Below are 246,556 nucleotides of genomic sequence, written 5' to 3'. Positions count from 1 at the left end.
GGGCTGCATACCCTGGGACTTGATGGGGGGGCACCTCTCCCTCCCACAGCTGAGAGGGGGCCAGCCACACAAGCGATGGCCCGACTCTGGACACACCACCGAGGAGTGCGCTCCCAGCATGCAGGCACGCCTGCAGGCAAGTCAGCACCTGCCCCTGTGGACAGTGCCATGGGCCACACACGTGGGGGGGAATCCCGGGGAGGACCAAGCTGCACCCAGCTCCCCCACCATCAGTGTGGGGACCCCTGGTGGGCTGGACACCCCCCACCAGGGCGCTAGCCTGTTGAGGGCGAGGGCGGGGAAGGAAGGCCTGTAACAGTAACGCCATCCCCAAAGCACCACAGAGTCCTTGTATGGCAGGGTCCACCATGCAGGGCACACATGCCAGTCATCCTGCAACATCCCAATCCCTGTCCCTCAGCCTGGAGGTGGGGGCAGGGCCTTAGGGGCTGTGTGGCAGGAATGACTCACCATCTTTCCTTTCTCTCTTCCTACAGCCGCACCATCGGAGGGCCAGGCCAGGCCAGCCTAGCCCAGCCCAGCCCCCAGGCCAGGGCCTGGCCATCCCCACCCCCCACCTGGAGCCAGGCACCCTGGGACCAGCACCTGCACCAACTGGCACCCCACCACTGCAGGAGTGGGTCCGTGGATGGAGGAATCATTGGCCCACAGAGGTGGAGGTACTCCAGGCCAACACCACCACCCTCCGTAGGCATATGGACATCCCAGTGCAGTGGCTGTGGACTGACCTGGAGTGGTGGGCTTGGGAATGGGAGTGGGACTGGGAGTGGTGGATGCGGGCCTGGGACCAGCTCCTGGTCAGATTTGACACTACCACTGCCATCTGGCAGGTGTTACAGGCCCAGGCACCCGCGTCCATGGCCCCCATCCACTCGCCACTTCCTGTTCCCGTCACTGCCCCCACTTCCCCTGCCACCATCAGGTCTGGACAGGGAGCAGATAGGCTGCGTTGCTGCTGCTTCCACAATTGAGCTCTTTTAGGTAAAATAAATAACCCTGCAGAGACTGTAACTTTGGCCTGTAGACTCTAAAATCAGGCCTCTAACTCCTGAGTTAAAGGAAGTTCTGATAGAAAGCAGAGCAGAAGTAACTTTGTATTTTTCCTAAGCTGTGGCTAATTATAAAAAGGTTACATTCTCACAATGTGCCTATCTAAATGAGTTAGTCTTTAAGATGCTACAGGACTTCTTGTTTCCTGTGAAGCTACAGACTAACACGGCTACCCCTCTGAAACCATACTCCCACTTCAGGTGTTGCAACAATGCCCATTCCAAATTCAGAGTGCAAAACTGGAACCAAAACTATCCACACCAGAAATCATGTATAATTTTATTTTTTACAACCATATTTTTTCAAACATAGGTGGCACATTCGTTTTTAAATATCATGTAGCGCAGATAAATTGATTTTTTTCTTCATACTTTGCAGAGGTGATGCCCTTTGCTTTCAGTTTCATTCTGGCTTTTTATTTTTTCAGGACATTTCCATACTACATTGCATCAGATTCAGGCAACCTCAGACTTCCTTGTGAGCGACATATAAATACATTTTCTTTGAATAATTTATAACATTGCTGCACAAACTAGTTACAGCATTAGAAGGCCTAGAAATGTCGGGTCTCAAAAAAAAAAAGTCTTCTGTTGGTAAATGTAGTCAATGCAAAATACTACATTAATGCAATATTGAGGCTGTCTTTAAACACACTAAAGGTAGAAAACCCAGAGTTATGGTTCCCATGACAACCTTAATGCTACACCATTATGTATGCAGTGCTACGATTTTAATTACCTGCTTTACATACAACTCTATAGCACCCTATTTTATTTTTATGGATTTTAGGTACACTGAACACTATTCATAGTATATCTTAATTACACTTGCACTACTCAGCAAATCTCTTACGTATCTGAGTTAACTGTAGTAAACTGATGTATAGAAATATATATCATAGTAACATTTAATTGGCTATGATTTATGCATCCATACGAGATTCTCAGCTGACTTGCCTGCCCCCACTGTGATGGATTGGCTAATTCTGTCTCTCAGAGTTATAGTAGCATGACACAAATGCTAATTGTAATATAAGGAGCTCCTAGAAATCAAGAAAATATGCTAGTCCAGGTAAACTGACACTAGTATTTAATGGCAAGTTGAACCAGAATGATGGTCACTTTATTCAGCTCAGCATGAAATTACACTTTCTATAGCTCACAAATTTGCATGATTCTCCAATACTAGCATGTCCTTTACAAGGGCAGAACTCTTGCTCACTTTCCTCCTACTTCCTTCACAGACAGCTTGACTGACAGTGTGAAATCCCATCAAAGCTCTTGTTCGGCTGCCATTATTATTCTCTACCCCTGCCCAATTCTGAGTTACTTTATGTTAGTTTCTGAGCCCTAAAGAGGAGCAAATTTAGCTGCAGTTTTGCTGCATTTAACTTGATTGTTGATATTGCTAATCCTTTAAGGGGTGCTTATTGGAAGTCGAATTAGTAGAGTCTCCCAGCTGGATGCCTTGACCTCTTCTGAATGAGAACCTGAAGGATCTAGGAGACTACAGTCAATTTCAATGGTGAAAAATCTAGGTATCAGGCAACAAAGTACTGTACAAAGATTATTTATCAAGTGAGGGCCTATCTCAGTGACAGTACGAGGTGGAGCATTGGTGAATTTTGTAGGGTGTTATTTATTTATATGCTCATCTATGCAGTTAATAGTTTTTGGCCATGGGAATCTGTTCTAGGGCAAGGAATCTGCATGACTTAAATTCCCTAAGAACTCGATAAAAGGTTAGAAGACTGTCACCAAAAGAGTATAACTAAAAAAGAGAAAAGAATGAGTTTCTTTTAAAAAAAGCAGATTTGAACACCCTCTAGTGGTTTTCAGTTCTTAAATTACTGGTGTTACCTCTGGAAGACTTGTAGGGAGAACATTAAATATTCAAAAATTAAGAGGTAGGAATGAAGGCCTGGTAAAATAAAACCTGTATTTATGTCTGCATTTGTCATTGGTAGTAACATGTTTAGAAACCCATAATAAGTTTTAAAATGTATTTACAAACAAGCAAATATATTTGCTAAAATAATCATTATTTAACACTGAATGGATAATTTGAACCTCCACTAAAGAAACTGATTGCAAAGTGATATAAATCCAGTGAACATCCTCAATAAACAACAGATTGGAGGAGAAGAGCAAAGGGAAAAATTGTGAGTCTTGAAATCCATATAAGCAGGTCAGTAATAAAGCCTTGTACATAATTCTTTTGCATAAGTTCCATTTACTTCAATAGTGTTTCGCCCATTCATTCAATCAAGGAATTTGGTCCAGTGCCTTATAAGGTACAGTCAGCTGAAATTTGGCTGTAGGAATTTCAACCTTTCAAACAATGGCAACTGAAGTTCTGAATTTCAAACAGGTTAACACATTTAAGTATTACTTTCCACCATACAAGTGTTAAACCAACCCTCATAGGAATTTGGTAATTTCTTGCAGATCAAGAATGGACAAAAAAACAGCCTGAGACAATAATTATTGTTGTCAATCCTATCAGGAAGCTGTAGAGTCAGCAGGGACTTCAAGCTGCTGGGGTTGCAGAGACAACAATGTGTCATTTCCAAAAGTCATTCTTTTTAACAAAGTCAAAATACAGTCAGTTTAAATGGTGACAAATCTACGTACCAGGAAACAAAGTACAATTCTTAACTTTGACCCTGATCCTCCAATCGACTCTGTGTGGGTGAAATCCTGAGACTATGTAGAGGACTTCTGAATTTAATGAGGTTCCTTATAAATGCGATCCACCCCCACTCTGCAAATTGGGATCTTGATACTATGCTGGCATCTTAGGCATGAAAATAAAAAAACACAGAGTCTTGTTAACATGCAAATTGCAACCAAAATCTCTCAAAGTTATAAAAAAATCAATATTTAAAAAAAAAGAGGCTCTTTTGCTGACTAAGGACAAAGACAGTTGGAAAGTTAACTCAGAATAAAAAATTACAGAATTCTGGTATTCCTGAGTAATTTAGTCAAGTTGGTGGGAAAAAAAAAAATCCACACCTCTTCCACTAGGATTAGAATTCTTAAGATTAGTGAATATGTAGTTAATTATCAAATAAAAACTTTATTTAGTGACAGTCAAGGGGGTGGCAGGAGAAACGCTCATCCATCCAAATCCTTAGTAGAACAGAAACAAGAAATTAAGGACAAAGATTCCTGCATCCATTTCCACATTCATATAGTCTTCAACAATAACGTGCTCCATAATTATCCCCAATCACCTTTTATTTTCTTCCATCTGATGTAGATACCCAAAAGGATTAGGTACCCCAGCTTCATCATACTTGCACCCTGATGCAAAACCTAAAGTGACCTCATGCTTTTTGTATCTGGTTATCAGCACCCCTGATTGTGGCATATTCACTGCTTGTGAGATATTGTTTTGTATTAACACTTTTGATATCCTGATACTTTATATAGCTTTAATGTACCTCAGTAGATAGCTGTGCAGAGACAAGGAGAAGGGGAGCAGCACTTATCTGGGAATCAAGGAAGAGACATACTATTGAAGCTGCTCCCGACCACACCAAACCTCCTGCAGGATCTCAAAGGATGGACCTTAATATTTTTTGTCTAACAATTTTCCCCATTTAAAAGTTAATGAAAGTAAGTACACGAAGAGAAGTATCAGAGGGGTAGCCGTGTTAGTCTGGATCTGTAGCAGCAACGAAGGGTCCTGTGGCACCTTGTAGACTAACAGAAAAGTTTAGAGCATGAACTTTCGTGAGTTAACTCACTTCTTCAGATGCTGGTCCTGGAAATCTGCAAGGCCAGGTATAAATAGGCCAGAGCAAGGCTGGGGATAACAAGGTTAGCTCAGTCAGGAAGGCTGAGTTGTATTGTCATCAGTAGATCTGGAGGTGTGAACTCCAAGAGAGGGGAAGCTGCTTTTGTATTTAGCCAGCCATTCACAGTCTTTGTTTAATCCTGAGCTGAGGGTATTGAATTTGCAGATGAATTGTAGCTCAGCAATTTCTCTTTGGAGTCTGTTCTTGAAATTTCTTTGCTGCAGGATAGCTACTTTTAAATCTGCTACTGTGTGTCCTGGGAGACTGAAGTGCTCTCCTATGGGTTTTTGTATATTGCCATTTCTGATGTCTGATTTGTGTGCATTTATTCTTTTACGTAGAGACTGTCCAGTTTGTCCGATGTATATGGCAGAGGAGCATTGCTGGCACATGATGGCATAAATTACATTGGTAGACGTGCAGCTGAATGAACCCACGATGGTGTGGCTGATCCGGTTAGGTCCTGTAATGATGTTGCTGGTGTGTATATGTGGGCAGAGCTGGCAACGAGGTTTGTTGCATGGATGGGTCCCTGAGATAGAGTGACTGTGGTGCGGTGTATAGTTGCTTGTTAGGATTTGTTTTAGGTTGGCAGGTTGTCTGTGAGCAATGATAGGTCTGCCTCCCAAGGCCTGTGAAAGTGTGGGATCATTGTCCAGGATGGGTTGTAGATCCCTGATGATGCGCTGTAGAGGTTTTAGCTGAGGACTGTAGGTGATGGCTAGTGGTGTTCTGTTGGTTTCTCTCTTGGGCTTGTCCTGTAGCAGGAGGCTTCGTGGCACACGTCTGGCTCTGTTGATTTGTTTTCTCACTTCCTCAGGTGGGTATTGCAGTCTCAAGAATGCTTGGTGCAGATCCTGTAGGTGTTTGTCTCTGTCGGAGGGGTTGGAACAAATGCGGTTATATCTAAGTGCTTGGCTGTAAACGATGGATCATGTGGTGTGTCTGGGATGGAAGCTGGAGGCATGAAGGTAGGCGTAGCGGTCAGTGGGTTTAGGTACAGGGTGGTACTGATGTGAAGGGAAGGGAGTGGGGTGGGCCAGGCACAGTAGCGTGGCTTGTGCTATCATAGCTTCATGCCTTCAAGTTACATATGTCTTCCCCTGGTTCCTTTAGGTTGCAATGCAAGATACTCACCTTCTCAGAATAATACACACCGACAAGGAGTGGATGCTGAGTGAATGTGGGCGGAATGCTGGTCGGTATGCTTCACTGCTCTATGGTGCAATGACACCCGATCACTTACTGCTGGCTTGGCAAAGAAAGGTGTCGTATCATGGAGGTTGGAATAAGGCAGGTCTCCCCACAAACCTTGTGAGAAGGATTAAAGAGTACCTGTGTCTGAGAGCTTTATGGAGACGTGCAGGGAGGCTCAGCACTCCTTCTGCAGACACATTAACAAGCTGTTCTGCGGGGGGAGGGAGGTGCTGTGTAGGTACAGCATCAGCCACAGAGCACACTCAATTGCCTTAAACCCCTTGTAGTACAATTAAAAATGAGAACTCACCAGAGGTGCCCTCTACACCATCAGGGTCTGGCAGCAAAACATCCTGGGGGGGTGGGGATTGGAACCAACGTTAAAAAAAGTCCCTGGCTGTCACTGAGATCAGCTGCTCCATTCGGCTGCTCATGTTCTCCTCCTCTTCTTCATCCACCATCTCTTCCCTGCTGTTGCCAGAGGCTGCCTGAAGAATCTCTTGGGAGGTATCCATGGACAATTTGGCGACAGTGGTTTGGTTCCCCCTGGGAATCGTATGCAGATGCTTCTAGAAGTGGCATATTTGCGGCAACAACTCAGAATGTCCCTTTGCTTCCTTTGCCTTCTGGTATGCCTGCCTGAGCTCCTTTATTCTCATGTGGCATTGCTGGGCATCCCTGGTGTATCTTTTTTCCATAATGCCCAGTGAGATCTTGGCATAGATGACATGACATCCATAAAAGCTATAAAATTAATATTTTGCATTACCTTCCAAAACTTGCACACTCTCGCCCAAGAGTTCTCCCTTGTGGGCCAGTTTGGTCACTCTAGATTCAAGAGTCAAACATGATAACCAAAGTCTTACTGTCTTTTTATAAGTTTTGCTCTTGTGGCCCTCTTTCTTCTTTGCAACATCTCTTCAGGCCATGAAGAACATCCATAGCTCCTAGCAAAATTAAAACATGAATGCAGAACCAGCAACTGTGGATCTACAAAACATCTGTGGGAACTATCACCAACCAAAATGATATGTGTGAAACAGAACTCCTGCTTTCCTTGGCATTGCAATACCAAAGTTCAACCATAAATAGTCACCAGCATACTCTTCCCCTTATATATTTGCCACAAGTTCAGGGACTGTAATATCTCCTAGCCCTTCTCTTTGGACTTGTGGGAGGTGAATCTGGCCCTATATATCTATGTTTGTTTGTTTTAATGAGAAGAGCTTGCCTGTGAATGCTAACCTAGTGCTTGACAGTTAGCAGCCACTTTTCCATTGCCTGGAAAATCTGTAGCTTTTTACTCTTTATTCTGACTCTCTTTTCTGCTATTTTCTTTCCTGTGAAGAGCCAGTAGTGAGCCCCACTGTTTCCTATCAGGAAATGAGTGCTCTAATAGTTTTCTCAACTCAAAACCTTTCTGCTCCTCCAGGCAAAATAGCTGCTTGGGGATAGCCTGATATTTTCCCAATTAATCTCTTGCCTCACTGAGAACTGACAGTATAAATCTATCTGCCAAAACCTAATGTCACTCCCAACTGCTAGGTAACCTTCTGATTTCAATATTCCATCCTATCAACCTTTAAGGGAGAATTACACAGTGTTATACAGATGTATGCATTTGTATGCAATATCTCTGCTCTTGTTACTACATTGAGTCCATACCATCAAAAAGCAATTCTCCACTCCTTTTGATTGTATTTTGCTAATAATGAATTGCCTGTCCTTCGGTGACTTTTGTCAGGTTGTACATTCACAGGACCTAAGTTGCCAGTGATTTCAGCTCTTCAGTTGCTTTGGGTTGGCTAGAATGACCATCCTGGGTCTGCAAGTGGAAGTCACCCAACACTTCACAAATAGACAGGTTAAGTAACAACTTCTAACCTCGTGGCCATCATAGAGCTAACTTGAGAACAGGGGAGCCTGCAACATCACTTCTGACTCCTGTCCAGCCTCCCTATTAGTCCACTGGCCCTGCCACATCCATTCTCACAGGCACATCTTCTTTCCCACTGACCAGAACTGGTCCAATTTATCATCTAAAAGCTTTCTCTTCTGCATGCTTCTTAATCTCTCCTACCATCTGAAAGTTGTCTCCATAGTCCGATTGCACTAAGTCTCACTAGCAAAGCTTACATTTTCTACCTGAAATCTGTGCTTCTTCACAATACTTAAAAGCAAAGGTATCATCCCCCATGCTATGTAACCTTTCTATTAATGGCAGGTGGCTGCCAGAAGGACCAGGTTCAGTTCCTGGGGGATTCCATCAATAATGCAATCAACCAGCTTGAGCCCCGACCCAGTATCCTGGGACAAACTCACTCCAACTGCTGGGTGCCTGCATAGGCAGTTCTTCCCCTCTCACAAGCACAGAGTCTGAGATAGAAACAGCTTTTTTAATAACTGTAGCCTAACATAAATTTACACAGTGACACACGCAATAGTCCTAAACAAAGGAAAGCTAAACCCCATTAAGCAACACGCTGTCCCCAGAGTCTGCTGAGCCAAGTCTCTTGGTTAGAGCTCTTTATCCATGCACACTAATTTATAGAGTGTACCTCTGCCTCAACTCTCCACTCACAGCACAGTCTGGCCAGAGTTCATAGGTACATCAGCATGAGACTCTTGCCACACGTGGCAAGATCACTTGCCAGCTGCTTGCCGTTCCCACCGGCTGCCTCTTGCTGACCACTTTCCGGCTATGCTCCACTGACTGAAGTAGCACATGGCATGTGTAGACACAACACACGTTACTTCGAAGTTGGACCAACTACTTCGAAACAGTTGGCTAGCGTAGATGTGCTCTCAAGCTTTTAAAACATCATACCTTGGCTTGTACAGAGTGCAAGTAGCCTCAGGCTGACTCTGTTCACTTTGCAAGCTTCCACACGTGGGCCAAATTGAGGAGACAATTGGTTAAGGACTGAATGAGTAAACAACAAACAAGGTGATTCAGCTTTCAGCTGCAGGCAGTTAAAAAAGAAACAGGACAAGCTAAGAGTGGGGAATAAAAGGAAAGAGGGGCTTGAGAAATCCTGGATCTCAGTGTGATCTTTTCTTTTTCTCCTTGGCTAGGGCTATACTACAGTGGTCCTTTGAAAGAAGTTCCAGATTGCCAGAGCAGGTAGGCCAACAAAGGAATTGACTGGGGGCCCATTCTCTTTATGAGATGAGGCTGCTTGAGCCAGAATAGGCACAACTAAGGAGAGAGCAGCAGCCAAACTGTGCAGGGAGAGAATCCCAGCCCAGGAACAGAGGAGGCGCAGCAGCAGCAGTCAGAACCAGAGAGGCAAAGAAGCAGCCTAAAAGGCAGAGCCAGGCTGGAGGCAACACAGTGGTAGCACTGACCCAGAGGAGGCACGGCTGGGCTACAGCCAGGAGTTAGAACAGTGGAAACTTGCCATGCTGACAATAAGCCAGAAATGAGCTACAGCAAGGAGCCGTCAGGCCACAGCCAGCATAGCAGATGCTTGCCATACCACAAGCAACACAAGAGATGAGAATGGTGAGCTGTTTAAGACAGTGAGGGCTCAGCAGACAGATGTTGCCAGGTAAGAGGATCTTGAAGATTACGCCTGGCAGGGGAAGGGGGTTAAGGAGGAGAAACCCAAAGAGAGGGCTGATGATGAGAAGGGTCCTGCCTCTGCTTGAGGATATGTCTTCACTGGGTAATAAAGTTGAGTTTATTAAAGTCGACTTTTTAACAGTAGTTTTTATAAAGTCAAAGTTGAGTGTCAAAACTGCTCACAAAGTCGATTTAGTGTGTCCCCATCAGATTGCCTAAGTTCAACTGTGGGAGCGTTCATTGTGGATGCCTATCCCACAGTTCTTGCAGACCTGTTGCATTTCAGGATTACGTGCTAGTGTCTTGCAAGAAAAAAAGTTGCTGCAAGTGGTTCTACATTTCTGATGTCATCATCCCAGAATGCATTTCCCGTACTTCCCGCTTCCCACTAAAAACAAATGGACAAGGCAATTTTCATGATGCTTTTACATTGACTGCCACTCACCAATACAGAGAATAACACAGATCCGGCACTGCTTCAACATTTGGTGTAGTGTTTTGTGATGACTTCCCACACTGTGATTCAGTACATTCTGAACATTATGCCAATGGAGTATGAAAGAATTGATGAGTGGTGCACAGAGGGATGTCAAGATCTGGAGAGTAGGAATGTGGAATTGTTGGTAGCATTGGAGTCACTGTACACTGTGGAGCACAGGTTCTTGACTCACGAAACCTGGTGGGACCACATAGTTTTGCAGTCATGGGACAATCAGCAGTGGCTGCAAAACTTTCACATGCATAAGGCCATTTTCATGGAACTTGTGTAGTGCTGTCTCCCACACTGAAGCATAATACCAGAATGAGACCTGCTTTGTCACTTCAAAAGCATGTGGCAATTGCTCTATGGAAGTTTGCAATGCTTGACAGCTACTGGTCAGTGAGAAATCAATTTGGCATGGGCAGATCTACAGTGGGGTTTTTTGTCATCCAGGTAGCCAAGGCATTTGCTAAGCTCCTCCTGCGAAAAACAGTGACTCTGGGGAATGTGCAGGGAACAGTGGACCAATTTGCTGCAATAGGGTTCCCTAATTGCAGTGGGGCCATGACATCCCCATCCTGGTCCTGGACCGCCAGGCCTCAGAGTACAAGGGGTGCTTCTCTATTGTGTTGTAGGCATTGGTGGATCACAAAGGTCATATCACCAACATCAGCGTGGGGTGGTCGGGAAGGTCGCATGATGTGCAAATCGTTAGGAATTCTGGTATGTTTAGAAGGCTCCAGAATGGTACTTTCTTCACAAAACAGAAAATCATGGTTGGGCACATGAAAATGCCCATACTGATTCTTGGTGACCCTGCTTATCCCTGGTTCCCTTGGCTCACGAAGCCATACACAGGCACCTTGGACCCCCGTAAGGAGCTCTTCAACTACAGGCTGAGCAAGTGCAGAATGGAGATAGAATGTGCCTTTGGCCATTTAAAAGACAGGTTCCGGTGTCTTCTGACCCACTTAGATCTCAGCGAAGAAAACATTACCCTTGTCATTGGGCCCTGCTCATTCATTCTCACCCTGGTGAGGTGAAGGGTGGGGTGGAATTTCATGCCAGTGTTGGGGGCAGAGGCAGATCTCCTGGCCAGTAATTATCAACAACCAGACACAAGGGCAAACAGAAAAGCACAGAAAGAGGCAATGAAAATCAGGGATGCCTTGAAAACCAAGTTTATGAATGAGCGTGAAGGGCACTTAATCTCCTGTCATTAACTAGCATCTCCCATGCTCCCAACACCCATGCTGTTTCCTTGCCCTTTATGAAACTGCCTCCAACTGTGTGACAACCCTCACCACCACACCCAGTTCTAAAGCATGGATCCCAAAGCATATTAACTAATAAACAAAACTTTCTTTTTCCCACCTATGATTTTATTTAAGGGACCCTAATGGCAGAGTGGTGGGTATAGGGAAAACAAAAGGATAATAAACTCATGGTTTGTGGTATGTTAGCCTTCTGTTAGTAAGTGATTCCCTAGGAGTAGAGTGCATGGATCTTTGTGACCTTACCCCATCATTCTGGGGCCCCAACGAGAGAAGTGGGTAGAACATGTGAAGGGAGGAGATATGCAAAGGGATATAGATTGGAAGGGGAATGCAGAGACCCGAGCAGTTGAAGGGACTGATTGTGTGGAGGGAGGTCTGAAATGGGGGTACCTGAAGTGGCCAGGGGATACTGAGCCCTGACCAGGTAAGGGGAATGAATATAGATAGAGCACCATGGAATGAGGCATGTACTGCACCAGGGTGTAGAGTTTGATTTTGAAGCATTGCTTCTGTGATCTCCCTCTGCCTGTTCATTCTTAACAGAACTGGAGCATGCATTTTAGTCTGATTTTCCACTATGGTTCTCCTCCAATCTCCTAGCTCCTCTTTATCTTTTCCTGCCACTTCAAAAAGGTGAAGTATAAATTGAAAGTGCTCCAGCTCCCGGCTCCCCAACCTGGGGGGAAGCAGGGGAGAAGCCCTGCTGCAACAGCTGTCTGCCCGCTGGGTTCCCGGGCTGGGAAAAGCAGGGAAGAAGCTGTGCCTGGCTCCTGTAAGCCCAAGGGAGCCAGGACCCAGCCAGCTGCCTGGTTCCGGGCTCTGCCCCCCCAACTTAAACAAAATTTGAGTTATGCAAGGGTGTGCAGGAATAAAAACCTCACAAATCTCAGGGAACTGCTGTACAAAACTTGATCTTAGAGCCCCTTAAAATCAACTTATTGAGTGCTATGGTGAAGACTGTTGGTTTATAACATTAACCTAAGACCCTTAAATTTGACTTAATCCCCCAGTGTAGACTTGGCCTGAGGTTGTATAGCTGCCTCCAGTGCAGGTGTCTGACCCATGGTATCACACCAGTGGATTTGGGTTCTGGGAAAGAGGCGTGGCTGGTACATGTGAGGAATTAACTGTGAACTTAAGTTGCAGAGACTGCTGTTTATGGTGTTGCCCAATCCCATAGGCCATGGTCCCTTGTTCCTTAATCTTTTCCTTTTTTCTTTATTTTTCTGAGATGCTGTTTAATGAATTATATTTGGTTTTAAACTTAATATAGTGATCAGTGGACCATGGAAGTGGCTGGAATGAAATGAGAACTGCAGAGTGGTGATACCCTAGTCACTGGCCTAAATGACCATGATAAGATTGGGGGCTAAGCCTTCCAGAAATGCTGGGCCTTGTAGGGGTCGTGAGGACTACTGCAGGCATTGGAGAATGGAAGAGAAGTTCTCAGAGTCAGGCTGGCATTCGAGTAAAAGGAGTTGGAGTCAGGACTCAGATTTTTTCCCTATCTAATTCCACCAGGAAGGTATAGAAGCTAGGAAAGCTCCCCATAATAGCGGGACCATTACTCTAATTTCACCTACACTGTCAACTCGCCAGCTTAATGAAATTTCAAAGAGAAATCGCAGATACGTGCTGGCAAAAAGAAGAGAGAAGCGTCTCTATTCTTAATCACTTCAACACACAACTTACTGTTCTTTTATATCGATCAACTGGGATAGTTTCATCTCCTCTTCTTTCCCTAACTGATTCCATTCTCTGCCACTAATGACTTTCACTAACCCTCTAGCTGCACTTTGTAACAATATTCTTCCATAAGCTATTGTTGTAAGGTGATATTACCTTGTCTTCCCAGCTCACCAGAGAAGCCGTTCTCTGTTTTCAAGTTTAAGCTATTTTTGTCTGCTAGCTATGTTTGAACCCACTTCCCCTTCTTTCCATTGTATTCCAAGTGAAAAGAATCCCCATACCAAACTTCGTACACTAATAGCTAAGAAGCCAGCCTTCCCTAGGCATACATCCTCTACTGCAGGGCTTCTCAAAGTTCATTGTATTGTGACCTGCTTCCATCAGCAACAATTACTACGTGATTCCAAAATAGGGGACCAAAGACTGAGCTTGCCCAAGCCCTTCCACCTTGTGGGAAGGCCAAACCCCAAGGTCCTTAGCCCAGGAAAGGACCTTTAACCTGAGCCCTGACATCTTCGGGCCACAGCTTCAGCACTGGGCAGGGAGTAGGAACCTTGAGCAGCAGCCCTGGACCCCAGCAAATCTAAATTAGTCCTAGTAACCCCATTAAAATGGGGTCTCAACCCATTTTAGAGTCCCAACCCACAGTCGGAGAACCACTGTTCCACTGATCTGCCATTTCTCAACTGCCAACTCCTGTTGCCATTCCACAAGCAAATCAGCAGCACATACGAGAGAGCCAGGTAAACCTCTTTCCTGGCATACTGCAACTGTATTGCCATTACAGTTAAAATGCAGTTATTCACTTGCACGGCAAGACAGGGATCAGGTTGTCATAGTGTTGTCTTCCCTTGTACACTGAGACATAAGAAATCTACTCTCCTTATCAGCAATGCTATCAATTATTGTAGGAGACCTTAGAGGCTTGGATTTCTCTGGGCAGATAAAGAACCTTTCAGATTACCTTCAGAATATATTTATATGTAATTTTTAAGTTCACAGATATATTCAGTGGCTTTTCTTACATGGTTTTTAATTATTTTAAGCATTTCAGTGCACTTTTGAGTACTTTTTTATTTTCTCATTATTGAGCAGAACCTAATAAGATCTCTGTACTCTGTCCTTCACTTCCAACCTATTAAGGCCTCAGTCCTGCAGGAATGTAGATAAGGATTATGAAAGTCCACTTCTGAACCGTGGATAGGACTGTGCAGCACATTGCTTTGTTATTCATGACACAATAAGGTTAAGTAAATGGAGGGGAGTGGGTGCAGCTGGTTCTTGAACAGGCAAGAATGCTGTGCATTAAATAGTAAATCCTGTTCCATCAGCATCAATTGCCTTATACTGGGTCACCTCCTGTGGCAAAACTAACCTTTTTACTCTTTATTCCTAGCCTTCCACATATGTAGCTATCCTGTGGGACTAGGCAAATCATTTATCCAGATTTAAGGTGGACACAATGGCTAGAGATGTTTTGATAGACCCACTAGGTACAAGATGATGGGTGGTATGTTAAGTACTGTCAGAGAGTGTTGCCTTGAGAGGTCAGGAGTGGTGTGTAACATTTGTACCTGTGTATGAAGATGTGTCTTGGAGGGGCTGTCTTTGACAAGCCGGAGGGGCAGTAGGACTGAGCTAAATCCATTGTCAAGGATTACATATGCATAATGGTTCAGTAGAGTCTACTGACAGCTATTAGTATGCTTCATTTGACAATAAATCTAGCCTGCTGCCGTCAATCCTTATCTGACTTTGTGTTCTTTGGGGACTCTCTCAGAGACTGCTGTGCTGATTATGTGTGCAAAATCAGTGCATCACACTGGAGGAGCACATGCACACAGCCAAACAGTTATCATCACTGGACAAAAGAAGAGACCTGTCAGGACACCACACCGGTGACTTCTGACACTTATAACCCTGTTATCCTCTAGGTGCTCACAAACTGATTGTTTAATAATTAATTCCAGTATCTTTCCAGATGTTGAATTTAGGCTGACTGATTCCCCAGATCCTCTTTGTCCCTGTGTTTAAAGATAGGCATTATGTTCGCCTTTCTCTCTTCTCCTCTGGGACTTCGCCATTCCTCCAGGTGTCCTCAAAATTACTCAGAAATGGTTTGGTGATTGCTTCAGTTCCTGAAGAACCCTAGGATGTATGTACCTCTATCCAGTTTCAGGAATCTGATTTGTCTTGTGTACCCCAAGTTTCACCTCACTTAAAGAAAACTTGCTTACAGAATCAGACATAAAATGACAAAGGTGTTACAGAATGCTATTACTGCCAGTTGTGGTCTAATCAGTGCAGTGTAGAGTGGAAGAATTACTTCTGGTGTCTTGCTTACAACGTTCAGATAATGCATCCCAGAATCATGCTAGCTTTTTCGCAAGAGCATCACGCAATTGAGTCATACTCAATTTTTAGTTCACTATGACCCCTAGATCACTGAATCCTACAGCATTTTCCACCAGTTTCAGAACTCCTGCTTGGGAGAATACAACTGTTGGGTGTATGCTATTTCTCAAAGGAACATGGAGCTATAGTTCATTTCTTTACCCTTTAATTATGTTACCACAAGCAAAATGTGTTGCATTATGGGTCAATAAATACAGTCATGCTTTTATGTCCTCAAAAGCAAGGATAATACTTGAATAGTAACAGAGAGGAAGCCGTGCTAGTCTATACACTATCAAAACAAAAAGCAGTCAAGTAGCACTTTAAAGACAAGCAAAATAGTTTATTAGGTGAGTTTTCGTGGGACAGACCCACTTCTTCAGAGCATAGCCAGACCAGAACAGACTCAATATTTAAGGCACAAAGAACCAAAAACAGTAAGCAAGGAGGACAAATCAGAAAAAGATAATGAAGGTGAGTAAATCAAGTCACTGAGTCACTATAGGGGCTCGTCTGCATACTTGGCTCAATCTAATTCTTGACCTCACCCCCCCACCTCTCCACTCTCTGATTTGCTCACCTTGATTATCTTTTTCTGATTTGTCCTCCTTGATTACTGTTTTTGGTTCTCTGTGCGTTAAATATTGAGTCTGTTCTGGTCTGACTATGCTCTGAAGAAGTGGGTCTGTCCCACGAAAGCTCACCTAATAAATTATTTTGCTAATCTTTAAAGTGCTACTTGACTGCTTTTTGTTTTGATAAGGATAATACTTGTAATAATTGGCCTATTTTCTGGTTCTGGTCTGTTTAGTACTACACTATTACTGTGTGCAAGAAAGAAGTGGTATTTCTCCCAGAAAACCCATTGCCAGTTGGATCCATTACAAATAATTTTATTTCTAAAGCCACACAAAATGCAAATCTAACTCTACAGAGCAAAATATGTGTTGATTCTGAAAACACAGAAACAAACATGGGACATGAAAAGCCACTATTTAAGAGTATTACGTTCTAACCTCAGGCCTCATTTATACTCACCTGCAAATCAGTACTCTGGTCTTCTAGCATTTGATTCAGTGGGTCTAGTAGGGAAGCATTAAATTGAATGTTGAAGACACTCCTGTTGACTCCATGCTGCTTGCAACTGTAAGGAGTAAAGGAAGTTGATGATAGCATTTTTCCTGTTGACCTCCTGCTAAGGGGAAAGCGCCAAAGTCTGAATCAAGGTACATCCACTCCTGCTATGCAATTGATGTTGCTGGAGTTGTGTATCTTAATTCAAACTTATCCTCTAGTGTAGACTTGGCCTCAGTTATGCATGATCTGAACATTGCTGATACCAAATTACAGATTTATACCAATGATTATAAGGTTTTCATAGCTGAATGCTTACCCTATGCTCTTAATTGCGAGGGAGGGAGTGGGAAATGTGAAACTAGGGAAACTGCTGTTTCCATTCTTGTGAAGAAATCCACCTGACAGCTCCACGCTGCTGCTATGAATGATTCACACTATTTTCTATTTATTTTTCTTTGAAAAGTTTTCCCATTCTGTTTAATGTCAGCCTTCTCCTGCTTTATAAAAAGTTCTCTTTACCTCTGTCCAGTTACTGCTGTAGGTCAAAATATTAGGCAAAGCATTCTAACTCATCATGTCTACTCATAGCTATTAATTAAATTTGCTGGACCTAAGCAGAATTTCCGGTCTAGTAGCAGTAGGAATATGTGTAGTCTATTTTGTTTATATGTGTAGTCAATTGGAGGAATGGGCAAAAAATAGTAGGACCTAGAAAGTTCTATGAGCTTGCAGAAAGCAGACATTGGATTGGGCTGCAATGCATCTGGGTTTGGATTTTTTCCCCCAGTGATGTAGTAGACATACTTGTTTTGTATTTATTGATTTAGGGGCTTTGGAACAAAAACTGCAAAGATCCAGCTGTAACTGTTCTTTAACCAGGCTTTGAAACTAAGGTGGTAGACAGAGAAAAACAAAAAATTGGATAGGTGGGCTCCAGGTGTTTGTAGTGTTTATTCTTTGAGATGCATCTGGGTCTTGATTTTTTTTTTCTGGCATGGTAGGAGGCAGCTGGACTTGTTGACTATTTTGGTGGCACAGTTTGGGATGCTGCAGTCAAGAGTCATCAGACTCCGGTGTTCTGTGGAGAAGTACTAAGGTGGGTAGAGAAGGTGGGAGTTGGAGGCGCTAGGACAAGGCACAGACAGTACTCTGGGGAAGATCACTCACTGAAGTGGGCGGCAGCTCAGGTTTCCCTCAACTGCTCCCGTTCCATTCCCTAATATAGAAGCGCTTCCGGCGGCGTGGAACACTTTGACATCATCCCCCGCACCCGGATGACGTCAGCGCCGGGAGCTGTGTGTGACGTCGATGCGTAGGGGAACGCGGTGACGTATCCTATTTAAAGGTCCCCAAGCGGAGGATGGAGACAGAGCAGGCAGGTGCCACTGTGGGGAGTACTGGCGCTGCAGCGCACAGGGACGGAGCGAGCGGTGCAGTCTGCTGGGGACCATAAGGCGGTCGGCCGCGGGGAGGAGGCGGGGCAAGTGTGTAGCCTGGCCGCTAACTCGCCGCGGTTCCGCGGACAGACACGCGCCTTGTCCGGCCCCCGGCGCTCCAGGGGTGGGAGGGGAGGGAGGAGAGAGAGCGAGGCCGGGGGCAAGCAGCGCCTGGTCCCCAGCCGCCGAGGAGCTGCTGTTCCCGGGAGTGAGGGAGGCGGAGAAGGAGAGAAGCTGGAGCGGGGGCGGGTGTGAGGGAGGGGGAAGCGCGCGGAGAGCCGGCGGCTCGGGGGCGCTGGAGCAGCTGGGTGCAGCCCGACATTAAGCTCCCCGCGGCCGCGCCGCACTGGGCTCCAGGCGCCGCGTGCGGGGCCAGGGAGCGGGACAGGCTGCGCGGCTCGGCCCCTCGGTCCGCACCGTGCCCCTGCGGCATCAGGGAGCGGCGGCCGCTGCCTCCCCCCCCCCCCCCCCGGTCGCCGCTCGCGGGGATTGATCCGGAGGGAGATGTTCGCCCCTTGCTGCAGGGTGAGGCGTGACTGAAAGCAGCCGTCCCCGCCGGAGGAGGGAGCGGAGCCCCGCGTCTCGGCGGTCGGCTCGGGGGGCCTCTGCGGGGGATGTGCCAGCGGTGCTCCCCCATCGCCGCCGCTCGCTGGGAGCCTCATGCCTGCGCCGGTGAAACGGCACTCTCCGCCTGCTGCTGCTCGGGAAAATGAATCGCTACCCGCCATCCTGCTGCTGCTGCCGCCGCCGCCGGCGGGGGTGTTAGCGAGAGCAGCGGCCGGCCCCAGCCCGCGCTGCACCTGACCGACGCCGGGCCCGCGCTGCCCTGGGGCTCGGCTTAGCGGCGGAGGGAGACTGCTGCGGGTTGCCTCGCCCCGGGAGAGGCTGGCTGCGGGGAGCGATCTGCTGGCGGCTGCTGCTGCTGCTGCCTCCTGGGCCATCCCCGCGGGCTGGAGTTACTGTGGGGCTGGCCGTAAGGAAGACCGTGCCCCGAGAGGATATGGGAGAGACCCCTCTCGAGCTTATTCCTTAAGACGCCCCGGGCGCCTTCTCCTTCCCGAGGGGATTGTGATTTCCTTGGCTACAGCCCCACATGCCTATCGACTCCCGCTGCGGGAGGCGCTGACCCTCTAGGGCAGCACTTGGACCCTGCCGAGAGGCGTGCGGGGCCGCTTGGATTTCTCTGCAACGCCTGGGATATCCTCGCTGGGAAACGTGGTGAGCCAGACTCGCGCCAGCATCGCTAAGTTAAGGTCGGGCCAGACCGGGGAGAGAACCGACGTGGTAGAGAGGCCGGGAGAATCCTCTGGGAATCGTCTCTAGACCAACTTCATTGGGAGTCTCCGTTGGGCATCATGGGGTAAGGATTTCAGGCTCTGAAAGGGACTTGTCAAAAGGGACCTCCATAAAAGGAACTGGGTTTCCAGGTGGTTCAGTGAGAAGTAAAATATAAAGGGCTTGCATGAAATGCACAACAAAGGAGCTTTTAATACCTACTGTCAGTTCTGGTACAAGGAGAAATTTTAACTTTAGTAAAGTGAATGCTTTCATGGGCATGTGCTATAGTCTTTGGTCCCTCTCTGGACTTGAATAGAGCCCAGAAGTTGTAGGGAAGGATGTGGATTTATTTTTTTTTTTTTTATTCTTTTTAAGAATGGGTTTTGGCAACAAGATGGGGAAATGGTGGCTGGTTGAGGGTGTAGGGGAACACTTAGTGTTTCCGCTCTTTCCAGACAGTGATGGCATCTATTTCATGTCTTCATTTTTAATTTCTACTCTAAAAAGTGAATGAATGAAAATTGCATCTTCCGACAAAACTGATTATTTCCTTATGTGACCCTAGTCATGCCTACTTGCATTGTAACAAGCGATTTTTACTCCTGTTGGCTTTGTTGGGTCAGATAGGCTAAGAAAGTGATTCATGTTCTAGTATTTGGGCATCCTTAATTATTTAATAAATTACATTTCAGTATCCTGTGCAAACCCACCAAAGACAGCAGAAGTTTTGTTGGTCATAACTTGGTCTGCAGAACTCCCTGGTGCTGATACACTAGAAGCACAGAACCCAAGCTTAACTTTCCAATCCCAGAATGGGAGACATATGAAAACATTCAGTAATCTTTTTAGTCCCTTTCAGAGTTGAACCATAGTCTAAAGTATAGCTTCTTGCATTGACTTAACAGGTAAGAAGGAAAGATTTGTCTACCCCATCTTCTAAGTTCCCTACAAAATAGAGGCTAGATCTAATGTGTAGCTTTTATACAGTGCTCCCTGTATGGGGGAAACTGTTCTACACTAGTAACTTTTGTATAAATCAGAACTTGTAAAATAGAGAGGAGGGGTAAATTTTGTTAGGTTCTGAAGTGGCTTGGGCATTCTAGAAATGTGTTCCCAGGGTCAACTGGAATTTCTGTAAGATACCTTGAAGCCATTCCAAGCATTATAGTAGGTTGGGTGGCCCCTACCAGCTACAATAGGAACAAAAATCTCTTGTTTTTTAAATGCCTTTTTTTCTTCCTTGCATGGAACATCTGTTGGGGAAACATGACTAATTCACTGTACCCAGGAAACGGAAGTGTTGATTATAAACAAAATGTTATCAAAGTCACCCAGTAAACTGTCAGAAATCTCATTGCTAATGTTTTGATTATTCTAACTTCATATAATAGTAAAGCCAACATTTCAGATAAAAACAGGACTAAAATTATGGTCCTTCAGTATTTCATATATAAAGGGGTTTGTTCTCATGAAGTGGTATGCCAGCTGGAGAATAGTCTTTCATCTTAAGGTCAGTTAAATGGGCATTTTTTCAATTCCCAGTTGTGTCAGCACGTGCTTGAGGGGCATTAGGTGGTTCTGATGACATTTGGAATACAATTCTGGTGTAGGCTCTGTAAAAGACATGGAGTGAACAGATTGATAATCTTGCAGAGCCAAGTGGTGAGCCTCTCTTGGTCTTAAATGAGTTATCTTCTTGCTTTCTCTCTCCTTTTCCATTTGCCCAGCAGACAACAATCCAACTCACTTTTATTTTGCAGCGAGCTGCATACATGGAAGATGTTGTATTCAAGCAAGCGGTAACAACATAGGTACTCTCTCTGTGACACAACTGGCTACATGATTCTGGATCTTCACAGATTATAAATGTTGTTGTAGTGGCTTTTAAAACTGCCGTAATTCAGATGTAGGAATTGTTGCTTTTGGTAAACCTTAGTATTTTTGGAGTCTGCTCTTAGTAGCTTTCCTAACCACTTAGCTAATTGATCTTTCTCCAGGTGGAAAATATGCTTTGCCCTTCATAGAGTGGTGGGAAAAATATGAACATACTTAATTCTACCTGGAATATTAACTGAGAGGTAACCATATTAGTCTGTATTCTGTCAAAACAAAACAGCACTCGTGTAGCACTTTTAAAGACTATAAAATAACTTATTAGGTAGAATGTACAAGCCACGTAATTTGTACTGGTTAATATCGCTTCTGGTAGAGGAGGTGGAAATTGTAAATATTTCTCACAAATATATAAAATAAGGCTATTTGGCTTGTTGGGAGAGGTGAGACTACAGAAATGGCTTCCCATGGAGTTAGATCCCTTAACAGAGTAATTTTAGCAGAAAACCACTGTCAGATCTTCATCTGAAGAATGACTCTCTTTTTAAGAGAAATTTCTGTGCATTATCCAGCGTATACTTTATTAATGCAGCAGTTGTACTCATCTTTCTGCAGATTGCATTGTAAAGTAATGGATACACTCTGATTAGGAATACTGATATTAAGCGTTACTAGAAGTGTTGCAGTATAGCCTGGTCTACACTTCTTTCCTGACAGGTTTCACAGTGAGTGCATGTGAACCAAGTTCAGCACACATTCAGCTGCATCCAGTGTTAATGGATAATTTTGCTAGTGTTGAAAACTACAAACCATGTAGTCCTTTTAGTGGGACTGAAGGTTTTTTGTGTGAGGAAAGTACTCCGTAGACGCTTCTTCTAACATAAGAAACAGCAAATCACAGCAATTGCAGTTTCTAAAGATATCTTGCTCATGGGTTTTGTGGAGTGTTTTGTTTTTAATGGAGATCTTCAGTTCTATGACATGCATAAGGGACCTCAGGAAGCTGAGTCCAGTTGCTTACCCCCTTAGCAGGACTAAGCACCATCCCTGACAGATTTTTTTTTAAAATCTATTTGCCACAGCCCCCTAAAAGGTCTCCTCAAGGACTGAGCTCACAACCCAGGGTTTAGCAGGCCAATGCTCAAACCACTGAGCCATCTCTCCCTCTCTTTGAGCTTCTATTCAAAATGAATGAACATGGTATGCAAATTGACTGACTGAACTCCTTGAAGTTAAATCTTTTGGAGCCAAATTACAAGTGTATATGGCTAATCTGATAGGCGTGAAACAGTTGGTAATTCAAAGACTTAGCCATGGATGCAAATGTTTTATCAAGGTATCTGATATTTTATAGGTGCTGTCTTTGTGCAAACCTCTTTCACTCAGCCTCTGAGCACACAAATTGATACCTGACAACACCCATGTTGTATCTATTGCAGTGCTCAGTACCAGATGCTTCGGAGAAAGGTGCAGGAAACCCCATATAGGTAAACATGGAGTAACCTGTGCAAAGAAGTTTTTTAAAGATATATCTAATATAAGTAGCTAGTCTTAATGATGTTTATAAATTTTGTCCTATTAAGCACTTCAACTCATTGTCCCGAGATACTGAAACTAATAGGTCAATTTATATTCTGTGTGAAGTATTCCTTTTTTAAGTCTTTAATTTGTTGCATTTCAGTGTCATTGTTTTGTAACTTTTGAGAAGGCATATAGAAATGCTTTATCTACTTTTGCCCATAAGAGTGATCCGCTCTTTTTGAAAGAGAGCATCCCCACAGCCCCCACTCTTTTGAAAGAACAAGCCAGGGATTGAAAATGAAGCCTATTTTGAAAGAAGGGTCCTGGGGTTTGCCTACGTGTTTTCTTTCTAAAGAAGCTTTCAGAAGGGGGTGCGCTTCCTGAAATGGGAAAGGGAAAGTGGCTTCAAAAGCAGCACCACATTCTTTTGATTTACTTTAGAAAGAATGCTTTGTGTGTAGATGCTCCATGGGCTCTTTCAAAAGAGTCCCCTTCTGCCGAAAAATCTTTTGAAAGAACTTGCTTGTGTCGATGCAACTTCTGCAGAGTGTCTAGACTCTACAGGGTAATTTCAATCCTCCTCTTAGAAGGAATAGTTTACAGTGCTACTGAGTTTAGCACAGAATTTCACTTGCTGTTTTGCTGCCTGTTCACCTTCCTTGGTTTTTATCTTAGAGAAGATAACTTTTTTTGTCTAGAAGTCCTCCCCTTTTTGTTGTTCACCCCTTTTTTTAGCTGATAATTGAAGATTATATTAAAACACCAGTTCGAGTCTGAAAAACTTGGGGCACACAACGCTCAGTCTTGTTGTGAGAACTGACCACAGCTATGTGCATAGCAAAATAGGATCTTATCAAGGAAAGTACACTACGTTTTGTCTTGTAATCATCTTGTTTTGTGTGTCTTAGGTTGGTAATGACCACAAATTTTATATCTGAGTTGAATAGCTCTAGCATTGAGCTGGTGAATGTCTTCCAGGCCCCTGCTAAATTATTAGTTTCCTTAATAGCCTTTTTGCAGGATTTTGGAAATGCAAAAAAAAAAGGTTGTCAGTTTGCCTTTTTTGTTTACCCTCCCTGAATGATCAAAAATTAAAGTAATTCCTGTCCTTTGCTTTCCCTCTTTCTCTAATGGTACTTATGACAGACATTGGTCAGCCTCTGGTTCCTGCGTCTAGCAGCTGATATTAACACATTTTGTTGTAAAAACTGAGGCTGCACAGTCAGGCTGTCTCACCAACTGAGGAATGTTGTAGAAAGTAGGCATGCACTTATTCCACAAATACTATTTGCTTCACTTAAACAGAAGTTCCACATAAGTACTGGAAACAGTGCATTCTTGGGCTCTTTTTAGACACCTGACATATGTGTTTCTAGTTGATTACCCTGATTTTTTTGACTTATTTACATCTGGCCTCTGAGTCTCAGGTATCTGGCTAACCCAATATTTAGCAAATCTATGTAATGTGGCCTCCTTGAATTTTCTGAAATGGGTTTTTCCTCTAATTATGCAGTACTGTCTCCTAGAGATTGTAGTATATCAAGGGTTTAACTCCGGTGGGGAGGAACTTGTAAAAGTTTGAAGTAGCTAGTGTGCCATAATTTCCCTTGTGGACATATTTCTCACTAAGTGCCTTAGTGCACAGAGCTTAATGCACTTTTGGTAAAAACTGTTAAAACAGGTTGTTACACCAAGTCTCTACTAATTCCTCTATGCTGCCTCTCTTCCTGTTCTCCCCCCCGCCAAAGAAACAAACAAACCCTATACTTAAAGAGAAACTTACAAATGCTGTTGTATAACTGGTTTTTTGGGGGTTTATAGTATAGATAAATGCTCCTGTCCCACCCACACACACCCCAGCATGGATTTGGTTTCATATTGGTATAACTATCTGCTACAGATTGCATCAATTCCTAATTTTTTTAACCAGTATATCTAGATCTGAATGAAAACTGTGCCCTAAAGGCGAAATGCTAGCTCTGCTGAAGTTGGTAGCAAAATCTCCTGTCACTTGAGTGAGCCCAGGAATCTCTCATCCTGAATGTTTCAAGACATACATGGTGGATACCAGAGGATTATTTTGTGAAATCTTTCAAATTCATAATGAATGGGAACTATGGCTGCGACTCCATTGCTGCACTGCGTAGCTCATGGTTAATGTGTCATTTCAAAAGAGATTACCAGGCTATTGAGTGTCTTTCTATGGCTTGCATATGGAATTATGAAAGGTTCTTTATGAATAACTTTAATGTACAATCCCCTCTTTAAAAAAAATGAAAACATGTCAGCATGACTGCTTAGTGCAATATTGGTGAACTTGTATTGAAGCAAACTGCACCACTACTGGCTAAATGCTCTTCTTAATAAAGGAGTTGTAGGGTATGTCTACATTGCAGTTAAAAAACAATGGCTGCCCAGTACTGGCTGACTCAGGCTGTGGGGTGGTTTAGTTGTTGTGTAGACCTTCTGCTGCAGCTTGAGCTCTGGGATCCTTCCACCTCCCATGGTGCTGGAGCCTGGGCTCCAGCCTGATGCAGAACATGTGCATAGCAGTTAAATGGCCCAGCAGGTCAGGTCAGCCACTGTTCAGTTCGATTTTAGAGTTGACTTTAATTTCCACAAACCACAGGGGCCAGAACAAGTAACACATAGGTAAGCGCAACAAGTTGCAACTTCACACTAAATATCAATTCCTTATTATAATAATCAGTCCACCAATATTATCTGGTTTGCTCTTATTTGTTTTGTCTGTTCATCGCTACAGCTTGACGGGGTGTGTGAGTAATCATTCTTATCAGAATTGTTGCTGCTTCACTTCTGGGCTATACTAATGCATAGGGAGGAGAAAAAATGATTGTTCTGATGTAAAACTGGATTTACATATACCTCTAAAATAGCTTGTCTGTTTGGTCAATATTGATCTTGTAGCTGTTTACTCCCAAAGTGTGTGTGTGTGAGAGAAATTCTGAAATGTAAGGGGACAAGACAGTTTCTGTTTAAAATATTTGACTCTATAGGACATGTTTGCTTAGACTTCATATGTCAGAGTGGAAGATGTATTAGCAGTGACTAATAGAAAATTAGGATGAGACAAAGTGAATTTCAGAAATGAAGGTATGCACTTCACTGTGCATTTCTTTCGTTCCCCCCACCCCCAAAATACTTACTTTTTCTCTCCCCTTCCTTCAAAGATCAGAAATACTTGGTTCAGATGTTGAAGTGATAAGTCAACTGGCAAAACCAAAACTGAAACTTGAGTTGTTACTTTTCAGGATGCATCATGGGTTTCAGGCTCCTAGTTCCAGTTATGAATCTCTTACGTTTGGGGTTTGATTGTCTTTGCAGATAGGTGAAAGCATTTTTTTCTAGTAGCAGGCATCCTTCAGTCTGCACAGACTATGGATCGCGCCCTTTAAAGTTTCAATTTAAGACTTCATTTACAGCGTCTATTGTGACTATGAAGACCCACACGAGAGTGACAGTCCTTGCTGCATCTCTTGCAGATGTAGTGGGTGTCTGGCAAGTCCTTATTGTGCTTTCTGTGCGCTCGCTTCTCCTCTGCTAGCTGTCTGATCTTCAACTCGCCCTTGTGTAATCCCTGCCTCCATCTGCTGCGGTCGTCTGCTAGTTCTTCCCAGTTGTCCAGCTCGATGTCTACCTCTCTGAGGTCTCTCTTGCAGACATCTTTGTAGCGCAACTGGGGGCGTCCGGGAGGTCTTTTGCCAGAGGCTAGCTCACCGTACAGGATGTCTTTTGGAATCCTTCCATTGTTCATCCTGTGGACGTGGCCAAGCCAGCGGAGCCGACGCTGCCTGAGGAGGGTGTGCATGGTTGGGATTCCAGCTTGCTCGAGGACGGCGGTGTTGGTCCCTCTGTCCTTCCATGATATTCCAAGGATGCGCCTGAGGCAGCGCAAGTGGAAGACGTTCAGCCTCTTTTCCTGGCGGGCATACAGGGTCCAAGTCTCGCTGCCATAAAGGAGGGTGCTGAGGATGCAGGCTCTGTAGACTTGCATTTTGGTGTGAGTGTACAGCTTGTTGTTCCACACTCTTGCTGAGTCTGGACAGAGTTGTGTCTGCTTTTCCGATCCTCCTATTTAGCTCAGTGTCTAACGACAGGGTGTTAGTGATGGTGGACCTGAGGTAAACGTACTCGTGGACAACCTCTAATTTTTTTCTTTAACTCTATAATGATACTGTTATAATTGTTTTTTTTAATTTTACTGCCATAAAGGGGACAAATAGAAAGAAAGGTGTGTTGTCAGAGCTGTCAAGCATGGGGGGGGGCAGAAAAAAAAACCCTAAATGTGACAGATTGGGAAGCTTGGATTTGAGGGTACAATGGAAGTTGTTTTTTTTTTGTTTGACTCGAAAGCATTGTCCCGTAAAAGTCTTGAACTTTGAGGACTTTGAAATAGTGTGACACCCATTGGTAGGATCTTTGCTTTTAGGCAAAAATATACCTTTAAGGGTGTAAAATAAAGGCTGCTTTTAGGACCTTTAATCTGAATTTCATGACTTCACCAGTAGAGTGTAAATCTTGTTGATTTCTTACAAATATCTGTAATCATCCTTTTAATTCTAAAAAAGGCTAAGTGCCATGATCATGAAAGAACCATATAAAACACTGGAGTTCAAGGGCTATAAGTACAGAGGGGACCCTTCTAACTTTACACAGTTTTGGAATCAAACAAAAATTGTCAAAGGTAGTGGGATAGTGCAGGTTCCTGGAGTGCAGAATGCCTTGTAGTTCTAGGGAATTGCATAACCAGGTTAGAAATCAAACACATGCTGCTGGCATGAAACCAAAATGTACTATGATTGATATATTCAGGTGGCAAATGTAATGCCTGGTGACAGCTGTCATTGTTACTACCAGAACAGTAACACCAATACAGAAAGACACTTGAAATATCTGGTTGTTCTCATTCCAGGTGCAACTGACTGCTTTCACCTCAAATCAGGGTAAACCTGTATTTCTAGTATTTCACGCTGTTTGTCCCTGAGAAGTCTGAAGTCCTGTTAGTTTGCACCTTTAGGCTAGGCTGACTTGAGGAAGATGGCTGGTAACTAAGCAGCCCCGAGGAGGAGTTGATTCAAATTTACTGTTTCTCTTCTACTTTTCTGCACTTTAACTTACTACATTACAGGATAAGTATCGCTGGTACTTGGACAGCTCTTGGATGCAGGGACCTAAGGCCATGCCTCATGTACACTGGCCCACTTTTTTCCTCGTTTTCCCTGGGCATGAGGCATAGGGTTTTAATTTAGGAGTGTTTTCTATGACCTTTTGAACAGTTGGATTAGTCTCTGTATTAGGACCAGTATCCTTCAATGATGCTCAAAGTACCTTATTGACAATGTAAACCTAAATATAAGTTGATGCTCTTGTTTACCTTGGCTATGGAAGTAAGTTAAGTTCTTGAATTTTTTTGCAACCATATGGATGAGAAGCACTTTTTAAAGATACAGTAAAACCCCCATTTATGCAATTTTGACTTGCATATTACTTGGATTAAAGCAAGTCAAAATAGTGAGTGACAGGGAACCAGGCTGCCACTTGGTTCCTGGCTCCCCTCTGCTTGTGGGAGCCAGGAGACTGTCCAGTGCTGCTAGGCTGGTCAGTCTTCTGGCTCCCAGGAGTGGTGGGGAGCTGGGAGCCACCTGGTTCCCAGCTCCCCACTGCTCCTGGGAGCCAGAAGACGGACCAGCCTAGCAGTGCTGGACAGTTTCCCAGCTCCCACAAGCGGAGGGGAGCCAGTAGCCAGGCTGCTGCCTGGCTTGCAACTCCCTGCCAGTCCCAGAAGCCAGGCTGGGGAGGGTTTCAGAAGCCTAATTTGCAGCTCCCCCAACTTGTGCAAATTTTAACTTAAACATGGTTGCCAGGGAATACAACTTTCATGTAAGTTGGGGGTTTACTGTCTTAGGACTGAAGTTTGATAGTGTGAAGAGTCTCTAATCTGCATTAGCCTAGAAACTCCCTTAAAGTGTGAACTCATGCAGCTGAGTGAGTTCTTCATTCTGAAAGGTATAGACTTTTTTTATTATCATTTAAGCGTGAAATATTCAGCTGAAATGTCTGTCCCAAAATTCCTAGCCGCTAACCATGCAGACAGTGCTTCCTAGTAGCCAGAAAACTCTGCTGTCCCTTACTGAGCTGTGAATTTCCAGCATTAATCAAGTCTTGCAATGTACCTAGGAATTATCAATGCAAAAATCATTAGAGTATTGAAAACTGAAAATAGTAAGACCGAGTGTAAAATGAGATGCATATATCAAAATAAACTACCTGACTGCTGCCCTGCTTGTAGTATTTTCCTATTTAATTATTTGTAAATGTCCATTTAGCAATATAAAGCTGCTGTAGAATTTCTTTTCGTGGCTGTATGTATCCTGTAAGAGAAACTTGCTGAATTAAAAGAATAACTTTGAGTGGTTTGTGAATACACAGATATAATGTAGCAAACTACAAAACATAAGAAATAATGGCTGTTAAGGTGCTGGTGAAGAAGCCACCGTCATCTGAGTTATGCTAGTAATTTGGGTCCTCAGTAGTTATTTAGCCTACTGACTTTTGAAGCAGGCATTGCAGTCTGTACTTTCATGTGAGTTAGACTTCAGTTTCCAGTATGACCCACTGATGAATCCTCTGAATTGTATACAAAACCAGCGTATGTTGATTCAGCATGCTTCAGCTTTGGTTTCCTTTCTTCTCTTTTGAATATTTATTTTTCTCAAATATTCGACTGGACTACTACCAGTGTCCTTATCACTGTGCAAAACGCATGCAGGATTATAGAGTCTCTCCACAAAATGCACTGGATTACTGGGAGAATGGGTCTTAGTGTAGAAGACGTTACTTAAATGTGCATAATAGAGCTTTCTGTTAAGTGGGGTAATGCTTGATGTTTCATGGCAGTATTCAGTTTAAGGAAGGGATTTGAATGAAGAAGGTGATGGCCTTGTTCAATAGGGTCAAAAATGACTTCATATATGATAGCAACATCTACAACAGTCCTGCCCAAAGATGAATGGGTAATACAAATGGAAAAGTGAAGGAGATTTGGGTGAATTAACCAGAAAAAAGGGGAAAAAAGAAAAGTTTTTGCACATTCAGAATCTTGGAAAACAGGAGAAATCTGACCTTGATAAAGGTGGGAGCCCATCAATATCTTCTTAAGAGTTGAGTGTAGAGCTTAAGTAGCAAATATAGTTGCAAGAGGACACCTTCTGTCTAAGCTCCCGAAAGAAAACAAGCAAGTGAAGCTGGACTTCTATTATTTGGGGACAGGGAAATTAGCAATGATCTTGTCAGGCAAGATAGATGCCAGTACTATTGAGAACATGATGAAGCTCTCATCCTCTAAGCCACGAAAGCAGGAATATGTGTCAGATGAGTTTGTACTCTATTTCTGCAGCTTGTTGAAACTGATGGTAATAGGTTAATTTTCAGTTGGCTGGTGGGAAAGTTATTAAATCTAGCTGGGCAAGCTGGTGTGCTAGCAATTTGAAGTAAAACATTATTGGTTGGTTTGTTTCACTTTTAAAGGAGTGATGGAAATGAGTGGATTGTATAGCATGGGTTGGTCTCACGAAGGCCAAAGATTGACTAGTGTGGTGGCAAAATAGCCAAATGCTGTCAGGAAAATGGCTTTTAGAAGAGCAATCCAGGGTCTTGATAACAATGCTTCATGTTATCTAGTAATGATCATTAATCACTCACTGAAGTTATTTTGACAGCATGTCTATACCTCTTCAGATTGCAATTGACTTCAAATGGTGAATGTTTAACTTGAGAGATTAGGTGGGTGAGGTAATCTTCCATTGGACATCTTTCGCCAACAAAACTTGTTGTCAGGCTTCAGAGCTGTTCTTGAAGTTTACCTCTGTCATTTGGGACATTCAGCATACTATGAACATAACAGCATTTGCAAGTCTGTTTGTCACTTTTAAACCTATGTGTAATGTTCTTTAGCCACAAAATAAATGGCACAGTAAATGTTCGGCTGTTAAAGGCCTGTAATTACTTTGGAAAATGCAGTGTCAGTGTACTTTTGGACTTTGGATGTCAGGGAGTAGATAGTAACAAATCATACCATAGGTACTGGTTGGTTTACTAGACTGTCAGCATACCAACTCGAAGATTTTTTTTTTAATGGATTAAAGTCCGTGTTGGCCAGTTGTGCATTAATTGTGTGTCTCTTGCAAATGCTTTCCTTTAGAGTAAATTTATATTAGGTCCTCCTAAAGTTGTTATTAGCAGAAATAAGTGACTGGGTAGCATGATGGTAGATTACCTTTTAAGACTGAATTTCAAGTGATGCTGTTTGGATGGAATAACTATAACCAAAAAGATACATCAATCAGAAGTTCTCATTAGCACGTAGTGATAGTCAAAGTCAATCAAACATGAAGATGCACAATAAAGTGTTTATAATGCCAAGTCAATGGTATGCCCTCACTTGAGAGATTTTTGTTCATTTCCAGTCATGTCATAAGACATAACTAATGTGAGTAGTGGAACAGGCAAGCAGAGTAAAGCAAACTCAGTTTCTTGCAAGTCTTAGAACTAGGCTGGAATAAAATGCACTATAAAGAACTATCTTGGATTGACACAAGGATTTATAATGCAATATATGTTTACCACAGGGCGTTCAAACTCTTTACATATTCTATCTCCTCATGCTTTGTGTGTGTTTCTACTTCTGTCCTCCTGACTTTCCCTACTGAAACTGCTGCAGTCTTTTTCTGTGGCTTCCCTAATTCTTCGCTCTGCACAATGCTGTTAACTTTCTTCCCCATTACTATTTTCCAACAACTTTCCCAGTTCTTCTCTTAGGATTCAGTTCTAAATGTTTTGAACCTTTTTTCTACCTATGCTCCTCACTTGTCTATCTCCTTGTTCTCCTTTGACTCCCCCAGCCAGTGGGAAGCCTGCTGTTTTATGCTACAACCTACATGGCTGCTTCTGCTGTCATGCAGTAGACTCCCTTATCTCCTGGTCATTGATGTACTCTTTCCATGTTTCCTGAAAGCTTTTCTTTTCATTTACTATACATCTTAACTTATTTTATCTCCTAATATCCTTTTCAATTTGAATCTGTGGAGGAGACAACTGAGAGAAGCTTCTGGATCGCAGGCTCTTGTTATCGTGGGAGACTTCAATTACCCTGACATCTGTTGGGAGACCAATACGGCAGTATACAAGCAGTGCAAGAGACTTCTGGAGAATGTTGGGGATGACTTCTTGGTACAAGTGCTGAAGGACCCGACCAGAGGTCATGCGCTGCTCGACCTGCTGCTTACAAATGGAGGAACTAATAGGGAAGGTAGAAGTGGGGGACAACCTGGGAAGCAGTGATCATGACATGGTAGACTTCAGGATCCTGACCAAAGGAAGGAAAGAGCAGCAAATTACACACCTTGGACTTCAGAAAAGCAGACTTTGACTCCTTCAGGAACCTGATGGGCAGAAGCCCCTGGGATGCTACCATGAAGGGAAGAGGAGTCCAGGAAAACTGGCAGTATTTTAAGGAAGCCCTATTGAAGGTGCAGAAAGAAACTGTCCCAGTGCTCAGCAAGAGAAGTGAATATGGCAGGAGACCAGACTGGCTTACTGGGGAAATCCTTGGAGAACTTAGGCACAAAAAGGGAGCTTACAAAAAGTGGAAACTGGGACAGCTGTCTAGGGAGGGGTATAAATGTATAGTTTGAGAATGCAGGGCAGTTATCAGGAAGGCGAAAGCGCAACTGGAATTGTGACTCGTGAGGAATGTGAAGGATAATGAGAAGTTTGTACAGGCATGTTACCAAGAAGAAGGTGATCAGAGAGGGTGTGGAGCCCCTACTGGATGAGGGAGACAACTCAGTGACAGATGATGTAGGGAAAGCTGAAGTACTTGATGCTTTCTTTGCCTCTCTCTTCACGGACGAAGACAACTCCCGGACTAATGCTATAAGTGAGGCATTGTGGGATGAAGGTGGACAGCCTTTGGTGGGGAAGGAACAGGTTAGGAGCGATCTAAAAAAGCTAAATGTCCATAAATTGATGGGCCCGGACCTAATTCATCATAGGGTTCTGAGGGAGTTGGTTATATGTTGTTGACAAGCCCTTGACTGTTATCTTTGAAAAGTTGTGGGGATCAGGAGAGGTCCCAGATGATTGGAAAAAGACAAATGTAGTGCCCATCTTTAAAAAAGGGAAGAAGGATGATCCAGGGAACTATAGGCTGGTCAGTCTTGCATCAGTCCCTGGAAAAATCATGGAGGGGCTCCTCAAGGAAGTCCATTTTGAGGCACTTGGAGGAGGGGAGAGTGATGATGAATAGTCAGCATGGATTCATGAAGGGCAAGTCATGCCTGACCAATCTGATTAGTTTCTACAATCTAGAAGGCTCTAGAGGAGATCCTGGCAATTATAGACCGATAAGTTTAACATCAGTACCAGGCAAATTAGTAGAAACACTAGTAAAGAGTAAAATTGCAAGGCACATAGAAGAGCACGAATTGTTGGGCAAAAGTCAGCATGGTTTCTGCAGAGGGAAGTCGTGTCTGTCTAATCTATTAGAATTCTTTGAAGGGGTTAATAAACATGCGGACAAGGGGCACCCAGTGGACATAATATACCTAGATTTCCAGAAAGCCTTTGACACGGTCCCACACCAAAGGCTTTTATGTAAATTAGGTGGTCATGGGATAGGAGGAAAGGTCCTTTCATGGATCGGGAATTGGTTAAAAGACAGAAAACAAAGGGTGGGAATAAATGGTAAATTTTCACAATGGAGGGGGGTAACTAGTGGTGTTCCCCAGGGCTCAGTCCTGGGACCGATCCTGTTCAACTTGTTCATCAATGATCTGGAAAATGAGGTAAGCAGTGAGGTGGCAAAGTTTGCAGATGACACCAAGTTGTTCAGGACAGTCAAAACCAAAAGGGATTGTGAAGAACTACAAAAAGATCTCAGCAAACTGAGTGATTGGGCAGCAAAATGGCAAATGAAATTTAATGTGGGTAAGTGTAAGGTAATGCATATTGGAAAAAATAACCCAAATTACACGTACTACATGATGGGGTCAAATTTAGCTACGACAGATCAGGAAAGGGATCTTGGAGTTATAGTGGATAGTTCTCTGAAGACATCCACGCAGTGTGCAGCGGCAGTTAGTAAGGCAAATAGGATGTTAGGAATTATTAAAAAAGGGATCGATAATAAGACAAAAGATATCATACTTCCCCTATATAAAACTATGGTACGCCCACATCTCGAGTACTGCGTGCAGATGTGGTCTCCTCACCTCAAAAAAGATATATTGGCATTAGAAAAGGTTCAGAAAAGGGCGACTAAGATGATTAGGGGCTTGGAAAGGGTCCCATATGGGGAGAGGCTAGAGAGACTGGGACTTTTCAGTTTGGAAAAGAGGCGATTGAGGGGCGATATGATAGAGGTATATAAAATCATGAATGGTGTGGAGAAAGTGAATATAGAAAAATTATTTACCTTTTCCCATAATACAAGAACTAGGGGACACCAAATGAAATTGATGGGTAGTGGGTTCAAAACTAATAAAAGGAAATTTTTCTTCACACAGCGCACAGTCAACCTGTGGAACTCCTTGCCCGAGGCGGCTGTGAAGGCCAGGACTCTATTAGGGTTTAAAAAAGAGCTTGATAAATTTTTGCAGGTCAGGTCCATAAATGGCTATTAGCCAGGGATAAAGTATGGTGCCCTAGCCTTCATAACAAGGGCAGGAGATGGATGGCAGGAGATAAATCACTTGTCTTCTGTTCTCCTTCTCTGGGGCGCCTGGCATTGGCCACCGTCGGCAGATGGGATGCTGGGCTTGATGGACCTTTGGTCTGACCCAGTATGGCCATTCTTATGTACAATGAGAACTGGCTCTGTGGATAGGGGGAAAATCAATGGATGTAATTATCTTGACTTTTAGCAAAGCTTTTGATACGATCTCCCACAACATTCTTGTTAACAAGTTAAAAGAATGTGGACTGGATAAATGGACGATAAGATGGATAGAAGGCTAGCTAGAAAGTCGGGCCCAGAGGGTAGTGATCAATGGCTCGATGTCGGGATGGCGGTCGGTTTCTAGTGGAGTGCCCCAAGGTTCGGTTCTGGGTCCTGCTCTGGTCAACACATTTATCAGTGACCTGGATGAGGGGTTGGATGGCACCCTCAGCAAGTTTGCGGATGACACTAAGCTAGGGGGAGAGGTAGATACGCTGGAGGGTAAGGACAGGGTCCAGACTGACTTAGACATATTTGAAGACTGGGCTGCAAGAAATCTGATGAGGTTCAATAAGGGCAAGTGCAGAGTGCTGCACTTGTGCCAGAAGAATCCCAAGCATTGTTACCGGCTGGGGTCCGACTGGCTCCATAGTAGTTCTGCAGAAAAGCACCTGGGAGTTGTAGTGGACGAGAAGCTGGACATGAGTCAACAGTGTGCCGTTGTAGCCAAGAAAGCTAATGGCATATTAGGTTGCATCAAGAGGAGTGTTGCCAGTAGATCCAGAGAAGTGATTATTCCTCTTTATTTGGCTTTATCCAGAGGCTGCATCTGGAGTACTGTGTCCAGTTTTGGCCCCCATTTATAGGAAGGATGTGGATGCACTGGAGAGGCTCCAGCTGAGTGCGACCAAAATAATTAGGGGGCTGGAGCATATGACTTAAAGGTAAGGGAATTGGGGCTCTTTGCTCTGCAGAAGAGAAGACTGAGCAGGGACTTGATAACAGGCTTCAACTTACTGGAGAGAGGCTTTTCACGTGGTCACAGATGACAGAACACAGAACGATGGTCTCAAGTTGCGGTTGGAAGGTCCAGGTTGAACATTAGGAAAAACTTTTTCACTAAGAGGGTGGTGAAGCATTGGAATGGTCTACCCAGGGAAGTAGTGGAGTCTCCATCCCTGGAGGTGTTTAAGTCTCGCCTCGACAAAGCCGTGCCGGGGCTGATCTGATGGGTTTGGCCCTGCTTAGAGCAGGGGGCTGGACTAGATGTGTCTTTTTTTTTTTTTTTAAGGTATCTTCCAGCTCTATTGTTCTGTGACTCTAGGAGCTAAGAATAGAATAAGAATTTGTTTCATAGCCCATTGCAGTCATCATTAGGTCACATCTCCTTTCTGTAGGACTGAGAGCAGATGCCTGGCCCACATTTGTGGGGGGCGGGGGGAGCGGCATGCGTGTGTTTGCATGTGAGTTAACAAAGGACGAGGGTGATGACAGACCAAGTGGAGAAACTCCTGATGCTACAGCCACCTAAATTTCATGTTCAGTTTCTTAACTGGCTAAGAATCCACCTGGGAAGCTGAATCCAGAAAGTTCGGAAATTGGCTAGCTGCTTTTAGTAGACGAGATGTTTTGATTCTATGCTGCTAAAAACTTTATACCAGTTCAGAGAGGCTGGCTAGTTCGAATGCTAGGCAATGGCCAAAGTTCTGTATCTCAGCTGTTCTCTAATTATACCAACTGTAAGTGAAAACTTGTAAGTTAAACCACCTACCAGTTTGTATTACCCTGATAGCGTGAGGTGATGGAATTGCAGTTCCACGATGATAGTATTGATACTAGTTCATACCTTGCAAAAATAAAAATAGAACATTTTATTAAAATCTGAAGCTCAGGTCAGCCAAATCCACTACGTCATTGAGAATCTGGTAACAAAACAGTTCTATCAGTGTATACTACATCTGCCTCAGAGCAGATATGAATCTGTGCACTAACAGTGCACCCAGAGCAACATCTGTAATGGGCAAAGAGTACTTCAGCATTTTATCGTAGATTAGATCATAACTTCCCATAACATAACAGTATTCGACATGCTGTATGTTGCCAGATAAGGAAAAGGAGAATATGCCAGATCAGTGATGGCTTAGAGCCCTGGCATGTAACTTGTAGTTATTATTAAAAATGAGTGCAATTGATCTGATACTCATTACTGTAAGGTGAATTCATTTACCTTTTTTAAGGACACTCATCCACTTAATCATTTAGATGAAACACTTATTGGCTGATCTTAGCATCTGAATCAGAAATTCCTTTGAAAATGCAGCATACTTCAAAACAGCTTGCAAGAAAATGTGAACTGTTTGGAAGTTGATTGAGACAGTGGGTATGTATCATTTTAGCCCATCCTATTATTTGTCACTCTTATTAACAACCAACATTGTACTTAATGGTGACAGGACACTACCTCTGTCCAATGCACTTTTAATCTAAATTGGTATTTCTTAAACTGTGTTCTGTGAACAACTTGCAGGCATGCCACAGCAGCGTAGGGACTAGCAACAATGTGCAGCACATGTATATATTTTCTGTTACTAAACCCAGATACAATGTTACCACTTCATTGTTCTGATACCTAATTAAATTACTTCATTTTGTTTTTGCTGTAGCTGTTGCTGTTTTTGTGACTGTTTTTGTGACTTTTTTGAAGGGGGCAGAACTCATTCACTTGAATGGTAAGAAATTCATCACAGATGTGTTAGGGGTCGAACCTTGAAGCAAGGACAAGAAGTCTAACGGTGGTGTGGAAAATGTGTTGAAGGAGAATGGCCATAGTCTGTGTCAATTTATTAAAAATTTTTTATTTTTGCAATTGAAATGTAGGGGATAAAGTCCAGATGACTCATTCTTACCAGAGTAGCACAATAATAATAAGCTTACTTTGTGTTTATGGATGTTGCAGCTGCTTTTGACTCAGTGTATTGATCAGAACTGTGGAACCTGCTGTGCCAATATCTGGTGTTCAAGAACTTAGTGGAGAAAGTGTAATGTGGTACATTTAGCTGTGTGGGGATCAACCGTTGCAATACCAACAGACTTTCAAGAGTCAGGGATGTATTTTTCTCACCTACATTATTGAATGTTCTCAGACGATCTGGTAAAGGTTACTGAGGCTGAAGTAGGAAGACCTAGGGCAGCTAAACAGTCTTCTGTAGAGGATCTTGATTTTTGTGGCTGACTGTAACTGTAATATCTATGGGACTTAAGATCTGTAGTGGCAAAAGCTTTGTGCTTCCTATAAAATGGAAAGGAATGACCTGCAAATGCTGTATGTTAATGACAGTGACATTGAATGAATAGCTGAGTAGTCAGTTGACACCAGAATGTTTATACAAAGTCTCATGTCACATTCTTGTGAATGGGGTAAAACCCAATGTGCAGAAGAGGGTGTACTTTTACAGGATTATGAAAGTCAGGTTGAAGGAAGTAGAGCAGAAGGCTAGCCACAAATGAGATGGAAATACTCAATTTTAGGGGATTTAAAAAGCCAAAATCCTCTCAATTGTGTTTTCCCAAAATGATGATTCTCCTTGAAAGTAGTCTATTGTGTATATAATTCAACGGCTGCATCATAGCCATATGACGGATCTTCTGTTGCAGCTGCATTATGACCAGAGACTCATTGATTGCTTCATTCCTTTGTGGAAGAATTATTGTAGAATCCATCCCCTACTCCAGAATCTCAGCTTTACTAAGACACAGGCTACTCTTCTTTGAAGAAGGAGAAGAAACACTGAACAGGGTGTGACTTGATGCTGTCTTCATCTGAAAAACGATTCTTGGATGTGATGTCCTCCAAAGTTGATGGGATTGTTTAAAATGTCAACCTTTACTACTTCGCTGCTGATTAGATAAATGTTTCTGCTAAAATGTGCCTGTTCCAGGATCTTAAATGCCCTCTACTGGTCACCTGGTGCCAACTATCTGAATTGTCGTCTACCCCAGCATGCGCAAAGTGGGACCAGCCAATTAGGGGTATGTGAAACTTCAAAAGGAGGGGCAGCTGCTGGGTGTTGGGTGTATCCATCTTATTTTCTTACACATGCCAGAAGGGTGGTGTTTTTTTCTCCATATGAGCATAACAGACATTTGTTTGGCTCATATTGGACATGTTGGAGGGGCCCTGCTAATTGCAGGGATGAAAAGTGGGGCCTGAAGTAAAAACATTGCTCATCCCTGCTCTACCCCATTGCTAAAACCTCAAGCTTAGACACCTCATTGGCTTGTATGAAGTAGTAAAATGTGGCCCATACAAACACTCGCCACATATCAAACTGCAAATAGGGAGACCAAATCAAATTGAGTAATAGCAAACAAAAGGGTTATTGTATTTTGTTTACTTATTTTATTAAAATCTTCCTTTTTACTATAGAGCTTCCAGTCTGATACTGTGGGAGCTGAAGGCTTCAGGTTACACTTTAAACAGACTACACAGGGTTTTAACCAGTGGGTTTTTCCCTATGCTGTCACTGTATCCAGGGTTGCTTTTCTGATGTCTGAAGGAAATCACTATAGTGGGCAGTTTGTTTCATCAAACCAAACTTCTTGCCACAAAATACATTACTTCTGAACAGTCTTTGCTGTAGTGTTAGCACCACTGTGAGGTGTCTGATACAACTGTTAAATCATCTGATTTTTTTTTTAAACAATTACTTACACTGAGGGTGAAAATGTCCATTTAGGATTGGTTGGGGGGGTGGGGGAGAAACCATCTGCACTGCTAAATATAGCTTTTTGTCTTGTAAATGACAAGTAGTTTACCTTACCACAACCACCCATCCATTAAATTGGTCATAGGAGATATTTAGACATCAGGGTATGCATCAAGTTCTGTATTCTTCCTGTTTTGGGTAATTGCAGGCTGTGTAATCTAACTGTTTTCTTGAAGCAGGCTTCTACACAACATTATTTCCATAGGTGGCATTGCATAACTTAAGTCAACTTACTGAAGTAGCATTGAGCCAACAGTTGGCTAAGTTTCTTTGTGGTCTCTTCAGATTCCTGAAACTAGTAGATATGTAGATGGATGGGAGATGATTTGCTTCATAGCATAGAAGAATAATAAAAAAAAAAAATTCCCATTGATTTCTCAACACTGAATTAGCACAAATGAGAGATCTCCTTTGTAGGCACAGAAAAGTACTGCTTTCAAAAGCCAAGTTAGCTTTCAAAATCAACATACTCTGGTTCCAAGTACTTCCAGTTCAGTGTATAACTTTCTTTAAAATATCAAACCATGGCATGTTTGAATGGTTCACCTTGAAACTTTCACTTGATATGCTTTAGTGATTATAGGAGGTCTGCGTCATAGCAGCAGCATCGTTAGCAGTTAGGCATCTACCTGGCATTTAGCCTGAGAGATGTGGCAAGAAAAGGAGTTTGAGTAAATGATTCTTTAATGCCTGAAATTTACATCATTAGGTATTTCTTTGACATCTTCTTGAAGTTCCTTCCAAATTTCACTGGTATCAGCAACACAGCTGCAATCTTGCTACAGTATGCCCAAGGTTATGGAAATAGTTTTCAGTATTTCCAGCGTGTCTTCTGCATTTCTCTTTAATTCAGTAGGGACTACTTTGGCTGTGATTGTTCCATCTATTTTGTCTCAATTCTCTTCAAACCCTCATTGGAAGACGTTGGTTCTTAAAGAGCTCAGAAGTCAATTGCTGAATTCCATTGTACATCATGAGTGATGAAATCCTCCTGGTCTCTTTGAGGCTGTTACAGAAGTATCGGGCAATTTTAACACTTTCCTTTATTCTTGGAATTGTACCAAAGCCTTTTGCTAAAAGGTATATCAAGTAAGCACTGTGCCTGTATGTTAAGTTTCAGGTTCCGTTCATTTATCTTGTAGAGTTCTTAACTTTGCAATATTTGTGGCATTGTCCATGGAAAAAACTGAATACCTGGCATATTAATTTTTGTTCACAGTAGTTACAGCTTTTACTGCTACTTAAGTATTCTACTTTAAGAGGGGTTTCCAGTCTATCCATGGTTTCTATAAAATAGAAAAATCCCACCTCCTATTTCTGCCCCGGAAACATGTATTACAGAACCAGTATGTGTATGCACCACACATTAAGATTCAGATTAACAAATTTCCCAGAACTGTTTTTTTTGTGGGGTTTTTTGTGCATTTGGTGTTTGCACCCTGTTCAACTTACTTCTCAGATGGTGTATCTGGCAACCTTCCAGCAGTGTCTACTCTACCAGATGTAATATAGCCTGTTGTAATGACTGAACCATGTCAATGATATACTTGTTCTACACAAGGTGAAAGGGAGAACTTATTGTGTAAATAAACTATGCAATCTTTTAAAAAATAGTCTTTCTGGAATTTGCTGGTCCTGATTATGAACTCATGTGATTTTTTTTTTTTCAATAATTTTTTGGGCGGGGGCGTGGCTTGCAGGTAATTTACTGTCTGATGTATATTTATTTGCAGAACTGCTGGTCATGCCAGCAGATGACTTTAAAGTTCTAGATCTTGAAGATGGTGAATGCTCCCTTAAATAAAAATGGTAAGAAGGTTCATTGGTCACTCATTCACCTGAGTAATACAATCTCTCTAAGTCAGTGCAGTGAATAAATAAGATTCTTCTTCTAGCTGTTCATACTTAAGTTTAAATAATAGTTATAATTTTCCCCTTTAAACTGGATCTAGAATATCATAAATCTGAACTCTATCGCTAGGAACACACCAAACAACTTGAGGAGGAAGAGAGCTTAAATGTGTTGAGAAAAAAAACTTATGCCCTGCAGTCAAGGGCATAATTTTTCCCTCCAATTCAGGTGTTGAAATCAGCAGTAGAGGCTATACTACTGTCCCTTCTTTCAATAGTGACTTGTTTTTGACACCAGTGTTGCTGCTTTGTTTATGAAGCGTGCCCCTCCATTACATAACTCCCGCACTCCCAGAAAAACAGAACAGTCCACGACTTCTTTTGATGTACCCCAGATGCCTTTTACATTACAGATTTTTATTTCCTTATTGACAAAAGGAGACAGTCAATAACTTAAAGGACTTCTGAGTCCATTGTAAGTGCAAATACAAGGAGACAAGACCATTTACTTGAAGTACTCAGAGCCAGGAAGAAGCAAGCCCTGGTAGTTGCTGGACTGATCAGTTCCACCCCTCCCCCATGGTCTGAAGAATGATTGATTCAATTTTGGATGGGATCATAGTTTGGAGGACTGAGCCAAACAGAGCTCAGGTAGGGAGAATATTTAAAGCAGGAATCTGAGGTCTCCCAAGTAGGCTCAGTAGATCTTGAGGGAATTGCATCAGCCCTAGGATCCAAAGCAGGATCAAATACTTGATACAGTGCATGACAATCTTGTCATATTTATAAATCTTGACCTCCAAAGTTACATATTTTGATCTGAAGTGGGTCTGTCCCACAAAAGCTCATCACCTAATAAATGATTTTGTTAGTCTTTAAAGTGCTACATGAGTGCGCTTTTGTTTTGATATTTCTGCCCAGGTTTTTATATAAAAAGCAGCCTTCAACTCCATTTTTGATAGACTCATGGTTACAGCATGTTTTATTTTTGTTTAAATCTCTTGAGAATAAATTTAGGTCTTAACATATTTGTTTTAAATTGAGATTTCATTTTAATCAGTTATTTTAAATAGCAAAGTATAAAAACTAATTTTAAAATGCTACTTTTGGGTTTTGGCTTAACACATGTATCTCTAGCCATCTCAATAGGGCAGACCATTGAATGTGGACTGGAAATGAGGTTCTCTAATCATATGGGTGCTATGAGATTGTGAAGAAATATTTTGCTCTGTATGTCTTCGGGCATTTCTGCAGAGAGGCAGACTTCTGCTTAGCTACTTTGCTCACTCTGGAATCTTAGCTGTGCATTGAACTTCTCTTCCTCCCAGCAAAGGGGAAACTAATGTGCAAGATATAGTTTTGGAATATTTGCTGGCTTGGCATGGGAGTGCTGTGTAGGGTGAGGAAGGTACTATGTAGGTTCCACTTCACCTCATTGGCAAACTTTTTTTTTCATTTTCTTAAACCAAGTGCTACAACAATTAACATAACAAACTACTTTAGGTAATATTTAATGGATTTTTTTCACATCTTTCCAGTGCTCTAAATACAGACTGACTAATCTGAATTGTTTTCTTTTAGTGCTCAAATTTTTTGGCCTGCAGATCAGAAAATAAACTAAAATTTTAAAAACTTTTGTCACAGTAGTTTAACCACCCACCCCCATCTCTTTCCCTTTAAAATTTGAGGGCTTTTGGTGAGGACAAAGAGTGAGCCTTTGGTTGATATGGGGTTTTGCCATTTGGTTGGAATGTTTGCTTTTTACTGAAATCGGATGTCTGGATTTTTTAAACTGATTTGTAAATTTACGTGGCTATAATCACTTTAATACAGCCATTTTAATCAGAAATAAAAATAGCAAGTAATTTAGAAGTAATGCAAATAAATGAAGCTCTCCAGCTCAATAAGTGCATACAAATATTGGAGGGGGAAATAAATCGGATGTTAAGATTTTCTTTATGGTTGCATCTACATTACAGTGATCTTTCAGAAGCTCTCTTCTGGAAGATCTTCTTTTGAAAGAGCACATCCACACACAAAGGCAGCTCAAAAGAGCATCTGCTCTCTCTAAAGTGTCCACACAGCCCCTGTTTCAAAAGAATGGGCCAGGGATTACAAAATCTGGCACCATGAGGACTGCTCTTCCAAACAAAGGGCATCTGGAGCATATACATAGGGCTTCCCCTCCCCTCCCCCCACAGTCTTTCAGAAAAAGGTGCTCCTCCTCATTTGGGAGAGCAAGAGAGCTTCCAGAAGAAGCACCACATTCTTCTCAAAGGAATTGGGAAGAGCACAGTTTGTGTGGATGCTCTGCGTGCTCTTTCGGAAGGTGGCCTGATTTTTACGAAAGAAATTGCTAGTGTCGATGCAGCCTATATGTTTTATTAATGGTAATTCGTGAAAGTACTTCAGAATGGAACTGTATGAAGCCAGTTGTGTTGTCCTTGCTCATGTTCTTATCCTTGTGATGTCACGTCTTACTCCCAGTGGTCTCATTTGATACATGGTACCAGGAAGACAAATGTTTGAAGTTTGGCTGGAAAGATAATAAGAGAAGCAGTTCAGTGAAATGGGCCTTCAAAGCAGCAGTCAAGAGAACTGCTGTATTTGGTGATTAGTGTTAGTCTTGCCTTTCTTTTAGTAAAACTGAGACGTGACTACATTGAGCTGAAATGACACAGGGTATTTTGGGGGTAATGGGGTTGTGTGTGAGTATTTGTCCTTTTAGTTCATTGGACTATTCAAAAAGTTACATTTTCAGTTATGGGGGAATGGCAGTTGCTCTTTAATCACACTGATATTTAGATTGCCAGACATCCTTCCATTGTGTTTGTGATTGAATTCCTGCCACCTCCATTATTGTACTTGAGATGCTGCCTGAACAGATAGACAAGGTTCTATAAAATGTAGAAAGACAAACAGCATTATGCACATGTCCCACAGATGATTAAATGCTCTCTGCAAGAATGTCATCCAATGTAGGAAAAACTAGTAAATGCTTTTTGTTGTGGTTGCAATTCTCTGTTTTCAGGAACTTGTGCTCATATTGCATTTAGAATGCATCTTAGAAAAAAGGCTGCTTGCTTTTCAACAGGTGACCTCTCTGACCACTGAGCCTCTCTATCGGTCCAGGAATTGAGGGGGTAGATGGTCCCAGCAGCCTCACTGTACACTCATTCCTCATTTAACAAGTACTTTACTAATGAGTACTCGCTAAAACGAACATATATACCTACCTTTATTCACTATATGAGCGAACTTCCTCCGCTTATATGAGCGGGGTCCCTGGCTGGAGGCAGGGAGACCTGCAGCTGGAGCCTTCTCCCTCCCTTCCCTCAGACATGCAGCTGTCTGACAGCCCTTAGGCTAGGGCAAGAGGGAGAAGGCTCTTAACCTGATTCCCTCCCCTACAATAGAGGGAATATGAAACAGCAGCCATGAGCTGATCAGTTTCCAGGTTCTGCAAGCCACGGGGAGACTGGAACCAGCCTGCCCCTGTTTCCCAGATCCTGCCACTCTGGGAGCCAGGAAACTGACCAGCCGTGGTTGTTCTTGGCTTCCCTCACTTGCAGGAAAACTTGAGTTATGAAGGGTTGCTGGAACAACCCCTGAGTAACTTGAGGGTTTACTGTATTAGTCCCCTTGCCTGCCCCACAGACCACCCTTGGCCAGGTTTTAACCCCCCCAGTCCTGAACTGCCCCCAGCAACCACAGACTGTCCCCCAGCCTTATACCCCCACTTGCATCTCTCAACAGCCCCAGCCTTAGACACCTCCTCCTCCCACAGCCTCTTCACTGGGGCTGCTAGGCTGGGTGGCTCCCGCAGCCCTCTTGCTCTCAGCAATTAACTCAAGTATTAAGGCTTCAGCACCTAGGCATAAGGTAATTGCTATCCCTAGTGATAGCTGCCATCTCCAGCAGCTGTCGCTATTGATAGATATCTGCCTGAGGCAGCAGTGTGAAGAAACTGCAAATGCCTTCTGTAACAGCCACATACAGATCAGAACTGCCCAGCTGGCGACCTGTAACAAATCTAATGGGGCCTGTGTTTGGATCCCGGCCCATAGGTTGGGAATCCCTGCTCTGTGTACATATGCTATATCCTATTTCTGGTGCCAAACTATTCAAATACATCAGAAAAGTACCTAAACTCAACTGGCTTATGTCAAGTTACAAGCACTTGGAATGAATTGGAGACTCTTACATGTATTTTAAGGGGAATTTAGTGTCACTCTTATGAGTTTTTGCCTATGAGCAGAAATTTGGGAACCACTTGTGCTCGTATAGTAAGGGATGAGTGTACTACTTACCTCTCAAGAGTGGTATCTTCATAAGTGGCATCCACTGCAGCCTTATGAACAACAGCTGTACAATCTGAGCTGTTGCAGGGAGTTTGACTGGCTGAGGCTCACTCAAGTAAGGATAACTCTTTCAGGAGAAATGAAACTCTTGATTATGTATAATTCATACATTTAGTCAGACTTCTTATAGGTGTTACAATAATTTCAGCCATAAGTTGTAGAAGATAATGCTTAATCAGGGCCAGATTTAAGAAGGACTCTATCCCACTCTTTCACTGCAGGAGCCTATTTATACTTTGGACATGTGATAACTTTCTATTCTTGCACAGGCTTTCAGAACACAAAAGCCAGGCTGGGGTTTTATGAAATATGATAGACATTATCATTTTCATCCTTCTCAACTTCATTGAAGTTACACTGGAGTGAATTTGGCCCACTGCATATTTGCATGGGGCTCTGAAAGAGAGCCATTCTTACTGAGGTGGAATGAAAAGATTTATCCAAGCACTGGGCTACTTCAATTTAGTTTGGGAGGGAAATGTGGTAACATAGCATGCTTAAATGCACTGTATAAAGGACCATGGAGAAATAAGTATGGTGTTTGTGTGTTTTTTGTCAGTGTACCTTGATCTACTAAAGTAACTCTTCAAGACTCAGTTATTCAACAGATGTTAATTAACCTGTGTCAATCAAAGCCTTTTCCTATCATTTTGTATGTGTGCAGAGGAGATGAGAATGAATATAAACTAATCACCTCTGGCTTCCAGGAGCTGCTTGTGTTCTGTTTCTATACTCTAAGCTCTCCAGGGCAGGCCTACCTTTATTATCTTCAACAGTTCCTAACAGACTAATATCATGTAATCTATCTAATGAAGACTAAACCTGCCAGACTTTCTTGACATGCTTTGGTACTATAAATCCTTATTTAGTGCTGTTTAAATTAACTCATGGTGGTCACTGTTCTTTTTTCTTGTCCATGTATTCTAAGTGGTGCATCTAATGTGTTTTGGGAAGGAATCTATGCTAAATATGTAAACACCACCCAAAATTATTAAAATGAGTATGTGAAATCAAAGCTGCAGCAGCCACTAAAAAGATCTTTATATAGGCAATTACATGGATTTCTTTGTAGTTTGAGCATCACAGTCCATTAGTGGACTCTTCCTCACAATACCCTGGTGAGATATGGATGTATTATCCCTGATTCCACTGTGATTGGTTTATCTAGTACCAACATGCTCCAGTTTACACGAAGTGTGGCAGAAGCCTAGCTAATTTAACCAGTGTAGTTAAAAACCTACAAGCATCCAGCAAAAATCAGACTTATTTCTGTTCCTTTTTGAAATGAGAACTCTGATACATCAAAGGCATAAATACACCCACTGACTTAGGTGGAATAAAGTCCCATTTTATCTAAGGGAATAATCAAAATTGGAATTTTTCCCTAATTCAATTATAGACCAAATCTGACCTATGTTTTCATGGGAGGATAGGCTTCTCAGCTGTCTGTATCATGCTACACATCTGTTTCCTTTTAAATTGCTTCCCTGTTCTATTTGGTTCCCTTACACTTTTCAATTCAGGCATGAGCCAATAGAGCACAACAGATGGGGAGGAAGAAAGTGATTGAAACTGAAAACAATTTTGTAATACAGGAGTGGATGAGGAGCCAATAACAAATTCATAGTATGTGGAAGCAGACGGGAGTCAGGTGGTGATTGACTCTTCAAAATTTTGTATTTTTTCTCCATAAGAGGCAACAGTAGGCATCAGTTTTTACTCAAGTAAAAGCTTTTGGAATAACTTAATTTAGAAAAATAAATCCCACCCTGCTGTTAAGCTAAGCCTTGACTTATAGTTGGAGCAGAAAAGCACTAGAACCAGCTAAAGCTGATTAAATCAGAAGGCCTGACAGCTCTTTCGTGCTTAAAGTACAGCACATCAGTAAAACCTCCATTCTACGAATGCCCATCGTTAGACAAGAGCTACAGAGGCTTTTCTCTTTTTCATGATTAACACACAAGCCTAGGAATTAATAGCTGCCTGGTAAATGTAAATATTTTGGTTTCTTAATTTAAGTAAAACTATCCACGATTTGTCAGCTTCTCCATTTCAGTGTGCACCTCTTGCAAATGGGTTAAGATTTTCATTTCTTAGATATATTCCAGCTGTCTTAGTGATGGAACTTCAACTACCAGGAAGCCTTTAAAACTGTACGGTGCATGGGCAAACGTAGCCTACATCCGTGGTTCCCAAACTTTCCAGCATCACACCCCCCGCCCCTCTTGATTTTTGAGAAAACCACATGCCCCCCCCTTCTTTACCATCATCCAACCCCCATTTTAACAAATTCAATTCAGAATTTTAAAATAAACACACACTTGATATAAAAATGTTAATTAAAACGAAAAATAAGCACACAGTCTTTCTTGACCCGTTGTAGGTGCCCGGTGCAGCCCTAGCTGCCCGAACCCTGTACTGCCAGAGCCATACACCTGATCCCACTGAGCTCCACGCAGCCAGGGCCAGCCATTCAAACCCCGCAAGCTGCCTGCCTGAGACCTTCCCCTCCCCAAAAGTGAGGCACTGCCAGGCTCACCACCCCTGCTCCTGCCCCGTCGTCCTCCTGCTCCACCCATGCTCATTCACCTTTGCAGGGGGCAGCTTGCGCCATGTGGGTCTTCACTGGCTGCTTGCTTTTGATAGTAGCTGTCCTGGGTCGCCTGTGTGAAATGGTAGGGGCTGAGAGCCTGAAGCAAAGGCCAGGTCTTTCCTGGGGTGGGGGAATGATTAGGGGGAGGGGAGAAATTGAGTTGCCTTGGGCCCTCCCCTGGAATTTCTTCATGCCCCCCAGGAAGGCACATCTCCCCTAGTCTGGGAAACCATGGTCTCCATAAACTAGGAATCCTTTGCAAAGCAGCATATTGTGGCATGCCTCTTCAATAATACAGCTTGTAAATTTAAAACAAAAAGCCTGAGCCATTGAAACCCCAATAGAATTAGAGCACACATCTAAAAACTGCTTGTGAATGGGAAATCTTTTCAAAACCAGCTAATTTTTCTTAATTATTACTTCAGTTTCCAGAGACACCACTTTTTAAATTTACTGACAGCAAGTCTGATACTCCAAACACCATTTCAGATTAAGTAGGGGTGTGAATGAAAGCTTATAACTTCTTTGGACAAAACTCAATGTTTTAGAACTGTAGTGCCTAACCTTTTCAGTAACATGGCACGTTTCAATGTCGCAATCAGTTCCACAGCACACCCCACTTTTTCCCTTGGGTGAAAGCCTGCAGTTATCCAAGCAACAGCTGAAAATTTCAGTGGCTACTTGATCACTTGTAGGGGAGGAGGCAACCCCAGAGAGCAGGCTTCCTTCCCCACCAGCCCCTTTGAGCCTTGGTTGGTCAGTTCCCCCCTCCCCCTGCCTTTTGCAGAGCCATGGCAGTGGGAGGTAAAATTGATGACCCTGGGCCAGCTGGGGCTCAAGCAGCCTGAGTCCTAGCTGTCCCATCTTCACTTTCACTCCTACAGGGCTTTGCAAAGCCTCCCAGAGGGGAAATTTACCACCCACTTGTCATCTGGGAGTCAGGCAGCCCAGCTGACCCAGGGTTGGTCAATTTCCCCTCCCCATAGCTCTTGGCAGGGGTGATTGGGAATTAATGACTCCAAGCCAACTTGGGGTCTCAAGCAGCAAGGCTGCCTGAGTCCCAGGTCACATGGAGTTGGTCAATTTCCCCTCCGTGAGGCTTGGCAAAGTAACTGTGGGAGGGAAATTGACAACCTCATGCAAGCTGGGGCACAGGCAGCCTTGCTGTTTGACTCCCCCAGCTGGTATGGGGCCATTCAAGTGTGCCATGAAATTTCATCAATCTCTCCCTGCCCCATTACCTCCTTGGCTCTGCAAAGAGTTGGAGGGAGGGGAAGAAGATGACATTTCCGTGGCATGCTGGTTGAAAATCACTGGTATAGAAAATCCTTTTTGGTGAATGCTTATTGTGACTATAACTTTCAGGATTTTTGAGTGGCAGATTGCAGAGATGAGATTCGGAGAGCTACCTAACTTAAAAATAATAGCTTTGCCATTAGTTATAGCTATTTCTTTAAAGTTCTGACACTTGGTGTATGCAATGTTAAAAAAAAAAAAAAAAAAAAAAAAAAAAAAAAAAAAAAAATTGGCTTTTTCTTTAATAGGCTATAATAGCCTCCAGTAAGCCTTCAGATAGTCTGTATTGATGCTTATGATTGTCTGTTTTTAAATTTTTTTTTTTTTTTTTGCTGTGTACAGGGATTTGTTCTGTATATTGTTGCTTCCATAACGGTTGTAAAAGAACAAGACCCTAATCCGGTGTAATGCTGCATTATTTAGAAATACAGTCAAATGTGCTTTCTAAAATTCAATGAGTTATTTTTAGAGCTGGTTATCTCTGCTTGGATTCTGGCTGTTCAATGGATCAATAGAAATTGATGGAGTGTTTTGTGCTGGCTTTTTCAAAATGTTGGCTTGGTATACATCTATAGGTAGCCACTATCTGTGTATGTATTGTCAGTGGCATAAGTTCTGTCAAAATGCAAATCATGATATTGGAAATGCAACCTTTACCAATAATAAATATTTCTATGATAGCAGTTCACTTTATCTGACCTAAATTAGTCTCTGTTCAGTTTCCAGGGGACAGTTGTTCATGTTGCACAATGTACTACTACAGCTGAATCCTTTTTATTTGCTCCCTTGTTGATACTTGCAGAAGAGGCCAAGGACTGTATGGGAATGGAGGGTGCATAGTCACACAATCATAGAATTCGAGGGCTGGATGGGAACTCAGGAGGTCGTCTAGTCCAGCCCCCTGCCTAAAGCAGGATCAACATCAACTGAATCATCCCAGCCACAAATATCTCAAACTGGGATTTAACAACTTCTGCAAATGGAGATTCCACTACCTCTCTCAGTAACACATTCCAGTGCTTCACTACCCTCCTGGTGGAATAGTTTTTCCTAATATCCAACCTACACCTCTCCCTCTGTAACTTCAGACCATTGCTCCTTGTTCTGCCGTCTGTCACCACAGAACAGTCTCTCTCCATCCTCTTTAGAGCCCCCATTCAGGAAGTGGAAGGCTGCTATCAAATCGCCCCTCAGTCTTCTCTTCTGCAAACTAAATAAGCCCAGATCTCTCAGCCTCTCCTCATAGGTCATGTGCTCCACCCCCTTAATCATTTTTGTTGCCCTACCCTGAATCCGTTCCAATGTGTCCACATCTTTTCTATACTGGGGTGGGGCCCAGAACTGGAAGCAATATTCCAGATGTGGGCTTACCAGTGCTGACTAGGGGGAATAATAACTTCTCTTGTAACCAAGAATAGTCTTACTGGTAGAAGAGGCTTTTTCCAAGTCATGATTTAGTTGTGTTGATGGAGCACTGTCACTGATTCTGCACTTCTTATTGTATTTTGTGAGTAGAGGACCTCAGTCCCTACAGTTGCACATTTGACACCTTTCTGAGCATTGAATTGTTACAAAAATTGACGCTTGAATAAGAACACATTGTCTACTCTTTATATTATCTAAACAGTTGAGGGTTTTGAGCTGTTCTAAACTCAAAACAACCCTGGGATTAAAATCTTAATTTCAAGACGAAGCCTACTTAATTTCACCAAAGGAGTTGCTAGCGTCTACAGTTCTGCAAGATTTATACGGCTCCAAGTGTCTATCATGCCAAGAACTTATGCATTTTACAATGAACTGCATTCCCTATGTGCATGATAGGCATTTTTTTGGGCTAGCAACAATCTCCAGCTAGCTTAAAGTTTCTGGTGTAGCTTCTTCAGGGGACAGTAAATAAATTGAACTCTTAATTGACTGAGGCTACAGAATTCAGGTAGTAGCTGAACTGGCATCACATAAACCTGCTGCTTTCTAAAGCTGTACTAGGTTTAAGAGGTATGATCACTTTGCATGACCAACAAGACAACTTCTTCAGGAGACACATGATTTAGAAGGCTGGAAGTCCAATGTGTGTGTCTGATACAATGTTAGGTTGCTATAGAACTTGTGTGTGTTCCCTAGCCCACCTCCCGTTCTGACAAAATATCTTGAGTGGGGATTTGAGCACCATGTACAGAGGATGGGCCCATGCCTGCAAAGCATGGGTTAATATACTAAGGCTGTAGTAGCTTGGGTTAAAACTCAGGTGCTAAACAAGTTTCTCAGCTCATCAGATCAGTGTGTGGCTGCTTTAATTTCAAATAGGCTAACTCCAAGCTGACTGTTAATCTCCAAATGATATGTCCACCTAGCAAATTTAGATTAACAGCTGTTATGTATCTGATGGACAATTTTCAGGCATTAAAAAGATTAGAGTTCTAAGAAATTACAGGATACACATGTAAAATATGGCCTTCAACTCCATTTTTACCATGTAATCAGGTCATATTTAGTAAGCCAAATTGGACCTCCTCAGTATTGGATGGAAAACCCTGTGACACTGTTGCTCTTTCAGTAGATGGCACTCTTCCCTCACATTCAGCTCAAATGAGGTCTTGACTAAACTCTCCAGGCTAGACTTGGTATGAATAGGTTTTATTTCTGATGTCCTACCCAAATTCTAGCTTAATTAATAACCTTGTTCTTTCTTTTTCTGCAACATACATTTAAATACATTGATCACTTTAATTACAACACTCTTAGATCAGTGGCACATGGTGGAGGTTAAAAATTGGATTGCAGTAAAATATTTCTTGGTTTCTCAAATGTGGCTTGTCAAAACTAACCTGAAATAGTGTGAATATGAGAACTGTCACACTGATAGAAAATTGGCTGAAAGCCTGTAAGCAACAATGGAAGCTGGTAACTTATCAGCTTGGTGGGAGGCGGGTCTAGTGGAGTACAGAGAAATGTGAAGTATGGTCTTTAACACCTTGAATGTTCTGGAGATGGAGGCAAATCGCGTGTTAATCAAATTTTACATGCCCTGTCTTAATTGTCTCTGATGTAGAAAAGCTAAGAGTCTGCAATTTAAGAGATGGAGGTGGAAGGAAGAGGGTTCCCCCATTGTTTTCCTGTAGTGATGGGATCTATACCTCACTTTTTTGAGGAAATGTACATGTGACAGACTCGTGCACACTGGCAGAAATAATGTAGCGAAAGGGAATTGCATTATTCCAGCCTGTAAATTTGAGCTTCCTACGTAGAAGCATTTCTCAGTGTCCGTATAGAGCTGGGCTTTATGTGCTTATATTAACTAGCCTATATTTTTCTGATGCAGGAATTTTTTAACAGTGCTCAAAATAGAACTGTAGCCAAGAGGGGCATTCTTCAATGTAGCTGTGAAGCCTTTATGCGGGGAATACGAGATGGGACCAACCCATCTGTAATTGAAACCTAGAAGCAACTGGGTGCTATTGTTGCTACGTACGATAGCACCTTCAAAAATCTTGGTTTGACTGTTAACGCCTTTTATAAGTAAACAGTTTGTTTTCACTACAATGGGACAGCTATGGCCCTGAATCTGTGTTGTCACAGTGTCTTATAGCATGTCCCTACTATAGTCTTAAGTCAACCTGTGTTAGGTGGATTTACTCTCTCACTGCAGTAATTACTACAGTGAATGATGGCCTCTAATACCCGTTTTCTGTCACTGGTGTGGCTCTTCACCAGGACTCTACCATCCAACTGAAGAGGAAACGTGGTGGTTGTGTGTTTCTTGGGGGGGTGGGGGGAGAGTGCTCTCAGCTGTGTGCAGCTCTCCACTAAGTACCCACCTAGGACTTCTGGCCTCCCATCTCCTGGCATGGAGTGGGAGGGTGGGGAGGGGGTTGGGGCTTACAGCTGTTGAGGCCTTCTTAATGCCTCACTCCTGGCTAGCAGAAGGGCAGGGGGAGCTGCCTGGATCTTCTCACCTCCAGCAAGGAAATCCACACAGACTCTCCTATTGGCAGCCCTATTGGGCTGACTAGGTAGCATTAGTGGCAGCCCTGTTGGGCTGACTAGGCAGCAGAATGGCTTGGAATAGAGACAAGCAGATGAGGAGCCAACAGTTGAGGTAAGAAACACAGTGTTTGCACAGACACTGCCATCCTAACTGCACTGAAATAAGCCCTGCTCCTCTTGCAAAGATGGAGCCATTATGTTAGTGTAGTAGGGCACTTAGGGCATTTGTATGCTATGGGGACAGGTTGATCTAAGCTATGCAATTTGTGTTATATTTGGCTTGGTCTACACTAGGGATCAAAGTCAGTCCCAGATACAGTAAACCACTGAGATACGAGCAACTGAGTTGCACGTGTCTCAGGTTAACGCGACTGCCACCCCAACAGGAGCAGGAAACCGCTCCTATTGGGGCAGCAGCTGCAAATCAGGCTGCCACACTTAACAGGAGTGGCAGGGAGCTGGGAACCAAGCAGCAGCCTGGCTCCCCTCTGCTTGCAGATCTGGGAAACTGACCAGGGCAGCAGCCCTGGTCAGTTTCCTGGCATCAAGAAGTGGAGGGGAGCCTGGAGCCAAGCTGCCCCTGGCTCCCAGCTCCCCTCCACACCTTGAAGCCAGGAAACAGACCAGGGCTGCTGCCCTGATCAGTTCCCTGGCTCTGCAAATGGAGAGGAGCTGGAAGCTAGACTGCTGCTTGGTTCCCAGCTCCCCACTGGCTCCTGCAAGTCCAGGGGAGCCGGGAACCAGGCTGCAGCCTGGTTCTCATCTCCCTTCCCCGCCCCCACCCCCGACTTGCATGAGAATTTGACTTACACAGGGGTTGCAGGAACGCAACCCCCCATGTGACTCGAGGGTTTACTGTGCACAGTTCTAGCCACACCATTAGCATAGCTAGAATCTGTTCACTAGAGTACAAAGTTGATGTTCATATAGACCATGGCTCTTGGGGCTCACACCAATGTCCCTCACTCCACGCAGCAGCATGGAGTACCAGCCCAGAGAGAGCGTTTTTGTTTTTTGCACCATGTCTTCAGTGATGCATCAAAATCGAACTCTCATGGGTGGATCAAAGCTTGTTGAACCCGCAGTAAATATAGACACACCCTCAATAGAGTAATTCAAATGGACATGGCTTAGGTGTGGTTTCTGTGGGGTCCATCCCACACTTGAGCTATATGGGGCGGGAAATACTCTTCTGTTGACTCCTCTTACTCTTTCTTTTGGGTGGAGTGCTGGACTCAGTAGGAGACATTGGCAGTAGATTTATCACATCTATATTAGACGTAAGAACTCATCCTCTGCTGGATCGATCGCTCCCTTGTTGGTCCAGCTCAGGGTAAAGACATGCCCTTACATTAGTAGGAACGAGACTGTAGTGTAGATACATAGGTAAACATAAATTGCCTTACAGGTGGTGGTGCTAACTGTAGTTGATCATGCTTTAGTGTAAACGCTTGGTACAGTGATGAAGTTTCTGTTGCTGTAGTAAATCTTTTTGCTGTCCATTCATAATTGTGGAATGGCTTTGGAGGGAAAAAGTTACTTTGGTGTGAGCTTATAGGAAACACCTCATTTAGCCCATAAGTTATTTTTCAAGTGTGACTACTAAAATGTCTCCCAAGAGGTTCTGATTGATAAAAGTACAGGTTGAACCTCTCTCGTTCAGCGTGCTCAGGACCTGACTGGTGCAGACGAGAGAATTTGCCAGACCACAGGATGCAAATATTTTCTAGCACATTACCAACACTTAGACTGCTTACAGGACTCTTAGAAGACATTTAGGGGCAAATTAGAGCTAAATAACAGCACAGAACTCTGAGAACCAGGACTAATGGCTGTAAACAAACTTTACGGGACCATGGGAAAGTTGGCCACGCCCATAATAAGTGGTCATCCAACTAACTATAAAATCATGCCAGATTATGGATGTTGCTGGACGAGAGAGTTCCAGAATAGAGCGGTTCAACGTGTACAACAGTGTGATATACACTATACTGTGTACATAAACACAAGAACTAACTTTTTGTTCAGCTTTTGTGTAGTTTAATTTGTGTGCGTAAATATTAATCATCAATGGCTCCCATAAGCCATCAGTGAATTCTTGGAGCGTACATACAATATCGGTCATGTTCAGAAAAGTCTCGAAATGCACTGCTTAACACACTGAATACTGTTGCCAAAACTACAGGTTGTGTTCAGGTAGCTATAACACGCATACATCACCTCATAAGTAGAATGTTACTGATCACAGTTTTAACCCTATTATTTCCAGGTTTGAAAGTAAAATAGGGTAGCATGCTCTACATTGTTACTGAAAGAAAAAAGCTCTCAGAAGAGAAGTTTAACGAGCTGAAACCATGAATTTTGTATAACAGTTTTTAGGGGCAAGTACTAAAATAGTTAGCCGCTGATGGTATCTAAATGTCTTATTAAATCTAATTGTAAGTAGCTCCTAAATTATGCACTTTAAGATTCATTGTTACTGTAGATGAATACAAAAGAGGGTTTGAGGGTGTTTTTTTTTTTTTCCTTCTTCTTCTTCTCCTGGAACTCTTTCAAAGGCTTTAATGTTGAATGTCTAATTGAGATTCGGTAATATTTTCCCCTTTAACATATCTGTACAGGTTGAACCTCTTTAGTCTGGCACCTCAGGACCTGACCAGTGCCAGATGAAAAAATTTGCTGGACTGTGGCAGGTCAATATTTTCTAGCAGCATGACCAACGCTTCCACTGCTTACGGAGCTCTTAGAAGACCTGTAGGGGTAAATTACAGCTGAATAATGGCACAGAACACTGAGCACCAGGACTCATGGTTGTCAAACAGTATATGACCACAGGAAACTTGGCCATATCCCTGATAAGTGGTCATCTGGCTAACAAAATTCATGCCGGATTACAGATGTTGCTGTGCAAGAGTTCTGGATTAGAAAGGTTCTACCTGTAGTTTATTTTTTGATGCTGTAAGAGATTCTATTCAGCAGAATATCTGGGCAAAACTGTGTGTGGGGGGGGTGTTCTCCATGTTTCATGCCTCACACCTGGAGCCCAAGGGCTGGGGGCACAGTTGCACTAGGCCATGTGCCCCCCTTGGGATGGTCCCCTTTAGAAGTAAGGGGTGATATGTGAATCCATGATGAAGAAGGTGACTTTCTAGCTTCAGAGTTCAGCTGCTGTGTTTTGATCCAGGGAAAATATCCTATGAATCCTGGGGCAAGGGATGGCTTGGTGTGGATGCAGCAGTGTCTGTGGAGGACAGGAACCCTCTACTGATGTCTCATATTATCGTCAGACTTCACTTGGGCCTGTGCTGTTTTTGGCTAATTATATTGTTCCGTGAGACCATTTCAATATGCACACCAAAAGGATAAAGGCTTCTTACATGTGCTTCTATCCCTGAGTGTCATCGGTAGCCAAATTAAATAGAATAATCGGAGTATTAAAAACTTCAAGGAAAAAAGGATTTGAAGTCAATGCACTCTGCAATGCTCAGTATACTGAGCTGAAAGTATAATTGTAGTGATTACAGCCAATGTTTACAGGGTTAGATGGAGGATGGGAGCTGAGTTGGTGGTGGATCAGTGGTGAATCTGTAGATATCGTCTATATATCCTTTATCTGACTGTACAGCTGGGCACTGATTTTATTTTAAGTTATGCCCTTTATGTATAGAGAGAATTGCAATATCTTCACAATAGGTTTTTGTGAAGGAAAATCTCTCCCGCAGAACAAATTATGTACCTCCCCAATTAGCAGAATTGCCAGATCACGAATGTAAAACCTTGCTTTGTCCTAACCGGATCAATCACTTTTACTTTCTGTCCTTCAGGGAACAACCCATCTTCAGCACCCGAGCTCATGTCTTCCAGATTGACCCAAACACTAAAAAGAACTGGGTTCCCACCAGCAAGCATGCTGTTACTGTGTCATACTTCTATGACAGCACAAGAAACGTCTACAGGATAATCAGCTTGGATGGCTCAAAGGTAAATTCTATTTGTTTTAAGATTTTACTCTGACTTCCTTGTTCAACTTTTTAACTATATTTCAGTCTGGCATATTTCCAATACATTCTTAGAAGCGTGTCCTATGTCAGTATCTCTCAACAGGAAATTTATTGTTGGCGTTTTAAAATGGGAGCACACTTTTATTTACTATGTTTAATTGTTCTTGAGGTAATCCTGCTTTCAGTAAACTAACTAACTTATAAACCTATGACCAGCCTTTAGGAATCGCCCATTGTTCACCACACAATTTCAAAGTGCATTTACTGTGAGATCCTGGAAGTTATGTGTCGGTAATGATCATATCTGTTTTAAGCTTTGTTTTCTATAGAGTATTAGTATAGCTAGTTCCTTAGTGTTATGAAGGACATCTATTCAGTGATCATTATCTCTCGATTAAATTCGTATTTAGTTTATAATTCTCCATTTTCTGTAAGGGGAAGGCTGTTACTCTTCTCATATGATACTTGCAAAACTAAGCTCTTATTAGCATTCAGTGCGTATTTTGATTAGACACTGTAAAATGTCTAGTATGTAGATTTAGAGGACTTAGCCAGGAATTTTGTTCTATTGTGTAATTTGAGCAAGACACTTGTCCGTCAGATTATCCTTCTGTAAAATGCATATTAAAATAAGGACCTGAAGTTGTGAGCTTTTATATGTTTGTAAAATGCTTTGAAGGCTGTAGGCTAAAGCTACTACATAAATGCTAAGTATAATTAAAGGTGGAATTTTTCCCAAAAGTCCTAATTTAAATCAGGGGTTCTCAAACTCTGGGTCAGGAACTCAAAGTGGGTCAGGATCCCATTTTAATGAGGTCACCAAGGCACGTGTTGGCTCTGTACCTTTGCAAATCTGAAGTCCGAGCCCAAGCTTCATCACCCAGGGCTAAGATTACATATGCCCTGTCTAGGGCAGAAGGTTCAGCTTTGGCCTCCCTGCCTGGCATGGTGGGGCTTGGTCAGACCCCATCCTGGGGTCACATAGTAATTTTTGTGTTAAGAAGGGAGTCATGGTGCAGTGAAGTTTGAGAACTGCTGATTTAGAGAGAGGTTGCACCCTCTGCAGGTTTTACCAAATTGAAAAACTGGGGTGTAGCCAAAAAGCAAGAATTTTGTGGCACAGATGACTGGTGGGTAGCTTATCAAAAGTTTTAAGACCTATTCTAATGCAAATGACATAATGCCATAGAGTTTGTTTTAATTCCTTAATGAACATTCTCTGTTTAAGGTGTTTACTTGTGTTCTGTAAAACTTTGCAAGCTTTGGCAGCTTATATATAATAAGCATAATAGTAGAAGTCAAACTCTTTCAACTTTGTTGAGCTTCCATTGAAGTCAGTCAGCATGGTGTTACATAGTCACAGAGATTAGAGGCCAACCCTCTACAGAGAATACACAAGGTGAACAGCACTCTGAAAATTACAACAGATGCAAATGCAGCTTACAGAAGTTTTTGTTTACACTGACAAAGTAAATGTATGAATATTAATATAACTCTTGTTTACATAGCATTAAGATTGGCTTGTTTAAATACCTGAATGAACATAATATTCACAGCTTTTTCTACTTTGGATTTTGTTTGGCTCTGGTTGGCATAATTAAAGCCCCCAGCTTGGGAGTTGGGGGGAGACGATAAAATAGCACAAAAATCTTATTGATCAGCATTATTTGCTCTCAGTGCAGTTTCTAAAATATTGTCTTAATAAAAGATAAAATGTGAACCTCTGTGCTTGTTAAATAACATTCTTGATATTTTAAAATAAGAAATGAAAACCTTTATTTTTATAAAAACTTGTAGGCATTTTTAATATTTTGTGTACATCTTAAAGCCAATTAAAATTTCTCTGCTGAAAGGTACTAGTGTTGGGAAATCGTGGTGGTTTTTTTCTTCCTACTCCTGTAAAAAGACTTTGAGCCACGTAATGTTGGTTTTCAAGTCTGCAAGCTTATTTAGTGTCACAGGTAAATACAAGATGAACCAGATAGTTTAACCTAAGCAGTTAATGCATATTTCAAGAAACCACTGAACGTGAAGATGCTTTTATCTAGAATTATGTGTACACCTTTCCCTGAGATTCCTGGACAAGATGAGCTCTGTGTAATCTTAGAGTGTGTGTCTTTCTCTCCAACAGAAGCTGATCCAATAACATGTTGTTGTATTGCCGATCTAGTGTGTCTGTTGTTTGTGGCAGCATTCTTTCTTGTGCCTTTTACTCAAGACACTTAAGAACCCAAAATTCCAGCTCATCCCTTCCAAAGATTCTGCTTTTATTGATATTCCACAATATATTGTAAACGTGTTTGAGCTGTTCCATGAAACCAATTTTGGAGGTTTTGCCAGCTTTCATTATTTTCCTTTTGTTTAAAAAATTCCAAACTGACCCTCTTGGGTATACCAAAAACAAAACACTTTGCAAGTCACCAGAGATACGCAAGTATTCCGTAGCACGTCTAATACCTCCTGCAGGATTACTTAGCATATATGAGCAGTTTCACTGGTAAGCCACTAGTTGTCAGAGTTCAAAGTGGGTGATTTTTTTTTTCCCCTCCTATGGAAATTGTTCTAGCTGATGAAATTTATTATAACAGTTGGGTTCAAGTGAATCCTGTAATTAAATGACTGTTTACAAAAAGCAAAACTGGACAAGGCTGACATGATCATGTTTCTTGCAGATCCAGTGTTTTGTTGGTCTGTTCTGCTGTAGTTTCCTCAGGAATTCCAAAGCGTACCGTCACTTAGATGTAGGCAGTGTTCCCTGAAAGCTGAGAGCTTGGGCTTCTGCGCAGGAGAGATTTATCCACAACTGGCAGCATTGGGTGGGGTGCACATCCACGCATGTCTTTGTACACAGAACAAAACTCAGTTGGCCAAGGATGGAAAAGATTAGGGGGAACGCTGGATATATGGTCTCTCTGCCTTGTTCTAGCTATGCAGTTCTGTCACTGTGGCGTTCCCCTTCCCAAACTGATCCATTAGGTTCCTATCTTCTCCTTTCACATCTCGTCACGGCCCACTTCTTCCATGATACCTATGAAAAAGGAAGGTTAGGTGGGTTTAACATATATACACTTTAATATATTTGTTTCCCTTTCCTTAAATTTTGAATAACACTTGCATTTTACATTACATAGTCTTCAGGACACTTTATCTTGCGTACAGTACCTGGTAGCATCCAGGGGTCATGAACAGTGTGCTTGGCACTGTACAAAGAAAATATGTTCCTTGGCCTGAAGTTCTGGTATAGTAATATACCTCTTTGTCCACAAAGCTCTTAAGTTAATATTGTTTGTAAAACATTACCTGGTACGCTCCTAGATATTTTTATGGAATACGATCAGATCTGAAAATTTAACTCCACTATCCCTATGTGATGTAACAAGACAATATAGAACAGTTGTTGCTGAGTCTTCTAGTTTCATTTACTAAACAGCAGTGTCCTCCAGAACTTCAGCTTTAATGCCTCTTTCTCTTCCTCCCCTCCCTGTTTGTAAGAGAAAGAACTCACTATTATTGCTTACCCACACTGCTGCTGAGTGGGATCGTAAGATTATTTCTTTTGCTTCTTCATTTTGTCCACCCAACTACCTAGCAGCTCCAGAGAGGATCCTTCTCTTTGCCGGCAATATCTTGCTCTGCCCTTCAGGAGACACAGTTTCCATCCTGCTCATTCACTTACCCCTAACTCCTTCACAAGCACTGAGCTGTGTGGGGAGAATTCTGGTTGTGTGTGCTTGCTCTGTCTGAGATTCAGTCTTGCTAAAGTTAAGGTAGAAGAAGAGTGCTGCTCTGGTTTGAAGACACCACGAGCCACATGAGTATGACTCATAAGTCATAAGCCAGCCACGAGTCTATCGCTGCTGGAGAGAATCTTTATATTTAACAGCTGTTGTCAAATAAGCTGGTTAAGCATTGTAATGTGATCTGTTCAGTGGTAAACACAGATTAAAATAAGACTTTTTTTAAAATGGGTCTTTACTGTTTTGCATTTTGAAGAAACTGAAAATTTAGTATTACCATCACTTTTAGCACAAGTTCAAATACTTGACTGCACCTGTTGTCTGTGTAGTCAGTGCAAAGAACAGCTCAGATATGTGCTCTGAATTTACCTGGCTTTAAGGAAACAGCTGAAAACAAAATATGAACAGTTAATTGATTATTGCAACCCAGTTTAGAGAGAACAAAGTATTTTAGTGTTCTTCAAAGCAAAAAAAATTGACTGTCCCGTTGACACACTATTCAGAATTAAGAAAAATATTAATGTAGAAGTAGGAGACAGTTCTAGAAGGTAGATTTATCTTCAGCATTTATATTTTAGATGAATGTTTTGTGTCTGAAAATGGAGCTTCAGTCTGAGCTGTTATCAAATGATTTAATCAGTACTGTCTCTCCAGGTAGGCAGAACAGAAAAAGCATCTCATGGAAGGTCTTGTGGGGGAACCTTTTGTTAAAAATATTTTTAGCACATGATTAATCTGCCCTTAGGATGGGGAAGACATTGAAATGGTCAGTAACTTGTTTTGCCTTCTGTTTTGCTCATCCTATCAGTTTGCCCCCCCTTCCCCCCCCAGGGGTACAGATTGACACTCCTAAATCTGGTATTCTCTAGTCCGGTAACATCTCTTGTCTGGTAGGATGAGGAATGTCACTGGACCAGAGAGTTGGGCAGGAAGGCGCAGCCTGTGTCCTTTGGCAGCCCTGGGGTGGGGCGGGGTTGGGGCTTGCAGTGGAGCTGGCTTGCCCCCAGGAATGCCTATGGGAGGGCAGCCCCATAGGGCTAGGGCTAGAGCTGGCTTTGTGCTGCAGCCCCACAGGGCTGGGGCTGGAGCCAGATTTCCCCTGCAGCTGCCCGCAGCCACGGGCAGCTGTGCAGGGCTGTAGCTGTGTCCCTGGTGTGGGCCTGAGCCAGCTTCTCTTGGCAGCTCCAGGGCAGAAAGTAGAGGAGAAGCCCTGTGGCAGGAGGAGGTGGGGGAGTTGGGGGCCATGGCATTGAACCTTCCCTGGTCTGGCAAATTCTTCTGACTGGTCCCAGGCAAGTCCCGACCATGCCAGACCAGGGAGGTGGAACCTGTACCTGCCTTTGTAGGAACTATTTTCAGTGTTTTCATTGCATACACGTGTGGGCCTATGATAAAGGCTATTAAAAAGTTCACTTACTAAATCAATGCTTTTCTAGAATTGCTGTTTTAAATGACTGAATCAAGTAAGATTGGGTTAATTATAAGTTAGCATTGTGGATGCTAACACTGGTGTGCTAAGTGGCTTTTTGGCAATTGATGTCTCCAGGAAGGACACAGTTCTTTTGGTCCTGCGTACCAGGTGTAAAACCATAGGGGTGTATCTTCCCTTGAAAAGGAATTTAAAGTACAGTATCTCTTCCAGTATGGATGCCTTTTGTTTCAGGTTAAACTGTGGGACCATTCTGCCTGTCAGGGTCTTAGCACCCAGTCTCCAACCCAAGTCCAGAAGTCTACACGAGAGTTAAACAGCCCCACAGCCTAAGTCCCATGAGAGTTTTCTGGTATGGGCTCTGATACCTAGTTGCAGTGCACATGTATCCTGGGAGCTCAGAGCCATCAAGACTATGTGTACGGCATTTTTCCCTTTTCTGTGACTTTCATTGCAGATGCTGACGGGCAATGTGTCTGTAGTGAGCCAAGTAAATAACCAAAGGAGTGCCTGTTCAATGCCCCTTCTGTAGAGAAGCACTTTGGAAATGTTTGTATAGAAGGATTTTGGTGGTGCTCCATGCCCAGAAGTCACAAGTGATCACATACATGGCCTAAGCAGACTGTCACAGGCCATGAGTGGCAAAAATCAGTCATTCATTATTTCATCCATTAATAGAATTGTTCTGAAAACAAAGAGAATGTCAAGTATCAGAAGTTCCGTACCAGAGAGGGAGTAAGTCCATGATCGCTGCTGGAAGCCTTTGTACAGTGGAGCTGGAACCTTGTATATGCCTTTCTGTGTCACTTTTCTCCCCCAGAATGATTGCCAAAGCTGGATAAGACTAGACCGTTCTTTTCACTTCAGTATTACATATCTGTAGTAACTACTGTAAATTGCTTAATAGTAAGCTGGAAGTAGTTTATAATATCAGAAGGACGAAGACAAAAGGACACTGCCACACTTCACATTAACTGTAGTACAGGTTAAATCTCTCTAATCCAGAACTCTCATCAAGCAATATCTATAATCTGGCATGATTTTAGTTAGATGGATGACCACTTATCATGGGTGTGGTCAAGTTTCCGCAGTCCCATAAAGCTTTTTTACAGCTGCCAGTCCTGGCTCTCAGTGTGCTGTTTAGCTGTAATTTACCCCAGATGTCTTCCAAGAACCCAGTAAGCCGTCGAAGTGTTTCGTAATGCTGCTAAACATTACTCACCACGTTTGGTCTGGCAAATTCTTTTGTCCAGCACCAGTCAGGTCCCAAAGGTGGCAGATTAGAGAGGTTAAATTTGTACAGCATAAATTATTCTGCATACTCCATGGTAATTTTGTCTAATAAGGAATTTCAGTAATCAATAGGTTTTAATTTGTTTCATTAATCTATCAGTATTTGATATTACTAACACATTCAGCATTTATTTTTCACATGATTGAGTCACCTGGGTAGTTGTGCTTCAGAGATTAGAGTGTAGTCCTGCTGACTTCAGTGGAGCCAAAATTTCACTTATTTTTGTTTGTGCCCGATTATAAGGTGCTGCATATAACAGGAATATATACATATTTGCTCCTTTTTGTGCCTATGTAACTGACACCTTTGCTACAGTGCAGTATTTTGAAGCAGAGGTGTGGCTTTTACACTGTGATTAGGTGTTATCCCATTAATGTTACCCCTGTTCACATAAAGGAAGAATAAAACTCTGACGAGTACCAAAGAACTGCAAAACTGTTTCTGAACAAACATTTTTAAGATTTTATTTTATTGTAAACTTCAGCTTAGTATTATGTGTTTAGAATGACACAACCATTTACCCATTGCAAAATCATTTCCTCTGGCCTTGTTGGCATCTCTTAGAAGAAAATGCCACCTTGCATATTAATAGCACTAGATATGATTGCACCATTATCACCTCTTAACCATGTCTACCAGTTTTTAATGTGGCTTTGTTAAAGAGTTCCCTTGAGGCTATATAATTATGTCCAAATATTTGAGTATATCTGCATGTTTACTGATGGGTCTTACAACTGCTGCTATGTTTTCTTTGCAGGCAATAATAAATAGCACTATCACTCCCAACATGACATTTACTAAAACATCCCAAAAGTTTGGCCAGTGGGCAGACAGCAGGGCAAATACTGTCTATGGCTTGGGATTTTCCTCTGAACATCATCTTTCAAAAGTAAGTACATCTGTTTTTTAATACCTGAAAGAAATGGGGAGGGGGATTCCTGAACAGTCAGGGCTATTTAGGAAGAGCTAGAACCAAAGTAATAACTCAGAATTTAATAGTGTTACTGTAAAATGCCAGATTTTTCTCTTCTTTTTGGCCATGTAGGATTGTCTGACCTTCTTCCTTCTAGGAAACTAAAGCATTCACATGGAAACCAGTTTTTTATGGAAGAAGTTTCAGAACCCAAATTCAAATGACTTTTTTTTTTTTTTTTTTTGCTGTGTTTGGATTCCATCAGCAAAATTGTTGCTCAGTCAATGACACACTTTCCAACTAATTTTCACCCACATTTTTTTCTTTTACCTATTCCTCCATTTTGGCTGTCTACACTAGCACCCCCCTTTTGAAAGGGGGATGCTAATGAGGCACTGTAATGAATAGCATAATATAATTAATATAATGGCAACTGCAGCACTTCGAAAGTGCTGCTTGCGATTGCGCGTGGCTCATCTACATGGGGCCTTTTATTGAAAGGACCGCGCACACTTCGAAATCCCCTTATTCCTATTTGGTTATAGGCATAAGGGGATTTCGAAGTGTGCGCCGTCCTTTCGAAAAGGACCCCATGTGGACGAGCTGTGCACGATCAAAAGCAGCACTTCCAAAGTGCTGTCATTATGCTAATGAGGTGCTGCATATTCATTGTGGTGCCTCATTAGCATATCGCAAAGTGTCTCATTAACATCCCCCTTTTGAAAGGGGGATGCTAGTGTAGGCATAGCCAAAATGTCATAAAACTAATATTTTATTGCGAGGATGTTTTCTAAACTAAGGGAAAGCTGGAAAAACAGTGGCGTAAAATAAAACTAGTTTTATTAAACTGTAGAAAAATCAGATTAACAGCAATATTGAGAAACACCTTATGGAGGATCTGAAACTTTTTGCTGGCATGCTCAAAAATGGAAGTCCGCATTCAGAAGTTGAATTAAGTTGCTCACATATGCCAGAGACTAGTGGCCCTCTTCATGTAGACACCCATTCAGTAATGCTATGAGCTAGTGTGCTCTGCTGTTGAGATTCAATTTCCTATGGAAATCCAGTACAATTCTCAGGGCAAAGATTTTGTGCAATCCACTAGTATACTAGGAAAAAGGCTAGAACTTGTAAAGTGTTCTTAATTTTAGTCATTTAGAAGATGTATTACATTTCATTTTCCACAATAATCCTAGTTTAGAACATCCCTGTGGTTGTCAGAGGACCAGATCAGCTCTTTGTATTGAAAAAAATTTTACTACCAGTTAACATGAAAATAAGCGTTTTGGCCTCTTTACCATGTGTAATGTGCCTTCTTGGGTCCCTTTTTCAGAGGAGTTTGAGAAAGCAAAGGTGATGTTGTTTGCCCATTGTGACAAATCCTCGAGGCCTGCCATAGGGTGGGTGAGACTTGATCCATGTCAAGGCATCAGAATGCTTCTATTAAATACCTTGTGTAGACACCCAGACAAGAAGGAAAGAATGTGGCATATTTTAAACCCTTACTACATGTGTTGCTGCATTTACCAGAAGAAATGACATATTTTAATTGGTATTTTTTCACTTCTGATTCAAATGCTGCAGGAAGGAATCTTCCTGTATCCAGTGCAGCTCAGAGAATATTATCGTTACTCTTTTTTTATTAATATTTTTAATTGTGTAGGATTCTAAAATGTATTTGATAACTCTTATGTTGTGTTTGAGTCTACATCTTGTTCCTGGTATCAACAAAGATAACTTTCAGTTAGTATTCTTGATGACTTCAGTGTTGCAGTTTGAACAAGTGTGATGAGTTAGTAGTGTATGTGGTGATTGAGCAGACACAGTGAAACAGAGAGACTCCTGAAAGATTTTTTTTCTCATTCAGTTATCTGGGCCGTGTCTACATTAGCCCCAAACTTCGAAATGGCCATGCAAATTAGCATGCGGGCGGCCGCGGCACTTCGAAATTGACGCGGCTCGTCCCGACGGGGCTCCTTTTCAAAAGGACCCCGCCTGCTTCGAAGTCACCTTATTCCCATCTGCTCATAGGAATAAGGGGACGTCAAAGTAGCCAGGGTCCTTTCGAAAAGGAGCCGTGCGGCGGCGAGGCGCGTCAATTTCGAAGTGCCGTGGCCACCCGCATGCTAATGAGGCGCTGAATATGTATTTCAGCGCTTCATTAGTAAACTTCGAAATGGCCCTTTGCATGGCCATTTCGAAGTTTGGGTCTAGTGTAGACATAGCCCTGGTGTCCAGAGACCCCTGGGCCTTCCAGAAGACCCTACATTTGCTTTCATTGGAGCTCCCTTAAGACAAATATTTTTTTCACTGTTCCACCCATTTCAGACCTAGTGAAGTCCTAGAGTTGGTCTCAGTCCAGGATCAGGGAGTCACAACTGTTCCCTTTTGCCCAGTCCCCCTTCACAATATCCCCTGATGAAATATGTGTTCAGGTGGATATTATTGTGATTTACTTACAAAAAGAATTTGCATTTGATAATCTAAGTATTACTCTTTGGTTTTGTTTAACTCAGTAAAGAGAAAATCCTGAATTGCATTAATTAGAATACAGTATGCATGTGCATCCTCACGTATGTCACGACATCAATGAGCTTAATGTCGATTGTTTGTTTGTTTTTAAACTGGTGTATGTAGCTACCCCAGAGACAGTTGTTCATTAACATATCTTGCATTGCTAATACTTAAGGTCTTATTTGAGTCCTGATTTGATTTTTCCCTTTATAATGTACTAGTTTGTTGCAGGTCACGCTCTTCGTTTCTCAAAACAAAATGTCATATATGAGCATAATAAACTCTGAAGGCAAGACTGCCTCATTCAGCTGTCTTCCAACGAATTCCTGTTTTACTTCATTTGCCACTTGCTATGATTCTTGTGTTTAGTCCTCTTGGGATGGACTAACACATTGGAATAACATATGCAGATTAAGGTAGTCAATGTGCTGATGACCTTGGGGGAAAAATGTGAATTGGAAGGAGTTGTTAACTAGTACTCACCCTGAATTCCATGCTGTTTGGTAAATAAACTTTTCATGTAAAAATCAAACTGTCCTTTTTCTGAAGTTCATCGTAATTAACCTCCAGCATGTGTTCAGTGTGCTATTTCCCTGATGCCTTATCTTAATGATTACAGTTACAGCTTTTAGGTATGTTAGTTGCTAATCCATGTTAAGGACTCTTTCCCACCTCCCTCCAACCTCTCACACAACTAGACTGAAATTTGAAAATTTACCTGTCAGTGTTCTTTTTCAAGATAGCAAAATGCAAGAAAAGATTATGAACACCACTCAAAAGAAAGGAAAAAAGTTCACTTTTTTGATTGTAATCTGTTCTGTCACTTTTGCCTGTGAGGGGGGAGGGGGTGGAATTGATTCAGGCTTGGTCTACACTAGACCTTACAGTCAACTGCAGATATGCAGTTCTAGCTATGGCAATTGCATAGCTAGATTTGATGTATCTACAGTCAACTGTAAGGTCTGCCCTCACTGAGAGAGGTTGACTGGAGTGTTTCTTCCATCAGCATCCCTTATCCTTGCAAGAGCAGGAATACAGAGGGGTTGACTACAGACCCCAGAGATCAATTTTGCATGTCTTTAGCAGACGTACGAAGTCAAACTCCAGGAGATGGACGCTGGGCAGGTCTATCTCCTATTAAGTGTAGATAAATTGTTGTGGACACTGGACCTGAGGCATAGTAGAAAGACATGGGTGATAATCCAACTCTGTTAAATTCCTCTGTGACATCAGGCAATTCACTTCCTCTGCTGCTCAGTCCCTCCCAGTGTGTCTTGTCTCTTTGGGACAGCAACTGCTTCTTACTAGGCATTTATGCAGGGTCTAATGGAATGGGACTTCAGTTCTGACTAGGGCTTCAGGGTGCCACAGAAATGTTAATTTAGTTAATACAGTTGTTTCTAACATTTCTGAAACAATTTATTCCTTTTGTTACCTTTTTTATCTCCAGTTCTAACATTCCTTTTCTGTGTTTGACTAGCAAAGCCCATAGATGAGCTGTTTTGATTATCTATTTGAATTAACTCCATATACAGGGTTCTACTTAAAAGTTAGGGTCCCATTGAGCTAGCTGCTGAACAAATGTAGCACAAAGAATTCTTGCCCCAGGGAGCTTTCGAGGATTGAGTAGACACTAAATATGGATTAAACAGACAAGGTAGCTGTAAAACATTTTGGCTTTTTTGTTTTTGTTTTTTGCTTTTTTTGGTTAATAATTAGCATTCTCGGTGTGCTACTTGCCTGATCATTTATTGCCTGCTGTCTTAGCAGGTGGCCTATCTTGTCTACATAGACGACAAAGCCTAAAAATTCTACTAGTACTTTCACTTTGTGGACTACTTCATCTTCTGTTGGTATTATGGCACTTCTATCATCCAAGCAGGATAGTGTCTTTCCTCAGCACTGCAGCTATTGGAATCCTTATTTTGAAAATCACCACGCTGAAAATACTAATACTGATAAGAGTGGGGTGGCAGGGAAACAGACTCTAGCATCTCTGGTGATAGGACACCATCAGAATATGCAAATGTATAGCCTTGAAGAGATAAAAGCTATAAGTCAAACTTTAGCATAAGAAAATGGAACAAAGAGTCTCTATTTAAACGTGTTTAATTTAAATGTCAATTTCTCTGAATTTCTTTACACCCATCTGTTGGCAGTCCTAAATTGCTCCTGAGTTTTTCATTGGGAAAATGTCTGCTATTGCTGCTTAAGGTGAAAACTACCCTTGAAGAAAGTTCCCTTTTTTATTTCACCTGGAACCACAGAGTTAGCTGACTGAATTCCTAGTGGTGGCTGACCAGGAGGACTGTAACTGTATATAGTAGGTCAAAAGGGCCATTGAAAACTCCTTTCTTATCCAGGACATGAGGTCACAATGTTTCCTGCAATTAAACTACTGTAACAGCTGGGGGTCGGGGGTGTGAAATCTCAAGCTTGTTAGCCGTTTGGAAGGTCTAGGAAAATGTTAAGTAGTTGGAACTTCATTCTGGCCTGATTCCACTGCTTTGCACCTTGTGTATTCATTTACAGATTACATGAAATGCTACGCTGTCAGAACATCCTCACTTTTGTACTCCATTTTGCACAAGTGTGAATAAATACACAGTGTGTGCAGCAATAAACTATATTCTTTTGAATATGGCCAGTAATCTCTAGATGAGGAATATGGTGAGAAAATCCAAACCTCAAAAGTTGATCTCTCCCTCTTGAGTCATTAAAACTTGTTGATATTCTTCTTTGCTTCCGCAGGAGTGGAGCGTACAGATCTGCAGAATATGGAACCTCACTGAGTGAGAGGGCTATTCATTTTTTCTTGTCTAGAAGAGCAGATTACTAAGACTGCAGTCAAATTATTTGTTAAGAGCACTTTGAGGTGTCCATGGTGTTAGTTGATAGCTTCAGGGCATACTGGAAATTGTTGTAATATTAAAGGCAATGAAGGACCCAGATGGGATTCTGATGCTCTTTGGGGAACTTTGTGCACTGTGCCACATCAGCAACAAAGCTGTCAAATCGTGAGAATTTGCTGAAACGTGTTTTAATTCCCAAAATGGAATCCTAGTTCTGATGCAGTCAATTACACGGGTGGGTGGGTGGGGATTTTTAGCTTTCTGCTCTAACGTTAATCTGGTGGAGATGGCTTAAATCCAGAGGAAGGAGATGAAAGAAACCTTAGTGTGAGAAGTTGTTGTCCTAGCTCATTCACTCCAAAATTTGTTCTCACTTATTTCAAGAACAGTTGTTCCTCTGGCGGACAGGATATTGGCAAAGGGTATCACATCAGAGAGCACTGATTTGATTGCCTGCACTTTTCCTGCATTTCCATTTTCATTGCTCAGCTTCTACTTGGCCATCTTGTCACTGGTCTTTGCCACCTCAACTCACTCAAGTTAGAGTACATAACTATTTTCATTCAAGGCCACTGTCTGGACAGGGGGATGCTTTTAGAAAGTCATTTCTGCCTCTTTCCATGTAAGTGCAACCCTTCTGTTAATGCTAGGTGCCTGCCAGAAGGACTGGGTTCAGCTTCTAGGGGTTTTCTGTCAATGATGCAACCAACTGGCTCGAGCCCCCACCCAGTAACCTGGGACAATCTCACCCCACCTGCTGGGTGCCTGCAAGGCAGTTCGTCCCCTCTCACAAGCACAGTCTAAGATGGAAACAGCTTGTTTAATAACAATAGCCTAAACCAAGTTTACACAGTGACACATGCAAGATAGCTAAACAACGGAGAGAGAAACCCCATTAACAAGGTACCATCCCAATACTTTATAGAACCAAGTCTCTTGCTGAGGGCTCTTTGCCTTTACCCCATGTGCACTTACAGGGTGTACCTTTCACGCTGCAGTCCAAGACCCAGAGTCCACAGATAAATCACCACGACGGTGCTAGGTGTCCACATGTCCGCTTGTGGCTCTTCCTACTAGCCGGCTGCCAGTCATGCGGTCTGTCCATCCACTGTTCCTCCTACCAGCTGTCCACCAGTTGCGCCAGCCATCCATCCACTGCTCCTCCTACTGATCAGCCACTGGTCATGCCGTCTGGCCATCCAATGCTTCTCTTACCGGCCAGCACTGGTCACACTGTCAATCTGTCCACTACTGCTTCTATCAGCTGGCCACCAGTTGCTCTGTCCACTGTGGGTTTGGCCTGAGGCAAAACTCTGTGACTTCAGCTCTTATTGGCCTCAGCTGCCACTCTGTGATTTCCACACTCAATGTTTACCAAAGTAGAGTCTCATAAAAATACAAATGCTACTACCCAGCTCTATCTTTTAACAGGCAGGGAGGGCTAGTCAAACCAGGCTTATAGCTATATGGCCAAGGCTTAGGCAGGGCCAAGGCACTCAGCTACCTGGTTCAACCAGTACCCCTACCCTTCTGCTTTACAATGCTTTAGACCGGGGAGCCCTGGGCCATCCATGTCTACGTAGTTATGACGACTGCCCTGTCCTCCAAAATGACTTCAAGCATTGGTGAGATTTCACAATTCTTATACTGAGTGTTAGCATAAATTGTGATTTTACAACAATGTGTTTACAATAAACAAAATCACATTGCTTCCTTGCCACCCATCAGGCTTTGTTTGCAAGGTATCAGATATGCACACCTTTGCATTCTCATGCAAAAGATCTCTGGGAGACGCATTCCTCCCAGCCTTCAGCAGCATTGCATTCCTGCTGGCACATTCCTTACATCAATAGTTGACTGTTTTAGGTTTGCTTTAAGTGTCTTTTTTTTTTTTTTTTTTTTTTTAAAAAGCTTAGCTTCAAATATTTTGTTTGGAGGAGAGAAACAGCTCTCTTCTAATAGATAATTTACCTTTCTCTAGGAAGAGAGGAACCCTTGTTGCACTCTGTCTATTAGGAATCTGCAGTGTGTTTCAGGAAAGTTACGTTCTTAAACTCTTCTGAATCATTCTCTAAATCACCTCCTGCTGAGACTTGAGAGGAAGGAGCTGTAATGCTGTCTGCTTTCTCACATCTCTAGGCAAATCTGAGTTTTAAGATTGGTACAGTTCTAGCAAGAAGGATACCTTATTCCTCCAAACTTTGGAACATCTAGAGCAGCGTTTCCCAGTCTTTTTGGTCACAGAATCCTTTTAAACTTGAAATAATTTTGCAGAACCTCTAAGTTTTATATGTGGCTTAACTCCTCTCAGCTGTAAACCCATCCACCCAGCCTGTGCTCCCCAAGTTAGCCCCTCCTCTTATCTCACCCAGCATGGCAGACAAACCTACCTTAGCCACTGCTGCATCACCAATTCTAATTGCCTGGTCCCCTCCATGGCAATGGGAGAGGCCAGTCGCAGCCAATGAAAGGAAGGGTCAACACAAGAACAGCAGGATCCGTCTGGCTCCCCTTCTGGATAGCCATTGGCTCCATTTGCCCCACCCCTATTGTGTGTATACTGGATACTTTGCAAGTGAGGGGTTCTGAGCAGCTCCCTGCCCTGCTGCTGAAAAAATATCAGAGGGGTAGCAGAGTTAAGTCTGTATCTTCAAAAACAATATGAAGTCCTGTGGCTTCTCACAGACTAACATTGTGGAGCATAAGCTTTCGTGACAAAGCACATCTGCCTACAAAAGTTTATGGTCCCAAAATATCTGTTAGTCTATAAGGTACAACAGGACTTCTTACTTATGCTGAAATAGGGGAACTAAATTCAATTGGTTTAACAGCCAGATCCCTCCTGCTGCCCATCAAACCAATTTAATTCAGCTCTCTGTTTTAGTGGCGACAGGGCAGGAAGCTGCAGAGGAGTCGGCGGCAGCAGCGTCTGGAGCTACAAATGGCTCCTTAGAACCATATGCAGATCTGGAGCCACGGGATGCTGGCCCCTGATCATTTTTTCTTGCTAAACCCTTATTTTCACTTTGCGGAGTCCTGGTGTTCCACAGAACTCTATTTGGGAAACACTGGTCTGGAGAACAGCCTTGTTTATTAGCCAAAGAGTTAATTCCTGGATGAAGTTTTCTGAATTGCATTGATTCTGAGAAACTGGAGCCCTTTTTGTCTCCATTTTGAGATCTTTGGCCCCATATTAGATTTTTTGCTTGAGAACCAGTGAGACAAGTTGTCTAATACAATAGCAACTTCCATTCTCTCCAAATCCATGTTGTCATATGCAGTGATTTAAAAAAAAAAAGTGTACCGTTATTGAAAACATTAAACACTTTCTGTGAACACTTCATTCAGCTGCTTCTTGAAATGAAAATAACTCAAGTAAAATCTTGCATCCCCCAGTGCTCATTAGGTTTAGGCACATCAGGCCAAATTCATCTCTGTAATTCTATTACTCTAAATAAACTTGATTAAAAGATTAATTTTATTCATCATATTTACATTTTTTAAAAGTTCAGAATTTCTCAATCACTGTTAGAACTAGTTGAACAGTTTTCAGAAAGAAGATACTGTGCCAGGAACATTGACCTTTTAATAAAAATTAATTAAAAAAGTGTGGGAAAAGTAATCCCTTGACATTAATCTGAACTCAACATTTGCTTAGAGGAAGGCTGAATTTGTTTCATTATGTCTAAAGTCCATTGACTACATGGAGTTACATAAGAGATGAATTTGGTATAAGTATTCCTATAGATGATGATTCTGTAATCTGTCTGACTGTAATCAGTAGTCAAGATATGGGGAGAAATCAGTATATTTTCAACGAGAAAGGATTAAGGCCATTGAAGACCAAGACTTCAGTGGGTTTTACATCCATCCCAACATCTGTAAGGAAGACAATTAATTTTGAACTTCAAAGAAGCTTATTAAGACTACCACCATGTGCTTAATAGCAATGCTTGCGTGAACCGTTATAGTTTATCAGAATTTTAATGGTTGTTTATGGGTGTGTCTGTATTGCTCACATACAAAGGAATTTAAGTGTGTAGACTCAAGTGCCATAGATAACACTGTGTGTGATTTGGTTAAATGATCATTCACAAGGAAAAGGGGGGAAAAAAGCCTTGACTGGCTGCATCTAGAGTGGTCTTATTTTGTAAGTTGTTTTGTATTTGTACTATAATATTTTTAAATATGTACTTTCAGTTTGCAGACAAATTTCAGGAATTTAAAGAAGCTGCACGGTTAGCAAAGGAGAAATCTCAAGAAAAGATGGAACTAACAAGTACACCTTCACAGGTGAGTTTTATGGTTGGATCTCAGCTCAGATCTTTATAGACTAATAGGTTTTTTTTTTTAATATTTCACTCAGCTGGTAGTGACTAATGTGTAACGTATATGTTCATATTAGACTATTAACACAGGCTGTAGAAGTTAATTCCTGCTTCACGTCCAATAGTGGTGCTTGAACTAGAGCATTTTAAACCATTATAGCCTTGTTTTTCCATTATAGTTTTTCGGGCATCTAGTAAACCATCCTTGAACACTTCTAATTTTTTTTTTTGATGGCTAACTTTGGTCACAGTTTTTTCTACTGCATGAAACTGGCCCTTTTAAAACACCAAGTACATATGTTACTGGTTTGCAATTGGTTATTCTTGTAATGTAAAACTGAATTAAGCAATGATCACTTGTACCTCAGTACACCATTATAATTCAGAATGGTCTGGACAAACCGGAGAAATGGTCTGAGGTAAATAGGATGAAATTCAGTAAGGACAAATGCAAAGTATCCCACTTTGGAAGGGACAATCTGTTTCGCACATACAAAATGGGAAAAGACAGTCTAGGAAGGAGTACTACAGAAAGAGTTCTAGGGGGTCATAGTGCCCCACAAGCTAAATATGAGTCAACAGTGTGATACTGTTTGGGGTGAGGGAAGCAAACATGATTCTGGGATGAATTAATAGGAGTACTGAGAACAAGACACTAGGAGTAGTTCTTCTGCTCTTTGCTGCACTGATTAGGCCTCAACTGGAGTACTGTGTCTAGTTGTGGACACCACATTATAAGAAAGATGGGGACAAATGGGAGAGGGTCCAGAGAAGAGCAGCACAATTCAATAAAGGTCTAGAACCCATAACCTAGGAGAGGTGATTGAAATAATTGTTGAATTTGGAAAAGAGAAGACTGATAGGGGACATGATAGCTGTTTTCAAGTACTTAGAAGGGAGTTATGGGGAAGAAGGAAAAATTGTTCTCCTTGACTTCTGGGGGTAGGAAAAGAAGGAATGGGCTTAAATTGCAGCCAGTAAGTTTTAGGCTGGACATTAAGAAAATCTTCCTAACTGTCAGGATGGTTAAACACTGGAATAAATTGCTTAGGCAGGCTCTAGAATCTCCATCATTGGAGATATTTAAGAGCAGGTTAGACAGACATTAGGGATGATCTAAATGGTACCTAGCCCCACCATGAGGGCAGGGAACTGGGCTTGATGACCTCTGGAGTTTTAGTGTGACCTTCCAGTTCTAGCGTTCTATAATTCTATGAGCCCCAGATCCCATTGTACAATCCTCCTTCCTAGCTAGTCATTTCTCATTTTGTGTGTTTGCAACTGAGTACTCTGCATTTGTATTTAATGACTTTCATCCTGTTTACTTCAGACAATTTCTCCAGGTGACTTTAAATTCTGATCCTATCTTCCAAAGCACTTGCAGTCGCTCCCAGCTTGGTATCGTCTGTGACGTTTGTGTACTGTCTATGCCAGTGCCAGGCAAAATACAGTGCGTGGGCCAGATCCAGCCCACTGAGCTACTGGATTCAGCCTGTGGGTGCAGCTGGAGCCTCAGTCAGGCTCAGAAAAGCTGGCTGCAGGGCCCTGTTAATCTGAACAGCTGTGGGCCTGGGGGTGGGGGTAGGGAGAAGAAGCTTTACATACTGTCCCCGTAGCCAGCAAAATCTTGAACAGGCAGCACTCTGAGTTACCTCACCACCACCCCCTCCCCAGGCTCGCAGCTGCTCACAGACCTACATGGGCCTGTAGTGGCTACTCTGAGCCACCTTTTGAGGCATGGAAGACAGGCAACGTACTTGGCTCTTGGCTGGGACTTGCCCAGGTAAGCATCTGCCAGCCAGAACCTGCCTCTGGTACCCCAGTCCTCCCTCCTTCCCCTGCAACCCACAACACCCAAATCCTCAACGCGTCCCTGCACCCCAATCCACTGCCCCAGTCCTAATCCTCTCCTGTCCTAGGTCACAATCCAAACCCTTGCATGCCCTCCTGTACCCCAGTCCCCTGCTCCGGTCACAACCCCCCTTGGGTGGCAGTTCAAAGGGGCCTGGGGCTCTGACTACCGTGGTGGTGGCAGCAACAGCTGGGAGCTCTGGGCCTTGGTGCAATTCCCAGTCTCCCTCTGTGCTGCCTGAAAAGAGCAGAAGGTTCTTTCAGGTACAACTATTTCTCTCTTAAATGGTGGTAGAACATCAAGCCTTAAAATGTATGAAGTTATGATTTGCAGAAAATCTTAAATATTTTAATTTCCTGAAATTTGTAAATGCTTTTTTGAGGCCTGTGAAGTTATTCCTACCCTTTGTTTTCTGTCTTTTAACCAGTTCCCAATCCATAGAATCATAGAACACTAGAACTGGAAGGGCCCTCGAGAGGCCCTCAAGTCCAGTCCCCTGCCCCAATGGCAGGACCAAGTACTATCTAAACCATCCCTGATAGACATCTATCTATCCTGTTCTTAAATATCTCCAGCAATGGAGATTCCACAACCTCCCTTGGCAATTTATTCCACTGTTTGACCGCCCTGACAGATAGGAACTTTTTCCTAATGTCCAACCTAAGCCTCCCTTGCTGCAGTTTAAGCCTGTTGCCTCTTGTTCTATCCTCAGAGGCCAAGAAGAACAAGTTCTCTCCTTCCTGTTTATGACTCCCTTTTAGATACCTGAAAACTGCTATCATGTCTCCCCTCAATCTTCTCTTTTCCAAACTAAACAAGCCCAGTTCTTTCAACCTTTTTTCATACGTCACATTCTCTAGACCTTTAATCGGTCTTGTCGCTCTTTTCTGGACCCTCTCTAGTTTCTCCACATCTTTCTTGAACTGTGGTTCCCAGAACTGGACACAATACTCCAGCTGAGGCCTAACCAGCGCAGAGTAGCGGGGAAGAATGACTTTTCGTGTCTTGTTCACAACACACCTGTTAATGCATCCCAGAATCATGTTTGCTTTTTTTGCAACAACATCACACTGTTGACTCATATTTAGCTTGTGGTCCACTATAACCCCTAGATCCCTTTCTGCTGTAGTCATTCCTAGACAGTCTTTCCCCATTCTGTATGTGTGAAACTGATTGTTCCTTCCCAAGTGGAGCACTTTGCATTTGTCCTTATTAAACTTCATCCTGTTTACCTCAGGCTATTTTCTCCAATTTATCGAGGTCATTTTGAATTATGACCCTATCCTCCAAAGCAGTTGCAACCCCTCCCAACTTGGCATCATCTGCAAACTTAATAAGCGTACTTTCTATGCCAATATCTAAATCATTGGTGAAGACAGTGAACAGAACCGGTCCTAACACAGACCCCCTGTGGAAGCCCACTTGTTATACTTTTTTCCAGCAGGATTGAGAACCATTAAGAACTACTCTCTGGGTACGGTTATCCAGCCAGTTATGCACCCACCTTATAGTAGCCTCATCTAAATTGTATTTGCCTAGTTTTTGGATTAGAATATCATGAGAGACTGTATCAAATGCTTTACTAAAGTCTAGGTAGACCACATCTACTGCTTCTCCCCTATCCACAAGGCTCATTATCCTATCAAAGACAGCTATCAAAAAGGATCTTTCCTCCTATCCATACATACATACAGTTCACACATGTGTGGTACATAGAATTTGCCTATAACTCTCAAAAACAGTAAATAGAAATAAATAGAATAAATAGGTAAATGATAATAAGAGAAACAAATACTATCTAAATAAATAGAAAGATAAGCCAGCTTCCCACCAGTCCCCCAGGATTTCAGGGCTCAATTCCAGGGCCCCTGCAATACAGCATCTGTCACCCAGCCACCACAAAGCTCTGCCATGTTCCTGGCTTTTAGTCCCTCGGCCCCTAAATGACAGAAGTGTGGATCAGTGGGACTTATAATGAATCTGCTTTCCTGAATTACTTAACGATGTATGTACAACACAATTTACAGCAAAGTGACTTATGAGGACCCCCTGTATATACAGTGTGTATGTATTCATTTTTTTCAGTTGTATTTTTGTTAGGTAGAATCTTTTTCTTACTGATCACATACAGATGGTCCTTTTGTAAAAGTTAGTTCCACATATGGCAGTTTGACTTGCTATATGTGTCAGCCCTTTTTTAATACTGATTTAAGATGCTGAGAATTGGTTTGAAAGGTTCTGATTAGAAACAGTCTTTTTGATCTTTTCAAAGACAAGAAAGAATTTCTCGCCTCTGGAAATACCAGTTGGCGGAAGGTAAAGAATTTAAGATCTAGTGAAAGTGCTAATTATATGGGAGTGCTAATTATAATTTGATCTTGCTAGAAAAATGGCTACTAGAAACTGATCTTGCTTTTCATTAGATATATTTCATGTCATAGATAATTAATTTTGGTCAACAGCTGTTCATTGTATTTAAAATAAATGAACTTGCCTTACGCTCAAAATATGATTTACACATTTCTTTAAGCTACTTAAGCTGAAATTTTTCAGTGTTTAGGACAGTGGTTCCCAGCATTTTCCAGATAGGGACCCATTCTGGCAATTCAGGAAGACTTGGTGACCCAAGGCAATTCAAAAACAGGGCAGGCGGGGAGAAGGCAGAGCTGTAACTAGCTAATTTTGCCCTTGAGGCAAGAATATAAAATTATGCCTCCTCATGTTTATATATTCATAAGTTATTTCATAGAAAAAGGGGAAATATCTTCATAAATTAACACTACATTTACTATAGTTAATCAGTTGTGGTGGTGGAAAGATGGTCATCCCCAAAGTGCTCTCCCTGGCTTAAACCCCACACTCAGGGGCTAGGGGAGTCACATTCAGGGGCTGAAGGGGGCTAGGGGAAGCACAGGGACCCCCGACCACCACAACTGGAAGCTGGCTAGGGCATGGAGCCCTGGCTGGCAGTGTCAGCTGCAAGAACTCCGGCTGGGTGCCGGGGCGGGGAGGGAAACCCTGACACCTGCAGCTGGAAGCTGGTGGGGGCGGAGTCATGGCCAGCAGAGCTAGCTGCAGGAATCCTAGCCTTGACCTGTAAGGATGGACAGGCCCACTGACAAGGGGGAAGGGGAGGGCGAAAGAAGGGCAACTACCCAGGAACCAGTGATTTTTTTTAAAAAGGAACCAGGGCTACCAGCTGCTGCTACTGTAATGGCAACCAGAGTCCCGGGTCCTTTGAATGACAGCTGGATCCCTGTGCAGGGAACTCCAGGCAGCGCTAAGGGCTTCTGGGTGAGGGAAGGGAACTCAGCATGGTCAGGGCAGCACAGACCTGCCCCTTCTATCCAAGGCCATGCTTCTTTCAGGATTGCAGAACTGCCCCTCTCTGCCCTTCACGGCAACCCATTTCAGTGCTTCTCCAACTTCCTAGTGAAGTAGATGTTCCTAGCATGCACTGGAGGATGATCTAGGTTGCATCTTGAAACCCTTGCTGCTTGTTCTGTAATCTGTCATCACAGGGAATAACCTGGCTCCATTCTCCTTGGAACCTCTTCAGGTAGCTGAAGCCTTCTATCAAATCCCACCTCACCATTATTTTCTTCTGAAGATTAAATAAACCCAGTTCCCTCAGCCTCTCCTCAAGTCCATCTCGCTCATTCTGGACCCTGTCTAAACCCAAAAACACTCAACAGGCTTTTCTCTAGTTTCATATTAGAGCTCTGAGCAATCATACTGCTCTGACGTGCAGTGAAACCCTCTCCTCCTTTTCTCCCCTCACTTGTCTTTCCTGAGCATACCCATCTAGGATGGTGCTTTAGTCATGTAAGTTACCCCACCAAGTCTTTATTATTCCAGTCACATCGTAGTTGCTTGAATTTACCAGGACTTCCAGTTCTTCCTGTTTTGTTTCCCAGGCTTCTTGTTTTCATGTACAGGCACCTGAGAGAACCAGCCAATTGCCCTACTTTCTCAGTAGGGATCAGGAGATTTCCCCTGTTCTACCCTCCTCCTTCTACAAGATGCCCTCATTTCCCCTTGAGGTCAGTGTAACCAGGGGGATGGGGAGAATAGAAATTAGCTCTTAAGAATGCAGCTTGTTCACTGCTCAAGTCCATGGCTTTACATAACAAGAACTTTTGCCCCCTACTTCCTCCACATCGTCAGTTGAGAGGTGTAAGTGCTAGAGCCACAGAATGTGTTTAGTCATGGGAAAACATGGTGCTTCCTGTAACATATTTATGTCATAGAAACAAGCCGTGCTAAGTAGAAAAACTAATACTGAGATTTAGCACCAAGGCTAAGCAATGTTCTTTTTAAAATTAAAATTACAGTGAAAAATGCCTAGTGAACAGGATTCAATAAATATTGGCTCTCTAATTGAGACAACACAGTTTTTGGTTTTGTTTTGTGGTGGTGTAACCTAATGAAGGTTGTACTAGTGCTGTACAGTAGAAGATATATTTAAAATATATTCAAGTATCCAGACACCCATACTAATGGTGACTGCCCCAGGGATGAGCTGAGTCAATACGTAAACCAATTGTCTTGGCCAGCGCTAGCTAGATCCAGGCCACCCTGGTTGAAAAAGGTTTGCAGATAAACACTTGCACAGATTTTACTGTTGATGGGGCTGCAGTTGGCCCAACAGTGATGCTTCCACTTTTCTCATTTTAATTTGATGGAAAAAATGAAACACTTTTTTTTAATACATTTTTGTCACAGTGGTCGCACTATGGTAAAATACAAAGAAGAAGTTAAGAGTTGTAGTCATGGTTGTAAGAATTTTCAGCCATTAAGTCTGTACCACTGTGTAAATAGAAGAAAAGTTAAGGCAGAGAGGAACCCTATGAGCAGGAGGCTGTATACTACTTAATAGATGTACATCTTTTTATAGCAATTGTATTATGTGTCTAAATCCTGTGACGTGACAGCTTTTTTCAAATTTGTATACTGATTTTGGGAGTCTCAGCTGAATGTTGTCTTAAGTTAGCAACCATGCACTTAAAATAATTTTGTAATTGTTTATATATATGTTGTGACATAAGCTTACCATAATTTTTTTTTCCTCCACTTAAGGAATCAGCAGGTGGGGACATTCAATCTCCTTTAACTCCAGAAAGCATTAATGGAACAGATGATGAAAGAACAACTCCAGAAGTGACACAAAATTCGGAACCAAGGGCTGAACCAACCCAGAATGCATTACCATTTACACATAGGTACAGATTCAGTTCCCACATTTTGATTAAGTAACACATTTACTTCATTGTTAAAGGGACCTTTTTTCTTCAGATGGCTCCAAAATGGCAGTGTCATAAATTAAATAATCTAATATTCTTTCTAAAAAAAAAAAAAAAAAAAAGGAAAAATACAGGACTCAGCCTCATGTTTGCAGTGCAGTCTTTTTTTTTCACAGAAATATTGCAGAGGTAAATCTGGGGAGGCCTTTTTTAATTTCCTGTACAATGTGAATATTTAGTACAAGCACTTTATTCCTGAACACAAGGTGTCCCTTTAACAGGAAGCAATACTTACGTGCCTGAGACCTCAACAGAATTATCTGCTTCAAAGAACTTGTTCCAATTAACATTTTTGTTCACTTTCAAATGACGTTAAAAGACTGATAACATTAGACTGTCTTGTGGTGATAAATTGTTGGAAAATTAACGTATCAGTATAATCCTGAAGTGCTAAAAATTTAAAGCGGCCTTCTAATTAAACACCTCTGACTGTTTGTTTGAGGAATATTTTAATTTTGTTTTTGTTTTGTTTTGTTTTTCAAAATATAGAAGAGTTGCATTTGCACTTCAGCATGATGATAATTTTGCTGAGGTATGTTTTTGCTCTGCTGCCCCTTAGGAAAATTGAGGCAGTGTTTTTTATTTAAGGTTGAAAGTTCTGACTTAATTTCTGATATGCAAAGGAGCTCCATTTATCATAAATGGGGCATTTTTTGTCTACAAGCAGAAGTAGAGAGCAGGAAAAAGTTAAGTAAACATGTAATAAAAGGCAGGTGGTGATGAGTTTGATTTAGTTTAAGAAGAGTTTAAAAACCTTAAATTGCTAAGATGGAGCTTGAGAGATTGGAAAAGCCACAATTCTTTTAAAAATTTTGTGAAGGGAATTCAGGGTGAGTAGAGATATGGACTCTAAGTTGTTGAATTCAGTTTATTTTATGAAGAATGTGTTAATATCACCTGCAAAAGCTCACAAATTTTCAAACTCTGAAATACTCTTCATTTAGCATTTGAGAATTCCTGGAGTGTCATTTTTATGCCTGAGCTGTCACCAGGGTAGTCCCAGAATATTTGTAGAGGAGATTGCTATGCTCTTGAGGGAGGAATAGTCAAAATGCAGTAGACGCTTGTTTGCAGCACCAGTTTGTTAAAAGCAACTACCACTTGTGATCAACATTTCCTTTGGGACTAGTTTTTTCTCCTGTCATGTGAGGAAGTGGGTTTTACCCACAACTCATAACCTAATAAATTTGTTAGTCTCTCTGGTGCCACAGGACCACTAGTTTTCTCTCCTGTGCATTGTCAACATCCAATAACAGCAACAGCTGCTTATGAGCATCGCGGCAGGACAAAAGTATGTTGCTACTAATGAGTGTCTACTGGTTAGTAGTTCTCTGAGATCCTGAAGACTCCAATTTTGGTCAGTGGGTTTATTTAAATTTGTTAGATTTCCATGTTTCAATTTTCTATAAATATTTTATGTGAAAGGGGAAGGGGTAAAATCAACAGTTAGGGCTTTAAAAATGGAATTTGTGATGATGGTGAATGCTGTCCTTATATAAGTCATTTGTGGTACACCAGTCTAGTAAATGGACCTCAATCTGCACTGAATATGCCTGAACAAATTACTTTAGATGTTTTTAAAATGAGCCATAGGTATCATTTTTTTAAAGCTACAGTGATTACAAAACTCTTCCTGCATTTCTCTTTTCTATCTACTTTATGTATGTATGTATTTTGAGATTCCTATTCGTTATTCTATTATTATGTTTAACTTCATTAGGTAGGATTTGTCTTCCAATATTGGCTCTGTATTTCAGAGAATCACTTATTAATGATGTGGGGGGGGTGTGTGTGTTTGTTTTAAAACAAGGCTTGTGTTTGTTTTGCTGACTACATATGAGTTAGCCAATGAGTTATCCATGTTTTTTTCAGAAGAAAATCCAAAGGAAGTAACTTTGAAGTTAGGTTACTCCTAAATTAAGTAGCTTATACTGTAGTTTAGTATAGGTTGCAACAAGCCATTTTTCTAATTTTACTGAAAAGCTCAATTGTGGGTATTTATATAGTGGCACATTAACAGGAATATTATTCTTCAAAATATTAGTTGTGGAAAAGGTTTCACATGAAGACATTTTTATTACTGAGTACAAGAGAGAACCCAGTCTTTGCTCTACTGACATTCAGTAATCTGTTTCCTGATAGATATGAAGCTGCTGCTTTTTCAAGAATAGTTCAGTTAAGTTAAACCTGTATTTTTACAGCCTGTGACAAGGAAGGGTACATCTACACTACTTGGGAGAGCGATCCAGTCAGGGTCAGTGCTACAGGATTCAATTTCACATGCCTAGTGAGGACACGCAAGATCGAACTATCAAGGGTTGACAGTCAACTCCTCTACTCATTCTCCCAAGGAGTAAGGAAAGTCCACAGTTTTTCCTGTTGACCTCCCTCAGTGAGGATGGCCAGATAAGTCGATCGTAGATATGTTGATTCCAGCTATGCAATTGCTGTTCCTGGAATTGTGTATCTATGATTTCAGGGGTCTAGTGTAGACCAGCCCTCTGTTTTGACAATCACTTGCCCTGAATTTTATGTAATGGTTTGGTGTTAGGTTTAATGAAGTCTCAATGGGCTAAATTCTGTAGTGCATATTTTTAAAAAAAAAAAAAAAAAAAGGGTAAAATGAATTTGCGTAAGCAAGTAGTCATGGTCAGAAGAACGAATCTGTGATGGGGTTCTGTAGTGGATGGACAAGCCTGATGCAGGTTTTGGTACTTTGGTTGGTAAGATAGCAGTTTTGCTGTACATTTCAGGTCACAGATGCCCATAGTAAAACAAAAAGCAGTCAAGTAGCACTTTAAAGACTAGCAAAATAGTTTATTAGGTGAACTTTCGTGGGACAGACCCACTTCTTCAGACCAGTCTGAAGAAGTGGGTCTGTCCCACGAAAGTTCACCTAATAAACTATTTTGCTAGTCTTTAAAGTGCTACTTGACTGCTTTTTGTTTTGATAGTGTATAGACTAGCACAGCTTACTCTCTGTTTCTATTCAACGTAGTAAAACAGTTTGTGTAAAATACACACTAAGCATTGGAGATTGTCTGTCCGTCTGTCTGGGGGTTTCACAAGAACTGGACTATAGACAGTAATTACAATCCTGTAGTTCCTGCTATATCTTGACAGCATTTCTCAGTGCAGTACTTGGCATATGGGATCCACTTTGATACCACTCTGATGGTTTTTTTGGGTGAATTGCTAACCAGTGATGGTTGACACCATAGCACTGTTGTGCAGAACCAATTGGATGTTCCCTCCCACTTCCATAGTAGTACATTTCAGTAAATTATTTCTACTATGCAAGTGTCTCCCTGGTGAATATGCAGTGACAAAGCTGATATCTTGGTTAAGCTTTGGTTATGAAGACCAGTGGAGACACGGTAAGCATGTGGTACTGCTGGATTTTTAAAATGTTAGTATTTTTGATTTTATAACTGGTAATGTCTAAAATTTGCCAGGTATGTATCTCCCAGGAGTTCACAAACAGGATAGTAAGAAAAGATACAACAAACTTAATAGCAAGGCAAAGGTAATAATTAAGATAAAATAAGATTGGTTTAACAAATTCAATTTTCCAGCAAATATAGTGTGTTACTCCCAGCTATTCTTCAGATTTGACGGTGTGCCTCACTTGTTTTGTTTGGTTTTTTCCAGTGATGATACAGGTTGAACCTCTCTAATCCGGAACGCTCATCTAGCAACATCCGCAATCCCATGATTTTTAGTTACCTGGACAACCGCTTATCATGGGTGTAGACAAGTTTCCTGTAGTCCCATAAAGTTTGTTTACAGCCACCAGTCCTGGCATTCAATGTTCTATGTTGTTTATCTGTAATTTACTCCTAAATGTCCAAGAGCCTAGTAAGCAGGGGAAGTGTTGGGAATGTGCTAAACTATATTGACCTCCTGTGGTCTGGTAAATGCTCTCGTTTGCCACTGGTGAGATCCTGAAGGTGCCGGATGAGAGAGGTTCAACTTGAACAGTGGATTTGGGTCTTTGGGAGATACGTGAGTGCAGGGGAGCGTGCATGGTTTTCTTGAGCTCAGAAAATGCAGTTTGTGGAAGAAGTTGACAAGGTATCAGCCAAGGCTAATTTACTGGTCAGAGCTGTGGATGCAGGAGGGCCAGGCGCATGAGATGAGGGCAGGTACATCAGGAGAGGGAACAAAAGACTACAGGCGGTTCAGACTGCTTCCATCAGAAACTATCACAAGTAGCTCTTTGCACCCAAAGACTAACAGCACTATGTAAGTCACCACACCCAACCGGCTGCTATGCAAACTTTTAACTTTTTATTACTTTAGTTAAATAATTGTAAATATTGAATTCTGCTTGTCATTAAATTGCTGACAAATTCACTTCATATTCTGTGAATGTAATGGAGCAAAATTTAGTTCAGTCATTTCAACTTAACCTTTGAAAAATTTTAATAAAACTGCTGCTAAGCATGCTATGTAGTCAGAATATCTTAAGGCCATCCATTTTTTTTTTCCAGTATATGCAACCGCACAAATGTTCAGAGTGATCATTACAAAGAAAGATAACACATATCAGTTGAATATCCTGTCTCCATTGTCTTTATTCAAAGTGACTCTTGTAGTTAGCATTGAATGGATACAGTAATACTGTTCTGCAGTTCAGTCTCTCCCTTTTGCAGTAGTTAAAATATAGTATGGCATTATCCTTGCTCTGGGAGCTGGAACCTAGGATAAAACAAAGATTTGTAGCCTATGATACCACGAGTTATCATTGGCGTCGTGCATGTTCAGGGTGCACTTTTTGCCAATCTTTTTTTCTCTCAATCCTGGTTATACTGCATATGCAAACTAGTTTTCAGGAAGATACTAATGAACCAGAGCTGATATGCAAAGCACAAAGAGATATAGTCAAATGCACAAATTATCTTCTCCTAATTTTTAATACCATCTGTTTTTGTTCTGGTAATTCTTTTGCATTTCCTCAGTCTGATTTTTTATTTTATTTTATTTTTTTATTTTAAATGTTAAATGTAAGATGGCATTCAGAGAGGAGACGGGCAATTAAGAAGGAGCACTTAGTTCAACCTTAGAAAGCAGGTCTAAAATTACAAGTTCAATAAATGTCATGATCTCCAATCTCACTCCTTTGAATTTGCTTAGTAACAGTTTCATGTGTGTTCCTACCAGGCTCTATTTCACTACTTGATACGTTGTAAAAACTATGCCATAAACTTCAGATTTTTAAAGGCTTTACATGAGAACTTTGTTTCTGACAGATTTTGAAAGCTATTTTCCTCATTAGCTATGACTTGAAGCTGCCACTTTTCATGTTATATTTATTTCATTACAATAAATTTATGCCATTTAAATTTAATGAACCTTTAAATATATAGTGTTGCATTTTAGAAAAGAGTGCTACATACTGTTTTTGACAGTAAATAGGTTTACTAATATATAACCTGTTCATTAAAATAATTCTTATTTTTGTATTCAGATAACCTTTTAATACGAGACCATGATTAATTGCCTTAGTGAAAAATAGGATTTTATTTCAGATGTTGGTTATATCTTAGATCTTTCATTGTTTAGACTGAATACCATTTAACAATGTTGCGTGTCAATCCAGTGCTGTAACAAAAATTCTTACTGCTAGTACATGTTTTTCTATGGGTTTTCATTAAAAGTTGTGTGCAGAAATCTTATTAGTAAATCAGTTTGCTTCTTTATTTTGTATGTTACAATTGCAGTTTTGCTAAAAGACTAAATATTTATGGGTTTACTTCATTATAGTAAAACTCTGTTTATGGATAATGTTGAAGTCTTACCTAGTTTGACTTACAAAAGAAAAGTTCAGTTGAAATAACTGCATTTCCCTACTTAGGGCTACAGGGGGCAAGGAATCCAAATGTGTGGGGGTTTTTTTCCCCTTGTCATAGTTAACTTTTTTTGTGGGGTCTTAAATCCAGTTTTGAGTGAAACAATTTCAATTTGACCTTGATATATCAAGAATAATATTGTTTTGGCTTCTCTAAGGAGTAAAGCTAAAGAGGTTTGAGGACAATCAATGTCTTATGAAAATTAAATGGTGTGTAAGTGACAGTAACACTTTCGTTAAAGATAAGTTCTGTGTGTTGGAAGAACTTTTAGATTAAATTGTTTTGTTACTCAGAGGGGCGATTGCTTCACCTGTCAAGTGATTGTAATATGTCTCCTTGCAAGGGCTGACATGCAATCATGAGTGGGTTGTGGGTGTGAAATAAGGGCTGAAGCATGTGGATATGGCTTTCACTTCAACCAGCATGTCCTTTGCTACTGTAGAGCACCTGTCTGTGTGCTATCCCCCTTTCCCTTGTGCTCAAGAAATTCAAAATCAGCATGGTCTGATAAAGTGCATGGCCTATGGGCAGAGCTTCTGACGCTGCATTTCCTGGCACTCCCACTTGTTTACAATGTCACCTAAAAGTGAAAACCAGCTTTTGTACAGCACTATTATAGCGTCTCAAGATATTTACATGCCAGTTATGCTGAACTTTCATGTCTCCCTTTATGCTTCAACCTCCATTCCAAAGGGAACGTGTCCATGCGAATGATAGGTTCTGCTTGTTAATGGTTAAAAAGTCTTGCAGGCTGACCAGTTCATTTTCATCCTCCAAGTCAGATTCCGCCTGCAGAAAGTTGATTTTTCCCCCACTTCCCCTTTTTTTTTTTGGTTGTTTGGATTCTGTAATTTCTGCATCAGTGTGTTGTGTTTTTTAAGGCTTCTGGAAGCATGTTCCAGCCATTCTTCCTCTCAGATTTTGGAAGGAACTTGACTCTTAAACCTTGGATTGAGTGCTGATTTACCTTTTAGAAATTTCACATTGGTACCCTCTTTTCGCATTTTGTCAAATCTGCACTGAAGGTGTTCATAAAATGAACACTTGCCGGGTCATTTTCAGAGACTGCTATAATGTGAATTGTATCGTACAGAATGCAGGTAAAAAACATCAGGCAGCAATACAGTTCTCCCCCCCAAGTTCAGTCACACATGTAATTAATGCATAATTTAACACACATTGTCAATGTGGAAGCATGTCCTCTGGAATGGTGGCTGAAACCTGAAGAGGCCTAAGAATATTTAGCATGCAAATAGCTTGCAATGCCAGCTACAGAAGTCCTATGGGAATGCCTGTTCTCATTTTCAGGTGATCTTGTGAATAAGAAGCATGCAGCATTATCTCGGTAAATGTAAACAAACTTGTTTTGTCTTAGCAATTGGCTAGACAAAGAGTAAGATTAAGTGGACTTCTTAGATGCTGAAGTTCTACATTTTATTTTTGGGGCAATAATGTGACATCTACCTTTTGTGAATTGTACTTTGAAGGTAAAACAATTACACTAGTATGAAGTAAATTGAAAAAATACTGTCATTTTCACAGTGCAAATATTCATAAAGTGATCACTGTGCAGTTTTTTAACAGAAATCAATATATTTAATATAGAAAAAACTAACTTGAATTCCAGTAGCTGTTCTAATTAACTGAATATACAGGAATCAATCTTGATTAATTTTTTAAATCACAATTTAATTTTTGACAAGTATGTGAATATTTTGGGAATGAGATGTAAGGAAATATTCTGTGAAAGAGTCATGTCACTTTGGTGTTCTTACACACACTTCCAGCTTTCAGCTTTTTTGACATTGCTTGAACATGAGGGACATGGTCTGAAAAAACACTTTAAGCAGATTTAAAGTACATGATATGCCTTCTTATTGTAGGACTAGGGATTCCAAACTGCCATATTTCATTTGGCAAATATCATCTCTCTTACGTTTGATACTTCCTGTTGAGATACTTTGAAGATTCCAACTTTTGTCATGAAGTCTCTGAACACCTTAAAACAATGAAGCCCTGAATCACAGAAAACGGCCACCAAATTCAGGTTGTGAATCCTGGAAAAGTGTATTCCCGAGTGATCAAAGGAGACTTTCATGAAGCATTCTTACCAAGAAATACACAGTTCCTTTTCTCATTTTGTGAGTGAGCAGTGGGAAGAGATTAAGAGATTAAGAATTTACTCCAGTGTAGTTTCTGTAAGACCAAATATCCTCTTGGATCTGAAACCTCCAAATGTGTATTTAGCTAAAGGTAATTCCTAAAAGGCTATTGAAAGCTTTTCTTCCATCAAAAAATCAAACTACTAGAATAATTTGCAGATGTTAGAAAAAAATTAGGGTAAAAATGTTGATCCAGGAAGCCACAACAACAAACAGTCATGATTCTCTCTAAAATAGGTGCCGTCTTACACAAAATGAGGGTTCTGCTCTTTCAAGTCACTCAACGCCTCTTTTAACCATATCCCTAACAAGAATAAACTCTTAAAATAGTAATAATTATATATCCCAGTTCTCAAGGGAAGTTCATAACCAGGATACACTGCCCCTTAAGAGTCCTAGTTGATTATACTTATATAAATGCTTTAAATTCTCTAGGGAAGTAAGGTACCCAACATTTGTACTCATCAGAAGGATGCCCATGAACTGATGATTTTTGTCAATTTGTTGAGGGGATCATGTTCACTTGTTTCAGTGCAGAAACACTTAAAGGTTTTTAATGTGAGTATTGGTAGCAAGACCATTGCAATCTGTCTCACGGGTGAGAATGTTTAACTCTCATTCACATGCTACTTGCTTTCCTCTGCTTCTCCAGGATAGAACTGTCCAAAATAACTCTGAGCACTTTGTTGTAAATTTAATGTGCTAGGAGAAATTAAACCCACTGATGAAAATGAAGGAAGAATGTAGTCATTAAATGAAGACTTGTGTTTCTCCCTCTGATAACTATAAAGACAAGTTTTCATCATATACCAAAAAGAAAAGGCTTACGTAATTGCCTCTGCTGCACAAAATATTCCATTTCATAATTTTTCAGCAGTTGCTTACTCCAATTTAAACTGTCTTAAGTAATTAGCCTGGGTAGAGTATCATAGTCTGGTTTCTACAAAACAAAAGAAAGTCTTGAACTTAGTTTTCCAATGCCTGTATTCCTCATAGCAACTACAAAGGAGTTCAACAGAAGGGCATATAAATTCAAAGAGGAAGGAAGGTATGGGCTTGTAGGCTTAAGAGCCTTTTACTTGTGCTATGGAAACTAACTACTTCACTATCTTTAACTGTCCAGTATAATCTCAAGGTTAATTTGGTGTTGGCTTTGACTTCTTATGAATATATACCAAGATAAATTCATCTACTAATTTCTGATTCACCCAAGGTCTGATGCATCTAAAACCTCCATCTAATGTTCTTTAATAATAATACCTACCTGTTTATAGTGCTTTTTCATCAGCACAGCTCAAAGTGCTTCACAAAGGAGATTAGTATCATCAGCGATTAAAGGACAGTGCATTGTTACCTAGCACAGTCTTCAGCTTCTAGAACTCCTTAGGCTCCAGGCCAGCTTTTAAGTAATTTATGTTGAAAATGGATTTAAAGTGGTTGCAGTTAGTGTATATCAAGTTTTGCAAAAGACAAGGCTGACAGGTTTCATACTTAAATCTGTTACTGCACATACACAAGGTATTTTTTTTTTTAAAAAAAGGGGGGGCTTTATTGTTGGGGGGCCCACTAGATTGATACAGTACTAAATGCAATGTTTACAACCGCTCAGGTAATGGATCAGTGCTGCACTTTTAAAATATATTTTCAAAAATTCATATTTGAATGAAAACTCCTCTAGTTACTAAAATACTGATTAGCACTCTAGGGACTGGTTTCATGCCTCTTCAGGTTTATATGAAATTGAGACTGTCATGCAGACTAAAGTGGGGGTATGGGTGGTAAAGTGGACTTATTTTTGTTTTGGTGTAAGTGTATTTCTTAAAATAATAGTGGTTTTCCCGTCTCTCTTCAAGCTCTCTGTTTTTCTTCCTGATATGTCTTGGTCCTCAAGCATAACCACTGCAATTTGTACATTCTGATTCCTCTCAAGTTCCTACAGTACATAACTTCACTTCTCATCTTTGCTATGCTTGGCTACAATTCTACTGTGTTTTAGAGGACACAACATAAAACATTTCGAAGATCAGAGTCCAAATTCAAATATGAGTGTGTGTTGAAGGAAGTCTAGGTTGGTGCAACTTACTGAAGAGCCAAAAGAGGCATGTATAAAGAAAAATAATTATAGGCAGAGTAATTTTGTGTTTAATTTAGAATTTCTGTCAGTTATTCCTTCCCTAAAATTGACAGGGCAGTTATCTGAATGTTCTCCAGAAAGGAGAGTCTTATTAATACCTCAAAGACCCAATTTAAAAATATTCTAAGAACAACTTTACACTGAAACTTGATAATTTTTTTTCCATAGTTACTCTGGGAAAACTTTTAACCCTTTACATTTTGTATATGACCACAAGTAGTTTTTTAGGTGCACAGTACCTCAAGAATGAAACATTCATCCTGCCCAGAAAGTCAGAACGATATGTGTCTTTAGACAATGGATAAGCTATATTGGGAGTTGCTGTGTTGGGTAACATTCCATTTAAAATTTCCAGTAAGCTGTTGCACTGGGGGGAGAGCTAGAACCCCTACATATAGTGGTTTCCCAAGTAGGATTTAATGAAGTTAAGGCACAGTCCAGAAAATAATGTAGCCTTGTATTCCAGTTTTGCATTCCAGTGTTCCAATGCTCACCATGCTTCCAATTTGGACCTAGGTCATCTGATCATTGAGTTTTAGAATCCTGTGCATTCCTCCATAGCGTTTGTATCATGGTTTTTTTTCTTTAACCCTTTTCAAAGGCTTTGTTCTCAACAAGTCTTTCACGCCAATCTAGCATACATTTTGTGTACTGATAAACGTCAATGCTTACCATTTTTGAATAGTATTTGCTGCAAAAGCCATAGCTATTTCTTATTCTAAGGAAAGGGGATATTTAATATGGTAACTAGTGACAAATTTTTTTTCAATGCCAGCCACTGGCAGAATTGCTCTTCTTAGGTAACTAACACTGACTTTATTTGAGAATAGCAGAGGGAAACAAAATTGTTTCTTTTACTATTCAGGAGTCTGTTTAAATCTTAGAATCTCAAAGATTATGATTTTGGTGGAAGGAAGTTCAGTTATCTACTATAAATCTCAGGGTCTCCTACAACCACGCGGCCAAAATTTCTCGGCAGATACCTCAGACAAGATTGCCAGTTTTGAATTTTTGGCTCTCTCTACTTCGCTTGTGTTCCTGGAGGGCTTGGTAACTTTGTCATGCTGTTTTTGTGCATCTAAGTTTAAAAGGTGTCTGACCAAGAGGAGCTGTTTTGAATCTAGAGCATGTATTCTCTACTTCTGAAAGCTGAGCTACTTCAGAGAAACTAAACCAATTGTGCTACTCTGCCTTACTGCCACCTTAAACTGTGAAAAGCTTTAACTATCTTCATTTAGACATTTTTCCAAGCCCCTTCACCTAACTCTTTGCACACTAGTAACCTGGGAGGGTGGGATGTGCCCCACACTGTGAAACACAAGGCTAGAGATGAGCATTAATATCCACTGTGCACTTTAATAATCTGGCTTAAAAGGTTTTTTGAGACAGTTGGAGCAGATGAAATTGTAATTATTCAATACATGGCCATGTGATATAAGCCTCAGTCTAACTTCAGATCTTCATAGCTATTGATGAATCTCTCATTTGTCATGCTGAATTATCAATCATGCAGTCACCCAAACTATGTGTAGGACATTCACAAAGAAGTGTTTTGATCAGTTATGAAACACTAATATTGTTTTCACAAGCTCCAGGCCCTCCACCTGCCCATGGCCTAACAAATTATTTGTAAACTGCATGTAAGTCAGAACAAGTTTCTTCAGTGGAAGTTTATTCTTAAAGTCAATAACATAGATGTCATAGGTGGAGGAGTCTCCAACCACTTTCAGAGAATAAATGATCTCTTGTCAGACCTTTGATTTTGATGAACTTTGATACTAGTGGTCCAAGCCTGGCAAATCCGTATCCAGTGGAAGGAAGAAGGAAGATGATCACTTGATGTGTAATAATGGTGTTCCATCATCCCACTATGACACACCTAGTTTTTTAAAAATTATAATTTAGAGGACTGTGGTATTCTGCAAGCTGCTCTTCTAGAAGATGTGACCAAGGTGTGAGAATAAGAAAGATCTTGTGAAACTCAAATCAAGTTGAAAGGATATGATTTGATAGCTTCCTTCAACTGAACCACAAAAGGAATCTTAACCTTGAAATTCTGCTAAAGCTCAAAATAAACTATTTTGTTTTCTGCAATCAAGTAGGCAACTTTCATAAAGAGAAATGAGATCTTATTTTCCTTTTCCATAGTTAAAAAGGGTGAGTGAAATGCAAGTAGACTCAGTCAGCATAAACCTAAAACTAGTCAGACTAAAGAGCTGTTTCAGGTGTTCACTTTATTCAGCCACAACCTTTACGTTTTAAAAATAAAATGAGAGGATCTGTTCTGCAGAATTGTCAAATCATGCTTGCCATGGATTTGTGTATTGACTACTTTCTTAACATGTTGGGCCACGTCCTTAGTAAGCTTAGGCTGAGTACAGTTGGAGGCAGGGGAAAAGATGCCTCCAGGTTCTGAGCTCTGCCACTTAGGGACTTTTTTTTCTAGCATTTTCACTTAAGATCACTTAACCTTGCCCGAAACTTACAAACTATTCAAAAAATACATCTGGCTACTTGCCAGACAGTCCCTTGCCTATGGCTGACATCAAGACGTGAATGACAAACTGACAAAAGTGTAAATGTTTCTTTGAACCGATTATTTCCAAAGATTGCTGAAAATCCTCCTCTTCCTCAACACTTTCATTTGTAGTTTACAGATGGAGGCTTAGACCTCTGCCAAGTTAATTCTTTCCAAAAAGCTAAGTCTTCTGGACATGCAACACCATTTGGCTAGGGGAGAAGTAATACTAAAAACTACCACAGTCTAATTAATGAAAATCAGCATTAGTTATGTACATATCACTTTCTTCGCTTATTTCACATGGCCCACAATATTACTTTAAATAGATTTAAGCAGTACTACCCAACTGTGAATGCAAGACAAAGGAGGTGGGCAAACCAGACTTTTGTAACTCCTCTCATGTACTGCCTCCCCATTTCCACTCTAGTTACAGACACACTTGGTTCTCAAAGCACATCATTGTGGGGAATGTCAGAAAGCTCGTGCTGATCAGAGATTGTCCATAGACCACAGTTGGAGGACCATGATTCTCTACTCAGGATGCTGCTTGCATTGTTTGTGTGCAGGATTGACACCCCCCCCAAACCCTTTTTCCTAGACTCACATTTGGCTTAAATGAAATGAATTTTGTTTTAATTTAGTGTAAAAATGCTGGTGTGAAACAGTGCAGTTGGCGATATCTGAACGCACAGGGATGTTGCAAGTCTGAGTTATGTTGGCTGTGTGAGGGTTTAACACTGTGAGTCAATTTATTACTAATACTATGTTTCTTTCACCTCCCTTAATGTTTGCTATTTCGTGTGTTAAAACAGCTTAGTAGAAAGAATGGGTTTGAGTGGTCTATTTGCTACTGACTTCAAGAAATTGTATGGTTATCAGGGGAGGTGTAACTAGGTTTAATTGAATTTACTGTTATCTCATATACCTTTTTGCTTACTTAATGAAATAAAATTGCTACTGTCATCACGTAGGGAGGGAGAGAGACCTCCATTTTAGAGCATTGGCCTTCTGAACCCAGGGTTGTGAATTCAGTCCTTGAGGGGGCCATTTAGAGGTCTGGGGCAAATAGATTTAAAAAAAAAAAAAAAAAAAGTCCTGTCGGGGATAATAGGTTCTGCTGACCATACAGGGAACTGGACTTAATGACCTCTTGCGATCCCTTCCAGCGCTGAGATAGGTGTACCTCCATATGTGACAGACTTTAGATCTTGGGCACTAATTAATGCAGTTAGTGTGTCATACTTACTTGCATAAGAAAAATGACAATCATAATATGAGCACAAGTGCCACGGCTGCTATTTGATACTACTGTTATGGTATAGCTTAGAACCTAGAAAACGCAGGAGATAAGGAACATCATCAAAAACAGTCAAAAATAACAACTCTTCAATCCGTTCTCCATATACTTAATGAAACCCATATATGGCCCCTCTACTCTTGGTACTAAAATATCAGGATCTGGTGGCTGGGCAGAGCTTCAGCTAGTCACAGTATTTTTGGTATTAAAGGGATGGGCACTGACAGGGACACCATGTGACATGGTTAGTTTCCTCCTGGGCTGGGGAGGGGCATCTCAGGAGGTTCAGATAACATTTAAATTTAGTCTTTCTTTTAAGTGAAATAAATCAGCCACTAACACCAGCTGACCATGTGTTATGCTTGTCAGAAACATAAGTCGGAGACCAAAGGCTGGGCTGTGAGAGGCCCATACATAAGGGTAAAAGCTGGCAAATGTGTGAAGAATGAGTCCTTCCCCCTTGCTCAATTCCTCCCAGAGCTCATGGTAAAGAATGTGCACCCTACCACCTGAGACACAGGGTTGTGTTTAAACCCAACCCACAACTGGTAGATACAAATGGACAAATTAATTTCTTGCTTCCAACAGCGTAAATGGGAATTTCCCACATCTACACAGTTGTAATTGAGTGTAATTTGCCCCAGCACTCCCAACCTAGAATGTGTGTCAGCAACCAAAAGAGCAAGAAGAGCTTTTTTTAAAATTCAGTATAAAACTTAATTCAAGAGCTGCACTGCATGCTTGCATGCTGCCACTGGGCCCCCTCTTTGCACCTGCTGGAGCTGGCAGGCTGGGAGCTGCAGCCCTGTGAAGAAGCAGCTGCAAACAGCTGGGAACTGCAGGGACAGCAGCTGCTTTTGCTGCTGCCTCTAATGCAGCAGCCCCTCCTTGCAGCTCCTAGATGCTGCCTCTTCACCCGGAGCTAAGACCTGGGAACAGAAGAGAGGAGCCAGTGATAGTAAGAGGGGTGAGGCAAGCCTGAGGGAGTGGGGTATGACTCAAGTTATTGTGGAAGAGGGGGAAACCTTCAAATTGTGTTGCCCACCTCAATTTTCCAGGCACCAGTCATCACTAGCAAAACCCCTTAGCCTCAGTGTCCTGCCAGTGGGCAGAAGCCCTCCAGCCGCCCCAGTCTGTTGGGCAGAGAATGGAGGTTGGGGAGCTCTGCAAGCTTTACTTTAACAGTAAAATAGCCACATCCAGATTACAAACAGCAGTTTGGCCACCCCTTTTATGTACATAGTGCAGAAAATCAAATGTAACATTTTCTATATGTCAAGTCGTTAGAGATTACTTAGGCTGCCTTTTGTATTGTCAAATTTTAAAGGCATCTCTTAGACTATCTTTCACGCTAATGCAATCATATGTATTTATTTTTTTGGCAAAAATGACTAAAATATGGCGATTTGAGCATGCCGCATAAATGTTCATTAAGTGACCCACTTTGCAGGAAAAAAAAAATCATGCATTTATAGCCTCTGGTGTGGTATTCGGGTCACAGATGGACAGAGAGCAAAGCTATTCCTTAGTGATTTGCTTAAATTAAAATACTAACCCCCAACAAGAATGAGGATAAGCTCAGTGTTAATTGTTCATATTGCCTAAACAGAAGCTCTATTTGCAATATACTTTGATATTAAACAAGGGAATCAGGCTTATTTCAAACAATACAAGTAGTTTTTTATGTGCTTTGTGCTGTCAGTCAAAGTGTGAGAAAGACAAGGTGAATGAGGTGATATTTTATTGGACCAACTCCTGTTTGTAGGCAGGCAAGCATTTGGGCTTACACAGGATATGTATAAATTAGAAACCTGTCCCAGGCCAGTGCCAGCTGACTCTTAATTGCAGCGTAGAAAGCTGAAATCAGGCTGAAGCCTGAGCTCTGGGATTTCCCGCCCCCTGGAACATTTTGAGGCTCTTTCTGAAAATCAGCAACACTTAGTGTAAGCAGTGCAGTGTACGTGGGGACACTGCATCAATCTACACCTCTCACAGCGGTGGAGTTATTCAGTGTGGGTAGTGGGCCAGTTAAATTGCTGGGAGTGAAATTTTAGTGTTGACACCTAGAGTTAGGTTAGCATAGCTGCCTTACTTACATCAACCTAACTCTGTAGTGTAGAACAGGCCTAGCTCAATGGAATAATTCTTCCATTGAGTGTACAGTGAGGGTTATGTCGGTGTAGCTAGTTTTTGGGATGGATTTGTCACACACTTGAGATACAGTTATGTCAATGTAAATCCTGTGTATAAACCATCTCTGAATCCATTTCCCAGACTTGATTGACACTATGAACTTACATCCATGGGGTCTCATCTTTCAGGAGCATGAGAAATTCACACCATCAGAGATGCAGCTATACTGACCTAACTCCTCATATTGACAGAAAATTTTTTCCGGTGACCGAGCTCTCAGGGAGGTGGATTACTTACTTATAGCAATGAGTGAGTCTCTTCTGGTGACCTAAAGCCAGTGCTGTAACTAGCTAATTTTGCACCTGCGGCAAGAATATAAATTTGCGCCCCCTTATAGATTCAGATTTTGTAGCAAAAGGGAAAATACATAAATAACTACAATAATAATAATAATAATAATACCACACTACTTATGCTGGTTGAGATTGGAGCAGGGGCCTGGGGGTGCCTGGCTTTGGGAGAGTGGATGGGAATTGGGTTAGAGAGGGCTCTGGGGGTTCCTGGGTCTGGAGGATGGCGGGAAGGCTATTGTCCTTCATAAGCATTCTGAAAATCTGGCAAGCCTAGAATGGCCTGGCCTCCCACACAGCTGCCAGGAATCCCTGGGGATGAGACTCTGCCCAGAGCCACCTGCCTCAGCCACGGCTGCAGCCAGGAGCCTCCCTGTGCCTTGAATGTAGCCTCATTTAAGGGGCTGCTACCAGCCTGTCCCCCCAGGGAGTGCAGGGTGGACTGTAAATGCACCCAGCCTGGCTGCCCACAGGCCAGGGGCCCTGCAGGTCTGCTCCCTTGCACCTGCACTGGACATAAGGTGGGGTGGGGGAGCCCAGGCAGAGCAGCACCTTGGCAGTGGGAAGGTGCTGGGTGTAGACACAGAGGGACAGGAGGCCATTACCTCCCACCATTTGGCCTTATGAAGGCTGGACCCTGGGGTTCAAACTTGCAAACTCCTCTCAGCCTTCCCTGCCAGCTGAGCACTAAGGCCTCACCTAGGAGAGATTCAGGTACTGCCCAACTGATTAGCAGAGCGCCCACAGCCACCCCCAGCTGGCAGCAGGTGTTTCTACTGGGGGGGCACATGCCTGTGCACAGCACCACCCACGCTCCCTGCCCCTGCCCACAGCGCCACTTCCACACACCCTGCTCCTGAGCACTGTCACCACATACACCACGGCCCCTGCAAACATCATCACCCACCTGCCCTACCCCTGCCACGGCACCACTTACCCTCTCTGGTCATGTACACCCAGCCCTACCACAGATACTCTGCCCCCAGTGCCACTTCCAAACAGCCTTCCCCCACCACAGCCTGCTGCGAGCGGCTGGTAGGGGCGTGGACCACGCTGGGAAGGGAGAGATGGGGGCAGGGCGAGTCCACCAGCTCCCCTGGGCTCCCCAGCACCCCCTGCATCCAGTGCGGGTACAAGGGAAGAGATCTGCAGGGCTCTTGGCCCGTGGGTGGCCAGGTTGGGTGCGTTTACTGCCTGTCCCACACTCCCTGGGGGGAGGGAACAGGCCGGTAGCAGCCACTTAAATGAGGCTAACTGCGAGGCACATGGCAGCTCGCAGCTGCAGCCATGGCTGCTCTGTGGCTGCACCAGGCTGTTTTGGGTGGTGTCTCACCCCCGCCCCCGGGGATCCCCAGCAGCCACACGGGAGGCCAGGCCACTCTAGGGTTGCCAGGTTTTCAGAATGCTTATGAGGGACAATGCGCCCAGAGCCAGTCACCCCCCACTTCTGCAGAGCCAGGCACCCCCAGACCCTCCACTCTAACCCTAGCCCCCTCCCCTCCCCTCTCCTAGAACCAGGCACCTCCAGCCCTCCCAGCTCCCCCCTCTTGAGAATTAGGCACCCCCCAACTGCTGTGCAACCCCATGACTGGGGTTCAGGGCTGTAACAAGGGTGAGGGCAAGTGAGGTAGTCACCTGCACCCCCTCAGCCCTGCGCCAGAGGCGAGTGCCTCAGTTGCCTCATACCTGTTACGGCCCTGCCTAAAGCAGTGTCTACATTGAAGCACTGCAGTGCCGCAGCTGTAATATTTCAAGTGAGGACAGATCCTTAGAGTATCACAACTAAACACAAAGTGGAATGGGCTGTTTAGCATACGTAGTTTACGCTGTTTAGCATAAGTAGCTAACACCATTCAAGGATCCACTGAAGGTAAAATGGCCTTTTCCAGTCACGGGGGAAATGATTTAAAACTTCTGTAGATGAGCTTCATAAGCCATAAATCCAGCATGTCTATTCGGTCTGTGATTTTTAGTGTCTAGCAAAGTTGTGAAATGGGATTTCAACTGAGTTGTTCTTCAGGTCAGGGAAATGTACTCCGTGTCACAGCTAAATACAAGGTGGAACAGTGTTCAGTAGAAGTAGGTAGCATATTTCAAAGGACCACTCAATACCACTTGAGTTGTAGGGGATCTAGGATGGAGGGAAAAGCTGAGGTGTGAAGGTATTTAGTGGGTTATGGTTGGTTGTAATAAGACAAATCATGTCTTTAGATAGTCCATGATTCTTAGGCCAATGTCTGCGCTAGTTATCTTACAGCAGCATAGTGGTACTGATGCAGCTTTGTTATGTAAGATCCTTCCTGTAGCTATTCTGTGTCAATGAGAGCTCTCCTATTGACACAATACAGCCACGCAATGAGTGGCAGTAGCTACACTGACAGTGGCCAATGCCACATGCCAACACAGTGTTTGTGCATTCTACCACTTGTTAGTGAAGTGTACATGGCTGAGGGGAGGGTTGTTTTTGTAGACCTAGCCTTAGTGTCTAGCAAAGCAATGAATTTAAGCTTCCAGGCCCCACTTTTGAAGGTGGTGGTGTTCTTGTCATCCTGTGAGGATGAAGACTGACAGGTCACATATGGAGTGATTGCTTTGTGAAAAGTACTTAAATTTCATCACATGACGTAATCTTTAATTTAAAATTAATCTTTAATTCCTGGCGACTCCAGAACAATCCTGGAAGTTAATGTTCCTAGTTCAAATCCTCTCACTAACAGGAGCTGGTTCCATGGCAAATATTACCTCACCCACCTTGTTTCACTAATATCCTGGGACCAAGATGTCTAAAACACTATGCAATCCACTTATTGTAAATCATAGAAGTTAGAGATTGAAAATCTATTATTCTGTATCCCGCCCCTTGGGAAATGCAAAATTCAGGCACCAGATAGCAGATGTGTCTGATATTAAAGTGATTTATTCCACAGTAGAAGGCCAGGAACGTGTCACGTGGATTTCTAATGGATGTTCAGATTCTTTTTCTCCCTGATATATTTTGATCATAAAGGCAAGTGAGAGTATAAACATGATTTTATGTCTAGGAGATAAGCATTTATAAATCTAGTATGTACATCTCTACAGTACAGCTCTTCTAAATCTACTACATCTGCACATGATTTGCCTGCTTTTGGTAGTTGGGAAAGCTCAGTTTGATGGTTTGCATTGGAGTCTTGTTTGACATTTTTATTCTCTTTTGTGGATGGTATTCCTGTATTTTCTGCGCTGTGATTGAAGGACCTTGTTGAGCTATAACTGAGCTCTTCTAGGAGTCTTGCGCAACATATAACTGTGATTGTTAAAGAAATGAACAAAATAATTTGATACTGGTTGTTTTAATTAAGTCCTGATTCTACTAGGTAAATCGAATATGTTCAAATCTTGTCATATCTGAAGGAAATCTTGTCATGTCCAAGGATGAGAAATTTTATTGGAGTGGGTAGATCTGATACTGTGAAGTTATTCTGCATCATCAAAAATCAAGCTAGACAAATTGAGGACGAGTGTGGCCTGTTGTTTTATTTAATCATAAAAGAATCTGCAGAAGGCACGCTAAAATCCCTGACAGAAATACCAGTATGTGTTGTGAACAATACATTATGAAAGTCTGCAATAAAATAGCAATGTTGAAGTCCACTGTATAAATCAATTGCCTGAGAACGTGCTTGGGAAATCGGATTGGTAAAGTCCTAGTGAAAATTTCAATTCTAAATACATGAAGATTTCTAGGGACAATGTCTAAGTTTCACATCTGCATAACAAGGAGAGTCATAAAATTTATGTTGAATCTAGTGTTCCAGAAAATGAATGTGTTAGGAATATTTAATGCCAACACTCTAGTGTTGAAGCAGTAATAAAACAGCTCAAGGCTGTATTCTTGGCATAGTGGCGAGGGGATGATACAAAAGCACAGGTGCAGTGCATTCAGTAAAGATCACACTTGCATCATTATTTGTAGTAGCTGGCATCTTCCTTCTGAAATCTTAATCCATAAGTGTACCTAGTTTTAAGATGACTATATGAAAGTTCAGCAAATATTTCCACTTTCCCCTGCTGCCTTAATTGAAACAATAAAATAATCGAAACAGTTTTTGATTAGCCTGTAAATTTCTTTCAAACAAGCATTCATCTGCTATCATACATTAATATAAGATCTTGTACTTATAACTCTTTCATCAGAGGAGAGGGTCACCAAAGCCTCAAATGTAAAGACTTACACATGTGAGCAACTCTACATATGTGACTAGTTCTGTTAAGTGGAGTGGGACTGCTTGTTTGCATAAAGTTACGTAGCTGGATTATGAGTCAAGAGTGTGCCCTTGTAGCCAGGAAGGATAGTGGCTTATTGGGGTGCATTACTAGGAGCATTGCCAGCAGATCTAAGGAAGTGATTATTCAGTACTGGTGAGGCCGCAGGTGATGTATTGAGTTCAGTTCTGGGGCTCCCATTACAGAAGGCATATGGATGCATTGGAGAGTCTAGTGGATTCATATGGGATGAGTTAGTTGGGATTGGTCCTGCTTTCAGCAGGAGGCTGGACTCTATGACCTTCTGAAGTCTCTTCCAGCCTTACGATTCTATGAACAAAAATTATTAGGGGGCTGGAGCCTTAGGAGGAAAGGAGATTTATGAGGAGAGGCTGAGTGATTTGGGCTTGTGTAGTCTACAGAAGAGAAGAGTGAAGGAGGATTTTATAACGGCCTTTAGCTGCCTGTAAAGGCAGCTCCAAAGTGCATGGAGAGAGGCTGCTTTCCGTGGTGACAGATGACAGAATAAGGAGCAACGGTCTCAGGTTGCAGTGGGGGAGGTCTGGGTTAGATATTTCATGAGGAGGGTGGTGAAGCACTGTAATGGGTTACCAAAGAAAGTGCTGGAATCTCTGTCCCTAGAGATTTTTAAGTTCAAGTTTGACCCAGCCCTGGCTGGGATGATTTAGTTGGAATTGGTCCTGGTTTTAGCAGGGGGTTGGACTCGATGCCTTCTGAGGTCTCTTCCAACCCTATGATTCTGTGATTGTCAGTTATCAGTAATAGACCATAGGCGAAAAAAATGCATGTGATGCATTATTAAATAATCCCTATTAAAATGAATGAGGTGGCTTCCTTTAAGTATGTTCTTAATGGATTTTGCTCATCCATCATGCACCACCAGTGTAAAGTAAATCTGATCATCATCCACAGAAGAAAAAAATGACAATTCTTTTTCTGTAGTTGCTTCTCTTACCTTTGCTGAAAGAAATGAATCACTACCTTCCCTAGTAGTGAAATGAATCACTACCTTCCCTTCCTCTTACTTTTGAAAGTAGGATTTTCATTGTTATAAAATTTAGTCATTTTGTTCTGAAAGTTTGAGAAGAGGTTTGACATTTGTAAACTGTAAACTTCAAATTAGCTGAGTAGATTCTGAAATGCCATGCTAGAGGGTTTTTCCCCCTATATCCTGATGGATGGGGGGGAGTAATTTATTTAAAACAGCAATAAATACTGTTCACTTTTTTATAGAGGGAAGCACACAAGGAATTAGTGAAATGCAGATTTAAAGCTACAAATGTTATATGGGACATGGAATTACTCGCAAACATCCCTCAGCTACTTGTTTAGAATGCCATGAGCATATTTTAAAAATTTGTCAGCCAGTTTGTAAGGTTTGCAGCAGTGTAGGCTGCATATGTGCATAAGATAAGAGGAAACCCAGTGGACAAAAGAGTGCAAAGAAAGCCCAGTGAAGAAAATAGTGATATTGCAGGCCTATAAAAGCAGTAACTCAACGTTCAAACCACGTGTAAGCCTGCTGGCAAACTTAATTTTTGTCAGTCGGAGAGCATTTGTTTTTAAATGTTGTTGGGCTCTTGTAAAAACAAAACGTGCAAAATGCATAATAATATGACAGGGCAAAATAAATGCTTTTCACACCATGCTTTTGTTTTGTTTGTAAAGTGACATAATTGTACGAGGCTGTATGTTTATGGTACTGTACATATCTGCTTGTGTATGTTCATACAGTCACGCAAGATTCACATTTGGTGGTGTTCTCCCTCTTTTGCATGTATTGCATATGAAGGTAGGGCTTGTGAATGGTATCGGGTAGCTCCCAGAGGCTGAAGCTCTCTATCCAAAGAGCAAATATAGGATAGGCAGGGACAGTTTCCCTAATGTGCTCTGCCAGTACCACTCAACCCCAGCCTGGATGAGCTTAATATTTGTGAGGGTAAATCTATATTACAAAAACAAGTTGACCTACGTTAAGTAGACTTACGGCAAGTGCAGTAATTAAATGGCTTTTCCATAACCACGCCATGCTCCTCTGTCCGTGGTGTGTGTCCTCGCTAGCAGTGGCTGCATTGATGCAGAGAGCAGTGCAACCCGGGTAGCTATCCCACTGTTCAACTTGCAACTGTCTAGCATAGGGTGTTTTGGGAAAGGTGTGCAGTGCTTCATGGAAGCAAATGAATTGCATGCAGATTAGCAGGAACATGGTTTCAATGTCCCATGATGCAGTTTTCTCCAGCCCATAATTTCATCTGCATCCTAAAATATTTCATGCTTTTCTTCAGAAGCTCCACAAACCTGCACTTCCTCCTCCTCTGTGAGAAGCATGGACCCTGCACAGCTCTACGCTGTTGGGATGAGCAATGTGAGAACAGCTGATCTTGCTGTATCTCCCAGAAGAGCCATGGGGAACCCAGGTGGCTGACAGAATTGCCAGGCCCCGGGCAAGATGTGGGGAGAGGCTCCGTTCTCCCAGAAGGGGCAGGGCCTCGGGTGGAAGGGGCAAGGCTGAGGGCAGCCAGTCCTTATTGCCAGTCAGAGTGCACTGCCCAGTGCTCCAGTGGTGATTCAAAAGGCCCAGGGCTCTAGCTGCGGCCACAGTAGCTGGTCCCTGGGACAGTTACTCCCTCCCTACCCCCCAACTGCCAAGGGAGCCATTTCGTATTTTGATCGGGGCGGGAGCAACCTTAACCATGATTGCAGGGGCTGGTTAGGCACTTGAAAACTCTAGTTTTCTGGCAGATAATTTAGCAAATAGTTGACGAGCTCTGTATCTAAGTCTTCTATAAAAGACAAATTTTAGACCTAGAATAATAGAATACTAAGACTGGAAGGGACCTTGAGAGGTCATCGAGTCCAGCCCCCTGCCCTCAAGGCAGGACCAAGTACTGTCTAGGCCATCCCTGATAGACATTTATCTAACCTGTTCTTAAATATCTCCAGAGATGGAGATTCCACAACCTCCCTAGGCAATTTATTCCAGTGTTTGACCACCCTGACAGTTAGCTTTAATAACATGTTCTGATATCTTGTAGCAAATCATTCAAGAGACATTCTAATTTTTGGAATTTTAATATGTGTTCTTGCTCTGTACTAATTCTGCAGAGGGCGAGAGACCCTATCAGAACCTGGGTTCTAGCTCAGCTCTGGGAGGGGGAATGAGAGAGGCTCTATGCAAGAACGTCAAAATGGCCATACTGGGTCAAACCAAAGGTCCACCTAGCCAAGTATCCTGTCTTCTAACAGTAGCAAATATCAGGTGCTTCAGAGGGAATGAACACAACAGGCAATCATTAACTAATTCATCTTGTCACCCATTGCTTGCTTCTGGGAAAGAGAGGTGAGGAACATGCAGAACATGATTTCTGCGCACACTTGCTAATAGTCATTGAGTGACCTGTTCTCCAGGAACTTATCTAGTTCTTCTTTTGAACCCTGTTATAGTCTTGGCCATCAGAATATACTCTGGCGAAGGCATTCCACAGCTTGACTGTGAAGAAATGCTTTTTTGTTTATTTGATATATGCTGCCTATTGATTTCATTGAGTGACTCCTAATTCTTCTGTTATGGAAGGGATTAAATAACTCTTCTTTATCCACCTTCTCCGCACCAGTCATGGTTTTATAGACCCCTATCATATTCCCCCTTAGTTATGTTTTCCAAGCTGAAAAGTTCCAGTCTTATTAAGCTTGACTCATCTGCCAGCCATTCCGTACCCTGGTAATAATTTTTGTTTCCCTGTTCCAATGCCAAAGTTGTGTTTTTTGTTTGTTTTTTTTTTATTTTAAAGATGAAAATACCGCTTCTGCATGTAAGTTAGAGGTGGGTGCACCATGAATTTATAAAGAGGCAAGAAGTTATCTATCCCTTTCTTAATGATTCACGACATCCAGTTTGCTTTTTTTGGACTGCTACTGCATATTGAGTGGATGTTTTCAGAGAACTATCCAGAATGACTTGAAGAACACTCTCTTGAGTTAGTGGTTAGTAGTTCTGCAATTTCTGCCTCCCTTAGGTCTTCTAGTTCAGCCTCACAGGTCTCCAAAGCCTGTATGTACACAGTCTCTGAGGGCCAGGAGCTCCTTGCATTGAATGCACGTATGTGCTACAGATGCTAAAATAAACTGGATAGTCCCTACTCTCTTGCTGGATTTTTGACTGCATTCTCTTTTTATTCCTAGAGCTTATCCTTTCTTGATGGTGTGTGGGTTTTTTTTTTAAATCAGTTGGGGTTTTGGTTTTAGTTTAACAAAGTTTAAAGAATGTTAAGCGTGTCTAGCCCCCCCCCCCCCCCCCCCCCAAAATCTGCCACTGGACTCCTCGGGAAAATTCCCCTGTTAGCCCACCCTTTTGTTTCTTATCTTTTGACTGGAGTGGTTGACAATGCTTTTGGTATCATCTATTGATCCCTAGTTCACTTTAGATTAGTGGAACTGCTATGGGCACCCGCATGGCCCCACAATACACTAATATATTTATGGCAGACCTGGAACAACGATTCCTCAGCTCTTGTCCCCTATTACCCCTCCTCTACTTAAGATACATTGATAACATCTAGAAGAATTCCACAGGACTTTAACAATCTGCACCCTACCATCAATTTATGCTTCGATTACTCCACATGAGAGAGACATTTCCGGGACACTACAGTACAAATCAAGAATGGCCTAATCGGTACCACATTCTACTGGAAACCCACTGATCGCTATACTTACCTACACACTTCTAGCTTCCATCCTGCACACACAACTTGATCCATTGTTTATAGTCAAGCCCTTTGGTACAATCGCATTTGCTCTGATCCTACTGATAGAGACCAAAAACTACAACATCTTTACCAAATATTCATAAACCTGAATTACCCACCACAAGAAGTAAGAAAAACAAATCCTAGGACTTTTCCTTGCAACAAAGCCCACTGCCAGCTTTGTCCCCATATCTATTCTGCAGATACCGTTACTGGACCTAACCAGGTTAGTCACAGAATCATGGGCACATTCTCATGTTCCTCAGCTAACATCATATATGCCATCTTGTGCCAAAAATGCCCAGATGCTTTGTATATTGGACAGACTTCAAACTCTCTCAGACAAAGAGCTAATGGGCACAAAACAGATGTCAAAACACTCCTGATCCACAAACCAGTTAGTCTACATTTTAATTGAGTGGGCCATTCTGTTAATGACTTAAGAGTTTGAGTCTTATTGAAGAATTTTCACACTGCTTTGGAAAGAGAGACTGCTGAACTCTTTCATATTCAAATTCAACACATTAACACGTGGTTTGAATGGGGATGCAACTTTTCTGGGAGACTATAGGGGCTCTTTTGCATACTTGGCTTAATCTAATTCTTGCCTCCCCTCCCGCCTGCCCGCTCTCTGATTTGCTCACCTTCATAATTTTTGTTTTCTGATTTGTCAACTTTGATTACTGTTTTTGGTTCTCTGTGCCTTAAATATGGACTCTGTTCTGGTCTGGCTATGGTCTGAAGAGGTGAGTCTGTCCCACGAAAGCTCACCTAATATATTATTTTGTTAGTCTTTAAAGTGCTACTTTGTTGCTTTTTTGTTTTAATTACAAGCCCAGTGTTATCTTAATCACCCTGCCTCTGTTTATAAACAAACTCCCTGCCACAAAGGCTGTGCTGCTCCCAGCGTCCGAATACATCACACTCAGGCTGTGTTACAGTTAAGAGCTCTATCTGGGGCTAGGATGAGTAGACCCCTGGTTCGAAATTTGGGGAAGTGGGGCTAAATGTCACCCGTGCCTGTCGGTGGGCCTGGGGGAACATGATGATTCCCTGGAGGATAGCTTATTGTGGGACAAAGAAACAATTCAAGGTGGTCATTGGTGTTCATGGAGCAGCAGCAGGTGGTAGAGTTGCCAGTTCTAGCCCCCAGAAACAAGCCCTGACTGATGAGATTGCGTCGTTATACAGGTATGAAGAGTCGTGGCTGCGGAACTTTAGGATGCACGAGGCCAGGTTCCTGGATGAGTGTGTGGAGCTTGCCACATCCCGTTAGTGCAGCAACACCAGAACGGGAGCTGCATCGACAGCGGAAAAGCAAGTGGAGATAGTTGTGTGGAAGCATGCAACGTCCATTTGCTACCACCAGTCAAGAATCAGTTTGGAACTGGGAAGTCCACCAAGGGGATTGCTGTAATGCAAGTGTGCAGGTCTATTAATTGCTTCCTGCTACGAAGGACTGTGACTCTGTGTAAAGTACAGGACATAGTGGATGGTTTTGCAGCAATGAGGCATTAGTGATCCTGGGAACCTGTTCTTCCTCCAGCTTACCCCTTACTCTCGTGGTTCACAAAGCTGTGTGCTGGTCACCTCAACAGCAGCAAGAAGCATCTCGACAACTGAGTGTTGCTTTGGTCATTTGAAAGGCTGCTGGTGTTGTCTGCTCATGAAGTTGGATGTAGCTGAACAAAATATCAATAGTTATAGGTGCCTGCTACATGCTTCGTAACATCTGTGAAACAAAAGGGTGAATGTTTCCTCCAGGATGAAGAGGGCAGAAGTGGGGTAGCTGTCTGCTGATTGGGAGCAGTCAGATAGCAGGAGCATAAGAAGAACTTGACAAGGAGCTGTACAACTTGAGGAAGTTTTGAAAGACCGTAAAGGACCATAATAAGTTAACATACACTGTCTTACCTCAAATTAAGTCTGCAGCATACACGAGACCTGAAAGAATGATAAAAGCTCCATGCCTATTCAGTCCCTGATGTCTTTTTCTGGTGCTGCTGACAAACGTGTAATTGTTACAGTTTTTGTTATGTCAAAATCTGTCCATTGTAATGGACTGAGATGATTTCTTTTCATTTAGGCCATTAAGTGGTCTGTGTTTTTTTTGTTTTTGTTTTGTTTTTGTTTTGCCAGTTCCATTAACTATGAAGCAGAAAGAGGAATATCAAAAATACTGCTTTCTGTTTGGTGATTAATGTTACTATTATTTTATATTGTCATGTTAAAACACAGTATTCAAACTACTTGGTTAGAACAGAAGAGCATTTCTGACAAGCAAAGCTAAAAAGTACTGGTATTTCTAATGGCATTTTTGTAATTTGGATAAAAATCATTTATATATGCATGCACACAAGTCAGAAGGATTTTAGTTTTAGACTACATGTTGAACCTCTCTTGTCCGCATCCTCAGGAAGTGACTGGTGCAGAACCAGAGAATTTGCTGACCCATAAGAGGTCAGTATTATCTAGCAGCATTATCAACACTTCCACTGCTTTTAGGGCTCTTAGAAGACTTTTAGGGGTGAGTAGAGCTAAATACAGTAAAATTCCTTTAATCTGGCACGTCCGGGACCAGACGGGTGCCAGACTACCAAATTTTCTGGACTATTGGATGTCACCCCCCACCACTCCTCCTGCTTCTTCGCTCCTCCCCGCATGTCTCCCACTTCCCAGCCCCCTGCAGCCCTAACCCACCCCAGGCTTAATCCCTCTGCCCCATTCCCACAGGCCCAACCCAACACCCAAGCACGCCAACAGCTGTGTGGACCACAACCCTCATGTATCTTGGGGGACTACTGTATGCCGGACCATCAGATTTTGCAGGATTATCTCTGTAAATGGGACTATTTTTGCCAGATGCTGGACCATCAGGCTTTCCTAATCATCAGAGGCCAGATTAAAGGAATTTTACTGTAATAGCATAGAACAGTGAGAGACAGAACTGGTGGCTGTAAACAAACTTTATGGGACCTTGGGAAACTTGGCCACATCCATGATAAGTGACCATCTGGCTAATTTAACTCATGCCAGACCATAGATATTGCCGCACCAGAGAGCGCACACTAGAGAGATTCAACCTGTACTAGGATACTGATGTTTTGAAATCTTAAGTAGACTTTGAACAATGTTTAACCTCCATAAGTGTAGAATCAGGGCAACCAGTGTGGGGTAAACATTTTTGATTTTGACTCACTTGTATGGGTGAAAGGAAGGCAGCTGCATCCCCGGAGAGATTTAGTGAGGGATGGCCCTATTCTGCACCTGAGGTAATAAGACTGAGGACTTGCCTACACTTTGGTGAAGATCGACCTGGACAGAGTCGATCTTCCGGAGTTCAATTTCACACATCTGATAAAGTGAGTAAGGGAAGTCAAAGGGAAAAATGCTTCAGCTAACCTTCCTTAGTGAAGACAGTGAAGTTGATTTCCTATGCGTCGATTCTAGCTACACAGTTTCAGGACTAGTGTAGACCTGCACTAAAAGGGACATTTTTGTGTCTTTTTTGTTATTCCGGATGTAGTATTCAGTTGTATAATGTTTCCTTGGTTCACAAAAAATAATCCTTTAAAAGCTGCTAAAGTCATGGTAATTAGTGATTTTTTAGATTTGATCATGAGACTCCACACAAGATTTTTTGATCTTGGAATGAAATCTAAGAAATAATCATTGACACATTTTACTATGTGACCTAAGGCCTCATCTTTTATCCTAGTTACCACCTAAAGAAAAGGGTACTGGAATATGCGTAAGTTTCCTGCTCTTGAGAACAGGGTTGCATACTTGAAGTATACTTTATTATTATTGACAGATGACAGGAGAGCCGAACTTCAACATTAGAAATAGAGATTCATATTTATGGAACTGCATTAATTCTTCATAAAGTTATTCTCAAGGATGTCCAGAATGGACTTCCTAGAAAGAGAAGCTTCCCAGTAAATTCAGATGACTCACTTGAGTGTTTGAATGTTGGTACTTGAATTACATATGGCATTTTATTGAAAGTGTGTTTTCAGATTTGATTTGTTCCTGTACTAGAGATATCGTAAATGGGCTGACCAACCAGTTGCACCAAACCACTATATTGATTCTGTGAAATCAGTATGTTGGATGAATCTTTCTGAAAATATATTTCAAAAATTTAAAGCTAAAAAGTCAGTTACATAAGAAGCATTAGGAATTATGTGCAATATGTTTTTAAAATTACGTGCAGATACTGGGCTTAAGTAGGATTAAGTAGGCATTGAATTTTTTTTTATAGTTAAATTTTTCATTGTGAAATGTTCCTTTTGAGAAATCTGTTTTAAGTGTTTTGAAAAATTGAACTTTGAACTCTTTGAGCAACTAAGCCAGCATGTGTACCTTTTTCATTTGTGCATTCAGTGGAGAGAGATCTTTAATTAATCCCTTTGATTTTTTCTGTATTTTGAATCTTTTCTGAAAGGCAACACTTCCGCTGTGAAGGCCAAAAAGAATAAAAAAAAATCCATGATGCTGTAATGATCTGCATTATTTTGATTGTTCTTATTCTATGTTTTCAGTTCAACAATCAGCAAGCATTGGGAGGCAGAACTGGCTACACTTAAGGGAAACAATGCCAAGCTCACAGCCGCTCTGCTGGAGTCCACTGCCAATGTAAAACAATGGAAACAACAGCTTGCTGCATATCAGGAGGAAGCAGAACGTCTACATAAGCGGGTGAGTTCAGACAAATGGCTAAGGTCCTACAAATCCATGAGGCTGAAGAGCTAGTGAAATATATTTATTTTTAAGTAAATCAAACATACTGTATAGTGATCTCTTACCTTAAAGTGTTCACTGAATTTTCTTTCCCTGGGAATTTACTCGAAACCCCATGGTGGTGATAAATATTCTGTACCAAATGAAGGATTGTAAATTGTCATAAGAAATATATACACTTTTATATCACTTGTAGGCTCTGGCCACACTAGCCCGTCCTTTAGGAGGGGCTATGCTAATGTGGCACTTTGGTATATGCTAATGAGGCACTGCTATGAATATGCAGCACCTCATTAGCATAATTGCAGCCACGTGCACTTCAAAACTGCCGGTTTTGAAATGCATGCTGCCCAGGTAGCTGGGGAAATTTCGAAACAGCCCCCTGATTTTGAAAGCCCCTTCTTGCCATTTGGTTTTGAAATCAGGGGTCTGTTTCAAAAGGCCCCTGGCTGCACAGGTACAGTGTGTTTCAAAACTAGCAGTTTTGAAGAGTGCACGGCTGCCATTATACTAATGAAGCACTGCATATTCATGGCAGCGCCTCATTAACTTATTCCGAAGTGCCACATTACCGTAGCCTCCCCGAAAGGAGGGGCTAGTGTGGCCACAGCCATAGAGTGTAGTAAGGGTGTGTGACACCTTACACAGACAAATCAGACATGGTCCCAAGTCACCTTCACAAAGCCTTGTGCATACAGGCACCCTCCCATCTGGGTGGAAATGGATCAGGTTGCCTCCTAAATGTTCAGCATCCACAGTGAGGAGGTGGAGACTGGGCAGACAGGTGGAAAGAGTAGTCAAGGCAGAAGCAGGACTTGGGTGGGGGAGGGGAGCACATGTTGCTCTCGCCTGACTATTATCTTTTCCACAGAGCCTCCAATGAGTGGTTCATGAGAGGTTTGTGTATGTGTGGTAGTGAGATTGTAAAGGAAATGTGGTGCCAAGCAGCCGGTGTTATAGATTCTTTGTGAGCAGCTGCAAAGGCCCAGTCCCTCCTGTGGATACTTGTGACCTGCCAAGCCTGGAGGTGGTACGTAGCCTTTTCACAGAGGAGGTGGTGGTGGCGGCGTATATATTTGAAGGTTGGGAAGCCTCTCAGTGAGGAGAGATCCTTGTGGATATTTCCTCCTCAGTTGTCTTCTGAGTGTTTTGCTGTGGGAAGGGATAATTACCTGGACCCTGGTGGCATCCTTAGATATGACGAGCTTGATTTTCTGCTGAGAGATGGTTTCGGTCAGAGGAGGTGTTAGGCGACGGCAGAACTGGTCTGTTGGGAAATTCACAAGTGGCATTCTCCAGCTGCTTTAGGTACAGTTTTTTGTGTCAGCTCCACTACATTATCAACAGCTCTTACCTGACCGTCACCCCAGTACTGTGCCTTACTCTCCCCTGTGTTTAGGTCCCTAAGATATCTTACATCTGTCTGTGGTATAAATTAAAGCTTCTATTTCACCTCTCTTCTGGCCCAAAATTCTTACGTGCACCCAGGAGGGCAGTGAAGGATTGGAGACTCATAGACAATCTCCCAATACTCTTCTCTCCACTATACCTGAGCAGACTTAGGTCCACTGGCAAATCAAACCCATCATGTCTCACTTAGAGCTTAATCCTTCATTTTCTTATGTTACTAAGGATTGCAGTATGTGCTCAGTAGTAAATATCCTTCTACGTAAGCAGTGCAGAAAGAATTTGGCAGACTAGAGAATCTGGCCTGATATAGGGAGACGTGACAATGCATGACAGAGGAATGAAGTTTATAAAAAACTTGACGTAATGAAATTACTTGTTTTTGTAATACAGGTTGCACCTCCGTGGTCTGGCACCCTTGGGACCTGAGCAGTCCCAAAGGAGGGAGTTTGCTGTATGAGGGCATGTCAGGCCACTTCGGCTGGTCCCGCTCCAGCTGGCAGGGCTCCCAGCCCTTCGCAGCGAGCAGAGCTGTGCTCCTGGCCGACAGGGCTCCATGCCCCAGGCCAGTGGCAGCTTTGTGTCCCTGGCCAGCAGAGGGCTCCCTGCCCCAGGCCAGTGGGGCTCCACTCCCAGCTGTCAAGGCAGTCTGCCATCAGACCAGCTGAGCTCCCAGCCACTGACAACCACTGTGGCTGGGGCACTCTGGTCCAGCAACATGCATGGTTGCTGGACCAGAGAGTCGTGGACTCAGAGAGGTTCAACTTGTCTATGCATTGTGCTATTTTTACTTTTTTATTGTAATTATTTAGATTTTAATAAAATTTATTCTTTATTTGTATTATGTTGGCACAGAAGTTTCAATCTGACCAGCTTGGAATGTGTTTCTACATTTATGAAATCATATTTCCATATTTGTGAATTAATTTGAAAGCCAAAGCAACATCAGTACTTGCAGAAAGGAGCTGTGTCTTGTTCAGTGGCTTGTTTACTATTTTATTCATTGTTGTTACCTTAGGAAATATTGTGAAGATAATTTCAGTATTAAAAAAAAACCACACAAATTTCTTCCATGAAGGCCATCCTTTTGAGAATGCTGAAAGAAACGTGCAAATGGAAAAGATGTGTGTTTTGGATCACAAATTCTTCCATGTGTGGTGCTACATACTAGCATGGGAATATGTACTAATATTTGTTCCATGGAGTACTGTATGTTGAATCTGTTTGTGTGTTTATACAAGTTTCCTTTTTCACCTCTTTAGAGAAGCTACTGCTTTAGCTTTTTTAGACCTGTGGGGGTTTTTTTGAAATATGAGTACTAGTTGTAATCATAATGTGCCAGTTGTGCAGCTGGCTGGTAGTTATGATCTGACATAAATATGTAGTCATAATTTTACAGAGAAATCTCACCCAATGCTCTGTGCTCATTGGGAATCCTGAAGCATGGGGGATAGACCTGATCCAATAAATCCAGCTTTATAAGCAAATATAGGAAGTTCCTCCATTTAAAAAATCAGCAGCAATATGCAGTCAGCATGACTGAGGCAAAAGTGAATGAAATCCAGATGCAGGTGAGCATTTTGTACTCACTGATGGACCTCACCCTGCAAGGTTTTGAATACACTGCACACTTCCTTCGGTGTTTGACAAGAATCAGTCAGCAACTTTTAGGGATCAGGTCCTACATTTGGAACTGGAGAAAAACGTTAGATTTGCTAGTTAATTCAGTAACATTATTAAACCACAATGTTGACAAGGTACTACATCTCAGTTAGCACCTTCTTTAAAAAAACATAGAAACTGGTTCTTAAAATTCTGCTGAAACACAGGAGTAACAGACCAGGAAACAATGTTTTTAGCTGCAGCACGTGGTGGCAAGCAGAAGTTAAGTGACTTTTTTGACGAATGGATTATCATTATATTAGGTTCAGTTTTTATATCTACTCTTTCTTCAGAAAACATGGCCAAAAATCTGTCTACTAAGCTCCCAAGAAGAAGAGACTCCTGTATATGAATAGCACTGATTTTTAGAAATAGTCATATTAGCATAGATTTCAAGAGGAGATGAAAACTTCAGTATTGGTTTGTATGTTAAAGGGTAGTTTAAATGGGTGTTCTGTACACAAGATTTTTCTGTGAGAGCATCCTGCATGGTCAGTGTTTATATCTAAGCCTGCCTGCCTGTCTGTCTGTCTTCCCTTGGGAAGCTCACACACCAATCATATTTTCATAGAAAGCCACAAAAAGGTCAGTGTATGTAGTGAGAGGGAGAACCCTGGTGGAGAAACACATTTGTTACCAGAGAAGGGAAGGAAACAAGAATGAATTTGAGTTTCCAGAAAACAACTTCTTTTACATCTGTTTAATGATGCTTAGTGTAGTTCTGAACATTTAATTTTCTATGTAATTTGATAAAACCACATTATAATTTGTATTTTAGAAATGTAAGATAATTTACTTAAATGGAAGCAGAGAGATAGCCGTGCTCATCTATATACTATCAAAACAAAAAAGCAGTCTAGTAGCACTTTAAAGACTAACAAAATAATTTATTAGGTGATGAGCTTTCGTGGGACAGACCCACTTCTTCAGATCGTAGCCAGACCAGAACAGACTCGATGGAGTTACTCATTTAAATATAGTTAAGTGAGTGTTTGCAAGATGGGCCTCAATACGCAAGCTGGGAGTTGTAGTAGACTCTTATCCTCTGGATCAAATATACTTGGGCTATATCACGTGTATTGAACAAAGAACTACATCCTATTAATGCCATCTTATTTTGCTACAGTTAGTCCTTCCCTGTTGTTTTTGTTATGAAAATTGTTAGTTTGCCTTTTTCCTATATATTTTTATATTCAGAACCTTGCCACAGAATGTGTGTGTGTGTCTTCAACCAGAACCCTAGTTCCTCTATCTTGCTGTAAAAAGTTCATTATAAGTGTAACGCCGACAGACCTGGGTTGCCAGTACCAGGAATTGAACCTGCAGTCATAGGGTCTAAAGCCCTGTTCTCTACCACATGAACTAAAGGCCAGCTGGCTCTCAGCCAAGACTGCAGAGCAGAGACTTCACTCACCCTAGTATGAGGTCTCAGTGCCTCTGGGTAGAGTGATATCACTCTGCTGGTGAAGGTGTTATTACACTAAAAGCCACCTGCCCAGGTTAGCCACCAGCAGGACTTGGTCCTCCAGTGGCCTAGGAGGGCTAAAACGAGATAGTGACCAATTCAGAGCCAGCAGGCCAGGTAAGATTTGTCTGCTGCTTCTCAGAGGCTGTGCGGGGTCAGACTGGGATAGAGTTGGAGTGCCTCGGTGTTGGTCCAAAATCCCAGAGCCAGGCCAGAGCCTTGCCTTCAAGCACTGCAACTATTTGGTTTGTTTATTTAAAGGTGCAGACCCCCAAATGCTGAGTTTATTTTTATTTAACTGTTTAGGGACTGTGGCTGAGCTTATGACATTCCCACCCTGCTCCAAGCAGCAACCAGAACTTATGGTCTAAGGCAGGGAGCACCTGCACTACCATGGTTGGCCCCTCAAGAGGCGCTGTGGAGCAGCCCACCTATCCCAACTTGATATTCGCAGAGAGATCAACTCTTCCTTTCCGTATAACACCTGGCTCCGAAACAGAAGGCCAGCTAGGCCACCCAGAAGCTGCAAGCTGTGGTCCTCAACCTACTGCAGGAGGCAATAAACACATGACTCGCCAGCCGCTCCCATTCCTGAGTGATGCTATTGAGGCCAGGAACAGAGCTTTCTGAACTGGGACCTGAAGATGATCTTGAAGTACACATTACATGGCACAGTAGGAACAGACTATCTGGGCTGTATGACTAGCTCTTTTTCTGTATGAGGACACTCAAACAGGTTACTGGGCCTTAGAAGATGAAGCCATAATGGACTCTGATACCCTGAAAGCCACCATCCTTGGCTAACTAGAGATGTCACTGGAGAAGTCCCAAAACAAGAAGTACCTTCCTCATGCACCCCGCATGGCATCTCTCAGCACTGCCTAAAGAACCATCAGAGGGGAAATACACAGAGTCGCACATGGGAGCAAATCAGGGACCTTCCCCTGAACAAATGATCACCTGTTTCCATTGTGGAAAGCTGCAGTACATCAGCTACTCATCTGATTTCCTCGAGTGTGGTTTCATGGGGTGCTAAGGAAGAACTAATGAGAACTGCTGCCAGGCAGTTGTAACTCCAGTAGTCATACAGGGCCAAACAGTAATGGAGCTAATAATTCATAGCCATGGAGCTAGTATTGTGCTTCTGAACCCTAGTCTGGGGAGAGACACAGGAGGGTGACCCAATGTCTGTGACCTGTGTACATGGGGATACTCAGACCTACTCAATAGCCTGGTGACATTTGAACATACAGAACTGTGCTTCAGCTTGGTGTAAACTAGTTTGCCATGGAAAGTAATAATTATAAGCAATGTTCCCTCTGTTTTTTCCATTCATGGGCAAAATAAAGTTTATGTGCACTGAGGCATGCACACACATGTATCACCAGTAGAAACAGGCTGCTGGCTGCAGGCGCTCTGCCAATCCGCTGGGCAGCACCTGGATGTCTCCTGGGCGGCCATCCAATTGGATCTGACCACCTGTCTGACATTTTCCTGGTTGTGGGCTCCAATCTCCACGATGACCTCATGCAATTCAAGAAGTCTCAGGAAGAGTGATGACTTGCTTGGTTGCAAACAACCTTTGCAGCTAACAAGTTGACTAGCAGCTCTGAAGAACTGCTTCTGGATAACTCACTCCCAACATTAGACCTCCCAATTTTCTTATTGCAAGCGGCAAAATGACTTGTTCTACCCATGTGGAAAAGAACTCCTGCCCAGTGAGGTATGCCACTGGGTCCTTGTACATTGAACCATTTGGAAAGACATGCTACAACTGGCACATGTAGTCCTTCATTGGTTGCTTGGGCAAAAACAAAACCCCAGAGAGGAAAATTTTTCTGCTGTGGTCCACAAAGAAGTAGATCATTTTTGCAATACTCTTGCCCTCAGTGCCAATGGGTAGCACCCAAAGGACACCTCTGGGCTCCATTGTTCTCCTTATCATTAGTACACTATTGGAGCAAGATACAGATGGACATAGTATGATTATTGGAGGGGGCGTGCAAAAGAGCATCAGTATAACTTGTTGTTATGGATTATGCAGCCTGGAGGCAGTTCCCTGCCACTCAGTAACGGCCACAGCCAGGCGGTTAGTCCTATTCCTTTCCCAAATGACTTTACACACTGATGTGCTCAGGCTTCAGAGGACTAACTTCACCCTATTGCAGGAGGTATGGCAGCTACATAAAATGAAACCTCTCCAAATTCCAGTGTATCATCCCCTGGCAGGTGGCCTGGCAGAAAGGTTTAATGAGAATCTTAAGCAGATGATGAAGAAGACACCCCAAGCACTGAGATCAGCTACTGCTCTGTCTCCTCTTTTTCACTACAAGAGGTACCTCAAGCCCGGAAAGGTTTCTCACCCTCTGAGCTCCTCTGTGGCTCACAGGCCCAGGGAATTCCAGACTTCCTTAAAGAAAGGTGGAAAGAGCAGCAATCCCGCCCTCAGAACATGTTACAGCAGGTTCTACAAATGCGTGAGCCTCTTAAGCAGGTGGCACATTATCAGAGGGGCAGCTGTGTCTGTCTGTATCCACAAAAACAGTGAGAAGTCCCCTGGCACCTTATAGACTTAACAGATTTATTGGAGCATAAGCTTTTGTGGGCAAAGACCCACTTCACCAGATGCATCTGGCGAAGTGGGGTTTTGCCCACAAAAGCTTGTGCTCCAATAAATCAGTCTATATGTTGCCATGGGACTTCTCATTGTTTAAGCAGGTGGGACAATTGGTAAAGGAGAATCTGCTGCAGGCCTAATACACACAAGCTCAACACTATAATAAAGGTGCCTGGGAGAGTGTTTTTCACATAGGGAAAAGCATGCTAATGCTCTTCTCCAGCTTGGAGAGCAAATTCTTGGCCAGGTAGCAGATTGTCCTATGAGTTAGAGAGGTCAGTTATGAAATTCCCTGTCCAGAAACAAAGAAGAAACATCCACCCTTTTACACAAATATGTGAAGAATCCCGGTGGACTCGGAAAAACTTAACAGATCCTAGTCTCCTTCCTGAGGTTCTGGGCTGTCAAATACAGAAATGAAAGTCTCACTCCTTGCTAATGCTGGCAAGTCAAGAACTTGTTGACCCTTTGCAGTATGGTGTTCTCTCCCTCAAGCAAACTGAATGCTTCTCATGGTAGGCAGAATCCATATCAATCCAGAGATTAACTCAGAATATGTGATTTACCACATTCTTGAGTGATTCTGAGGAACCACAGAGCAGGTGGTATCAGTCATGTTGGACGTTGGTGTCACGGAGGAGTTTAGAAGCCCTGAGGTTTAGCCTGTTGATGCTGGTTCAAAAGATGTGTTGTGCCACCCAATTTTATCTTGGACTTCAGGACGTTTAACACAGTGTAACAATTTGATGCCTATCCAATACAACAAGTCAGTGAAATCCTCAGTCACCTCAAGAAGGCTAAATACATAACACTTGGTTTAACAAAAGGTATTGTCTACTACTTTCTGATCCAGACTCAGAAGAAAAGGCAGGTTTTGCCATGTTCCTAGGGATTTGCATTTTATGCCCATAGCCTGCTATTTGTATGTGGTTCTGAACACTTTCAGAGGTTTACAGACCAAGTTCTGTGCCTCCGCTGGCAGATTGCAGCAGCCTATTTAGAGAACATAGTTATTTTAATACACATTGGCATGCTGTTCCATCTGGTTCCAATGACCTCTGTGCTACTTTCATTAACAGAAGGTGGACTTACAGCAAATCCAAAAAAAAGTCAATATGAAATGCAGGAAACCCAGTATTTGGAGTATCACATACTCAAATAGTTCAACCCCTAGAAGATAAGATTAAAGCCCTGATGAGGACCCTGTTTACAATAAGGAAACAGGAAGGGCTTTGCAAGGTTTGGCTGGCTATTTCTCTAGGTTCTTGACCACTTTGCAAACCTTGAACCGACACTGACAGGCTTTATGAAGCCACTGCACGCAGAGCAGTCCAGTGGACAACAGACTGTGATGAAACCCTTATTAAGTTAGAGTATCCTGGCTCAGCAGCCTGAACTTCAGTGTCTGGGTTTCTCGCTTCAGTTGTTACTGTGAATTGTTGGTTTGGGAGCAGTGTCACAAATCTTTCAGTATCTTATACAATACATAATTCAGAAGCTGCAGTCACTAGAGGGTAGATTCTTCATCATCATCAAGCAAAAATGTATGACCATCAAATAGGTTGTAGAGCATGACATTATTCTCTTTTAGGGTCTTCCTTTGACCTAATAATGGACCGTCCACCCTGTGAGTGGTTTTAGTTGATTGGCAGTAATCGTTGCATTACTCATTGTTATTTGGCACTGTAACCGTATGCCTTTTATGTGTTATACCAATGTACACAGCACTAGAATGCAGATGTCTTTTTCCCAGGATGGAAGGGAGAGTCTAGAAAGAGAATGGGCACTTGGGATTTATCACTGATAACATTTGTACCCATTTTATAAGGTTATTCAGAGTCTGCACTGCAGTCCTGTGTATTTGTCTCAGTCATCAAATGGTAAAGAAGCATTAATTAACAAAAATGATGGCTTCCTACAAAAGGTGTTAGGTTCTGCCCACCAAGAAGGCCCATTGAAACTAAATGAATAGTCTCGGAGAGGTAGCCATGTTAGTCTGTACCAAACAAAATAGCAGTCAAATAGCACTTCAAAGACTAACAGAATAATTTATTAAGTGATGGGCTTTTGTGGGGCAGACCCACTTCTTCAGATTTGTAAATAGTGCTGAAAATGAACTGGCATGATGAATATATAACAGAGCAATAGACAACAAAAAACATGAAATGAAAACTGACAAATCAGATGTGGGGGCAAAGGGTAGGGTGAAGATGACTTACTGCAAGTGTCTATTAAATTAAGTGACTTGCCTGAGATGACAATGACTATCAAAGATGGGGAAGCTCTCTCTCTAATGCGTAAGGTAATTGCTATCTTTATTAAGGCCAAGGTTCTAAGTGTCAGATTTGAGAATAAATTCCAGGTTGGATGTCTCCCTTTGTAATCTGGTGTTAAAGTCTCTTTGTTGTAGGACACAGATTCTTGGGTCTTTCATGCTATGGCCTACTCCATTGAAATGCTCACTGATAGGTTTATGTGTATTCAGATTCCTAATGTCTTTTTTGTGTCCATTCACTGAAGAATGAAGGGACACAAATCAGACATTTAAGAAGTGGGTCTGCCCCATGAAAGTTCATCACCAAATAAGTTAGTCTTTCAAGTGCTACATGACTGCTTGTTTGTTTTGTGAAACTAAATGAGTCACTGTCAAACATCAAAGAACAAAGATGCTATGCACCGATAGTGTAACACTGTTCCAAAAAGCGAAAACATTATTCTGGGATGTATAAGCAGGAGTATTGTAAGCAGTACACAAGAAGTAATTCTTCCACTCTATTCTGTGTTCATTAGGCCTCAACTGGAGTATTGTGTCCGTTTTGGGCACTACATTTCAGGAAAGATATGGACAAATTGGAAAAAGTCCAGAGAAGAGCAACAAAAATAATTAAAGGTCTAGGAAACATGACCTATGAAGAAAGATTGAAAGAGCTGAGTTTGTTTAGTCTGGAAAAGAGAAGACTGGGGGGATTTAAAAACAGCTTTCAGATACCTAAAAGGTTGTTTAAAGGAGGATAGGACAAGAAGCAATGGGCTGAAATTGCAGCAAGGGAGGTTTAGGTTGGACATAAGGAAAACCATCCTAACTCTCAGAGAGGTTAACCGCTGGAATAAATTACTTAGGGAGGTTGTGGACTGTCCATCACAGGCAATTTTTAAGAGCAGGTTAGATATCCATCTATTATGGATAGTCTAAATATCACTTGGTCCTGGCATGAGTGCAGGGAACTGGATTTGATGACCTCTCCAAATTCCTGCCAATTTTATGATTCTATGAATTCATCCCATCAGCTTGAACTTGGTGAGGGAAGGGAGAGGACATAAAAATCCTTAAATCTTTCAAAAGGAGAAAAACTATATGCTGTCTGGACTCTGAGGAGCAAGGAATGCTAAGCATGAGATCAACAGTGCTTGGCCTGGTTTAGTCCTGAAGGACAAATAGACCTTGCTTATTATAGAAGATTTTGTTACCTTTGGAAACATAAGAGCGTAGCTCATTTGTGTGGATGTTTACCTGCCTCAGTCTTGCGAATAACTGCAATTTCTTTTTCTTAATAAGTCTTTAGACAATGTGTGATAGGATTGGCTACAAACACTATCTTTGATGTTAAATATGAATTTTAAGTGACTTGGGGTAAGTGACTGGTCCTTTGGAATTGGAAATCGCCTGAGTGTTGTGATTTTTGGTGTAAGGGACCATCAGTCACAAAGGCAGACTTACCTGGGTAGTGAGATAGATGGATAAAAATGCTTCACTGAAGTTAGGAGCATATTGTATCTGTAATGAAGAAGACTCTTTCTAATTAAGGCCATTAAAGAAAATTAGAGCCTTAGGCTTCAGAGGGAAATCATTTATTTAGAAAACTGAGTTGTTGGGCTTTGTGCAGTAATGTTTTTCAGCACCATTTTATTATTGCACACATACAAGAGCTGGGTTGATAGAAAACATAATGTTTCCATCAGTATTCTGAATGATCTATTAACAAAGTGTTTCTCAGTAGAATTCAGTCCTGTAGCATATAATTCATGGATGTACAAAATGTTGCCCATTATTATCTCAAGGATCATTTGTCTGTGTATAACAAGCATATTAATGTCTCGTCAAATCAAAATTGTACGTGCCATTGCTAGGTGCTTCATCCCAAGACAGATAGAGCATTCTATCAACTAATAAAGAGAAGTATACAGTATCAAAATGTGCCTTTTAACCACTGGCCCAGAGGAGAAATATGAAACTATAAATGAGTTAAAATGTCTGCAGGAAAATGTTGATAGGTAAGTATGTAGCATTACACCTTGCTTGCAGATTCAGAAATTGAGTCTGAGAAACTGTACTGGCCTTTTGAAGTACTGGGAGGGCATTGATTAACATGGTACAGTATTAAAAACTTTCAGTAGATAGATTAGATAGAACTAGAGAAATCTGTTCTCTGTTTTCTAGGCCATGTGGACACTAGAGAGCTAATGACTCTCTTTTTCTGAAAATTTTCAAAATTAATAAATGCACATTTTCACGCAAAGTGGGCTTTTTCAAACTACAAGAACCCTTAATTATCAGTTATCAGAAATTGCAACGAAGGGAAATATTATATAAACAATTTGGGTAAAGAATTTTATTCTAATTTTTACAAAAATATTTTTACCGTTTTAATCCAAAGCGTTAATAAGTATATTTCAACAGAAGTCTTTTTCAGATGTGAGTGTTAATGCAAGGAGGCAGTAGCGTCTTGTAATTCTTCATGGTGTCACTTAATTGTGTATTTTATAGCTGACATTTATTTCTACAGGTGACTGAGCTGGAGTGTGTGAGCAGTCAAGCAAATGCAGTCCATACACATAAAACAGAATTAAACCAGACAATACAGGAATTAGAATCCACGCTGAAGAAGAAAGAAGAGGTAATTGCTAATGTTATTCATAACATTTTGAAGTGGCTTTAAAATAATTATATTTATAACAGTTTGTAATGTTAATTTTAAATCTATTTGTGAGCACAAAGTTCATTTTTGCGTGGGCCAGAGTAAGAAGAATCAATTTTTTAGCCTTTTGGGGGGCTAATTATATTATATTATATGATATTTTTTATCTGTTGTCAATCACAACTATTGTTTGGATTTTAGCTTATCTGAGCCAAAAATCTGTATTTTTTCCTCCTCACTCTTTCTAATTACCTTTCTATGCAAAAGGCAGCATGTACTGAAGCATGTGACGTTTCTTTCACAGCTACAGTCAAAATGAAGCACTGTGAATGCCATTTATAGACAAGCAATGTCAGCGCAAGTATTTATTTTCTAAAGCAGCTGTACACACTGCTGTCCTTTCCTTGGGTAGTGAGTTCATGGTGAGAAACAGACCAATCTTAATGAGTTAAGATTATTTTAATGTGTCTGATTTTGCACGTCTTGAGGTCCCTACCCCTTTAGTACAAATTCCACCCCGTACTCTGTGCTTCTTACTGTGCCTGCAGCCCGGGTCTGGGCCTGCAGCAGGAGGGTGTAGGGAATTTGAGAAACCACCTGTGCTGGCCCAAAGTGAAGAGCACCTGACCCCAGAAGGGATAGGTAACTGTCCCTATATTGAAGGGTGAGGAAAAGACGGAGAAGGGAGCTGACTATGGTGGGAAGTGGCTTTTTTTGGCTCCCCCATTACCAGAGGTTCTGTGACTAACAGTATATAGAAAGAGAGGCATTGCCATATTGGATCAAACCAGTAGTCTATTTTGTCGAGTATCTTGTCTCCAGAAGGGGCAAGCACCACATGTTGTTGTAGACCAGGGTTTCCCAACCTATGAGCCGGGACCCAAACATGGATTGCCGTTACCTTTCACAAGGGTCACGGCAGGCAGCTCCGCAGATAACTGTTAAGAAGCCATTCACACTGAAGAGGTACTCAACTTCTCAATTGGATTAACAGCCATCAGGCAGTTAAGACAATCAATTAAACTGAGAACCATTTCAGCTGCAGGGCAGAGAACTGCATATCTGAGGAGCAGCACCCAGCTCAGGTGGGGTGGGGGCCTGAGTCCAAGGTTGGGAGAGAGGGCAGAGCTGATTGTCTCCCTGGTGTCCAGCCTCTGCAGGAGATGGGGTCCCACAGACCCCAGCAGTGTTCCCACAGCTGGCGCTGCCAGCCGGGGCTTTGCACCCCAGCTGTGGGGGGTTTGAGGTTCCCCCAGCATCCGGGCGACTGGCACAGCTGGCCGGAGTACCACACCTCAGTTTACTTCCAGCTGCAGGGGTCTCTGTGCTTCCCCTACCTTCCTCCAGCCTGTGGGTGACTCCTTGCCCCAGAGTGTGACTCCCCGAACCCCCACCTAGCCCCTGAGTGTGACTCCCCAAGCCCCTGATTGAGGTGCTTAAGCCAGGGGGAACAGTTTGGGGATGAGTGTCTTTCTACCACCACAAATCTGATTTAACTATAGTAAATATAGTAACCGAGAGAAAGCTGCGCTAGTCTATATACTATCAAAACAAAAAAGCAGTAAAGTAGCACTTTAAAGACTAACAAAATAATTTATTAGGTGGTGAGCTTTTGTGGGACAGACCCACTTCTTCAGACCATAGCCATACCAGTATTACCAAAAGTCTGTTCTGGTCTGGCTATGGTCTGAAGAAGTGGGTCTGTCCCACGAAAGCTCACCTCATAAATTATTTTGTTAGTCTTTAAAGTGCTACTTGACTGCTTTTTTGTTTTGATAGTAAATATAGTGTTATTATTTTATTGATATATTTCCCCTTTTCTATGAAATAACTATTATGAATATGTAAACATGAGGGCAGCACAATTCTATATTCTTGCCTCAGGTGCAAAATTAGCTAGTTACAACACTGCTTTTCCACCCCCTCCTCCCTGCCCCCGTTTTTGAATTGCCATGGGTCACCAGATCTTCCTGAATTGTTGAAATGGGTCCCCGTCTGGAAAAGGTTGGGAACTGCTGCAGTGCAAGAAACGCTGATGCTGGCAGTTAAGAAACAAGGGCAAATTTTGTTAGAGTTCAGCTTGTGCCCTGAGATGTGGGAGTGCATGTTGTTTTCTTTGTTTTTTCTGTTGTTTTTAATCCTTACTCTCCTGTAAGTCTGTGTATTCTTGTTCTCCATGTAATTATCATCTCTGATTCCTGCAGAGCTCTTGGCATCAGTGATGTCTTGTGGCAAATTGGTGAAAAGGGTAATTGTGCATTGTGCATAGAGGGGAACATGTATCAGTTTTAAAGTCACTGCCATTTGATTTCACTGACAAGTTGCTTGTTCTTGTATCATGAGAGTGATCGAATAGAAATATCTGATCTATTCTCTCTATACTATTTATTTTGTGTACCTGTATCATCATCATCATCCCCTTACTCCCTTTTCTCCATACTGAAGGCACTCTTCTAATCAGTTTCTCATTATGTGACAGCCAGTGGTCAAAACTTTGTGTTCAGCCACTGTCCCCTTTGCTACTACTGGCTTCATCCTTTGCTAAAGTTACAGGAAGCAGTTCCCAGCTGAAGTCTAGATTCCTCTCTTGAAAAGGAGTACATTAATGTATAATGAAATATGTTTTTAAAAAATACAGACCTGGACTGAGTATTTAATTACCATTACCCTCAATTTTCCAGAAAAAATATTCCAGCCTTGCTGAGGCTGAGGGGTGAGAGAAACTCCACAAAGCTTCCACTTTGATGGCAGAATACACTGTTAACATGTTACACTTTTCAAGAAGGAATTGCAGATTTTTTTGATATGTGAATGTATAATGTGCAGATAACTAAATTACAGAAGTTGCTGAGTCCATATTATTCGTGGTTTTCCCCATAAGCCCACATACAAGAAGTGTCAAGCTAAGCAGCTTCTCCATGTAAATTTTGGTATAACTGGAATAATTTGTCTGGAACAGAAAAAGTAACTTATATGCACCAAGTTAAGCTCTAGTAATACAGGCACTCCTTGGACTAGCAACACAAGGAAGATTTCTGAATTTTCTGAAAATTGCGTCATACTGTAATACACGCCATTGTGAGACCAAGCATCATACATTTGAAACCAGTGATCATTAAGTCCAATCAGTGTCAATTCAGAAATGTCATGAGTGCCGTTCACCTGAAATCAAACGTCGTGAAGGCAAGGATTGCCTGAATGTTGTTGAAAGGATTGTTTTTCCTCCCTCAGGAGATAGAAAGATTGAAACAAGAAATTGATAATGCCAGAGAGCTTCAGGCACAGAGGGATGCTTTGACCCAGAAGCTCCAGGTAAGCTCAGTGTTTTATTTATTTATTTATCGATACATAGTATTTATAATACATACAGTGGGTTTTGTTTTTTTGTGCTGGTACTGGCACCTCAGCAGCCCCACCCAGTGGATTGGCTGAGGGAAGAGGGCAGGGAGCTAGCTGAGTATTGGCACTTTTTTTACAAAAAAGGCATTGTGAATACATAGAATATACATATTTAATACCATATTGCAGACTCAGCAGAAGCTCAGATGTAATTAGTGACTGAACAGTTCTTAGTTCAAGAAATTTAGTATTTATATATAAAATTTATGTAGAGACAGAGGAAGATGAGCAGTAGGCAGACACTTCTGTTTATTCTATGTGCAGTGTATCTGTTTCTGGTCAGATTCACCCAAACTGTCAGAGGTGTAACGCATGTGTCCCTGAATCAGTCTGTACCCCCATGTCCTCCAGAAGGCATTCACACCAAATTGCCATTGGTCCTCTCTTGGTCTATTTGGCCTAACTGCTCAATAGGGGAACAGTTTTACGTTGCAGCTGGAGCTCCATAGAAGCCATTGTAGTGCAAGCTGCTTAGGAAGTGCAGCCCATTAATGAATTCTCTGGCCACATGCCTTCCCTGGCCAACACTGGTCCCATTTTGAGCACTACTTGGCTTCTTTAGGCCTTTCTGGAAGACCTGCTGACACAAACTGTGGTGAATCACCACCAAATTGTGTAAGAAAATTTGATTTTAAAGTGTCCAGATATACAGTTTATCTTTATTCCTTCTTGGTGTGAATAGCTTAACAATTCTTCACATTCTCTCAGGGTTCTCTAAACCCAGGATTTGGGCTGAGGGTCTTGTTGGAGTGTTTGTTTTGTTTGTAAAAAATGTTTTCAAATTTGAATGCCTCAGCAAATTGGAAAATGGAACATGATGTCTTTCATCTCTCAAAATATATTCATTTAAATGTAGCCCTAATATGAAAATTGTGTGTCTGAAGTTCAGTAGTCCTGTGTGAAATGAATTGGTGACGGTATGTTCCTTCAGCTGAAAACCATATGGCAGACTCAGCAGAAGCTCAAATGTTTGGTGACTGAACTATTCTTAATTCAAGAAGAGATGGGCATTAGTAAAGGTCCTGTGTTCAAATACCATCAAAATTTAGGAGCTACAAAAGTCATATATGAATTATGTCTCTTGGTCCCATGTCTAATTCCCAGAACAAGTCCCAACAGATCTAGATTGAAATGTGTACACAAGGCAAGGCAGAGGCTTGCACTGCCCTTTTTTAGAATCATAGAACCAGAGGGTTTGAAGGAACTTCAAAGACCAGCTAATCTAACCCACTGCCAAAGATGCAGAATTTGTTGGGTTACTCTAAACCATTCAAGAATGATGGCTATCAAGACTCCTTTTGAAAATCTACAGTAAAAGAGCTTCCACAACCTCCCTAGGCAGTCTATTCCATTGTCCTACTGTTACCACCATTAGGAAGCCTTTCCTGAGATTTAAAATAAATCTTCTATACTGTAGTTTTATCTAACTGCCTCTTGTCCTACCTTCTGTGGCAAGAGAGGAACTTTTCTCCATCTTTTTAGCACCCTTTCAAATATTGGAAGACTCCTACCATTTCCTCCCTTAATCTCTTTTCCAAAATAAACATACCCAGTTCCTTCAGCCTGTGCTCTGATACCTATATGTATTCTACAGTTTTGATCATCTTTGTCATGTGTCTTTGGATCCTTACCAGTTTCTCTTTATCCTTTCTGTAAATTCGTGACCAAAATGAGACACTACCCCAGCTGAAGACTAACCAGTGCTGAGTAGAATGGTACTATCACCTACCGTGATTTGCATTCTGTGCCTCTATTAATGCAACCTAAAATTGCATTTTTTATTTTTGCAAGAGCATCACATTGCTGACTCACATTGAGGTTGTGATCCATCCACCACGGCTCCCAAATTCATCTCAACAGTGCTGCTACAAAGCCAGTTACCGTCCTTCTCATTTTGTATTTGTGCATTTGTTTTTCTTTCCCTAAGGCTGTGTATACACTACAAAAATCACTTTGAAGTTGCTTACTTTGAAGTACAGCATCTACACACACCCTACTTTGAAACTTCTAAGTAGGGCACTACTCCATTCCCGGGGATGGAGTAAAGACTTCGAACTTGAGCTCCCTACTTCGAAGTTAACTTTTAAGTAAGAGAAAATGTGTGTAGACTCTGATGGCTACTTCAATGTAGTGCTTAACTTCGAAGTTAGTTCCTAGTGTAGAGGCACCCTAAGTGTAGCACCTTCCATTTGTCTTTGTTAAATTTAATTTTGCTTTTATTGCCCAGTTCTCCAGTTTATCAAAATCCCTCTGAATTTTAGTTCTGGCCTGCAAAGTACTGGCCACCCTCTGCTGTAGTTGTGTGTCACCTGCAAATTTGAGCAGTATTCTCATTAAATGTACATCCATGTCATTAATAAAGAATTTAAACAACACTGGAGCCAGAACAGATCCCCCACTTAAGAGCTCCCTCCAATCCAATATCATTCAACTAATAATTATTCTTTATTTATGAATGTTTAAACACTTGTGTAACTGCATAAGGGTAGTTCTGACAAGCCTCCATTTTTACGTCTTACCTATCAGAATGTCATATGGAACTGTAACAAAAGCCTGAGTGAAATTCAGGTGTATTATGTCCACTGCATTCCCCCATCCACCAAACAAACTACCCTGTCAAAGAAGGAAATGAAGCTGGTTTTTGTTCTTAATAACTGCTGGCTGCTAATGATTCTTTATTCTCCAGTTAGTGTTTTAATACACTGCTCTCTAGTAGCTTTCCAGATATCGAAGTCAGGCTGACTGGTCTATAGTTTCCCAGTTCCTCCTTTTCAAGATGGACACTACTTTAACCCTTCTCCCACCTTCTTGGACGTCTCCTGTCATCCATGAGTTTGGAAATATTATTCCCAGTGACTTCCGCTAATACTTTCATTATGCTGTGGTGAATGGCATCAGGCCTGGCTGACTTGAATTCATTCCAATTGGTCAGAAGATCTTCGATGTGTTCTTTCCTGAATATCAGAACACCATGCATTCAAAGCTTTGTTAATAGTTGCAATATGAACTTTACATTTACCTTAAAATATAACAATTTTAATCAAGTGAGAGTTAGAAGTGTGAAAAAGCAAAAGAAAAAAGTGATCATTTTTCTGTTGGGGAAGTATTACATTAACATGGTTCCATGTGTCTATTAATATGGAAGTTAAAATGTTTTTGCCAAAAAATTTCTCTTTCCCTTTAACATTTGCATAAAATAAACAAAAGTGAACTGATCTTACATATAATCTGGACTTTATTATTCAGGGACAGACTTCACCTAATAGGAAGCCAAGTTTTGGTAGAACAAACTGGATATTGCCAGTCTGCAATACACTTGTAAATATGTTAAATAGGAGTAATATGTCAGGTTCAGTATGGTAAATTATTTCTTTCTGATTGTTAGTCTCTAAAAGTATACCAACTTTCCTCCTCTGCTTTCTTATTTAGTGAAAATAAGCTGGTTTGCTTTTAGCTTGGAAACAAAAACCTATAAAAATTTGCCTTTCATAACCTTTTACACTGGATCACATCTGAAAAAAAAATGCTACATTTATACGGAAGATAAATGATATGGCCACTTTTCTGTATTTCATTTTCTTTTTTACTCAAGGTATTCATGTTTGGATAAAAGTATCCTGTAGTTTCAATATTTTTATTCTATTTGATCTTATGGGGAAGTTTCTCTCCTTCCTGTGTTTTATATTTTATGTTCAGCCTCTAAAATGTTTTGAAATACAGCTTGTATAAAAAAGACTATACTGTATAAAGTAGATCACATTGTACTGCATGTCAACTAGATAAAAATCTATTGATGAACAGGAATGACACAGAGACTAATCCATTAATGGTAAGAACTCCAATGGAGAACAGTGTCAAGTAACCTAACACAGTGGAGGGGTAAGTACTGGGAGCCTGATTAGTTAATATTTTCATTAGTAATATAGAGAAGAGATACATAATCAGCCATGATCATATCAGCTCATAGTAAGTATTCCTTTATTAGTTTAGCAGATTCATGATACAGCTTTTAATCAAAATCATATATATTTGTCCTGATCTGTTTACTACATACCTTATATGAAGACCCATAGGCCTATATCATGATGGAAACAAACACTATTTGTTGTTACATTTTTATTCTAAATGAAAAAATTATACAAAAATTAATCAGAATACACATATAGGAGGAGCTCAAAAACACAGGACAGAATGTAGCTGCAGAGGGACCTAGGGAGATCATAAGAGTAAGCCATTTATAACACAAGGAGATTGATTTTTAATAAAAGGTTAAATCTCATACCTACAGATAGGGGAGACACAGCTCTCTAGAAAGCAACCAGTGTGAGAAAGCCCTGTTTGTAATAGTAGATACTAATTAGGAGCTTATGCAAGAAATACTAGTGCTGTTCTTGGAGGTGTGTGTGTAGGAAGGTTGTATGTAAAGCTAGGGAGAATACGTTTTTCATAACTCTTCTGCAACAGGAGCCAGAATCGCATGCGCAGTTCTATTTCTTACAGGTAAAAAGTATACTAATGAAAGGAAGGGGAACAAAATTTTTGGAAGAATTGGAGGAAAATATACGTGAGGAAATATTTGTGGGGTTAACTGTGTATAGTTTAGAAAAGAGAAGACAAGAAGGGGGCATAACTACAGTCTGTAAGTACCCAAAAGATAATTTAATTAAAAGAAAGTTAGTATTCATAGTCTCAGAAGTTATTAGGACAAGGAGCAAGGGCATGGTAAGGAAATGAATGTTTATGCTAGATGTTAGTTCAAAGTTCCTGGCTTTTTAAGAGCAGTTGGAGAGTGGACTGTCGGCATTTAGACCTGGATGAGGTACATATTTCTTGTCGTTTTCCTGAAAACTCTCTTTCATAGTGGAAGGTATATTATATAAACCCTCCATGGGCTGTTTTAAAAGGTATTTAAATAGCTGAAATTTAAAATAGAGATGTGCGAATACCAATAGGTAAAGCTAAGATTTAGTCATAGGTATTTTTAGTAAAAGTCATAGACAGGTCACAGGCAGTGCCCACACATTCACGGTTGTCACCTGTCTAGTGCCAAAACTTGGGGAAGGGGTCTGCAGGGGCCTGAGTACTCTTTGGGGGCAGAGGGTTACTGGGGCTGGAAGAGGCTCCCCACCCAGATCCTGGGAAGCTGCAATTTCTAGCTCCCAGCTTCACGTGTTATCTCTGTTCCTCCCCAAGTCCCAGTTCTGCTGCTCCCATTGCCGGGCAGTTCTTATGGGTGGAGGTGGCCTGAGAACCTAGGAGCTGAGCCCCACCCAAGTAAGCACTGCCCTGCACCCCATCCCCCAGACCTGAGCACCAGCACAGCCAAACTCCTGCTGCTGGGGGCCAGAGGGATCGGACACTGCCCCAGAAGCGGCTGGTGTGGCCCTCAAGCCAGGCACACCGGTCGCTGCAGAAGTCATGGAGGTCACGGAACATCTTGGAATCTGTGGCTTCGTGGCCTCCATGACAAACAAGGAGCCTTACAGTAAGGTACACAAAACCCAGATGAGGCTCATGTTAACTTGTCAGGAGCTCAAGGACAATGCCAATTTGCATAAAATGGAATTTATTGTAGCTGCCCCCTCTCTTTAGTACTTGTCCATGCCCTCCCCACCAGGCCCTGTGCTCACTCCAGCCCTGTCCCCAAGCCCCCACCCTCCTCTTCCTGCCCCATCTTTCCCCCCTTCTCATTAGCTCCCCCACACCTCTTCCCTGCCTCCTCCCTTCATTGTGCCCCCTCTCAGATCATCCCTTGCCCTCCCTAAGCTTCCTGAATACTGCAAATTAGCTGTTTGGTCAGCAGGGCTACCCGTGGACAAGAGGCACAGAGGGAGAGGAGGGACAGAAGGGGAACTTGGCTGCCCTCCACCCATTAATTTCCCCTCCTCTCCCCCCATGCACGCTCTAGTCCCAGAGTAAGGGTCAGCAGCTGTGTCCTAGTGTAATTCTCCTTGAGCTTCCTTTGACATATGGACACATTTGTCTCCTCTGCTATCAAAAATAAAATGGAGAGAGAAAGCTCTGAGCTGCAATTCATTTGCAAATCTGACTCCATCAGCCAGGGTTTAAACAGACTGTGAGTGGCTGGCCCCTTACAAAAGCAGCTTCTCTGATGCAAGTTCACACTTCCCACATTAGAATCTGACAATGGGCCACAACCCCCTCCCCCACCCCGGCCCCCGACTGTTCTGGCTTGTTTTTTCTCCTCTCTTGATGTATACTACTGAGAATGGGCCATTTCCACCCTGACTGGAAAGACCTTGTCTGCTCTGGCCCTCCCTTTTACTGGGACCCCACTCTTCTGAGGGGTGTATGGGGGTCCAGGGAGGGATAGCACCTGTGGTGTGGGGACTTGTCATGTCTCTTCGGGGCAGTTCATGCACCTTTGGTCCCCACCTGGCATGCAGCTCTCACCTTTAGTTCCAAGAAGCTGTAGCATGCAGCGGCCACACCCTGGTAAACTGCCTTGACAGGCGGACTAAACCAGGTGAGGGTAGCTGGCAGGTCTGAAACCTGAGGTGAGATAGGGAATTGCCTATCCTAGTATGCAAAGTCAGCCCCGGTGGGGGATGAGATCAACAGCAAGATCCAACAACCAGGAAGGCGGTTCTACAAAGCTCTGTGGAGAGTGAAAGACATGACAAGGCACCAAAGATGGCACTGCAGCCTAGGAGGTCCCAGCCATGACGACTTTTCGTACCACTGGAACCAGGCTTCTGAGGTCGAGAGAGTGGAACTGCCCCTGTGCAACGGCTTTTCCACTTTAAACATTCTCCTGCACAGGTTCTTTGCACATTTTCATCACTTCTGTCTACCTCAAAGTTCTACAGCGATGGCAGAGGGGCAAAGCGACAGGTGGAGGTGACCACTGGGAGTCATAGCTCCAAACCTGCATGTAGGCGGCCTGTGGACTTTGGTCGCTTGACTCTGACCCCAGGATGACAGAGGAGTTCGGTAGCATCCCAGGCAACTGAGCAGGCCTTTTTAGGAACAGCACTGCTCACCCTCAAAATGAGGGAGGGGACTAGAAAAGGTGTCCCAAAATTGCTTGTTCCAACCAAAATGGCCAGCATGCTGCAGCTGGCAGTTTTACCCTCACGGCAGTCGTAGAACAGTGAAAAGAAAGATATTTGCAGCATGGCACGTTCGCACCCTCTTGGACAGAGAGAATGCTATGAGGCCTGATAGAAGAACGGCCCTCGTAGCAACAGAACTGGCACATTATAACATTGACATAGCCGCCCTGAGCAAGACCAGACTGGCAGAGGAAGGATCCATCTGTGAACCAAAAGGAGGTTACACCTTCTTTTGGAAAGGCAGGCCAGAAAATGAAGACAGAATCCACGGAGTGGGACTTGCCATCAAGACATCACTTCTGCACCAGCTTCCTGACCTACCAACTTGCATCAGTGAGTGTCTGATCAAGCTCCACTTCCCCCTCAACACCTCTCGCCATGTTACAGTCATCAGCGCTTATGCCTCCACACTGACTAGCAGTTTCTATGAGGACCTTGACCATCTTGTGAAAGCAACTCCTCCTAGTGACAAGCTTCTCCTGTTGGGTGACTTCAACGCCAGGGTCGGCAAGGACTGTAGGGCCTGGAAAGGGGTGCTGGGGCATCATGATGTTGGTAACATGAATGCCAACTGCCGCCTTCTGCTGAGCTTGTGTGCAGAAAACGACCTGACCTGACGATTACCACCACTCTCTTCAGGCAAGCTGATAAATACAAAACCACATGGATGCACCCAAGATCAAAACAGTGGCACCTGATCAGTCGCAGGTGCGACATTCAAGATGTTAAAATCACCAGGGCCATGCGGGTAGCTGTGTCCTGGACTGATCAGAGACTTGTCAGGTGTATGAGGTTAACGAATCTTCATAGACTTGTCAGATCAGTCCTTATGCCGTACATCGCACCGCAAGAAGCTCAAGGTTGTCAGACCCTTCTTTAACATTGGGAAGAGGCAACATATTGTCATCGTGAGAAATTCGCAGCCTGCCTTGACAAAGTGCTGTTGTCCCATGGACCTCAGACTGGAGACCCAACACAAAAGTGGAACAGTTCAAAACCCTGGTGATGGAGTCAGCCAAGTCAACATTAAGACTGAAGTTCACCAAGACTGGTTTGATGAGAATGACAAAGCCACCATAAAGATCTTAGAGGAAAAACAGAACGCATTTCTGTTATGGCAAAACGATCAGTCCTCAATCTCCAAACATGATCGTTTCAAACACCTTCAGAGCCAGGTGCAACAGCACTTTACAAAATGCAGGATGAGCGGTGGGAGAGTAAAGCTGATGAAGTCCAATACTACGCTGACACCAAGAACTCCAAGATGTTGTTCAGTGCTATCAAAGCTATATATGGACCTTCAAAGCCAAGTACTACACCTCTCCTGTCTGCAGATGGCATGACCCTTCTGAGGGAGAAGAACAGCATCAATAATAGGTGGAGAGAGCACTTCAGCAACCTTCTCAACAGACCATCCATTGTCAACCCTGTGGCCTTAGACCAGATCCCTCAGAAACCCACAATAGACAGTCTTGACCTGCCCCCTACAGTGGATGAGGTCAAAAAGGCAATCAGCCAGACCAGCTCTGGCAAAGCCCCTGGGATGGATGGTATCCCTGCTGAAATTTTCAAAGTGGCAGGACCAGTGTCACTTGAAGCCTTTCACAACATCCTGATCAGCATCTGGGAAGAAGACATGCCCCAAGACTTTAAGGATGCCACAATCATCTCGCTCTTCAAGAACAAGGGCAACAAAGCTGACTGTGGAAATTACTGGGGCATCTCCCTTCTCTGTACTGCTGGGAAGATTGTGGCTGCAGTCATCCTCAACCATGTGATCACCAGCATCTCGGAGGAGAACCTACCAGATGCACAGTGTGGTTTTTGCCCAGGCCGCAGCACCATTGACATGATCTTTCCTGTTTGTCAGGTCCAGGAAAAGTGCATAGAGCAGAACTTGGATCCGTATGCTGTCTTTATAGACCTGACCAAGGCGTTTGACACCGTCAACAGAGAAGCCCTGTGGATTATCTTGTCAAAACTTGGCTGCCTGAGAAGATTCGTTAACCTCATACACCTGTTCCACGATGACATGACTGGCTTTGCTCTTTCAAATGCTGAGTCCTCGGATCCATTTGAGGTATCCAGTGGTGTGAAGCAAGGGTGCCTCCTGGCCCCAGTGTTGTTCAACCTCTTTTTCACGTGCGTCCTCAGCCACGCAGTTAGGGACCTGGACCATGGAATCTACATAAAATACACACTTGATAGGTCACTTTTCGACCTTCGTCGACTGAATGCTAAAACCAAGACGCTTGAGAGGCTCATCCTTGAAGCCCTTTTTGCTGACGACGGTGCACTTATGGCACACAAGGAATCTGATCTCCAGCTCATCATCAACAAGTTTGCTGATGCCACTCGCCTCTTTGGTTTGACCATCAGCCTAGGAAAGACCAAGGTACTGTTTCAGCCTGCTCCAGGATCTGCTGCTCTCCCTGCTTCAATCTTCTTTGAAGGAACAGAGTTAAAAACAGTAGAGGAGTTCAAGTACCTTGGCAGTTGATAGCCAATGATGGCTCCCTGGACAAAGAAATCAAAGCCAGAATCTGCCAGGCCAGCCGGGCACTAGGATGTCTGAGAGTGCAAGTGCTGAATCAGCACAATATCTGACAGGCCACTAAACTGAAAGCGTACAAGGCTGTGGTCCTGACCAGTCTCCTGTATGGCTGTGAAACCTGGACCTTGTACAGAAAACATATAAAACTGCTGGAGCACTTCCACACATGCAGCCTAAGGTCAATACTGTACATTCAATGGCAGGACAGAGTTACAAACCTGGAAGTCCTGGACAGAACAGGAACCACAAGCATCGAAGCCATGATTCTGAAAGCCCAGCTTCACTGGACAGGGCACGTCATATGAATGGAGAAGTCAAGAATCCCTAAGCAACTCCTCTATGATGAACTCTCCTAGGGCAAAAGGAATCAAGGTAGGCCTCACAAGAGATATAAAGACTGCGTGAAGGCTGACATTGCTCATGCTGGTTTAAAACCAGATCAGCTAGAGCAGCATGCAAAAGACCAAACAGGCTGGCATGCTCTCATACGACATGCGTATGACAACTTTGAAGAGCAGTGATGCGTACACCTCATTGATGCTCGTGAGAGGAAGAAAGCAACAGCAGCAGTCGCACCAACAGAGCCAGAACAATTCTCTTGCACCCACTGTGAACGCCCATGCCATTCAAAGCTTGGACTCCTCAGTCACATCCAAGTCCACAACCAATGAGCCTGTGCAATCTCAAGACATCATCATCGGATGCGATGGACTACCTACTGCATACTCTTCTGAACCCCGCCCCCCACTCATGCATCGGATGAAGCAGGTCTTTGCCCATGAAACCTTATGCTCCAAAATATCTGTTAGTCTATAAGGTGCCACAGGACTTCCATTGTTATATTGGAACAACTTCTGTATATGGCAGCTCAGGAACGGTACTTAAGAAACACTCAGGAACAGAAATAAGATCTGAAGCATATCTTTCAGTAAAGCTAAAGATGTACTTAATGTGTTGTTGTTTTAAAATTCTTATGGTTAATTTGACCTTGATGTTTGTCTGTACAGGTCAGTGTGTAGTGTGAAATAGCTTATGCCGTGCGTTTACAGTGGAATAATGTTCATCACACACACAGAGGCGTTTAAAATATCAGATCATTCTTTTCATTTACTGGCGAGTGTCCCCTTAAGTAATCTCTGTATTCTAAAATGGAGACTGTCTAAGATTAAAATTGTCCCTTGAGAAGCCACCTTGTAGTAGGTGGCATAGCTGTATATCTGAAACAATAGCAAATTTACTTCAGTTAATGTGTCACATTCAATACAGCACTCACTGGCTATATAATTTTTTCACTCTGTTCTAAATGTCCTGTCCCTTGGGATGTTTTACTGAAAAGATATAAGAGAGAGAGTGTTTTTTCAAACTCCTTGTTGGCTTTTAACAAAAAACTGTTTGTTTGTTTGTTTTGGGGTTTTTTTAGTTAACTGTAATGAAAGATTCCAAATAATTTAAGTGTAACCTGTTAAAATCTGTATTAACTAACTCAGACCTGAATGGCATCAGAAACTGAAAACTACATTCTGTTTATAAACTGTACATTAATATGCTTCATGTTTTTTTCTGAAGGAAGTAGAAATTCGAAACAAGGACCTGGAAGGACAGCTGTCTGATCTAGAGCAACGTCTGGAGAAAAGTCAGAATGAGCAAGAAGCTTTTCGCAATAACTTGAAGACACTTTTAGAAATTCTTGATGGAAAGATATTTGAACTAACAGAATTAAGAGATAACCTGGCCAAGCTAATAGAATGCAGCTAAAAAATGGAATTTCAGTGCCAATCATCTTAAAGATGCACTGTCTCTCTTCATAGGACTATGTTGGGCTCTGCATCAAAGTTGCACAAAATTAGGAAAATGCTCCTCCAAGAGGGCCTATTTTAAATTTGAATAGTATATTTCAATATAAAATTTAGAAATCATCTTGTAGCTAGTTGAAGAAGAAAACACTTGAATTACAAATTACCTCCATAATATTGGCCATAAATAACTTGAAAGCTATTAACAGTAATTGAATGCAATGATTTTCTAATTGTTAGCCAGTGGAAGAATTAGCAGTGTCCCAGGTCACATCCCCCTTTTGTGTTAGACACAGTGGAGATTATATGCTTTTTTTGTTTCATGAAGATATCTAATTGCTGTTGTTTGTGCAAAAACTTAGTGATGACAGCCCGGTCTTTTGTTGTAATCTTAATAATTTCTCAGGATATTTTGCACTGTTGAGAAACAGTGCCCTTACCAATTAATTCTTGCCAGGCGTGAGAGAGAATTGCATCTTTAATTGAAACATAGTTAATAAAACTGCTTGTATAGAGTTCTTCCTTTTTTTTATACTGGAAGATACTGTATTTCTTTATGAAGTTCACTCTGGTGTTCTATGATATTGTCCAGTGTATGGTTTACTTTCCATATTAATTCCATGTATTTACAATGAGATACTATCTCCCATTTTATAACACACTTTGAAGCCAACCAATGAAGGCAGGTGAGTTCCTCGGAAAAAAATCTTTTTAAATTTAAAATTTGACATGCACAGATAAATATAAGTAGCCAGTCATTTACTGTCTGGTCTTATTAAACATCAACTAGAATTAGTATGTGCAGTTACTTGAAGATGTTTTATTAACCTGTTTTGCAAGAAATCTTTTCTGAACGATTAGTGCATTTCAGTTTTGTGTAGTAATGGCTAGTGGCGAATACTGTTTATTGATCATGTTAAGGATATAGAGCTTTTACAAGGGGACTGATGACTTTTCCATTGAATTTGCCTAGCCAAGAGAAATGTTTCTATAATCTGTGTGATCATAGCTAATTGAAACAGAGACATGTTTTCTCTGTATGGGTCCTCACGCCACATCTTTATCAAAACCACACCAGGCAATATTCTGAACTGTTCAATAGTTGTTTAAAAAGAGGAACTGAATTCACTTATCGTAGGTGAATGGGTTTTAAATTTGTTTAGATGTAATTTTAACAGACTTTTGGCAAACATGCATTTATTTCTTTCTTTTAAGAAAAGTGGTGAAAGGTAAGCCAACTGTCATATGTTTGCTTATTGAATGGGAAGTGCATCAAAATAGGTTGCTGCCAGTAGTTGCCTGCAGTATTAGTGAGGGTTGGGTTTTTTTAAATGTACAAATGAGTATCAGACTCAAGAATCTCCAGATGCACTGCCTTCCTTTTTGTGCCCTGAAAATGGTAATATGTTAAATACAAATTCCAGATTATTACTAAATTTGTAGAACAAACAATTTTCTCCACTTTACAGAGTACTATTCAAAACTAGAAAACATAGGTCCGGTTTGTGTGTGCATATTCTATGTATAATACACACATTCTAACTTTATATTAGAGAGAAAATACATGGTTTATTTATAAAATATCTTTTTTTTCTTTAAAAGTGAAAGGAGAACAGTTTAGATCAAATACTAAAGCATCATGTATTATATTGTATGTACTGTACACACCATTTAAGTTTCCTCCATATTTTTAGGGTATTTTCTCACCTATTTTATTTATTAAGAGGGGGGAAAAAGCTTAGTTCATGCATATGGATGAAAACTTTCTGTGGCAAGTAAGACTTTTTAATTTGGTGGGTATTAAATGACTGTGCTATGGGTAATTTCAGAGTAGCAGAAATCATTGGATTTTACTTTACATGAAGATATTTGGGTCTGATTCTCTTATGACTCATATCGGTGTAAATCAGAAGACTTTTCAGTGCTTTCAGTGGCGTTACCCTGGTTAAAACTGACTTGTGCCAGGAGAATCAAGTGTATTAGAAGTGGATTGGCTTAATTAGGAGGAAGTAAAAGGTAAAACAATATCAAGTTGATAGGATAATAAACGTGATATTTTAAATTACCAGAATTTTTTAAAATGTCATAATTTACATGTGGGAAAATAACTTACACAAATATTTCCACTTAAATTTTTGTATGTGTGTTACATGAGTATTTTTATGTATACATACATACACATATGTATATATAATATAGGGAAAAATTTAGATGTGCACATTTTTAATATTTTCCTAGTGAAATTAAATTTAAAATTGGAAAATATTTGAACATTTCCTTTCTCATACAGTAGAGATGCTTGATTTCATTTTTAAAATAATACAATCTACTGAGGGCTGCACCTTGTATTCCCAAGTAGTCATTAAACATGGATATGGGATAAGGTGGACATAAGTGCACATATAAATAAAATCTTACTGTTAAAAGTATTTTAAATGTTCATTTACAGTAGGTTAGTGTGTAGAAATTGTAATCTAAAGTTCATAATTAGGTGGCTATACCTACTGTAGCCTCTCCACTTCTGTATTACGATATTTGAAATGTTACTTTTTTCCCAGAGACAGAAATTATAAATTGTATCTGACTTTAGATGAAATGGTGGGACTATATATATGGCAGAAAACAATGTTGGGTACTGTAGTCTGAAAAAGCGTACAAGAACCTACATAGGAGAGGAGAGCACTCTAATTGTGTATAACTTGTTATATGACAACTATGGAATCTTGTAAAAAAAAAAAAAAAAAAAATCAAAAAACCCAACAAAAAACAAAAGAAAAACCCCCAAAATATAATTTTTATTTTGAAATACACTTGCTGTTCTCTGGAGAATGTACTTTTTCTCTTTATTTTTTTTAACTTTTTCAAGTATTAAAAAGTGTGCAAGTGATTGCAGCAGTTACCTTAATCTTTCAGGTGCTATTGGATTTTGCATTCGTGTGTCATGTTGTGAAATCCTGACTTTGACATAAAAGGTTTTCTAAGTACATCCCCGTCTGGAAAGTTAGTTTTTGCAGTGTCTCTCTCATACTCCATATGACCAAATGACCATGATGTATTCAGCTGTAATCTGGGCCATGATTTCCTACTCTCAGCAAGTTTCCAAGAAAACTGCAAAAGAAAACAAAATATTTCATCAACAGTGGTTTTTACATGGTGCAGGGAAGGCTGTGGAATAATTAATTGGTATAAAGTTTCAAAGAAAAGTGCTTTTCAGGTAAGTAGTTTAGAGTAGTGGATACCCAGAGTTGAGACTCAGTGTAAGGAAGAGGTGACTGACCAATATTGTGATGGTGGCATTTGGAGAAAATATGAAAAGTTTTCTTAATTTTTTTTTTAATTAAGAAAAGAGTGGAGAAGAATGCATCAGTTAAGGAAAAGTATTTTTAATTTTCATCCTTCAGTTGCCAGCCATGGAAGATTTTCTTTTTCCACATCTTCCCTTCTCCGGTTAAGGGTTAAATCCATGTTTAGCTTGAGTTAATGGGTGAACATCTGATGGTTCAATCATCATATTCTTTGCTGAAGAGGCTACATAACTATGGTCCTGCATGCATCGTATCTGGAGAAAGATTGTTAGAGTTAAATGCAAAATCCACATTGAGGCTATTGTCACAAATTCAGAGCCTACGTGAAACAGAAATCCTTTCTTATCATACTGTCTTACAAAGTCTGACCCAGTAGTATTAGGGATATATTGACTGTTTTACTTGTCATTATTTTAGAGTAGGGACAAATGCAAATCTGTTTAGAGCAGGACTCTTAACACTGGAGTAATTTAAAAAGATAATCAAATCTGCTTAGGCTAGAGGTGTATGCACTCTCAGTAACTATGTCAATCACACACACAAGTATGCACTCATAGTCTCTGCCGAGCTTCTTATTATGGACAGATTATAGATGTATATCTTAAATGAAGCTCTGCTAGGAGGCCCTGACCCTCCTGTGTACAGGTCCCAGGACCCAGTCAATTCCCTGCTACAATCCCAAGCAGGAGAGCACCACCCCGGTCCACTACGGACACCACCCAAGCTCCCCACAGGGGTGTGGCTAGCACAGAGGACGAGACTGAGACAAGGATTGAGTTAAATAAGATGAAAAACTATTTTATTATTTAACACAGGCAACAATAGGCAAAAATACAACAACAGGTGTAGAAAAGGCACATGAGGTAACTCATAATGTTAAAAGTATTCTACTTCAAACACTTTCTAACGATTACTTACTCTCAACATTGTAACAGTTAAGTCCTGGAGATAAGGTCTTGTAAATATTTTATTGTACCGGAAGGTAAAAAGTTGTGGTTAAATTATTGTAAAGGGGAAGGTAAGAGAGAAAAGGGTATTTTAAATCCCTTCCTTTGACTTAACAGGAGGAGTCGGGGTTGCTAGTCCCCATTACCCTCCAGGGGCAGGGTGCTACTCCTGCCCCTGTAGATTAGCCCTGTAGGCGTTCAAGGGAACTCCTCACCTAATTTTGTGGGAGGCCTTCCGTCCCTCCTTTTTGGGTCTAATTAAAGTGTGTTCCTGGGAGGCCTTGGCTCATCTCTGGGACACGAGTAGTAAAAGGAATGCGGGAGGCGGGGATGCCTCTGCCTTCACCCACAATTATTTATTATGAGAGGATATCAGGATAACAGGTATAGGGAACAAACCTTCCAAATTAAACAATCTTTTAATATTGAAATATATTGACCTTAATAGCTAACTGGTAACGATTACTATTAATTAAATGTGCTGAAAACAATAATTAAATATGACTTTGTATGAATATACCCTGGGCACTTAGGCCTGGCCCTATGGGTCAGACCCCCGGGCACTGCCCTCCCCCTGTCGGGGGATAAGCACAACAGAGGTGCGACCCCTGCTTCCCCACTGGGGGTCCCAATGTCCCAGGTATAAGCCTGTGAATGTAGTGTCTATTTTGGTGAGTTACGTGTCTGGTCGAGTTGAAGGTCCAATCCAGTGAGAGAGTCTCGTCAGGTGAGTAGTCACAGCCGATGGATGATGCAACGCCGCAGGTGGAGAGGTGACAAGATGGTGGCCTCCGGGTTAAGCAGCCAAGCGCGCAGTACCCGCCGAAAGGCAGGCCAGTTCGCCACTCAGTTGCCGCTCTTCAGAGACCGCTTGCCGCTGGCGCCGCAGGTAGAAGGGGCTGCTCGGGAGCGGTGGGGCCGGAGGAGCCCAGGCCAGCACCGCAGGTGAAGAGCGGCGCTGAGGTGATTTTAGTCATCTCTTAGTGATTTGAGCTCAACTCTCAGTGATTTCAGGTGCTTCGCCTCTAAGGGCTGGCCTAAGGGACTCAGCGAACGCTGCTCTCGCAGCCACGCTTCCCTATGTAGGAGCGCAGAGTCCTGTCTGCACCTCCCAGGGCCACAGAATGCTCCGCAGCACCTGCTTATATTGAGTTCTCATACATAATTCATAATGTGATTTAAATATTCATGATTCTATTTACATGCAGGTGTGGTTTTCAACCAGCTCCTCTGAGGGAAGGAAAGTTCCAGAAACTCTCCCCCCTACCCAATCAGAAGCCTGGAATTTGAACACCTGCTCATGAATTATTCATGAGTTCAGGTTACCAGGGGAGCTAACTGACAAAAAGTGACTGTTGATGCTGCTGCTAAATGGCAGCCTGTGAGACTTTGGATTTTTCATGTGCCTGCACTGATTTTATATAGCCAAAGGCTTGTATTCCCTGGCCCACGGGGACGATTATGCCCAGAGATGTTAAAAATCCCTGACAGTCTCTAAATAAGGCTCTGAATTGTGCATAGCAATGTTCTGATTTTCTGATGATGCAACATTGAGGCTCTAACTCTCAAAGTCCCAGCTTTGTATCATTATCACTAAATAATATTTTAGAATTCCTAGTCTTTTTTAATAAATGAACCTCTGGATTTACTCAATTTACATCAGAGTTTAATTTGACCCGCTATGATAAATAGAAGATGAGTAGAGCCTATAAGAGCTAGATCTTGGATCCTAATTCAGCTACTTTCATTTGGTCTGGAATTGTAAAGAAACTGGAAAGCTGACACAAATGTCTATAGGGCGATTCCACATATATAGAGGAATCCACAGGTTTTTGTCTACCCCCCTTTCCTCAGGTCTTGGCATAAAGCAGACTTGGAAAACCACCATGTCCTAGCTGCTAGAATAATCCTTTGGTGTATGGGCAGCCAGCCATGGGAGCAGGAGAGTGCACATGGGATTTAAGGCCACATTTGCAGCTCCTGGTTCAGTTTTGAGGAAGTTGGGTAGACCAGCAAGTCTGGACTCACGTTTAGTCTATGTGTTTGTGAACATGGAAAAAAACGCAGGTTTAAAAAATATCTTAGAATGCTACAGAGTTTCATGGTTTTCACAGCAAGACATACAACTCCTGAAGTGGGAACCTGCAACAGCAGGCTCATGAAGAAGGCACCACTTACTGAATTCCTCAGACCTTTCTAACTTTGGGTGCATCCAAAGTAGCTAGTGAAGCTCACTGCAAAAGCATGTGCCAGAAGAAGAGTCAACCAGCCAGGGATCCTGAGAGCAATACGAAACATATTTCAATATGGAGCATATTATATAAACAATGTTGAGAACCCTGGTTCCTGTAAGTCCCATTGTCTCACTGCCTTTTGCTTCCAAAAATCCAGAAAATATTTTGATGGTGACCTGACCATAGTACCTAAATAATCTGTGCTATTGTGATGTCACAACTTCTATAGGCCACCCCTCTTGCTCACCTTTGCACTGTTAGCATGACAGAATACTCTGAACTAATTGGTTTGTTTTTTTAAATTCCCTTCAATTTTGGAGTAAGTTAGTAAATTTCCTCCATTTATTTGTTTAGGGTTTTCAATATCCATCAAGCACTCCATGCAGTAGCCACAAAACAATAGACCAACAACTTAAATATTGAAAAGAACTTGTACTTCTGTGACTGTGAGAATATTTGATGAGGAACGAATTCTTCCTATAGGTCAGGTAGCACCAGCCTCCTCAGAAGCTCATGCAGATTTTCCAGAACCTTCACAAATGAAGGACAAACCAAGATGTTGAGAGAAGAAATAGAACCATAAGTAAGAGGTAAGATTTAAAAATAAATTCTAATGTTAAAGTATCTATCACCAGATGGGAAAAAAATCAAATTTGCCTTGACAAGATTTAAGGCACTTTACTGTATTGTTCTTTTTCAGAATTTGGACTAGATCTTTCAGATTCCCAGACCATTAAACTAATATTCATTCTCTCAGGGGCAGGGAAGAAATTCCTGCCTTGTAAGAAGATATCCTCCCAGCAGCAGGTATAGACACACAGAAGCACACTGTCATCTGGCCATGTAAATATGCCATCCTTGTCTTCAGCAGCTGCTTTTTGGGGTTGTCCCTCTAAATTATTAGTTTTGTGTTACATTTTTGGTAAGCATCTACATTAGTTGCCCAAGGAAGGTTTTTGTATACTGCCGTCCCTTCATTCTGTCCTAGTGTGTTTTGTATACACGTGTATGTGCAGCCACAGGAAAAGGGAGACCAGGAGTGAAAATTTTGTTCAGCAGCAGCTAAAACAGAGAAGCAAAATTGGCAGCCAGGATTCAACTAGGCAAATTTTCCACTGTACATTTTACCTCATCTTTTTAAAAGAAATAATTATGTATTTTGGAGGAAGATTTGAACCAATTTAAAACTTTCATAAAATCCTTTTTAACCTTATTTGATATGTAGGAAAAGTTTATCCAAACCCATTTTGCAGTGAGTGTAACTTAGCTCACTGGTGTTTAATGTTGTTCACTGGATGAACTTCTGTTGGTGGAAGGGACAGGTTTTTGAACTACGCACAGCTGCAGAGCTCTGTTTAGCTCAAAAGCATAGCCCTTCCACCATCAGAAATTGGTCCAATAAAAGATATCTCACCCATCTTGTCAGTGTCGTATCCTGGCAGTAACATAACTAAGACCATGACATTTTATTAAACAAGGAAAGTATTGTGTTTAGTTAGTGAATCAAATGGATTGTTTCTGGTCAGCATGTCCTTCAAGATTTTAGAATGACCAGATCTCATTGTCTCACAAGTAGTTGTTGATAGACTGGATGATCAAAACAATCTTTCTGGGGATTGAAAAGGGAGGAAAGTTTGTTAACTTGAAGTGAACTAGTTATTGAGCTGAACTGGCTCAGTAAGCTCAAGGAAGTTTACAATTTTCTGTGAACATTTGCAAGAGGCTGTTGCTGTCAGAGGGTGGTTTAGCTTTTCAGCAGACTGCTTCCAGGTGATGAGGAGCTCAGTAGCATGACTTTTTGAAAAGTTTGTCAGCAACCATGTACTACTTGAATGGCATTTATGTAATTTAAGTTAGGTGACTAGATTATAGTAAGTTTAGGGTTCAACACAGGTTGCCATAGTTTTCATGTCTAATTTAAATTAAATCTTATCTTTTGTCCTTGCTGCCATCAGTATGTTTCCGTATGTGTAATTATTGCTCCCTCCTAAAAAAAATTCAAGTCAGGATAATTGAAACAGGATGTCAAATCATTCTGGAGATATTATATATTATTTTTAATATTTCAAAGTTAGTATTTTATCAAGTAAAATATGTAAATGAAACCAGTCAAAGCTATTTATTTTGTGTCATTAAAACGGAGATGATCCCTATGAAGCGTTTTGATTTCTATACAATTATTTTTCCACTGGAAATCTGTAGTCAAAGTTGATCTATGTAATCTTGACAAAAGGTACAGCTACACTTACCGGAGGATTGATGCGGGGGAGTGGACAATCTTCCAGGGTTTGATTTAGCATGCCTACTGAGGACATGCTAAATTGAATGAGCAGGGCTCCACTTTTGACCCTGGTAGTTCTGGCGGTTGCAAGGAGTGAGGAAAGTTGATGGGCAAATTTCTCCCAGCAACCTCCCACTGTGGGCACAGCAGGAAAAAAATCAGTTTAGCATACATTGACTGCAGCTGTGCAATTCACGTTGCTGGAGTTGCATATCTGAAATCGATTTTTGCCCATAGTGTAGACCTAGCTAAAGGGGTAGAGAGATGTCCCTCACCCCTGACTCAGTGATAGTAAGCAGCACGTCTGGCCACTGCTGTTGTTGGCTGTAAAGTGTACAAAGGAAGCACCTCAGGAAGCCTAATCTTTAACATCATGTAGTCCCACAACAAACTAAATGTCAGAGAGGACATTTACTACTATCAGTCCAGGGCCTGCATCTCATTCAGCTGTCCAATTAGTCACTGTAGGCATGGAAAAAAATTACACTGATTCCACAAGTGGTGTTTAAGGTAGAATGAACCAGAAAGCCAAGAGGAGTTGAGCACAGACTAATGTAACTGTCATGGCAGGAACATTTCATTCTAACTCACTCAGCATATTATTGCTAGAGACCAAGGAGTTGGTGCTGCTGGAGCAATGCAGATGATAGATAGGAACAAAGAGGTAGAGGAAGAGAGCTTTGGCAGTTGGGATGTAAGCGGTTAAAGAATGGGATGAATACAAAACGTGACAGATTCAATGAAAATCCCAGTGCAAGAGGAGGACAAGAAGGCATTCGGGCAACCAACCACTCATTTTACTTGCAGTCCTTCAGAGCAGAAAAGTGGATCAGTGTTCCATGTTAGAGTACTGTGACAAACAGTGCTAACCACTCTGTTCAGCAGAGAAGCAACTGTGATTTAAGCAGAAGCTGTAGCTTTAGTGGACAGGAGTAACCACATAATCAATGAAAACGTTAGCAGTTTTTGTGTATGGAATTGTTCTAAAAATGTTGTTTCACGTAGTATCTCCTTTTGCTGTGGCATTAGGTGTAACACAAGGCTGTCTCTAAGATGAATATGACGAGGCACATTAGCAAAGAAACTTTTAGTGGTTTGGTTTTGCATAAAACTACTTTCCCTTTTCTACTTCCTTCCCTTTTTTTTTCCTTTTCTGTTCTGATGTGCAGCTGGCTAACCTATGTCCTCCTCTGGTGGAGCGAACAGGCTGATGTAATGCTTTATTCCTCTAGGATGACGAAGAAGAGGATTGTGACAAAGTTTACTAGTGAGTAGTTATCCTTTATAACATCTTAGCATGTCTCTATTATCAAATGTGACTAAGGTCAACACTGTGCTAATCATTTCATTTTTTAGTGTGCTTTCTGATTTATTCACTAACCAACAGACAGATGCTGCAAAGTATAACCTCATATCAAATGTAAACTTAGTGTGAACAAGTGAGCAATTGGAGGTGGTGGTTGCTTTTCAGAGCACCATAACCTGCTATGAATTTTGCAAACATAAAAGCTATGTCTACACTAGCCCAAAACTTCGAAATGGCCATGCAAGTGGCTATTTCGAAGTTTACTAATGAAGCGCTGAAATACATATTCAGCACCTCATTAGAACGCCAGCAGCCGCAGCACTCCGAAATTGACGTGGCTTGCTGCCGCACGGTTTGTCCAGATGGGGGTCCTTTTTGAAAGGACCCCGGCAACTTCGAAATCCCCTTATTATAGGAATAGTAATATAGGAATAAGGGGATTTCGAAGTTGCTGGGGTCCTCTCAAAAAGGATCCCCATCTGAACAAGCTGTGCGGCAGCAAGCCACGTCAATTTTGAAGTGCCACGACTGCCGCCATTCTAAGGAGGCACTGAATATGTATTTCAGCACTTCGTTAGTAAACTTTGAAATGGCCACTTGCATGGCCATTTCAAAGTTTTGAGCTAGTGTAGAGACAGCCAAAAAGACAGCCACTACCCTCAAAAATAGCTGGTTCCTGCAAGTAGCTTCACATGCATGTAGGATCTGGATGGATCCTAAATATCACAGTCTAAAGGAAAATAGCTTAGTATACAAGTAAATGACATGTGGCCATATTCAGTAATGATTTGTTTTTTAAGATGATACATAGAAACTAAATTACCTTTGTGGCAACTGGCTGATTTAAGTTCCTCCACAAAATGGACAAAGAATTTCTATTTGAAAATTTCATCACTGATATCTATTTCCAATTCCTAGCTTAAAAAAAAACATTTTTTTTTCTCCCTGAAACCAAGTGAATCTTTCCAGAGCAACCGACCCTAACAGTATTTTGTACATACAGTACTATAGACGCTGGTAACGACCTCTAGATTTAGGTTGCCTTTCTGTTATAAGATACCTAAGCACTCACACCCATGTTTCTTGCAAAACTGAATGTGGAGAAGATCCTTAGGCCTTTTCTTTGTTCCATAAGCTTCTGTTTGGATGACAAACTTGTAGGCTTTAGCTACAGTAGAAGTATCTTGTCTACAGCAGTTACTGTCAGAAGAAATGCTCCAACAAAACTTCTGTCGACAGATCACATCTACACATAAAAGCAGATGGATCTTTTGATCCATTCTGTCAAGAAAAGGGCTCCCAGAGCAGCTACGCTATTTTTTGTCAAGTTTGTCGAGAAAATGCATTTTGACTGTAGATGCTCCACACGTTTTGTTGACAAAACCCCTCGTTTTATCTACAGAACTCTCCAGTGTAGATGTAACCTTAGACATTACCTTTTCCATGTGTGGCATTTGCATTGTCAGCAAAACTTTGAATCATGCCAAAACAGTAAACTCCAAATGTAAGCATGGGCCCACACACAGCCAATAGATGCTGTGAATGAAATATCACAATCATAACAGACGGAATGTCTAAATGGTGCATGGGCCCTCAGTGTTTGGAATTTCCAAACATTTGAGTGCTGTGCTTCTCCTGCCAAACTGTGTAACGTTATTTTAATGCAGATTAATTTTTTTGTAACATGGGAATGATAAGGACACACGATAGTCTAATTTGAGGATTTGTAACTAACAAACACTCACCCCAGTCTCTTTGCTTACTGCACAAGAGAAATATCTTTCAAAAACAGGAATCAGAGACTCATTTTTGAATTTGTCTATTTTAATTCTAATCAGGTCTTTTTAAAACCATAATTGCAGCTGGAGGCTTGTTCTGATCTCATTGAAAGAATGCAGAAGTTTTTCTAATCTCTTTACCAATCCTTAATTATCTACTGACACAAAAGAGTAGCGGTAATACAAGCACTCAGGAATTTAGCATCTCAGCAACATGCCATAGTCCTGTTCTGCAGGTACACTTCTAAGAGTTAAATTTTAGCATTAGCAGTGAAGAATGTGATAGAAATGGAAGGCCTAATGGTACATAAAAATAAATGTTCGCTGAGGAACCAAACTGTGCTGATTGTATCTCCTCCACTTTTTAAAAACAATCAACGTGTTCAAATAAATATCCTTTATTAAAGAAAAAAATCATTTTTAAGCACCAAAACTGTGAGTATGTTACATTGCATGTACAAGAAAGGTGATTTCAGTATTGTGTGTACAGGTTTAACTTTGAAGTCATGATAGTAAAAACATGAAATACACAGAATAATAATAATTACAGAAAAGCTGCACTAAAGAAAGAGCAAAAGGCAAACAGTCAAACCAGTATTTTTTCTTTTAGTTTTCAGGTATTGCTAGAAATGTTCACTTAGTTTTTAATTTTTACACTTGTCACATAATACTTTAGAATGCTGAGCATTATTCGGTACTGTAAATTTGCAGGAGTAGTTTTATAATACAATGTGCATTTAAAATGTCCATTTAAATAGAATTGTTTTAAAGACTTTTTTAAAGCTAAGCATAATGTGCTAGTGTTTGATTCTAGTTGTCATATTGCACAAAGCTAATGGATGTTGAATCAGTTTTCGTTTGAGTACTTGTGATTAATTCAACGAAGCTGAGAAGTGTCAGTTTCATTAACCCTTTATTCATGCAAATCTGCAGCTTGCTGCATTTCACTAACTTTGTGGTCTGCACTTAGACATTTAAGAGTACTGCCTACTTTACACGTTACCACAACCATGAAGAGGTCACAGTGAGAGCGCCCTAATCACTTACCTCTCCCCAGTTCATGAGAGTGAAAAGCATCTTCCAATGGATGTGAAGACTTGAAAAAACAAGCCACTTGAGCAGTGAATTAATTGCTGTGGAAACTTGGAACTTGAATAAAAACGACTATGAATTATTTAAGAACAAGACTTGGTGCTATGCTTCCTATTTTGGTGGGGCCTACCTACTGAGACAATCAATGAGCTGTATGCTCCTCATCAAGAATTTTCTTGACAACCCCTGTCCTGATCTTAGCTACCAGTTGTAGGCACTGTTTCCTCATTCACATAATTACAGGTCCAACAAGTCACAGAGTGGTCATATTCCATTTTTAAAGATACCACCTAAGCATCCCCATGGGAGAATGGAAGACCAGGCTGGTGATATTATGAGGCCCAAGGACTCAAGTTTTAGGTGATGTAAATTGCTATAAAGTTTTTTAAATGCCAAGTTGGAGATTCACCATAGTCAAAGTCATAACAAAATGGGCAGTGCACTGCTTATATATATCATCATCCACTCCAAAATACATTGGCACACCCAGCCTGCTCCTAAAAATTCTAACCTTTAATACATGATGTTTTAGGCAACAATTAAATATAAATTAATTTTGTAGGAAAACTTTAAATTACAATTATAGGATACAAACAGCCACTGCTGTATTTTACACTGCTACAGACAGCAATACAGGTCAATGTGCTTCACTATACAAAAGACACTTTTTAGAATAAACCTGTTCTATATTCGCCAATAGCATTCTGTAAATTCAACATGCTTTTTTTCCCAGTAAGGTGCATCCAGCTCATACTGGTTCTCTCTTAGCAATAAGCCTTGCTTCTCTGTAGCATATTGACTGTCTAGCATTGTGCATAATATCTTGCTTCATGTTTATGGGATCATTACCAGAAATAACACAGGTAAAGTAAGTGCATAAGTATTACAATGAAAACATCAGTTTAAACTGTAAGTAACCCTAATTTACAATTACAGTCTTTAAATTCAGTGCAATGGGAATAAAAGATAACATTAGCTAATGAAATTTTCTGCTTCCTTGTCTCAACTGGTTACATTTCAACAATGAACTGCTCATAATTTGACTTTAGAGGATGTAATGCTGAAAGGCAAAGTGATTCTTTATAGAGACTCTGAGGGAGCCTACTGAACCCAAAATCCCTGATGCAGCCATTGAACCACCACAGTATCAGAGCAAACTAATTCGTTTTTACAGCTATGTATTGTAGAATACAGGCTGCTAGACATTTTAAAGCAACCTTAAGAGTAACATTTGAGTGAAACACATTTTTCTTCTCTGCTAAGTAGTAAACCAAATTCCAAATATGCAAACAGCAAGAAAGTGAACAAAATAAGTCATTTGAAGGGATTCTGGGACCATTGTGAGGAAGATACAGAAATTGATACAGAAATTAAAATAATTGTTAATCCCATTCCTGCTCAAAACACTATTGCACTTTACCTTTCATTTTTTTGCTGCTCTAAATTTTAATGCCTTTTTCTCTCCAATAAATTCTTAGTCCTCAAAATATGGTAAGTACTCATACTTCCTGATTACAAGTATTCCAGATTGGGAAATTCCTATTCATTACCTCATTGGACCCATTTCACTTTACCAAACAGCGCTATTTTTGAATAAACGAGCTCTTTTTTCCTAGCATGTAATGTGTCAAAGATGAAAAATTGTTGAAGATTAGTGGCCAGGACCAGAATAATTCATAGGTATTGATGGAGTGCAGCTATGAAGAGCAAATACTGAAAACCTCTAGTGATCATTTTATGTGCAAATATTTTCCCTCTTGTACACAAGTATCAATGCCACCCCCATAGTGATGTCTGCAATGGTGAAGTGCGGAGTTGTTCAATAAACATACTGTCACTAACAGATGTGCCAAACTAACAAGGACTGACAATTTCTGTAACTTGTGAAAACTGGATGTTCCCCCTGTAACTTCTTTTGCAATATAGTATAAACCCTCATCGAAAAGCACTGGGAGTGTTTTTATACAAGGAATCGTAAATGGACTAGTGAACAATTTTTACATCTTAATTGGAGAATTGTTTGAAACTTTGACATCCAGCCTCTGCTTTAGATTAAAATCTGATTTGATAAAATTTAATATAAATTGTTATGCTCGGCAGAGCAGCCATCTTTTGTACGCATGTGCGTAAAATACAATATTCCCAGGAATGAGCAATGTATACAGACAGTCAGGAATCTAACATTTTAACTAAATGTAAATGTATCACAGACAGGTTCATTTTTAATCATGAACAAGTTTTCAAGGCAAAGTTGAAAAATCATATGTAGATAAACCTGAGAACTCTAGTACAGCACAGTATAGAGCTATTTAAACATATCCCTATATAGAGATAAATTTGTGGATAATAAATTTAGTGCAAAGGGCAGGAACATTATTCCTGTTTTTCAAATTACATTAACTATTTCTCCTACAACTGAAAAGTTTTGCCAGTGTCATATGCACACTGTACAATTTGCACTTGTTTTTTACAGCAAGAAAAACTGGACATAGTTGATGTCCCACTGTTATTGTTGGTCTAGCACTCAGCCTCACAAATATCATGCTAATTTGTAGATACTTCTGTTTTGTGCTACAGCTAAAAATTCACACTGGACACAGTTTACAGTGTAATGTAATATGGAATATGGATGCTGTACATACACTACAGGCACACAAATGACTTACACGTCTGGTCAATGCTAAATGGTACCACATGATACATTTTTAAAAGAAAGAAGAAACTTGAATATTTTAAAAGAACTGTTATAAAAGTTAGAGAGGAATGTGTATTCCATTCAACAACCATAGCAATTCATGAATCTGCTTCTAAATGAAAATGAGTACAATAATTTGTCCTTCATAACATGAATACTGAACAAAAATGTAATTTTTATAAAAGGAAAGGGGTGAAGTGTCTTTCAGTATGTATTTAAATGCTGGTCAAGACTTTCATATACTTGGAGCATTTGTCAACTAACAGACGTTACAAGGAGCCTTTAACATGGTATAAGATTACTTTAACTCTGGCATAAAACTAGCTGCCTGCAGCTATTAGTCATGCAGTTGAGGATTCTTTTTAAGTTCTCACTGTACTGAAGCTGTACCCTCCTCCTTTAGAGCCACATACAGCCAGCAAGTGTCATTTTCAGCCAAAGAGGCTGTTAGATATGATGTACAAATCTTTGTAGTTATTAAATGAAATACTAACAGAAAAGCATAACTTTTGTAACTAGTGTTAATAATGTTTAAGTCCTGCATTCTCTTTAAAGAATCTTTAAATAAGAAAGAAAAGAAGGTCGCTTACAGTAATCAAATAAGAGTTCTAGCTAACAGACAAAAATAATTTTAAGTATTATTAAATTATAAAATATTGCTTCTTATAATAAAGTTGTATGTATAGTATAACTATTAAATCAGTTCACCTCCCCTAAGTACTACTGTTTAAAAGAACATGGAAAATCTACTTTTAAAATGTAGGGTGTAAGGTTATATATGACCTTCTAAAAATATGTTGTAATATGCCATGTTAAGTGTACCATGTTTTGAACACATGCATTCTTAAATGCATGTCGTCTGTTCTTATGGTACTTATTAAACTGTACAGTCATTTGTTCTTTTTCATACTAATACACATTTCTTTACAGTGAGAAGAATAAAGAAAACTTAGTTGCATCTTTCTCAATTTTAGCTTCTGTGGTACAGCTATTAAATTTGTTTTTCAAGCAGATGATATTTTCAGTGCACTGAAGAATAGCTTTCATAGCTGTCCTGGTGTTTTAACTACATCCCCAGTAGCTTTATCACTGCAGCATTCTTCCCACTTAAAATGTTCTCTCACTCAACTGGCCATATATACTAACACAAATGTAAAAAGTGCTTAAAGAACTGGAAAACATCCCGAAGACGCATTTCTCATTACAGTTATATAAAATGTATATCTAAACAACTTAGCTTTTTTGTCCAACCTCACACTTGTGGAATGAATAAAAGTCTGAAAGAAAAATCAATGTTTCATGTTTTTTTCCACATAAACATGTGCCAAAGGAAGCCTTTTTTTAAACTATGCAGTTGATGGTCAAAATTGCTGGCTGTGAATTTTCTGAAATGAAGAGGAAGATTGATCTCCATTCATGAGTATTTTCTGTTGTTTTTTTCTTTACTTCAGTGGCTTCTAGTCACCTTTGTAAAAAGAAAAAAAAAGAAAAAAAAATTCTCAACTGTACAAATACCCTCCATTAAATATATTACGCAGCATTTTTAAACCCTTTGATGGCTCTAAAACACTGGAATTAGGAAGAATCTGAGTGGCTCCTAACAACAGCAACCACTTCATGGGGCACAGCCAGGCCTGCACTGTGCCCTCTGCCCTCTTGGGGTTACCAGTAGCCAACAATATGTGTGCTCTAACTTCTGCTGGGGATTGCACTGGCACAAGATCAAAGTAACCAAAAAAAAAACAAAAAACAAACAACCACCACACACCTTAGCCCTTCCCTGAGCTGACTGTGCATTCCAGGGTCTCAGTTCAGAATCCAGGCCCCTATTTTATTACTGCAATTGACTGATGAATGACTGAAGTCATCAAACTTCTTTAACAGAGACTATGGAATCTTAGGCTATAGGCTATGTCTAGAGGGTGCCCTAAACTCGAAATAAGATATGCAATTTGCACTATGCAAATTGCTGAGCTTATTTGAAGTAGATTTTAAAATAGCCAGAACCATACACTGAAATAGCCTAATGGTGCCACACACCAAAATAAAGCCCTACTTTGAGCCATCCCCCTACTCTTCTTCCAATAAGGTTTACAGGGGTGCTGCAAGAAAGCGCCCTTTATCTCAAACTGTTTTGAGAAAACAGGCACATTGAATAGACCTGCGCAGCTATTTCAGGATACCACCGTACCCCAAAATAAAACCCGCTGTCCAGACATAGCCTAAAAGTGAAACAGAAGTTTTAGATCCTTTACATAACTGGCCATTTTCTGAGCATCAACAATTTTCTGTATGGCACTGCATCATCTGGTAGTGATTCAATTGCATGCAGCTGCCTCATGTATGGTCTTGTAAGATTTAAAAATTATAGGGAAGACATCAATAGAAAATATTATGAAGCAATAAAACCAATTTTTTTTTTTGTAAAATTGTATTATCCTTTGACTGGAGTTATAAAGGGGAATCCCTTAATTTGTTCACTGCTAATTTTTCCCTTGTAGTTAAATCATATACCCTATTTCAGATATATAAACTATTCAATTTATCCTTAAAGCTTTTGAGGTATTAATTACAGTGAAAAATTTAGTTTGTCGATTTAAATGAAGATGAGGGTTTCATAGTACAGTTATACAATGTATGCCCATTTATAGTATAAAATACCTTTTTATATAATGTATTTTGCCCCATGTTTTAATCAAAAATAGCATCTTTTAACAAGTCCTACCATTAAACTGATTTCCTTATATTGGAAAACATGTTCTGAAATTTCTGCAGTAAACCATTATAAATCAATCAAAAAACCTGTTACACAATTACATTGCACTGAAACATTTTCATGGTCACAGTGTGGAGATGGTTGAATGCAAATGCCAAATTTTGTATAAATCTCTATGGAATTAAGAGTCCCAAATTCCTAACTATTCTTTATCTTCAACTTTGATTTCAATAGATGTAAAAAACTATTTGGCAGGATTGGGTCCTTACCAAGGCAAAGGACGATAAAGTAGTCTCTCAAGGTGAGAGTATAATGTTCAGATAACATTGGCTTACAGAAGATGGCAACTGGTGCCCTATCCGTACCTCAGTAGCTTACAATAGCATTTGTTATCAAAGGGTTTTCTTCCCAAGAGAAAAAAGGTGATAGAAGAGATGCAATAAGCCTTACAAAACTACAACAAAGGCGAATAATGAAATATGTTTGGTCAAATATCTAGGAAGAATGACAGAGGAATAAATATACTAAAAAAATCAACCTCACACCTTTTTCTTTGATAACAGTAGTCACAGGAAATAATGAAGAATTGTTAAGATAATAACTTTGAGACTGGTATCAGATTCTGAGAGATCAACAACTGTAGCGAGAGCCAGATAGCCCTGCAGATCATTAGTTTTGACGTGGATTTGATTATCGTGCAGGTATACCTATCTACACCCTTGGGTTAAGACAATTTCATACTTCTGCATCAGGAGAAATTCAGTAAAAGTAAATTAAATGGGATCAATTAATAAGGTTCTCTCTAATGGAAAAAAATCTACCTATGAGTGAAAAAGGTAATTGTTTATTTTTCTAAAATTCAGAATAGGCCATAAAATTGATGATATAATTTATTTAATGGCTTTAATTTACCAAAAATTTTGCACGTATTGGAGGTTTTTTATTTTGCTGGGTTACCACCCCTCTTTAATAGATGTGATACTTCCACTCAATCTCATTTCCCAGCTGTGGCAGTGTGACAAAAGCTCTCAATACCTGAAGTGAATTACTGCTTAATAGTTAATATACAAATTAAGTGGCTTTTACTACCAGTATAAGTGGTTTGAATGCAGCATGCATTTCATTTAACCCACTGTTCACCTTCTGAGCGTTCATTTCTAAGCAAGATTTTAAAATAATTTCTTTAGAGAGTTGTGCCTTCATCTCTCCTTGATTTAGATTTACTTACATTTATTTGAACATTTTACTTGTATTTACCTATGACCATCACCCGTCGGCAGATCTGCTCCAGAAATACAGCACTCTCTCAAGTCCAGTTCATAGAAGCAACACAGACACACCCATGTCTTTACCACACAATCTTAATATTGAAAACTAAAGTTCTTTGGCTATTTCTGCATGGTTCTGAACTCAGTAAAACTCGTTTTCTTAGTCTAAGATCAGTACTTGCATCACATTTAACTACAATGTGAGCAAATATGTGGGGTATTTTATAAACAGCACAGGTATAAATTTAATTAGCATATTTACTATTTATGGTTCACAAATCTCAGACTCTCAACAAATCTGAAAACTATCAAAAAGGGTAGCCAATATGACTTCAGTTTGCTCGGTAGTCAGATCTAATTTTTTTTGTAATTTAGTTAGCCTCAAAGAGGAAATACACAGGATTTTTACATATCAGAAGCAATTAGAAAACCTTTGACATTAAAAAAATCTTAGCGTATTCTCAAGAGTGATTGTGTTGTGTTATTTCTGAAAGGCCTTTTCACTCTTACAAGGTACGGTCTCTTCAATTTACTGAAATGTATGTTTTTTGTGAGGACAATCCTGTCACTGATTCAACAAAAAATGTTCACAAAAAATTTCTGGCAACAGCTCAGAAAAAGAATTCCCTTACTTATAAGCTTAATTAACTCCCTTTGAAATGCCAGTGATTCTCACATTACACATGCACATTTTTTACCAATTTTATGATGATTAAGGCACAATCTTAAGATTCTGAGGCTTTCCAACCCACACTTATCAGGTTATTTGTAAACAAAATAAAATTTAAATGTAGGAACTTTACAGGTTAATTCTCCCAGTCTGTGCAAGGCAAACTCTCCTCTTCGTCTTCTGATTCAGGTGATGCCTCCTTAATTCTTCGCAGTGCTTCATGGATACTACGTGTTAAAGGGTCAGTGTCAGGCAGAATTGTAAAAGACTCTCGCAGAACATCTTTCTGCACTTTCTTCAGTTTCACCCCTTTTCTTATCTGTGCCAAAATGTTATTGCTGTCATCTTCATCAGGGAAAGGAGGGAGATTTCTCTGCTCAACCTTTCTTAGGTGAAAACTACCACGCTTCAAGGACGCCAGTACCTCATCCATTGGAGAACTCACTACAGTAAATCAAAAGACCAAGTTAATATTATGTTTAATATATTTACACATTTCAGCATCTTCATTTTTATTTCCTAGATGACAAAAGTTGGTTACCACAGCAATTCTGCATTCTAAACAGAGAGAACACAGTGGTAATTTAGATACCGCCATATGATAACCGTTGGGAAATGCTAACTTTCCAAAAACATTTTTCTCCACTGGCTAGAAGAAATTATTTGTATTGTGAAAACTATAATATGATTTCTGAAAACCAAGTAACATCAGTGTATAGTATAGACGAGGGCTACTTGAGTGGGTAAGTTTTCCTGCATGTAAGAATCAGTTACACACACAAAATAATTATGATGACCATTTCCAGTGTCTGAAACTGCCAATAGTGAGCACAACTGACTGGAATGCATACTCTATGTAAGATAAGCACCAGAAGAGAAACTGAATTCTTAGGGTATGTCTGTAGTATTTGATTTGTATTCACTGCTTGGTTTCTACTACAAGCCATCAGGGAGTCACAGATGTGATCAGCTGCAGCAGCATCTATTTTCCCTCTCCTCCAATGTGAAATGCAGGATTTTGGGCCAGTGGATTTGCACAGTACTAATAGCCTGTTCAAACGATTCCCTCCCCTGCACATACTGCAAGCAGAGCAACTGAGCTTTAAGGTACGCAGTAAGGGACCCCTTACAGTCTACTGGCAACTTTATTCCCCTGTGAAATAGAGAGCTAGTATAGGGGACTCTGGCTTTGCAGAGCTACAGACTAGATGGACTCTAGGATTCAGCACGGTGTTTTCAATACAACAATGGGAACTACCTACGTGCCAGCATATTCTAAGTGAAACATATATCCATAGTAAAAAAAAACACTCCCCCCAATTCTCCTATGTTTATTACAGAATATATTTTGAATGACAACTTTTGCAATCCATTTGTGAATGTCACACAGCCTGCCTGAGTTTTGGACAAAACTATTCATTTATTTGCTGGGACAGGGCCTTGTGTCTGGAAATTTCTCTGGTAAATCAATGTTCTAAAGACAACTCTCAGAAGCTATTTAGAAGTTTGGACTGTTAAATAAATTCAGTGGGCTGTGGATTAGTAGAGACAGTGCAAGTACAGAGGTCAAAGGTACTCTTGGGGAGGCAAGAGTAGACAGGTTTTATTACACAAAAATGTGTGTAACTTATGTTTTTATTTATATTAGGATTGTCAAAATTAAAATTGTGATGAACTGCAAGAGTAGAAAACTGCAATTTATTGACATCTTACTTGCACTGTTCAACAATAACAGAATACTGTTTATTTAAATACTTTTGGATTTTTTCCACATTTTCAAATATATTATTTTCAATTACAAAACAATATGAAATGACCAGTGCTCACTTTGTATTGTTTACAAATTGCACTCAAAAAAACCCCAAAGAAATAATTTTCCATTCACCCACAGAACTACTATAGTTCAATCTCTATCATGAAAGTACAACTTACAAATGTAGATTTTTTCCCCACAACCACACACAAAAATAAAACAATGTAAAAATGAAGAGCTTACTAATCTGATCAGTCCTACTTCTTGTTCAGTCAATTGCTAAAGCAAATTTGTTTACTTTTATGAGAGATTATGCCTCCAGCTTCTTATATGCAATGTTAACTGAAAGTGAGAATGGGCATTTGCATGGCACTGTTATAACTTGCATTGCAAAGCATTTACATGCCAGATATGCCAAATATTGGTATGCCTCTTAATTCTCTCACCACCATTTCAGAGCATATGCTTCCCATGCTGATGACAGGTTCTGCTCAACAACTAGCCGCAGCACCATCTGAGTCAGATGCCACCCCAACAGATCATTTTCCGTGGTGGTTGGGGGTCTGTCATTTCTGAATTGGAACAGTGCTTTTTAACACTTCTGAGAGCATGTTTTATGCCTCATCCTGCTCAGATTTAGGAAGGCCTTTCAAAAACCTTACATCAATTACTATAGCTATCTTTAGAAATCTCATACAGGTACCTTCATTGTGTTTTGTCAGATCTGCAGGGAAAGTGTTCTTAAAATTGAACAACATGTGCGGAGACTGCCATAAGACAAGATATGTATCAGATGCAGGTAAAACCATGGATCAGAAGACATATAAAATTCTCTCTAAGGAATACAGTCACAAATTGAATTAATACTTGTATTTTTAACAACTATCATCAACATTGAAACATGTCTTCTGACACAGTAGCTGGAGTGCAAAGGGACATAATATTTAGCGTATTTAACATATTTCATCTTAGAAAGTCAAACAGCACATGTTAAGCATAGCAAAAAAGTAACAGTATTTCTTTTATATTGTTCCATAGATAGGGGTTTGATCCATGTTTCTGGAATCTAATTTTAGTATGTCATTAATTTGTTGCTACTTACATTCTTCAATGTTAGAACACGAGTACAAATGCACAATCAAGGTTCACAATATTGCAGATGGGCTCTCACTTCACTTCATTCTTATATTTCAGTGACTGGCTGTGCCTCAACTCTTAAATACCATATGGCCCTAGAAACAACATTGTAGGTGGTTCAAGGAAATCGTAGTTCTCAAAGTCTGCAAGATTCCAAGAGATTCTACAAAGGTCCGGAACATTCCAGGTTGTTAGTGAAAAATGAATCCGTATGCAGAATACCTGAAATGTTTTACTTCAATGATTCCCTTAAGTCAGTAACAAAAGCATCACCCTAGCCCAGGATTCCAGCTGGTCATTTGCCCCTAAATCTGGCCCTGTGTCTTAAGAGAGCCAGTAATGCTCCACGAGTTTGACCAGAAGTAGATGAAATATGTTTAAACCTAACTGAAGAGAACTGATCCTATATTTATATACACATTTGTTGTAATTTTGTGTGCTAAATAGTCTGAAGACATCAAAATGTCAGACATTTTACAAACATTGAAAAAAATGCTTGACTTAATTATAACTCTTCACACAGATTTGAGAGTCCCTAAAATCAATGTAAAACACAATCATAGAGAGTAAGTATCATTCCACCAAGAAAGATATAGGTATATTAGACCCCAATCATGTATGAAATTTCATGCAAGCAGAGCTCTGGGCAACCACGGACATCAGTCGGAAACTACACAGGTGCATGGGTCGGTGCACACAGGCCTCTTTGCAGGATCAAGACCTTCGTGTGCCTACAATAGCAGAGCATTCTTTTGTGGAGGGCACTAAAAACAAAGTATTAATATGACACCAACATACACCAGTTAACCTCAGGTAAGAGTCTGACATGCCAATGTTATCAGACACCTGACAACATCCCTGTTTCTTAGGAGACTTAGAAGTTCTTGCAGCACTATGTAATTTTGACCGTAAAGATAAATACCAGTATCCAAAACTGGAAGTTTAAATGAATAGGCTTTATTCAGCCTTAACTCACTGTCTGTCTGAGTTTTACAGATTTGGGATCATGGACAAATCTAGAGAACACTTTTCCAAAACAAACTTTTAAGTCATGTGAGTCAAAAAATAGACTGCTGAATCTACTTCAGACTCCATAGCCCCGGTTTCATTCACCACAAGAAAGTTCAGAAGATTGTTAATCATCTTGCCCCCTCAAAACACAGTAAGGCCTCTAACTGAAGGCTTTAACTATGGAGTCACTACCACAGCTCTCTACAGGAGGCACAAATGAAGCTTCAACTATGTCTGACTAGTTCGTGGCACACTAAGTTAAAATCCAACAAGAAGTCCTGTGGCACTATCTCATGCATGTGACCAAGTGGGTCTTTGCCCACGAAAGCTTATGCTCCAAATTATCTGTTAGTCTAAAAAGCGCCACAGGACTTCTTGTTGTTTTTGAAGATAAGGTAACTTGGCTACCTCTCTGATACTTAAAGTTAATTAAATCACAGTAATGGCACAGAAAACAAAATCTGCTAAATGAAAATTACTGTGTGAAATTCTGGCTCCGTTTAAGCCCCTAGGAAGACTCTTTTCTCCTGCTTCACAGTACAAACAATGTAAATTGCGTGCTACTTTTTTAAAATTCATCTCCTAGGTTTCAGTGTTTGTTTAATTTCTATCTAACAATCTGCGGTGATTTATTCAAGGATGCCAGCACCAGCTAGCTTGAAGAAGAAACAGGATACACAAAGGTGGCAGATTGAGACAGCTACAGTAAGTATTACAATTAATTTCATTTTGGTACACAGCAAAAGTTTTTGCACCCATATCTGAAGTCTGTTACATGTCTGTCACTGAAAAATTGAATGAATCCTCAAGCGCATTTTGCCATTTACGTGCAGTCTGATATAACTGAATCAACAGCATGTACTACAGTACGAATTTCTGCCATTTGAGTTCACCAGATTTTTTTTAGTTAAGGCCATTAGAACCACCATAATATTGCTAATTACACATAAAATCCAATATGCCCCTTTCCATACAGCAATCAAAAAAAAAAGGGGGGGGGGGGCGGGGAGGAAACAAAATTACTCCAAATGCATTCCTAGCAGTTAATTGTGTTTAAATAAATATAAACAAAAGTATTACCTCTCCTCCTCTGTAAACCTTCTAGATCTGTCTTCTTAAGTTTCTTCTTGGCACTGACTAACTGGTTGCTATCAAAAAGATGTGCCGATGGGACAGTGATAGACTGTGGGACTCCCTTATCCTCACTCTCCTGTTTAATAGGACTTTCACTTTTCTCTAACATTTCAGTAGAATCTTCCTTGATAGGTAGAGGCGGCGGTGGCGGTGGCGGTGGCGGCGGCAAAGGAGCGGGGAGTGGAACTACAGTATCAGTACCTAGTTGAAGCTCATGACTGGCAACGAGTGGAGGAGGAGTGTGATGGGACAGTTCAGAGGTAATGCCACTTGGAGGTAATGAACGATTTTCAAGTTGTTCTACACTTCTGGACTCCTGGGTTTTTAAAGGCTGGATTATTTTTCCTGATTCCACTTCTTCAGTTTTCTTTTGGATCAGTGTGGTTAGTGGTAGAGATTGAGGTTGATCTACACAGGGCACTGAGCTGGGTGCACTACCGCTTCTTGCATGAGCCAGTCTCAGTCTGGTTGATTTAAGTATTACTTGCCCAGGATACCGCTAAAAGGAAACAGTTATTTAAAATTAGGTAAGTGTATGCAATACACTATACTAGACACTAAAGAGCATTAATCAGTGATTTTGCCTTTGTGACAAAAACTCTTTTTTTTTTTTTCCTTTCCTTTGTTATTGCATTGGACTGGGATCACACAGGAGGTCTTTTATGCCGCAGTACATTTTCAAATAAAATATTCCAGTAAGATGTGCCTGCATGTGGCAGCACAGTAGTGTACCATGACAGACAGAGTGGGACTGCCATAAATTGAAGTTCTGCAAGAATGTAAGACCACTGCATGTAAACCACCTCCTCTTACACTTATTCATGCCAGGAGGTAATAGACAGTCAACTACATTCCTCTAAAACATTCTAAATGCTTCACCACCAGATTATCAACCTCTTCTCTCCTCTTTACGTATATGCAGGTTACAACAAAGAATGGAATGGCAGAAAGATCCTAGGTTCTCAATCGATTGTCTCATTGGAGTGTCTAGGTTAACTCTCACTTTGTGCTTAGATCAACTTGGATGCAAATGGACAGAAATCCCACTTCATCATCTAAATTAATTGTTCCTGGAAAATTATAAAATCTTTCTTCTCTTGCCATAAAACAGGCCAGTGAGTCACACTGCAGCATGTTCAGGCCATTATATCCATTGAGCCGATCTCAAATGCAGCACTGTACAACTTACCCAGACAACAAGAAAACCTTCAACACTTCTCAGCATTTTTCTTCTTGCACTGCAAATACTAGAATTCTCTGTCAGAGATGAACTTTTAGGCTATGGTTAACACTGGGGTTTCTATTTTGGGCTACATTTGTACCCTGAAATAATAAATTGGCCCTGCAGCCAAACACCGTGCTCAAAACAGCAGGGCTAAGTGGGGTATTTCATTTCCAATGCCCCTTGTTGTGAGAGGGGCAGTGGAAAATTTGAAATAGGAAGTCATTTCGAACTCTGGTACCATGTGTCTGGCACCGAGTTTGAAATAAGTTACCTCAAAATAACTTACACAATTTGCACAATGCAAATTGCGGAAATTATTCTGAGATAGGGCTACACTGTAGCCCTCGCTTGAAAGTGGTCATAATCTGGCTTCTACCTTTCCCTTGCTCCTCCAGTTTGTGTCCCTGCCAATTGTAACTGTGCATACAAATGGCTGAAGGGGAAACTGAAGGCTGCTTCTGAAAACCAGGCCCAAACGTGCAGTTTTTCTTAAAACAAAAAAACAAAAAAAACCTTACCACGATATATATTGACACTTTTACAAAGCTACACAGATTTTATCCATTAACTTGATTAATACCCCCATTGGTTCAATTTGTGAATTTATTACAGTGCACAGAAGTTCTAAGTTCCTAGTAGCCTGGCAAGCAATTTGAGTGGGAAAAGTAGTTTTTTAAGTTAACTACTATACAAGATTTCTTCCTAATAGAAATTTTTCAGCTTTATTACTTTTTCAGTCTTAGATGCACAGGCCAGGAACTGGACTTGATGACCTCTAAGGTCCCTTCCAATTCTAGTACTCTTGAGTCTATTAAAAGGAGTCAATATTGTCTCATTTTCCTTGTACTCCCACCTGCATCAATCTGCTGTCTCTTCTCTGGTATTAGGTTGCAAGCTCTTTGAGACAGGGACTTTTACCTGCTATCGTAATGCAAACAACAGGTCATATGATCCAATACATGTGGAAAATAGCACCTGGATTGTTTCTATATAAGGAAAGGAAAGACGTTGTTTCAGTTCCTGATTATTTTTCTGCAAATATTAACTGAGACTACTGAGGTTAAGCACAGAACTATGTTACAATACACCCAAGAACTTTATCAAATGCTATACTTTATTTCCTCTTAGATCTCAGACTACAGGAATTTTAACATCTATTTCCTGAATGAATACTTTAAGTATTTAAAGAAAAAGTATTTAAAGAAAAACAACAGATATCTCCCAGGATGTTGCCAAAATATAACTCAAATTTTTTTAAAAAAATAAATTCTGCACCCTGGTGAAAAAAGGGTCATTACTTCTGTCACCTGTTTAAATGAGCGAAGTCTATCCAGTGTTTTCTGCCGCTCCTGACTAACCCAGGAGCTCTTTCTCTCCTCTTCATCTTGCAGGCGATCTTGCTTCTAAGAAAGTGTATCAAAAGCACATCAGTCACTACACGCAGAACAATAATAATGAGAATTTAAATTGAAGGTATCATTGAGTGCAAGAGCTTATCAGGATTACATATGTATATGAATAATAAAAGTCACCTGAGTTATAAAAGTAAAACTAAACAAGAACCTTGAAAAGTTTGTAAACCTTCAAATCTAAGCGCATGAATCAACCTTTAATGTTTGAGAGACAGAAGTATACTTCCTTGGGGATTAATTAGCCATAACTTCCTACTGCAGATTTTCTCTCTGAAGCAGCCAATACCAGTCACTGTTGGAAATAACATACAGGACTCAAATCGGACACTGTTTAATCCAGCAGGGATCTTGTTATTATGGGGAAAAAAAATTAAGTTATTCCTTAATAAATCAATCAATCAATCAAACGTGCTTTGGCATTCATGGTCCAACTACTGGAACAGGTTACCAACAAGGAATTAGTAAGGCTGGAAGATTTTAAAATGGATTTAAAGGCCCCCTAAGGAGACCTAAGTTTTCAAATTTATTTTCAATTTGTGCTACTACATAAATGATTTAAAATAATCTTAATTTGCCTACAAAATTCAGCAAAACACATTCTTTGACATGAGAGGTCCACCACTAAAAAAGCAGATGTGCAAACGCTGGCTGAACTGGGATTGGTACTATGGGTTCCTTGCTTTCATATGCTTAGAATTGAATTTAGGTGTTTCCGAAAAAACAGTGAGCAAACAAAAAACTGTATTCATCGAACAGATACATGCCCATTCTACACATCACAATGCCAGTCTACACACTTGTGAAAAGTAAATCAGTTTTTATAGTTCACTTTCTGGGGTAACAGAATTCTTTTAAAACCTGTTTGCGGTCAAAATTAGAGATGAAGTAAGGTTTGAATTTTTTTTTTCCAGATACAAAATTTGCTGATGCAAATAAAGTATGGGAGGAAGCGATTCAACTCCCTCTATCACAACCCCAATATGCTACCTCTTAACGGCTACGGCTACACGTAATCAAAACTTTGAAATGGCCACGCGAATGGCCAGATCGAAGAATATTAATGAGATGCTGAAATGCATATTCAGCGACTCATTAACATGCCGGTGGCCACGGCACTTTGCAATTCCTGCGTTTTGCTGCTGTGCGGCTCATCTACATTGGGGTCTCTTCAAAAGGACCTCACCAACTTTGAAATCCCCTTACTCCTATGAGTCATTTTTTAATTTAATTTAACTACTAAACAAGAGCTCATAGGAATAAGGGGATTTTGAAGTTGGTGGGGTCCTTTTGAAAATGACCCCGGCATAGACAAGTCGCGAGGCAGTGACACGCGGCAATTGCGAAGTGCCGCAGCCACCAGAATGCTAATGAGGCGCCGAATATGCATTTCAGCACCTCATTGGTATTCTACGATCTGGCCATTAGCATGGCCATTTTGAAGTTTTTACTAAGTGTAGACATGGCCAATACGTGATTGCCAAAAGGTAACACAAACAAATGCCAGTTCATTCACAAAGATTTTACAGGTGTAACTGGTGGCACTGGCTTTTTGAAGGTTGGTAAACACCTTCCATTTTATAATTTTGCCAAGCTGATATCATTTGTGCTGATTTTTTCCATACTAAAGTATGCCTTATGCTGATATGGGGTTTTTGTGTTTTTTTTTTTGAACACATTAGCCACATATGAGATCTACACAAGGGAAAATATTCTGTCCATGTTAAATGAGTCTGTCTATGACAAGCGTTAGTGCCAGTCTTCAAGCAAGTATGTGAAATTTGGCAGAGAGTTGGCCTTTGTTTGAGGGTTATGTCTTTTGTTATTCTGAGAAAATCCACCCAGATTTGACCAGGTTAAGTCTATGAAAATAAGCTGCACAAATTACAGACATTTAGATTTTAGTAGCTAAACTCCCTGAAGAATCAATCCTCAACAAGCATGCTCAAGTCTCCCAGCTCTTACCCCTGACCAGACTGTACATGCACTGTCTGCACAAAGCATACTCCACTGAGACAAGTGCCAAGCTAGATCTTCCTTACAACTGCTACTGTTGTTGGCTAGAATGAGGTTGAGCAGCAGAAACATTCTGTTCTTTCAATAATGCCCCCCTTCTGGAACCCATGCCATTTGGGGGAGGAAACCACATGACCTGAATGCATAGCACACAAGAGCCAGACTGAAGAGAGGGGAGAGGAACAAATAAAAAGGATCAATGGAATGGAGAAGAGAGACAAAGGGGGTGAAAAAGAAACTGTCACTGCGATTTGGTTGGTGGAAGGCATCATAGCCAATTAGGAAAATGAGGATGAGGGGTTGAGAGCTATCTCGCCAGGGAAAGAGAGGACAACGAGATCAGCCAAAGAGCTATGGGGCAGGGGCAAACTGGGACTGGCTGGGGCAGGGAGATTGGGAATGGGATGAAAAGCCTGAGGAGCTGGAGAAAGTCTGGAACAAGCAAGGTGTAGGGAACTAGAAAAAGGAGTCCCAGCAGGACAGAGAAAAGACGGGCAGATTGGAGGGACAAAGTCAGACGATATCACTTCTGAGGTGTGGAGGAGGACGAGGAGACAGGTGAGAAAGATAGAAGTGTCTGTGCCCAAAGATATTCCAAAGCCTGGAATACAATCCAAGATTCCTGAATTTCACCATTTGCTGAGAGCAATGTCTGTGAAAACACCCTAAAAAGCATCTCATCCCTCTCCAGTGTGTCCATATATAGGCTGACAACCTACTGCTGCTCTTAGTTATTCCACAAGCTCAAATGGAAAAAAAAAAATCTGCTGACGACACATATGGACATCTACAGAAGCCATATAACATTCCATCTTTTTAAGTTTGCTTTTTAAAACAAATGATGTTACATAAAAGACTACATGAAAAGAACCTTAGAGCTGAAAAGTCACACAATCAAAAGTTAAGATAGGGCAGAGTTAAGATAGCCTGTGCAACCTTAATTCAGCCCCCTTTTACATATAAAACATGATAAAGCCTTTCAATACAGCATCATATACTTTTCCCACCCACAGGTCCACACCTTCTTAATTGCACAGGATGGTCATATAGTAGGCCTGACTCAGGGTTATACAGTAAGAGACTATTAATAGGACCTCCCCACCTCACTTGTTGAGCTGAAGCAGGGGACTGTAGGAAGAGAAAGAACAGTCTCACAGTTAAGGCACCTCCTCTGCCACAGAGTTCCTGTGTGATGCTAGACCAATCACATAACCCAGATTTTTCACAGGTGACCACTAAGGGATGTCTACACTAAGAAGAAAAGCCTGTGGCTAGCCTATGCCAGCTGACTTGGGTTGCTGGGATTCAGGCTGTGGGACTGTTTCACTGCAGTGCAGACTATAAGGCACAAGATGTAGCCCAAGCTCTGGTTCCCTCCCACTTCACAGGATTCTAGAATCCACCAGAAAATGAGGATATTATTTCCCTATCACACAGGCATATTGTGACAATAAATTCATTAATATTTGTGAAATACTCACACTATAGTCATGATCATCTTAGAAAACCTGAGGAGGGAAAACAACCACCTGCACAGAAACTGTGGTTCTTCTAGACTAATTGTTCATATAGACACATACAGTCCACTGCGGATGCGTGCAGACCCAATGTGTCTGAGCCAGAGACTTCTAGTCAGTAATCCCCGCTGGGGTCATTCGTGTGTCCTTATATCGTCATGCTTTCAACCAAGGGGATGAAGGATGGGGTCATCCCAACCACCCTCTCTTCCCTCACTACCAGAGGAATGAGTGATGAAAGACTCCACAGTAGTGGGCATGGAGGACTGCTTATGGAATATATCTACGGACAACACATCTCAAAATAACCACAGCTTCTATACACATGACAGGTTCTTCAGTTGATTGATATACATGAATACAGACTGACTGATTTTGATTGACTATGTTCAACAGTTGGAGACCCTCAGGCTGTGACCCATTAAACAGAAAATGAAGCACCATTCTACCAAAGACAGTATCTCTCCAATGTGTGAAATGGACAGAAAAACCTCATGGTTGCTTTACAAATATTTAAATTAGTGTGTTCCTGAGAGATACTGCTAGATGAGCTCTTATGAATAAGCTGTTCTTTTATCAGGTAGGTCTTTTACCAATCAGCTGATAAATTCTCATGTCAAGATAATTGGTAAAGAGCCAGTGTCACTTGATCTTTTTCATAAAAAAATCTAAGAGACTTTCCGTAGCCTTTTGTTCTCTCAAAATAGATGTGCATAGACTACCTTCTAATTAATGTAACATGTTACCCTTTATCAGAATATGGTTTTGGAAAAAAGTCAATGATCTGGTTTAAATAAAATTCTGAAGCCACTTTAGATAGAAACTTGTGTGTGATTTCATGGAGATCTTCTTGTGCAAAGCTATGTATAACAGACCTGTCATCAACATAATTCTCTTACCCAATTGTCATGGAAGTGCAAGATGGAAAAGAGCATGTGGCCTGGGGTTTGAAACACAATCACATAAACCCTAACAGAGCTAAATTTAAATTCCAACCCATAACAGTGTCTCTTGCTGGAGGAAAAAGAAAAAAAACTTTTGTTGAACATTTCATATAATCTCTTCAACAACTGGGAGATAGAACCCCAAGGATCCACATACGGCAGATGAAATGGCTGCCAAGTGCATTTGCAGAGAGCTTATTTAAAGTTTTTTAATTAATGTATAATCCATAGTCATGAATAGCAAGAATCTGAGATTTGGATGGTGACAGATGTGGCAGGACTGATTTGGAAAAAATCTCCAATTTTACTGGACATGTAGACCTGGTAGAATAATTCTATTGTATTTTAGTTCTGCATGTCAGAGAAACACGCCCCCTTCTCTGAGGGGAATACCATCCATGCTACAATGAAGTATCACAAGACTCTGAGAAGAGATCCAAAATTAGAGATAAGGTTATGGATGGTCACATCTAGAACCTCTGGAGGTCTACATACCAGAGTTGTGTTGGGGTTACCAGAAGTAATTTGGCTGCTTCTTGCTTGGTTGTTTCATTATCCTTGGAAGGAGAGGAAGTGTAGGTATGTACAGAATAGGTGACTAGAAATTATTTGATTTGCCTCCTGGACATTTTTTCCTCCCCTTAATCAGAACTCATGATACTTTGTCTTTCATTGTGAACGGCACCATGTAAGTGAAACCCCTTCTGATGGGTTGGTATGAATGTCATCCTGCTTTATGGAATTTTTGTGACTATTTACAAATCATGTGCTTGGAGGGGCTGGTAGCATACTGTGGCGAGAGAATTTTCAGTCAAGTTAACAGTTTATGAATTTGGTCCTCTTGGTAAAAGTTCCACCATACAAACACCAGAAGCTAAGGGCCATTTACAAACCTTTGAGGTTTTTCTTCATGTAATAAAAGGTCTTACTATTCAACTAATGATGAACAACACAGCCACTATTTGTTACTTGTATAAATAAGGAGTAAGATCCTTCCTCCATATTCAGATAAACAGCAAGACTGTGGAATTTCTCTATCCTCTGTTGGTTTACCTTGACCGCTGTGCATTCCCCCTATTTTGCTCATACTAAACAGTGTAATAACAGTATCAAATAAGAGACAGAGTGAACTGACAGTAATTTTGGGAAACAATATAATTTGGTCTTAATTTAAGAGAAATATGTTCCCTAGTGGTAGTTCACAAACAAGTGTAATCTCTTTTAAAAACTCTCCAAACAGACACATACAGAAGTAACTGCAATGAAAGTAACCAGTTTATCATTTATGTCCTATCATATGTGATGTTTTGCTTAATGTTTTATTTTCCTTTCTTTATAACTGTGGTTAATTATTTTGTTTGGATGCAATTATGATATCCAAGAATACGAAAGAACCCCTCTGACTAAAATAACGAAGTCATACTCCAGAATTGGCAATGAGAGAAACAATAAGAGCTGACTTGCCTTTTCCTATTTCTCTAAATATTTTATAACTTTTAAAATAAACTTATTTGGCACCCAATAATTTCGACGTACCTCTTTTTTTTAAAACCACACAACACATTTCAGTTCTCTATTAAAGTATTTCTTTAAAGACATAAAAAAACAAATCCAAAGACGTGTAGTAAAAGACAATAAATAACCCCCCAATACCATGCAGAAATCATTAGTTTAACAGCAAAAGTTTTCAAAAACAGAAAATAACTTATTTTGAACTTCTGCTTACACATCTTTGTCCAAAGTTTCTAGGTTATGTGCCAATTGTTCAAAACAGTTATCCATTGGAAAACACTGCTCTAATTAATGCATGCTGAGGAATATTTAAAAAAAAAATTGAACCAAAGGCCAATTTCAACAATAGAAAAGTCAAACTCACTAGCTGCACAGTATGATGCATTCTGTATTCCTCTTCACTCTGACGGCGCTGCTGGATCTTTTCATTATGCTTTGCAATACAGATCTCCTGTAGAGGAAAAAATATTACGTATAAAATACACATTCCAAATAACTTAAGGCTTACTGTAATATTTTACAAACAGCTCCAAGCACTATGTAGTAAAATTATGAAATGAAGACTGCTTAAACATGCGAATTTAAATTTAACAACTGTATACAGAGTATAGAGGCAGAAGCTACAAGCCAAGTCTAACACCTTTATAACAAACACACTGACTTGAGAGTGCAAAATGGCTCACACCACTTCAAGTTTAATAAACATGAGCAATGTCTTCTAACATTTAAGCAAAATTAGGTAAGTATGTAGCCAGCTAGACAACTGTCAATTTGCAAGTGCAAATTTCTAATTTCCAAGTGCAGCCAGTGACTGCGCACACAAACATACTGTTGTATTTACATTTCTACACATGCACCTGGCACCTTGTCTTCTGAGTCACATTTGACTCTAATTCAATCAACTGATGAAAAACGGCTCGTTAGCCATGACATTTGCAGTTACATTAATATGAGGCAACTACATTACACAGCTACCTCACGTGAGTCCGAGCTATGTCTTGCCCTATTGTAACCTTGGCAAAGCTTCAGTTGGATTACGTGCCACATGGAGCACTGACTGCAAGTGTGCTACCTCCTAAGGAGGAAGAGGCACTAGTTATGCTCATCCATTTACACATACAGCAGCAGTGCAGGCGTCTGACAGTTGACATCAATCAAAAGACACCTACAGCACAGCAGTATTAGAAACATTCAATTAAATAAAGAAATTGAAATGGCTAATAGAGACTGAAAATATAGCTGAACCTTATCACTAGCTCTCTTGAGCTTTAAAAAGAAAGGAAAATCATTAAGAAGAGATATAAAGAAAAAATGCTACACGCTCCTTGAGGAGGATTAGTGGGGGGCATTGGTGGGCACAGAAGTAGGCAGAGTGTATCTAGCCTTAATGGGCAACATTCTCTGAAAATTTTCAAAAAGCAGACACGCAACATGTAAATGTACGCAGGCAATACTCAAAGAAGAATATAGGTTTATAATGGGATGCCCTTCTGAATTTTAGCTATAGCAATTGGTAGTGGTAAATACTAACAATTTTTAAGTATTTCATTGGCCACAAGAACTATCTGATTAATTGAACTGGAAACTTGAAATCCTCTCTTTAACCATAAAATAAAGGCACTAAGTAGCAAAAGCTTCCTATAACTTGAACTTTGCAAATCACAAAAAATTTAAAATGGAAAAAAAATTACTTTCAGAAGATGACTTTTTAATGTTATTGTTAGACTAAAACAGAGAAGCTCTCTCTAATGCTGCATTTCCAAGCTCATATATTTAAGTTGTGACAAGTATGGTGAGCAGAAAAGAGACAGAGAAAAAAAAATGACAAAGGTAGACAGGTAATACCCCAGACAAATGTACCAAAAACAGGTTCTTCATACCAGAGGTGACAATCAAAATTTGATCAAAAATAAAAATCATGTTTCAAATGAGTCAGGCAAGTAAACAATGAGCACAAAACCTATATAAGCAGACTTACTATTAATCAATAAATGACCCTAACATTTTAGGTCTCTATTCGTTTTAGTTTTTATAGGTCAATAAAAGTCTCTGACCTGGGATTAATAAAATAAGACTGTAAAATTTTGGAATGCTCATTAGATTGTTGCTCTGATGTTACTTAAGAAGGACCAACTTTACAAATTATCTATGTCCCTTCACCCCCAGAATTAAAACTTACTCAACCTAATTAAAGCGGTGAAGACAGAGTAATTCAAGGTCTAAGAGAAAAGACACAAACACAAAATATGACAATTTTTATTTTTATCAGTTGCCCTTTCTTTGGTTGTAAGGAGTGCTTATTATATGCTAATTAAAATAGGAATGCTTAAAGTTAAGATGAGAAAATAAAGGATGGTATCAATGTAAGAAATTAAAGTCTTTGTTCAGATTCTCTTTAATTTACAAATTAGACATTCGGAAGATCATGCAGACAAAGCTAAAGATGCATGCTATTTGCATTTTATGGGCTTTGTTTCAGACCACTTATAGAAATAGCTCCAAATAGCAGGCTTCTTTTACGAGTTCTATACTAAAAGGTTATCTCACTTTAAATCACTGGAATAATTTCTACAGTGATAACAAATTGTGCTTCTAAAAAAGAAAACCCACATGTTTACAAATTAGCTTCGCTTTTTCTAACAAAAATAATTGAATCATACAATACTAGTACTGGAAGGGACCTCAAGAGGTCATCAAGACCAGTCCCCTGCACTCACGGCAGGACCAAACCTCATGTAGATCAGGGTCAGCGACCTTTCTGAGGTGGAGTGCCAAAATTCAACCTTTTGACCTCTACGTACGGTCCAAGTGCCAGTGATACCTTTTAAAGTCACTAATAGTCCTACTTACAACAGCTTCATTAATAAATAAAGATGCTGAGCTTTACTGTTTAGGTGGTAATTGGTAGCATTAGCTAGTCTTCTCTTAATCAACAGGCTGCATGGCTTTGAGAAAGCTCTCCCCTGTGCAGCCCAGAAGGGGCAAGACTAAGCTACCCACGCCCATGCTGATGAAAATCTGCTCCCGTGCCACTCTCAGCACCTGGGCCCAGGGCTGCTGCCCCGACCTAGATCCTCCATGACAGATGTTTTAATCTGGCCAACACTTTCAACCTTTAAAGCTACTTGTTAAAACAACGTGGTTAATACTAGCAGAAATGAACATGTGTTGATTTTGTAACTTCCACTGTACTTTGCATTTATATTTAAATACAAGCCAACAAAAATATTGTCTTGCATAGTTTATACTTCAAAGCGACATGTTAGAGGCACAGATGACCACACCACCTATAGTTAAGTTTGCTTAATATGTTCCATTAAAAGATCCAATTTTCAGTTGTTTATGATTTTGTCAAATTTTAATATTAAGCGTTAAGTAACCAATTTACCAAGAGTCATGATAGATTCTGCATCACTGGAACTGTTTTACTCAAGCCTGGATTTTTTAATACACTTTCTAACTCAAAATAAATTATTCTGGAGAAGTTCTGTATGTAGGAGGTTCGAGTAGATGGTCACAATAGTCCCCTCTGTCTTTGCATACTGTGCAGTAAATAATGCAAGAAGCCATAAAAAGAAATACTGAACATCCATTGAGTGAAAAAAATTCATCCTATGCACTGAAGGTATCAGAGGGGCCAAATTAAGGTTGCAAAAGCTTCTTGACTTTGCAATATTAATGTTCTTTTAAACTGATTAAAATATAAAATTTATTAAATCAGGAATGAGAGCCATTTGTTAAGAGATGTGGAAAAACAATGATACTATTACTTCCCAAGTGTATATGAAGTCTTTGATCTAGCGGTTGATATCTTTACTGAATAGCACCTTGCTCCACACAACCTTACTTACTTTACCAATAAAGCTGGGGAGGTAAGGGCTACTTTAATGGTATCCTCTTGCACTACTGGCTTTTCACTGATCATGTGGTAATCCAAGCAGGCCCGTGATGGGGGATAGGTACCAGGAATAATGATTTCCTGACCGTTTCATTGACCATTTTCCCATCCAGCCTATGATAAGAGATAAGTTCCAAGAGCAAGGAATATTTCAGGATCTTCACAGGTATTCACTTGTTTCAAGATGTGCTTCCAGAAGTCATTTTCACACTTTCAGTCCCTTTCTAATGATATCTCCTCTTGATTTTACTCTTACAAATCCAACTCCCTCATACAGTGGCTGTTTGCGTCAGACAATAAAAAAAGAGGTTACTCACGTTGTCCCATTGTGATTATTGGCTTGTGATATGTACGTGCAAAACATTATTAAACCACTTTTCCATGTTTGCATCAAATCTTTTCCAAGGTGGGCAAAGTGAGATGTCCAATGACAGCTTACAATTTGCTGATTCTGTTTATACTACTAATACACATATATCGTTTTTGTATTTGAAGTTACAAGTACTGGCTCTGTATTTGTATTTCAAATGTTTGCTTCTGGGAGACTTCAACTGGAGGCTTGTCAAGCTATTGTGAAAGGGTTACTAGTCAGCGTGCTGCTCTTTTGTGCATGGCCTTGGTTAGTGCTGGAATTACTCTCTTAGGCCATTTGGATAACCATTCTGTAGAAGTTTGCACGTGCAGAGGTGTTGTCATGGTGGACAATGCTGTTGGCACTGTGTCCTTGTTGGGAGTATTCGATGCTGTGGAGGTGTTAGCTCACTTGTGCCTGCTACTCAACTCTTCATTTCTGCCAGAAGAGATCCCAGTATGGATGGTGCTAGAAGCGCCCATAGCATCACACATGTTCACCCTGCTGACTTTCAACTCTGACAGAAGCGATCATGCTGGAGACCTTTTCCTTTCAACGATTCTCTGTGGGTTGAAGATGCCTCCCTTTTCCTCAGGAAAGGGAAAGTGCTCTGTCAAGCAAGGAGCTGCCTGCAGAATCCCCCAGTAGGTTTCCCCTTCCCCTCAAGGTAGACACTTGCATTAGGGATCACTGGGGTTTGCAATAACTAGGAAAACCATATGGTGTCTTGCCTGCCTGGTGCGAAGATTGTGGATCTTGAGATATGTAAACAGAGACTTATGCGTAGTGCTGGTAAGGTACGCTTTGTTAAGTGACAAAGGATAAGGGAAAGGTTCTGGAGTCCAAATTTAGGCTGCTACAAAAGAAACTGAAATCCAGGACCTCAATGATTGTGTTTCAGTTCCACATGCAGGGCCTTGTAGACAGGCAGAACTTCAGAGTCTCAATGCGTTGATGAGACAATGGTGTATGTGGAGGGGTTTAGATTTATTAGGAACTGGGGAAACTTTTGGGGATAGGGGGAGCCTATACAGGAAGGATGGGTTCCAGCTAAACCAAAATGGAAACAGATTACTGGTACTTAACATTAAAAAGGTCATAGAGCAACTTTTAAACAGTGGAATACTGGCGGAAAGCCAACAATTGCAGGGGAGTACATGGGTCAAACAGAGATATATCTTGGGAAGGGTCTATAAATTGAGATTCTCTGTGTTCTAATGAGGATAGGATGGAAGGTGATAAAATATGAGTAAGATCAGATGAAAAACAGTCAAATGAAAAAGAGTGCCATTCAAATATATCTGGAAATGGCAGACAGCTAAATAGAGACAGGTTTTTAAAGTGCTTATACACAAATATTAAAAATCTAAATAATAAGATGGGTGATCTACAGTACCTCATACTAAAGAAAGGTACTGATACAAAAGGCAACGCAGAAACTTTGTAGAATGAGGACAATCAATCAATGGGACACATTCATACCAGGGTACAAGATATATTGGAAGGACAAAACTGCTCGTGCTGGTGGGCAAGTGGCACTATACATGAAAGAAAAGGTATAATCAAATGAAGTAAAAATCTTAAATGAACCATAATATTCCATTTAATCTCTATGGATATTAATTCCACGCTCTAATAAGACTATAGCAGAAGGGATATGTTACCAACCACCTGACCAGGATAGTGATAGTAAGTATGAAATGCTATGGGAGATCAGAGGCTATAAAAACAAAATGAATTTAAAAAACCACCTATTATAGTGGGGGATTTCAACTATCCCCATATTGACTAGGTACATGTCACCTTCGGACAGACACAGAGATACACAGAGATAAAGTTCCCTGATACCTTAAATGACTGCTTCTTGGAGCCGCTGGTTCAGAAACCCACAAGAGGAGAGGCAATTCATGATTCAGTTCTAAGCAGAACACAGATCTAGTCCAAGAGGTAAATATAACTGGACCAGTCGGAAATAGTGACCATAATGTAAAAAATTAAACATCCCCATGGTGGGAAAAAAACAACACACCAGCCCAACACTGATATTTAATTTCAGAAAGGGACTACACAAAAATGTGGAGGTTAATTAAGCAGAAATTAAAAGGTACAGTGACAAACGTAAAATCCCTGAAAGCTGCATGGAAACTTTTCAAAGACACCATAACAGAAGCCCAACTTCAATGTATACCTCAAATTAAAACACTCAGTAAGAGTACCAGACAAGTTCCACAGGCGCTTAACAACCAAGTACAAGAAGCAGTGAGATAAAAAAGCATTGTTAAAAAGTGGAAATTAAATCCGAGTGAGTAATGTAGAAAGGAGCACTAAATTTGTCAAATTAAGTGTAAAAATAAGATAAAAGCTAAAAAGGAGTCTGAAGAACAGCTAGCCAAAAATTCAAAAATATAGTTAAATGTTTTTAAGTATATCAGAAGAAGGAAGCCTGTCAAAAAGCCAGTAGGGCCCCTAGATGATTAAGGGCCATTGAAAGACGATAAGGTAATTTCCAAGAAATTATATAAATTCTTTGATTCGGTCTTCATGGCTGAGGATGTTCCCAAGATTCCCATTCTTTTTAGGTGACAAATCTGAGGAACTGTCCCAGAGTAAGGTATTATTAGCAGAGATTTTGGAACAAATTGATAAACTTAACAGTAATAAAGTCACTGAGACCAGATGGCATTCAACCAAGGGTTCTGAAATAACTCAAATGTGAAATTGTGGAACAGTTTTCAGTTTCTTGGATTATTAGATTAGCTACATCTACTGCAAAAGAAACAAAAACAAAACCATAAGCAGCAGCTAGCAAAGGAGACACGATTTTAGCTTCTCCTGTTCAGGATTTTTGCCAGAAAAAGGGAACCGGCTACAGAGAACCCTGACACCCAAAAATTTATTCTGCAGCAAGAGATAATGGACTGCTCATTAAGTTCCTGCTATAGAAGAACTTTATCGCATACACCATCTAACATACAGCTTGTTTTCTGTGGGGTTTTTGGGATGTGTGTGGGGGACTGAATAGGTTCCAAGATCTCAATTCAGGAAATATAAGCTTACATGCTTTGCTAAACTAAGCCCTTAATGAAGGAGGAATGCATTTTGGAAAGTAACAATCATACATTTTAAGGACAAACTCAAGAATGGAGCGAGATCAACTAAGTAACCTCCAAATCTCTCCTCAAAATTCACTTTTCACTTAGACTCCAATCACCAGTTCTCTCACCTCAGACCATCTGACTTTATTGTCCCATCTCATCCAGTAGTACTGTTTTGTATGTTTAATTTAGACTAACGTCTCAGAATTGGTACCATATCTTCTTACAGGTCTGTACACTCTGTACATTTAAGGAACTATAGGTAAACGTTAATACCGCCACTGGCAAAAACAGCTGAACAGTGAGACCTATGGTGCTTAACATGAGAGTCAGAGCCACAGGATGTTCTCTCCTTTAAATAATTACTAGAAGGTTTAACGGAGGGCACAGAGAGACAAAGTGAGTAATGAAATTGAAAATTGTTTGAAAAACTACAGTAAACAATGCTTTAGATACTCATCTTGAACTGCCTAAGTATATTCTTCCCCATAAAACTTGCCACCTAACTGCACAGGACTACTGACAACAGCAGGGATGGGGGTGGGGGGAGAAGGGGCACTCCTGCTGCCCTGCACAATGCCTCTCTTTAATTGAGGTCATGTCCCTGGGGATGGGGTATCCTGTGGGGAGAGAAAGGGGGAGCTGTGGTGGCAGGATGGGGCAGGACTTAGGGTTGGTAACTGACAGAACTCCCCACACCCACATTCCTGGGTTGGATTCTGCTCGGATTGTGCTCTGGCCACAATTGACGTGTAGACCAGGAGTTTGAGACCCCTGCTATATCCCTTTTCCCAGAACACTCATGTATTCCTGAAGTAGCCCCGTTTATTGGGCACTAAGTCCCTCTTGGTGGGCTCCAATCCACAACCGGACACATCTGCTTTCACTAAAAAGAGGAATCTGAAAAGAACAGTACAATTTAATAGTACCTTTTTATTTCTGAGGTAGGCTTTCTTGGCTGAAATACGTCCACGCCTTGCTTCCAGCTGGCGGATTTTCTGCTGCAACTTCTGCAGCTCCTCTCTTTGTAAGTGCATAGATGCTGTCATATCTTCTTTTTCAAGCATGGCTTCCATACTTTCATAAGTATCGTAATACACCACTTCATCTCTCTTCTCTGTTTTTGAAGTGTCAGCAATAAAAAGCCCAAGTAAAGTCAAATCAGTGTGTGTGATTGGCATAAAACATTAAAGTTGACAGGGTTTTGGTATTTCTGTTCAATATTAAACCCCACAGTAGATAATGCACAGGAAGAACTGATGGGTTTTGCAAAATTAACACATCAGTGCAAGGTATTAAAGGTGTAAAATCTCAGAAGGCTCTACAGTTTGGCTAAAATATAAAAATCTGCATGAACTATGTGCTTCCTGTTACTCTTAATGGCTCAGGCAACACTAAGAAAAAAACCTGCAAGTAGGAATTTGTGAAGAAAACATAACACCACCTCATCTTCACACTACACACCTGAAAGCAGTTGAACATAACACAAGAGAAAAGTTTAGCTGCACAGTCATTCCCTGTGATCTCTATTGGGAAGTTCAAGCCATGTGGCCACCTCCTAGGCCCTCTATTGTGGGACTGTAGCCAGACAGAGTCTCCCCCTTACAAGCCAGCTTGCTCGTTGCCCCCCCCCACTGAGGAGCACACAGGGCACGGAAATGGCTGCTGACAGCACAGTCTTTGATGCCCTCATTGAGGCCCAGATATGCTGGCTTATCGTGACTCTTCTTCAGATCTCTCTCATAGGTATTCCATAGAACAGAAATTAGACAACATGACAATCCCAAGATTTCTCTTATCAGAAACAGTTTCTGGGCTCAAAGTCACTGCTTAAGTTCATCAGAGACAGTACCTCTGTCAGGCATACCTCACACTTGAGGACAATGATGTAGGATTTTACAAATGAAACTGATAGACTCATTTATACCTTTAACAAACATTTCAGTGCTAAAACTGGGACAGGAAAGTAAAACCTTAAAATGTAGAAATATTTGGGAAAAAAAAGAAAAAACAAAACACCACACTCTCTTGTAATTGCATTGTGTCTTTTATCAGAAAAAAACCTAAGTTATTCTTTTTGGCCTTTAAAACATGTCTGTGAGGTTGCTAGGTACTGAATGTCTCTAATAACATGGAACATTGAAAATATACAAATTCCCTTCTGTTTAGGTCCACAACATTCAGACCAGCCAGATACATTAAAATACTAAGCCAGCAGCCAACTATCAAATTATCTGTTGATGACACTCCATTAACCACAAATCTCTCAGAAGAAAGGAAGCTGGTTGGTCTGTTTGGCTACACTGTCCCTTTACATGTTTAAATAGTTTACAGAATGTCAGTTCAAGTACAGATCATCTTTTCTTGGTAATCCTAGAGCCACCATCATAGGATTCCCTGTTTAGTATCTCAGGAGCTTCCGTAGTAACTGTGTGTTTCATTTTCAATTAACACACTGCTTTTTTTCCCCATAAATACCACCTTGGACATTCAAGCTAGGATTCTGAAATAAAGTTGTGTTTTTTCTGGGTCCAGCATTATCAAAAAGAGGTTCTCAACTACAATTGTATTAATTATGTTGACACTGCAGAAATCAGTTACGGCACTACAGTCAATGAAGCTAACACAAGTAAAAAGTGGTTCCAGCTTACAGTAATTACTAAAATGTACATAATACAGACCTGTTCCATAAAAAGGCTGCTACTTTTTTGACAGTTACAGGTTGAACCTCTCTGGTCCAGCAACATCCATGGTCTGGATGATTTTAGTTAGCTGGATGTCCGTGTAGCATGGCTGTGGCCAAGTTTCTGGTGGTCCCATAAAGTCTGTTTATGAAGAAAGACTAGCCCTGGCTCCCAGTGTTCTGTGCTCCTATTTAGCTCTAATTTACCCCACATATCTTCTAAGAATCCACTAAGCCATGGAAGTGTTGGTAAGGCTACGATCTTCAGTGGCTTGGCAAATTCTCTGGCTCAGCACCGATCAGGTCCCAAGGGCATCAGATTAGAGAGGTTCAACCTGTATTTTCATTCTGCCCAACTAAAACTCCCCTACAATTTCAAAGAAAGTAGCTTTCTAGTATTCTGTCCTAACTTGTGTGTAGTGTGGTTGCACATTATTGAAAAATACCAATGCCTAACAGACCGCTGCAGTCGAAGTCCGCCATATGCTTTAAGTTTTCTGGATAATGGATTAACACAAAACTCATATTGTGAAATAATATTTTTGAAGCTTAAAATATTGGGGATTCTGACCTCTAAGGGATTCTGATTCACACGAAGCCCCCAACAGCTATGTGCTACCCTTAAACACATTTCTGAAATTTTGAGAGCAACAGCTCCTGTGGTAGGCAAACCTGCGGCCCACAAGAACAGTTAGAAAATAACTGCTTCCATTCTAGCCCTAAATTTTCCCAATATTGCATCAGATGTTAGGTATGTGATTCCAACTAAAGTTAAGGAGACAAACTAATACAGAAAGATTTAAAAGCTTACCCCCTTCTCCTGATGCAGATTTTAACTGATTAATTGTATTTATACAGTCCTGAATCTTATTTAAAAATGCTAAAGTTGTTGATTCTAAATGTTAGCATTCTAATACTAATACTGTCTTAAGTAACAAAAATTAGGTACATAAAATGCTCACTGTACCTGACACTAGTCTTCTGATGCTTTCAAGTTGTGCTGTCAGCAGCAGCTCCTCATACTTCAAAATCTCAAACTGTACTTCATATAACTGAAGCTGTAGATCATAATAGTCAGCTTCCAACTGGTCCAAATGGGCTATGGCTTCTGTACCCCCTTGCAAACTCTGCATCTGAACAGGAGAAAAATAAAGGAAAAGTGAACAATACATGACTACAGGGTCAAAGTAAAACAAGAACCAAGACTTAAATAGTCACCTTGAGATAAAAAATTAAAACATACCAAAAGTAATTAAGAGAAACATCCCCAGTTATTGTAAATATTCAACTGAATACTGACAGTGCTGAAGGACCAACTTTGACTATTCTCACAGGTTCAAATGTAATATTCAACATATTTTCAGTAAAGCATTAGGAGATCTACAACAGCAGGTTACAGTTTGTGGCTGCCCATTCTTTCAGGATGTGGAGAGTGAAGTACACTCCCAACTTCCTATTTCTTCTGTTTCTGTATTTCAGGTTTTTCCTTTGTTTCTGTAGGTAGAGCAATACATGTCTAATGTAATTGTTAATCTTAGGTGCAAATATGTTTTTAAATTGTTAGAGGCTATTATACCGACAAAGCCTAGAAAATTAAAGATTGACAGTCTAAGTCATGGTGACCTACAAAGACAACCAGATGTATTTCACTCTCAACAGGACAACAAATGAGGAATCTTCCAGCAAATATAAATATTTACTCTACATTTTCCGCTCTCACACGCTATGTGGCTAACTTCCTAAATGCAGACATAAAGCAGCATACCTGCCTAACCACAGATTTTTGATTTATTTCTCAGGCCTGCCTCCAAAATCTCAGAACGGATATCCAGTGCTGGGGATAACACGTTTGAACTAACTTTGTTATCCCCAGCCTTGCTCTGGCTTATTTATACCTGGCCCTGCAGATTTCCATGACCAGCATCTGATGAAGTGAGTCTTTGCTCACGAAAGCTCATGCTCAAAACTTTTCTGTTAGTCTATAAGGTGCCACAGGACCCTTCGTTGCTGTTACAGATCCAGACTAACACGGCTACCCCTCTGATACTTGAATCCAATTTCTGTAACATCCTTAATCTGGAAATTGGCCTATCTAGTGAGACAATGAAAAACATTAGATAAAAGTATTTTCTTAATTAAAAAGGAACAAATTTTTACTTGTCAGTGGATTTTGATCTTATCATAATATCCTCAAGGATTAAAACTTCTAAACTCATGAACAGTCAACCACAATTAGTCTTCCTACTTTTTGCTGATTTCAAATTATCTTCTGAATTAATCTAGAACAGCATGTTTCCATACTAGATTTAATCAGAGTGGGCAAACATGAATTGGCACTCTGTCCAAAAAGGCATTACCAGTTTCCAAGTGACTAGCCACTCAGAAGAAAATGACCATAAATACTTAAAGGATTGCTATCTTAACAGATAAAGCAGAAAATGGGATTGCAGCTGGTATCTGCTACAGGCCACCAAATCATACTACAGCAATGTTTCCCAAACATTTCCAGTTTAAAGGTACAATTAACTTAAATAACCTGTGTGGTGTGGTAAAATTACTACATGAAAACTTACTTTCAGTGATTAACAAGCAATTCTGTGGCATCTTGGAAACTAATGAATTTATTCGATCATGAGCATTCGTGGGCAAAAAACTGACTTGCCCATGAAAGCTCTGTTGCTCATGAAACCTCATGACCTAATAAATTTGTTAGTCTCCAAGGTGCCATAGGACTGGTTGTTATTTGTGAAGCTACAGACTAACACAGCTGCCCATCTAAGACTACTTTCTTTTAATGAGAAATCCAGAATTGCCTGGATGAGCAGAGTCATGACAGGAAATGCAAACAATGCAACTTGGAGTTCTTGCTCCACCAAACTTAGAAGGAAGAGGAAAACCAAGGACAGGGTAGTCCCACAGCTCAATGAAGAGAGCGAAACAATACCAGAAAACATGGAAATGGCAGAGATGCTTAACAGCTTCTTTGTTTTGGTTTTCACCACGAAAGTTAGATGGTACTAGATGTCTAACAGGGAATGCTAGTGGAAATGGGGTAGACTTAGAAGTAGAAATAGGAAAAGAAGAAGTTAAAATTACTTAGAGAAGTTAGATGTTTTCAAGTCAGCAGGGCCTGATGAAATGAATCCTAGAATACTCAAAGAGCTCACAGAGGAGGTACGTGAGCCATGAGCTATTATTTTGAAAAGTCACAGAAAACAGGAGAGATTACAGAAGACTTGAAAAGGAAGAAATATAGTGACCATCTATAAAGAGGGAAATAAAAAACAACCCAGGAAACTACAGACCATTCCAGCCAAGCTTCTGTATCACAGGAAAAATAATGGAGCAAATAATTAAGGAGCTCATCTGCAAACATCTGAAAGATAAGGTGATAGGACAATCAGCATGCATTTGTAAGGGAGAAATCATGTCAAACCAATCTGACAGCCTTCTTTGATAGGATAACAAGTCCTGTGTATAAGAGGGAAGTGGTAGACACAGTATACCTAGACTTTAGTAAAGCATTTGATACGGACTTGCATAACCTTCTATCAATAAACTAGGGAAATGCAACATAGATGTGGCTACTATCAGCATAGTGCATAACTATTCTCTGAGAGGAGTTAATGGTTCACAGTCATGCTGGAAGGGCATAACAAGCAGAGTTCCACATGGGGGTCAGTTCTGGGACAGGTTCTGTTCAGTATCTTTGTCAATGATTTAGATAACGGCAGAGAGGATGCTTATAAAAAGTTTACAGATATCAAGCTGGGAGGGGTTGCAAGTGCTTTAGAGGAGAGGGTCATATTTCAAAAAGAATGGAACAAACTGAAGAGATGGTCTGAGGCAAATAGGATGAAGTTTAAGAAAGACAAATGTGAAGTACTCACTTAAGGAGGAACTGTTTCGCGTATACAGAATGGGAAGTGACTGTTTAGGAAGGAGTACTGCAGAAAGGGACCACAAGCTAAATATGAGTCAGTGTGACACTTGTGCAAAAAAAAACCCAAAAAAACAGCAAACATTCTGGGATGTATTAACTGAAGTTTTGCAAAACACAAAAAGAAATTACTATGCTCTACACTGTACTGATAATGCCTCAACTGGACTAATCTGTCCAGTTCTGGATGCCACATTTCAGGAAATATATGGACAAACTGGAGAAGGTCCAGAGAAGAGCTACAAAAGTGATTAAAAGGTGTAGAAAACATGATTTATGAGGGAAGACTGAAAGAATTAGGTTTGTTTAGTTTGGAAAAAAGAAGACAGACGGCACAACATAGTAGTTTTCAAGTACCTAAAAAGGTGCTACAAAGAGGAGGGAGAAAAAAAATTATTCTCCTTGACCTCTGATAATATAAGCAGCAGCAAAGGGCTTAAATTGCAGCCAGTGAGGTTTAGGTTGGACAATAGGAAAAACTTCTCAATTCTCACGGTGGTTAAACACTGGAATAAATTACATAGGGAGGTTGCAGAATCTCCATCACTGGAGATATTTAAGGACAGTTAGAGAAACATCTATCACAGATGATCTAGATGGTGCCTGGTCCTGCCTTGAGGGCAGGGGAATGGACTTGATGACCTCTTAAGGTCTCTTCCAGCTCTAATATTCTATGAAACTCAGATGCTTTTTGTTTTTTGATGCAAGGCAAGTTTATACTTAAGTACATATGTTGCTGACAGCAACAATAGAAAGGTGACAGAATGGTGATCACCTGTCACCAATCAACCAGGAGTCCAAAGCATATAATCAAACTTCACTTTAAAAGTGTAGCCCACCCTTAATTTGGTACATTGCTCTTGAGCCATTTTTGTAAGGTTCTTAGCACTTTCCACTGCAAAGGAAGTGAAAGGATCTTGGACTCAGTTAAAAATCTTCTCTAAAGGCTAAAAGAATATATGAGCTGAATTTCTCTTCCTGACCTTTCACATATTCAGAAATGACATTGACCAAAATAATCCCACGTAGGATCTGCCATGTTTGCAGAGGGAACACTTCTGATGTGACTTTTGCTACTTTTCCCACCAGAGGGCTAAGCTAAACTTATGCATGGATAAACTGAATAAGAGAAGATTTCCACTTCTACCTGGTATTTTCCTGCTCATTTTGGTGGTGGAATATACCAGATAAGCAAGTTTTATACAACAAGCCCTATCAGAGATCAAGCGTGTATCTGTGGATGCTCCAGAGTTAAGGGCATTTTTAACTTGTCTTTAGCAGACAAATAGGAGATTTTTTTCCATAGGAAAGCCAGTATATTTCCATGCACAGAAGTAAACTCTGGTTTTCTACTGAAAAGGCAGTATTTTAAAGACCATGATTTTGCTATGATCATATTTACTGGTCCAGCTAGCATTAAAGAAAGTTCTTCTTGCAGTGTTTTGGCCACAACAGCTGCATGAAACAGGAAATGGTGGGGCACCAACACATCTGGTTTTGGTAACTGATGCTTCCAAATTCCTGCACTTTGCCCAGTCATAGAGGCAGCCCCTACTATGCAAACATTACAGCAATTTTTCCAGAGCAGTTCTTCTTCAAGGCAGGTCACTGTCATCCTGAAGATTTTCTCTCCAGTTATGTGACATGGCAGTGGTTTACAGAATAAAAAATTATTTTATATTAGCATCAATGCACTTGATAATCACCAAGAGTTGAGTGTAACCACTGACATCTGCTGACTCATTGCACTGCAATGCAAATTTTCTGCTTGACTTGATTTTTTTCTTAGAGTATTGTCTCAATCTCAGCTGACATGTCATCAATGAGGCAACTCACCACATTATCTAAAAAATTTTTCCAATTGCACTGACTCCATTTGCCTTACTTAAGATTACTGTCACCGTTTCTTTGTATGCTGATAAAATGTGTCTCCAATTGTGTGTAGTTTTTCTGGCTTCACTAACAGCTCAGCAACCAAGTAGCTAGTTTTCACACCGTGTCAGGAACACCACCAGTCTCATAATTTGCGCTTGTTTTTCATTCTGATCCTTTAAATGCTCAAAAAAAAAAATTGTCCTTGTTGGCAAGGGACAGTTGTTTACTTATAAGGTGTTGTTTTAATATACTTGGCACCATCGTATGGTTTGAAAGTTTCTCTTCACACACAAGATGTTGCGGAAAAGGGCAAGGATTGTTCAGCTGTAAAAAAAATCCATATTGCAAATAACTCTTAATAGTGTTGGGTCCACCATTTTGACTTTAAGTTACTGTTCAGCTTCATCACTGAAACTAGATGTGGAGGCTCCAGAATCTCTTTTCCTCAAATATTTGTCCACATGAGAGTCTTCAATTGAAAATTCATCGGTGTAACTTAACCATTAATAAGAAAACATGACTCCCAACGCAAATAGCAAGGTCATTGTAAATATAGCATATGCCTCAACATGTACGTCCAAAGAGCAACATCACGAAATGTAAAATTTTGATACTAAATAATTAGAATCCCTGTCCCCCGCACACGTGATGTTTACCAAATTTCACAACACAGCTGTTTATACCTGATGGCTTACCAGCATGCTGAAGTACATTGATTGGGAAACTCTGTGCAAGAGAACAGAAAGACAACAGCCTATGGGGAACGTCAATCTGAGCAATGCATATAACAAATCTCACACCATCAGTACAAAATATCCTTGGAATTTCTAAATATTACGGAATACTTCCATCTGCAGAGAGAGACCACAGTATGCTGGTCTTCAGAGACCTCTTGTGATTCAGCAGAAATTTTTACTGAAGTAATCTACCAGGTGATTCTGGACCACAGAAAAAGGATCAGCCCTAGAGAATGTTTTCTCTGATACCCTAACACAGTATACTGGGGTGTATACCCCTAAGTATTCATCTAGTACATTGCAATGGTGTTGTCAGTAAGGATAAATACCATGAAGACCCTGGTATAAGCTGGAAGGGCTTTACAAGTATTGTAGATCAGGAGTGAGCAAACTTTTTACGTTCAGCCCCACAAATAGCAGGGCCCCCCAACCTGTCTAATGTAATCCAAACCAAAGGAAATTTTGGTTATGTTCATGTTAAAAAGACCCTTTCTGTATGTGTGAAAAAAGTCTGTGGAATGTAAAAACTTTATTAATTAGTGTATAAATGTGAATACTCATACATAAACAGTAACATATGTTAGTGAGATCAACAAGCCTGACACACTGCAGCCAGTCTTGGTCTACCCCCTCGATGAAATGGCACACAGATGCACATGCACACCGTGAGGGGGCCCACCCCCACTTCGCTCACCCTGCTGTAGAGGGCACAAAACTCCAGAACAATGATATACCAAGAAGCACCCTATTCTGACCACAGGCCTTGAACTTTCAGCAACATCCAATGCACTCCCCAGCTGAGGAGGCATCAGTAACAGAGTCCTCATCAAAAGGGACTCACACTACCCTGAGCCATCCACAGCAGTAAGGAGTGCAGTACCCGTAGGGAAAGTCAGACCCATCTGTCCAAGGAATGACTACTCAGAGGACTGAGTTCAGCAACATTTAAAGAGAACAAGGCACAATCTGGCAAACTGGAATACTGTGTCCATTCAGTCATATGGCCTAGGAACTTAAGGCATATTGGAGCTCTAGTTGTGGGCTGAGACTACAGTTCTAGACACAGGTGGTGAATCGGTTGATCAGCACAACCTGCTCAAACTCAAAGCCTATCAGAGGCCTAATTAACTCAATTCTTTCAGCTAAGACCAACGTTGACTTTCTGGTGACAAACACAGGAGAAACCTCCTGTGGCCCAAGAGAATTGTTGCATAAAAAAAAGCATTGTGAAAGTCCAGGGCAACAATCCAATCATGATTTAATGCACAGATATTAGTTCATAAAGTGATTATCCAGAATCTCACATACTTGACATTTGTTTAGGTTGCAGAGGCTGAGGATAGGTCTCCTTCCTTGCTTGGGTTTGGAAACCAGGAAATAAAGGAAATAGATTTTCAGTCTGAATTTACTCTTGCAGACTTATGTTCTCTTGAATTCATCCACAAGGCAGTGTGGCTTTTGTGTCTGGGACTGCTCCTTTAGTCTTACACCCTCCTGGGCTACCCAGAATCAGTACCATTTACTCTCATTATGGTAGCAAGCCAGGCCTGACCTGACACTAAATTATGTAGTATGTAATTCACACACCAGTGTAAACACCAAGACACATGTTAGCTGCTTACTGGGCATCCACACGAAGTTCCTGACTGTGGTCAACAGAACAAGCAGGACACCGATAGCGCATTCAAACTATGAACAGCTTATAAAAATTTCTAAAAGCAGAACAGGCTTCATTCTTCCCCTAAACACAGAGGGAGAGGTATAAAATACAGAAATGGTGTTTTAGGGTCAGAAAGTATAGCCTAGTATTTGGCATTTAGAAATCATTTCTTATTGTAAAAGAAAAGCTCTGTAGCAGAATTGTCACAATTGCACCAAACCTATTCTGTAACATTCAAATTTCTAGCACTCCAGGGGTCTTGTAATGTGTCAATGTCTGAGAAAGGCATTTTACCCAAAGCTATCCACAGCATAATACTTTCCTTTGAACTGTTTACCACAGAAACAATTTATACAAGGCATTTATTAACTAGCTGAAGTGACAAAATGAGTGCAAATAACTTCCATCATGTTTGGTAAACAATAAGTATTGTGAAAAATTATATAGAGTGTTAGCAACTAACAAGCAATTTGAGAGTTCTCAAGATTATCTGAGTTGCCCTCCAATTTAGAATATTTGCTGGAATGGATAGCATCCATGGCAGGAATGATACTGTATGTACAGAATTTCACGTTAGCAAATAGAATCAAAGAAAAAGGGAAACTTTCTGGAGTGAGAAAAGAGTTAGAAGATTAGGTTTTACACACTGAATGGGGGAACTCCAGCAATCTGGTTTCTGCTTTGTCCTGCATCTGTTTAGGCAACTCATTTAATTTCTCTGGCCCTGATTCAAAAAAGCCATTCAGCATATGCTTAACTATAAGCATTTGTGTAACCTCACCTCTATTCAGCAAAGCACTGAATAAGAACCAAGTTAAGCACGTGCAATAGAGAATAAACTTTCTTAACAGCACTCTAACTAAGAAGTATTGTCTGTGCACTGAAAAAAATGCTCATACTGCCACTACTAATCATGGAATTTACATCTAAGAGAACCAAACACGGCTATCTGGTGGCAAGGCCACTGATCACAAAGTCATGCAAGCGTGGATGGGATGCAAGACTTACCTTAAGTAATACACAACTGCATTTTTTCCCCTGGTTAATTAAGCTTTTCCTAGGTTGTAGTCATGCTTTATTTTGTTTCCTTTAAATTCTCACTTTGTGTGTCAAATAATCACTATGTTAATATAATTTGATTAGTGACTCCTTCAGAGGACTGTCACAATCAGTGCCCGGCCATCCAGAAAAAGGAAAGCAAAAAGCTCAACTGCAGAGGAAAATGTAATGAAATCCTGAGCCTTTGGTCAAAGATGCAATCTTGAAGGGTCACCCTCAAAGGATGTAAGTTGTGGTCAGAGGGCACTGGATAAGCCTAAAGACAAGGAACACATCTCTAGCCTTTGGAGATACCTTGTAACAATTCTACACAAGTGGAACTTTAAAACACTTTTTAAACTAAAAATCCAAAAGGTGACTGAGAAGACCAGTCTCCCACCAATAAATCAAGTTTCCCCTCCCAGTTCAACATCTTGACAGGTATAAAGGACAAAACAGTATTCCCCATCAGCCAGGATGAGCGAAAAGAAAGGAAATCATTTTACCTTCATGTGATGATGCATCAATACTGTGTTGCTATGACAACAACTGCCAATGTTATTACCCAACAGTGTCCTGAAGTTGCCTTGAAATCCCAGCAGACGACAGTGGCTCTCTACTTTTTAAGGAGTTTACCACTCCTGTTCCAAACACCTCCTCTTCCCTTAAACACTGTCAGACAGTTATTATTTGAATGCCAGCACTCTACGAAAAAAGTAAAATCTAGACCCTGCGGCAAGCCCTCACTTTGCCAAGCTATCCTTTTTCAACTCTACCGTTTATTCCAATGGATCAGTTTATTCTAGACTCAAACATTTTTATGAACACACTCAAAACACTGAAGAAACAATCCAGCTAAAACGTTTGTATTGAGAATGTGGAGTAGGGCACTGATTGTTTTTTTAACTTTAGAATGAAGAGTTCTTAAGCCAAAGAAGAGTAAGAACAGTCTTAGCTTTCTTATTCTTGCTGTGAGCAGATGCAGGATGAGTCACAATTAGACACAGCTTAACAGTTTGAACTCAAACACTCTGAATGCTTAGTGTTTGCTGTGGTGAGGAACACATGATAAACTTACCACTCAAAGAACATTTTTCAAAGTCTCATCTATTCTCTGGGAAAACTAGTTAAAGAAAAGAAATAAGACCTACATTATCTTCTAATTATGATAACTTCAGAGGAGATTTTTTGTCAATCATTAAAAGCAAGATAGGTTAACGCTGTTAATGATTAGTCCCTATTCACTTGTTATTATCTAAATTACAAGTCTAACTGTTGCCACCAGCTATGATAATACTGACCACCAGGACATTTAATTCATGGACTTATCTTTGTTTTTATTTAACCCCTTCTTTTCATTAGTTCAGGAAAATATGCTCTCCATTTTAATCCAAACTCTGCTGAGCTGAAGGAATCTACACAGAATATATTTACAAAATTTTTAAAGAGACTGTATATGTTTCTATTACCTTTTGATTTGCATATGTTTCTATTACCTTTTCTGATTTGCACGTTTTTGGAGGGACATAAGAACAATCATAGTGGGTCTAGACCAATGGTCTCTTTAGGCCAGTATCCAACCTTCTGAGAATGACCAATGACCAGGTGCTTCAGAGGCAATGAACAGAACAGGTAATTAGCAATCCCTGTCACCCATTTCCCAGCTTCTGGTATGGCTTTTTCAAAAGATACCTTGTGAAGCTGGAATGCTCATTCTTCCCAATTTGTATATAGCAAAAACCAAAGTACAGGTTTGTTTTAAATTTAGTTTGTTAAATAAAAGTAAAAAGAATGTATCATGATGCAGAAAATGATAGAAATAAAGACAACATCCTTAACAGGATTTCAAATCACTATTTCTAAGATGTTAAGACACTATCTCCCATGCAACCTATTTTAGTTATCCATAGAGATTTACAAGAACTATTCAGCTACATAGCAGCTACCCTACTATTCCCTGAAAATAGAAGTTACAAATAAGTAACTTAAGATGTTTCATTAAAGGCTATATCACTCACTCATCTTGGTTCCTAGTTCACAGATATATATAGAAACAGATGACTGATATGCTGTCTGACAGGTCAGGATCCCCTCGGAGCCTCTTTTCCCTGCCAGCACCCTGGCTTGTTGAGTCAGACACGCTAGCCTGCAGCAACATATACACCAGGTATGGGCCATGTCCCCAAAGCTTCAGACCTTAAGTGAAAACAACATAGCAAGATAACAATCCCCCAGCACTCAGATATCCAGCCCCCTGGGGAACCCTACATGTCCTATCTTATGCACCAGACTTTCACTTTAAAGCACCGTCACAGCAGCATTTTAATGGTTTAAGTGTAGACTTCACCTAAGAAACTGGTTTCATATAACATACCATCAAAGTTGTGCTAAGAAGCTTCTTTCACAGACCAGAAAGCTTTCCAGCCTGGGCCCTATCCTTCTCCCAGCTCAATCTTAGATGTTTCCAGCCGTCATCCTCAATGGAGTAACCAGCGAGAACCGACAAGCAAGATTACCTCACTCCCCATCCTTAAACAGTTTTGCATAACATGAGAAACCTATGTGTTCAGTCCAAATTTGTGTCCTGCTCTTGTGGAAAAATACAAAACAACAAGATGGACCCCAGAAACTGGTGACAGTGACTTTTCTCTACAAGGCTCCTGTCTCTATACTTCATGGACTGACCTATATCCTCAGCAAGTTTAAACCCCACTGTCTTTTCCTACTGGACCATTAGCCCTGCATCTGGCTTCACTGCTGAACCTGACGGGCTGGTAATAGACTTTTCATGATGTAAACACATTGATGGTAAATCCCCAATCTATATTCCCAGCTTCATGTACAGAAATAATACATGCATGCAAATATGATAATCTTATTCAGTAGATTACAGTCTTTCCAATGATATTTCACCTGAAGTATTCCACAGAAAACACGGTCAAGTATGTCATATTCAGACACACCTGCCCATACAACAGGCGAGGGGGGTGGGGGGAGAAACGTCATCATCAGTGATGGGTCCCTGACTTAAGACATCTCACTTCCCTCATGCTCCAGTACCATGGATAGGGTTGGATGGGATGGAGAAAGGGGATCTGAGGTTCATGGCTTCCCCCAGGCCAGATTAACTCTTCTGGGGGTCTGGGGTGGGACCAAAACTGGGGGGGAGGTTCAGTGTGTGGGCGGTTGCTGCTGGGAGCATGCATACAGTCAGGGTGGAAGGGAGGGTATAGGAGTGGGCTGGGGTTGGTCGTCCGGGGTCTGGGTGTGAGAGAGAATGAAGGAACAACTGACTGTTGGGGGTCTGGGCAGGAGGGAGTACAGGAGCTGGATGAGTTGGGTCTGGGCAGAAGGGGAGGGGAGTGGTGTAGATGATTACATCCATGAACTGCCACCTCTCTCAGCTGGGGGAACAGCAGCATGGAGAAGAGCTTCCTGGAGAGGCTTTTCTCCCATGCACACCTCGTCTCACTGCTCTGATTGGCTGGAATTCCGGCCAATCAAGCACCAACATAAACTTCTCCAGGCAGCACAATGATGCCATTCCGCCAGGAGGAGTGATGGTGCTGCTCATTGCACCTACCAGACACAGCCTGTGGGCCAGATCTGGCCCCGGCTTCTCTGGCTCCAGCCTGCAAGGCTTGGGGCTCTGTACCCCCAATCCACCATGGGTGAGATGCTGTGGAGGGCACCCCCTGAAAGCCTCAGGGACCAGATCCAGGAAAGCTGCCATCCAGTTTGAGAAATGCCACACTAGATTTCTGATCCTACCTAAATTGCATTTTTAGTCTATTTGCTCCAATAAGATTGCTAGTAAGTTTAAGATAGCTGAAAAATTTAACTGAATTAAGATATAAACATGTCTTAAAGAGTTGCTAGATTGCTTAGTAAGCAGTACAAGGAAGGCGACAACACAGGGTAGCAGAAAAAAATGGAAGGAAATGGTAATGAAGGGCACAAATAGAAAATCTACATTGCAACTGGCTGTCAGCTCTACTCAAAAAGACTGTTGACAGCAGCTCAGTCTGTAGCGGTGGAAAAATCAGGGATTTTTTCCCATAGATATGCTTATAAATGTTCACATAAAAAAACCTAAGAAAATAAAATCCTAATATTTTTAAATTTTAAATGGATTTGTATGAAAAATTACCTCTTCTTTCAGTGCATGTTTCTTCTGCTCCAAACAGATTTCTTTAGCTCTCATCAGCTGCAGAGTCTCCTTAGAGACAGCATATTGCAGCTTCTCCATACGTTCTACTGCTGCCGCCCACGCTGCCTTACCAAACTTTTTCTGATCTGTTCGCATGCGATCGTACACTGCTGTAAAAGAAAAACAGAAGTCCATTAACAGAAATGAAATGCATAAAATTTGATGTGCTGTAAAATTTCATATAAAATTTGTTAGCACTATCATAATTCTTATAAACATCAATAATTTCTGTTTCAGCAACAGATTCTGAGAATGGCTATTATGCAAATAAGTTTCCAGGAACTTACACGTGAGGCATGATTTCTGTAATCGCACAGTCTCACCAGAACTCTCATTCACCATTATACTTCTGGTCCCGGACAGCGTAAAAACCGTTTGAAATTTAGTAAAACTTTAGAAACCCAGTTTGTTTCAAATTCCTGTTTACTTTGAGGCAAAAATCAGAATTTGCTCACCTTGATTATCTTTTTCTGATTTGTCCTCCTTGCTTACTGTTTTTGGTTCTCTGTGCCTTAAATATTGAGTCTGTTCTGGTCTGGCTATGGTCTGAAGAAGTGGGTCTGTCCCACGAAAGCACACCTAATAAACTATTTTGCTAGTCGTTAAAGTGCTACTTGACTGCTTTTTGTTTTGACAGGTTTACAAAGACGTTGATGCACAGAGCCCTCATGTCCAATCACTGTACAGAGCAGATTCAATTGCCCAGACACTGCCCAGCCAAACTAAGCTCAGAACTTAATGGTTTTGTTTTTCCTTTTGAATATACCACACTATAAATATATCTGTATGTAACTGTGGAAATATAGACAGATTGTGTGTTCTTCTCAGCACTGTCTCAAGCAAAGTATCGCTGCTGAGAAGTGTAGAGGTATATGGGCAGTTGGTAGATCTGCAAGTTGCTGTGACCAGGTACCTAAGAGGAACTACACTCAGAATTCCACATTCAGGACTGGCAATCCGCAAAACTGGTGGTTTATTCTATAATTAAATTCAGCAATATAGTAATAAACAGCTTCTGCATACTACACTGATTAATCAGAAGCCAAAACACACTTCCCTGTAGGCATTCCAGACCTTGACTCCAGAAAATCAAATCTAGAGTTTTCAGTAACTTTTCATGATATATTTCACCTTACGTGAGGTTCTTACTAATACCAAAGATCAGACACTTACCCTCAGGTCAATATGTATCTCAGATTTTACCCTAATATCACACTGTCAGACAATCCTTAGTAAGCTAAATAAAAAGACCAATACAAGAACTCAAGTTATAAACTGTCAACAGTTCACATTTTATACACACATACACACAAAAATGATTGTAATTTCCTTACATCAGGTTTGTTGCAGTGATGGAACAGACTGCTGGTAATTTCCAAAAGGTTGGAAGGTCCTCAGTCCATAGTTCAAGATGCTCCTTGTATAAATTCACAGTCCAAAAAATTAGGCCAGGAACGAAGCAAATGGAGAAAGAATGCCCATAGCTCCTAGTTTTGGAAAGTTCCTGGCCCAAAATGGGAATCCAGCATTATGAACATATCTTGTGCTCCTGTATGTTTTACTGTATCATGGGGAAGATCACTGGCTTTTCACTGTGTAAGGCACCGCAAGACCACTTACGGAATGGGATGAGTTTCTTCAACAGGCCACATTAGGCCAGGGTAGCCAAACTTACTAACTCCACAAGATACATGTGATCATCTTCAGAAATTCAAGAACTACGCACACCTGCCATGGCTTGGGTCTTGTGTCCTGGGGCTTCAGCCCTGTGGTGAAGTGTGGGAGAGTTTCAAGGCTTAAGCCACGTGGGAGGTGCCTGTCAGGGCTCAGAGCTTCTGCCACACTCCCAGCAAAGCTCCAAGCCCTGACGGGTATCTCCTACAGCATTGAAAACCCAAGCTCTAAGCTCCTCTCTTCCCCCGCCCCCGGTTTGGTAGGCAGAGATGCGGGAGGATAGCTACGTGAGCTGTGTTTTAACTGTAAAAAGAACTTCATGCAGGTCATGACTAACAGTTTGGGTTTATGCCTGACACAGGCTAACATTACAGATAGACCGCTATCTTGGGGTGTGTCATTCAGGAGTACATTCTCAAAATGCAAGTACACAGCCAATATTCATACCTTCAGATACAAAGATTACATGCATATTAACAACATAATCATACTTAGCAAATCATAATTTTCCATTGCTACATTAGATGATATGCTTTGTATACCAGATATATGGAAACCGTAACCACGGTAACAACAGTGATATAAATGGTCACCTTCCTTATATTCAGCATGACTGCGAGTACCCAGGCAGCTAGTTATCTTGGAAGTAGGCGTAAATATGCAAAATCTAGAAACCTCTGATTTCGATGCTACTTAGTTCTGTTTCACTGCAGAGTACGGGACTAGATGACCTACGAGGTCTATTCCAAGCATATCTATAATAATATGACACCTCTATGGCCCTACATTTTAGCTTTACTGATTGCAATTTTTTTTTCAAATGTGAATTGAATGATAAAATGACCAAGACTGTGAAGAGCTTAAACAATTTCTTAAATATGAAAGCTCACACTTACTTTATTATTTTGCAACTAATAATTTTAGAACAAATGTGCAAACTATCTCCAGAGGGAACTACCACCTGCCCCATCACAATTCCCTCCCATATAGCAATACGCGAAGGGCAGTGTAACTGCAATTTCCTAATTATCTATTTACAACCTCCAGACTGAGGCCCCTGATTTAACAGAAATATCCAGGTCACTCTAAACTGCCTCCGGTATGTTCCCATCTGCTATGAGTCCTAAATGTCATCTTCCAAAGCCTCCAGTGTCCCTTGACAACTTCTGCAGCACAGCTGTGTGTCCTACACACAGCTGTAGTGCTACGAAAAGTAAGAATTAAGGGACAAGATTACACTTTTAATATAAATCAAACACCAGAATCAATATTGTATTGACTGTACATTTAATGTAACAGAAACATTTTATTTTTAAAATTGAGGATGTTGGAAAATCCAGGGTCATGGCCACAGAATCAGCATTCAAGTTAACCACACTGAGCACAGTAAACCCTTGAGATATGCACAATCAAGTTCCTTGTGTCTCAGGTTAATGCGACTGCTGTCCCTGACTCTTGCCACCCCTGACAAGAGGGGTTTCCTACTTCTGCCAGGGGCAGCAGCCATAAGTCAAGCTTCTGCCCCTGACAAGAGCAGCTTCACAGTCCCCGGAGTGTGACTGTGCAGAGCCAGGAAACAGAGCAGGGCATCAGCCCTGGTTAGTTTCCTGGCTCCAAGGAAGGGTCCGTTGGTCAGTTTCCCAGGTCCCGCAGGCAGCCGAGAGATGGGAACCAGAATTCCCCCTGGTTCCTGGCTCGCTGCCACTCTGGGAGCCAGGGAACTGATCAGCCCTCATGGGTTGATCAGTCTGCCAGCTCCTGCAAGTGCAGGGGAGCTGGAAACCAGGCTGCAACCTGGTTCCTGCCTCCCCTCGACTTGCACGAAAATTCAAGTTACATGGCGAGTTGCAGAAACGCAACCCGGGTATAACTCAAGGGTTTATTGTACAGGAAAACCAGAATCAGATGAATCAGAACTTCTTCAGGAACCCCTCCAGGATAGCAGAAGTCTCTTGCCTGATCAAGATTAGTATTCATTAAAACTTGAGCACCAAACACTACTTGAACTGAGACAGATAATCCATTCACAGATTTAAACTATGCAGGGAAAGACGTGACACTACCTAAAAACTTCTGCTCAGGAAACAGCTGGAATTCAAGGATCCACAGATGAGGAAGTCGGTCTCTGGGACCCAGGTCCTGAAATGAATTTAGGCTTAAATTTGGGCCCAGGCATTTAAAGCAGTGGTACCCTTAGTAACAGATAGCTGTTGAGTGGCAGGCTAGCAACATGATTACTCTCACCATACTTCCTCACCTAGTAACATTTTTCTTTATGTTTATTATTCTTAGAATTACCATAACACCAGGAGCCCTAATCATAATGAGGACCCACTGTACAAATACAAACAAAATCCACCACCTCAAAAACTAAGTCTAAAACAAGAGACAAAAGAAAAATGCCTGGCTGCAACATTGTAGGCATGTCAGTCCCAAGATATTAGAGCGACAAAGTGGTTGAAGCAGTGCCTTCTACTGAACATTCATCTGTTGGTGAGAGAGACAAGCTTTTGAGCATACATTGAGTTCTTTGGTAGATGAGGGAACCTATTTTCAGAGCTAAATATATGGTGGAATAGATTGTTTAACACAAATAATTGACATGTTTTCCAAGGGACCCTTCAAGGTTATTTCACCTACCCTGATGGCAAATAATTTACAGGAAAATATTTTTTCTTTTTCAGATAAGACTTTCTGATTTAAAGTCTTTTCTATACTTGGCAGTGCATTTGTTTAAATCATGTTTTTAAAAATTTAATGTAAACAATTTAAGCTAAATCAATACAAGCAAGGTTTAGACTAAGTGAACACATCTATACTAGGGTTTATCATTAGAGTGACTTTTAAAATTGATTTTGCTGAACTAGCACATTTTATAATATACAAAAGGCTTTAGTTACATGAGGGAAGACTTCCAACCAGGATACAGCTTTTGCAGATGTACCTGGGTCAAATATTCTCTAAAGTGGTGTAGCAAGATAAATTGCAAGAATCTTGTTAACTTACACTATTAAGATCTAACCAATGAGAAAAAGAAACAAGAAAAGCTGAGTCAGAAGAAACCATTTTTTCCTCATCCTATCATGGCTGCCACATGCCTGAAAAAACAGAAAATTCTGCAGGGATTCTAGTCTACAAGGAAAGTCCCTAATCATGAAAAGTGCTGCTGTGCAGGAGTGCACACACCACGGCATTGAGGGAATATTTTTGTTTGGTATTGTGAATGGTTCAAAGGAGAACAGATTAAAGAGAGAAAAGGACAGGCAGAAACAGGATGGGGGGTGGGAAGCCCCATTTTCCTCTAAGGGAAAAGAAAAGCACAACACTACAGGTTCGCCACCTTTAAAGTCAGAAGGGATTACTGTGTTGATTGATTCTAGTCTGACCTCCTGCACATCATAGGCCACAGAACTTCACCAACCCACTCCCACAATAGACCCCTAACCTCTGGTTGTGTTACTAAAATCCACCAAACAAGATTTAAAAACTTCAAGTTACAGAGCCTCCACCATTTAAACTCTAGCTTAATCTTACAAATGCCCCATACCTCAGGCTACAGAGGAAGATGAAAAGCCCCAATAGCCTCTGCCAATCTGACCTAGCGTATAATTCCTTCCCAACCTCACATGTGGCAATCAGTTAGACCTTGAGCATGTCAGCAAGACATCAGCCACACTCCTGATAAAAAATTAGCGCTAATAATGCACAGCCCTCTCCATCTGGTGTCCCCAGTACTGACCATTAGAAATATTCGTTGCTATCAGTCACAGATTGGCTACTTGCCATTGTGGGAAGTCTCATTACCACAACAGTCTATAAAAACTTATCAACCTCACTTTGGAAGCCATTTAGGGTTTTTGCCCCAACTTCACTCCTCTGATGGTTAGAAACCTTTGCGTAATTTCAAGCCTAAATTTGTTGATGGCCAGTTTATACCCATACGGTCTTGAGTCCACATTGGTGCATAACTTGAATAATGCTTTTTCCACACTGGCATTTTTCCTCTGCCCTATTTATTGAGCACAGTCCGATCACCCCTTAGTCTTCTTTTGGTTAGGCTAAACAAACTAAACTCTCAGTCATCTCCCGTAAGGTAGGTTTTTCATTACTCAGATCATCCCAGTTACCCCTCTCTACATCTATTTCAATTTGAATCAATCCTTCATGAACATCAGAGACCAGAACTGCACACAATATTCCAGATGAGGTCACACCAGTGCCTTGCATAATGATACTTACATTTCCCGGTCTACTGGAAATAGACAGGGATATGTTAGTGCCATCCTAGGACTGCATTAGCCTTTTCCCCCAGTAGCATCATATTTGCACCTCAGTCATCCTGTGGTCAACCCATACAGCTAGGTCTTTCTGCTCCTCTGTCACTACCAACAGATAATCAAATGCCATAATTTAATCCAGGTAGAGTTCATCTACTTTATTTCTACTGTCTTAAAAAAGAGAAAGAAAAAAAGAAAAAACGGTTATCTCCTCTAAGCAGAGGAGGCTGGTCTTGCATAATCTACTATTTGTAAAACGAGACTATTTTATCCCAATTACCATTGGTCTATGTCCTTAACTACTTTCTCTTTCAAATTTTGTTTGCTCACAATTGAGGCCAATCTAACAGGCCTGTAGTTTCTAGGATCATTTTTCTTCCCTTCCTAAAAAAGGAACTACTAAAATTCAACTTCGATTTCAAATAACCTTTACGTGAAAAATGGTGGCAAATGGTTTACCTTTCTGTGCTCTGGCTGTTATTTCGAAGTACTTAACAGTAAGATCTTGAATTGAAAGGACAGCCATGTGGGCTTTCCGCTGCCAATCAGCATCTTCCTTCTGTAGGCTCTCAATTCTCCGGGGACCTAGGTAATCATTCTCTATGGAGATCTGAAAATAAATCAGTCCATCATTAACATCAGCAAATGAAAGTTGTTCCTATTTTGTCAATGGCAGTTAGTTGCAAGAAAGCACGATTTTTAAAATGAAAAAATAAAAACTTAAAATACTCATTTAAGCTGAAAAAAGACAAGTCAAGGGCCTCAGTTACATTCATACTGTGAGAACCCAAACTCAAACACAAAAAACTGGTAAAACAAATGGTCCAGACTACATTGCAACCAAAGCCACCTTTAAAACAAAATAGCTTAAACACTTCAACCAGGCAAGCTATACTCCCTATGAAGGTTTACAGTCTGAAGTCAATAAAAGATGCATTCTGAGTAGACCTGGGCTTAATTTTCCAGCAAATTGCTTATTTGCCACAAACTACAGCTTCAGTCTACCCTGCACTTTCAGTAAGCACATGCAGAGCTCACCAGCGTCTAGCCAAAACAAAGAGACATATTACTAAATGTTGAGACAAAATGGTGCCTTCTCCCCCCACCCCCCCCAGCACTTCTTTCTCACCCATTGGTCACACTGGAAGCAGAGGACCCACTCTGAATCCAGCTGCCACTCAGGGATCAATGTGTGCCTGGTGACCCCCTGTGATGGGGCAGCCCTGAGCTGCCAGTCCAGCACAAGGCAGCCCTGCCATGCGGTGCCTACTGTCGGGCCCTCTATCGACAGACAGGGCTTCTGGGACACCAGGCAGCCCTGTCTGGTCTGCTTCCGGCTGGCTGTTCTGTCGAGAGCACGGCCAGGCAGCTTGGCTACCACTGACGGAGCAATCCGCTTTTGTGCATGGCCACAATCTGTCTACAGAAATTTTGTCAGAAGGTATATTTTGACAGTAACTTCTTTTGACAGACAGCTGTAGTGCAGACGTAGCCACAGTGTCTAGGAACCAGTCACTGAATGGGGGACAACAAAGAAGGAGAAAAAAACAGGAACTATGCTCTAAAACTAGCAAATCAAAATGGGCACTTAGGCATCAAAAGAAGGTGGGCAATGAAAACCAGAGCATAAGCACTTCTTTTTTGAGAGACCTATGCCTCTTCCTAGGGTAGTCTGGCTCTGGGGTGGGAGAAGAGAAAAGGACTGAACAAAGACTGTGTAGCCTGTAGGGCTGCTGTTGCTGTGCCCAGTAATGGCATCTACCCACACAGAACATATTTTTCCCCCAGAGATCTGACAGGGGACCTGGAATCCTTAAAGGAAAGCAGATTCCATTGATTTTTTCCCAAAACCAAGCCTGCCATTGACTGACAAGTCCTCAATAGCTAGCTGAACATCTAGTGTAATCCCTCAGTTTGGGAGCCAAAATGACCTCCTTATTAACAACTGCCAAAGCCATAGCCCTGGTAAAAGCATCTGCTGCTCCTGCAGTGGATTGCAATGATAGTTTTCCCACCAAGATGCCCGTAGGAACCAAACACCAAAAATTCATCTCAAGAAGCCTCAGGCAACTGTTACTCAAATATGGCCATAGCTAACGACTTGAGGAAGTCAGGGGTTGCTGGTTCATGATCCTCACTTGTAGTGATGACTAAATAGATATCTTCCCATCAAGATGATTTAAGCGGCTGGAGTCTCTGTGCTTGAAGAGCTCGATTCTGCTCTGCTGAGCCCCATTATTCACTGCTGTTAGCACCAGGGAGTCCTGGGCCCAATGGGAATAAAAGCCCTTGAATCCTTGTACTGGTATGTAGTGGGGCAGGGTGGCCACCCACTGAGTGAGAGGCTGAGAAACCCCTCAGGGAGCCATTTTGGGCAGAACTTGAACCCTCCCCATCACCTGACTGGAAATCAGGAGGCTGGGCCACAACTATAAAACCTTAGCCTGAGGGCTCAGTCTGGGCCCAGCCTCCAGAGGTCTGCCCAGTGCTCCCTGTCTGGGAGGCTGAAGACCGGCTGGAACCCAAGGACCTGCAGGTGGATGCAAACTAGCCTGGACCCCCAGGCTCCAGCTGATCCTGGATTACCCTGAACCCCTGAGGGACCAGCCTGACCAGAGGAGCGATCTCTATCCCAGCCTACACCCCAAGTCCGGCTGGAATTCTGAGACCTGCAAGTGGCTGCAGACTAGACTGGACTGCCTGGACCCCAGCTGATCCTAGCACCCCTTGCAGCCCCTGGAGATGGCCTGACCCACAGGACCAGCCTGAACACTGGCCCGGCCTGCAGCCTGAGTTTAGACGAGAGAGCGAGACCTGCAAGCAGCAGAGTACTGGTTTGGACCACCTGACCCTCCTTGAATCCTCCTCCCCCCACAGAGCTCAACCGGACGCCCAGTTATGCCCCAAGTGGGAGAACAGAAGTGGCCCAGGGTACAGTGAGGACCGTTAAAGGGACTCAGGTCAGCATGTTGCAGTCCAGATCCCCACTGAACCTTGCAGCAGACCACTCTGCTGTGAACAGGGCCCTGGGCTGGGATGCAGTGCAGTGCACGAGCCTGCATCCCCCCCTGCCACCCACTGGCTGGGAGGCAGCCTCACGTTCTCTGCCAACACAGACTACTTGCCTGCACACTCCTGAACAAGGGGACAGACTGTTTGCTGGGTTACACCTGGCCTCCCTAACCATTTGTTTGCTGCCCCACCCTGAACCAGGGCCCTGGCCCTTTGAACTACTGTAGTTTTCTGCTCCGCCCTGAACCGGGGCAGAGGCTCTTGAACTGCTACCTGATTATTGCTGCCCCACCCTGCACCAGAGCCTGGGCTCTCCTAAACTGTATTTGCAGCCCTGCCCTGAGCCAGTGCCTGGGCTTTCTGAACTGCATTGTTGCTGTCCGCTCTGAACCTGGGCATGCTGCTGGTTTGCTTGTCCTGCCCTGAACCAGGATCGGGCTCCTGAACTTATAGGCTGCTAACTGGATTTATTCACCGTCTGCTCTGACCAATGGCTAGGACCCTTGACCAGGGGCTATTTCCCCATCGCCCACCTGATGGAAGGCCGAGCTTCTGAACTACTGTCTCCCACCCACTTGAAGTAAGGCTGGGGTTAACAGACCATTGACTCTGGGGTTTGTTTTTGAACTCATAGCTGTGGGCAGAGTGGCTGCCCAATGACCTGGAGGCAGGGGAAGCCAATCTGGCTATGTGGCACAAAAATAGTGCTTCTTCAAACACTTGGTCACCAGTAGCACTGAGACTGTTGTAACCTAACAAACCCTCTCAGGCTCAAGGAACACCTCACTAATTGGCAGGGCCACTCTCCCAGGGTCAGACAACAACATTGTCCTCAAGTTTATGGGTCCTCTCATAGAGAAACTCCTCTGGCATACCAGGGACAAGCCCAGCAAATGTAACAGATCCTGCTACGACCCTGAAGTCCAAAAATATTGGGGAGGATGAATCAGATAAAGCCACACTGTCCAGGGATGAGGCCAAGGATGTTGCCTGCAGTACAAAGTATACAGATATTCATCAGCATGCTCATTCCTACACTTCCTCTCATGACAGTATGTGCAGCTGCTGCTTCCCCAGCATCTGACAGAATGTGTGGTCAGGCTTCCCAAAACCAGCTCCAGAACCCAGCACCACATCACCCTCCATGGGCATACCACATGGAGCAGGAACTCCCCTCAACTCATTGAGAGAAGGATCAAAAGATAGATCAGTTCTTCCTGCCAACCATCTCTCCCACCCTAGAAAGCAGCTGATCCCCTCACTATGGGATGGGGCCTTCTCTTACTACTAAATAGTTTATCCTGTAGCTCAAGTGGTAGAACTCAATGCTGAAGTTTCAGGGTTCAAATTCTGCAGATGAGACACAATAAGAGGCTGTTACACGTTTTATCATATGCTTTTTTCCAACCTTTAGAAAATCTAGCAAACTTCATTAATAGAAAAAAAAAATGAAAAAGAAATCCTCCATTAAGAGAGCAATTTCGGCTAGACAGCAAACACTTAGAAATCAGGCTGTCCAAAATTTACTGTTGCCTGCACAGAGTGTGCTTTACAGCGATGTATGGGCCTGTTGAAAATTAAATTGACCAGGTTAATATTTAAATAGCATCAGTTTATATTGCCCATACAGATTTTGTTTGTAGACCCACACATACACAATTTTGAAAACATACTCAAAACAGGTATGGGAGAACATTTCAATATTTTATTCCAATAAGGCTGGCAATTTAAAAACAAAACAGGTAATTGGGAATCCATTTTAAGAACTTAATTTGCTAAGTCATAAAGAATGCAGACGAACCAGAAGCTTACACCCTCTGACAATAGTAAAAAAGAGCAAAAGTAGCCAATAGGCTGAAGAGCAAATATTCAAATGAAGATTACAGCCAAAAGAAGCAAGTTAATAAAACTAGATCCATTTAGAGTTTCATCCACTTACACCAGGGTCCACTACAGACAAGCAATTTACTACAGTAAAGGTCAGCCAATTTCTTATACAGTAGGATGTGTAATGATAAGACTGGTTGTTCTTCTTGAATGTAGACCTGCTGCTTACTAATCTACACTTGAAAATTTGTTCTAAATCACTGAAATTACTGAAGAAAGATTTCAAATAGACGCTAATAAGAGAAAGCAATTAAACAGATGAAAATGGCCTTGTGTACAAAGTGACTATGAAACGAATGAGCAATTGCTGCACAGTATCAGTCAACAACACCCTTTAGGAGGAAAAATTCTGATTTCCAGTATTCCATGTAGAGTTCATATGAGGGTTTTTTTTTTAAATCAGAATTAAGCAGGATGTACAACACTAGATTTTCACAATAGTTCACATAATAGTAGGATTATTACTGTAGTGCAGTTCAGCAATGAAGCTGTCAAAGAACATATGCATATAGTCTTTTATTTAAAGTTACTAGCCATAGCAAGATTTGATAAAAATATTGTCATACAGCCCCAGCAAAAGCTGGGGAAGGAGGGGAACTGACTAATATCATGTAAGTTTCTCATTACTGCTGGAGAAGGAATAGAATTAATTTTTTTTTATACTTCTGCTGCTATCAAGAGATTCATAAACACATTAGGTTGCAAGATTCAGGTAATAGTATGCCAGGGGCTAGGGGGGGTGAAACTCATCCTTTTCCTCGCCCTCAACACCTTGCCAGTTTTGTTTCCAATAAACTGCTCATCGTTTTTTCTTCCCTGCCCCTTGCCCTTTCACTCTACGCGGTCATCCCATGTGCCCCTCGATGTATGCTCCCTCACACTCAGCATGCTTTTTTCCAAATACAATAGAACTCTGTTTATCCAGCCTCTCATTAACTGGGTCTTCTCTGCTAACCAGACTAAATCCACAAGGGGCTGATTGCTACAGTTGCCACTAGGTGGTGATGCAACACTGCATTTGCCCATTTTCTGGTTTATCCAGCTTTTTGATATGATTGGTCTGTATTCCAGTTAGATCAGATGAACAGAGTTCTGCTGTATCTTCATATGTTCCTCATTGACTCAGTCCTCTATATCTCCGTTTTCTCTTCATTCAAACTCCAGCTCTGAAAATCTTTCACCTAAAAAGCTTATGAACTTTAGATTCGTATTTGTGAATATGTTGGGACCCTTCACAATAAAGAAAAGAAATCTACTGAAAGCATAATTCCAAAACATTCACTTCCATACAAACTTTTAAAATTGGAATGACAGCGCGGATGATTTAACAGCAAAATGATCACCACGTACCTCACTGGTTGCATGTGTTTATACCATCTGTGGATGACCATCCGACCCATATTTGGCGGGACGGTCCTGTATTTAGGACACCAAAAAGGCATCCCTACTTATTTTTTAAAAGGGCCTAACTACCCTGTATTTAGCGCCCCCCCCCACACACACACACCGTAGACTCGCTGGCTGGAGAGCGGTCGGCTGCTGCATCTGTGCCGCTTCCCCAAGGCTCTAGTGGGGAGGGTGTGCGGCCGCTGCTTCCCCGGAGCTGCAGGGACCCAGGAACCAGGCAGCAGGGTGAGCACTGCCAGCAGTGGGGGTCCAGCGGGGACCAGGGGGAGGGCACAGAATGCAGGGCTGAGGGAACTGTGGGATAGGATCCCACAATGCACTGCTGCAACAATCAATGTTTCACCACTCTAGTGCAGCAACACTAACTCGACTGTGGGGACTTTGTGGCAAGTGAAGATACTCAAAATCAAGTTTATAAAACCCAGAGTTATAAAATTGAATTTATCTGGTAGTGCAGATGTAGCCTAAGAAAGCTAATGTTGTGCCAGTGTTTTAAGAGTAAAAGGGGTGATCTGGTAATTATTGGCCTGTCAGACAGACTCGCAGGGGAGGACCAGGCTTCAGGGCTTCCCACAGGCCCAATTAACTCTTTTGGTGTCCTGGTGTTAGTACATTTTGTGAGCCATCCCCCACAGCCCAGGGGTGAGGCCAAAAATGAGGGCTTGAGTGTATGGGAGGAGCTGCCAAGGAGGATAGGGATGGGTGTGAGGGTGGGAGTTAGGGTCCTGGAACAGGCTGGGATTATAGGTCTGCCCAGGAAGGAGGATGAAGGAGCTGGCTAAGGGTGAGATATCTGGAAGGGTGCAACAGTGTGGCCAAGATTCCTGTGTTCTCATGAAGTTTGTTTACAGCACCAGTCCGGGCTCAGTGGTCTGTGCTGTTATTTAGCTGTAATTTATCCCTAAATGTCTTCTAAGAGCCCCATAAGCAGTGGAAGTGTTGGTTATGCTGCTGCTCAATACTGACCTCCCATGGTCCAGCAAATTCTCTCACTGGCACCAGTCAGGTTCAGAGGGTGCCACACTAGAAACGTTCAACCTCTACAACTAAAACCAATACAATTTCCTAGCAGGGTACCAACAAGGAATGCACTGAGAGAACAGAAAAGTCTGCCCTACTTGGTTTTTATGCTTTGTGCCACAGAAACCGGGATGAACAACTGCAGGAAAAACCCTGCTCGGCCTCTGCAGACATGGGATGGACCCAAGCTCAGTCACTTAATAGAAAAGGTACAAGAATGGGTGAGGGGCATGAGGGGCCATGTGCCCCAAAGTGGGAGGGGCAGGCCAGCAGCTGGCAGGGGGTTTGCCAGCAGCAAGAATCTGTGTCCCCACTCACAGAGGCAGCAGGGGGAAGGAATAACACAAGATGGCTCCAGCTCACGCTGCTCTCTTAACCCACCGTTCTGAGGGCGGGTCAGGGCCATCCCCGTACACTCAGGTAGAAAACAGAACAGGATGGCTGGAGAGCAGTGCCTTGAGTTGGAGACACCTTGCTGTGCTTTCCCCGCCACTGCTGGTAAGTGCAGGATGCACGGCCTCTCAGAGGGACTAATGGGGTGGCTGCAGGAGTCTGCGCTGTCCCCACCCTCCCACAGTCACTGGCAGCAGGGGGCATGGGGGTGGGGAAAGGGAATTGCAGCCAATAGGCTCCAGCTTGTTCTGCTCTCTGGCCATGCTACTTCTCTTTCCTTCCAGGGAGTGTGGGATGGTTCCACCCCTACCATGGAGTAGCATGGCTGGAAAGCAGCATGAGCTGGAGCCACCTTGCAGCACCACCCCACAAACACTACGGGTGAGTGCTGGGTTCAGGGGGCATAGACTGCTGCTGCTGCTGGCGCTGCCCCCACTAGTCCTTTTGGGCCACTTCAGCTGGAGGGAAGAGGTGAAGTGGGGAGGGGCAGAGCAAGGACTGGACATGAGATCAATAGGGTTGTCCTGGCCCTTCCCTGGGTTAGAGGTGGGGCCACGTGTCCAGTGACCCTTCACTCCTCCTTCGTCAGTTGCCTTTGGGTCCAAGCTCCGTTAATTTCATATACATACAGTGAAGGAATTAACCATGGTCAGGGCAAACAAAAAGAAAAAACAAAATAAATATCACTAAAGAATTCAGCTGTCCAAGCCCAATAAGTTTTCTATGGCGCATGGGTGGGACCACCCCACGCTCCCCAGCAGGAAATTTTTCTGAGGCTTAAAGAACTTTCATAGCAACTGCAAAACTTACATCTCAGACATGAGCACAACCTGCCAGCAAAATTTCAAGCCCTTAGCCGAAGCACTGGGGCACCAGGTTTTTTCACAGAAAAAACAACTGAAAGATTAAAGGCAAAACAACATTTTTCCCTAGTCTCATTCCCTGAAAAAGCTCAACTGTTTTATCTGAAGCTTTTTAAAAAATAAACTCACCTCAAGGCCATTTAAACCCCCTCCCCCACCCCAAAATCCTACCCACCATGGAAGGATTCAGCCTAAACAGTTCAAATTTATAAAGCTAAAGCAACTGATCGGGGTCTTTTAATGACTAGTATGGAGCACCCATAACTATGTCACTTGCTGTACCACCTGTAGTTAATCCTGATAAAAATATAATTTTTTAAAAATGAGTTTGAACATTTTAACATTATTACAAATATTCTATCAGCGCACCTGACTGCAGAAGCTGGTTTTAATTCACTCTCTATAATTTTTCCTCTTTCTTCCATTTTCTTCAGACAAGCTGTTGTAGTGCTCCTACTGTATGCCCACACTCCTATTGCCATTCAGATGGTGAGTGTTCTACTGAGCCTGAGAAGGAGCTACTGCTATGCTCTAGGAGCTGAACAACCCAGTGTAGTTTTGCTCCACTTCAAAACTTTCAAGAACTCAATATGCTGTAAGTTAGTGTAAATAACTTGTTGGCAGTGAAGTTTACTTTTAAACTCAACCCTAGCTACCAAGATGAACACAACTTGTCATCACAAATACAAGTACTGTTTTCCTTCCAATGAAATTAAAACAAGCAATGGCATCTTTCTCTGTCACAAGATCCAAGTGAACAACTTGCATACTTCAAAGTATTCCAAATTAGGAAGAGATCTTTACATACATATATTCACCTCACTACACTTGACTATATACTACTGAATTTCTCCAATCCAGTAGTCGCAAACAGTCTGCCATGTCCTTGGAGTTTATAAAGTATTACCTTTTGTACATAATTCTTATTTCTACTAATGATTTTTATTAAAACATAAATTAAGGCTTCCTCCTCAATTAAGCAGTCGTGTCTCTTTTCTTGGTCAGAGAAAGAACAAGAGTTCACCTTTTCCTGTACATCAAAGAATTAAGTAAAATGGAAAATATTTATCTTGTGCTGAATAAGGTTCTTTTTAACCATAATGCTGAAGTCTACATGTATAAATTCTGAGCTCTGAATCAAGATTCTATGTTCATTATATATTTTCTTTCCTTGTTGGATAAATTTTAATTTAAGAAGGACCTATATACTAAATCAATGAGTTGTCTTTAGCCTACTAGAATTCCTGCAAGTTATTTTAGTTTTAAGTCCAGTGACGAGATAAAATAAAAAAGTTCTTTTTGGAAGTTCTTTCATTATTTCTACAATCAGTGTTCCCAAAAAAGCTGTGCACTTGGGCAGCCACCAAGGAGAGATTCAGGTGCTGCCTAGCAAACTAGCAGCGCCCCACAGATACCCATAGTCAGTAGTATGTGTTTCTACTAGTGATGCACATCCACAAATGCACTTAGTGCACATAAATAATATTCTTCCATCCATGTGCAGAATAAATTTTGAGGGGACACTGCCTCTACCCCTTCCAGAAGGCAGTTAACTTCATACTAAGAATCTGAACATGGAAAAAATGTTCACAGGCACATTCAATTAAACAACACGATAGCTAGCTGCATGCATTAGGTACAGGCTTAAAATAATGACAGTTAACTATGTACTCAATCCTCAGTGATTAAGGAGGAGGAAACCAGTACAGTTTACTGGAAAAGCTTGCTGTGCAGCTTGCAAGGGCAAATATTATCTAGGTACTTTTATGGTTCTGCTCAATGCAGTGTTTAAGCACTTACCAACGGAAAAAAATTGTGTCCCTTCCTGCCCTCTCTTTACTGTTTGTAGAAATAGCTTGAAAGGTAGTAAGTGTGAGTAAATGTGCATGCACCTTTTAGTCAGTATACAGTCATTACGCGAGAACTTAGGGTGACGGGGGAGTGGAGGCCTTGAAATGAACTGATCTAAAGCTCTTTTAATCCAGACAAAAGGTTCTCAAGCAACAACATGACATTCCATATTCAGGTACAATAGGGCTGGTTTCAATCTACACTGCTATTTTATGACATGTGTCAGAGGGGTAGCTGTGTTAGTCTGTATCCAAAAAAACAACTAGAAGTCATGTGGCACCTTATAGACAAAGAGGGTCTTTGCCCACGAAAGCTTATGCTCTAATAAGCCTGTTTGTCTATTAAGGTGCCACAGGACTTCAAGTTATTACTGTAATTTTATATACACAAGTAGGAAGCATGGCTTATCTCTTGATAAAAAGTATATACCTTGATCTGCTGTCTTCTGAGCATTGCAAGTTCTCTCATATCTCGGAATGGCTGTAGTAGATATTGGTACAATTCTGTAGTAGCTTCAGCAAGACTACTGTAGGCGTCATCTTCCATTTGATACAATTCAAGCAGCTCTACCATGCTTTCTGTATTCTTGTGTTTTTCCAACAGCTATATAAAAAGAAAAGAAATATTTCTTCAAAAAGCATGCTCAGAATTTCCTGGTAACAAATATGATGACTACTTACAGCTAATGGCCACTCCCCTCATTAACCCCTGCCTCCCCAAAAAATCAATTAGACATTAAAACATTCCAGAAAGAAATTAACCCAGTCAAGTCAGAACACCCTTTTGAAAAATCTCAACACAGAGTGGGTTGAGCATCCAGAGATCATTGCTTTCCAAGAGCATCCTGAAGCACAGCAGCATCAGGGACATAGCCATAAGTAGAGGTAGGAGAATGAAGTCTGATTTACCTTTCACCAGTTTTCATATTTACTTACTGCATTTCACACCATTTAGAGCCAATAAGAGAAAAGTCAGACTTTGATTCTTCTAGATGTTACTTTTTAATACCACAAAGAGGAGAGATGCATCACAGAAAACACAAGAAAAGTGCATTATCATACGAGAATTACAGTCTCAGTCTCAGGACATCAGTGGCAGGGAAATGATTAAGTGAGGGACTCAGAAGACCCTTGAAAGTAATGAGCACTTCCATGCTGTAGAGGAATGTGAAATAAAATTCAAGGTCTTCGTACATTTTTTATTAGAATTATAAAATGGGGGGGTGCGTGCGCGCGCATGTGTTGTAAACTTTGTACAAGTTCTAAATTTGAGGCCTAAATCAAAGTGTCTTTTCAAAAAACAAAAAAAAACAAAAAAAAAAACTTGTACAATCTTTTCTTACAATACTATCTGTACATAACCCTAGTCAGAGAAAACAAACTTTTTAAAAAATTAAATTTCTCTCTCATATACTTGCTTTTAGACCATTTTGCAGACATGCATTGCTAGGTCAGGAAATACAATTTAACTCACTTGCCACAGAAAGGCACTTTGGCTATGTATAGACTAGAGTGATCTGTTGCAAAATGTCTGTTTCGCTGACAAAACCCACAGAGCATCCAGCTTCTCAAGGCTGTTCTTTCACCAGTAAGTCAACAGAACCAGCATTTTTGTCGACAGCCGTACCATGCTCACCACAAGGAAGAACGCTGCTGTCGAAAGAGATCTGTTAACAAAACGCCAGTCTGAATGTTTTGGAGGGGGGAGGGAAGGGGGCGGCTTTCTGTCAACAGAAAAAACCTCCAGGACACTACAACCCTGTCTGCTGTGCTTCCAGGTGGTTGTTTTGCCAATAGAGTGGTCAGGCAGCCTGGCCGCTCTCTCTTGATGGAGCGGATCACTCTTTTGATCCTCTTTTGTGGTCTGGCCGCAATCTGTCAACAGAGGTTTTGTCACAAGATATTTTCTGACACAAACTTCTGCCAACAAATCCATGTAATGTAGGCATAGCCTTACTGATTAGCTGGAGCTAATGAACACAAAAACTCACCAGTGCCACTCCCTAACCCTTTACCTGAGATGTTTCCAAGTATCCACACAAACAACAGATGATCTTTATCACATTTTTTTACCTTTCAGCCTTTTCAGCCACTGAAAAAAATTAAAGCTCATCTTTTTTTGAGTTATGGTCTCAAAAGCTTATACTTTGTTCTTATCAGAGTTTTTTCTGAACCACACATACTAAATTATATTAACTTCCCCTCAAACTAAGCCATATATACACATCTCACAGAACTGGAAGGGATCTTGAGAAGTCACTGAATCCAGTCCCCTGCACTCACAGCAGGACCTACCACCAACCCTAACAGATTTTTTTTTTTTTTTTTTTATAAATCTAATCTGCCCCAGGCCCCTTCAAGGACTGAACTCACCGCCCTGATTTACAGGTCCAATGCTCTAAAATGGGTGATAGAATGGGGATTTTTTTCTGCTTCTTTTTAATCTTAGGCCTAACGCTTCTAATATTTCTATTCTTCCTTTTGTTTTACTGGAAGATTTTCTGAGGGTTTGATATGTGGTTTAGGTGTTTGCATCTTAAGTGGAAGGGCAAGAGTGATGAGGTTTTTACAACAGTCTCTAAAATGTTCATTAATCAGTGCAAATAAAGAAAAGCAGTCAAGTAGCACTTTAAAGACTAACTAAATAACTTATTTGATGAGCTTTCATGGCACAGACCCATTATTTCTGTTACTATTAATCAGTGCAGTCAGATAGGTGCTAAGTAAGAGAAATAATGGTTGTAAATAGTCTGAACACCTCTTCAACAGCTTTTTTTTATTCCCGTAAATACAATGTCAATGTTTCTCTTCCCACTATAAACTGTTCCAAGCTAGATGAGACTTGAATTAAGTTTTTTTTGTTTTAAATTAGAGAACTTTTTCAGTCAATCATTTTTATGTTAAAGGCATTGCTACCAACTGTGCATGTACTTGAGGTTGCCAGATATTTCTTGTTTTAAAGGCCCTGCTTTAGTCACTTATAACTTCACTAGATATTAAAGATTTGGGCCGAGAATTTTGGGGCTGGATGTTCTCCTCAGACCTTAAAAAAATTAAGTTTCTGCAAAAATGGCTCAAAATAGTTTGCCTTTAATTTAGTTTTGGGGCTTTTTTGTTTGTTTTGACTGTTTTAAATTTTACATTTGTTTTATTGAGAAATTCTAGCACCTTCAGATATAAAGCTAGGACTTTAGATTTGGCAAGGAGATGGCCTTTTCTCAGGAATGTGCTTTGCACTGTTATGAAAAAATACCTAATTCGTAAGTATTTGGGAAATAGCATCTAGTTCACGTGTACTAAATGGAGACTTAATTTGGCAAGTAAATTCTCCAAAGGTTGTCATACTTCATTCCCTTTCCCATACTTTACCTACAATTGCTGTACCTAGCTGTCAGGAGGTGCTGTTGCACTAGGTTTAGGAATTGGGAGCAAGGCTGTCAGAGCTCGCTTTTCTGGAACCCAGGCAGCAGGAAGGACTGAGCAGCCTAATTCAGGAGTGACAAGAGCAGGGCCTGGAATGGGTAATAGAAGTGTATTAGGGCTACAAGCAGAGCTGGGGGGCAGGGAAGAAGATTAGGTCTGAGCTTGGGTGCAGGGCTCTCGACTGGCACAAGCTATTCAAGGAAACCGGGGGTCAGACAAAAGTGACAGTAGTGAGGAGATGGGAGCAAGGCTGAAACTGAGCATGAGCAGAAGAGCTGAAGCTGGACCCTGGCTGAGGACCCACATCCTATGCCTAAAATTTCCAAAAAGATCCAGACCTCCATTTTAAATTCTGTAGGGGGTCCTCAAATGAGAAAAGGTTGAAAACCACTAATGTAAACCAAACTTTCATAGTCAATATTAATTGTATGCACCTCATTTTCTGGATGCCATTTGCCTTGAGACCTTGGGGTCTGATTTGCACAAGTGGTGAGCACTCACAGATGAAGTCATATCTTGTAGTTATTTGTTTATAATTTTAAAATGAAGCCCTCATCTCCCCCAACTATAAGTGTGTCAAGTATCACTTTAACCAACTAGTGGTGTCAGGAACTGTCCCTGTACCTCTAATCTAATAAATGATATCTGAAGTCCAACAACATGGATATTTCTGACAGTGTAGTCCCTAAAGAAAAAACATTTCCTCCCTCAACTTCTTTCCATCTCATTCTTTATCTATTTCCTTAGTTCTGCCATTGTTTCTCTTTCACCTCTAACTTTACCCAACACTCTTAAAATTTGGGCTGTTTAAAAGAGCACTTATGGAGTCCTGGTGCAATCTTCCTTCTGTCAGAATACCTAACCAACCAGCCTTATTTCTTGTTGCTTATGCTGGGCACTACTTTAAATGCCTCCACCTTTTTAGATTACAGAATATCAGTCCCCCAGGAAGAAAATAAAACTAAATTTTAAATTTTCTTTCCATTGTTTCTCAAAGAATCATAGGCAGTCTGACCTCAAGAACTCAACAGCATGAATATAACTTTGCTAATTATTATTGTTCCACAGTTATTATTTTAAGGCATGTTGAGCATTCTGTGATAGTCTAGGAACCACAGAGTAATCCTGTGGAAGGAAGTTTGGGTGGATAAATGTTAACTGAAGGGCTAAGATTCAAATTTATAATAATTTAAAGCAATTTTTCTTTCTGAATGCTGAAAGCAAAAGATACATATGTAATAGCTGTATAATGACAGCATAAAACAAAGTATCTTTCAATCCTTGCAGAGAATCCATAAAAAGTTACTAACCTCATAGTAATTAGAGGGATGGTTGTATTAGTCTATATCTGTAAGAACAACAAGAAGTCCTGTAGCACCTCAGAGACTAATGGTTTTATTAACGTGTAAGCTTTCATGGGTAAAACCCATGTCCATCAGATGAACTGGAGTGGAAATACAAAAGCAGGTATATAGGTAAGACACTTACTGCAAAAGAAGGAAGTTACAATCCATTGTAAATTAGGGTGATCAGTCAGGGGGACTGTGGCCATTCAGTGTAGCTGCAGGGCCATCCAATAAGCCACACAGGGGCTAACGGCTGCCACACGCAGAGCTGCTGTGGCTGGGTGAGAGGCCCCCTGTGACTGTCCCCAGGTGGTGCCAGCTCTCTGGCATGATCAGAGAAGAGGCATGCTCCTCCAGCCCCATAAAGGAGCTGCCACAGCAGGGCAAGAGTTGCACTCCCTCAGTCCCGGCAGCAGGGTCAGACTAAGACAGGAAGGTTGGGTGTTGCAGCCCATAAAGTCCCTTCCTAACTGGGGGCACAGGGAAGAACACAAGATTGTGCTGAGGTGGGGGAAGCATGCAACGTCTCTCACTCCTGCCCCACTCCTTTGTGGTGGTGCTCAGAGAGGCACATGGCCCCCTCAGGCAGGTCACCCAGCAGATAGCGAGCCAGCCTGAGGGACCTGTTTGGCTCCTGGCTGCAAGCTACGTATGTAAGCATCTTCCAGCTACAGCCTGACTCTGCCACACACCCCAGCCCTTCTTCCTCCCAAATCCTCTACCCACCCTGATCCATGCAATCCAAATCCCCTGCACCCTCACTCCTGCATCTACCCCCTCCCAGACCATGCACCCCTTCCTTAGGCCCTCCTGCACTGCATACATACTCCTAGACCCTGCACCCGAGCCTCCTTCCACCCGGTCACAACCCTCTCCCTCACCCAAATTCCCTCTCAGATTCCACATACCCTCCTGCATACCAAATCCCTATCCCAAACTCTCTTCTGCACCCAACTTCCATTCCAGATCCCGTACTTCCTCCATTAATATCATGCAGGAGTGTAGCCCTTGACCACTTACCAAATATTTGGAGTCCCCCCTCCGCCATCAAAATTATTGCCCACCCTTGCACAATAGTGCAGAACAGAGGAGTATGAGGTATCTACGGTGCAGGCTGAACCACAGTTACTGCTAATCAGAAAAAAATAATATAATCTCATGTATAGGAGGTGCGTGCATACCATGAGTGGAATACATGTAGACAACCACCCCAAAAAAATTTAAGTTCTCTCTTCAAACTCTGCTCAAGGTTTAAATCCACTTAAGATAGGATAAATCAAATTAGATCCTCGAAATCCCAACAAGAAGCCTTTTACCAGAGGATTGAACCGTACATGTTGAAAGTGTCCCACAGGCTACGTCAAGAAGAAATATCATCTAGGCACATGAAAATTCAGTAAGTACTTTTCCATAAGACGTAGACCTGTGAAGAGTCAGATGACTGCCAAAATAAATTTAGTACATAGAAAGTCCTCAGGTGTAAAAGCGTTAGCATACCATGTGTTATGCAATGTTCATTTACTGCAGTGTCTGAATAGCATAACTGCTGTATAAAATTTCCAGCCTTCATAGATTTGTTCTAATTGAGAAGTGAACGGTGAAAGTTGGAACAATCTCTGATTTTACAGGACTGAGTGATGATGATTCGAATATAAATGCAGTATTCAATGGATGCTTTCACAGATACTTCATTTAATTGTGAACAGTGTAACACAATGTATCTACATCTTGGATAACTATTACGTAGATAAGGTCTGCCTGGCAAAAGAACCCAAGCCTTCAACTGAACAGTCCAGACATTTGAAAATATGGCTTATTTCCATCCTCAATTAAAAAAAAAAAAAAAAAAAAAAAAAAAAGAAAAATGGTTTGCCATTAAAGCTTTAAAAATACTGCACTGAATGAGAGGTCTGTGAAAACATGTATGCACTATTCTTAATATTGGCCCTGATCCAAAACTCACTGAAGTCAGCAGGAGGCTTCCCATGACTAATGAATTGATCATGGCCTTTAGTGATGTTCCTTTGTTTTACTGTGCATACAATGTCAATGTCTTTATAATCACATTGATTTACCTGTCTCACTTAAGATGCTCAAGTGTTACAAACACATTTTAGGTCATGTATGGTTCCATATATGTTTGTTATTTTAAATAGAGTATTGTGATGCCGTATGAGTGAGTGCAGGGTTTCTAAAAACTTCATAATCCTGCTTGTCATTTTGGGGTTTCCTCGCAAGAAGGAAGAATCTGTGCAGTTATTTTAAAGATTTGTTTTATTACTGAGGCACATTTAACTATAGCCTGGCTTTACCTAGGATTTTCATTTATGAAGCAGCTCACTAGCTGCACTAAAGAAAATGCTAGATACTCCTCCTCCCATTTTCTCCCAACAATGGCAGGTTCAAAGAGCTCTTTCCTTCTGTTGCCAAGTCCTCACAGACCTTTACAGACCCTACTGAACAGGCAAGCCTAAGCTATTACTTCTCTCTCACTCTGCACTCACCAAAAGGCTTCCCACTACGCTCCCCTCTTCCCCATTCTGCTCCCGAACAACAGAATCCACACACAGCTACAAAATAGGTTTGACCAGAATAGTAGTCTTTAGTTCTATGGAATCAAAATTACTGGTAGACTATTTTTGCCTTCCTCACACACAGGGTCTGCTATTCTGGCCATTAGCTATTGCATTTAGAACACCAAGTGATAGAGGTAGTGAGAATTTAGAGGTGAAGAGTTTAATTTCTGTATAAAATTTGCTGACTTCCATAAATTTGTTTTAATTGAGAAGTAAATGAGGAAGAGGAGAGCTCTCTTTGCATTTACATCACCCAGACATGCTTGTAAGGACACAGCCTTTCTGTAGCTACACAGGAAGACCTAAAACCTAAGGCCTTCATCTACAGCCAGATTTAAAGACTGGCATCCATTAGCTGTAAAGCAGGGAGTCTCATCCTTACATTCCATCTAACTTACATTAAAATAGTGTAATACACTCATCCCTCGACATACGAGCACATTTGGTTCCCTACTTTCTGCTCGTAGGTGGAAACTCATAAGAGGGATACTAAACTATTATTAAAATGCATGTAAAAGTCTGATTTGTTCCCAATGCTCCTAATTGGGGGAAGGAGAGGCAGCATGCAACTTGAAAGGTAAGTGAACCTTGGGGGAGGGAGGGTGTTGGAAAAGGTGCAGTACCTGCTGGGGGTGAGCTGGGCTGAGGTGGGTGTGTGGGAAGTTGCAGGCCAGGGGTGTTGGGAGCTGGGCCAGAGAGTGCTGCAGGTTTCCCCACGCCCTGGCCAGGGACCCCGTGGCTGGCTCATATAAGCAGGGGAAGTTCACTCTTTTAGTGAACAAAGGTTTATATATGTCCCTCATTTTAGTGAATACTCAAAAGTCTGTGGGCCCTCATACCACCCAGAGCAGCCTGCCCCCTCTCGGCAAACGCAGAGCCTCCTCTCAGCGGGACTGCCTTGTCCCAGGCTGGTGGCTCAGAGGCACACCATCACAGGGGACCACCAGGCACATGCCACTCTCTGGGCAGTGGCTAGATTCAGAGTGGGTCCTCTCCTCCCTGTGTGACCAATGGGTGGGAGAGGAGTGGGAGGGGAAGGCCCCGGGTGCCAGTTGTTTGAGAATTCAGGTAGCTGGAATACCACTTGGGAGAATTTACTTTACGTGCTATTACCGTTGGGCCTGATGCAAAACTCACCAGACATGGACATGGGTATCTGGATACAAACATCCATCTGATGAAGTGAGTCTGTGCTCACGAAAGCTCATGCTCAAAACTTTTCTGTTAGTCTATAAGGTGCCACAGGACCCTTCGTTGCTATCCATTCCTTTGTAACTTCAAGGTATTTCTTTGTAATATTGTAACACCTAGGAGCCCCAGTTAAGGACCAGCACCTCACTGTGGCAAGTGCTGCACAAAAAGACATTTCCTGCTCCAAAGACCCTACAATCTAAGCACAAGACAACACACAGACGGAGTCAGACAGGGGAATACAAGGAAGCAGTTAGATAATATTATAGTTTCAGCACACCAGTAGCTTAACTGGTTGGACAACTGCAATGTATTCTTTAGTTGCTTTGGAAGCAATAGTTTGCGCAGGAGGAGGCCATCCACATGACAAGTGTTGAATCTCAGGGAGCACACGATGCTTATGCTAAGGCACTTGCACTGGTTACCTGGAGGCTTCCAGACAGGATTTTAAAAAGGTGGTGATTTTTCCTAAAGCTTACTATACTTGACACCCGCGTACCTGAGCAACATCTCTTTTCTCATGACACAGTGCCAAAGCTGCAATCAGCAGAAGCACAAACTCAAAAATCAAGAATGGGACTTGCAGGATATTCTCCATAAGGGACAGAAAACTCTACTCCCTGGTCCAAAATACCTCACATTTATCAGCTTTCAGAGTATGTTGTGAGGTCCAATTTTTCCACTTAGCCTTTGAAAAGCAACTGGAATGGAGGTATGGCAGGGGTTGGTATTTGATTATGAGCAGCTGTTCAATACAAAGAATGTGCTGATTAAAATGTAAAAACCAAAAGCATAATTCAAATAATTGGCAGGGTTATTAGAGTCTGTACAGGTAATTATGTTAAATAAAAAATAAAATTAAAATACTGAGAAGTACCAAGGCAAGTTTCATGCACAAGTAGATTCTTTTTCTCCCAAGTAGCTCCACGTAGATGGCATATGATCCTTGCAAACCTTCAAAAGAAACTGCCCTCTCCTTCATAGTCCTCCTTTGCTGTGATGCTTACAAAAATTGACAACAGTGAGCGATTGGTGTGAAGAAATCAACACCTAATGTCCTGAATAGTATCTAATTTTTGGTGCCACATACCATAAAACCAGCCCTTGATTCTAACTCTTTACCTTTAGAAAACATATGAATCCAGGTATACAAGCCTCAGAAACTGTACCCTTTAGAAAAGCATAAAAATTATCTATGACTGCTATAGTCACCTTTTGTACTGTTCTTTTGAGGTACGAATGTTTTTCATTATGTGTATGTACACTGCCTAGTATATACCTTGGTCCATGACTGGAGCTAGGCCCTAGGCTCTTGACAGTACAAACAGCAGCAAAATCAACACAAAAATGTACTGCTGGACAAGGAGGCTGGAGAAACTCAAAGTAGAATATTTATTATTAAAAATATTATTGTAGTGAAGTGAACCACAAAAACTAACCTAATATACTGCATGTTTTATTGACCAACACTATTTTTTCCATAATTCTTAATATTGATCTCTAAAGAGTATACATGAGTTCATGCACGCACATATGCTCCCAAATGCAATTCACATACTCTATTTTGTCAAGTTGTTAACTCTGACCATAACTTACAGTCAGTTCTGCAATTTGCAGGCAATGCAAAAGCTGTCAGTTTAAAACCAAGCACCTTTTATAAATTAAAGAAGTGCCTCAAATTTCTTCTCTGAAAGCCAGTAAGCAAATCCGTGACAGCATAGTACGAGTATTTTTGTTTTAAGATAATAATTGCCTAACACAGCTGCTCCAACTAACCTGGCTATCTGTTTGACTAGCTACCATATAAAAACAAGGACCAAGGAAAACCTACTATTTGCTTAATTTGGGCATATTACTTAGGAAGATGAAGCCCTGAACAGGTTATGCAGGTTGCTCATAAAACTAGTCCTTGTTTGAAAACAGTTACATACTTTTGCTATTAGTAATAGAATTATCACAATTTAGATGTTTATTTGCATTGGGGTGCATCACTGGTTGGATAACCATTCCCAATGTATAGCTATAAATAGTTCACAGTTATCCTGGAAGGACAAAAGCTGGGTTCCACAGGGATGAGTTTTGGGACTGGTTTGGTTCAGTATCTTCATCAACGATTCAGGTAATGGCATGGGCTGTACATTTACCAAGGTTGCAGACGACAGCAAGCTGGGAGGGAATGCAAGAGCTTTGGAGGACAGGACTGGTTTAGAAAGGAATAAGTCAGCTATGTATATATAAAATGGGAATACCTACCCAGGAAGGAGTACTGGGGAAAAGGGATATAGAGGTTATAGTGGACCAAAGACTAAATATGAGTCAACAGTGTGACACTGTCGCAAAAAAAAAAAAAAAAAAATCACATAATTCTGAGATGCATTAAACAGAAGTGTTGTAAGCAAAACATGAGAAGGAATTCTGCTCTATTCTGTATTGGTTAGGGATCAACTGGAGCAATGAGTCCAGTTTTGAGAGCCACATTTCTCAAAAGTTGTGGACAAATTGGAGAGGGTCCAGAGAAGAGCAACAATAATAACTAAAAGTGTAGAAAACGTGAGCTAAGAGGAAAGATTTTAAGAATGGGTTTGTTTAATCTGGAAAAGAGAAGACTGAGAGGGGTATGATCATAACTGTCAAGCATTTAAAACATTGCAGGAAGGGAAAATACATTCTCTTTGACCTCTGATGATAGATAGAGCAAGAAGCAATGGGCTTAAATTGCAGCACAGGAGGTTTAGACAAGACAGTAGGAAAAACTTCCTATAAGCACGGTTAAATTGCCTAGAAAGGTTGTAGAATCATTGGAAATTTTTAACAGCAGGGTAGAAAAAACACCTGTGAGGTATAGTCTACATGGTGCTTGATACTGCTACGAGTGCAGAAGTTGATAACTTCTCAAGGTTCCTCCCAGTTCTATGATACTATATATGAATACTATGTATTTTGAGGACAAAATACAGATGGTGTGGATGGGTTCAAGATTTCAAGGTAAACAGAGTATCCACAATCTTCTATTCATCTATTCAGGAAACTGGAAAAAAATCCAATCAAAATGAGGTCACTAATCATTACATTTTCCAACAACCAACAGGGGGAACAAAGTCATTTGGAACCAAAAAAAATTTCTAGGTAACACTTTACCCTGAAGGATTTGACAAAGCATTCTAGTCTATTCAGATACTCATAAATGCAGAAGTACTTGCCAATTTAAGAATCAGATATAAAAAAGTGTCAAAACACCAGGAATTTGAGAGAAGGAAATAAGATCAATATTTGGGAATCTATCCCGTAACACAAAACACACTGACTATGTCTACACTACAGCAATCTGTTGGAAGTAGTTACTGTCGGAAGAGATCTTCTGGCAAGACTGCTGTTGGCAGATCACATCCACACACAAAAGTGGATTGAAAGAGCAATCTGCTCTGTCAACACAGAGTGGCCAGACTGCCCAGCCGCTCTCTCAACAAAACAGCCAACCAGAAGCTCAGCGAACAGGCTTGCCTGGTGAAGCGGAAGCCCTGTATGTCAGCAGCTCACCCCACCCTCAAAAGCCTCTACATGGCTTTTTTGGTGACAAAAACTGTTGACAAAGGCGTTATACCTCGTCACAGAAAAGCAGAACACTTGCGGTGGAAGTGCCAAGTTCTGTCAGCAGGCTGTCGACAAAACCCATTGTGTGTAGATGCTCCATGAGTTTTGTCCCCAAATGGTCAAGAATTTCCTATATGGTTCCGAGGCTCTACAACACCATATTCAAACTGAGGAAAGATAAAATGGCTATCCTCAGAAGAATGCAATTTGACCCAGTTTTAAAAGATTTATGAAAGTTTCCCAACTGAAATCTTGCAAGCTATCAATCGTCATTACTGTTCTATCAAAAATAACTTGTGATCAAAAAGTGACACTTGTGGTCCCTTCTAATCCTGTCATTCTATGAATCAGATGTAAACCAAATAGTACATGATCTACATACCAACACTCAGAAGATAAAATTTAGCGCCTATTACTATTAATAAAAAGCTAAACTTGTGCATGGAATTGTGGAAGTCCCATATGGCACAAAACATTCTTCCTCCCACTCAAACAGTCAAGTTCCGTATAATTAGCTATATGTGCAATCACTTTTGTAGAGTTCAGCTTTCCTGGTAACAGTAATTTAACTTATTCTATAGCACTTCATTCTTTTTTATACTAAAACTTGGAGAGTCTGAGGGGTTGTGATTTGTCTATTTGGTACTGGCGGTGGGGGAGAGGGACCATTATGAAGAAATAAACCCAGTAAGTGTGATCCATGCTGAACCATGAGATAAAAGCAATTTATTATACACCTCCTGTCACCTCAACTTCACCACTCCCACAAATCTATTTCTCCACTACTACTTAATTGTAGAAGAGTGTCTAACCACCATACATCCTTACCAACTTAAAAAAAGCCATAATATCTTATCTTCTCCCTAAAGTACAGAATTTTTTCTAAATTGCACTGGCCTGAACCGTCAAATGTCAATTAGTGCTTGATCAGTGTTAGGACTTAAGGTCCAATTATGTAATGGACCACAGCTAGAATGAAATACACCTCAACCTCTTTAATCCAGTAAACCCAGGAAACAGGATATGCAAGACTAAAGATTTTACAAGGCCAGGGAGGACACAGAGGGATAGGACACAGGTGCCCAATGCACCACTCAGGGGCACCTGAAGCTCTGTGCTCCCTACTGCTCCCAGATATCACCCTCCCTATCCTCCACCACTATGGGGGCAGTGGGGAAAAGCCTCAGGGGAAGCATGTTGCTGCACACAGCTGCAACTTTCCCCAGCTAGGAAGGAAGGGGAGCAATAGCACACAGAGCTGCTTCCTCCTCCACCTGGCATGATCTGAACTATAGATGTTCATAGGTTAGGGACACCTGAAGTACAGATTTCAGTATAATACATATCTTTCAAAGATGGAAAAGCCTGCCTTTCCACCATTACAGGGCACTTGCTTCTAGCAGCATTGAACAAAGCTAAGCCTCTAAAATTGTGGTATAGAAAAATTGTAGATCATTTTTGTGTGTTCTAAAAAGTAAGTTCCAAGGCGAGTGCAACTGGACTTACGTGACATTTAAAATCTGTTTCAATTTGTTTTTTAAGAAGCTCTCAGACATTACTAAAACATCCTTTACAATGTGTATCCTTTACAGAATACTTAATGGTGTAAATTGGCACAAAAGACCATTAGAACACATTTATGATGATTTGCATCAATGACCTTCAAGTCATCCTAAATGAGTGCTAACAAAACATTTCAGTTGAATCTCATACATCTATACCAGACCAAAAAATTGAGAGATCATCATCAAATTAGGGGTAAACATCAAAACAAAAAGCCGTCAAGTAGCACTTTAAAGACTAGCAAAGTAGTTTATTAGGTGAGCTTTCGTGGGACAGACCCACTTCTTCAGACCATATCCAGACCAGAACAGACTCAATATTTAAGACACAGAGAACCAAAAACAGTAAGCAAGGAGGACAAATCAGAAAAAGATAATCAAGGTGAGCAAATCAGAGAGTGGAGGGGTGGGGGGGGGAAGATCAAGAATTAGATTGAGTTAGGTATGCAGATGAGCCCCTATAGTGACTCAAAGTTCACATCACGATTTAAACCATGTGCTAATGTTCCGAATTTGAATATAAATGTCAGTTCGTCCACTTCCCTTTCTACAAAGGAGCGATAATTTCTTTTCGGTAACACACATACCTTGAGGTCATTGAAAGAATGCCCCATTCCATTAAAATGTTGACTAACTAGTTTGTGGATCTGGAGTGTTTTGATGTCTGTTTTGTGCCCGTTGACCCTTTGTCTAAGGGAGTTAGAAGTCTGTCCAATATACAAAGCATATGGGCATTGTTGGCACATGATGGCATATATGATGTCAGTAGAGGAGCATGAGAAAGTGCCCATGATTCTCTGAGTAACCTGGTTGGGTCCAGTGATGGTATTTCCAGAGAAGATATGTGGACAAAACTGGCAGCGGGCTTTGTTGCAGGGAAAGGTTCCAGGACTGGTTTTCCTGGGGTATAGACTGTGGCTGTTAGTAAGGATCCTCATGAGATTGGGAGGTTGTCTGTAGGAGAGAACAGGCGTGTCACCCAGGGCCTTCTGGAGTGTAGCATCCTGATTAAGAATAGGTTGTAGGTCTTTAACAATCTGTTGCAGTGGTCTGAGTTGGAGGCTGTAAGTGATGACCAGTGGTGTTCTGTTCTTGGCTTTTTTGGGCTGATCTTGGAGTAGCTGGTTTCTGGGTATGTGAATGGCCCTGTCGATTTGTTTTTTTTACTTTTCCTGATGGGTAATTCACGTTTATGAATATTTGGTAAAGTTCTTGTAGTTTTTGGTCTCTGTCAGTTGGATCAGAGCAAATGCGATTATACCCAAGAGCTTGACTGTAAACAATGGATCTAATCATGTGTGCAGGATGGAAACTAGAAGGGTGTAGATAAGTATAGCGATCAGTAGGTTTTCGGTACAGTGTGGTACTGATCAGGCCATCCTTGATTAGTACTGTAGTGTCCAGGAAATGTATTTCTTGCATGTTGTAATTGAGGCATAAGTTGATGGTGGGGTGTAGATTGTTAAAGTCTCTGTGGAATTCTTCTAGAGCCTCTGTACCATGGGTCCAAATCATAAAGATGTCATCAATGTATCTTAAGTAGAGGAGTGGTAATAGGGGACGACAGCTGAGGAACCGTTGTTCCAGGTCAGCCATAAATATATTAGCATACCATATATTTTACACACACACACACACACACACACACACACAATACCATCACTGGACCTAACCAGGTTACTCACAGAATCACGGGCACTTTCTCATGCTCCTCTACTGACATCATATATGCCATCATGTGCCAACAATGCCCAGATGCTTTGTATATTGGACAGACTTCTAACTCCCTTAGACAAAGGGTCAACGGGCACAAAACAGACATCAAAACACTCCAGATCCACAAACCAGTTAGTCAACATTTTAATGGAATGGGGCATTCTTTCAATGACCTCAAGGTATGTGTGTTACTGAAAAGAAATTATCGCTCCTTTGTAGAAAGGAAAGTGGACGAACTGACATTTATATTCAAATTCGGAACATTAGCACATGGTTTAAATCGTGATGTGAACTTTCTGAGTCACTATAGGGGCTCATCTGCATACCTAACTCAATCTAATTCTTGATCTCCCCCCCCCACCCCTCCACTCTCTGATTTGCTCACCTTGATTATCTTTTTCTGATTTGTCCTCCTTGCTTACTGTTTTTGGTTCTCTGTGTCTTAAATATTGAGTCTGTTCTGGTCTGGATATGGTCTGAAGAAGTGGGTCTGTCCCACGAAAGCTCACCTAATAAACTACTTTGCTAGTCTTTAAAGTGTTACTTGACAGCTTTTTGTTTTGATAGCATGTAGACTAGCACGGCTTACTCTCTGTTACTAGGGGTAAACATGTTTACCTAGATGCTGCAATTTAAAATAAAAACATTAAGACCCTACAAATTCAGAGTTAAGACCATCAACAATAGTTGTTAGCAGAAGATCCCTGGAATCATTATCGGAAACTAATTAAATTCTTACGTTGCATGGACAAGACTCTTTCCAGTACCATTTTGAAAAATATGGGACTCAGTAATGCTTTCTGAAATCCTGCCAAGAGGACACTTACTATCAGTTTTCAATATCCATTCAAGGAAAATTTACTGCTGAAACACAACATCAGCAAGAGTTCCCATTTGATAGCAGTGTTTGCCTGTGCCAAGAATTGCAAAGTAAAACTTAATTTCAGTAAATTTCACTGTGAAGACAATACAACAGATAAAAGGAACAGTACCAGACAAAAGAAAGAAGAACGAATAGAACATGGGTGGAAGCAAATGTTAACTATCTCTGTGCTAGGGTTTTGAATGCAAAAAAAGTTCCAACACAACCAACACTATTATACTGACAGATATGGATACAGCCACCCCATCATTTTTCAGACCATCCTAAAAGACATTTATGTAACACTGTTAAATATACTTGGTTTTGTGGAAAAAAAATTAGTCTGTTAAGAAGTTACTGGGCATGGGGCCATGACTAAAAGGCATTGCTTGATTTTAAAACAAAGAGCTCAAGCCATTTATATAGCATATATCCTGTGTTATATTTCCTTTAACACAGTCACCCACACCTAAGCTATCTATCCAGAGCTTCTTTTTAGCAGATGGTCATTTTAGTACAGGTACTAACATATTTCCCAAGACAAACACCCGAAAAATAATGTGGATGGGACAAAAGAAGTTGAGACTTAACCTTTCCTCTACCCACGCTATATTCTTTACTGAAGTTTTGTCATCTGAAAATCAAGGAAGAATCCCATAAAATGATCAGCTATGTGGAATCAAGCCTGTATTTCAAGATTTTCTTCCCTAAAAGTAGCTATTTTAAAATAGACTAGAATTGTACCAAGAATAATGTTACTAAATGAGAGAAGCACGTACAAACATGCCCTGGCAAAGATTACATAGTGGCCTATGGAGAGCTGCCAGATCCAACCATTTACAAGATCCTGTTTTTCAGTGGCTTCCCTACCTCTATTATAGGACTGACTTTAAAACTAAGCCATATAGGATATTTAATAAAAAAAGTGAGAAACATGATGGAAAAATAAGGGAAGGAAACTAGAGAGGGAGAGCAACAAGAAGTCTTGTGGCACCTTATAGACTAACAGGTATTTTGGAGCATAAACTTTCGTCGGCAAAGATCTGCTTCATCAGATGCATGAGTGGGTGGTGGTTTCAGAGGGGTATTAAAAGAGTGGGGTCCCAATAAAAGGGAGGGACAGACCTGACCAGTTGTATTCAGCAAGGTGGAAATGGCCCAGACTCAATAATACTTGTCAAAAGAGAAAAAAACAAGTTAGATCAGACAGGGGGATGTGAGCCTTTGTCAGAGTCTAATGGGAAGATATTAACACCCAAGGCAGAGAAGTTGTTTTTGTAAGCAGCAAGCCACTCCCAGTCTCTGTTTAATCCTTGGTTAATGGAGGCAAATTTGCAAATAAATTGCAGCTCAGAGACTTCTCTCTCCATTTGATTTTTTGAAATTTCTTTGTTTCAGGACTGTCACCCTTAAATCTGCCAGAGTGTCCAGGGAGATTGAAGCGTTCACCCACAGACTTCTGTACATTACTGTTCCTGATGTCTGATTTATGTCCATTTATTCTTTTATGGAGAGACTGTCCAGTTTGGCCAATAAAAATTGCAGTGGGGCATTGCTGGCACATAATATATTAGTAGATGTGCAGGTAAAGGAGCCCCTGATGATATGGCTGATGTTAGGTCCTGTGATGATGTCACTGGTGTAGATATGTGAGCAGAGTTGGCAGCGAGGACTGTTGCAGGGGCTGGTTCCAAGCCTAGAGTCACTGGTTTGTGATTTGTAGTGGCTGGTGAGGATTTGCTTAAGGCTGGCAGGCTGTCTGTAGGCGAGGACAGGCCTGCCTCCCAAAGTCTGTGAGAGTGAAAGATCATTGTTCAGGATGGGTTGCAGATCACTGATGATGCATTGGAGAGGCCTTATGTGGGGGCTGTATGTGATGGTCAGTGGTGTTTTGTTTTCCTTGCGAGGCCTGTCTTGTAGCAGATGGCTTCTGGGTACCCGTCTGGCTCTATCAATCCGTTTCCTCACTTCCTTAGGTGGTTATTGTAGTTTGACAAAAGCTTGGTAAAGGTCTTGTAGATGTTTGTCTCTGTCTGATGGATCAGAGCAAATATGGTTGTACCGTAGTGCCTGGCTGTAAACAATGGATCATGTAGTATGCCCTGGATGGAAGCTGGAGGCATGTAGATAAGCATAGCGGTCTGTGGGTTTTTGGTATAGGGTGGTATTTATGTGACCGTCGCTTATCTGCACAGTAGTGTCCAGGAAGTGACTTTCTTGTGTGGACTGGTCCAGGCTAAGGTTGATGATGGGGTGGAAGCTGTTGAAGTCACAGTGGAACTCTTCAACAGCCTCCCTCCCATGGGTCCAGATGATGAAGCGGGTCTTTGCCCACGAAAGCTTATGCTCCAAAATATCTGTTACTCTATAAGGTACCACAAGACTTCTTGTTGTTCTCAAAGCTACAGATTAACACGGCTACCTTTCTGATAGAAAGGGAGAGATTAAGGGCATGTCTACATAAAGAGATTAGGTCAAATTTGTCAAGCTGGATTTTTTAGCATCTGACTTTGTAAAGTCGAGTGGGCATATCCATACTAACACATGAAGTTGATGGGGTGCATCCCCATTAGGGTGGGCAGCTTCGACTTTGTCAGCAATGCACCATGAGTACCTATCCCACAGTTCCTGCTGACCCTTTCTTTGCATTGTAAATTAGTCTTCAAGTTTCTGACAGGACCAAAAAAAAAAAAAAATTAATGATCATTTTAATTCAGGGGACACAGTGAAGCACACAGTAAACGAGTTCATGGCAGGGGCTCTGGAGACGGGTGAGCAATGCAAACAGCCGAAGGAGACAATTTGCCAGATCATGGGATGTCAATATTGTCTACCAGCATTACAGACATTTCCACTGTTTAGTGGGCTCTTTGAAGATATTTAGGGGTAAATTACAGCTAATTAACAGCACAGAACACAGAGCCAGGACAGGTGATGGTAAACAAATTTTAAGGGACTATGGGAAATATGGCCACACCCATGTTAAATGGTCATCTGACTAAAATCATTGCAGATTACAGATGTTGCCTGACTAGAGAGGGTCAACCTGTATTAGTGTTACTTTTAAAGTATATAAAAATATTTAAAGCTCCCTTTTCCAATTTCATTGATTTACAGATAAACTAGTACCCATGATTATCTTTAGTAAATGCAGTGAACAAGAAACTAAAGAATTTCATTTTTGCTAAGGCCATCCCCATGGGAACTCTATATATAGATATTAAACATCTTATCTTTTTTACACCTGTGCAGTGTTGCCCAGTTTTTCCAAATCTTTGTTAGAAAACAAGGATATGTCAACCTATACAGGCAATAGCAGTGTAGCTGCACAACTGTAGCAAAGGCACTGCTGTGGTGACGGGACAGCTTTTCCTGTCAGTGTAGATTTCACACCGATCAGTGACAGTTGCACCAACATAAATATTTAGTGTAGACTTGGCCCAAGTATCCTACAATGTTAGTCAACAAGGTAGCATCAGTTAAAAGCAGCAAGCCAGAATTCCCATTAATCTATGGACATAAGTCTCCTGAAGCACAAAGATTTCTGACAATTTTAAAGGTCTAAACATGTATTCGTCTATTACAGGTGAAGTGTATGAAACTACAGTAACCCTCCCTCCTCCTTACACGGAGGTTGCATACCCAAGTAACCACGTGTAAGTCAAATTTTTCTCAAGTTGGGGGAGCTGGGAAACTGACCAGCACTGCTACCCTGGTCAGTTGCCCAGCTCCCAGGACTGGCAGGGAGCCATGAACCAGGTGGCAACCTGATTCCCAGCTCTCCTCCCTACGGAAGCTGAAAAATTGTCCAGTGTGGCTGTACTGGTCAGTTTCCTGGCTCCCAGGAATGGCAGGGAGCTGAGAGCTGTCTGGTTCCTGGCTCCCCGCCACTCCTGGGAGCCAGGAAACTGACCAGCACAATAGTGCTGAACAGTTTTCTGGTTTCAACAAACAGAGGGGAGCCTGGCTTCCAGCTCCCACACCACTCACAATTTCGACTTGCATTAATCCAAGTAAAGTGCAAGCTGAAATTGTGTAAATAGGGGTTTTAATGTACAGTAAAATTTTTTCATATCCAGTATTTTATTATCTGGAACTCTGAAATAACCAGCATTTTAACGGTAAGTAAATTTTAGTTACATTTTCCACAAGTACAGTATAGTGAAAGTAAATACCAATAAATACAGTATAAGTTTACAGTATACAATACTACTACTGTTAGTAACTAAATCACTCTCCATACATTTTTGTTTTTCTTCTTAATACCTAATTTTTTTTCCACTAGTGTCATGCATTGCTAGGTATACCTCTCTATTACCCAGAATATTTGAATATCCAGCTACCTCCTCATCCCAGAGTTGCCCGATATGAAAGAGTTTAAAAAGTGTACAGAATTAATACAGTAAAGAAATTAAACTACTGTTTTCTCTATCACACTGGTTAGTAGTAAGCAAAATTACCTTTTCTCAAAGGTTAGTTCTATTTTAAAATTAAGTTATTAGCGCATCATACACCAATATTTTTAAAATTTGTCTCGGCATACATGACAAAAGTAAAAGGGGGATCTGTATTTGTGTGCCATATAACAAAAGGATGTCGGAAGATAAGGCACAAAGGTGAATATACTTGTTAAAAAAACAACTTCTAGTTGAAAGGAAAAAATAATTTCAGTCAGAACTTCAGTTTACTTAAATCCCAAGAATTATTTATAATGTTTCCTTACAGTAATCTCTATCTCCCTCAGTCACATATTTCCATGCCTTCAAATTAATCTCTCAAAATTAAAATGTTTTTAACTGATAACATTTTATATCAAATACATACATCTTATATACGACATTAATACTTAAACAAAATACACTTAATATTTCAGAAGTGCAGATGTTCATTTTGAAAAAGTGTTGATATATTCATATTTTTAGTTTGCAAGATGGGAAAATTACTCTATTTGTGATTTCTATTAATCGGAAGACCTGATCACGTAGTATCTTCGATGCTAAGTTTCACAACTGTAGCGTGGATCAGGAGGAAAACTAGATCTTAAAGAGTTTTGAATAGTCCAGGAAAAAACTGAGAATCCTGTCACTAGACACAAATGCCGATAGCAAAACTAAGTTAGACTTTGTCTGCACTTCAAACTTCTACCACAAAAGCGCTTTAACGCAGTAATGTGGTTGCAGCACCAATGGTTCCAGTGCCCTAGGAATACTCCCTTGTGGAGGTGGCTGCTAACAGTTCCTGTGGCTTGTTTACACAGGCACTTGAAAGCAATGTAACTTACTACACTGGAGGGCAGGGTGTTTTTCACACTCTCTGAGCAAGACAGTTACAGCACAGTGAAGCGGCAGTGTAGACAAACCCTAAGTAAGTGAAAGAGAGAGATGAGTGAAGACAACTCTGGAAAGAAAACCCCTCTGGTTAGAAACAACAAGTCCTATGGCACCTTATAGACTAACAGGACGTCTTGTTGTTTCTGAAGACACAAACTAACTCAGCTACCTCTCTGATACTTGTCCCCCTGGTTAGGGCTCTCAGTTAGGTACTAATTAGGTACCTTACTAGAGATTAGATTACTGGTAAATATTGATTTCATCATATACATAAACCCTGTGTCTAAACGTGCCCCTTCCTTTCGAAAGGGGCATGTCAATGAGCCTGTTCGAAGAATGCTAATAAGGCGCTGCAATGAATATGCAGCCCCTCATTAGCATAATGGCAGCCACGGCAATTCAAAAGTGCGGCTTTTCAAATCGCACGCCACCCGTGGAGACGGGACCTTGCCAAAGGACACCATCACAACCCCCCCCCGCCCCATTTTTGAAAGCCCTTCTTCCGATCACCAGATAGGAAGAAAGGCTTTCAAAAACTGGGGGGATCCTTTCAGAAGGTCCCGTCTCCACGGGCGGTGCGTGAGTCAAAAAGCTGCACCTGCCATTATGCTAATGAGGCACTGCATATTCATTGCAGCGCCTCATTAGCATCTTTTGAACAGGCTCATTAACATGCCTCTTTCGAAAGGAAGGGGCACATGTAAACCCAGCCAAAATATTTCAATGAAAAATCAAAATTTACAGATGAGAAAACGCTTCTTGACAAATTTTAAGAACACTTCCTGTGTATATTTTGAATATGCGAGGTTGACTATTTGTCTTCTACCAATTACAGAATTTTATTTTTTTTTCAATCTGTCATTAAATACTGTTATGATCCCCTTTCTCACATCTGTGAAAAATGAAATGGATAAAAATAAAAAATCCGTAAAAATAATTACGGATACCATCCATCAAAATTTACATAAAATAAATATCAGATTCTGCCAAACCAAATTCTGATGGGGACAAGTACGGCTCATACCATGTAGAATACTCCACCAAAAACTGGAAGCTGTTAACTAAGTTGCACTAGTAGCTTATAGTGGTTTCAGCCTCATTGGTTCAAATATTCAGGGTTGAACCAAGACTGCAGAATGACAATATTGTTTTCCAATAAAACTGATGCCAACAAGTATTTGAAGTCTACTGTCCAAGTGCTCAATGTGGGCTTAATTCTGCTCCCTTTCAAGCCAACAGAAAAAAAATAATCCCACACTTTCCACCAAAAGGACCATAGAAAGGTATAAAAAAGGTTAAGAATCATGGATAAAGAAGTTAAGATTTCAATTCTCTGAATCTGAAATCAAAGTATAGAGCAAAAGTGCATTTTGTTCCTTTTAAAAGAAGTTTTGCAAATCTTTTGAATTTAACAATTACAATAACTAGACAGGATTTACTTTACTGTCTGCAGTATTCAAGCACAATAATAGTTCTATACAGAAATTATTCGATAACCCAGAATGGATATTAAAAGGGATTGCTCTTCTTTAAAACAGCTGGGCACTGAAGTCTAAGAGACAATTGGAGTGCAAAGCTACATAAATCCAAACCATTAATAGTCAAATAATTATGGTTTAGTACAGGGGTCAACAACCACAAGCATGCCTGTCAAAACTGACATACAAGCAGATTTTCACCAGCACAAGAGACGGGAGCTCAGCCCCACAACCTCCTCCCCCATGCAGCCGGAAGCTTGCTAAAAGCCATGCTGCCTGTGGATTAACAAACCAGCTAAAGCTGCCAACCACCCCCTACATGTTAATTCTCTGCATCTTTTATTTATTAATGAAGCTGTGGTAAGCAGGAATATTAGGGTCTCTCTACACAGCAGTCTCATTCCAAAATAGGCTATTCTGGAAGAGCTATTTCAAAACAACACTACTACACACAAAAATGCATTTCAAAATAGCACTGAGTTATTTTGAAATACATCATCTACACACACAGTGCCTATTTCAAAATAGAGCCCACTCTTAAAAGTGCCTAATTCGATACAGCTATGCGAAAATAAATGCTATTCCTTGTAAAATGAGGTTTACCTATTCCAAAATAAGTCAATCCCTATTACAAATTTATTTCGAAACAGCGTTTGCATCATGTACATTTCAAATAAGTATACTGTGTAGCCCTACCCTTAGAGACTTTAAAAAGTATCACTGGCACTCAGACTGTGATTTCACACTCTTGTCCATAGGCCATGTACGACCAAAGCATTTTCCCAATCCAGCCCAGGAGTCCTTGTGGCCCACTCTCACCCCATCCTCTGACCTCACTGCACCCCTTCCCCCAATCCTCTCCACTCCTGCTGCTACAGTGAGTGCAGGCAGTGAGGGGACCCCTGCTGCTGTCTCACACCAGCCCCCTCTCTTCCAGTTATCACTGAGGTCGCATCCCTTGGGGGAAAGAGGGCACAGCAGTGGCAGGAAGAGGTGGGACTTGGAGACAGGTATGGACACAGACATGCCCCCATCCTGTTGGGCCACTGGGACTCCCAGGGCAGATTGCAAAATTGCCCCTGCCATGGCCCGCAGGCCGAGAGTTTCAGACCCCTGCTTTGTAGCAACACTTTTAACTGTTATCAACTGCAAGATGTGACCTCTGTCACTATTCAAGATGTGAAACAGTTCACTCCCAATTTTATTATTTGACTTTGTTACTCTCTTCTATGGTCTTGTAAAAGGCCATACATACTAAAGAAATTTGCTGACTCTACAAAGAAAACAGTAGGCCTGACTACATCCAAGTACAAGATATATGGAAATAGAAAAAAAAATCTCATTTGTTTTCAGTGATAGCAACCTAAGGCTGTGTTTACACTTGCACTTGCTTGACAAAACTCTTGTCATTCACAGGTGCTTGAATACACACATCATAGATGACAAAATGTTGTCACCTCAAGAAAACAAAACCTGCTCACTGGGGGTAGAAGTATTTTGTCAGCAAAAGTACCAATAAACACCATTCATACATGTTTAATGGTAACAGAGGTAGCCATATTAGTCTGTACTCCAAGAAAACAGCAGAAATGCAGCAGGTTAAGAACTAACAAAATGATTTATCACACACGCTGACTTTCAGCAACAGGGCTATGTCAACACAGTCTTGTCTCTAAAAACTGTATATCCTTAATTATTTGTATGAAGATTAGCTAATATTTCAGACAGAAGATTTGTTTTAAAAAAAGTCTGCCACTTTGAATCAAAAGAAAAATTTAATCATGAATTAAAAAGTAAGATTTCTAAGATCACCTAGTTACGTAGCACAGTGCTCTGCATGTCTACTAAATTGGCAAAGAGATTACAATAAAATGTATTAGCTCCAACAAGTACGAAGGTAGCCACGGCAGATAAAAGATTTATATCATTAACTCCTGAACTTAAGCTTTCATTAAAACTGTCTACAGATCATAAGGTCATAAAAATAACCCCAAATACAAACTGAATATAAATAAATGAAGCAGAATGATTTTCCTCCATCTACAGGTAGCCTACTGCAATTCCCCTTCAGCTGCGGTTAATAACTTTACCAGGCAGCAGCAGCAGCATGAAACTAACATGTTCTCACTTTTACAACTATAATTCAGAGCCTTGCTGGCAGCAGTGGAACTATCAAGTGTCAGTTTCAAGCTGCTGCAGTTAAAAGGTTGGAGCAGCAGCAGAGAAAGGCAAAGAAACTAATATAATGACTGAAGAGAAGATGCAGTAGGCATGTAGTACAGACATCTCAGATCCTACACTTCACAAATAACTAAGCAGAAGGGAGGAAAGCAGGGCTTAGTCAACTCTAGAAGTTTGCTGGCATAGCTACAGAGCAAACCCACCAAGCGCATATGCAGCTTATGCCAGCAAAACATCCTTACTTCTTTAATAAAGTGCATTTTTGGTTAAAAGAAAAATTATTAAAATAATTTTAGACTTGGCAGAATTTGATTTTTAATAATTTCCATGATGGATATCGCTGTTCATTTTTAAGTATTTTTTCTGATTTTTATTTAACTGTTCAGAATTGTGGGAGGCTGGGGGAGGGGAATCAGACAACTATTTACTGATAGATTCAAAAACTGAAAAATTTATAAATGTAAAACAAACATTCACAAAGTGTTCAAAGAAAACATCTTTAAACTCTAAATAGTTCCTAAGCAACATATTCCTTATTTTGCCTCACTGTACATTGCAATCATCCAGCAATTTTTTTTTTTAGTTTATGTGAAATTGATGTTTACTGACATTAACCGATAAAAATCAAATCCTTACAAGCTGAATTATTTCCTTCCTGTACAACTGTTTTTATCTTTCTTATTTTGGATCTTCTTTGGACATTAGAGTCACTTTAAGTGGAAAGAAATACCCACTAAAACTTTACAGTGCAGGCAAAGAAAGACACCTATTATTAACAGCACAAACTATTAATTGTAAAGATCAACTGGATCACGTAGCACCTATGAAAAGCAACAGATGGCAAGGAGTAGAACATTACAAGCAATACAAAGGAGTTTGGGGGCTGTGCTTTTTTTTTTTTTGGGAGGGCTCTATTTGCATCCCCCCCATCCACGCTCCCTTCAAACTAACAGAGCCTATACCTCTTCACATTACAAGTTTTTTGGAAGTTACATTATAGCATCTTAAAGTGCACAATCAAATTTATCTTATAACAATTATATGAGAAAACATAAGCCTTATGAACAGGTTTTATGAAGCATTGGGTTAAAATTTTGTGTACACGAACAAAAACCATTTACCTGATTTCATAACAAACGTAGCCAACAATGAGAACCCTCAGCATTGTGCCTTAAAGCTGCTAAGATATATAGCCGTACAACACTGCACAAATCTAATGTTCTTATCTAGCGACAAGCAGATTTCAAGTACAGACTGTACAAGGCAAGTTGAAAGAGAATATATGAAATGTGACCCTGAAGGTTTACATTTCAGGGGAAGAGCCAAGCCCACTTCTAAGGTACAGAAAATTTCTATTTCTATAACAAATTCTGGATTCACCATTGCTCCTCTCTTTTCTTAATACTGCAAAGCCAAATGATATGAACTATTTGTTTGAAATTAAGCTATTACTACTGCTTCAACAGGTAAGGAACAGGAAACCTGAGAGCTGAAAGTGAAAGAGCAGATCAACCAGTTGGTCTCCTTCCTTAAACATGAAGCACTTTTTAATTAAAGATGGATTGATTTACACAAAAGGCACTGACATAGATACATCTCTACAGACATTAGGTACACAATTAGTTCAGTTACTATGGGGAAGAAAGATAATACTGTGGTCAAATACACACATACCGCCATGCCATTTTGTTTCCACCAAATTATAAACTATCAGAAAGGTAGCTGTGTTAGTCTGTATCTTTGAGAACAACAAGAGGTCCTGTGCCACCTTACAGACTAACAGATATTCTGGAACATAAGCTTTCATGGGCAAAGACCCGCTTCATCAGATGCATCAAAATATCTGTTAGTCTATAAAGGTGCCACAGGACTTCTTGTTGTTCACCAAATTATATATATTCATTATGAATGCAAAACATTGATAGTATCCAAATCTGACTGAGATAGTTTATTCAGACACCTGATTATTGTTTCCCCCTATGAATCTGTAAAAGAAACAGCGTAAGTGGAAATTCACCAGAACTCAGACAACTGTAGGGCAGTAGTCCTGAATCAGTATCTCTAGCACCAAACAAGGTTCAAAATACTGGCTTTCAGAGGCACTTTTTATGTGGCTGTGTGTAGTATAAAAGAGTGCTAAGCAAATGGCCAAGAGTCTCTAGACTGTTTCTTCTTCCTCTCTTCTAGACAACAAAGAGAAATAAAAATAGGAGTATTGGGCCATATTCAACAGTGATATATCACAAAGTTAACACTAAGGAAGAACTAGACCCCTTGGTAAGAATTTTACAAAACCACAATGATTAATTCTGACATGGTGCTGTCAATGCACACTCCTCAAAAATGAGCGTGTTGTGGATCTCCAGGATTCCATACATTGGGTTAAGGCTAGATCTACTCAATCTCAATTTATGGACCCAAGACCCTAAACTCTATACTCAGAACAGAGAATAAGCTATTTCTAGTTACTGCCACATAAATAAATTGAGATCTCCACAAATGTGAGCATTAATGGTACAAAAACCCAGCGACAGTAACCAGCTCTTGTAGGCTCTGTCCTATTTTGGCCGTCACCAATCAAGTTCTACAACTGCTCCCACGGCACCAAAAAAATTCAGACCTCATTGCATCCCAGTGCATGAGCTTAACTAAAACTTAGATCTGTCACCTGGCATTCAGCAGTATTTTAGCCAATACTGTATAACCTGAATAAAAAAAATAGCGTAAATACATTTAAAAATCTGAATCCTGATGCATCTCAATCCAATAGCGCTGGAGAAAAAGTCTTCTTGTATCAGGATTCTGCTACTTTTTAACGCCAGCTTTTCAAATTCTACCAACAAAACAGCAGGTCTCAAAGAACTTAAATAGGTAGACTTTTTACAAACAGGAACAACAGTAACACAGATACACCATTCTTGAGCCAGGTATTTTTTAAAATCCCAAATATCAAAATTTTATGAGCTAAAGAAAAATGCAACTCTAATTCTACTACAAAAATTCATACACTGTGCACTGCAAAGACACATCTGCACCCAAGGTCTGTTGGCCCTAGAATTTTTTTATCTCACTCTTTCAAGCCTTCAAAATTGAACTGTCAAATTAAGCAACACATAGGAGAACACATAAGACACGGGTTGGAAGACATCTTGGAAAGTCCTCCAGTCCAATCGCCAGCTCCAATCAGGACCAGTCCCAATTAAGTCATTCCAGCCAGTGCTTTGACAAGACTGGCCTTAATAACCTCTCAGGATGGAGATTCTACCACCTTCCTAGATGACCCATTCCAGTGCTGCATCACCCTCCTAGCAAAATAGTTTTTCAGCAATAGTTTAATAACATGTTTCTAATCTTACTCAAACAGAAAAATTCAGATTCCAACATTTCCCCGTACTAAGAACAATGCAAAAAAAAGCACATATGGCACACAGAGCTCACCAGTCCCAAGAATTTTCTTTTTTATCCAGACCTCTAAATTCTACTGTTTAGAAACACAGACTCCAACACGCTAGCCACATGTAACTATTTGGCTGATTGAGTCTAGCTAGTTGGCTTGAACAATAAATATATATTCATATTAACGTGGCTAATTCCTTATAACCTTCTACCCGCACTGACTGGACACCAGACGTTTAGAATATTTGTTCCTAGGACAACACAGAATCTGGCCGGTTTTCTATGTAGTTTGTACAAGTACACAGGGTTCAGGAGGTAGCAAAGTTACACAGGGTGAGAAGAAGTGGCCGCTAGGCAGTGGAGTTCTAGCTAGGGTGGGGCCTCACCTCCTGGATGCGTTTGCGGGCCCGCTGCAACACCTCTTCGTAGCCCTTCTGCCGCAGCTCGCTCAGGCTCTCGTAGTACTCTTCGGGGTCATCGGTCTCGGTGAAGAGCACCTGTGAGAGGATCTTCCATCCGCAGGTGTCCAGGCTGTGGCCCAGATAAACCTGCAGCTGGTAGCACAGTGCGTCCATCTCTTGCTCGGACAGCTGCGGGGCCCCAAACAACACCGTCCACATGCCCGAAGGCTCCTCGGGAAAGACGGGCAGGCAGGGCTCCAGCTCCGAGTTCACCGAGCACAGCTGCTGATGCACGGCCCGCAAGTCCTGGAAGGAGAACAGGCCCGCCCAACTGCACTCTTCTCCGGGGGAGTCCGCGTCCGGCTCGGCGCCCGGCTGGACGGCTGCCGGCAGCAAGACCAGCGGGGCCGCAGGCTCATCCTTCACCAGCTCCAGCACCTCGATCTCCTCGGCCGCACCTGCCGGGCTCGTCGCCGCCGGGCTGTGCGTTGGCCTCCGCGCCGGACTGGCCTTAGTCCGCAGCGGGCTCTTCAGCAGCGCCTCCGCCCCGGCCGCGACGCTCTTCTCGGTGGTCCGGAGCAGCGAGTCCGCGCGGGCATGCGAGGAGCTCTTGGTCGGGCTGGCGTCCGCCCCGCAGGCCGGGGTCCGGCGGGCCGCGGGGGCGCCGGCCTGCGCCGCGGCCCTGTGCTCGGCCCCCCCGGGGCTGCCCCGGCGCAGCTCCCGCGAGCCGCTGCGCTGCCGCTGCGCCGTCCGGTTGTGGCAGGTGATGGCGAACTTGCCCTCGATCTCGTTCCAGGCCACGATGAAGGCGAACTTGTGCTTCTCTCGCTCGAGGAAGGCGTGGGGCCTCACGGCCACCCAGTCCGCCTCCAGCGTCTCCTCCAGCGCGAAGGCGGACATGGTGCCCTGCTACGCGCCCGCGCTCGGCATCCGCCGCCGGCTCACCGCCCGCCTGCAGCCATCTTGCGGGAGAAGGATGCGCCGGCGCCCGGCCGGCCGGGAACGGCCGATCCTCGCCCACCGCGCGCGACGCCGGCCCCGCCTCCCGCCGCGGTAGCGTCCTGCAACGGGCGGGCGCCACCGCCGCCGCCGCGGACAATACGGCTCCCCCGTACAGGTACTTCGCACGGTCACGTGGGCAGGAGCGGGCTCTGTTTACAAGCGCCGCAGCCGCTGCGGCATCTCCCGCCGCCCCGCCTCGAGCCCTAGTCCCGCCCCTTCTCCGCCCCCCTCGTGCGCGCGGCGGCGGCAGCCGGCCGGCGCTCCGGTTCCCCGCCTCTCCCTTCCACGGATATGCAGCTTCCGCCAGCTCCGAGGCGCAGTTGACGTCGGGCTCGACAGAGGGGCGCGAGGACTGGGGCGTTCGGAGTCACGGGGGCCCAACGGCCGAGCGGGGCGGCCGGGGAGTTGGGGTTGGCCTGGCTGGGGAGCAGGCGCAGTCGGACGGCAACAACAGCAGCGCTCGGGGAGGGAGAAGCCTGGGCCGCCTGAGGCCTGAGTGACGCGGTGCCACCCACGCCCCCAGTCAGGGGCCAGTCTCCGGCCTTTGGCCTTCCCCGTTGCCAACGGCGCTCCGAAGTCAATCGTGCTGCCCGCCTGCGCCGCTGTGCCTCTGGCGGATGGACTGTCCAAGGAGCCGCTGCCTCTGGAGTGAGGTCAAGTCCTCCACCTGGGCCGGGTTCCGGGGCAGCTCGGCTTTCGCGCTGTGAACGAACACCCGGGGCGCTCTGGCTCCCAGGATTTAGTCTCTCTTCCGTTTGTTGGCACGTCATCGCGTGTTCCTTGTCACAAATCTGTAATCCCCACAGGCACTGTTTTCTCATTCCTCACTGTAGGAGTCAAGGGACAAGCAGCTCATCCAGGGGTGGGGGCGGCAATAATTTGTGCCGAGGGAGGGGGGGCACTCCACAAATTTAGATGATTTAAAGGCTGAGCATTTCTTACATCATCATCTTTCATTACCTCGTCAGTTATTGCAGGGCTGGGCACGATTCAGCCTGGGGGTGGAATCAGCCTGCTGGCTGCATCTGACCCACATATTATTCATATCCTGTTGCCAGGGTAGCAGTGGGGACCAGGAGCTCTTTAGCACAGACTTAAAAGGCTTAAAGTAGTGCCTTCCAGTCCCAGCTACCATGCTGCTTGGGGTTCCTGTGGCTGTTTAAAAAGCCTACACTTTGTGGTGCCCTTTGCTACCCCAACAGTGGAATATAAATAGTATGCAGGCCAGATGTAGCCCACAGGCCAGATCCAAGTGTTAAATGAGTCCTGAACTAATCACTAACACATCCTGTCAAGTTATGGCAGGTTTTATAGATGATATCTAGATATAAACTGAGAGTACCAAGGCACAACAATTACATGCTTAGGTTTTCCAGCTCTGCTTAAAGTTGAGCAGCTTTCTTCTGCATTAATTAAAACTTCACATGGTCTTCTGGGGTAATTCAAAATTCAGTACATACTGTATCTAGCTTCTGCAGTACAAGGACCTCATCAAAAGGGATAACTGTAATTCTACTTCTTTTTTATATCATTTCACTGGTTTCCTATTTTTGAGGCTCAGTTCCTTCGTATGACACTGGAAGAATTCTCTATTTTAAAAAAATATGTAGCATTAAAAATTAACCTTAATTCTGAGATCAACTGCATGGATGCTGCTATGCCCTTTAGAACTTCCCATTTCACATCTTGGATGAGAAACAGAATTATCCTTAAGTTTAAATGGATCATCATTAATAGAGACCCACAGATATTTATATGTTAAGGCAACAACATAAGAATAAAACCAGTAACTGAAAAATGTTGAACTCCATGCCCCATCAGATCGGTGGAGAGGTGGTACATGAGTAAGAATCCTTCCTCAAATGAGATTGTCAAAAAGTAAATAAGTAATTAAAATTATCCCTTCTCTACAACATGAGTTCTTAGAGTCTCTTTAAAAGTCCTGTTTTTGAAAATAACAACGTTCGAGGAGGAGAGCCTTTGCAAATCAAAACATTCTTCAAACATGGAACAAAGACACTACAAAGCCATATCGTGTACCTTGGAAAACTATGGGGATTTTCTGAATGCTGAAACTTAGAGCTGGTGGGGCAAGTGAGGAAAATGTTGACTCCATGGCAAACAGCCCAATACAGGACCAGAAGGACATGCATTCCTTTGCATTCATAAAAATTCAAGCATTGGGCCAGACACATACAAAGTGGTATGGAAAACTTAACAATAGCAGACATAGGAGCAAGAAGAGAAGAATATCATCATTGGAAACACTTGTTCAAAAAAGAGATGCTTCAGTAAAAGGTCACTTCTGTCTATCATGGAGGTGAAATGCCAGTGCAATTTACTAAATACAAATCAAATATAGCTCTTGTATCCAGACAGGAAAGCTATAGACTGTTTCTGTTAGGTATTCACAAAGAAACTCTACAGGTGAGTGTAAATATATCAGTGTGATTTTGTCTTTAATAATGCACAAATGAAAAAAAAAAAAGTAATTCTGTAAAATATATACTAGTGAATACAGCCAATCTTTCTACTAGTATTAGAGTTGTTAAGACAATGGAACTGTGGAATCAGTACCTCAGGTCTTTGTGATTCCTGATGGACATAGTGCTGAGAACTTGCTCAGGGAATGTATTATCCTAATAGTTAAAAACACAAGATTGACCCAAAGGGCTACACTGTGAGTCTGCTACACAATCCAACCATTATCTTCTGCTGTAGCTAAGATGAGAGTCTAGTCAAGTCTCTGCATTTGTTAAACACACCAGTGCAGTAGCTGGCAACATGACATCTTGGAAGAGAAATGGGCCAGAACTAACTAACTGGAAAACAGGCTTTGAAATTCATGACAAAATTCAAGATTTTGGAAAATGTCCCTAGTCAGAACAAAAGTTCCAAATTTGGTATTTTACGTGGATGTGGAAATCTGTAGTATTTTGTTTTGTAAACACCAATATTTTTCTGCTGTGGAACCATTTCTGTGTTTCCACCTCCGTAGGAGAGTTGGAACGCTGCAAATAAGCTGTTCGTGGCTTTCCAGGTCTGGGAGAGATGGAGCGCAACTCAGGAAATTCACATGCCCTGAAAGTGTTGAGAGGGAGGGAGAGGAGCAGGTAAGTGCAGGATTCTAGTGCCACTGTGTATTAGAGGAACTTGGGGGAAGAGAGCAGCCAGGAGTGGTCTTTGGGGCATAGGTGGAGCCAAGTGAGCTGTGAGCTGCTGTGGTCCACCCTCTATTTGGGGTCGTCCATCCTTGTTCTGTGTCCTCCCTGAAATGAGTAATGTGAAGCACTGTATAGTGATCTCGCCCATCCCTGGATAAATCATCTGTCTGCTAATGTCATGAACAGCAAAAACATTCTTTAAAATGTTTGCTTAAACATTCCTATCACCTGATATGTCACTCCTACAGAAAGAAAAGTGCTTAAGGATAAACCATAATTACATTCTCTTGAATGGAATCCAAATGTTCTAATTCTAAGTCTTTTTGAGGAACACAAGTCCCATCAGTGACTAGAAAAGCTAGTCTATGGGGAGAATTTAAATAATTTTCAAACAATTCCATGTTGTTGTAACATGGTTTATGTCTAGATGGTTACATACTATATTTACCATTTGTGCTAGTGTAGCTAGAGGACTAGTCAATCAAATAGTTTGAAGAATTGTAGCAGTGAGGATACTGTTTTTAAAACTGCCTCTGTTCTGAAGAATATTTACTAAGTTCTGTCTGATCTGTGTTTTACAACAATTTTGAATAGGTTTGTTTTGCTAATCTGGTTCAATTGCAATGCAAGTAAAGTAAAATGCAAATTTAAATCTACGGTTTGTAAATGTCTTTTGTAGAATTAGTTGTTTTTGTAAAGAAAGGTTTGTCTACCCATTTTGAGGAGTAAAGGGACTTTGAAGTAGCCCAGGCATTTCAAAGTCCTGGTGGGTTAGCCACAGCTACACACAAGCTGGCCCTTTGAAGCTTGCCGCTTCGAAGTTGCCACAGGGGAGAATTAGCTTAATGAAGTGCTGCATATGCACTGCAGCACTTCATTAGTAATCTCCGGACAACCTGCTTACCATGCTCCCTTCAAAGTTGGGAGCTAGTGTAGGCCCAGCCAAAGTGAAAGAGGGCCGTTGATTGGATGAAGTGATAGTTTGATGT

General features: G+C 41.3%; 2 protein-coding genes and 1 long non-coding RNA gene across 4 annotated transcripts; 1 reads left to right on the top strand and 2 right to left on the bottom strand.

Moving 5' to 3' along the window:
* The first annotated feature begins 18,275 nt into the window (after window positions 1–18,275).
* HOMER1 (homer scaffold protein 1) lies at window positions 18,276–141,499 on the top strand. The gene is made up of 9 exons (XM_074995464.1): window positions 18,276–19,349; window positions 57,034–57,190; window positions 64,428–64,559; window positions 74,150–74,242; window positions 81,209–81,351; window positions 111,440–111,596; window positions 123,574–123,684; window positions 126,937–127,017; window positions 138,301–141,499. The coding sequence occupies exons 1-9, from the start codon at window positions 19,345–19,347 to the stop codon at window positions 138,487–138,489; spliced, it is 1,068 nt and encodes a 355-aa protein (XP_074851565.1). The 5' UTR covers window positions 18,276–19,344; the 3' UTR covers window positions 138,490–141,499.
* LOC142013173 (uncharacterized) lies at window positions 58,970–60,971 on the bottom strand. The gene is made up of 2 exons (XR_012645573.1): window positions 60,729–60,971; window positions 58,970–60,238 (listed from the first exon to the last, which is right to left on the bottom strand). It is a non-coding gene; the product is annotated as an uncharacterized LOC142013173 (long non-coding RNA).
* Window positions 141,500–150,503: 9,004 nt separating the features above from the next.
* On the bottom strand, window positions 150,504–243,258 carry JMY (junction mediating and regulatory protein, p53 cofactor). 2 transcript variants are annotated; one of them, XM_074995461.1, is made up of 11 exons: window positions 241,387–243,258; window positions 212,779–212,952; window positions 202,376–202,526; window positions 195,906–196,075; window positions 183,473–183,638; window positions 180,752–180,939; window positions 172,842–172,928; window positions 166,387–166,482; window positions 163,801–164,353; window positions 158,953–159,263; window positions 150,504–155,630 (listed from the first exon to the last, which is right to left on the bottom strand). In XM_074995461.1, exons 1-10 carry the CDS (start codon window positions 242,299–242,301, stop codon window positions 158,956–158,958), a joined length of 2,808 nt encoding a protein of 935 aa, XP_074851562.1. In that variant the 5' UTR covers window positions 242,302–243,258; the 3' UTR covers window positions 150,504–155,630; window positions 158,953–158,955. The 2 variants fall into 2 exon arrangements, with proteins under 2 accessions (XP_074851562.1, XP_074851563.1); XM_074995462.1 differs by lacking the exons at window positions 150,504–155,630; window positions 158,953–159,263 and adding an exon at window positions 165,998–166,065 and having other exon boundaries at window positions 164,205–164,353.
* Between the last annotated feature and the right edge of the window lie 3,298 nt (window positions 243,259–246,556).

This window comes from Carettochelys insculpta, chromosome 5 (assembly GCF_033958435.1).
Source record: "Carettochelys insculpta isolate YL-2023 chromosome 5, ASM3395843v1, whole genome shotgun sequence".
NCBI classification, from domain to species: Eukaryota; Metazoa; Chordata; order Testudines; family Carettochelyidae; genus Carettochelys; species Carettochelys insculpta.
The sequence above is the reverse complement of the archived record's forward strand: the minus strand, read 5'-3'. Positions and strand labels throughout refer to the sequence as shown.

What these genes read in the sequence shown, in the direction of transcription:
- JMY (XM_074995461.1), bottom strand. Translation starts at nt 242,301, where the DNA reads ATGTCCGCCTTCGCGCTGGAGGAGACGCTGGAGGCGGACTGGGTGGCC. An exon ending in CCCGCAAACGCATCCAGGAG is followed by an intron (nt 212,953 to 241,386) that starts GTGAGGCCCCAC and finishes CTTTTTATATAG; the next exon opens with CTGTTGGAAAAACACAAGAA. An exon ending in TGCATCATACTGTGCAGCTA is followed by an intron (nt 166,483 to 172,841) that starts GTGAGTTTGACT and finishes ACACTTTCTTAG; the next exon opens with AAGCAAGATCGCCTGCAAGA.
- HOMER1 (XM_074995464.1), top strand. An exon ending in GCATTACCATTTACACATAG is followed by an intron (nt 81,352 to 111,439) that starts GTACAGATTCAG and finishes CTATGTTTTCAG; the next exon opens with TTCAACAATCAGCAAGCATT. An exon ending in CTTTGACCCAGAAGCTCCAG is followed by an intron (nt 127,018 to 138,300) that starts GTAAGCTCAGTG and finishes TTTTTTCTGAAG; the next exon opens with GAAGTAGAAATTCGAAACAA.